Here is a 271,227-nt window from a genome sequence, read left to right on the forward strand (position 1 = left end):
AATAATGTCTGCCTTTTGCGGCAGGGGTTTGGATTAGCAGAGTTCCTGGGCTTTGTCTCAAACAGGTAGACACAGTATCTCTGGAGGTGATCTAGAAAAAAACTGTTTCTTTCTGTCTCACTGTTCAGGTCGAACCTGTCAGGCAAATTTATTGACTCATTATATTGGTGGAGCAATTATGAAATGAACCAGCTTGTGTTTTAAATTTCTCTGGGGCATTGGTGGTTTGATATCCAACCTAATGGAGCCTGCCCCGGGAGCAGCAGCAGATTTGACACTCCACGAATTATTTTAACTATTTAAAATCAATCAAAATCAAAGTCCTTACACACATTATAGCAGTAGCCTGATTATTTTGTATACTTTAAAGTACTAGAGTTTAATCACAAATAAACACTGAGAAGATAAAACAAGGATAGCATGGAATTTTGTTGGGGGATTGATAAATGCACTTTGATAGAAATAACTGTACATCTATTTATTCATAGAATAAGAATAGAATCTATACTTTATTGCCACAGAAGTCAGTTATTCAGAATTTGTCGGGCCATGATGAGCACAACAATCACAACATAACACGGAACAAGAAAAGAGACAAAACACATAACCCCCTCCCCATAAAATCTGTTGATGTAAAATACAGAATAAATACAGAATAAATAAATACAGTCAAGACTAGTGTAATTCGAGTAGGATGTCCTGTGCTTAAAATACACAAAAATACAATACAATTCAGTGGTAATTGTTGCTTTGCATTTGTAAAGTGCTGATGCAGGATTGAGGTAGGTATCCAATCAGCCAATCGTGTAGCAGCAGTGCAATGCATTGAATCGTAGATACAGGTCAGGAGCTTCTGTTAAGGTTCACATTAATCATTAGAATAAGGATAAATGACTTTTATTGTGACGTGATTGTTGGAGTCAGGTGGCTGGTTCGCGTTTTTCTGAAACTGCTGTTCTCCTGGAATTCTCACACATAGCTGTCTCCACAGTTTTATCCCAAATGGAAAAACAAAAAAAAACTCCACTGAGCTGCAGTTCTACGGACAGAAACACCTTGTTGATGAATGACAGGGGTCAGAGGAGAACGTCCAAACTTGTTGGAGCTGACAGAAAGGTCACAGTCACTCAGAGAACCATTCGTTTCAACCGTGTGAGCAGAAAAACACTTCGACACGTTGAAGCTTGAGGGGAATGAGCTATAACGGCCCAAGACAACATTTGCTTCTGCTCCTGTCGGCCAACAACAGATATCTGAGGCTGAGGTGGACACAGGATCAGAAACACTGGACGGATGCAGACTAAAAATACGTAGTTAGACCCGAAGGATCTGGATTTCTGCTGAGGCTGCAGATGATCCGATCACAATCCATAGACCCAACCTGCTTTGTGTCCAACTCTGGCCCCCTTAATACTAATCAATCATGACTGTCACAACCTGTGTGAATGTTGCTGCTTATACATGTAACCCTATATGTCCACAATTTGCCCTTTTCTAATGGCTACTTTTAGCATGACTGAAGTATGTCAAAAAGAAAAAGTCATCGGCTTCATGAACAGTTCAGTGAACTTCAGAGGCCTCCACAGGCCCCAGATGTGAATCCAACACCTGTATGATGGTAAAACAGGAGATTGGTAACATGAGCATGCGTCTGACAGATCTCTGGGAATTATCTGATGTGATCATCTCAACATGAAGCAGAATCTGAAAGGAAAATCTCCAACATCCTGTGGATGAACTGAGGCTGTTTTTAGAGCAATGGGAGGCCCTGCCCATTATTAACATGGTGTTCCTAATAAAGTGCTCAATGAGTGTAAAAGCAACTATAGACAACTGATATTAAGGACTTTATCGTATCTCATCTGATGAGCTGAGCTGGAACTGGAACTACATTATTTTTTAAATCCCCACATTAAAGGTACATAAGTAAAATCTATAATTCAATAGCCTGCATTGCCCAAAGATGGCGCCTGTAGGTTTCAGGAAAAATGTAATAAGGTCAAAAACACACAGACTTTTATATAATATAAAAAGGGCAGTGAATATCATTTTCCTCATGATGTGGGGTCATATCAGGAAAATGTATTTCCCACCATTAAGGAACAAGTTATTGTAAAGATACAACAGGGGTCAAATGGTATTTTATGTGTGTATTTACATACTCAGATTTAAAGTAAAGGTCACACAAATGCATTTCCACATGAAACCTGTGGAGCTGTGGATTCTGGGCCCTTCACAGGCCTCACTTCCTCACTCTTTGCTCTTGCTCTTATCCATAAGGGGGCGACAACCGGCAAGACATCGCCTCCTTCCCATTTTCCAGCTGTTAACTGAGTCTGGCTTTTCTTTTAGTTCTGAGAAACAACATCTCGCTGGTCACTGGTCAGTTTGAAAAACTACCCAATCAGGAGGAAAGTTAAGTTTGAATCAGTCAAAGTCTCATACAAACATCTCGTGGCTGAGCTGTGATCTGATATCTTACTGTGCTGCAGCTACAGTTTGGCTGCATCTTCCAGACAGAATAAAGTAGGTCAGGTGGTCTGACTGGGTTTGAAATTTCAGTACTTTATGTTTAAAATGGACGTCAAGGTTTTTTCCTCCTGTCTGGTGAGGAAAGTCTGGACTCGCTGGCACAAGGTCCAACACACTGAACTGAGCAGATAAATAAAATAAAAATAATACAAATAACAGGCAATAATAAAGTAAACAATATCATTTCTATAACAATATCATTTCTCTAAAGAGTGAAGCACAAATAATCTCACATAGTGTAAAATACAAGAACAACTTTTTGGCACTCATTTCCAAACTTCAACCTGTGTTCAGCCCTCCTCTGCTGGGAGGCGAAGTGGGTGGGATTAGTCAAATCAATGTGTGGATATATCCCCCGTTTAGATCCGCCCTCAGAAGCGCACAGCTCGGGGTAGTAGTCGGGTTGAGGTCGGGATGGTGATAGGAGTCCTTGGATTTGACAGCGCGCACTGCGAGAGGAGCAGCTTTACGCACGAGCAATATTTGGCCGTACCCGCGCCAGAGAAGGAGCCCGGGTCTCATGGTGGGTGCTTCCTCCTCCGGTGAAGCACTGGCCGATTGAATGTCACCTCCGCCGCTCTCCATGGATTACGGAAAGGCCATGGCCCCTCCGGTGCCCCCGCACAACCCGCAGCCCGCCCGGCCGGGGCAGCAGCAGGAGCGGTTGCTGAAGTGCGTCCTGCTCGGCGATGGAGCGGTGGGCAAAACCAGCCTGGTGGTCAGCTACACGACGAATGGATACCCGACCAAATATGTCCCCACTGCGTTTGATGACTTCTCGGGTAAATAATCTCAATCTACCGCTATTTTTCTGTATTTCACGCATATGATTTAATTGCAAGCAGAGCCACATGTAGTGTAGAAACACGTTTTTCAGAGGTAAATCACTTTCTTCCTACCTGCCTGACTCAGTTCCCACTGACATGAGTTAAAGAATAACTCATACTTTGGCTGCACCCGTCCATTCTGCCAACCCCTCCTATTATTCCACTGTTGTTATAGATTTGTTTCCTATGCTATCTCTCTCCCATCAGTGTTGAAGGACAGCTGGGTTATCCTCCCTAGATGTAGCCAAAGTTTCCATTTGGCACGGCTCCACTTTTCCAAACGGTCTCACTAGTCCCAGCAGGTTTTGTTCCATGAAACATAGGAAGAGTGAAGAAAATCCTTCCAATGGGGGACACGTGTTCTAAACTGATCAGAGCTGGCACGAAAAGAGGAAATACACCTGTGACCTGTTGATCACCTTCTTTGCTTCATGATCATATCTCTTTGGAAAACTCTTGAGATACTTTACAGGATGTACAAGAGAAGAGTATACGATGTGATACCACTGCATCACACAGATGATAGATGTTTATTCTTATCTAGAATTTAGGAAACATTACTTGGCATTGTCTCCTGCACACCTCAGTGTTTGTGTCATTAATCTTAGTTGATTCTCTGACGTTACACTGAAATCCAGGAAAACTTAGTCAAAACACTCACTGGGAACACACACACACACACACACACACACACGCACACGCACACACACACACACACCGCCCTCAGACAAACCCTGGCTCAACCCTCCCATACAGGCCGGTCTCTGGTTCAGGGGTTTTGGATTGCACAACTCGGTCTATTGTTGTCAGCCTTGACCCGCGAGCCCTCTCCTCTACACTGGAATGGGCACATCTGTCGCAGTGGCTCTGAGGCAGAGATTGTCTTTCGCCGTGGCCTGACAGAGAGCGATTGTGCAGTTGGGGCCCTCGCTGGTGATGTCATCTCTCTGTGCCCGGGATCAGTGTGTCCTCTTGAGAAAGCTAACTTCTGAGCACTTACGCAATGCCACAGGTGGCAGAGACGCAGAGGAGCGGGGAGGCTGGGAGAGGGGACGATGAGAGGGGAGTTTTGGTCCTGGAAATCAAAGAGCTATCATATGTCAGGGATTAGGAGCTGATTACACACTGACAGCTCTCGCTTTCTCTCTCTCTTTCTCTCTTTCCTTTCTTCCTCTCCTCTCCTCCTGCTCCTTCTCTTTCTTTTGTAAAAGCATTGTGCCACGATGCCTGTCTTCTGACATGAACAGTTCCAGCAGGCTCTTTGATCAGGTGCTATGACCGACCACTCCAGGCGTATTGTAAACGTTTCCATGTGCCTGCTGCTCTGCATTGTGCAGCGGAGAATAAATGGCCCTATAATGAAACCGGCTGGAAGGTGACTCATCCACTTCTCCAATCTGGAAGTGAGGCTGATTGGAAGAGAGTCACAGGGCAAACAAAATCTGCTTCTTTTTTTTTTTCTCCTTAAACTCATGTGTTAGTCAGCCTCGGAGTGGGCCTCTGTCAAAACACAACAGAGAACAAAGCTCGGCAACGGTAAAGTGTTATGGTCTCGACAGTAACTGGCAGAGTGGGTGGGCGAGACGGAGCGGGCCGTCTGTGCGCTGCAGGAGCAGAGCAGGGGGTCTTTGTGTTTGCAACTGGCTGGCTTTTGTTTACTCCAGAGAACTGTGTGTGTGTGTGTGTGTGTGTGTGTGTTGTGTGTGTGTGTGTGTGTGTGTGTGTGTGGTGTGTGTGTGTGTGTGTGTGTGTTGTGTGTGTGTGTGTGTGTGTGTGTGTGTGTGTGGTGTGTGTGTGTGTGTGTGTGTGTGTGTGTGTGTGTGTGTGTGTGTTTTAACTACTGAAGGGGCAGGTGGAGGCTGATGCCCAGAGTTTAGAGTCTAATGTTTTCTCTCTCTGTCTCTTTCTATGTCAACAGCTGTGGTTCAGGTGGATGGAAACCCGGTGAGACTACAGCTGTGTGACACTGCAGGACAGGTGAGTTATTACACACACACACACACACACACACACACACACTGTGTATGGCACTGTGTATCTCTCAACCTTTGCTCCACATACAGTAAATGTCACGTTTTCTCAATGACAGTGTATCATCCATATCTCTGGCTGACATTGAAATGCGTCAAACACTGTTGGATGAATTCTTATGAAGTTTTGTACCGTTTATTAATCTTTTAGATGTTTTTATTAAGCAATACATTCCAAACATTTGCCTCTTCCAACCCCTCACGTGTTGAATTTCTCAGTTTTTCTACATTTTAAAATCAAACAACCAGTATTTGATAAAACACGGGTATTTGAGGGTCATTTCAACAGTTTGTGGATATTTAATTGGGTTGAATGGGCGGCTGTGGCTCAGCAGATGAGGGGGGTTGTCTTTTAATTGGAATGTTGGTGGTTCGATCCCCGGCTCGTCCAGTCCACATACTGAATCCCAATTTGTATAAATGAACTGTATGTGTAAATGGGTGAATAAGATGTTGAATGTTCGCTGAGACTAGAAAAGCGCTTTATAAATGCAGTCTTTTTAAACAAAGAATTTGATTTAATGGGAAAAAAAAGTACAAGTTGAATCTGTAGTGATTTTTTTATTATCAATCGGCCTAATTGCAGCTGCTTTTGTGTCGTAGTAATGTCGCCAGTATCTCTTGGTGGAGACAGGACTGGAGGTGTTAGAGAAAAAACTGTTTCTGTCTGTCTCCACAGTTTAGGTCCAACTTGCCAGGCAAATTTATTGACTCATTACATTGGTGGGGCAATTTTGAAATGAACAGCTTGTGAAAGTTGTGTGTGAATTTCTCCGGGGCATGGGTGGTTAGATATCCAACTTAATGGAGCCCTGCCCCCGGGAGCAGCAGCATATTTGACATTCACAAACACGGCGAAGGAACTGCCAGTTCTACGCACAATCAAAGATGCTTTGGCAGTAAAGTGGAACAAGGCATTTGTACAAGCCCATAATACATGTAAAACCTCACAGCATGTTGCAAGCTGCACACAGTGTTAAAGCTGAACTCACACACACACTCCGACACCCACACTCCGACAAGCTTGGGCAAATATGGGCGGATAAAAGTCCACAAACACTTAGAGTACTGATGCAATTTCATAAGAGGGGAGCTTGTGCCAGAAATAGGTCGGGGTGTGCCAAAAAAGAAAGAAAAGATGACAAAGAAAGAGAGAGGTAGAGAGCGCTAGAGCGAGTGAGGCAACACAGAAAAGATGGAGAACGTCTGGAGAAAGACGATAACAGCTGCCGCCAGAGCTGATAAACAAAGCTGCTCCGTACGCAGAGATGTTGATACTTCTGTACGTGCTGCAGATGGACCGACGTCATGGGATCGCAGAGCGAAGCCAAAGTTTGTGTGGGGGAAATGAACAAGCTGATAAGTGTCCACGGCGTTTGTTGAGCCTCAACAGTTTCCCACATGTTGACGGTTTGAGTAACTGGTTGTTTCTGCAGATTTGAGTTGTGTTTTTGAATTAAAAAGGTGTTGGCACAGGGCATTGTGTCGGGATCAGGAGATGTGCTCTGGGAAGGAAAGAGTTAAGAGAGGAGAGCCAGCTTTAATCTGTGTACCCAAGGATGTGGGAGGCCCTTGTTCTTTAAAGCTGTGTGGCTCCAAACTGTTAATTTAAGACATTTGCTGTAGATGATATAAATAAAGGGTTAGGGCTTTGTATGATGTGTATTAGCCCAATATAAACACTGTTCAGACAGTTTGGCATCAAACAATTTCTGGCACAGTTTTTTTTATCTGTGGTGTCCTGGTGCTTGAGTGTGTTGACCAGTGAGGTGACTACTGGGTTGTGTCTCTGGTCTGTCTGGGTGAGAAGTCAAGGGACATAATTAATCACAAAGGAAAGACTTTGATCAGAGCCAAATGGAAAATATCAAGACCTGGAACATCTCCACATTTCTAACTTTCTGTTTCTGTCTCCATCAGGACGAGTTTGACAAACTCCGGCACTTCTGCTACAGTCGGACCGACGCCTTGCTGCTGTGCTTCAGCGTGGTCAGCCCTGCTTCCTTTCAGAACGTCTGGGAGAAGTGGGTGCCCGAGATCCGACGCCGCTGCCCTCTCACGCCCGTCATTCTCGTGGGAACGCAGTGCGACCTGCGGCAGGACGTCAAGGTGCTGATCGAGCTGGCGAGGCGGAGGGAGTTGCCGGTGCAGGAGGAAGACGCCAGAGCGCTGGCGGAAAAAGTAGGGGCTGTGACGTACATTGAGTGTTCAGCACTGACGCAAAAGAATCTGAAGGAGGTGTTCGACGCGGCCATCGCCGTGGGCCTGCGGCACTCTGACAGGAGAGCCCGACGGGAGAGGAAGGTCCGCAGCACAGCTGATAAGATGAAGATGCTCTCCAAGTCCTGGTGGAAAAAGTACGTGTGCGTCCAATAGGGACGGAGGAGATTCATTTTCCTGTGACCGAAACAAAAACTGGAACTGCTGACTTGTCTGGAGGGGCTAACATGGATGTACGAACAATTTTTACATACAACTGGACGACCCCAGATGTGCTGGCCAGAGCAGCTTTAATTCAGTGGAACAACAGATCAACAGAGGCCGAGCGCGCCTCTCTGAGCTGCGGAGTGGTTTCAGCTCTGGCATGGTTTCACTCCGACCATTAAAATCCAGTAGATGCCTGAAAGACAGAGACCATGAGGCTGTAACCACTGTCTGCTGCTCAGAGCCAGACTCAACTGTTAAATATGACTGTGACCAGCGCTCAACCAAAAATTATGGAGCTAATAAACATTTACGGCACATGGACTGCACATCGTACTGATCTTGTCCAAAGGAAATGTGAGCTGGACTTGGAGGGGAGGTGTTCAGGCGGCGATGTTATGTACTAAAAGTATACTCCTCCTTTTTATTCTGATTTGATGCCTTACTTTAAAAAAAGTATATTACTTTATGTTCTACACTGTAATCCCGCACCAAACACTTCTGATAGATGCTCAGCTTAAATCCGAGATACTAAAAAATTTAAGTGCACATTTTCAAAATCAGAGTAAAATTTCAATGACAGTTCGGTAGGAATCAGATCTGAATTGTTTTAACTCATTCACTGTTGAATTACAATCAAATGTACATGAGTATGAATTTATGTGAAATCGATGGGTTTGAACGGTGGAACTTGTTTGGGAGCTGTCACATCAGTCTGTCCGTTCACGTTGAACTACGAGCTAGTGCAGGGGTTCCTCCCCACCGGCTTGTGTCTGTGCCACATGTTGACTCAGCTGTCGCACTGTTGGTCAACCACCCAGTCAGAGGTCTGTAAGCTCCTCACCAATACACAACCTGCAGCGTGGAACACGTGTCTGCTGTAGGTTTTAAACACTTCAGGTCACTTTGACTGAAAACAGTTTCTTCATTTTCAGGCCTTTTGGTTTCAATACGCTGAGTAGTGCCGCTGTACATTGTCCTTATCAAGCAGTCCAAACATATCACTGAAGTCTTGCCATGCAATGGCCTTTGTACCGGTGGTGTGGAAACTTGTGCTGCTTGTGACGTAAATCCGAAATGGCCGATCCGCACTACACACCACTGGTTTAGACGATCACAGGGTCTTTCCTTGTCCTTGTGGTCGGCGCCTTAAACAGATCCTGATCTGTCTTTGTTTCCCTAATCATAAAGTGAACCAGGTGAAATCACCAAAGAGACTGACTCTTATGTTTTGCTTCTTATTTTTCAGAAGCCCGTCAACTCAGCTCTGTCTACTTATCTGTTCCTTCTGGGCCGATAAGCGATCAACAGCGATACAGAGCAGATGTATGAAAACACACGATATGTCATTATGTATGTTACATAGTAATCACTTAAGATGTTTTGTAATGTCACCTGAGCTGTCCGACTCTAAACGGTACTTTTAACGGTGTGAGCGTCTCAGTTGGTGTCTGATTCTGGCGTGAAATGGTTTTGTTGAGCTGTATGAGCGGACAAAATAAAATGTGAAATATTTAACCTGTTTCTGTTTTACTGTTGATGCTTCCATGGAGATTGTATCTCGACTGTCACACTGGAGAGGATATGAAGATAAGAGAGGAGGGGGGGGGCTTATTCATGCATTGTCTAAGGTCAAAGGTTATGAGAGAAGGAATAGGTGTTTTGATCACTTATCACATCTGGAAGGGCCTTTTGGAAACTGATAAGCAAAAGGGGAAGGCTCTTTCAAAGAATACTTCAAAGGTGATTGGACGGCTGTGGTTACACATAAATATATTCGTCATCCTATGGCATGCTTACAAATGCCTCCTTAGAATTGTTATACTCTATATATTTTGCTCCAGTTAATTTATAACACAGGATAAAAGGTATTGTACAATACAAAAAAGACACTAAAGTTAAACCTACAAATAGTGTTGACTCTTTTTGTCAAAAAACTACATTTTTCTAAAGTTGGTAAAGAGTTAAATGCGACTTCAAAGATTTCGCCTCAGAGGTTTTGTCGGCACCGAGACTTCTAACTATGCAGGATCATATGATTGTAATTGCCTAAAATAGGCTTTTCCTTCTATTCATAGTTATGTGTCTACACCGCAGTATACAACAATGGGCCGAGAATGAGAGTCAGCTAGGTATCCTGTGCTTGTTTAGAAGCACTAATGATAGGGCAGGCAGCTGAAAGGGAGTTTGTGTCGTCTGGCAGACTGCAGATCAGCTCGTTGTCCAGCCTCAGAGTGGCTGAACCTAATTAAGGAGCGGTGCCAACGAGGTCTAATTATGATAGTCGAGGTGGCTCCACTTTCCACCAATATTTTAGCAGGAAATAACATGGCAAGGCAGCCATCTTGCGAGACGTCCTCTGATTTAGCTTTGCGGCTTGTGTGTTAGACTATAATATCTACCTGTCAGCCAGAAGTACAGGTTATTGTCTGCGGGCAAGAATTTGGAGCCGTCAGTCATGAGTCAGGAGATTTAAAAGGGACGAGGTCGTCGCCGCTCTCAAATTTCATGGAGAGAGTCTTTGTCCATGAGCAAGTCTCTATGTACTTATTCAAACTACTTAATCCAAATAGCAATACTGTCTCTGAGGTAGAATTTATATTATAGGTTACATATAAAACAGAAGAGCTCAGTTCTGACTAAAGATATATGGGGTATTTGTGTAACCATATGTAAATATAAAACACATCAATGTGCCAACATTATCAAACCCTTTAAGACCTTGGAGTGTGTGTAAATCATGTGGTAATCTAACTACTCTTTATACATTGGAGCCATTTAGTGGTTATTGAGGCAACAAACCAACAACCAAGTCTAAATCCCGAAAGCACAACTGAATAAGGCCTTTAAATAGTCTTATAGTTGTTATAATAGTAAAACTACATCCAAACAAGTGTTTTTCCATGGTATTCTTTACATGTAGGCTCGATTTGTAGTGGTTAACGCTTTTACCTGAAATACTCTTAATGCCACTTTCATAGAATCTGTCCATTCAACATGAAGTTAGAACCAGCAGCTGTTTACCACAAAGACTGTAAACTGGGGGGGGGTAGTTAGCTTCCATCTACCCAGCATTTAATATCCTTTAAAAACAACAAATGGTCGATGTACAGTTTTTGTATAGATTAAACAAACAAACAAAGTTACGACCCAGGAATGTAAGTTGGTGCTTGCGTGGTGGGAGTGTAACTATGTGTGTGTGTGGTTACAAGTAATTGCACTCACCTGCTCACTGCTCTTGGGGTTTGATCATCATGGAGTGGGGGGATATTTTATGTACACGTTCATAGACTGAAATTTCATATCAGAAGCTACAATTTAGAGCCGATTGTAAAATTAGGCTTTTGGTTTCATAAGCGATGACGTCAGCAACCCTGCAACTTTTGTTAACCAAAACCTTCACAGACTGTTGTTTCCGACTTGAGATGGTGTTCGTGTGAGTTTCTCCCAGGCGGGAACACATTTTTCAGATTATTCTGACACCACATGAACACACAATCTGGCTAAAATAAAAGCAGCATGTGTAACGTGTGTGTTATTGTAGAATATTTTAAACTCTCCTTCCTGTCATGCAAACTCCTCAGACTGTTAAAAAGTATCCCCGGCAGCTACAGCCCTGGACGGATCAAGGCTGAAGGGAACCTTCTTAAATGAATGCTCGGTGAGATAATGGTGTGAAATGGGTGGCCGTGTCAACTGAGGCCTGTTTAAACTCCAATGGTCGTTGAACTTTTCAGTCCTGTAAACCCTCTACCTTACGTAACTTCTGAGAATCATTTAGGTAACAACTGAACTCTGACTCCACATGAAAGCGCTGCTCCATAATCAGTTTTGATGTCTTAAAGTTGCTGAAGGATTTCTCGGCCCCCCTCAGATAATTACCAACGCTGGAGCTCAGCCCATTGGGCGGGATTACCAGGGAACATAAATCATGTCAAGCGGGTCTGTGGGGTGCGAAGGGATCCAAGCAGCAGACTGAGGTCCACTTTGTACATTGTCTTTAGGATTAGCTGCTGCCCAAGCTCTTGTAATGCAATGCAATCAGTCTGAGGCCCTGATTAAATGACACAGATTTAAGCAGTAATTTAATGCAGTTCTTTATTCTTGAGAAAAATTTGCTTTCAAAGAATTTTGAAGACCTCGTCCTTTCCCCTTACAACAGTTGTTCCCTTCCTCTCCTATGTAGGCTGGATCCTGTTAAATGTGTTAGGACCTCAATGTGATTATGACCCATCGGTTTACTGAGAGGCGAGAATAGAGTAAGGATGAATCATGGCCTTGTGACGGGTTCTAAAATAAATCCTGAGTGCATTTGGGCATCACTTTAGGTCTGCTTTGATATCTATTCTCGGGTGTGATCTCATATCTTTTTCTCTATGTTATTTATATAAAGAAATGGTGACGTCAAATGATTCCTTACACGGAAAGCAAAGTGATCTTTCTAAAATAAATCACATTATGACCAAACTCACTGAGCCTCAGTTTCAGTGTCTTCTCTGTGTGTGTTTTGGTTTTTACAGCCAAAAACTTTACAGTTTTAGATCACCTGCCGCTTTAACCACTGATTTCTAGCATCAGGTCGCAGTTTTCAGAGAAGAGACTAATCGACAGATAAAGATTGTGACTCACTGGCCACCACAGGGAACTAATGAGCCTGAAGTTTCCCTCAAGCATCGAGACCTATATTCACCAGTTTTCCAGAAACATGGAGAGAGTATATCACGTGACGTCAAGTATCTGCTGTACAGACGACGGTGGCCACAAGGTCACTTTTAAGTCATGTTTCCAATTCTCCTGACACTCATCTGCTTTGAACAGAAACTCTGTATTAAAGTAAAAAGTAAAAAGTAAAACTAAATTAAAGGTTAAGCATATGCAGTCATTTGTGAAGAGTGAAGAGAAGACAGTTTGAAAATGTTTGTAACGTGAAGAGAGATCTGAAGAGTGAAGTCTGGTTTTATCCCCAAAAGATAGTATCTGCCTCGATGTTCATGTGGACTTGTGAATAAAAACATTTTACCGGCTGTTAGCTAACACACTTGTTGCATGCTACAGTATGGCGTTGCTCGCGGGATTATGTTTTAATAAGCTTATGTAAACACCCCCCACAGTGCGGTCTCATTATGTGAAGCTAATTGAGTCGCTCTGTCTCGGGGTCAGCGGGGTCTCTTTGAGCAACTCATTGTTTTGCTATGCAGAGGCCCATCTCTGCCTTCAGAACATCTGTCCTGTGGTCTGTGGAACACGTGTCTTTCCTGCAGGCACACTGTTTGTACGTGCACATCTTTATATCGTTGCACTTGCACATGTGCGTTGTTTTTATGTGTATTGTAGGTGGTTTAGCTGTAGCCTTAAGGAAGAGGTATCTGGAAAAGTCAAAATAAATTACAGGGTAAAGCTAATTATTGGCACTAGCAATCTTGCCAGTGCAAATTATTTGCACTAGCAATCTTGCCATTTGTCAACCTGATGTACCTCAGTCCTTTGTCCTTTCCCCCTCAGTTTCCTACTCTTCTAAGTGTCCTGGAGCCTTGCTTATGTTTTAGTCTGTCTGTATGTGCTTGTCTTTCATTTTGTGCCCTTATTTTCAGAGACACACACTAAAAATATATCTGGCTTGGACTGCCATTAAATAAGTAGAGTGGACAGAGATATTCATGCTCTCAGATGATAAATCGTACTTATTTAAAGGGATAGTTCACACAAAAATTTAAGTTCACTCATTATTTCCCCACTACCTCAGCCAGATATCTGACGCCACAGGAGCAGTATGGAGGCATGTTGTGTTTTTTTCTGTTGTTTTTTTGCCATTTACTTCAATTGTATTGGATTGGCTGCAATGTTGTTTACCCCTGAAACTCCAAAAGTATTTTGTGGACTCAAACACTTCACCAACTCCTCCATCGGCATAGGGGTGAGTAGGAAATTTGTGAATTTTCATTTCTGGGTGAACTATCCCTTTAAGCGTTTCCCTGATTTTTCCAACCCTGATATTTTCATATAGCACCAGCTGTTTGTCAAAGTTTTCACACATGCAGTGAAGAAACTCAACATTGGGCACAGAATTTCTTGTCGAGAGTCATGGTTACCAGAGGATAAATCATGCCGAAGTTGTATTCATGCTCATCTCGGGGTGAATTCTAGTAACTTTTGTGGTCATCATCAGGACAAACATTTTTTTCTTATCCTGTAACCACAGTGGATTAGGGAGAAAAAGAGACTCTACACTAACACCACTGGACTAATACTTTTATTATAACCAACAACAAACAACCTCAGCTGACTTTGTGTTAAGTGCTGACTAACCAGTGGTAGCACAGTATATCAGCATTTTAGTATTGTCATCATGAACATGTTGGCATGGAGACATTAGCACTTAGCTCCAAGCATTGGTCGACATATTGACTCACATGACTCGTGGTCTTGTTTAGATGTTAGCTCCAGGAGTTTTGTACCTCAGCCTTATCTGTAAATGATTGATAGGGACAAATATTTGCAAAAAGTCCACTATTGATCTAGATTGTTTCCCTGAAAACTCTGGAACACCACTGGGCATTCATCCAAATCAAAGTCTCCCATTAGCAGTGTCTGACAACATTCATGATAGTGTTATATCCTTTTTGTTTAACCAGAAACATCTCCACACTCCATTGACAAAAACAGTAATTTTCACATGCTCAGTTTGTTTGTGTTACTGTGTTGTGCTTTTATCTAAGTTAAGGATTTAAATACTTAAAAGTCACAACATGACGAAAAGAAACTAAACGATGTTTTTAAACTGGATGTTTTCTGCGATTCTGACCAAATGGAAGTGGAATCTAAATCTTCTTGTTCTGGCTCCTCCTTGAATACCGTGTGATCTCCTGGTCGTCTGTGGTGAGTTCATCCCTGTCTGGACTGAACTCTCACTTCCTGCTTTATTGTGTTTTTCACTCACTCTGTTCATGGACTCCAGCTTCACTTCCTCCCATTGTTCAGTTTCCCGACATTGTACTCATCTCACCCGCACCTTATCACAGATCACCCAGTATATATAAATACACCTGCTCACGCACGATGTCCCAGACAGATTGTCTCTGTGGCTGCTTCATGTCAAGCTGTCCAGTGTTCACTCCTCATGTAGACGACCACAGTGTTTGTGTTTCCGACATGGCCTCTGCCCTGTAAGTTTGCTACCTTGTGCAGATTTTTTACTTTTTGCTTCTTGTTTTGGTATTTTGTGATATCTCCTAGTGCATTCCCTGAAACCTTTGCATAGCCGACTACCCGTCCCGTGTATGACCTTTGCCGGCATTCAAAGTGACTCTCTGTTCTTGGTGCAGTCATCACATAATCAGTATTAGTCGGTACTAGAAATGTCGGCTTCAGTCTAAACCTAGTGGTCCAGCTGGCCAATCAGAGCAGACTATTGGGGAGGGGGACCTTAAAGAGACAGGGACTTAAAACCAACCATTTCAGACAGAGGCTGAAATGAGGAGCTGCAGTAATGGACAGTATGAGGAAAGTGATCTCTCAACATTAGAGCATGTAAACCTTTATGAACCTGAATATGAGCATTATGTTCCTCCTTTAATGTAGCTTGACTTAAAAACAATTGCTCTGAGATGGAATCTAAAAACATTGGCCTTGTTTTAGTCAGAAAATGTCACTTTTCTCTTTGATCCAACAAGTTTCCTCAGCCAAGGGGGTTATCCTTTCATCTGTGTTTGTTTGTCCCTCTGTAGCAAGATTATGTAAAAACAGCTGGATAGATTATTACAAAATATGGTGGAAGTATATGTTATGGGTCAGTAGAGAATCTATTAAATTTGGTTCTGGATCAGGGGGGATGTGAAGGATTTTGTTTTTTACTTTCTCCAGCATTGTGAAATAGGGTGTTTTGCAACTTTTTTCATTGATTTCTCAGCGAATAATTCATGGATCATGATCACACACATTTAGGGGAATTCTATTTAGGACTGTGTGCAATTTGGTGCAGATCCAAATAAAAATCCAGATCTAGTGAATTAAAATGTGGTTTCATAAGGGGACCTTTGGGAGGGGTATGTTCTCTGAGTGCCCCTCAAGTTGTGAAAGTAAAGGATTAAACAAACATGCCAATGACTCATCCCATTTACTGCTTCATGCACAAATACACACACATACATGTGTGAGCTTGTCACATGTACCTTTTACAATATATTGTTTTTAAAGAGGTAAACAAGGAAGGAGGTTGCGTAACTTCACTGTTTATGGTTGAGCACACAGCTGACATGATAATTGAGCTGTTTCAGATGGATTGAGATGACAGACGTGGCTCCATATCTGCTCCTTATCTGCACCTCTGCAGCACAATAGAAACTCCACTCCGCTGAGGATTGCTGTTAATAATTAGCTCCACTTATGTCAGGACTTCACATGTTGTCTCTGAGGCTTGAGCTGTAAATATTTTTGGATTTATTCTCTCTGGATCTCAGCAGACACTAACCAGATGTTGATAAGGAGAGAGCATCTGCTGCTTGCGTAACGTCTCAAGTTGCCGGCACTTTACTCGCTTTCACCATTTAGTGCCAAGTTGAATCTAGGGCATGAAAAGCAGTCCTTCTCTGACTCTATAGAAAGCGATATCGCTGATGAAACCAGAGCACAGGAGTAGAGGCTGCAGGGTCTAACTCAATAAGGATGTGATTTCTTTTTTTTCAAAAGTTTTTCTTCCCTCGGCAGATCATATTCTCTCCGGTTTGAATCCAACTGTACATCTGATGTCACTGACGGAGACTGTGATTGGCTCACAGCTGCAGCCCACTTGGCTGATGTTATCTGATTGGCCTCCTGAGACGTGCATTGTTCTCTGTGTAGCAATGGCTCATGGCTGTAGTGACCTCATTTACTCTGGGACGTATGTGAATGTTTTCTTCTCTGTTCCTCCTCCCCCCCCTCCGTCGCTCTTGTTTATATCCATCGCTCGACCCCTCTCTCTGCTGCCGTTATCACTTGCTCTCTGTTTATCAGTTGATTCTGTTGGTGTTCCCTCCATCCTCTGTTTGATTGCTGACAGCCGGAGATGCTTTGATCCCTCACATGGAACAGATAAGGGTTCAGGGTGTGTGTGTGTGTGTGTGTGTTCTTTTATCCCTAGACCCTCATTTAGGCCCTGTTTTCCGCTGGCCTTCCCGTATTGCGTGGTTTACCACTATTTAGACTGCAAATCCAATAGCCTTCGGGTTGACTGATTTACAAAGGACAAAAGCACCTTAGATAACACCTGAGTGAGTCATAGGTTTTAATATCGATCACTCACACTGACTGGGAACTTTCAAACATCCGCACACAGGACTTGCATTATCAACAAAAGTACAATTTTATTCCTAAAGTAAACAAACAGCGATGAAATCAGTCCACAGGTTCAGCGGTGAGTGATAATGTCGGAGCTGATTATTTACTCGATCCTGTGACTCATGAGAGGCCTCAGCTCAACAGGACACATGGACCAGTGTGTTCCTTGTTGTGAACGTAAAGGTGGCTCATTTTGTTCCACACATGCACGACTGACTGAGCCTTGTGATTCAGAGAAACAGTGAGACTCCAGATATTTAAAATCCCAAAACCATGTAGCGGCTGTAGGATTCAGACTTTTGTGCATCAGGTGCAAACGAGGAAATTGTGCGACATTGTAATCGAGCCGTAAAGTGTGCATGAGAGAAAGAAATGCTGAGACTGACTCTCGTTTGGTCGAGCACATGCACCAGCTGGACCTCGATACTGCAGCTCAACAACACGATCACTACTGCACAGATTCTGGCTAAAAATGAAAGCACTGGAGCAAGATTGCAGCGCTTGCCTCAGGGGTATTTTGGCCTCAGTTCTGGAAAATAGAAAGAAGGGGAGACGGGGCGTCCATCTTGATTTACAGTCTGTGGTTCAGATATATTTGTTGCCCTCAGGGTGAATTATGTTCACATCTCGGATCCTCTCTTCATTTAACACCATCCAACATTTACCTTTGGACCATGACACCGGTTTTGTGTAACCATGATGATAATGGTCTTCTAACCTCAATGAAAGTAATTTAAAACCAAACCTTGATGTTTCCTTAACCTTGACCCTAGCGGTAGTAGCAGTAATTATAACCCAAACCACGATCTTCCCCTGATCCTGACCACACGTGTGTTCTGCCTAAACCTAACCAATCCCTAACCGTAGCAGTGTCCGATCAGGAAACGCTTATATGTGTTGGTCTGGACCACAAATTATATTTTTTTACGTGTTGGAACTGTTTGTAGCTGAAACTTAATATCTGGTGGAAACTATTGTTCTTTATTGCAGGTTTGATGGAATAATTTTTCCTTTCCTCAGGTTTCCTTGAATCCTCATTTCTTCATCTTTCCTTGATGCAGTGAAGATGCACGGTTCATACATTTAAATAACCTGAAACTGAGAAGTGTTTTATCGCCTTGCTATTTGTTTCAAACTGTTTGAAATGACTAAGTGGATCAGTGCAAGTGGCTGTGCGTGTCTCGGACTCAGTTCTTGGCTCCAGATCAACACATATGCTCTCCTGCTCAGACTGAGCAGACTCATCTTGACAGGAAACAGAACCACGTCTGTCCTCTCCACTCGATTGCAGGCTACTTAACCGGTGGACTCATGAAATCTGGTGGACACATGAAATCTGGATCTGGGCCCCGTTGAGGCTTTAAACGCGGTATAAGCCCAGACCAAGCCAGCTGTTGACAGTAACAGGGACAGTTATGTAAGCCTGTCCCTTCTCTCCCTATGAGACCCGGCTCCTCGCCTCACGCCACGCTGTGCATAAGCCTCTTTATCGGTAACTGAGATAACACCTGCAGACGCGCTCCACTTCGCTGTCCCTGCGCAGTGGAGCAAATTTACATCCCACTGAAAAACAGCAAGATTCAACTTGTGCTTTTGACGCACTTCCATGTCCTCCCCTCTTTTTCTTCTTGCACATTGTTGCAGGCTCTTTGATTTGTGTACTCGTGCACTCTCTCTCACCCTCTTCATCCTCCTCACACTTGGCAGTCGTTCCTCTGTCCTCTTTTGTTTCTTCCACACCCACACGCACCTCCGTCTTTAACTCTGCTCTCTTTTCTAATGTTGCACTTCATCCCACTTCTGAATATCTGCATCCACTTCGCCAATCCAACATGAAAAACAATGACTTATTCTTTGGGCCCCCAGAGTGACCGTTACCTTCCCTCTTCGTCATCACAGTCTCCTTTATTTATTTCTTTTTTTTTCTCTCCAGCTCAAGGTTTCTTCAGGTTTCAGGGTTTGTTATCTCCGCCAAAGAGGTCATGTTTTTTATTGCTGTTTGTTAGCAAAATTATGCATAAACTACTGGCCCGATCTTCTTGAAACTGGGTGGACAATTCAAATTCATTTTTGGCATGGATCTGGACAAAGGGATAGATCCAGAATTTTTTTTAATCACTTGTTTTTATCATTGGTTTATGAGATTTTTACAAAATTCCAGGAAAAAATGCATGGATCTTGATGAAAAGACAGAGTTAGAGGTCTGATATGAGTGTGAGAAATTTGGTGCAGCTTGATTGAATTCAAGGGGCCTTGGCGCTTCATCCAGTTCACAGATGTTTTTAATGTTTTTTTCAATTTTTTTGTAGCTCACTCATCTAAACTTTTTATCACTCTCAGTTGTCCTATTCTTCCTTGTCACACTTCTTTAAACTACAATGGTAATAATCACTCCATCCTCCGTCACCACCAGCAAAACCACTAACACACGTGCGCACACTCCTGAATCTGCCAGACCCGTTTTATTCCCAACAGTGAACTCACACTGAGACTGTGTTTGTCCACTGAAGTCAAAAGGAGAGCTGCCCTCCATGATTGATTGCTCTGTAATTCCACAGCAACAACACAACGCACACTGAAGCCACTGTGTCGCTGTGTTCGGCTCTGCACAGCAGGTAAGGAGCCCCCAGAGACAGATCACCTGATTGTCCGAAACAGCAGTTTGACAATCATCACCAGAGGATATAAATGCTTCCATTTTTTTGTTTGATTGCGGAAGCCATTACTGGGATTCACAAGGACGCTGCGGCCCTAACTAGAGCTGAAATGCCCAGCGTGACCCTGTGACCTCAGCTCCCAACAAGCTTTTGAAACTTGAGAAAGCAGCCCTGACCTCCGACCTCCAGCCTCCCTCCTCCCACGGTAAGAGGAGCCCGCTCTCTCTCCCCCTTCGGACAGGATGTGACCTATAAGAGGAGCTCTGTAGGAGGGCCTTGACCCCAGACATTGTCCAGACTAGGTGTCTGGACCAACCTGATCTGAGAGCGTCAGGGTGAAGGCACAAACTGACAATAAGATGTAAGAGGTTCAGATAAGTCAAAAGAAGGATCAGTGTTTATTTCACTTCGTATCTTGTTTAACTTAATCAATCACTTTATTGATTAGTTAAGTGTCAAAAACCTAATCAGTAACTTTTTTTTAACAATCGATTGATTATTTTTATAATGTGTCGTTTTTTTTAGCATGAACGCAACATTTTCTCTAGTTCCAGCCTGTCTGTGTCTTATGTCAGGGATTGCTAACCCGGGGGTCGAGACCTTCTGCTGGGTCACATGATAAACCTGATGGGTTCATGAATCACATAATGAGATGGTTTACATATATAATTGTCCGCTCCATTCTTTGCTTTGTCGTTTAAACTCTTTGGGCCTTGAAAATGTTCAGATGAGACACTAGAATGTCACGTACATCTCCAACTATCTTCATGAAACCACATTTAAATTCACTACATCCAGATTTTTATTCAGATCTGTAACAAATTCCACACACTCTATATTATTAGTCTCCTAAATATACCAATTTTTTTTCATCAAGATCCATGAATGAACAACTACGTCCAGGCATTTTCCAAAAGTCTTATTCTCTCATTCAATCGACAGCTCCTCAGCTGACAGAGATGCAAACTTTCTCTCTCGATCGATTTACAAGCAAATGAAACCAAATCGCCTCGTGCAGTGAATTTGTCAGGCAAACGTTGTGGTCATAGAATCAGGATGTGATTCGAGCAGAGCAGCAGCTTGGAGCATGTTGTCTTAATGGGCCGTGAGTGATTATTTCATACCTGATCCGTTGTCTGAAAACAGACAAAGAGATGAGAACAACTTCACCAGGACTTTAAGTGTATTAAATACTGTATCTGTGAGAACAGAGTAGGAGCATTAACTATATGTGGAACAGATCTAAACTGTATAGAAGGTTTTGACATACTTTTATCTCCTAATAAACTTTCATCATCTTTGCGTTTTGTAACCTTTACTCTCACCCTCATATTGTTTTCTATTCTTTTCAGTGTCGTCTTCCACCCACTCTTTGCCCTTTCCCATCGTCCACATTATGAATGTAGCCAGTCACTGCCAGTAAAGTTTATAAGAACAAACTCTCTTTGTGATGCCACTGGTGAATGCAAATCCACACCATCCATTTGCCTTTGTCTCTCTATTTAGCCAAGGCTTTCCTCGGAGTGCACCACCGACGTGTTGTCAAACCCACATCCATGCTTTTCTATTCAGCTCAGAAAACGGCTTTGATGCCTTTGACGGAGATGTTTTTGTCCCGTTGCATTTCAGGTTGGACTGTTGATCCTTTTCTTTGTTGGGCTGCAGAGCATCAGCCAGCAAACGACCAGGAAGAGCTGAGTTGTTGTGAACAGGGAGAGGGTCGGGACATGTTGGGAACGTGGTCTGGTGTGTGTCAGCAGTAAAGCTGCTTTCACCACCAGAAGAATGAGGACAAAGACCTGCTGCAGGAGTCCATACAGTTAGATAACTTCATGTGTTGGTCTGGTAATGGAAGAATTACCACTTCACTGGATTACCTTAGGTCCAGATGCTAATATTGTGAAATCTTTGGATTGTGTTCTTTTTAGTTCTCTGGTTTAGTTTTTAGTTCTGGTTTAGTCCAGTTTAATTCACTTTTTACAGCTTTTGCAGCTGAAGCTCCAGGATGCATTGAGGACAGTTGTGGAAGGGATTCGATCACATTTACTCTGGTATTAGTGAAGTTGTGTTGAGTTAAACAGGTTTTAATACATTTTTATTTTCCTCTACTCTATTGCCTTTACATAGGGAAGAATTGTACTTTTAATCCCCTACATTTATCTGACAATTATTGTTACTTTGCAGATAAGGATTTGAACGAATATTGAGAATAGTATTTATATTCTTTACTTATTTATTTATGTAGCACTTTTTCTAGTCTTGATGACCACTCAAAGTGCTTTAGTAGGAAAGTAGGATTATCAAAGAATTTATCAGCATTAACCTCACTTTATTTGTGTTCCTGTTTTGCTAATGGGTTAATTATGTTTTGCATTCTCTACATAACTTTTAACATAGTGTAATTAGGGATCATTTGTTGCTACCTTTTTTAAACAGGCTTTAAATGGGATTGAATTGATCCCCTCTCCATTAGAGACTCTAATGAGCAGTTCACTGAGATGACAAGACTTCAGGAAGTTACATCAACCCAACACCTAACCAAACCCGGACATAATTGGATAATAAAAGGATCATGAAGTTAATGGATAATTCCCCAACGTTGTTGCTTTTACTTTTGTACGGATCAATTTCTTGGCAGAAAATTGGAAAAGAAAATGTTGATGATTTTTTTCCCCTAATGAATCAATAAAGTAATTTCTAGAATATTATCATATACAATGAAAATAATATGACAGTGATCATTTTGCTATAAAATGTATGTCAAATTCTTTTAATTTTAATACTTTAAGTATATTTGGCTCATAACACTCACATTTTTACTATGGTAGAAATATTTGAATAGAAGTCCATGTACTGCTTTGTTAGTATTTTACTTGTGGTTGATGAAGTGACTGAAGTTCATTGTCTCACTCAAGGTTGAACACACATGGCGGTTAATGGTGTGTGTGTGTGTGTGTGTGTGTGTGTGTGTGTGTGTGTGTGTGTGTGTGTGTGTGTGTGTGTGTGTGTGTGGTGTGATCTCTCACATGGGACACCAAGCCGATGGGAGTGAACCACAGAGAGACAAGGACAGAGGGAGGTAAGGTCTGGGAGAGACCGAGGGGAGGGAGAGACGGAGCAGAGCCGACAGTGAGGGAGTGTGATGTGAGTAAAAATGAGAGTGAATGGAAAGCAGTGCCATTTTGCCCGGCTGTGGGAAAAGAGTCACATGACAACCACGGCCAACAGCCAAACTTCAAGGAGAAGCTGTATTTATTGTTTTTAGGGTTTTAGTAAAAATGTGGAATCATTTCCGAGGACAAAGTGGGGCTTTATCCCTGGTGGGATTTGAGCGAGGGATGGAGACAGAGAGGGTGAGACGGAGGAGGATAGAGATTGAATACCTCCTTGCAGCAGCCTCCTAATTGCTCTCATTACTCTGTAACTTCCTGGTGAATGCGGGCCGCTCTGACCTTGGCCTTTGAAATATAGAACCATGGCGTCTCAGAGCTGCGGGCCAAGGGAGGACATGGAGGAACAACCACTCTCTCTGTCAACCAGTGAGTTCATTGTGCTTTTGGGTTTCTACAGTGGTTTTCAGACATTAACTCTGTAAAATGTCTCTATAATGGGGTCTGGACATTTTCTGATTTGCTTTCACATATGACGCAGCAGGTTATTGTCCAAGTCAGACACGTTTACAACAATCAGGTGAGGGGGAACTGGGTAGAGCAGCAGGAGTCGGACATGATGTACAAATTCCACTGTGGAAGTCACATGCTTCTGTTTACATCACATCAACATCGACGTCGGCCCTTATTGTCAAAAAGCTCTCGAAACTTGTCGTCTTTCCAAGTTAACATCTTCACGTGTGTGGCTCCTGTTTTTCATCCTGAGATATTTGTATTCTGTTTGTTGTCTTCGGTTTTGCGTCTATCATTTGAAACGTCATCAACACACCCACGTCCCGGCTGTATCCTTACCACTCTGACAATTTCCAGACATTTTATGAGGGAGCTGGAAAATGTCTGGAGCAACAAACTCAGACATTGGATATGTATCATCTTCGTGTCCCATTTAATTGACCTTTATTCCTTTCTGTTTGTTGTACTATTTTTGAATATGGTTTTGATTGTTATTATAGCTTTTAGAATGTACTTTATAGTATTTCGTTGTCAGCATTTTAATTTGTTTTGTCTTATCCTCGGCTCATCATGCACGTCTGAGAGAGGATTATGTGTTTGCCTGTGTGCCCGACAAAGACTGGGACATGTGGGAGTTGGAGATGATCCATCTACCACGGACCTGGTTCACTGACACAGAATCTACTTCCATGTCCTGTGTGTTTCTGAAAATGAAAACTACATGATCTGGCGTCTGAGCCCTGGATTAGAAAACTGGATTAAACATCTGTATGTTTCCCAGACTGACTGAGGCTCAGGACAGTAACTTGTACATCTTCCTGCTCTTGAAGCACTGAAATACAAATGCACATTCCTCCTCACCACAGCAGCGACAACAGGAACACAGTGTGCACGATGCAGTGTTACAGTGTTGTGCTGTCACACACACTGGCTGGACGCTTGTCACTTGCTTGAGTGAAGCGCAGGGAAAGGTCCCCGAGGCCGGTTCGCCAATCCCAGCTCACACACAACTCGGCCTGTTTCAACCCAGCATGAACAACTGTTCTGTAATCACACATCATTCACAACATTCCTGGCCATCACAAAATCCATCCATCTTTCTCCATCTTTGTTCAGTTCTTTCACTTTCTTCTTATCTTCCCGTTTCTTTTCTCTTTCTTTTTATCTCTCCAGTCTCTTTTTCTGAATTTCAGTCATTCTATGTTCTCACTGTCAACTCACCAATATCTTTGTCCTTGAATATTGTGTGTCAGGTTTATCAGGCAAAATTTCTAATACTATAGCCAGTCTCTTAAAATGATATATATTCCATATATATATTTATACATCTGTATACTATATTACATTTTTTATTTTTGTAATTTTTTCCATGATGTTTTGAGGTATAACGGATCCGACTTTATTTACTGTGTCCTGCTATTGGCTGGGAAACTAATGACACTGTGCTGCATGGAATCAAATCCCAGCTATAATTATTATTGACTCACTTCTTCATTTAAAAACACTAGTTTGTGAGGTTACACAATAAACCAGCTGCTCTTCTGTAGTTTAAAGAGAAAAATTGCGTTGGATTTAAGTTGATACCTTTGCCAAGCACGTTGTGTTTTGCCCATTTGTTTGTTTATTTGTTTATTTTGGTTGATTTGATTGTTGTTTGTTTACAGGATTACACAAGATCTATTGATCAGATTTTCTTGAATCTTAGTGGAAGGATGGAACATGGGCCAAGGAGGCCATTTCATTTTGGCATGGATCTGGACGAAGGGGCGGATCCAGGAATTCATTATAACGTTCTTTAACATTGCAAGATTCACTGTATGAACGTTATTGTGAGGATTGCGTTGGTAGTGCTTTATGTTTGTTCACTGTGCTGCTTCACCTCCCTTTAATTAAAATTTTCCTTTATTTATCACTGGGCATTTCTTAACAAAAAGTGCCACACACCTCCTGTCATTGTCTTCCCCCTTTTAGTTGGCTTAATTATATTGAATTATCTCATTTGCGGCTCATTCTCCATCTCATTCATTTCCCTGTTTGCCTTAACAGTAGGTTTTACCTCTCCACACGTCTCATGTCTCCCCCAGTCAGAACAATATCCTGTCTACTCCTTCTCTCTCATTTGGACGTCCTGCCATTCTGTGCATCTGTCTGCTCCCTAAAATGAATGTTTGCCTGGTGACTGCTTTGGCCAGCTGCTGCAGATGTCTCGTGGGCCTATAGATAGAATCACTCTGGACCCGCAGGCTGAAATCAGCGACTGGCTACACACAGTAGAAATGTTGCACAGTCAGGGGGTATACTCCAAATGACGGCGCATGAAAACACGAGTGCATGCTTCCACGGCCTGTCACTTGACCATTTATAACTCTACAGTCAGAGTCATGCATGAAGTCAGATTGTACATCACGGTATCAGATGCCGTAGTAACCTGATTGTTGTCATTAGTATCATGTTGCCACTGAGTGAGTTATTGTCGAGCTGGAGTTCTGTCTGCGTGGAAAACCTGCGTCCAAGTGGCACCTGACATCTGTTTAACCAGTGTTGTCATCACAGTAACTGTCTGCCGCTCCAGCCAGGTCTGTGTGACTAACAATGTGTCTCTATTCAGCCAAACTGGCTCATAATCTGTTATCTAAAATTATACAGGCAGGCAGTGGAACATGTGAGAGTTTGTGGAACAAAAAACCATAGAAAAACAGGACCCTCCCACGTGTTACGGGTGGGACGCTGTTTACAAAAAGTATTATTCTCAGTATGTGCGGGTTTGAGAATGGACATTTTGTCTTGTTTAATGGAGGTGGGACGCGCCCCGGGTGCAGGGGTCAGTGGTAGGAGTGAGCGGCAGGTTGACGAACGACACACAGCGTATCTGTGTCTCTGTCAAAGAGCTTTACTGATGACTTGTGGAGCAAGATAAACAACAGGCGGCATTCTCTCATCCAAACATGTCGCTGCATGGAAAGACGGCGTTCAGTCTGCCCTTATGCGTTACTCTGTCCTTCCATCACCCCCGTTATATAACCCACCCCAAACTTCATCCACACACACACACTCTAGTGAACAATGGACTGACTGATGGGAAAACAACCCACACTTTTTTCAGACAAAAGCAGACGTGCTGTACATACAGTGCTCTACGTGTTTTTAACAACATTTGTACATCATTTCTCACACAATGTCAAACGTCCTCAGTATCTTCCCTTTATCTATTAACAGTGTTCACAGCTGCTTCGGACTCCGCAAGCTCGAGAGTGAATCAGGCTCCAGGAACAACCTGCAACACATAAATATAGTGAGATAAACAGAGCTGACAAGCTGCTGGATGACGCTGCTGCGTTATATAAAGCCAACGGCCAATTCAAAACTTGGTGGCTGATGCAAATGAGGCCTCATCTCTTTACCCGACATCAGACTGCAGCCACTTACAACTTATTACTCCAACAACATATCGAAAAACATGTCAGAAAAACAGCGTGATGACCGTGTGTGCCCATGAGCAGATGGAAAGAGGGCCGGGTCGGATGAGTGCTGCTTTATGGCCCGCTGACTGACAGAAGCCCCGGAGCTACAGACTGAGGGTATGACATAACAAGGGGGATGTAGAAAAAGTAAATGATGTGCACAGTGGTGCAAGACACCCAGAGCTCGAGGCGGGAAAGGGGTGTGACAGAGAGGTAGAGGAGGATCGGATACAAGGGGGGGAGGCGAAGGAGAGGAGGCAGAGAGGACAGATAAGGGAGGGAGGTGAGATAGAGTTAAAAAAACAGTGTGGAAAGTTGGGTGTTGAGAAGAGCAGTGAGCGGGGGAGAGAGAACTGAGTATAAATCTTGTGTTGGTGAAACAGATACAGGCTGTAAAAACTGTCCCCAGTGAAATAAACACTTCAGCCTTGACAGTGCCTCAGCAGCTCTGACGTCAGAGTCCCTCATTAAGAGGTTTGTGAGGATTAGGCCGAACAAAGGACACCTGCTTACCATAGCTGCTGCTGCTGTGAAGCGCTCTATGGTAATTTACTGGAAGTCAGAGCACTCTCTCTCACACACACACACACACACACACACACACACACACACACACACACACACACACACACACACACACACACACACACACACACACATACTCTCTCTCCCTCTGAAGAGTTATGGTGGTAAACCCAGTGGACTTTGTTCTATGGAAGAGAGGGAGCCCCTTCCTTCCAGTGGTAAAGATAAGAGCAGAGAGGCTTGTGTGTCAGTGTGTCAGTGTGATCATGGGACCATGACATAAAGGCAGCTCTGGAATCCCTGCCAATGCTCATTTATGTTTATTTAAGCCCACTGACACACACAATATACACACTCTCACACACACATGCAGCACACCTGAGCGACCACAGAGATGTGGTGGCACATTTCAACTTTCAACTCAACCTGACTAGGGACAAATTAACTGGACCGTAAATATTATTTGTGTGTGTGTGTGTGTGTGTGTGTGTGTGTGTGTGTGTGTGTGTGTGTGTGTGTGTGTGTGTGTGTGTGTGCTGTGAGATGCTGTCAAGAATAACCACAGTGACACACGGGGGCGACCCAAGGAGGTGTGAGGTGATCAGTGTCTGCTTCAACACTAACGGCCTTAGTAGGCTTCAAAAAGAATATGCTTGTTAAAGAAAGGCTGTCTCTCATCGTGCACTAAACAGATAATCAAACAATCCCACCCACTATGGGCTTTAGTGTGTGGACGTGTGGAAGTAGGTTTGATGTCCCACTGTCCATTACTTTATTTTCCAATGACATATCGCCTACTACCTCTTAAAATAATGATGAATAAAAACTCGTAAAATGTATTTTTATACCATTCTCATTGACATGTATAGCTAACGTAAAAGGTCAGCAGTGTGTTGAAGTAGGTTTGATATCCCAAAGGAACTTTGTGTCTTTGCGTCTATCGTGTCGTGCCACTCGAGTCGTCTGGCGCAAGTTAGTCAAATTAACGTCAAATTAATCCATTGCATTGACTCTGTACATAATCTTTTCATCGGAGAAATTTACTTTGCGTTTGGGTTAAACACAGCATTAGCCTCTCAACATGTGTGTGGTGTTCCTGAGAAAATGTCTAAATCTCTACTGTATAATATTTTGGCAACTAACTTTTAACAAATGTACTTTTCTTTCTTTTCTGAGGTGAACAGGTATAAAATTGTGATTTGATTGAGGCTCCTGAATGCTTAACAGGTGGCTGCTGGTAACCCGACTCAAATCACTGTTTTACGACACATCTGACGTTACAGTACAAAAAACAAAAACGAGACTCCAAAAAAGAATGGGGGAAGGACAGATTCGTGCTGAGGGGACTGAGGTGATAATTTCAGAGTGCGGGCGTCATGTCGGCTGCTGATCCTGCTGCAGACTAAACTTTCAAATTTAGCCCAGCTCAGTCTGGACGAGCTTTACACAAGTCGTCACTCTTTCACATTTGTCACCCAACTCTCTTGAGAAGAGGACAGTGTGAGCAAGGGGTGGCTGGAGAGAGATTAAACACCCCTGCTGGGTAAATAAGGGACATGTCACAATGCTGAGAGCAGAGACCCCTTTAAATCCAATTTTAAAGCTTCATCCCACAGCTCCGGGATTAAACCACATATCGGTGTTCATGCCAAATATCAGATTTAAGTCTATATAGGACAAACTGTGCATCTGACTGAGCACATTGGCTCTGTGCTCTTATCTCGTTGATGCCAGGGGTCCCGGTGGCAGCAGGGTGAAGTCATATCAACACTTCACCCTTCTGTCTAAAGTGAGAAGAGATCAAAGTGGGAAATGTCCGGCTGTATTTATTGTTTACAAAATAGTTAGCCTGGAAACCAGAAGAATCCAGTGAGCTCACGCTTATTCATCTTGCCCATTCGGAGCCAAAGTCTGCACAGAAGCGATCGGGAATGGAGCGGCTTTACAAGGTCCCACTGATACATGCGTTCTCTTGGAGAAAAATGTATTTGACGTGTACTTGGACTTTTTAGTTTGGTCCATGTCCCATCCACTAACATGGAGGACGCTGGGTTTACGACCTATACTGCAGCCATCCACAAGGGGGCGATCCAGACTCTTTGGCTTCGCTTTTGGGGAGCAGTCATGTCGTCCATCCTTAAGCACAGTCTCTGATTTAGATATGATGACAGACAGAGGAGCTGCCAATGGGAGGCTGATAAATCACAGTGTATATTATCCATCCATCATTCATACCGCTAATGCTTTGAATGTCACGCAGGGGCTGGAGCCAATCCCAGCTGACGTTACGAGGGTACGCCCGGGACAGGTCTCTAGTGTATCGCAGGGCAAATATGTAGAATTATTATATATATCATTAAAATTGCCCTCCAGGGACAAATAAAGTTTTCTCGAATTGAATAATATTCCCTCAGCCCTACGTATCCTTCAGGCTGATGTTTGGCACCGACACTGACATGTGTCTGATATCGACCAAAACTGTATCTGTCATCTAGAGAAAAATATACTGCCCGTAAGTTTTCAGATTTGTAATGATAATTATTCTTGTGTTCACTGTCCCACTGCCCCCCCCCCCCCCCCCCCCCCTCAACATAATCTCAACAGATCTGTCCTTTCCGTGCTCTGTTTGGAATATAAAGACTGCGTCAGCACCGTCCTGTTTGCAGTGTGACCTCCTCTTACGGGACAAGCTAGCGCTGCATTCGCGGAAACACAAACACAAGCATGTGTTGACGGCTGTGTCACACAAACAGGGAGACAGACGCCGGGGTGTAACTGGATGTTTGTGTTGGAGCAGGGTGCTCAGGACAGCATGATTCAGCACTGCGGTGCCTCAGAGACCACCTACTATCACTATTATCTGAGATGTTCAAGGTTTTTGCTGCATCTCTCTTCATCACTCTCTTTTTCTTTGTCGTTGTGGTCATGACTGATCATCCAATTCAAATCCTGACATTTCACATTGACTTATGAGGAGAGGAGTGCATTGATTTTCCATTTGTGCAACTGTGATACTCAGATTTCTTGAGCTCCTTGCACCTGATCGAAGGATTCGGAGGAAAGCCAAGACTCAAACTAAACGCTGATCGATCCCTTATCCTCCTCAGATGTAGCGTGGGAATCCCAGACAACTGGCTCTCTCTGTGTCAGGCATCTGCCTCGTGCACTATCATATGTCACACATGTATGCAACACACTTACACGTGCACATATATGAAGAAAAAAAAAACACACACACACACACATACCACGTCCCCCCAGCTGCCGTGGGTCACTTGTTTTTGTCACTGTGACTCATGTCGTCTGTCGCTTGGGAGAAAACTGGAGCTCAGTTCAAGTTACTCTCAAACATCTGCCACATTGGATGCACATACACACACACACACACACACACACACACACACACACACACACACACACACACACACACACACACACAGAGTCTCAATTAATCTCAATCAGAAGAAGAGAACGTGTACAGTTCCTTCTGGTATAGGCCATAGAGAAAGTACAGACATGGCCAAAAGTGTATGGACACCAACACATTAAACAGTATATAACAGCTGATCAGGAACATTGATCTGCTGCTTTTCTGGGAAGGATTTCCATAAGATTTTTGGATTTCATTTATCAACTAAAGCATGCATGATTAGGTAATATTCATCAGGAATCCGTAGGTATTGGGCAAATATATTGTGGTATTTGAATCAATGCATCATATTTTATAATGTGAAAAATTATGGTCCTAGGACAATCTTAAGCTGCAAAGTTGATAGCGCCTCCATTTGAAACGCAGTCGAATAAAGGAATAAAGAAGTATAAAAAAGAAAATACAAGCAGCTCAACACATTCAACTGCTCAACACATTATTTATGTCAGTTTTTGAAATCTTAGTTCTCTGTATTTTAACGATCTGGAGAGTTTTACGAGCACAAGACACAAAGCAGAAAAATTCTTTAGGGGGATTTTGAAACTAGAGTAAACTAGTTGTATAGTAACAGCTGCCCTCATACAAGAAAATCTGAATCAGCTCTGCTTACAAATCTGACAAATATTAGAAACATAATATCTTTCTGTTGTTCACCAAAATCCCCCTTGTTTCTTCAAGAAAATCCCGGAAAACAAATCCCCTCGCATTATTGGCTGAAGCGTCTCGCTCGCAGGGCACAGCTGTACACGAGCATCATTACCCGCAAGTTTAAATGTGGTGTTTGTGTATGATGAAGAACTCCACAACACATTCTTGCATAATCTTCTCTTTGTGCCTGTGCCAGGAGACGTGTTAATCCACGCTGTGATTTGGAGAAATTAAAGAGCGGAGGGTTTGATAGAGTTTTACCTGGAGTTTGTAAAAACCACACACGTCATTTAAACATCAGTGTTTGTTTTAGAACGCAACTGACTAAAGTCTGTGAGATTTCCTCCACACCTTATCTATGCATCAATTAATCAACAGCTCGCGTCTGTGCAGACACACACACAAATGTACATACACATTCCTGTGCTGATATGAATAGCGGCCATTGATGTGACTCCCTTTGAGGCCTGGGCCCAGTGTGAGTGTTGTGCTGAGCAGGTAAGTGGTGCTGGTGGGTAAACCGATCTACCCCTGAGCTCTGCTACGCTCCAACTCCTAACCCAACCACACATGCAAACACACACACACACACACACACACACACACACACACACACACACACACACACACACACACACACACACACACACCGCCACTATTGTTCCACTCTCCAAATGTTCCCATGTCTCCCAGCAGCTTCCTGGGCCCCTGCTCTACCTGCCGGCACATTCCTGCTGCGGCCCTGTCCAATCTCTTTGTGTTCACACTCTTTGTTGCTCTGTTTCCACTGTCACTCTTTCTTCATTACCTTGTTTGTCTTTTTCCTCTCTCCCCCCCCCCCTGCTCATGTTATCTGTTATGCTCACTCCACCGCTGACCTGCAACACAGCATGACGCACACACACAGTCAGGACAACATGACAGTAGCTGTGTTGCAGGAGCTGGTGAAAAGCATTATCAAACAGTTAGCAATTATTTCTAAGGTCGTTGTTGTTGCTGTTGTCTTGTGTCTCTCAGAAGGAACACTAAAAACTGCTGAACCAATTTTTAACAATTCTCAACATTGCTAATTTAGTTATTTTTTCGACATTTTTCTCAAGAAATAACGTAGAGATAGATATGGCAAAAAATATTCTGAATTTCGAGAAGTCATAACATTACAAGAATAAAGTTGCAATTTAATGAAAATAAGTTATAATATGACAAAAATAAGGTTGCAATTTAATGAGGAAAAGGAAACATTTCAAGTAAATAAGCAACAAGGAGAATGTTCCACTCCTTTGGATTCAAAATCCTGATTACCAAATTAATTGTTTCTAGACAATGACACAAAGCCTAAATTATGATTTGATTCTGTAATATTATGATTTATTTCTCTGTAAGTGGCCCTAATACTCTGTCACAGAAAATCTGATCTTGTCGATAGCTTGAGAAAAACGCTGGTGTCAGGAAAGCAATATGGTGGAATTTTAAGGGTTTTTTTGCATGACGACAAAAAAACAATAGTGAAATGTGAATGACAGCAACTGTACTAACCAATTCGATAACACCAAGTAAGCCCCACAGCCTGATGAAGTGTTGGCACAATGTGGCAGCTTTATTGGGCCACTCTCTGCCTCTGTTGAACCCCCCGGGGCCATTATTTGGTGTGTGATTAAAGAGAGATTTACAACCAAAGGACAGAATGAGTCTATCTTCACTCCATCAGTCCCACTCACCTCTGCACTAATGTTGCCCCGCAGCACCAACTGTAACTGACATCAGTCAGTGGAGCTCTTCATCTCTCAGATAAGAGCGGAGAAATCACACAAATCATGAAAGACCCGCATCATCAGGCTGTGGCGAGAGAGATATAAGCTTCAGGACGAGCATTTTCCCCAGATGTCATTGTTTAACCGTGTTTTGTCTCTTCGTCCCTCTGGTCCTTTACTGAAGTACTTAGAGACCCCCCCCCCCCCCCCCCCCCCCCCCCCCCCCCCCCCCCCCCCCCCCCCCCCCCCCCCCCCCCCCCCCCCCCCCCCCCCCCCCCCCCCCCCCCCCCCCCCCCCCCCCCCCCCCCCCCCCCCCCCCCCCCCCCCCCCCCCCCCCCCCCCCCCCCCCCCCCCCCCCCCCCCCCCCCCCCCCCCCCCCCCCCCCCCCCCCCCCCCCCCCCCCCCCCCCCCCCCCCCCCCCCCCCCCCCCACCCCCCCCCCCCCCCCCCCCCCCCCCCCCCCCCCCCCCCCCCCCCACCCCCACCCCCCCCCCCCCCCCCCCCCCCCCCCCCCCCCCCCCCCCCCCCCCCCCCCCCCCCCCCCCCCCCCCACCCCCCCCCCCCCCCCCCCCCCCCCCCCCCCCCCCCCAACACCCATTCACAAATTTTAAAGCCCCTTTCACCTCTTCTTTCACTGTTTCTTTCCCATCCTCCGCTCAACCCCTCACCTCCAAATACATGTCTCTGATCTTCTTACCCTTCCCTAACCTGCTGTACTGCCGTCCCCTAAAGCCTTAGCCCCACACCCCTCGGCCTTCCCATCCCCAGGGGGCCCCCTAAGAGGCCCTGACTGGGTGGTCCCCCCCAAAACCCATCCCAACCCAGTCCACCCCCCTGCCGCATGGGGTCGGGGGTCAGAGGTGAACCCCGACAGTGTGTGGGAAACGTGCTGCGCCGTGTGTTGTGAGGAAGGAGTTGAGGCTGCTCCGTTTCCTCCGCGGGCCCTACTGGTGCTGGTTAATGGGGCTCCTGGGGTCAGTGGGACAGAGCAACGCAGGCGTGGTGCTGGTGTCGGTTTCAATTTTGATTTATTGGAGCAATTTCTTCTCCAAACGTGAGCTTGTTTGGGTTGAGAGGGAGGAGAAGCAGACTGGCTTAGGCCGAGGGGATCAAGGGAGACGCCATACAGGATGATGGGGGAAGACTGTGTGTGTACTTGTCTCTGCCCATGTGCTTATGTGTATAAATGTGTCTGATGTGTGTGGCAACCCAGATCCCTTGCTGAGTGTGCGTTAACTTGAAGCATTTATTAGGGACTGTCTAGCCAGTGCCTTGTCGGAGGAGCTTAAAGTGATTTATTTGAATGGCGAGTAGAAGCTGGTTATTTTACTGGCAAATTGCTGTGTACTTAAGAAATGATGGCCTTGATTCTGTCCAGCGGAGGATAACAAGCATGGCTGGCCGGCAACGTCAGAGCACCACTGGAAAAATCTGTGATAATTACCGCTTCAGACAGTGAGCGGAGATGATGTGAGGACACCTTTGACATATTTCTAAAAACCACAAATAGTCTCAAGCTGGAGTCAACAATGGTTAATACAGAACACCCCCACGAAAACTCACCCACTCTGAAATCCATGCAGTGTAAGTATGAAATGGGTTTTTATTAACAATACCACAGCACTAGGCCTAATATGTTTATATTACTAGAATATATAAAGTGATAAAATCTTCACTTTCCATTTAATTAGCAGGAAAAACTGTAGAGTTAAAATTAAAACCTAAATCAAAAGCTTACAGTGTCCCAGTGTGGCCTCTATAAAGTTTTTATACAAACTATACAATATATAGAAAACTAGAATGGTACTCAGTACAGTACATACCAAGGACAAACCTTCCTACACACTCATACATATCATCGTATCATAAGATCTGTGAATTATTCCCTGAAAAAAGGAAAAATGAAAATGCCTTGTTAATTTTATAGAAAGTGAAAAAAAGGAAATCCTGGATCTGTATCCACACCTTTAATGGGTTCTTTCCAGGCCCAGGCCACACATTTAAATCTACTAGATCTGGAATTCTGTTCGGATCCACAGCAAATTTAAACAAACATAGAAATCAGTGCCTTTAACATGCCTGATTGTTTCCATCAAGATCCATGAATTATTCCTGGAAATCCAGCAATATTATAGAAAGTGAAATTCCTGGATTGAGCCCACACCAAAGTTGAATGGGCTCTTTCTGTGCTCACGTCACATCCCTCCACCAAGTTTTGTTTTTTTGGTAGTTATTTAGTTTTTCTGACAAACAAACAAACAAACAAACACATCAATGGACAGGAGTTGAAAACATAATGTAATAAATATACCAGTAGTAAACAGGACATTGAGTGTGAGTAATACTATGAGATGTGACTGTTGTGTGTTTATGTTGTGACTTCCACGTGTGTTTTCATGCCGGTGCTGTAACAACGAGAGGCCCATTGTTTACACATGCAGCACATATTACCACACATACAGACTACGTAACCCTCTGTAGTGTCAAAGGCCTTCTTCCACTGCCAGTTCAGTTCTGTGTTGCTTCCTCAAACATTTAAAACATGTGAAATCACAATTAAGCAGCACATACGCTCACTAGCAAAGGCATTTTACCAGTTATCAACCCAGGTAGGTGCACAGAAGTAGGTGGATGAACTGCAGCTTCATCCAGAGAGAATATCAAACTTGTTTTTAGTACATACAATACAATAAGAATGAGGCACAGTGATGTCAGACTGACGGACAAGCAGCATTAAGTAGGTTTTTTCCCGACATATAACCTTTAAAAACGTTGACAAGTCGCTGTTGTATATCTACAGGGTGCTCATTACTGTAATTGTATGGGAGGGTACTTTCTGCCCTCCAGCAGATAATTAAACCTCAGAATACTGTCTCTCTTCACAGGTGTGTGTGTGTGAGTGTGTGTGTGTGTGTGTGTGTGTGTGTGTGTATAGACACAAGTATACCTATAAACATCACAGCAAAACACATGCCCTCATTTCAAATCCACGTGTGTTGATTGATTGGCTTCTCATTTCACACACACACACACACACACACACACACACACACACACACACACACACACACACACACACACACACACACACACACACACACACACACACACACACACACACACACACATAGGAGTATTTATGGAAAGAAATGCCACTCCCCCACTTCTGCAGGTCTGTTTACAGGAGAGCAGCCCTCAGGTGAAGCCATTCATTTACAGTATTTCATCACTTTTTCCTAACATGTCAAGGAATATGTGTTGAGATTAAATATATGAAAGTTTCCAAGATCGTCATAGTGAGAAAAATAAAGAAAAGCAAAACAAGTCCCAGAGTGAGTGTGTTACGTTTTATAACTTTACCTTAGACTGTAGATAATAATAAACTTAGACTCCGAGCTCAGAAAGTAAAGCCAATGCAGAGAAATGCCTTCTCTCAAATTACCAATAGGGCGACTCCACTGGTTTCAAAAGGAAGTCATTTTCTATAGAAGTCTATGAGAAAATGACTTGATTGAATTGATTTGTAATGTCAGTAAACCTTTGCCTGATGTTCATTTTGTAAGTTATGATCCCATTTGAAGTAAAATAGATGATAAAGCACAGTATGCATTTGGCATGTGATTGACAGCTATCGTCCAATGGGTGCAGGTCACAGGTGAAGATGAGCGTGCAGTGTCCTTGGGCTCTCAGTCAGGCTCACAAACCAATGGGCGGTGTCATAGTGGGTTGCCATTTGGGTGTAAAAAGTGAAAAAAACAATAAATGGATATAGTAAATGGTAGAAAATGTAAATTCAAACACCTTGACAAGATATTTTTTTCATAAGAATGTGTTCAACAAATTGTAAAACTCTCCCTTTAACAGTGTTTCCATTTGGTCTCTGCCTGTCGTTAGAGAGATATAGTGACGTTTATTCTAAACTAGGCTGCTTCACCTTATCTTCAATTATGAGGACGTGCATAATTAATTCTGGGATTAATCTGTTGTATTTCACATAAATCTTAAATTTTACTCATTAGGGTCTTAAGGTTTTTAAAAGATCTTAAAGTCTAACTTGTTGAAACATGTGGTAACCCTGCTTTAAATGTCAGTGAACCTTTTGCAAGGCTCCTTCCTTCTTCCATTTTTCTTTAGATCTTGCGACCAATTGTCCTGTTGAGTTGTATCAAGATAAAACCCAGAGCGAAGCACAATCTGTGGAAGCTCAGAGTAAACTTCCTGAGTTCCTCTCCCTGTCCTCCTGCCTGTTGAAAACCCTCAAGAACAAACACTTAAAAATAGCGAGATGGAATACGACACTCGCCTCAGTCACGTGTGCTGGTCTTTTGTGCGGCTTGAACTTTGGTCAATAACTCCCAACTGTCTCACCGAAATGCAATCACACATCATCCCATAATTACTTGCTGTATAGTTGTTTGTAAATGTTATCACTGGAGTGCACTAAATCAGCTGAATACAATATCGACAAGAAAGTTTGCAGGTTAAATGTAGGAGGAAGAAATAAACAGATTTCTAGGTTATGTGCTTACGTAGGTACTGTGTGTGTGTGTGTGTGTGTGTGTGTGTGTGTGTGAGGGGATTCTGAGAGGGGAAGTGACATCGTGGAAAGTGATTGCTGTGCAAACAGAGGCTGCAGCCCCCAGGTGGGCTTCATGATTAAGAGATTACAGAGGAAATGAAAGAGCTTTTAACACACACACATGCACATACACTCAAACACACACACACACACACACACACACACACACACACACACACACACACACACACACACACACACACACAAATGCATACCGATGAGAACATGCAATAAGGCCTTTAGTGTATATGGATGTCTGGAAAGCGATGTTATACGAATATGTGTGAGTGACTGTGTGTCTCGTAGGTAAAGGAAGTGAGGTCACCGGGGTTGCCTGTCCTGGCCGGCAGCCACTTGCAGCTCTGAGTCAAGAATGGAAGGAGCTGATTCAGCTTGACTACAGACAAACAAGCCCCAAATATTTCTCCTCCTACATCCATTCATCCACACATCAAGAACAAGGCCGTCTCCACCTGACTTTGAAGAATTTCGGCTGAAAACGAACATTTTCCACCTGAGCAACTTTTCTGAGTTGAATGAAGGTTAATCACAGCCTTGTATGCTGTAAACTCTGTTGCTATTAGTTACACAGCTTCTCTCCACAATCACAACATCAGGGTGATATTTGTCTGTCTTGGCATCTGATCAATACTACATTTAATATGTTTGTGAGTTCATTGAAAACGCATCTTGTGAGGTAAACGCCACACGTCGGCCAAGTGCTCTCATATTGTTGACTGTAGAGAAGCAAAGTCGCACTTTGAGCAGAGGAAACACCAAAAGGTTCTTCATCTCCTCAGCTGCCGGACACGAGAACACGACCGGCGGCTCTGCACCGCTGAAGGCTCCTGCTGAGAAATCCCAGAGGAGGTTATTTGTTTCTGCCTCAAGGGTGAGGGGGGGCCTGGAGAAAGGGGAGTGGGTGTTCAGGTGGGGGCGGGGTCCCTGTACATAGCCTCAGGGTGTGCTTATGTCTCAAGTGATGAACAGGTTAGAAAATGAAGCGTGTGAAACCCAAAAAGTTGTGCAAAGAGCTAAAATCAGGGCAGGATTGAGTGGATTATAATCCACTGTGATGCATGTTTACGCTTGTGAGTGTTTGAGAAAGAGAAATAGTTGCCATGGTAACTTAAGAGGGGATCGGCTAAATTGCTACTTTCCTAGGTTAGCTCAAAAGGACCCCTGACCCCCCAACTCAGCCTCAAAACTTGTCACTTCCACAAAAGATAATCTCTCCTCTCCTTTGTGTCCTGCTCAGCCACCATTCTGGCCCCTGGAGTCGAGCCACTCTGAGCGGTGTGGCCCTTTTAAAGGCCCCACTGTTGGGGCCAGGGTTCAACTTTATTAACTGAAAGTCCTTTTGAGGCAGTCAAGTCAAGCCCCCGGCCCTCCAAGGAAACGAGCCTTTATGGAATGATTCAAGAAAAACGGTGATGGAGTAGCTAAAGAGCGAGCGAAGCGGGGGTGGACACGTTTAGCCAAGTTCACCCCTTTTAATTAAGCCAAGATGACAAGTCTGCGGCTAATGTTTGCAGCGGGGACACGAGGCCGAAAGAGAGAGAGAGAGAGAAAAAAGGTGGTTGAAGAGAGAAGGTTGAGCAAACAACAGAGGCACACTCCTGCTGGAAATGAGAGACCGCTTTGTTTGCACAGACCCCGTCATTTGAGGCGAGGAGCAATGACAAGTGAGAGGAAATGAGGACAGAGAGCTGCAGCACTCCAAACACAGGGGAACTCATCATCACCACGTCCCCACAATAAGGTGCTTCTTATCCCGGGCTGACCCTGGAGAAGTGAACCATGCAATTACACAAGTTTGTTTAGGCTGCTTGAAAAAGAAAAGACTTCAGGTCCAGGCAGAAATGTCATCCGCAAATGTTGAACTGAACTAAAAAATCTACAGAAATCACATCAATCTAACCAAGATTTAAGCCTCGTCACACTGTGATTTACAATGTACGTTTGAGTTGATTCACATTTTGTTAATTGGTTGATTTTTTAAATAATAATTTTAGTGTCAAGCGTGATCTTGTGTGGGTTCACCAGGAAGAAGCCCTGGGGCCAGGGGGGGCTGGACCATTATAGACTTAAAGCACAAACAGTCAATCATTCCACTTATAGCTACAGGACATTTTGCAACAGATTTTGACATATATCAAGATAAAGGTTCCATGTGTAGGATTTTGTGGCATCTTGCAGTGAAGTTGTAAATTACAACCAACTTGAATACTCCTCATCTTCACCTTCTGAAAAATATATATGAATATTTTCTTCCATCTCTGTTCATAGATCTCTATACGTCCCTATACACTTGACCTTTAAAAGAACCAAAAAGTTCCTTCAAAGGTTCCTTCCTACTGTGCGGATCATTTCAGGAAAATGTCCAGAGTTCAGAGCATGTCTGCCAGCAGCTTTAGGGAGTTTGTTAAAATGGGCAAAAGTGTATGGATGTGTCACTGAAAATAGGAAATGCACAGTTTATGGACCCATATATATGTCATCAAATCATCTGATATAAGTTTAGTGACAAATAAAGAAACACAATACACTGTGTCATATATCATTTCTCTGCGTGAGAAGAAACGTCAGCATGAGGCCTGACTTTGTGTTTGGAGCTTTGTGAAGGGATGTGGTCTCATCCCTCTAAACACAAACTCTTTAGAGGAGCTTAAAGGAGGCCAGCAGCAGCGGCAGGGCGGGGGGAGCAGAGTGGTGAGGAGGTGATGAAGGTGAACCACACTCGCATGCAGGAGCGGTCCCACCAAAGCACAGGTGTTACACACCTGGGCCCCAGGGTGTCCCCATTAGCCAAAGATTAACCCACCTCACCGAGGTCAATGACCCTCTCTGCTGTTACAAATAGAGAGGAGGGATTGGGAGGTGGAATTAGGACACGTGAGCATGTTCAGGCTTTTGACAGCATCGCTTCACAGTTTACACATGCTCTTATTAAATGGAGGGCTCTTGTTCAAATCAGTTGTTCTTTTTTGAGTGATCTTTTTATTTATTAGGCTATAAAGTATATGTCTGTCAAAATATCCCAGAACCCAAGTGACTGTGTGCCTTTTCTTAACAGCAGTCTAAAACTCAAAGATATTAAAATGTCACAAATTACGTTCAAGCAGCAAATTCTCTCATTTTAGAAGCCGATACCTGCTTTTAAATGGCACTTTGGCTGACTAACACACTTATCTGTTACCTTTTAAGAAATAATTAGGTTTTGAATAGATACAATTTCTCTGTGCGATAGTTTTTTTATTGATTTTTTTACAGATGCAAAACCACATAGCTTACAAGAGAGTTTGAAAATAATTCAATAACAGGTGAAACTACTTCCAGTGAAATGATTGAAACTCTTTGAGACACAGACAGGATGTGCACAGACACCTCTTTGATTTGTGGACATTGAGGTGTTGTGGTCAGTGATGTCATCCATCATGGCCCCTGACATCATCCCCAGGGGACTGTTTTCTGTCACTCACGCTACCTTCAAATGGAACACGTGAGTGGGATGTGGTGAACATTGTACGCTCAGTAGTTAAGTTGTGTGAAGATCACTGATAGTTCAATGGCAACACGGACACTAAGGTCAATGAGACTGTTGCCGTCATGAAGCCACAAAGTCGAACAAATGAGAAAGTTATGTTTGTTAGTATGTGGGTAATGTAAAGGCATAATGACAGAAGAAAAAGTTGAGGAATGTTTTCCTCACAAAAAATTACAATATAGTAACCCATGAAACATGAACCTTAATGGCCTTCGCCATTTCTGAAAACGTGAGCCAACACGCCGCAAACTCGAGAACTCCACGTTTTCAGAAAAATGTCCAGGTCTGACGTTGTCAAGAAGAGGGCGTTCATATGAACTCTTCTCATGAACATGGTAAACACAACCCCGCTGGAAGGCAGCGTGACACATCGCCGCAGGGCCGGCTAATAAGGGCGTGCATGAACGGGCAGGAGCGTACAAATGAACACCACGTGTCCGAGAGGGTCTCCTGTTCACACACTCACTTCTGAGTTTCATACAGACAAAGTTCCACCCGACCTAGATTCTGCCTGGTGACCTGAGTTCCATTTAATAAATCAACATCAGTCTAGGTTCTGTTTTGCCAAACATGGCTTCATTTAGATGTCTCATCATTAAAGAATGATCCCTCCAGACAGGGATTTGTAAAACATCTGTATTTGCTGCACAGACATAACAGCAATCCGTAGACTTAATGTAAATGAGGCAAGTTGTCTTTGCACAACAAAGTGTGAGAATCAAATAATTACAGGATTATATGTGTATGAAGAGGGGATGAATGCCCTGGCTTCCTGACAGCTGTGACAGGAAGGGGAAATATAGAGAAGGGTTTGGCATATGTTTGTGCCTGAGGGAGGTATATGAGCCCTTTGTGACTCTGAGAACGTGAGAGATAACCTCTGAGATGGCAAAGAAAAGCAAGTCGGGGGGGGAGGGGGAGAAGATAACATCACAGACACAGATTGAGTGACGAATAATTTTGGTCTGTGTTGTGTTTGAGGTAGTTTTTTGTTCTATAAATGTTTTCTGGAGTGATAGATATTAGGGAGAGAGACTTTGTGGGTCACAGGTATTTCCTCTGACTTCAGCACACACACACAGATACAATGTAAAGAACGGGGCCTTTTCTTCCCCGGCAAACATCGGCCTTTGTGTACGTGCAGTCTGGCGTGTCTCTGAAAGGCTTGATGTTTTCTGGAGGGGTCTTTTCAGTTAAGTGTGTTTTGAAAAGGAGCCGACAATGAGATTTGCAGAATAAACCCCTGAATGAAAAAAACTATGGCTTCTTGGTTGTTTTGTGGGGCTGGAGCTGAAAAGAGAACAAGCACTGACAGTACGCTATAGGAAATGTGCCACCTCTGGCTACCTCTTCACTTTTTACCCCAAGGACGAACTGCAAGATGATCTTCACAGCAGATCTGTATGAATTCCACACATTGTGAATGACATCATGCAGAGATTCCTCAACATGTTACATCCAGCAGGCATGCAGCGAGAGAGGATGATAAGACCTTCCATATGTCAATATGTGTCATAACATGAGGCAGAGGACTGTGATTGATTATTTTTAATGGAGCCAAGGAGACGACAGAACGCATCAGAGCATGTTGCTGATCGAAATATGGTGTGGTAATTTTTTTCAGCAACAGCCGCTGGCTGATGATCCCAAGGTTTTATGCAACTGTCTTATGCAACATGTGAAAATAAGAATTTGATTTGGTTGAAATATGTACGCCCTGAACAACAGGAACAACAACAAAGTAGAGTTGTCTCCTTTCAGAATGTAACACACTTTTTGCTTGTGTTTTCTTTAATTCTCTCACTTCAAGTCTTCTACAGTGCTCTTTTTAATTCAGGTTGTATTTTCATAAGATAAAAACAAACATATTTTGACTTGTATTAAAAAGCACATGTGTCACTAATGGTTCTGCTGTATTCAAGTGTCCCAGTCAGTCGTGATAGTATCACACTTAGCCAGAATAATCATAATATCAGGACCCTGAAACCGAAGCAGCTCAATGGAATTCAAGGAATAACTGGAATGACACTCAGTTGAGCACATACCTCCACGAAGGCCCAACAGTCGCCTTGAGAAACCAATTAAATTCACTAGATCCAGATAGTTATTTGGATATGCACCAAATTGCACACACTCATAAATAACAGTCCCCTGCCAGCGTTTTTCATCAAGATCCATAAATTATTCTCTGTGAAATCATAAAAAATGTTGAAAAACACCCTATCATGCAAAGTTACAGAAAGCGAAAAAGAAATCCTGGATTCACCCCTTGATCCGGATCCACATTAAAATGTATTATGTTTTTTCTGACTCACACCACATCCTTTCACCACATTTCGTGGTAATGTCTCTGGTAATCTGGTAATCCCGCTAACTAACAGAGTGCTACAAAAACAAACCTCAAATTACAACATAACCACTTCTGCAGAGGAAATAATTGTATTAATCCCTTTTTTAGTTTTTTTGTTGTTTGTTTATCAAAATGTCGTGAAAAAATTATTTTGTTTTAGACAAGGCTCAATCTCTGTTTGAAGAAGTGACACAGTGGGTTTTGGAGAAAGCAAATTCATATTACTTCCAAGTGGAAAAACAAAAGTTGCGGCTGAGAAGTAAACAACGTGAGACCTTCCTCCTGACCACAGACAACATCCTGTGCTCCTCCAGGCGGTGGTGTGGCTGCATGAGAGGTGGAAGGAGTTGTTGGTGTGGAGGTGAAGAGAGGTGACTCTGTGCTCTGGTAGTAGAAGATGTATGGAGGAAGCTACTGGGGTAAAGATAGTGATCTGCCACTGAAGAGGTCAGCAGGATTCTTTCCACTGACACATGCACTTAACCCCTGACCTCTGATGACCACGTCTCGACTTTGACTTATGCTCACTCACAGAAATATCGGTGGAAGGACCCAATAAACCTAAAAAGAACACAAACATAACCTGAACTAACAAAGCAAAGAAGTCTACTCATGATATCCATGTTATACAAAAAGTTAATTTCCCAAAGAGAAGGAAATATCAAGAAATGCGCTACAAAAAAATAAATGACACAACACTCTGCATACCTCCTTCAAGCCAGTCACACAGTCTCTGTAAATTCAATCAAGATGCACCGAATTGGACTCAATCATAGACATCAGTTCACCAAATATGCCAGAAGTTTTTCAATTGGTGAAAACAATGTTGAAGAAAGTGGGGAAACAAATCCTGGATCCGCCCCTTTGTCGAGATCTGTGCCAAAATGTAATACCTCCTTTCTCAGCCTGTGTCTCATCCGTCCACGAACTTTCATAGGAATCCATTCATCCCTAAATTCAATCAAGCCGCACTAAATTGCACAGAAATATCAGTCCCCTAAATATGCCTGATTTTTTCCCTCAAGATCCATTAATTATTGTTTGGGAAATTAATGAAAAAGTTGCATCTCACAAAGTTAAAGAAAGTGATCCTGGAACCCCTGGATCCTCCTCCTGATTCTGATCTGCACTATAGTTTTTGCATTTACTCAACTTTGAAATCAATAGACGGGATGAAAACATGACCTCCTCCGTGGAGATAATAATAATAAAACTGTGTTCAAAGTATGACATGGGCATCATAAAGTTGTCCTTCCTTTATGGTTTTATTTTCTAATAGATAAAAAAGTGCTACTGTAGTCTATTTACAGCTGCCTGTATTGGACCCACTACATTACAACCCTCGATAATGGAAAGATGAAAGAGAGGTGAACTATGAACAGCTGAGAGGAACGTGATACCAGACCTTTCTCCACCATACACAACCCTCAGTGTGACTTAACAAGATGCTCTACACACTAGTTTCAAAGACTGCAGTTTGTTAACGTGAGGGGTCCTGTTCACTTTACATAGAATCATTCAAATAACCTGGGGGTCTCTGATCTACTGTGCAGCAGTCTGCTCGGGGTTGGCTGAGTGAAGCACAGTGTGCTGAGGTAGAAATTAAAGTCAATACCCTGGCGTGCAAACAAACAGTTTGCACAAGCACTAACTGTGCGGAGTCGGTATGCACATAAATACAGCCTCCCAGTCCGAATCAGAGCTGCACAGGTCGTCCTCCACTCCAACACATGACTGTCTGTCTGCAGGCGTCTGACCGTTGGCTTTTAAATTTGTGATGTTTCAAAGATCGCGTGTTGCCGCACTCGCTCGGCCTCTATCAGCAACGTCTGTCCGCTCAAGTGAATACCCTCAGCCTTCATGAAATTCTTGTGCTTGTTTCAACTCATTAATGAGCTCACACCTCATGGCCATATTCATAACATGTGTCTTAATAGCCATTGCTTTGTTGAATTTCTTTGTTTCTGTGTATAAAACAGCAGGTTGTCTAGAACCCTGTGTTTTAACTGTACGGGCAGTGAGTCATGATGTAACCTACACCTTTATGTTTGCAGTGATGCCACCGGCCGACCACAGAACTCATCTGTGTCAAATGATGATTCACTCTAATGATCGTGTGGAAAATGACTCAATGTTTGTTGTAAACACTGTGAATGTTGTTGGGTTTATGCGGGGCTTCCCCTATGTGCTCATCATTTCTTTTAACCTGAGGTTGATGGGACATGAAAGCGTCTGATCACTGTTTTCTATGCACCTCCCCCTCCCTCCCTACCTCCATAGCTATTTTCCATTTGACATTTCTTTCTAAAAGTACACGTGAATCCAGCGGGGAGGCCTCTCTCTCTCTCTCTCTCTCTCTCTCTCTCTCTCTCTCTCTGCTGCTGGTCTAAACTGTTCAGTCCAAGGTCAAAATCCCCAAAACATCCCACGCAACAGTCGCAGACACGCACCGTGTTTTCCCTGCAGAAGACACCTGCTCAGGAACAAGAGGACAAGAAGTAGGACAAAGAAACAATCAGGCGCCCACCTAACGGAAGAGCTTTTCTCTTTTTGTCTGCTCGCACACCTTTGAGGCCGGCGTTTCTTGTAGCCCACCTTAGGAAAACATCCGTGCCCCCACACGACGCTGAGCCTTGTGTTTCCTCCTGCCTTTAATCTTATGAAAAGAGCTTTTTAACATGGCTGGAGTGGATGGATGGTGGGGGGGGGGGGGGGGGGGGGGGGGGGGATCTGCCAAAGCAGAACAAAGCCAGGGAGGAACTCCGAGAGATAGTAGCAGAGTGGAAGGCTCTGTAATTTATCACCTGTTGCCCTTGGGCGGGCGGGCGGGCGGCCCTGCTCTCCACCTCGTGGGGTCTGTGCGAGTGTGTGTGTATGAAAGTATGGAAAGGTGATGAATGAATAAGCAAAGAAGAACAAGAGAAGAGATTCTTTTCTCCTCTAAAAGCTCAAAAGACGTTGGTTTGACAAATTATTCCCAGGGAAAACCCATCGTCTGCATGCCAAAGACACCACATGTATGCATAACTCCCTTTACCACAGATTGTGATGCTACTTGTGAATGTTCTAATTTCTGTTTTGGATGGGGGTGTTCAAGCAGAAGTGTTAATATGTATCCATAACAGAATAACAGAAATGCAATTGTGCAACATAACAAAATGAACAGTGTCCTAGAAAATACAGGATCGTGTTATGTCACGTTCAGGCTTCAGCATCTGAAAAGGTTTAGGTCTACACATGATGCTGTCTCTAGAAAATTCAGTCCTCACGTCTCTCTATGTTTGCCTGCCACCTTCTGGCTCATTGGTGCACACACACACACACACACACACACACACACACACACACACACACACACACACACACACACACACACACACACACACACACACACACATATATACACGCACGCACACACGCACGCATGCACGCACACACATGTTTATGTGCTCATGCATTGAATAGACTCAGAATTAAACTTAAAATCAAAACCAAAAGATTCAAACGATGGTCGAGATCTTGAGAACTCTGCTTTATGATCAAGACTAATAAGTTGGTTTAACACTGACCTTTCTGATTTTTATTTTCATATTATAATACACTGAAAAAGTTTAATTGTTGAACCAACTTAATATGGTTCCCAATTCACTTCTTTTCATTTGATAAACAATTGTATTTTTTCAGTGTAAAAGCTCCCAATTTAAATGAGTTTGTTTTGCAAAATACGTGTTTAACACAGAAAATACGCAGCTAAAATGACAGCACAGTTAAATAAACAGTCATGCAGATAAATACGAAGATAATAATAATACAATTAGAAAAAATTAAACAGTACACACAATATGTCTAAATATACAGGGGGGAGGGGGGAGGGGAAACAATTTCATTTGATGGTAAGTTGGTCAGTTTTGTTTCTCTTTTTAGTGTCTATAAGTTATAGAGTCTTGATACATTGTGTAAAGTTTTGATATATTCTGTAAAGTCTTGATATATTCTGTAAAGATTTGATAGATTGTGTAAAGTCTTGATATATTCTGTGAAGATGTGATATATTCTGTAAAGTCTTGATATATTCTGTAAAGTTTTGATACATTGTGTAAAGTCTTCATATATTGTGTAAAGTTTTGGTATATTCTGTAAAGATTCGATACATTCTGTAAAGTTTTTATATATTTTGTAAAGTCTTGATATATTCTGTAAAGTCTTGTTTCATTCTTGAAATTAAAGAAATCCTGTGAAAGAAGGGCAACTGTTTGCCATTCTGTGAAACGAACCAAACAGAATCACTGAGTTTATGATGAAGTCGGTGTCATAGTAAACATGTGTAAGAACAAATTTAACACTAAGATAAGATTTACACAATATATATAAGCCTGCCAGACATTTATTGAATTGCTACAATGTTGAAATAAGTAAAATATTATGGTTGATTGTTGCATTTGTTTTCATCATGTAAACATTTGAGGTGGATATAGATCAGTTGAATAAACATTGTGTGAAATCGATGTTTACCTCTTTAATGTTATTGCTGATTATCTGTTTACATCATAATAACAGTGTGATGACCACCAGCACCCGCGCGTCACGTGTGACGTGACGTGTGACGCAGTCAGTGTTTCTGGAGGAAGCTAACGAGGAAACCTCAGGCGTCGTAGATAGATAAACACCCGGGAGAGGTGTGAACCCAGCGAGCGCCCAGCTGTCACACAACCGAGAGAACAGCTCCACAGGTCGGACCGAGTCCTCCACACAGCGAGGGTCGACATGTCTGAGACGTACGGTACGTGTGGGATTGTGCTTTAATTCAAAGCTCGCTAGCTGCTCTGCGCGCGGCTCGTAGCGACGCTGCTAGTTAGCGGGCTACACGGTTAGCTCAGGTTAGCACCTAGCTAACCTGCCGCCTCATCACGTCTGCGTCTTTTAATGGCGATTAAACAACATCTTCCTGCTGACAGTCCGTTTAAATACACTGCGGTGGTGCCCGCGTTCAGCTTGTGACAAACCGCCACCTCTGTCATACAATGGCGGAGCAGGCTGCTTCCTCAAACGGTGATAAACAAGAGCCAACAGACGCAGAGACGGTTCCCCAGATAAAAGTTGGTTCAAACTTCACACTCTGCGATAACATGTTGACACGTGAAGGACGCGGCTGCTGCACCGAGGGGACCTGGGACCTGGAGCTGGAGCAGTGACCTTGCAGGGCTGGGAGATTGTTTGCTTTTCGTGAAGGTGCTGTGTGTGTGTGTGTGTGTGTTTGTTTGTATTTAAAGGGTGGATATCAGCTGCAGGGCCTGTTTGATGGAGGCAGATATGATCAGCCCTGAGTTACCTGTGGAGCAGCAGCTGCGAGGTGTCATTCTGGTCCCGTGTCATTTGACTTCTCTTTTCACTACAGATCATTTGCCTTTTAAGCAAATGAAGAAACGGCTGCGCCTGTCTGTGACATGGATGTAATGTGCATAGTATGTTCTTGTAATACATCCATAGTCCATGAGCACTGACACAATGACCGACTACCAGTACTACTAACAGAAGAAATTAGTAAAACACAATCAATACTCGATTTTGCCCCCCCCCCCCCCCCCACAATAGGGGTTTCAATACCTGGACTTTTCATATCGACTGACACCGAGTACCAAGTCAATACCAATGCTTTATACTCAGTGATGATTGCTGTCATTGTTTTATGGCCGATTGCTACATTTGTTATTGGAAACACTAGTGCCACCCCTTGAAACTGATTCCTTGCCAACAACACGTCGTCGTTTTGCTTGTGAGACTTCCGGGCATGGAATATTTTCAAATTGCTGACATTTTAGCCAGCTGTGGCTGAGACTGCACCACCGGGAATCACTTCTTCGCCATTCTAACAACAGTACTTGGCAGTGCAATGCAGCTGCTGTTATGGAGCGGTGAAGAATAAGTGATTTCCAGATAAAGAGTATTGCAGTTTTATCTATATGAAACTAATATACTATAGAAAATGTGGTATTAGATCAGAACATAGATTCGTGTCGATGCCTGACCCTGTATTTTTGACAGTATTGCAGGCATTTCCAATGCTGGTACTGCTATCAGAACGTCTCTAATGCATTATGCACAGATGGTATACAAATATCATAGAGCTAGAGGTCAGTGTTTATTTAGTTTCCAGCAATTAATTTCACAAGTGTGCATCTTACTGTAAATACACTGTTGGACTCTGCACCACCATCTGCTCAGCTGTGATGGACACTCTACTGCAACCAGCGCTGAATGTTATTAACGTGTCAGAGCACGTAATCAACTTGCAACACATTTCTTGATTTTGATACGTCTTCGGGCAATAATCTGGCAATAACATCAGCCGGCCTTTGACGGCTCTAGAAAGGACTATTCTGACTCCGGTTTAAAGAATTGTCAGCACAAAAGCTCTGACACAATAGTCCCAGTTGTTTTTAAACTGCACACCATCCTCCTGCTCTGTTGCACTCTCTGTTTCCACTTGTTCCCTGTCTCCTTCGCTCCTTGCATGAAACTTCCTCCCAGTGGGTAGAATATGTGTAAAAGGGCCAGCTCTGATGGTAGCTGTAATAGCCCTTTATTGATTTCTGTCTCAGTCTCCTGTGCTGTCTCTTCTCCAGCACGGTCAGTGGTGGAAATAGTAAGATAAAAAAAAGTATATGAATACTGCTGCTGCAAGAATTAGGGAATTAATCCATGTTTCTTAAATGAGAGGATTAACTCTTTTTCTTTGTGATATATGAAAGTTAACAGAATATATCCCCTATTTGCCCCTTGGACACTGCATAGAATACCCTTTTCACAATTTGCTGTCATTTTAATAGCAAATGATTATTTAAGGAAATAATCAGCAGATTCATTGATAATGACTTAATGTTAGTTGCAGTAGTAATTGCTTGTTGTACTTTGTCTTTAGAGGAAACAGGAAAAGAAATTTAGGCCTGAGTGTGTTAAATGTTGTCACAGTTTAAGTGAATGCAGATAACAGTGTTAGTCTGTTCCCTCAGGGGTTATGTGATATCGACGTGTTTGGAAAAAAAAAAAAAATACAATAGCCTTAAAGGCTGCTTTTGAGAGGGCAGTGCTGCATTCCTCGCTCCTCATTGCTTTGACATATTGACAGCTTGATTGTTGTCTGCAGATCTCGCGTGGGAATATGTAATGTCTGGGAAGATGCTGAAAAAGCTGAGGCAGACTTTTAATACGGATCTGTTAGCCTTTGAATCTGTCAGTCCTACTGTCATGGCCGTTGACAATGTGCGGTTGAGATTGTTGCAGGGGAAAACTGTAAGTGCTTGTAAGTGCTGGTGCTTTGCTGGAGCTGTTCCATTACCATGAATTTGTCCTCTGGCTTGTGTTGCTTGAGAAAACACCAGCCTCTACAAACAAAGGTGCACCATAAACGGAGCCAGCGGTTGTGTGTGTTGGCAGATGAAGGTGGCTCCAAAAGCCCTGGCTTGATTAGGGTAAATGTCACACAGGAACTGAAAATCTATGTCATCCATCTCTACGTTCTTTTTCCGCAGTGACTCTTTCTGTTAACCTTGTGTGAAGCTGAATATTCACAGGATGTTCACCTGGCTAATCTCTACACTAATCATTTGCCAGACCAGCACTTCTGCACGTAGAGCCTGCGCTTAAGCTTCAACCAAAAAGTACACACTACACCTTCATATTCCAACTGAAGCAGAAGCTCAGAGGGAAAGTGGTAATGTAGTGCAATCTTATCTTCTCATATCTCATATCTAATCTTCTCATATTCTTTGGAAAAACACCACCATTACCAGATTCTCTTATATTCTCCTATGTATTCTACATAAAGCAGAAAAACACAACGCGCTCAAATACAGCAAAAAAAACATTGAAAACAATTACGAAAATATTGTATTGCTTAGAAATAAGCTGTGTTAACGATGACCTTTGCACAAATGTGACACCTTTTGAACACAGTGAGCATAATTCATCGCTGCTCTTTACCATGATGAAAATGTCATCATGGCATTATGGTATGGAAATTTCTCTACTTATTATTTTGTTGCCGTTTCATTTTATTGATTTTTTTCAGGTCTTTGAGTACCCCATCAAAGACAATCCATCTTCTAGTCATCTGTTGTTGTTGTTCTAACCTCTGTATTCTTTAGTGTTGTTGTGGCCTGTTGTCTCATGAATGAGGATGTACTTCAGATTGTGCAGATGAAATAATTTAAGTAGGCTGTCTCTAATGCGGTGCAGGAGGACACATTTTTGCTCACACAGAGAAAAGACCACTCCAATTGTGGACTGAGTCATCAGATCTCAAGACACATTGAGGAGGCATTTGGGTTTGATCACCTGTGCTTGGCTCTGAGCGATGGAATCAGTCAGGATGGATGTAAATTCCAGGTCCAAACATCGTCATTGTTTCATATCTCATGGATCTACACACGTAAATGCCCTTTGCACTAACTTTGGTCACAGCACACAAAGGCTGCCTGTGCTGGCCTTGCATGTCAGGGTCCTGGGTCATTCTGCATCTTATGCGTCAATGGTGTCTGCCGACTCACCAAAACAACAACATCTGTACAACCAGCTGGCTGAGGTCATTCAATCCCTGGATGAGTCAGTTACCCGGAACCAAGTTTAATAGCTCCACAGCCGTGGCTTTGCTCTAATGACATGTTTTATTAAGTGCTGTTGCTTCTTCACGGCTTCAAACACATTTGTTTTTTTCACCTCAGACAAACAAGCATATTAAATTAGAATCAGAAGTAGCCTGTCATGGTGATTACATGCCAGGCTTTGCGATTTGTAGGCTAATTTAAGGTTGTTGAATACTGTGAAAGTAGCAGCTCAATGGGATTAAGAGGAAATCTGAAGGATTGTCTCTGAGGATGGAAGTGCGACGAGCAGCAGGCTTAGTGTTACATTGATCTCTTCCTCCTCTCCTCTGCTTTCAGACTTCCTGTTTAAGTTCCTGGTGATTGGCAGTGCTGGGACTGGGAAATCCTGCCTCCTGCACCAGTTCATTGAGAACAAGTGTAAGTGTTCCTTCTTTAAAGCCCATTAGTCGCTTCAGGGTTGGATAAGAGTGAATTAATTAGTGTTATTACACAGAAATGGTCATGTAATTAGTGTCACAGATTCCCATATCACATAAAGCCTCTCACGCTCCTGTGGGGTTAGACTCAGTGGAATTTAGTTCCTCCTGAGAAAGTTATTCATTGACGTCCATAATGAATCAAACCAAAGTAGATGATTATTGAGCCAGCAGGATACAACACATGACAGCACAGTTCTCTGCTTTCGACTGTTCTGGACTAAGACAATCTAAAGAGAAGATACACACTAAATGTTCCTATAGGGGGGGTTACATGACTTAAGTTAAGCTTAATTTTGCTTGACGATAAAAGTTAAATAACAACAATAAAATGCAAAAGTCAGTTGCTCCGGAAGTTTCCCTGAACTTTTCCTGTCAGCCCCCTAGTGAAATGTCCTGAAAATGTCCAAGTGAGCCTATGTGAGAATACAGCAGGAAAATGTCTGCAAAATTCACAGCGAGCGAGTAGGCGTGCTGATGACATTTCTAATGAAAACTGAAAATATAAAAGAGAATATAAAATATCTAAGGAGGATTTCATAAGACTGTTTAAGTTTGGGATCAGTTGTTCTTTTCTATTTTCTATTAAAGTGAGTAAGTTGACACTGAAGATGACTCGCAAGTAAAACTGGTTTCTTTTTCACCTGCAGGTAGGAAAATAAACAAAATGATCAGTGTGATATATACTGGTAGTCGTGTCAAGCTCCACAGTTTTTCTTTATGAGCACACAGAGACTCACACACACACACCTACACACACACACACACACACACACACACACACACACACACACACACACACACACACTTGTATTAATTTGATTAAAGAGGTGTTAGGTTCCAGTGCTGTCAGTGCAGAGGGAGAGAGGGAGGAGGGGTTGACAGTGTTAATCTCATCTCGACTCCCTCTTGTGTCCAACGTGGATGTGATATGTCTGAAGATCAAACTGCTTAATCTTTAACACAAGCACAACACACCAACATATTACACATCACAAGTAAGATGCAAAGAGCAGAGTTCAAAGTCCCCATTAGACCTGTTGGAAAGGCGTTTCTTTATTAACCACATGATAATGCTCAGGGAAAGAAATGGAGAATTGCTTTATTTTTCTGTTTAACTGTTAGTTCACATAATAGAATTTTTCACACTCTTCTGCGTTCCTGTTTCAGTTAAACAGGACTCCAACCACACCATCGGCGTGGAGTTTGGATCCAGAGTGGTGAACGTTGGTGGAAAGACGGTTAAGCTGCAGATATGGGACACTGCTGGACAGGAACGATTCCGGTAATGACTCTAGTTTCATATTGAAATTTCTGAGCCATATTTCATTGATATTATAGATGAATTATTATCAACCAAATTGTCTGTGTTTTCTCCTCAGTTCTGTAACTCGCAGTTACTACAGAGGAGCAGCTGGAGCCCTCCTGGTCTATGACATTACCAGGTAAAACAATCACTGCGCTTATACTTAGCACTCACACATACACACTGGAGGCTTCAACTGAAACACTGCTCATCCACTTTGAATGGGGAAATGTTCTGTGTTGCCATTCTACATTGTGGTTCCGTTGCTTTGCTTGTGCTGCGTGCTCAGATTCTCAAGCAGCAACGTAGGCAGCAGCCAATCAAATCGTGTTAATGCTACTACAGGTCCTGCCTGACATCAAATACTAAAAGAGGCAGCTGGTGAACCTGTTGTGTGTTCATCTGGTTGTGTACCATGTACCTACCTTTAGCATTGTATTGACTGCTAGCATGGCATGTTAGCAAGAGAGCCGGCTCTGTTGTGTGGCCCGAGCAGGAAGTTGTGTGGTTGTTGTCGTTATGATGTTTCATGCCAGTATCAGTGCGTTGGGCACACCCAGTGTCAGGCATTAACCCAACTCTCCCTCTGCCTATGCACAAATTATACCTTTTGTGTTACAGAATTCAAACTACTACTACAAAAGACAAAAGACAAAATGACATTTTAAGCTGTAATTGAATCTGGTTTAAACTCAAAATGGAAATTTACTTACCCACTATTAACTGTCAATAGTTTTCTATTTATAATGTGTGTATGAACACATAAAGTATTATTGTTGAATTCAGTCTGTGTCATCTGTCCATACCATCTCCAGAAATTGTGCAATTCAGTTACTATACATACAATGAATATGCACCAGAATCTACTCACTGGTCTGTATTTCACTAGCTTACAGTTGCATTAGAGCGGTTGTGAAATTGAGATGGAGCGAATGCAGTGATGCAGAGAGATAGGAATGTAATATAGTGTGTGTTTGTGAGACTGTAGTGTCTTTACTGGAGGGGATGGGGATGGAGGGCAGTGTGACAGGAGCTGTAATATATAGGTGTCTTCTGGCAGCCAGCAACAGAAGAGAAAGCAAAAGTCCATCACCAAAAGTGTCCCCCGAGGAAGAAAACGGAGAGTGGACGGAGAATACTGCAGGGAGGGAGGGAGGGAGCACAAAAAGTAGGCGATGGAAAACTTGAGTGAGAGTCGGAGATGGAGACATTTATCACTTTTCACAGGTGTAAAGGTGGCAGGAAGATGGAAGAGAACATGTGAAGCGGATTGTGACTGAGCTGCTTGGTCTCATCAGTGTGTGGACGAGGAGCGAGTGTCATTCTTAACCTGTTAGTGAAAGCAGCTGTTAAACAAAACTCCACTGACCCACACCCTTCAGCTTACCGGCCTCACGTTACCACGGACACCAGGGTCCGGTCTCCATGGTGATCAGTGGCGTCAGTACAAAGAAGTTTCCATGATAATTGTGATCACTGTCAACACTGTCCAACAAAGGTTGTAACAGGAAAGTTAAAAAGGTTCGAAGTTTGAAGGCAAATTGTAAAACTGATACTTAAGTTGTAAAAAACTAAACATTTGACAAACTGTATCTTAAGGACAAAGTACACTATGTTTCTTCTCAAGCTTTCTTGTCCTTTTGTGCTCTGGAGCTACTTTGATGAAGTAAATGCTAATTAAATTTGTGAATTTGAAAGTAGATCAATCACATGAAATCATGTGTATACAAGAGACTACTCTGCTGATCGATGCTACCCAGCCCCTAGATAATTAGGTTGTTTGTTGTTAGCTTTAAGCAGAGCTTGCCTTGTTACGCTCTCTTTAACCAGCCTTTGTTTTGCTTAATTTTAATGTTCTTTAAAAACCATTACACATTGCAATGCTTGACTATTGTTTTTATAATAAGTATAAATAGAGCTTTATATTCTGGTCTTGATCAAATATCTAGTTGCTGCATTTCGGCTTTTCTTGGCAGCCAGGGAAACAGATTAGTTTTCTCTTTCAGAAGGCGAACTCTTTACTTCTTACTAAATATTTACATTATAACTGTGTATTATGAAGTTGTATTTGATTATGTATGACCTAGTTATTAAGTTAGTCTTTAAAAGTCATTAATACACATCCTCTTCATTTGCCATTATACACAAACCAAACATGAAGTTTGTTTTATTTCTTAAATTAAACATGTTATTATTGCGGTATTGTTTTTTGTTCAGCTTTAGTTTTAAACATTGAAAGATCCTATATTTTTCAACTAGCAAACAGTAACTTTAGCCCTTGTGATACATCTGAGATGGAAATAACCTGCTGATGGTAAGTCCTCGTGTTTATATGAGGATACGGTTTGAGGAAGGAAAGTAAAAGTACATGCACATCTTTACGAGCACTTATTTAATGAACTGAAATATCTCCCACTCAAAGTAATGAGTGCTCTAAAGCCTTGATAGTCTCCAACAGGCACAGATGTCTGTTTATACAACATTGTGTATTTATGGAGGCAAACATATTCACACGTGTTTATTTATGTATTTGATAGAGACAGAGCATGTTAATGAACATCAGTATAAAAACACTGTTAACGTGCCAGATTCTAGCAAGAATGCTAATTATTAATAAAAAGGAGTCTGTGCAGATAACGAAAAAAAATTTTAGTTTAACATATTACAGGGTGATGCTTTACCCTTAGCAGTAAACACCATTGTGTCCATCTGTCCTCCTGTCTTACAGCCGGGAGACTTATAATGCCCTGACCAACTGGCTGACAGATGCACGGACACTGGCCAGTCCCAACATTGTTATTATCCTGTGCGGCAACAAGAAAGACCTGGATGCAGACAGAGAGGTGACCTTCTTAGAGGCCTCACGCTTTGCTCAGGAGAACGGTAAGTGATGTTAAATTCATCACACATTTTAAGTTTGTCTCTTTTCTTTTGATTGATTGCTTTTCATGTAGGGCTTGGCGACTTTCAAATCAATATCACAATTATTTCAAACTTTCACCTTAGCCTTGAAAATTAGGTCGGTTAGAGGTTATACGTTTTTGGTTAATTGCCCAGCCCTATTTTCATGTATGCTTACCGATTGTGTCTCTTATCTAATTTTCATTGTTTCTTGTATTTTCATGTCTATGAAGAGCTGATTTTTCTCGAGACCAGTGCTCTGACAGGGGAGAATGTGGAGGAGGGTTTTCTGAAGTGCGCTCGCATCATCCTCAACAAGATAGAATCAGGTACACTTTGTTTGATAAGGAGGTTGAGCATCCGTGTGCAAGTTTGCAGACGTTTGCACGTGTTTACTTTTGATCTCTGTGCATGAGTAAATGAAGCTGTGAGGACCTTTTAGTCCAGTGTATCGCTCTACACATGTCTGCGTTGCCAACAGTTTTCATTTCTTTCGAAGGTGAGTTAGACCCAGAGAGGATGGGTTCAGGTATCCAGTATGGAGACGCGTCGCTGAGGCAGCTGCGGCAGCCGAGAGGCACCACCACACAGAATAAGCAGCATTGTAATTGCTAGGGATCGAGACCCTACGCTCACCTACAGGCCGACGGAGACTGGGCATCCCCTACAGGTCAGTGGTGTGTCCTTAAATCAGGCTCTAGCATTGATACATTCAAATACATCTCTAGTTTCTTTTTTACTTTACTCAGTATTGATGAATGAGTGATTACCTCCTCATCTCCTTTCTCTTCTCACATCTCAGCTCCAGGTGTTTTTTGGTGTGTCGTCCCTCTCTCTGCGGACTCACACACCTTGGATCACCTGGACAAATGATCGTGGAGATCACTGCAACCCCTGACCCCTGACCTCTGGTAAGAGTCACTACATCTTACCTGAGGGGGTCAGCATTGCACCTGTGTCTGGACAGGGAAACCCCTCATTATGAACACACTGCGATCGTAAAGACGGGGAATCCTCTTCTTCAAAAATCACTTTCTCAAGTCACTGACCAGACAAGGACAAGTCGAGGGTTGTGTGTATGGGCTGCCCTGCTGTTCTTCTCTCTGTGTTTATTTTTTTCCTCCTGGTTTGAGTAACAATTTCATGCTTTCTGCATTTGCACGTCATTGTTTGTAAGTTATTATCTGTAAATTGAGTTGCACCTGTTCATTGTTCAGACGGTTTGGTAGGACCCATGATTCGTTTGGTCGGCGCTTTTGACTTTTTATTTTCGATGATATTTCTGTTTTTATTTGCCATTATGTTACCTGTACTTATAAGTTCAGAGTTGTATTGATAGTGACTGAGTTATAAAGAGTCTAAACATAGACAGATTTTGGACTAGAATTATCATATAGAAATTTAAACCAGATGTTATTCAAATCTTAACGAAGGTTTCCGAGGTTTTGGCTGTTAATACCTTTTATCTGATCTTAAGACTGAGGCAGCTCATCAGTTATTTCTGATTTTTAAAGTGACACTTAAGTCCTAATGTAGAACCCAGGTTAGTCACTCTGACGTGTAGTCTTTTTTTGATTTGCCTTAAAACACATTGTTTTAATGTAGAGTATTGGCCTTAGTAATATACTTGATATTGTGGATCTACAGTATATTATTCCCAGTCTCCATGTCTCTAAAGTGTGATAGGAACTGGTCCCGTTACACCATTATACATCCACATAGAGAAGCCTGTGGTTCAGGTTGAAAGCACAAAAAAAGAGAACTAATGCTCTTTATTTTATCCCAAAGTCCCCGAAATCCGTAGATATATCTCATCAGATTCACACCATGTTCAAGTCTCAGTGTCTCTGCTCCGATCACAGTGAAAGACAAACCAAGAGTCATCAGTCTCTGCAAAACTAAAACTGTTTCTGACTCCTCCTGCTGCGATTTTTCTCTCTCCATGACCTCCCTTTGATTCACACTGTTCTACATGCACATACTGCATGAGGGACGTCACAGGAAACCACAGTTGGTTTTGCCTCAGTGCCATGTTTGGGGAAACTTTTCTGCCGCCCACCCAGTTCCCTCACAGCAGCTCAACGCTGTTGAATCATGCATGGCTGTAAGTTTGCCTTGATAAATGTCAGGAACCTGGATTTAACCCTCTGAGTAGTTTTCACTTCTGATTATTGAGCATGGAAGCAGCTCTGCTGCAAAATGTTTGTTGAGCCAACCCAGATGTTTTGTCCTGAGAGCCGGCCCTGCGTTGCCCCAAAGAAAACCTGGGAAATTCCCCTCTCAAACACGGTTTCCTCTTTCTGTATAACACTGATGGTCTGGATTGTGGCGCTGCTGGGAATATGAGGTTGTGAGTTAATAACCAAAACTGCACTGCTTCTGTCTGCACCACTGAGAGAGCAGGTCACACTGACCCAGCCGAAAGGATATCATAACAAAAACTGCCTGCAAACTTCAGCCCACACAATTCCAAGCTTAGTCGCTGCATTCTTACAGACATCGTGTAGGTCGGTGCTGGAAGCCGGGTTTGGGCCGCATGCACCATCCTCAGTCATCAGCTTCGCAGCTGGTGGGGTGAAAGTGGATTGCACATCCACCTCCCCTTCAATCAGAGCCGAGGCTAATGGACTCATCCAGAGTCGGAGCCATCCCCCATGATTACACCGTGTCCGGACACCCGGTCGGTTTAATGCTCGGCAGGGTCATGTAGCGATGCAACGGCGTCCTGCTGGCTCCTGCAGGGATGATGTTTCCCTGGGTGATCTCCCTCACTCCTGTGGATGGAGGACAGTTACCCCCATCATAGGATCCACTGCTGACCAGCTAGCTTGGGGCGCCAGCGGGTTTTTATGGAAAGGCATGCACAATGCTCACAGGCGCCCGGAGATGTTAGCGATTCTCAGGCGTGGTCAGGCATGCTGAATGCACAGAGTGGGTATCTGCCCCCGAGATCTTGTTACCGCATGTGCACAACCTCGGCAGTATCTTGCTCTTGTCCATGGTGAGGGCAGGGTCCATGATTGTAATCTCCTCCGTTAAAGTTGGAAGCGGTGAGTAGCTGGTATGGTGGCTAGCTACTTAACTCAGGAAGCTATGCAGCGTTCAGGTAGCGCTCGGCGACCGTGTGGTTAGCTCGCTCTATGAACAGTTTGCTAGCCCGTTGGGCTCCACCTGCCGTCTGAGAGGATGCTCCTAGTAGCCGGAAGTCTGAGGTGATGACACGACCCCGGGTTTGTTATAGTAGGAGGAAGTCCCTCCTCTAGTGGCCAACGTCACATCTGCCTGCCAGTCAGGAGTGGCATAGTTTAAAATTGTTTCTGGGGGACAGCGCGGAGGCGTGGGTCCCAAAGTGAAATACCGAAATGAATGTTGAAAGAGAACCATATATGTTTAAGCTCCTGTGAGCCAGCACGCCCAGGAGCGACATGAGATATTATTGGATATCAAGAGACAGATGGTCAGGGGGGAAAAAAAATCATAAAATATTGGCATAGTGTGATAGTTTGTCTCCTTCTGCAAGTGCACTTTTACTTTCGAATTTTCATATTTTGTTTGTATGCTGTAACTATAGAATTGTACATTTTATTTGACTTGAACTGTAATAAAGATTTTAATTGTAGATGTTATCATTTCTTACTAAATAACAACTGAAAGTCTTAATTAGAATTTATTGTTTTTTTCTACTGTCACGAGGGCGAGTTTGTTTTTCACTTGCTGCTGACGTGGGGGTAACGATGAAAGGATGTTGACTTCCTGAGCTGCAGGAGGACGTCAGCAACATCTCTGATCACTCACAGTCACAAGTCAGTTATCAAAACATCTGAATGGTTAAACACTGTAGAACCAGAGTGAGCCTGCATTCATTTGTATGTATTCTTTGTGCAGTCAGTAAGAGCTGATCAAAATAGCCATATGATAAACTTCATTTTCTCACCTCTTCAGTTGTGTGATGAATGCAATCCAACGCAGTTGTTGCTTAGTAATTAATGTTGTATAATCAACCTTAATACTACTGTACATCTCTAGTAACCTGTGCTGTAAATACGATTTGTCTTGTGGGTGAGTGTTGCTCATTGATTATAATGATTATGCAATTCCCAGTAAACTGCTTGTTTTTTCAGTAACACCTTTCTTCTGCATGTTAATGTTAACTTCCTGTTAAAATGCTCAGTTGGTTAAAGTTCATTCCAATCACGAGTGTTTATGAATCTTAGGTTTTTATTCCTGTGCAACGGCCAGAGACATTGTGTTTTTTCAGGCCTTGTGAGAATTTCTTCAAATTTGGTACAAACATTAATTTGGACATTTAGGATTTGTGAGGTCACAGGTCACTGTGACATCATACAAGCCTTTTTTGTGGAGCCCCTCCAGAGAATTCTTTCAAATTGAATTAAAATGTTCACTTTCAATCTCGGATGAGCTAATAGCATGTAGGTCGTCAAAGGTTAAAGTCGCCTCACAACTATTGTTTGTGGCCCCTTGAACATGATATTTTAATGTCTGTTTGACCAGTTGTCCCTTGGACGAAAAGATTAACTGATTATGTTTCAGTGGTCAAAGGTCACGGTGACTGGAAAAGTCTGGAAAAAATTTATGTAGACGGAAACTGCACTGTTTGGCTGAGGCACACAACCACAGGGCAGTAATTCTAGTTTAGCAACAATTTATCTCGCATCAGGTTTATGGCTCTGCTGAGTTAACAGACCTGTAAGTTTAACAACTGAATCCGTGTACATGATTCATTTGGCTCAACCTCCATTCTTCAGGCAAGTCATTTCTTGTGGGAGGCAGTCAGGGCAATGTTAGGATATCACAGGACTCGAGTGATGAAGAGTAAATGTCCTCTGTGTCCAATTGTCTGGATTTATGTTTCTGGGTCGATGCAGTAACAGCTAGAGTGGCTTAATGTAGCTGATGTGGATATATTGACTGATTTATCGATCCGAGACCAGCTGTCAGGATGACCTCATAACTACATTGTATTATTTACTGTGGAAGATGTTTGGCCACTAGATGGTGCTAAGGTACTGAACAGGCAAATCACCAGTTAGTGGCGTTCAAGACCGAGGCACCTCAGAGCCCATTGGCTCAGCCAGTTGTTTCCATGTTTTGTTAAAATATAATACATACTGAATACTTATCAAGCTAACATATGGTTAAAAAAGTATATGTATGAGAATAAATAGTACCTGATTTATAATTTTATACATCTTATTTATCAGATAATGTTGAACAATGTCCTTTTCATAGAGCTTGATCAAAAACAGTAAATGCTCATGTATCACTTCATCTGTTTATTTTATTATTTACATATAATGGGACATATTGATGTGGGTAGTTGAATTGGAGACAATACATACACACACACGCACACATTTTCCACCAATAAACTCACATGTGGACGAGAAGGGAAGCAGAACATGTTTCAGTAATAATGCCAGATATAACCATAAAATAAAAAAAATTAGTTAAACAACAATGACGTTTGAAACCGCCTCTCTTAGTGGATCTGGTTAAATCAGAGTATGAAAAGGAATTTCATTAACATCTAAGTCCAGCAAAGTTTTGGCCTTTTTTCTTTTGTCAAATTCATGAAGCTTTGCAGAGGAAATTTCAAAAACAGTTTGATGTATGGATCTTAAACATGTAAATACTGCTCAGACTCAAGAGTTTTACTGGAATGACTGTTAATTTCACAATATTCAACATAACTCACCACACGCACGTACGCACAAACCATTCGAAGCAAGCGTCACAGCCCTGCTTTGTGTAAAATATCCTCTATGCCCAGGTCTTATTCCCTCTGGGTGCATTTGCGTTTTAAGTGTGACCAACGAGCACCATATAAGATGATTACAGACGCCATCTTGAGTTAACATAACTAACTGCGTTTCTCATCAGCCGTGAGAACACCAGGTTGTCATAACACAGTCACAATGGTACTCGTCCTAAGTACACTCCAGTCAATTAGGAACTTGCCGCGCTGGGTCAATTGCTTTAAAGGGCCTTTTCTAGTTGGAGTTTGCTTGTACTGTGATCCAGATGTAAAATGCAGAGCAGCCTCGGTGAGTCCAACACCACAACACTTGCCAGGTCTTTGCTTGCGTGGTTTCATAGAGACGGCTGCCAGGTGGTTTTAGGTTCTCAATGCAAACATCCGATCATTACAGCCCGTCTTTATACACATACAGGTGCTTGTTAGTTCTAGTAGTGCCATTAAATGAAAGTTGAGGTTAATAAAGGGAGGAGAGGAGGAGGGGAGAGCAGTGTCACACTGATGGATTTACGTCAGTGTTTCCACACTCAATAGAGATGAATGCAATTACTAACAACATGAAATTACTCATTTCTGCAGCCTCTGGCGTTAGGACGAGGGAACCCAATATAAAGCTGACTGTAACTGAAATGGTATACGAAATGTCAACATGTTGAAATGTACAGCCTTTGTATCGAGTGACTTCATCACGAGTACAACAGAGTATTTGAACAGAGGCTGCATCCATACGACTACGATTCTGTTGGAAAATGCCATTTTGAAACTTAAACGACCTGTCCCCCACAAGTGTATCCATATCAGTTTTAATCTTATACTAGAATGCGTGAAAACATATCTGTTGACCACTTAAGTACACTGACATGTGCGTTCCAGTATTTGCAGGAAAAACACGATGGGAGCCTGATGAATAAGTGAAGGATACGTCGTGAGACCCAATCAGCAACTGCTTGTGACTTTCTACACCACCTTTTCCAAACATCTGTGTTTATACCCATCCAGACTAAACCCCAGCCCTGCAGTTTTCAAGCTAAAACAAAGCCAGCAACGTTTCCTAACTTCTCAGTTTTAGCGTCTCTAGTGTGAACTCCAGGTGTATCCGTAGCAGAATTGATGCTTTTCAAAAGAAAACGTAGTAGTATGGATGTAGCCATAGACTGCCATAACAAAGTGATTTACCGAACTTCTACATTATATATCATATGTAAACAATATTGTGTATTTCTATTTCTAAAAAAAAAATCCTCCTGAAGTTCTGAAAGACAATGATGGGGGATCCTTTCCAGAGAGACAGGAGGTTGGTTCAGGTTCCAGGGCAGCAGAATGCCGAGCAGGTAGGAAGGACGGTTGTCTGGTTTCTACTCGAGCGACTGGAGCATGAGGAGCTGCTTGAGGACCTTGGTCTGACTGGTCTCCCTGATCTCTCCTGCGAGGAACATCTCATCCACCACTGTGTACACCTTAAAAACACAGAGAGAGAAGAGGTGCGTTAGAGGGCAGGAAAGGAAATGACAGGATTGTGGCAATTAAGGACGAAAACAGCACAGATACCACAAACCACATGTTGTGACTAAAACCAGAGGGACATTATCTCCTGCTGTACACATGAAACTGTTGAGGTTTCTGGAAAATGATGTTTACATTGTCCAGTCATCACCTGGCCTGTGGTCAGCATGAGAACTCCACTGCTGTGTCATCGAAATGTCACAATAACCAGTGGGTGACAAAACACACTGAGACGCTAACATTAGCACACATGACTAACTCTGACTGGATAGATCCGGCTACATCCATACGACTACATACCAATACAGCAAATACTAAGAAACAATGGTGAAAATTTCAAGGGTGGGGTTGACACTATAGTCGATGTTACCGGTGTTACAAGGTGCTCAGGCCCAAACAAATTGTATAACTAGAACTTAACTATAATGAGAGAAGTGAGTAACTAAGCCTTTGAAACCTTTTTGTTTGGAACAGGAATACATCAGTTGAAGAGAAAGAGAGCGAGTTTATGTTAAACAATTTTCACTTCTGGTTGTAACACTGCATCAAATTGCTTTGTGTTAGCACGTGGGCGGATGTTCAGATGCTTTCGCTAATTAGCAGCAACACTGGCAGCAGCTGGGGGGGAGGGCGTTCGGAGGTGTTAGCTGCTTAGCGTTTCTTTCTATGGAAAATATAGAGGATAATCGTTTAGATGGATTTCACTCAGTGAGTTATTTCTAGTTGTAAGTACTTAATTGGTTGCCATGGTATTGTGATGAAAGAAATATTCTCGTCTGCCTTTTGTCCTCCTCTGCTCCATCAAGGTGTTGATTAAATCGTTTGAAAACCTCACAAGGTGAAAGATAGTATTTTCGTTTTCTTACCTTATAGAAGTTGAACACCAGGTCCAGTTCACACACGTTGTGAAAATACTCATTCAGCACCTTACAGGAAAGACGAGAACAGTAATTCATCAGATAACAGATAATCTAAGAATACATTAGAAAAATATATATATATTAATACGGTAATAATGTGTTAATGTGACCCATTGGTGCAGAAATATACTGACGCAGCAGAAGCCACTTAACAACCATGTAATAAGCTAATTTACACTACAAGCACATCCATATAAAACACACCAAATTAAAATTAATGTGGTCCTCATCTTGTTTCCATGTGCAATTATTTTGAAGCATTGATATATTGTCATGGAGCGTGACCGAATTACAGACCCCTTGTTTCAAATTAGCATCAGTGACTGTTCAAATGAGCAGCGTGACGTCCCGTAGCGAGCTGACGTGCACTTCATCTCGTTTTGTATTAACTTGGACGTAGAGAAAAAATGTGATGAAAAGAAAAATCAACAGGATTAATTTTGAATGGGTTGTTTCTCGTCGGGTACGTAGCCGTGTGCAACAACAAGTTTCAAAAGTAGAAATGAAGACGGCTGTGTGCTTCAGAGTGCGTGTACGTGCATTCCTTTATAGTCAAACATTACATCCAATGACCTTCACTCCTGACGGCTCTGGCTCGAAAACTACGGTTTGTTCTGTCCTGAACAAACAGTCGATCGTACTCCAGGGTCAGTTTGAGCTGCTACTATTTGATTTTTAAAACTGAATACGATTAGAAAAAGAAAAAGCAGTTAAACAGCACTTCAACTAAGTGATAAGACCGGACTTGAGCTGTCTAATGCCTTCACATAACAACCAAGATTTAGAATAAATGGAGTCCCTCTATATATTCTTCGAAGGTTAAAATTGCCTCTTGATATTTCTTCCGCTGACTCCTTTAGCACGTTAATTGTACCACACTGTTTATAATAGTAACTCTAATTCATACGTTACAATGTGCAGCTCAATCAGGAGATGATAGAAATATGCTTTTCTCAGTAATGTGTCTCGCAATTTCTGAAATACTCAACATTTTGTGGTGAATATCCCTGAAGAAATGAATGGACAGGCTGACATCAGCGGGTGGAAAAGGGTGTTATACCATTTTTGAAAGTTCTGTTCAACTTAAGCTCACAGCCACAATTATCGCTCTTCACACGTTTTTTTCTCAGAACGTGGGCAAACTTGTTTCTTTCCACGTAATGTAATTATCTACGCAGACACATTTTGCTCTATGAGACTCTGGGGATACCACTGCCTCATCTGGAGCCGCATTCACGCGTGGATCACAGCAGCCATTTAGGCTAAAAACATGGCGTAATTGACGCCGTTTCAAGTCGAATTTTCAAGTCGGGGCTTATGGAAACTTGGATGACCCCACACCCACCCCTCCATCGGCATTGTGGTAAGTAGATAATGAGGGAATTTTCATTTTTGGGTGAGCTATCCCTTTAATGAAGCTACCTCTGTGTTTGGTAATTTGCACTGACATGAACGGTCATGCTGAATGTTTAACTGTGACTCATTTGTTTTACTTGCAACAAGCTGATAATCCACATCCTGAAGTCAGTGTGGAGAGCAATTTTTTTCTAATGTGAGGTGTATCACTAGTAAACTTAAATCCTGAACAGCCCCATGTATCTCACAAGCGTTCAGGTTTAATGAGGAGAAGCAAGACAGAAGAGGACAGAACATCTTGAAAGAAATCATCAACAGACATTCCAGAAAACAATCGAACCATGAGAACTAAATCTTCATAGTTCACTTACTAAATCTATACATCATGTGTTTGTGTGTCTGTTACCTCTACGAAATTGTGGATTCCCTCGAGGTATGCCAGGTTGTTATCCGTCACGTCCACACAAATACAGAAGTACAGGCCAGCATAACGCCGGTAAATGATCTTGAAGTTCCTGAACTGTGAGAACAACAGAGATAAAAGCTCTCAACATTTTTGTCTCATATTATGACAACAGCAGCAGCTTAACTTTGGCTTAAGCTTTCAAACTTTGAGATAATACACATCCAGTATATCTATAATTACATGGAACATATTGCATCATAAAACTGATGAGAAGTGTCATTGTCTTGAATACGACCCACAGATTTTCAGAGTTCTTTTCTCAAATCGCTTTAGAAATTGTTAAAACTGCTTTATGATTTGTTTAAGTAGCTTGTGGAAAAAGCTTGTAATGTGGGACACACATGAGTCACTCAATTATTTTACTGTGAAGTAGCCACGACTGAGATTTTTAACGACAGCGTGGTTTCAGTCATTACACTGTGGTCATTGAAAAAAGGCCTGGTTCTACTAAACAAAGTAGGAAATCTGGGCATGTCCCCGAACCACCCACAAAAATAGAGAACCACACATGTATACAGAAGATACTGACTGATCCCATACCTCCACAAAGTTGGTGTGTTTGGCATCCCGGACAGTTACCACAGCGTGAACTTCCTCAATCAACTTCTGTTTCTCATCATCGTCAAACTGCATGTACCATTTGGCCAGTCGCGTCTTCCCTGCTCGGTTCTGAATGAGGATGAAGCGGATCTATGTGATAAAAGAAAAGAAAAAAACAGAAAGACAAATGAGATTAGAACGGGAGTAGTTTACTGATATATGTGTCAATGGGATCTGGCCATCGGGAAATGTTACTAAGTACATCCACTCAAGCACTGTACTTAAAAGGTACTTTGCTCTTTTCAAGTATTTCCGCACTCTTCTATTTAACTGCATTACAGAAGGAAATATTGTACATTTTACTACAGTACATTTATCTGAAGAAATTATAAACTACTCAACATTGTATACAAGTGGAGCAGGAATAATTAGTTGTAAAATATTCATATCATTGTTTGAGTCACTTTTCGTACAAAAGGGTTAAGTACTGATCTTGATTACGCAATTTAACGTCAGTGTTTTTCAATGCAGTACTTTGACTTGTGGTTTGGCTTTTTGAATTTGTGGTGTTAGTGATCTATTTATCTACAATATCTGAGTAGCTTCTTCTTCACGTCGAGCTCTGACACACAGAGACCCCGTCGACCGTCCCTCTGTCGGCCACGAGCATCACCTGTTAATAACATAGTACTAAACACCATTTATATCCTGCTAACTAATACTGGGAGCCTCTCGTTAAACTGTGCAGCTTTTTAGCTGTGGAGAAAAATACCTGTTAGCTTAAGCTAACGTGACAGCTAGCGTTCCCCGAACCGCACCCGTTTATCTGGACATGAGAATTGAACGAGACATTAGACAGAGTAAAACTAAATGATGTGTGAAATACTTCAGCTAACTAGAGGTTAGTGTGTGAGGTAAATCATCGTGACTTCACGTATGTGGCCTTAGTCTGCGATGACAAGTTAGCTAACTTACTAACTAGCTGTCGCTAACGTGTCCGACTGCCTGAATGAGCATCCGACGCTAACACGCTAATGGAATGAGAAGATAATGGAGCCGTGTTCATCTCAGACATATTCACCATTTTCGTCTCCAGAAGATGGACGTTGGAAACTCCACGGCAGCTCGTTCCTGAACAATTATTCCACGATTTCAGATAAAAACATCAGTATTTTCTTCGACCGCTCGTCCGCTATCTTCCCCGAGCTAACAGGAAGAGCAAAACTACGCTGAAATACGCTGCATGATGGGGGATGTAGTTCTTCATGTCGCGTTTAGAACATACAGAAGGTCATTTGAAACTACAAACACCAGCGGCCCCTCGCGCTGTGGATCACATGAGAAGCAAAAAAGGTCGTAACTTGCAGTTTTCTGCCGTAGAAGCATTTAATGTGCAGTAACAAAACACTAATAATATTAATACTTACTAATGAATAATGTATCCTTTTTATTACTAAATCTGAATCACTAAATAAGTATCATAAATATTTATTACGTCAAACAAACTGCAGTGTCAGTATTTACCATGTCAAATATATTATATTATATTATATTATATTATATTATATTATATTATATCATATTATATCATATCATATTATATTATATTATATTATATTATATTATATTATATTATATAATGTAATGTAATGTAATGTAATGTATTATAAGAATACGAATAAGAATAAGAATACAAATTTTGTTTATTTGCTTTCATTTGCTTTGTATTTTTTCAACCTTTATAAAGTGTCTTTGAGCATTTTTAATGTTGCACATATAAAACTAATAACATAACAACAATAATAATAATAAGAGCTTTATTATTATTATTAATATTATTATTATTGTTGTTGTTGTTGTTGTTGTTGTTGTTATTTTTTATTATTAACAACTTCTCAAAATGTGTGTTTCATGTTGTGTGTGGTTACATGTTCCACACATCTGACACCCCTCAAAGTTATTTCCATACACACTCCGAAATAAAATTTTTTTAAAAGTATCACTATATATTTCCATCCTGTTGAGGTTACATTATCTGTGGGTTGTTTTCTGCAGAGTCAGGGCTCAGAGTTTGTTTACTGGTCTGGTCGGGCAGCCAACTCACCACAGAACATCGCCCAGACAGCTTGGACAGCTCGCCTCTCCGAGCGTTCAGGGCTTTTAGGGAGTCAGAGGGGGGATGGGGGGGGGGGGGGGGGGTGGCGGTGATTGTCAGGGATTGCACAACTGTGAGTGGAGGAATGTGCCTGCCCTTGGGACCCAGAAATATTTCAGCTGCAAATACAGAGAGGGCTGAGGTAGGATAGGGAAAAAGGGAATAAAATGAAAGGGGAAACCAACCATTGAGTAAATGGTAAGTGTGGAGTTTTTCTTCCACATACTGGTCGCAGCTGTGTTTTCATTCTGGTGTGTCCAACCCTATGGTGATCTTTATATGAGAATGAAATAGAACAAATAAGCAGTGTGTGTCGTAAATGAAGCGTACGAAAAAATAAAAGTTTTATGATGGGGGCCTGTCCCGTGTTTAGCCAACTGCGGTAGGAGAAAGGGACGTAAAACAGAGGCAGATTATTCGACAGAAACTTTGACCCCTGCTAATCTCGCTCTGTGTGATTGGGGTCATGCAAATATTGCTGAGAACACAGGGAACCAACGTGATTGGACAGAAGCTTGTGGACTCAAACGGCGGGCAGCGCACCTTGAACCCTGCCTGGCTGTGCGTTTAATGGTGGATCACATTTCAGCCTGTCAAAGGACACGTAGCACATTATACATCATAATTGTACTCCTCATGTTGTAATAACAGAAATTATATTCACAAATGTTATTTCTTATGGTTTTGGTTTTCAATTCAACAGCCGAGGAGGTTTAATCGCTTTCACTTTGACTTCATCTTTAACGCCTCTGACATAATGTTCAAATTGTTTCTAGGGTGTAGTATTTCCCCTAAAGAGACCAATTTGACTACAAAATAGTTTATTGGGTTTTTCAGTATTATGAAGTATTTGTTTTCTTTTCACCCAGCCCTTGGAGTAATGGATTGGAAGTGCATGTCCGAGGAAGTTCATAACAAATAGAAAGAGGAGCATTCCAGGAGAAAGCCCCAGTGTAAGACACTGAACATCTGTTTGAGCTGTTAGTACAGCCAGTTGTCTTGTACAACACGGCAGACGTTTCTCCAAGTATGTGGAAGTAATTGCATTGTCTTCCTGAAAAAACAACCCCAAAAAAGTCTGACATCATACCTCAGGAGTTTAAATTGTTCATCACTGAGTGGCTGAACTCTTCGACGGGCAGAGAACTTCTACAGCAACTCTTTTACCAAGTGGATGACTCGGTGCACAAAACACACTGTATAATTAGGACTAACCTTTGAGATGATTGATTTTCCCTGTAAAGCTATTAACTATTTTACCTTTGTGCTGCCCGAAAGGCATTTCCGGTTGACCGCTCAACAAATCTATTCCACGTGATGCAGCCGTGGAAGATGAAAACATGTAAGTCAGTGACTAATGTTTGAGTTTGTACGGGGGGGAATGGAAATTACTTGTGAGAGGAAGTGGAGTGGAAGGCATGGGGCAAAGATTGCAAATGGACCAAAACTAAAATTAATTAATTACAATCGTGATGAGATTCCCTTGTTTCAGCTTGTAAACAGTGTGGCAACAGACAAGACCAGAGCAGTTTGACATCTATGATGTAGTAACACATAAAACATCCAGTAAACTGAGCTCTGCAGTGAGGTAAATAACCACCAATAAAAACAATGTAACAAGAGCTTTGAGGAGGCAGAACTTTAATTTGAATTGTTGTAGCATCTATTTCATGTGTTTTTGTATCATATCATACAAACCATCAAACATCATGTACATATGTTATCATCAGTAGTGACAGAAGTAAATCCTTTATCCAATACCCCCTGTTCTTTTTACTAAAGTAGAAGAGCAAATGCATTGGTAGCCAAATTTATTTAAAGAATTAAGAGTAAAAATACTTATTGGATTATTATTTGTACTGATCCCAGCAGCGGTTTTATGTTGTTGTAGCTAGTTAAGGGGAAAGTTGACTATTTACATTCGTGATACTTTAAGCTATTGTGGTGCATCATATATTGATTTATTTGCTTCCCTCACCTCTGTCCTAATTTCTCCCATCATTGTTTGTTTTTGTATACTTTACTCTTTATGGATGAGCCTCTGACCTCCAATGATTGTATTGATGTATACATTTTTTAAAATAAACATTTATATCATTTTATATATACATATAAACTGTGTGTGTGTGTTGTAATTGTGTCCATGAACCACTGGGAGACTCTCTCTCTCTCTCTCTCTCTCTCTCTCTCTCTCTCTCTCTCTCTCTCTCTCCCTCCCTCACAGTGTCTCTCTCCCTCTTTTCCCCATTTTCTCTCAGTGTCTCTCTCTCTGTCTCTCCCTCACTCACTCTGTATCTCTCTCTCTCTCTCTCTCCCTCACTCTCTCTCAGTGTCTCTCTCCCTCGCTCTCTCTCTCTCTCTCTTTTTCCTTTCTCTCTCTCTGGGTGAATCGGAGGGGAGATGCTGGATTCGGGAGAAGGTCCGCCATTATTGGGAAGCTGAAAAAAAAGCAGCAGAGACTTGTACACACCGTCACACTTTGGGCCTGTCGGGGTCTGAACGTGCGGCAGCAGCTCGGTGCGGAGCGAGCGGTGGTTCAGCGGGGAATCAAACGTGTGAGCGGAGTGACGACGGGACGCCGCGTTTCCACACGGACCCTTTATTTCTTCACACAACAAAGGAAATAATAATTGGTCAAAACAACGTGGTGGCGAAGCGAGGAGGAAAAAAGCAGGCAGCGGCGGCAGCAGCTCCTCTCCTCCCCCTTCCCCTCTTCCATTCTTCGGTGTAAAAGACTGGAGTTTGAACAGCAGCTTCATTTTCCTCGCTCTCCTCCTCCTGACGAGGTTTTAGTTGTTTTTCTCCCCCCGAGACCCACGAAGAGATAATGTGCATGTGAAAACTTCGGGCTGACGAGAAGGAGCAGCGGCGGACACGCAGCGTGTTTACTGGCAGAGAGGAAGAGACAGAAAGAGAAAGAGGAGAAGAATCGACGGGAGAGGTTTTTGTCTCTTCTATTAAAAAAAAAAAAGAAAAAAGAAAAAGTCTTTCGCCGGCCGCGAGTCGCAGAGGAAGAGAAGGAGTGGACGGGATCTGGAGAGGGAGGAATGCTATGGTATGTCGACCACACTCTCCCCTTTACAACACATAGGCGCACACACGTGAAGGGACCATTTTTAAGAGCATAACTGTGTTTTTAAAAGGCGTTTTAAGGCCTTTATTTCCCTTTACTTTGCTGCATGGGTTGGTCAAAGCTGACAAGAAAACTGGGAGTCAACCTCCCCCCCCCCCATTGAGGGCTGGTGTGATTTGAAGCCCTTAAAAGTAATACTAATAAATATCATTAATAATAATGCATGGGTGGATTTAAAAGAAATGAACGAATACAGCTGCTCCTAATGTTTCTTGTTTAAATGACAAGTTTCCAGAGGAGAAAAAAAAGGGAGGTCATAAAAATGGATCTTGTCCAAACATTAAAATTGTTTGCACAACATCACCTGGAATGCATTGGTGTTATCAGGGCTTGAGAGGCTGCCCCGTATCCCTTTAAAATACGAGGACCCTGTGGACTTAGCAGAGGGGAAATAGGATGTTTGTGTTGGACCCTCTCACCATCTGTCAAGCAACTGCATGTTTTGCGTGTTCATCAATGTGCCAATCACCTCCTGGATGAATAAATGCATCACACCAGAGGTTTTTTTGAGAAGTTTTAAACCATTCATTTTCACTGCCTGCCTACGCTCAACACTTTGGTAGCCGTCATCAGATTGTAGGTCAAAACCGGAGCTCTTAAACCTACTGAATTTGCAAACCTCAAAGCTGCATGTACAGGGCTTCCTGGTGACACACTTACCTAATGTGCATACGCCCTGAAACTCTCCCCTGTTCCCTTTTCCTTCAACTGTACCTGTCAGCCACAACAAAATGACTAAAATCTCTCTGGATTGAACGTGTAGCTGTTTCTCCACCAGTTAAATATCCCAGGTTGGGAATATTTACCATGACTCTCCGGATGATGCGTGTCTCCCTCTTTGTGCTGCTGATAGGCTGATAAAAGGCACCTGATGTTTGCATTTACCACAACCAATAATCTGTGGGGTGTTTTTGTGCCAGAACTAGTCACCGGTGTGTCACAGCTTTATTTCACTGCCTCTGCAAAGTGGTCACTGCCCCGTCAGCCACTCCCTTTTCATCAGTCCTTCCCCGACACTTCAGTACTTTTATTTCTAAAGTGATCTGTCCACCGGCCTCTGGATTATTGATTTAATATTGATTGTGAACAATTTCACAGGGTGACACAAGTGGGTGAACAGCAGTGTCGGTTTTTGATATGGCCTGAATACAGAGGTGCACAGCAAGATGGCTGTACTGCTGTGTCACTGACAACAAGAAGGGAGATTTTCAGGACACTTGTCATTTGATAATTGATATATTCTGGTTTGTATTTTGTTTCAAACCATCAAGGTCCACCTAGAATTAGCATGCGTACTGGGAGGGAGTTGGTTTTGGAGAATGCGTCTCAACACGTGTCTCCAATGACCACTTGTGATCTCAATTCCCTGCTTTATATTTTCATAAACATGTACATCGTTCCTGTTTGCAAAGATTAAATGTGTTGAATTTAACCACAGGGAAGCAGAAATGCACTTTCACTGCCTCGTACTTTAGAAATTAAAAGAAGAAGAAATTAAAGCAGTGCAGACCAGGTATATTACTTGGTGTCCATCCGTTATCAATGCCACTTGTCCTTTTGAGGGAAGCAATCCCAGCGGACATTGGGTGAGAGGCGGGGTTCACCCTGGACAGAATCACCCAACTTGCTTGATCCAATATAGAATTTCTGCCTGTTGTCAAACTTTAATATCTGATGTCGCTATTGGTGCACATATGAATATATGCTTCCATTTACGTTAGTTCAGGTGGTCCTTCAGGGGAACCCAGGACTAGTTGTGTACACCCTGTTAAAGGAATGTGGCCCCAGGCGTCTCAGACCGACTCCGAATGTAGTCGGATGATCTTCGTGGGGGCATTCACACCAGTACTATACTGAGCTGTCCACTTGTAATATAATCACTATAGACGCATGTGAGCTGAGCCTGAATTGACTCATAATTCTGCATCGGCTCTGGTTGAGTTTCTAACCTTTTGAGCTTAATCAACCTCATCGAGAGTACCATGCTAAAAAAGAGGAAAACACAGACGTATACACATTTTCATTGGTGTGCCAGTCTCTTTGCTGTTAGGTAAATGTATTAGCAGCTGTCAGCACTTCTGTTCTCTGCTTGATTGGGCCCTTTGCACCGCAGTCACACCTCTCCAGGAAGCCTAGTCTTCCTCTAATAGCCATGCCATTTGCCCAGGCAGCAGGCTAGCTACCAGCATATACCCACTCAAGCCTGTCTGTCTGTCTGCCTGCCTGCCTCTGGGCTGGGATTGTGATGTGAATCCCTGGGCTAGAACATGTTCCTGGGATTAGAGGCGGGCTTTGCTGGTCAGGATGTAGGTCAGAGATGTGGATACATCCTTTTGATGAGGACACAGAACGTGAGACTGTCCCATATAATGTGGACGGATAAACAGTTTTCAGAACTGAAAACAGTGGAGGGATTCTTTCTTCATATTGTGTCTAATCCTGAGTCTTTGTTTGACCTTTTAAAACTGGACCAATAATCAAAAAAGAAGCTGAAAATTACTTGAGCTTTTTAGTCTTAAACACGCTCTGTCACTAAGTCCGGCTGTGAGCATATTATTTTAATAAGGAACAATATGTGTCTGACTTGTAATACCACTTAATTTGATAACTCGACCCATGCCGCAATATTTCCATGTCAACTCAGGCTTTTATGTCCACAAACCATTGTGCCGCTGAATGAAACGACGGCCTCTCACCTGCTCATTTGCAGATTTCACAGCGATACCTGTCTACGTGGGGCGACTCTGTATCTGCAGAGGATGGGAAATTTCCCTGCTCGTCCGAAAATGCGCCAAATCTCCTCTCTCTCTTGTTCTACAGGAGAGGTTTGCTTGTGAGTCAGTGTGAGCCTGTGTTTGATGGAGAAAGGAGCTAATTATAGCGGGCAGCTTTGGAGTTTGGTGGACCAGATTACAGTCACTCTCCTCTCAATGGCTGCCTTGTTCTGGTGGCCGATTATTAGGCAGAGAGAAGTGCATTCTGGGATGATTGTATCTGAATTTCCATTAGAAAGTGTGCCTGCCTCAGTTGAACTGAGGTTCTCTTCTCTCCCCACTGTTTCAGCTCCCTTTGCTCATTACAGATTTTGCAGATGGGGACAGCTTGATATAAAAGCCTCTGTAGTGTGCCCCCACACTGTTTTAGAGGCAGTTTAACTGTATCCTGAATGGCCAATTTATGTATAAGGGAGCTGACCCCAGATCAGCAGTAGTGAATGTTTGAGTGACATGAAGATAAAATAGTATCCTGTGCGTAGGCCCTTTATAACAAATGAGTCACCTATGAAATCAATCAGCAACAAAGACTGCATTTGCTCCATATCCCAATCCCACTTTATTATGGTATTGCTTTTCCAATGCAAATGCATTATTAATGCATAATGCGAGTGGGAAGTAATGACTTTAGATATGATCAATGGCTGGAATGGGGGATGTTAAGATACTTAAAACTAGCTATCATGTTTCTATGTGGAAAAAAAAAGACATGGGCGGCTGGGAGCTGTTTGGAAGCATGGTGACCATGGAGATAAAGGACCAGGATGTAAGCCACAGAGGAATGGTGACCTCTGTGTGTGTGTGTGTGTGTGTGTGTGTGTGTGTGTGTGTGTGTGTGTGTGTGTGTGTGTGTGTGTGTGTGTGTGTGTGTGTGTGTGTGTGTGTGTGTGTGTGTGTGTGTGTGTGTGTGTGTGTGTGTGTGTGTGTGTGTGTGAGCGGCCCTGCTTTGCTATTCCAGATACAATTACACGACAGAGGGGTCGTAGAGAGGGAGGACACGAGGGGAGAAACTGGGAGAAACTAGAACTAGGAGCAACGAGAGAGTGACACAACAAAGTGTGTAGTCAGTTGGAGGGGAAGAGAAAAAAAAAGCTACGAAGAATCAGAGAGTAAAGTAAAACGCAAGCAAACTGCTGCCAGTTTCTGCTTCAGGCTGTGTTCCTGGTATGTGCCCTTTCAGCTCTGTGCTCAGGGATCGACCAATCAATGACAGCCATAAGTAACCCTGCTGCTTGGCTATTGGCCACAGCAGAATTCCATGACTCAGCACGTCCGTAGATAAGATGTTATGATTGAGTCGCTGCCAATGAAATGAGGCCACTGCCCGGAGTTCAGTAGGTTGGACTTGTTTGCACCACCTACATGCAGTGCCCCCATGCTTCTTACCCCTCTGCGTCTCCTTGTTTTGTTGTTGGGGACGAGCGTGATAAGGGAGGCTTGTTCTGCATCATTACATACAGCACGCCATTACATTATCATGTGAAGGGCCCTAATGGCTTCTGATTGTTTTCGAGTGAGTCAGTGTTTTTGCTAAACTTGGGATTTTGAGAGGCTATAGACGATGGAAACCTCTCACCCTCAGAGACAAAGAGACTGCCCTGAAATCCACCTACACACGATATAACTCTGAGCATGTTTGTTGTCTGCGGACACATACACACACTCACACATTTCCCACACTAACCCAACGCTTAGTTTTCATCTCTGCCTCAACCTGTCGGGCTGACCTACCCTAATCTCATCTGCAAGGCCCCAGGCTTCACCACCAAAATTACGCTGCAGTCAGGAGGAGAAGCCCCCGCGTGTCATTGTTTGACTTTCTCTCTGGAGATTGTCCCTCATGGCGCCCCTGAGTTTCCTGTAGGAAGTCCACCAATGCGTGGTTGCATGGGGGGAAAATGGGAGGCTGCAGGAGTAGTGAATAGGGTGAGGAGAAGAGGAGGGCTGACGGGTCAAAGGTGAAGAGAAGAGTCAGAGGAGGGCAACAATGGACTTCAATTTATAATCAGAAATAACCACCTTGAACAGAATAAACTACCCATTGCCTTTTAGAAACATTTCTTTTCAAATATTACAATTCGTCAAATAATTTCACGAAACGTCAGTGCTTGTGAATGCAATGGAAAATGATTTCGTGAAATTAGTTTCAGCCTTGACGCCACAGTTCAAGGCTCAAGCTGATCTTGGCAGTGTTGCCTGTAGAAGGACATCCCTGCCTATTAAAACTTGCTATTTAAGCCATTTTCAGCAATGACCTTTTCCTCCATATCGCCCTTTTGGTTGTATGGTTCCTTGAACCCCAATGTACCTGTCTAGTATTTTCTAATAATCAGCATAATACCCAGTGTCTCCACCTGATCTGAATAAACTAGTCAATTTTAAACACTTACTCACTGCAGATGGTAGTTACTTAGAACTTTTCTTGCTCCCCAATGTGAGTGAGCCCATGTGAGAATACAGCAGGAAAATGTTTGGGTATATTAATTAATGACGCTTCTAACACGCCACGGACGCAAAACTAGAACTACACAAATATCTCAGGATGAAAAAGAGGAGCCATGCTCATAGAATACGCAGATGAAGAAGTCAACTTGGAAAGACTTTGAGATTAGAGAGCTTGTGCTGATAAGGGTTGATGCCAGTGTCGATGTCTTGTAAGCAAAACACTTGACTTCCCGTTGACTATAACACATATACTGTAAATCTTCACTATCTCATTGGGTGTGAATTTGCACCATGTCAATATATTAGGTATTAGGAATGTGAACGCTATTGTAACTCGACACTGCAGGAGCATAAGGTTTTGTTAAGTCTTCTATCCCAGTGTGTTGTCTGTTCATCTCAGTGTCTCGAACATGCTGCTTCTGTCTGGTGTTCTGACAACTTTATTGGAGGTGTCTTCGTACACCTGCAGCACTCAGACAGAGAGAGGTGGAGAGTGGGAGGCACGGAGGTGTGCTGCTTCCAACATCCTCTTATTAAAGTTGGCAGGTTTAATCACAGACTGATGAGCGTCAGAGCAAAAGGAGAGTGACAGAAATGGAGGGCGGAGGAAAAGGCCTGCGCAACCAGAACTCTTTGAAAGATCCTCATTTGACCTCAAGTTTTTCTCACCCTCCTCAAACTCCTCCTATAAGCTCTATCGATCCCTTCTGCTTCCCCTCTGCCTCTTTGTATTTTTCTTCTCTTTTTCACATTATCTCTGAAATGTTTCTGTTTATTTCCTCCAAACTTTCTGCGAGTGTAATGTTATTGTCAGCTGTGGTGAAGGACACAGGAAGGGCATCACCTTGTCACTAGAAATTTGTCTCAGATGCCACTTCAGGGGGATCTGGCCGCCACTGTGATGCCCTTTGGCATCTCCCCAGTGAACATGTGCTGACGCTGTCTCTATCCCACACAAACAGGAACACAAAACCCTTGTATTTGGACAAGGGGTGTTTTTCTTTCTTACAATGTTTTGATTAGGTATTCTTAACTTGGAGCCTGCCCCAGGCATTTTAACATTTGCAAATCATTACCTGGTTGTTAGTGATTAGTATTCATGGGTGATGCAACTCCACTTTGAAAGTTTGGAATGTGGCAGTGGAAATGGATAACTGTTGTCATGAGGGCACTGAAATGGCCTAAAAATTGTGGACACTGCTCCACACACACACACACACACACACACACACACACACACACACACACACACACACACAATGAGAACAACAGTTGCTGACCCTTCCTCATCCTTACAACATAAATGTGGTTCTGGCCATTAGGCAGCTGTGTGACAGTGGACATCATATCCTCTTTAAGGTGAGAAGATAAGGTGGCTGTTCATAGCCATTCGTTATCACCGGCCGCGAGCCCCAGACACCTTCACGTCCTTTATCTGGCCCACTCCCACTTTCTGGCCTGAGCGAGGGCTTGTGCAAGCCCAGGGCTGATGAGTAAGCACAGCTCAACCCCTGCAGATGGCTGGGCCTGCCGTTATCGATTGCAGCGCCACTGCCTGTCATCCAGCCACCACTTAGCTAATTATGTCCATACTATTGTCTAACGGCTTGGAAACTGGCCATAAAACAGAGAGCGGCGACTAACGGCGGCGTCAGAGGGAAAGATGGATTTAAGCGATTGAGGAGGCACACCCAAAGCAGTCTGCGTAGTACTGTGTAATGCTTTCTGAGGATGATGAACACTCACTGTCATTCCTATTACTGCTCACACGGTCTATCTCTGTCCTTCTCCTTTTGTTACTGACTGTCCAGCCCATCTGCATGAATGAAAGACAGACTGTGATTTCTGCCAGTCCCTGCGTTGGCCTGGTTTCGGCCTCATTACTGCGATTGGTACTGTTGAGCAAACAGCACATTTATTTGTGCTAAATAAACCCTCTTAGTGATGAATCACCTTTAATGCATGAATCTAGGGGCAATTAGAAAATGCCGCCATGAATGTTGAAAAAAATCCAGTGTGGCATTTTGAGGACTGAAAATGGATTTCGCGTTGGGTTTTCACTGGGGTGACATGGGTCATTTCTCTTCTCAGTGCCATAATTTCCCAGGATGCAGTAGGGGCCCCAAGGTCCATAGCTCTTATGTCAGAGTTCATTTCCTGTTGCAGTGCTGCAGCAGCTCCTGAGGATCCACCATTTTGTAGCATTCCTGATGAGGGCTGGTGTCTCCCTCGTTTTGTTAATTTTCAACTCCAAAACTGTATCTCATAGTTTGCAGTTATCAGTTTATCCAAGATCCGCTGACCGAAACCGTGTTGTGCAGACTGTCAGAGACAATCCCTCACAGATCATGTTGTAGCAAGTTTTACAGGGAATACAAGTGGAGTTGAGGTCGTGTGAAATCGTCCAAACAGGATGAGATTATCTTATTGAAGTTACCGTTCATGGGGTTCAAACGTGAGATAGTCAGATATTTTTGTGAGTGAAAACCCTAACTACAGTTTTTGTTGCGGTTTCTATTTCTAATGATGCTTTTACACTAATATATCATTGCTGGTTGTAAGGGACACAAACTTCTGGCTGCTCGATTCCTGCCTCTTCCTTTGTTGCCGACTTCCATGTATGTCGTAAGTTGTGAAGATAAAAATAAGGGAAACATGGCCGAAGAATGTAAACATTTGTAGGGGTTGTTTTTGGGTTGGACGGTTGTTCGGAGAGAGAGTAAGGACAGCCTTCGCCACACCACGGCTCGTGTTAGTCACAGTTGTTGGAGAGAGGAGAATGCAGGCCTTTTTGCACAATGAGGGAAAAGGTCGTTGGGAATGCAGTTTGTCAGGTCAGGACGAGCCGGGCCTGTTGCAGCTTAAATTCATGTGACTGCCAGAGAGAACATGAGACGGGAGAAAGGTGAATCTCAGCTTGGTGTGTTTATTTGTCAGACCATTTGTCTACACAGTTCATGTATTTACTTGTCATCAGTCTAGATGACTTATTAGACGATAATGTGTTATTTAGGTCACAGTGTTTCACTGAAACGTGAGGAGTCTGTATATTACAGAGGTGGCAGCATGTCCCTCTTTACATTTGGACTAGCATTTGTACAGGAGGGTGTGAGCTTTTAAAGTGAAACATGAGAGGTAGAATATACTTTTTCAAATAATGAGAAAATTATTTACATTTTTGAAGAGGTATTTGCTGTTAAGTGATTTATTTTAATGAAATCTTGGGACACGAGAGACAGATTTAAACAATAATGCTCAAAATTGACTTTGTCTCCAGAATAAGTCAAGTTCCAAAAACACTAGATCCTACATATCCCACAATGCAACTCAATAGTGACCAAGCTTACTTGAGTGAGGTGTACCTTGAAAATTTGTTATACTAAAATAGATTTGTGAGTTCAACAAAACTAGACATTTCAAGATGTCAGCTTGGACTCACTGTTTGCTGACAATTTAAACACTAAATGATGGATTGATTAATCAAGAAAAATAATCAGCAGATTTCTTCGGCCGAATCACACTGAACTTACTTGACCTGCTGATTCTAAGTGAACCCCACACTGTAAAGATAAACTTTCCGTCGTAATAGTCTGGTGCTCCTGCATGTGAGAGAATCTGTCAGCGTATGTCTCTGCCTGCTTGTTTTTGTTTTCAGTCATGCAGTTGCTCCGAAAGGCAGTTGGTTAATCACTAGTGACTCTGAATGACTAATGGCGTATTCATCTTACAGTGATTGTGGAAAATACTGTTGGTGAATGTTTCTTTTGTTTTCAGTTGTTGATGAGATCTGATCGATGAGAATCCTCAGCCTGTAGTGGCAGATTCTGTAGCGTAGACAAATTAATTTTCAACATGACAACAAACTTTAAGTCTAGAACTGTTGTTGGGGTCTCTTCATCTGCCACCTCCATGATTACAGATAAAACACTACCACTGCTTCTTATAAGCACAATCAAAAATTTGTAATTAAATTTGCTTTAGAAAATTTTAATTGTTTGTGCTAATAAGTGGAAATTTATTCTAATTCTCTAGTGAAGTATTGTGTGAGAGTGCTAATGGTAATGTTTTTTAACCACAAGTTAAACATTAAGGATCATCACAGAGAATAAAAAACCTGCATCGATCAGGTTTATATTTTACATATCATTGTACACTGTGTGCACAGTTTTATTGACATTAAGATTGTTTTACTGCTTAAAACTGGAACTGTTTTTTACTTTTAACCACAAGTCCAGTTCTGCCCTGACTGCATAGTTTCCGCATGACCTTAGATTACAGTTTGGAAAATGCATATTGACTGTTGTAAAACCTAATTCCCTCGTGCTGGTTCTTCTTCCACATGTTGCAATACACAACAAATAGACATGGTGATGGAAGGTTGTAAACAACCTCTTTGTGATTGATGTGATTTTGATTTGGTGAAATGCACAATGAAACAAACGTCAACCTTTAAAATAATGATTTTAAACAAAGCCAGCAGTGAGTCTCGTCATGTTTGGGACCGGTGATTGAAATGGTGTTTTCCACTCTCATTGTAATCTCGGAAATGAACAGTCACAGTCACTGTGACAGAAGTAATTGTCAATTACTTTGCCTTTATCAGTTTCCTGTCAAATGTCAGCCATAAAATGACAAAAACAAAAGTTAACATTATAAGGATGTTGATGCTTCCATTTTATCTGTCACCTGCTGGGCATACATTGTGAGAATATGAATGCGCATGTCAGAAAGATCAAGAGGAGAAGAGGGAAGAAAGAAGGAATAACAAGAGTTGATAAAATTGGACAAGAATTGCAAGAGAAATCTAAGAGTATATCAGAGCCATCAGCTTAGGTGTTGACCTAAACCTGTCAGATCGTTTTGAGTCACGCTTGCTTGATTGCATGGCACCTCTTGTTTTTGTGCTATTTGGTGGAACCAACCAAACAAGTGCCTGAGACTAGTTTAACCTGTCCATGAACCATTAATCAGGCATTACGCACAAGCACACTGTCAGACCTTAAGCAAGCCCTGTTTCAACATACTCGTATATTACAGAGACTCCCATCCACAATAATTCTCCATGTAAATATACCCCCTCTCTGTCCCTGCTGTTTGGACTTATTGGATCAGATTCTAGGAAATTGTGCAACTCTGGTGAGTGTTCACATGCAGCTTTTAGACCACAGAGCGCAGGCCTTGCCTTTTCCTTTTCCTCCTTTCCCCTCCGCCCGCTCCTCTAGAGGTCATAGTTGACAGGAGACATGGGTGGGTGATGTCAGCCGTCTCGTCAGAGGACTCGGGGGGTCCTCAGGGATCCTGTGAGGTTGGGCAGCAGTTCCAAGGGGGGAGAGGGGAAGCAGTGATGGCATAGAGAGGAAAGGAACAGCTCACTGTTTGGACTTTTTGTTTTCTTCACATGTCAGTGCTAAAGAGGGAGACAGGATGTCGATGTTCTCTCTCTCCTCTTCAGCCAAGAGGAGCTCATTCATGACTGTGTGCAAGCAACTGGAACTGTATGATATATTAAAAATATATATATTCTGCAGAACGTCCTTGTTTTTGCTAATTTCAATAGTAATCAGGAATTCGTTAGGTTGACATTAGCGTTTCATGCTGTGGAAGCTTGCCACTTCTTCAAGAAAAGCTTGTTCTAGCAGCCTGGCACACGCTGGGTTGTTGAATCGTTCTGTAATGTTTAACACCGTATGCTAAACACTTGTGCAGCGGTTGTGAGAGCCCTGTGAGCATGTGGGGCGGTGCTCCTGGGGCTCGCCGATGATGTACCATGGTAAACAGTTCTCACTGCTTGCACAGCTGTGGCACACTTGACAGACCTCTGCAGTGCATGGAGAGAGGGAATTGGAAAGAGGGATGGGTTGGAATCAGGCACACTGATATCCTTTTTCCGCTAAAATCCTTTTTCCACTAAATTTGCTCTGGTTTTTAAACTGGATCTGTTCAGGATTCTCAGAGTCTTGGTGCTACCCAGTGAACCAACCCGTGTTTCCACCAAGTTACCATTGTAATTGAGGATTCGTCATTAATAAAGGGCATTGCACAGTGCACAAAGAAAGTGAACAGAAGTAGCAAGAAGAGCCCGTCCACAAAATAATTTTCAGGACGATGCTCATGTTGATATTGGAAAGTAAGAAATTACATGTATATTTAAAAAAATTGACCATGATTCCAAATCAGAATAATATTTATTGGCCAAGCATGTGTACACATACAAGAAATCTGACTTCGGTTTTACATTTCTCTCTGTATACTTACATTGAAATAGACTTTCAGCCAGGGGCAACGACAACAAAAAACTGAACAGATAATATAAAGAATGGTACAAAAATACTTAAATTACTTAAATTATAGTGGTGGATGGTTGGGAGTGTACAGCACAATAACCTGTAAAACACCAATATTCATATTTGCGCATTTCGGCAAACATCAACCTCGATACCGATGTTTGTTAAAGGCTCATATCGGCCAATAAATCAATCCGGCACAAGATGGTGGATCACAGGGATTACCTGAGTCTATGTGCTCTTTTAACAGATACTCTGTTTGTCTGCAGACCTCTACTCTCTCTTTTTTTTAGTCAACTCCTCACATACTTCCTCCATTGTTCCCTTCTTCATCCCCTCTTTCACAGACATCAGTGCGGTTTGCTCTGGAACCAGATTTTTTTTGGTCTCCAATCGGGAACAGACCTTTTGGTTTCCAAACCATTTTATTTTTGGTCGAAATGCGCCAAACGGCTAAATACATTTGCTGCACAAACTGGAACAGAACCCGTCCCGTGTTAGAGGAAAAGCGGCGAGAGAGTCAGAGAGGGAGGAGCGGGGTAGAGTCGCCGGACCAATACAACTGAGGAATGCTGCAAAGACCTTTGGGGCAGGATACAAACTGCAGAGAGGACAAGTGAGTGCAGGGGAAACAAGCAGAAAACTGATTATAAATGACAAATCCCCAGCTCTTGCGACCAAACGGAGTTAGCTGCTGTATCCTGAGGGTGGGAAAATGCAACAGCGATAGCTCCGACTCCAATCCAATCTCCTGTATGTGCTCTACGTGCATGTGTGCGACTGTGTTTGTGTATGTGGCCTTCCTAAATTCAACAGACTGAGACAGGAAATTTTGTCCCTCCCCTCCTCTGTCCTCCCCTCATCATCTGCCCCTGCGCTCGCCGCCTGTCGCTGATTGGCTGGAGGGAGAGCGAGGGATGAGATTTTGTCGCCTAATCTGCCAGCAGATCGCCACTGATGGGCCTCTGTAGAATGGCTTTAGTAAATTACTGTTCCAGGGAAGGCAAAATCCCTTCTATCAGATAGCAGCTCTCTCTTCATCTCTCCCTCCGTTCCAAGTCCCGCACTCTCTTTCTCTTCACTAGATCAGTCAGACTTTATCTCTTTATCTCTACCTGGCTCTTCTCTTCTCTCAAACCATTGTCCTCTACTCCACCTCTCTCTCTCTCTCTCTCTCTCTCTCTCTTTCTCTCTCTTTCCTCTCATTCTTTAATTCCTTTTTGTAACCTTTTTTTTCTCAGCCTATGGGCGTCGCACCTGTAGTGAATATGATGAGTTGGTGTCAGTATGAGAATCTCTGTGGCTTTTGCTCTTAGGCTACTCATTTGTGTGTGTGTGTGTGTGTGTGTGTGTGTGTGTGTGTGTGTGTGTGTGTGTGTGTGTGTGTGTGTGTGTGTGTGTGTGTGTGTGTGTGTGTGTGTGTGTGTGTGTGTGTGTGTGTGTGTGTGTGTGTGTGTGTGTGTGTGTGTGTGTGTGTGTGTTTCTCCAGTATCCCCTGGTGTGTTTGTGCATGTTAACAAGATGGACCTGTTTTGAGGGCAGCCATTTTACTCTGCCCAAACTGAAATTGCACAGGATGCAATTTTGTACATCCTGCAAAGTGTTTCTGGGTTAGAGGGAATTCGTTTTTCTGCACGTGGTTTTATTTTTGCTGACCAGCTTGACTGAGGTAGACGGAAAGAAAGTTAAGGAGTGAGATAGATAGTGAAAAAGAGGGGTGTTTTTGTGCAGCTCTCTGTCTGGGTACACTCTTCCCTGAGGTGGGGTGGATGTTGACTTGTCATGGAGCCAAATTCCCTGTGACCTCCTGTGTTTTGTTACAGCTCATGATAACTCCTCCTCAGTCTTGTATAACAGCCAGCGTAGTCGCTCTGCGCTGACATACGGCAGCCAAGCATTTGTGACGTCACACAAAGTGGCTGTCACTGTGACGGTACTCCAGCTCCATTATTAATAGGTGGTGTGTAGTAAGAGGTGGAACGGAAACGCACACAAACACACTATTCATTTGAAGTGTGTTTTAGTGCTGTGCTGTTGTGATGAGGTGTTTCAGCATTTAACCCAGTCCAGCAGAAATATGGTTGATTGGTAAAGGTTTTTTATAATGAGCTGAATAATTCATCAAAATATGAGTAAAAGTGCAATGTAGGTAAAATGTGTCACAACCCCCTTTAATACATGAAGCATTGTGATGCTAAAGTGATGATGCTACAAACTATATTCTGCAGAAATAAATACAAATGCATGTTCTATAGGGCTTTGCCAGTCTTATCAACCACTCGAAGCGCTTTGCAGTAGAAGTCACATTCATACAGCGCTATCACAAACCATTCATACACTGTTGCTACAGCCGTCAGGGGCAATTTAAATTTATTATCTTGCCAAAGGAAAATGCAGACCGGAGGTGCCGGGGATCGCACATACCGACCTTCAAGTTTGTGGACGGGTCTCTCTACCCTCCTAAGCCACAGCCGCCCAAGTAATGGTTAGGGTTAGCGATTTGCTCTGATTCATAATTTGACAATTTCTTTTAACGAAAAACAAATGCAAAAAGTCAAGTTTCCACTTAAATTGTGACTCATGTCATAACAAAAATATATTTCAAGATAATACCAATATGATTTTTTGCATACTCTTCAACCATTGCAATATCCAAGTTTTCTCTGTTGGTTTTGGTCATATTAGACAAAATGCATTCAAAACCAGCCCCTGTTGTTTATTGCAACATGAGTTAGGATTCTAATAATTTAGGTGGGGAAGTTTGATGATTCAAACAGTGGTGGGATCGATCTTTGTGACGTCACTAAAGCTGTTTTCAGATATTCACTGAACGTAATTGTCAGAGTGAGGGGCTCTGGATTATCTTTATACCAGGGGGCCAGGCGGAAAAAGTCCATAGAAGTTAAGGAGAATTCTATTTGAGAACACAATAGATAGTTCCTCCGCAGGATTCGCAGAGAGGGAGCGGGGGTAATGATGACGCTTCTAACGCAAAATGATCTCCCGGTGAAAAAGCGGTGACACAGACGAAGACGTCGAAAGAGTTTGTGGTGATAAGAGCCGTGTCTGTGTGTTGTCAAGAAAATCATGTTGTCCACCTCTCGCCTCAACAATGCAGAGGATTTGTCCCTGTTGTGAGCGCGTCTGTGCAGAGAACTTCCCGCTGCGTTGTGTGAAAAGCAGATTCTTGGTAAACTCCAGACCCAATTTTTGGACTTTACCCGCAGGTCATGTCTGAAAACGTCTTCAGTAACTAGCTGACGACTCATGACCACGGTCGGAAACATCCACTTGTTCTCATCATAGAGCAGTGAGTCTGTCCAGGTTTCTCAAAGCCGGGATGAGCATTTTATCCAGCTTTATAAACTAGGATATGATGTTAACACTGCTGTGTCTATTAACCCTCTCAGAATTTTGGAGGGAATATTGATCCTCTTTGGCTCATACAGCTGTTGAGCAACTAATCACCTTTAATTTTAGAGCATTACTTGAGCTTCACTGGTTGGTGGCGTCTTGTTACACTCTGATAATGATCAGACTGTATGGTCTAGTTATTGCCGGTGTACCACTAATGATTAGAAGAACAGTAGAACTTGTGTTGAGCCCCACCCTTCTTTATTGACTCTCTCCCCCTGCAGTCTGAAAGGAAGCATCTGCCTCCCCCTCTGCCTCCGCCACCGCTTGCCACACAGGCTCTCCCTCCACAGCCCACACCGCTATCACTGCGGCTGCTAGCTATCCAGCTCGCGCCAATGTCAGAGCCTCTAATCTCTCTTGCATAAAGGCCATGCAAAGGGAATTTATGTTCGTCTGCCACGGGAAGAAAAGCAGAAGCGGAGAATCGTTTGAGCAGGTTGACAGATAAGGCTCTTGTGCTTTCTGTGTGGTGCTTTTTAAGCCGTGTTAAGCTGCTTAATTAGACATAATCTACAGACCCCAGACTGAGGCAGAACTAATGAAGTTAAAAGACTCAAATCCCATCCTGCCATCACACTCTCCTCTACTCCACACCATCTCATGCACCTCTCCGTCTCATCACTACACGCTCTCCTCTCTGCTACCTGCCATCACACTCTCTCCTCCTCACAGCACACTCTCCCATGTCTTCTTCCCTGTCATACCACCGATATCCCTTCCATCCCTCCATCACTCCCAAACCTTCTGTCCTACCTGCATTACAACCCTCAAACCCCTGAAGCTATTATCACCACCCTCAGAAAATCGGTAATCCAAAATGAAACTCATTTAGAAAATTTAGGATTTCACTTTTCCCTGCACACTTTGATATTGTGGGAAATATGCTAATTAGCTTTCATCGGAGAAAAGATGAAGAGATCAATGCCACTCACACGTGTCCCTTAAACATGAAACGGACAATTAGCTTAGCTTGAAAGTAGAAACAAGGAAACAGCTTGCCTTGCTCTGCCCAATGTTAAATCAACATATTAAAGGTCTAAAGCACATGTTTTATAAATTGCTTTTTCAAATCTCACAAAAATTTTAGTCTAATAATGGCTATTTGTGCTTTGACGGGGGTTAATGCAATACTTCGTCTCGACGGGGGTTTGTTATTTTGTAGTTTTCATTGGTTTGTCATCTAACAAGGGAACAGGCAAGATTACTTTAACGCCTTTGTTCTATTTGAGCTCTGTTTGCGTTCTCTTTATGGTAACCTGGTTTTCGAGGACAACATTCACAATCAAGATGAGAAGGGTAGTTTGACAGTTTATTTAAATTGCAAACTAGGAACTCAGAATAGACTTTAGTCGAACATGGATGAATATGTATAAATATATGTGTACAATGATCATACAATAGGGCTGTAAAGATTCAGAAACCAAGACCGAAACTGCAATTTAAAAACGTCTATTCTCTCGCATCATGATACTGGACAACATGATACAACTCCAAATCTTGCTGCAGGTGCACGCTTCTGAGCTCTTGTCACTCCATCGCCACCTTAACACATATATATCTGGAAAATATTATTCTATTTAAGGTTATGGCGAGCTTTAGATATTTCATTGTGTCATACCTTCACGTGGCATGTGCCTATTGGAAACTTCCACATCTAAACTCAGTTATGTGATTAAGTTCCTCAAACAGTAAGTCACATCAAATAAACAAAGAAAACACTCTAATGGCGGCTGAGGTTTTGGCACTAATGGCTCACCATGATCAAAAATCAAAAGGTTGAAGCCAGACTAGGAACCAGGGGGAAGTGGTGAGTGTTATCGCAAGATATTTGGCAGAATGTGCTGTAGTTGAACACTCTGCTTCCACCCTCTTCCCCGCCCTTGTTCTCAGGCCCTCACTCTTCCTACTGCAGTATGAAGAGGACAAGTTTGTCATGTCACCAACACACTCCTGTCCTCTAATCCCTCCATGAGATCAATCTGTGCACTGACCATGTGTATGAATATTTATCCGTATAGGTGGATGAGTGATTTCAACTTTTTGCCAGCTTACAGTAACGCTTTGTTCGCATCCCAGCTCTTGATGTTGCCCCCTCTCTTGTTGCTGTGCTGTGTTTACATATCTCTCCTATCTCTGCATCTTGCAGGACCAGCTTTCTTTGTCATGTTTTGGATTTTCCCTGAAGCCGAACAGCAGTTACTTTCCTTCGCAGAGGAGTGGCTGGCATTGCCGGCTTGTAAAACGCTCATCCTCAGTCCAGGAGGAGATTGCAACGGACCATTGTTGGGTTTCATCATCGTCATGAATGCGATTCCTCACTAGTGATGGTCTGTCAGGGAATTTTCTTCACCCCATTATCTTTCTGCCTCTCCTCCATGCCCTCCTCCAGCCCTCCTGTCTGCCTCGCCTTTACCTTTTATCCTTTTGTACTGTCCAACTCATTGCTTTAACTATGTTTTGCTTGATAGTACATATTTACATTCATTTAGGTGTGGCACATCTAAACACATCCTGCAGCTTTGGTATGAAAATTACTTTTGGCTCTTATCAGCTGCAAACACTTATCAAGTAATATTGTCATGTGCATATCTGTCTCCCGCTGCCTCTCATCCTTACGTGACAAACCTCTTCCTCTCCCCCCCGCTGTACTGGAGTCCCAGCGCTGCCCAGTATCGTGGTGCTGTTTAGCGGATCTAAGGGCTGCTGCATTCTGGTCTCGCTTGATTAGCCAGTGTGTGATGCTGTAGGCAGCTTTGTTTTGTTGCTGAATGGACTGTTCCGCTGAGAGCGCAGGAGACGGCGAGGAAGGAGGGGATGGATGGGAGAAGGGTGGAGTGGAAAAGGAAAAAGCAGGAGAACGCAGTGGAAAAAATGGAAAAGCAGAAAGGATATAAAAGGATAGGTGGAGAGAAGATAAATGAGACGGGAGAAAGCGGCAGGACCAAGAAGGGGAAAGCAGAATTCAGGAGAGGACGATGATGCACAGGAAAAAAGTGAAAAGAAATGACCTCCTCCTGTAGAGAGGAAAGATAACTGTGAGTGTTTAGAAACGCTGAGGTGGACAGAAGCAATATCTTCCACCAACACAGCACCTGCTAGTCTGCCGGCCCCCTCCCATTCATTGACCGACTTTCTATTGTGGGTATTTGTGTGTGCACTTATGTGTGTGTGCGTCTTTCTGCCTATGGAACTGCATACACACAGTTACTACCCTCTTTTGTTTCAGTCCACGAGATAGCAGCCTGAGATTTTGAGCTGGAAACATGTTAATACTCAGACACTACAAATCCCTGAATCCCTGCACTGCACCACTTTAATACATGCATGATGGGCTTTAATAGGTTTTCTCGTAAAATATAGAAGCTCTGTGCGGTAGTTTCTCCTTCAGTTTCTGCACATACATACACAAAATGTAGTTCTGTTGTAAACCTCTGGGACCAGGGCCATAGAGTTCCTTTAGGAGACACATTGATCGCTCTCACAGTCATACTGCAGCTCCTGTAGGTTGTGGGTGTGGTTGCTAAAGAAACCAGATCACCAGTCACATCACCATAAACCTCTTGTCTTGTTTTGAACATGAATATAATCAAGTAACACATGTAAACATTTTTCAGTAATGTGGATATTTTCAAGCGGCGCAGTTTGCCAGTTATGATAATAACAGGTTACACCCACTGCTACAGTTAACCGCTCGGCACTGTAGCTGCTTTAACGTTGATTTCTTTGACTTGACAGGGCGAGCTAGCTGCTTCATAGCTTTAAATCTTTAAACTGAAAAGCCTAAAAAACTGGATCTTCTTAAATACAACCCGACAGCTCTCTCCTCCAGCTGTCGGCCAATTACACCCAACAGCTGTCTAGCTAGCAGCTATCTTCCTGTCTTACACATAGACTGTACATAAAGATGGACAAAAGACAACTCTGAAAAAGTGAAGCCAAATAATCTTGATCACCCTCTCACAGCTGGAAGCAGTTTAGGTCCCTGTATCCTGCATGTTAGTGTCTGGGACATGGACAAAACAAAATAAACCTTCAATGAATTTTCTCAATGATGGCTTCTGTCATTTTAGGTAGTTCTCATCAGTAAGTTTGGTGTTAGTTAGTTATTTGATGCTATAAAATTGGGGTGGAGCATCATGATTGACAGCTGAGACATACTAGCGATTGGTCGAGCATGTGTTTCTATGAGACCTTGATATAGCGGCTCCACACCACGATCACTATTGCGCAAACTCTGGCAAATTCTCAAGATGGCTGCACCCCGTGTCAGAGATATTTTGGCTTCATTTTTGGACAATGGGAGGAAGTGGGGATATGTCTTTGATTTCAGACCAATTAAATGTTAAAACACTCCGCTGGTCTATTACAAATACTATTCCCCTTCTCTTGATGTTTTCTACATCAAAATCACACAGTTCTTATTTCCTCAACAACCCAGTAAAGATGCATGCAGCAAAACAGGGAGCCTTTAAATGAGTTTAAAAAACGGTTTATCATAGGCTAACTTCATTAGCATTCATTAGCTACAGCTGAGGGAATTTGCCAATAACAATTGTCATTATCGCCGCTGAAATCAACAGTTGTTGGCTCAAACTTTTGATTACATCAGCTTGTTAAGATGCTTCTAATTGTGCCATTTTATAATTACAATCGCAGATCTTGTGATTTAAAAGTTGCAATCTTTCAATATAAAATCAATGACTCCTTCAGACCTGCTGCATTGTCCATGCAGGTCCCTGGATGAAACTAGGCTTTAATCCCTCTTCTCATGCAGATATGAATACATGCAGTTGAAATCATGGGAATGCTCCTCCACACCTACAATACAGCTTTAAACAAAAACCCTCTCCTGCTTTCTGAAGCGTGTTCATCCCATCCTCTGTCTGCTGCCCATCTGATGACTAGACTCTGTGTTTTATCTAGGCACAGAGAGATGGAGAAGGATGAGAGAGCCCAGAAAATTTGGCTTTTCATTTCAATATGAAAAAGAATGATTTTTGTTCTCTCTGGGTTTTTTCTTCTTGCGATGTTTTTATGTGTGTAATTCTGTATGCCTGTGCCAGCGTGTATGTTTGGTTTTGTGGAAGCAGACTGCGTTGTCGATGGAATAAAGCCCACTGTGAGCGTTGACAGTGTTGGCTTGTTAGTGCTGATGGGGTGGATGAATGCTGAGTACTGTGGGCTGGAATAGGAGGGCGGATCTGTAATGTTTTCTGGCACTTTATGTGTCTGAATTCTGCAAATGTTCTCTTGGTAAATTCAAGGTTGCGCACTAAAATGAAAATATGACAACAGCAAGTCCCCCCAAGCTCCTCCTTTGCCATCTACGAGCCTCAGTCCCTCATTCATTGCATTTCTTTTGTCACTTTCTCTTATTTCTCTATCTGATAATTGATCCTTCTTTTCTGCCTCATCCTCTTTATTTTTCATTGTCCTAGAAATGTTTGCTTCCTTTAGTGGAGCTCTATACGTTTCCAGTCCTCCCTTTTACCAATGGTCTTTTTAATAGATGATTGGAAGAGAACACACATGCACACATTCATTCACACACGAGCGAAAGACTGAAATAAAGAAGCCCTTTATCTCTCCTACCAGAGACTCTTCGTTCATGTGCTCGCATGCAGATGAATAATATATGTGGATACGAGAGCGTGCAAGCACACACACATTCACACTAACACACACATACGCACGAAGGCACAAACACAAGAACAAGTAACCCTTTTCGATTGCTGGTGATGCTGACATGGGCTGTTGTGCTGTGCGTTTGTGCTCTTGGTAACGCAACTGTGCGTGCGTGCATGTGTGTGTCTGTGTGTGTGTGCTCTGCTGACTGCTGTCACTGTGAAGGGATGTAGAGTCTCCAGGGGCATGGTGATGAATGGGAGTGTTGTCACCAGTCAGGTCCAGCTCTTTGTGCTGTCTTTATGCTGCATGTTCTCCTATTATACCACAAGTGCTGCATGTTTGGTGTGTGTGTGTGTGTGTGTGTGTGTGTGTGTGTGTGTGGCTTGAATTAAAAAAATCTTGGTCAGTTATGATCATGTGCCATACACGTGTATGAACATCGTGTCAACACGTAGGATCTTCGAACCACATTCATAAACCTTGTGTAAACCTCCACATCCTTGTCTTCAAAATGCAGGTGTGTGTGTGTGTGTGTGTGTGTGTGTGTGTGTGTGTGTGTGTGTGTGTGTGTGTGTGTGTGTGTGTGTGTGTGTGTGTGTGTGTGTGTGTGTGTGTGTGTGTGTGTGTGTGTGTGTGTGTGTGTGTGATTGCACCACATACACCTCGCATGGATAATTATGTGTGTGTGTCTTTGGCTTTCAGCCAGCAGGAGAGGATGTCTCCTGTGTCTGCATGGAGATGTGTCAGTGTGTGAGTCGAGGGCTCTGAGAAAATGCTGTCAAAGCAGAAGCAGAATAATTTGCCTGCAGACACATTCATGATACGGTGATGTGTGTGCATAAATTTGCCTTCCAGTAGACCGGCTGTATGGTTTACTGATAGTGTGTGATATGAGGAAACCCATAGCTGAATGTGGAGGGCTCTTTTTTTTTTTCTTGCTGGTCTATACATGGATACTGGTCCTACTGGGACCTCTCTTAGAAGACATGGAGAGTATACGTACTACACACACAGGCACCACATCACACACACACATACTTATTCATGGAGAGTAGAGAATTAAATTCCTCTTAAGTTCTGTGCTTTATACAGATGAATAGGATTTTGGATTTGCGTTGTTCAGTGGATGTGGAAGCAGGTCATTCTGGAGTATAAGAAGGTATTGGATTGTCTTCTAAGGGCACTTTCACTATACCTTGTTTGATGTGGAACTATGGGCTTTTCAGCAAAAAGTGTGAAAGGTGTCTTGAGCAAAGCGTGGACTAACAGACCAAAATTGACCCTGACTAAAAAAGTGGGTCTCAGATCAAACTGAATCATGGCTTATTCATTTGCTTTTGGATAGTTGGGACTTTTGGACCAATTGCTAGAAGTTGAGAGAGCATCAAACAACAGAAGAAGAAATAAGAAGCGGAAGTGGCTCGTAGGATTGCTTGTAGTCCTCTGACGATATAATGTTTGAACAACGAGGACGTTCTTATTGCTGGTGGTATTACCATAATAATATTACAGTGGCGACAGAAGTAACAGAGTGAACTGGTTCATTCATTTTATCCGTTCAAACAGAAAGACAAATTTATTCTATGCACTTAATTCACAAAAGTTAGTGAAAACAAAAGCAGAATTGAATACACACAGATGTCAGATACACACCCGTCTGCAAACCTATCAATGTCAAGTATGTAGACACAGCCCGCGTAGGTGACAACAGGACGTATGTATGTCAAATGTTAGTGCGCTCCCTAAATTCCAATGTGAAGCCACAACAAATTGGATCAAATGTAAACAATGTAACAATCACACGAACCTTGCTCCAGACTTTAAGGTGTGAAAATGCCCTATAAGTGATATGTTCCTGTATTGATTGCGTTGACTTTTTCTCTGCTATAAGGTAGTCTGGTCAGAGCTGTTGAATTCATTTTGTATTGTATGGAATATAGACAGCTGTCTGTAATGTCACTGACATTGGATGCCGAGCCATATACCAACGGTGCTATACAGGAAACTGTGTTCCGATAATCTGGCCTAATTTCCAGGAGAGTCGATGAGAGTATAGCATGTCTGCACATTAATGCTTTGTTTTACCGTCTGGGAGGCATCATTCTGAGTGTGTAGTTGTGGTGGGAATGTTTTAAATGTTCTTCCAGGTCAGTTAGACTCTTATCACTGTAGATGCACGAGATCGGCTTTCAGACTTTTCCAACCGATCTCAGAAACACATTGACCTTCTGTCTTGTTATAATGGAGATGTTACTGACCAGTGTAGACCCCAAAAGTTAGATTTTGGATTCTATGAAACAGACGTCACAGCTTTTTGGTTATATGGCACTTAATGCATTATGTTCAGATATGCATTAAACTCTGGAATTTTCTTGCCAGCATTCTAGTAAAATGTCCGTAAAATGTCCAATTGAGCCCATATGAGAATACAGCATGAAATCCCAGCGAGTGAGTTGGTATGTTGTGTTTCCAACACACGGTGGATGCAAAACTGAAAAAAACCTAACTAATTAAAAGAATACTATCATATCAGGAGGAAAAAGAGGTGACATTTGGAAAGACGGGGAGATTTTAGATTTTTGCTGTTAACAAAAATACATGAATTTACGCCGGGGAATCTCATGTCCTGCCTCCTTCGTGTTCCACCAAGGCACCGCCCCTCGTCTGAATGTTCTGGAGATTTTCCTGCTGTGTGAATGCATCTGACCTGGACATTGTCCTGCTGCACTCTTCATAATTGAATGGTAAACTCCATAACATGCCCGAACCCAATTTTCCAGGCATTATCCACACTTCGTGTCTGAAAAAGCCTATCAAACATGACCAAATACGCAACAGGGATGACTCGCTGGCTTTGCACTGCACCACTGCATCCCTGCAACATCCAATCCCCAGATTTAGTGTGCTTATGCTGTAAGGCCTCACTATGCTCCAGGTCCCTCAACATCCTCTTACTGCCCTTGGATTTGTACTGGTGTCATTGGAGCAAAGGGGGGTTTGCTTGATTAATGTGGCGCCAGGTAATTTGCATGGTTTGATTGAAGCCTGTGTGCTTCTGTCACACCTATACACACTGCAAGCAGGATACTTGTCATCTTACTCCATTAAACCACTGTTGTTTTTATGACCTTATTCATCTTAGCTTATTTTATTCTTAGTGATAATATTCTGGCACAGGATTTAGACTAAACCAACCCACTCCAATGTTTACCACTGTTTACTTTGAAAACCATTAACAGACACGTGTTGATAGCAAAATTACAGCAAGCCTTTATTGTCGGACACACACATGCAGGCAATCACACACACACACACACACACACACACACACACACACACACACACACACACACACACACCTACCTGCTCTCACCTCCTTCTGCTTCTTCAGGGATCTAAATGGGAATCTGAGTGGAGGTAAACATGTCATTGTGTAGAGCAGCCCAGCAAACAGACATGCCTGACAGACCAGTTAATGGGGAGATGAAGGGATAGGGTTTAATAGGCAGTCGAGGATGAACAGTAGATTTATTTTTAACAGGGCAATATTTACTATTCTGAGCAATGTCAGCTTGTGTTTAAATTGTTCTCGCCCCTCCTCTGTGCATCATTTGTCTTGGAATCCTTCTCGTTTAATTCTGACCATTCATTATCATGCTTCCCGATTGTGCCAGGAATTTGATTAAGCCTCTATCATAGGTTGTTTCTATTGAGGCAAGAGCCTCACTTGAAAACCTAAACATCAGAGTGGATTGTGGGATGGGAGCCAGGAGCAGTCTGCTGCTATCGCCATGTGCCACAGCCACTGAAGGATTTTAAAGGTTATTGGACGCCAATATCTGGGTACATTGCCTTAAATCAATTTGGTGTGTAAATTGAAAAGTGGCTGCTGTACTGACAAATCTAAAATAACTTTTTTCTCTTATAAAGTTGTGAATAGCTGTAGTAAACTGTTTTATTTTGTGCCTCGGCTCACCACTTTCCCTTTCTTTCGTTCCAAGTGCCTTCTCTTCCTCACTACCCTTTCCACTACCATGGCAGCGAGTCTCCAGAGTGCAATGGGAACACGGCTTTATCTGGCTTTAATTCGTTTATTCCTTTCTTTCCGGTCCCCCCACCCTTCCAAGATTGTATCTTGTTTAAATGTTTAGTCGTGTCCCCCCTGCTATATACATTGGCTTTCTATGAAAGAGTCCACTCAAGGTCATCTGGTCACTGTGCCTGTTGAGCACACACAGCTCTCACATACTTCCTTTATCTCTTGATATAAAAAAAAACTTGTTGACTGGCTCATAGCTCCTCTACTCCCTCCTTCAACCTCTTCCTCTCTGCTCAAATCCCCATGGAGACAGGAGAGGAAAAAGAAAAAGGAGAAACGTGAGCTGGAGAGATTTGTTAGAAAAAGAGCGAGGGATAAACACAAAAGAGAGAACCTTTAGTCCCCTGATGTGTGTTGAGTGGACGCGGGTAAAATAATCCCTCTTTACCTTCACACCAAAATCACAGTAATGACCTTAGCCTGCGGCTCGTCAGTAGACGGTCTTGCATCTTCAGGGGGGAGACAGGTAGCGTGTGTGAGACCCCTCCTTTGTCTGAGATCAGGGATTAGAAAGGCTTAAGGATGGTACGGCCAGCCGTGTGTGTGTGTATTTCTGTGTCTTTGTGAGGTGAGCGTTATCTAAGATGACGTCAGCAGGAAGAGCGAGTGGTGCTGCATCTGAAACACTCAAGTGCACAGGCTGCAGTAAAACTGGTCCAGGGCTGAAAAGTGGAAAGTTTTGACAGGAATATATTTGCTTTCATTTCTCCAAGTCATGAAAGCTCATAGTCTCATGTGGCGTCATCACAACCATGCAAACAGGATTAATTTGTATTCCTGTTCATGACTTTATTTTGGAACATACAATACAAAAAAACTAAAGCACACAATAACCTACTTTTCAGAAGTCATAATGACTCATTTAAATCCTTATTAATGCATTCATCAACAGTTCAATTCTATTATATTCTATTAAAATGGCACCACCAACTCATAACACACTAGGAACCTAACAAAGTGAGGTCAAGACTTATAATATTAATATTATATGACAATTCCACCATGATTACGCACTTGCTGACAGTGAAGAGTTAAATAAAATATTTTCTAGTACCCCCAAAAGTGCAGACCATTGCCTGAAAAAGTTCACAGATAACTTTGGGATTCGACAGAAAGCAACGTGTGCATTGCAAACTACATTTACCCCATAAGTTTTGAAACTTGGTGCTGTCGAAAAACCCAAACCCTACAGTTTTGTCCTTTCACTTCCTTTCGTCCTGAGCTCATTACCTGCATCTGTGCTTCTGCCCAGTTACCTTTGATCAGTGGAGAGGGAAGTAAAGCTTTTGGGGAAATCCTAAACAAGTAATAAATATATTTTTCTACGTTATAGTAGACTCTACAGTTATAGTCTGGGCTGTCGGTTATCGTTGATTAACGATGGCATCATCCATCAGCCAAACCCTATTATAAATGCTACATAGGGGCTTAAAATACCGTAATGAAGCACAAAACGTAAGTTTGGTTTAAGCAGTGTATTTTTTTAATAAGAGAGGGAATATCAGACTAAAACGCAGCATGAATTCCAGCACAGTTTTTCATCCTGATATCCTTATTCTGCCTTCCTGGAGAATATGGAACCACATCAGGTAACGTGATTGGCCAGTTGGCTCACATGGGAACCCTGGGATATGATGTAGTGTGGAGCAACAGTGCCAATCAGAGGGAGAAACCGGGATGGGTGGAGGAGTTTTGGCATCATTACTGTGTGTGTGTGTGTGTGTGTGTGTGTGTGTGTGTGTGTGTGTGTGTGTGTGTGTGTGTGTGTGTGTGTGTGTGTGTGTGTGTGTGTGTGTGTGTGTGTGTGTGTGTGTGTGTGTGTGTGTGTGTGTGTGTGTGTGTGTGTCATGGGAGGTGGGGGGTTAACACTTGGATCGGAGCCAGAAGAACGGCAATAAAATCCAACCTGGTTCCTTTCCTGTTTAAGCAGAAAGAATGATGTAATTCTCACCCCCTGCCTTTTCCTGAGACTTTTCTTCCTTCGGGCCTAGAGAGGGAACAGAACTTAGAAACGAGTTTGAGGAATAATAATCATAATTTACATAATAAATACATAACATAGCACATGTGTAACTTTAAGAAACAAGGAGGAGGATAAGGTCAACAGAGGTCAAGATTGATTTTTTTTTTTCTTTCTATATGACTATATCAGTGTTTACAGCGTTGCAGAGTATAGCTACACACTTCTCTTATAGTTTGCAAATCTCTGCAACCTTTCGTAACAGTTCCTGACTTCTAGCCAGCTCATTGCCTCTAACTGCCACTCTCAACACAGGCAAAGGTCTCTTGGAGGGGCCAACATTTGCTAGGCCAGGAAGAAATATACAATATATGCAGTATTAAATCAATAGCTTGACATTTCGAAAATTACCCTTATTTGCTTTCTTGCAGAGAGAAGATTGATACCCCACCCTAACTATGGAGCTGGAGCCAGAGGGCCATTCGCTCAGATTAGCATAAAGAATGGTAGCATGGGGAAGCAGTTAGCCTGACTCTGTTCAAAGTTCAAAAAAATAGTCCCACTGACACATTCAAAATTTGTTACTGACATGTAAATTATATATAGTCTCTGCAGCTCACTGGGTGCATTAGCTTCATGAGCCCTAATGCTGTAGTTATACATTTAGGTCTCACATGTTGTTCCGTTCAAAACAGATATTTTAGCCTCAGCACAAAGTAATGACAATGTGGACAGTGGCAATGTGTCCTCTGCATTGAAAAAGTGTAATTATGTCGTCTTCCATCAATAACTTCATTAACATGGTCAACACATCTACCCTGTACAAAAATAGGATAGGATATTCTTGAGAGCTGTCATGTCATCCATCTTTTAGTCATTTTCTTCCACTTAGTGCTCTCGGTGTGCTGCTCATGGACAAATCATATTACTACATTTAGACTTATTGTGGTAACATAAATCTTGTAAGTGTGATAACCCCGAATACAGTATTGCAATGTCTTTACTAGAATAACACAGCAATTACACAATACCCTGGCCCCTGTGTTTTTACACACTTTGCTAATATCAGACCACTGCTATGTATAGGAAGAACCAACTGGACAGTGGAGACGGCTGCAGTAAGTGAGCCTCCGCAGGCAGAGCTCGGCCTTGGCCCCTAATACTGCTGCAGCTGCAGGCAGATCCGCTCAGAGCAGCAAAGTCTTGAGCTGTAATGGCGCTCTAGTGTCTGTCTGGAGACTGATTTAAAATGGATGACCAAGCATAACCCCTATAACCCCTGGACTAGCTTCCCTAGAGCCTGTCAGCCTCCTCCACTCAGACTGTAGAAGGAGCTCAGAGGTGACACTCCCACATGTGCACACACGAGAACTGCTAGCGCAGTGCTAAAAGGTGACGTGTTTACATATAGATGCTGTGCTACAGCTTGTGAGCTCCGTTAGACCGCAGGAGACTTTCCGTAGTTGGCCTAACTCGCCACTTTTCCATCTCACTCATTCACCTCTGAACTCAAATCTGATATTTTGTCACCATAGAGACAAAGCCGGGGGTATTTTAGTTCAGAGTTATTAAAGCATGGAAATGGTTTATTTGTTTGGCTCTCTATTGCCCCTGCATGAATTGCACTTTGGTGTTGCTCGTGGGAGGGCAGAAAGAGAGTGAAGCTATTGAAAAAAAACTGAAAGTGGTAGAGGACGAGGAGGGGCGGGGGGGGGGTCTCTGCAGCCATCTGCCTTTGTGCCAACAGTTGGTTTCTGTGGCAACGAGTAAAAAGTCATTATCTTTAATTGACACTGTGGCAGGTTCAGGTGTTTTCAATTGTATCATTAGCTTTTTTTTCTCTCTCGGCCGTGACTCACCCGTCTCTGGCAGCGGTCTTCCACTTCATTCTGAGGCTCTTCAGTTTTGTCCCTCCCCCTTGTGTCATCCGTTGTTATGGCGCGCTGTGTTACCTTTCTTTTAGCTCCCTCCGTGGGTAATTTAGTGTTTGTTTGTCAAGCACTTGTCTCCCTTCGTAAGGTTATCCTGCTCCTAGGACATGTAGTATGATGCTACTGTGCTCTTAGATGGCGAGCAGTATGAGTGGTTGACATTATGACAGATCGAGCAAAAAGTGAAAGAGTAAAATGACAGGAATCTGAAGTGCAGTGGGAGACGACTGCGGGGAAGATAAAGGGCAAAGGAGCAGGGAAAGTGGTTGTCTATCCTTTTAAGAGGGGCTTATTTCTTTCATGTTGAGGCTTGTCATGGTGGCAGCAAGAAGTGCAGATGAGCGATCGTAAAGTAGCCCTGTCTGTGTACCATTAGCCAACCGCAAGTGCTAAGCACTTACCAGAAGCTGCTTGTGTTAACCACCTCCTCTCCTCCCCCAAAGCTAACTCTCTCCTTCCCCTACTCACCTCACGTTGATGAAAACTCTTCAGCCCTGCTCAGACCTGGTACAGTATGTACAACCGTCCTGAGAGATCTGATCACAAGTGGACAGCGGTAACTTTGTCTGATCACACCTGGTATGAAAATGCATCCTGAATGTGTCACGTGACCACTTGTGATAGGATCTTACTTCCCCACTCTTTATACAATTAATCACATGTTGTTTTAACCCAGTCTGAGGTTACAGACGAGTCTGATGATGATGTTTATGTGTGTGAGTCGGTAGGGGCTTGAAGTATCAATCCTTATGTGGTGGTTAGTTATAATATTGTGGCGGTGACCACAAACGCAGAGAGTGTAAAAATAAGTTTGGTTCATTATGAAACTGTAGCGGGTCAGAGGACGTCAGCTGAGTAGGTGGTCCATATGTGGCCCAGGTCGCATTTGCATTCACACAGCGCAAAGAATGTGGCCTGAGTGATCAGATCTCAGGACCCATTGAGGACGTGTTTGGATGCGTTCAAACCTGTACTTAGCGCTGTGTGGATCACTCAGGACAGATGTTAATATCAGGTCTGAACGGGGGGGTTTATTGCCTCAATTATGATTCCACACACACACACACACGTGTCTGTCCCTCGCAATACATCCACAAGCAACAGGCTTTTGTTCCTTTTGTCTAGTTTTATTTCGCATCTCTTTAAAAGTTAGGGGCATCCAAGTTTTTGAAAGGTTGCATTTATCGATGGAAAAATAATTTCTTCTCAAAATGAAAAATACAGCTTTGTCCTGGTGTCTACAAACAATACAAGCCTTCAGAAAGCATTTTGTAGTTTTCCAAATCAATTTTATTATAACAAGGTGTTCTTCACCACCATTACAAGTTTAGTCGATCAGTTTGCGGGAACAAAATGTCCAGTTCAATGAAAAAAATAATTGCAGAACAATTTTAGTGGGCTGTTGTGTCTGCAGCTATTGTTTGAATCTGGCTTGTGTCTGAAACTATCAGAGAGGCTGTCAGAACCAGTTGGCAAGTGCAGTGTCCAGACGTGTACCTTTTTATTACTGCTGCCTGCTTTATTAGCCTTCCACCGAGCTGGGAAGGATTAAGAAGATTGACTTGAGATGCAAGTGAAAGTGGCACCTATTGACTAGTTTGTCTTCTTGCGCTACTGGCAGGGTGCGATGATGCTATGAGGATGCTGCGGCCCGGTCCAGCCCATTAGCACTTAGACACCACACATGAGAACATGACAAGAACAGACAGCACACAGCGTGACATTCACAGCCTTGCAGTGATCTACCGTAGCTGCTGGCGCCCGCCGATTTCACAGCCAGCGCTTTATGTTTCTGATCTTACACTTTCCAGTATTCTGCAAAAAATTGGTTTATATTATCTTGCATTTCCCTTTTGGCCAATCCATGTTCCTTCATTTCTGTCATTTTCAGATTTAATTGGCATCAAGAATCAGCAGTGCATGAACATTTATCTTGGCAGAGAAGAGGGTGGTGGAAAAAAAGACTTTTTTAAAAAACACAATTTGTTTGAACTTCTTCAATTCAAGCTGTGAGGAGGCGAGTTAGAGGGCATGTGTACCTGTGAGATATGAACGTGCCGTATCTACGTTGGGCGCATATGGTGTAGGTGTATATGACAGCCGTTTTTGTGTGTGTATGTGTGTAAAGACCATCTGTCACCTAGTAACAGTTTGGTTCATCCCTGGTTAATGTAAGATCTCCCTGTAGAGATCATAACGCCTGATTATATACAGAGGCTGCAGGTTACAAGTCCAGATGGAGGGAGTTAAGCAGCATTATCTTCATATTCTGAGTCAAGAAAAAAAAATGCTTAAACTTCAGAGGGAAAATATTCAGGTGTTAAAGTCATGGCTGCTACACATTTCTGAATCCAGTGTTTTTAGTCGATTCTGTCTGATGATTTTCAGAGGGTGCTGCAATTTATTAATGTCTCTCTATTTAATATATAACAATATACACCTAAGATAAAGACTGGCTAATTATGCCTAATCGTGTTTTTTTTTGTTTTGGGAGTGTAGTGAGGCTAAACAAAAACCTTTACCAGCTACTGGGGCACCATATGCATCTCAAAATATGGCTGCGTATAATTTGCCAATTTAGATTTTGATATGTAACCTCCCCGCAGCAGCAGTAGCCATTTTGCACTGGTCTTTCCACCCTATCCTTCCACTACCCAGCTAAAGCAGGATGCAGGGGGTGAAATTGACACAGGTGAATGCAGCCCATACGCTGCACAGTGGAAACCTTGTCTTAGTTAGGCTAAACAATGGACACTGGGTAGCTGCAATCAAGCAGTTGTTGCAATCAAGACTGTGCCGAGAGTTTAGTCTGGCAGTTAGAATCTTCACAGCAGTTGATAAAGTGATAAAACCGAAGCTGTAGTGGCGGCAGCATTATCCGAGAGCGTGCACAGCTTTCCCGTTCCGTTCACCATCTGGAAAACACACCCTGCACATCTATTAGGAACTCACTCTACAGCCAAGGATGAGCGCTCCACTGAAAATGGGTTAATAATGACACTTAAATTAAAGGTAATGTTTGCAGTTGATCTGTCGCTCACGAATCATCTTATTTTATGTGGATACTTTTCCTTCTGAGGGTAATTGTGGCTTTGAATAAATGTGAGTCACTGAGTCGAGTTATTGGAAATCTAAGACACGTAGAGATGCAATATTTGTTTTATCAAGATACTTCCTGACTATATTAAGCCTTTTTACCCAGAGGTGAGAGTCATCTATGGCACCTAAAGAGGACAGACTTCTGTTCTGCAACTGTCCAGTTCTTCTACTCCTTCAACAATCCCTTTTGTGGTTTCAGGGCTCTTTTATTGAGGCAATCATTCCTGCACTCATGTCTGATTTCATTTGTAAACAGAGAGGATGCACTGGATGCAATTTCCCATTTACGCTAATGCACCAAGACGTGGACATATATATTTTGACAAAGACAAATGTAGAATTTTTGTTTTGCTAGAAAAACTAGGCAAATATATTCTTCAAATGATATCTGGCCCCTGGTACACACACACACACACACACACACACACACACACACACACACACACACACACACACACACACACACACACACACACACACACACACACACACACACACACACACACACACACACACACACACAAACACACACTTTATGCCAAACTAGTTACTAGCCGATACAATTGGCAGCTCCTTCAGGTGGAAGATTAGCAGCTGGCTGTAAGACCCAGCGACCTCCCCCCTCTCTTACTTAACAAAGAGGAAGCAAAATGCTGTCATATATTGTGTGTGTGTGTGTGTGTGTGTGTGTGTGTGTGTGTGTGTGTGTGTGTGTGTGTGTGTGTGTGTGTGTGTGTGTGTGTGTGTGTGTGTGTGTGTGTGTGTGTGTGTGTGTGTGTGTGTGTGTGTGTGTTCATTCATGCCCCATCTGCATTTAATACCCTGTCCCGTTGAGTGTATTGGACACATTTGCGTACAGTCTAAATCTGTCTGTGTTGTAGCTGTTTGTTTGGGCTGCTTGGCTTGGAGGACAGGACAACTGTATTGGATGTCAGAGTGTGTGCACACAGTTGTGCTGATGCTGACAAGCCTTCTGGCGGGGGAACGCGGATCAGATGTGTGCATGTAACATCACCAGCAGACAGTCTGCTACTCTGACAGGGGCTGGCCTGCGAGGTTAGGTACTACTGCAGGAGGAGACAGCTGAGGGGGAGCAAGGAGGGAAATATTGGGAGAATCAGACAAGGGCCAGAGGCAGTGAAAGAAACGAGGAGCGAGGCAGTTCTGGCAGAGGGAATTAAGAGGGAGGCAGAGTCGAGGCCCACACATGAGCTTCTGTGCCAAAGAGAAAACACAGGCTTGTCTGTTTGTCTGACCTTGCATGTAAAGCAACAGTTGTTGATGTCCATGTTGTTGTGTAGCCTGTTGAACAGGGACTTTCAGGAGCAAATGTTTCCATGTACAACAGTGTGTGTCGAGAATGCACAGATCTTGGTGTTCGGTTCCCATATCCTCTGTCAGTCCAGGCGCAAAGCATCCAGCTTTTCTGCAACTAAAGATGATTTTCACAAGAGCCTGACTGATTTATCGGTTGGCTGACAATATCGACTGGTGTGAGCCTGATCATGTCCAGATATGAGAAGCTATGAAAACGTTAATCTTATTGAAGAAACAACGCAGAAAGGATGTGCATTAATGTTTACATGTTTATCATCTTAATTCAAGTCCTATATATTTAGTATTAGTTTTTTCTTTTTATTTATAGTTGTTTATAATACATTATATGGTTAAACAGTAAAATATCATCCATCACATTACATTTCTTTGTCCTAAGTGGTTGATAATGATATCTTAGGAATTATTGTCAAGTAAAAAAACAATGCATCGGTTGGTCATTTAGCTTTAATTGACAAGATAGTACACGCGAAATGGGGAGAGAGAGTGGAGGAAGAGACTGAATAGTAAGAAATATTTGTCACAAGTTTCTAAAGCCCAAGGTTAATTTTTTTCGAAAAGCCAGATTTTTCGTCTGACCAACAGTCAAAACGCAGGAGATATATTGAAATTACAGTCACATAAAAAGAAGCAGCAACTCGACACATTTTGAAAAACATAAATCAGAGAATGTTTTTAGTGTTTGCTTGATAAACAATTTAAGTTGAGTAAAATTAAAACATCTAAGCAGAGGTATGTGAAGGTCACAGAGCCGGCGCCGCAGACACACCGTGGCCTCTCACTTTTCACTCACTCGTTGTCAGCTTTGCAAAGAAGTGACCTTTTCAGTGGCAAAGGCACCGCGCTGTGAGTATTTGCATTCGTATTTGTGCGCGTGTGAGCGGATTCATGTGGTCGCCGGTCAAATTTATAGCTGTCATTGTCCATGTTTCCAGCACAGTATATTTAGCTGTGCTATCAGTGAGGCCTTCTGCTGCAGTTGAAGAGGTTAAACCGCAGTGACACACTCCCTCTCCTGCCCTCCCTGCTCTCTCTCCTTCCACTCCCTAAATAGACTGTCCAGTCTTTCAAGATCACTTCTTTATCGGACTTAAACTTTGCTCCCTCCTCTGTCTTGAAGTGTTCAGTTACAGTCTTGAATTTCAAATTACACTGTATATAGCCTCCTCTGCCCTCTTACTTCTGTCTTATTCTTAGACTGATATTGTACATTCTCAATTGTTGAGTTTTTGTTTACGTCTTTGTCCTGCTTGTGCCCTTTTTTTTCTGCTCTTATCCTGCATCCTTCCTCCCTCTGTCTGCCCATTTGCTTCTCTCCTCAGGGGGTCTATTAGCAGCTAGCCCTCTATCTCCGCAGTGCAAGGTGGAGGGAGGAAGTGAACGTGAAGCTGAGAGCCGGCAGCAACGTTACATTTTAGTTGTCATTGATATAATATTACAACTAATGAAAATGATAATACTAATAATGATATAATACTCAAAATATATAGCGATAAATGTGGACTGAGTAGTGGGTATTGTAGGTAAAGTTGTGCAGTAGTAGAAGATGTAGCATAATTTACCTCATGCCTGTGTTAAATATGTGTCTTTCTGTCAGCAGTGCATGTGCGCGTGAGTCAGTATGTAAATTGTGATAAAACAGCAGTGGGGGATTTGTTATTTGCGTCTTATGTGTTTTTTTCATGTGGATACATCACCACCCCATCGGATCATGCTAATGCACAGGCAGCGCCACTTGTGATCTTCAAAATAGAAATATGCAAATAGCCGCAGCTAATCCACAGTGTCATAAGTGACCAGTTCTTCCTGGATCAGGACCTGGATATGTGATGGATGTGTTGTTGCCGCATTAATATAAATGCATGTCAGTAAAAGGGGTGCTAAGAAAAGACATTTGATGGTTTAATATCAACAGAGCGCTTACTCAGATCTTTTTCTTTAGACTTTGCTGCGGTCAGGCTTCACTGTTGTGGTGCACTTCAAGGTGTGTGTGTGTGTGTGTGTGTGTGTGTGTGTGTGTGTGTGTGTGTGTGTGTGTGTGTGTGTGTGTGTGTGTGTGTGTGTGTGTGTGTGTGTGTGTGTGTGTGTGTGTGTGTGTGTGTGTGTGTGTGTGTGAGAATTCCCTCCAGATGCTGCAGCCTTCATCAGACAACATTTGCCAATTACCTCATTAACGTCATCCGGTTCCCTTTTGGGCTTCAGGATAAATCCGTACCATTCACTTTGACACCAAACCCTGAACCGTGTCGGTCGTCTCTCCTCCGGTCAGCACATGATCAGACGTCTTTGCTCTGCTGCAGCACCGACACTTTCAGGTTATAATTGAAGCGACTGACCAAGTATTAATAATTTGATATTGTACAAATTGGAGTTGTTCATTAGATGAATGTGGGTGCTACCGCTGACATGCAGAATTTAACCAAATGGGTTTTACGTCTATAAAAATTCAAATAGACAATGGGGTCAACGGACAAGGGATTTAATTGGTTTGAGTGAAACTCTGATAACAAAGACTACTTCTGCAACAGCAGTTGGTGAGTTTTGTGTGTTATGAGATTTCGGTAAATGTAAGTGTTTTATGGTAAATGTAGGTGGATTGATTCAGACTGTCCTAATCTCTTGTGGTTTACTCTGTGTTTTCTTCTCGTAAGAATAATTTATTATTGGATTTGCTTGTGTGGTTTTGGCAGTGTGTTTTGTGTATTTTTTGTGTGCCTGGCCGCATGTGAAACACATTAGCGATGGTTTGATTGCAGTGTTTATGTTTTCTGCCGGTGTCTGCTCACATACAGTGGCTGGAAACGGCAAGGAAATTTATATTTCCTGTTTGGTGAGAGATGTGCTGCCCTCGTGAAAGAGACAAATGACTTGTGTTTTAGAAGATACACTGAACCACGGAGCACTTCAGTATGTTAGATGTGGTGTGTGCACCCACTTACATATGAATACATATAGGGTTATAGCTATAACGTTATAACATGTAACAATTCTATATTAAAATGTCCAAAAAACGACATGATCTATGTATATGTTTTGTTCATGTGTGAAATGCGTCATGTCTGCTTTATCCGTGGCTTTGTCCATCTCTGCTATAACTCCAACAGATAAAACACACTACAAGTCAGTCAGCCAGTCCTTTCACTGTTTGTATTGGTCAGTCGTAATGGATCACAGTTATTCATTGGCGTTTGCTGTGCAATATGAGTAAAGGGGCCGAAGTAACATATTCTACATTTAAGTCATTGTTAAAGTTTATGTTTGCATCTCTGGTTATGCACTGTTAATTAGCATTTTGTTGTTTTGGACCCATTTTCATCAGCACCCACACCCTCTTTACTCTCTGTATTCATCCTTCAAAACCCTTGTCCATGGAGAGAGCACATCTCATCAGGAAGTGGGGTCAGTGTAAGGACTGAGTCCACCCACCCACACGTCAGTCCTCTGCCCACAACCCCAGTTTCTTACTAATGGACAACACGTCTCCAGAGAGGGTGTGAATATGGGAGGGAAGAGGAGCGTGGGAGCGAGTGATGGAGATGCCGTTTGACGGAACAAACAATGTTGCAGGTCAAAGCTGAGAGAGACAAAAGAGCTAAGCGGACGCACAACTAGCTGTAGATTTACATATGGCCGAAGGAGTGATAAAGAGAAGGAAGACATTTTTCTGGTCTGAAGCAATAGGGTGGCCACTCTGTCTTGTATCTTAGTGAACAGGGGGAGAGAGATTTTCCCTGTTGCCTTTCTGTCATCATCATCATCATCACCATCACACTCTTTCATGACTATTTCATGACCTTTGTTTCTGTCAACTCCCAGCCTTCCTGAGTGTATAATATTATACAACCAGAGCACTTGCTGGGGAATGGTGCAAGCAAGCTTGTTTATTCTCGTTTAGCAGTTTTCAGTAGGAACTTTGTCAGTCAGTAAGAAATATTTGATACTTTTGACAAAGAAAACTACAAAGAACATTTCAAAAGTGGGGGTGGGTTATCACTGTTTACTCACAGCAAGAAAGTTAGAGGTTTGGCAGGGGTCTTTCTTTGTCGAGTTTGTATCTCTCTGTGTCTCCATGGGTTTTTCTCTGAGTACTCCCGCTTCTTCCCTGAGACATACTTGTTGTAAAGTGAATTTGAGTGTGAATGGTTGTTTGTCTCTGTATACTGGCCCTGTGATACGCTGGTAACCTGTGTAGGGTGTTTCCCTGCTGCTTGCCCAATGTCAGCAAGGATCGACTCTAGCTCCCCCTGTGACCCTCAAAGTATAAGCGGTGTAATGGATTAATGGATATGTGCTCCATCTTATATTAGGAAAACTTTTGTATTATTCGCTATTATATTCATATTGTGTCAGTCCGAGTGCACTCTTCAGTTAGGCTCCGGTTTCAAAGCAATAAGGATTTTATGGGGGCATATCAAAACAGGCCTGACTGACAGTTACTTTAAACTCGTGGGCAATGCTCCCTTGCTAACTCTTCTTAACTTTGTAATGAAAGGAATGCAGCCACCGCGTGAAAGCTACATGGTCTCTCTCTTCATGGCCAGTGAACACAGCCTCTTCCCTGCTGCCCTTTGTAGCACGTGTTATGATGAACTTCACGCACTGCCACCCCAGCGTTAGCTTCAGGCTGCACTCCTTTGCCCTACACATGCATCCTATCTTTTCATCAGGCCAACTCATCCAGGCCTCACCACGCCCTGGCCCTCTTGCCTGAGGGGATTGCAATGTGCAGCTCACATGACCCAGGCCACTGACCTCTCTCCCCTTCCCCTCATACCCATTCTTCTAAATACCCCCATTCTCTCAGTTTGCACTAACTTCCCACCCCCCCTGTCTCCTCCCCCAGTGCCTTCCACTCCTTCCTGCATCTCCTTCACCTCCTCCCTTTCTCTCTCCTTCTCCTTTTCTGCTTACCCTCATGTTTCAGGGTCAGAGGCAGATGCAACGCAGGCCCTAAGCTATCTCTGCCTCAGCCCTAAACAGCCATCGGCCTCGAGACAATGGTATGTGGCTGGACATGCGCAGCAGACACCATGCCTCAGGGCAAACTGGGAGACTGCAACTGGACTGCTGCACCAAAGCTAGAGCACAGGCAGTGGTGTCTTTATAGGTCTGCGGAAAGAGGAAATGTATTCCCTAAATGACTAGATCTATTGTGTATGAAATGCTGCACTTAGACTGCTGGTAGACAGGCTGTTGAAATGAGCTAAAATGTGTGCTTGTAATGTCACATATGTGTCTCAGTTTGGGTACATCAGCCGGTCTCATGAGGCGTTTTATTTTCCTCCATTGTCATCTTCTGCTGTGTTCTAAACCATTGCATCCCTACATCACTTATGATTGAATTCTTAGCTTCCTGCACTGACATGTCACTATGGGACAGAGCAGAAAAACAGATAAGTGCAATATGTCTCCTTTGTTCGCCATTCCCTTTGAGGTTATTGCAAAAGTCCTACAGCCCTTTGTGACATACACACAATCCTAATCCACTCTCTACTGCAGTACTGTGTTAGTTGAGTGTCACTAAATGTGTATGAGCTTGTAGATTCACATACACAGTGCACACGTATGAACATTCTTAGGAAAAAAATATAGGTGGGGTAATTGAAGCAGATGCTAGCAATGCATCTGTGTGAGTGTTGAGCCTCTTGCACCAGAGGGACTTTGCGAGTGCTCGACTTTATTTAATCCAGACACTCTCACAACTGGTCACGAACATGACCTATTTCACACATAACACAGTGATCAACAAGATAGATAGGATAAAATCGGAGGGTGTGCGTGCGTGTGCGTGTGTGTGCGCGCACATGCATGTATGCAAGTGTGATCTCATATAGGTCATTTGTGCTGATGTGGGTCTATTCCATGGCTTTCATACTTATCTGTTAATGTAACACCCTCTGTCAGCTTGGTGGGCAGCTATTTCAAGCATGTCTCAACAGTTCGCTCCACAGAGATACAGTCCGCAGCAACCTTTGCAATGGCTGAGCTCACAATCCCACCTGAAATCCATTTTGACCTCCAAACGAAAACGTTGGACAAAGTTTAGTATGCAGTAAGGGACATCTGCCACACATAATTGCATTAGCAGTAAATTAAAATGACAGCAGATGATAAGGAACCATTACTGATTATCAGTGGACTTCATATTTAATGTATTTGGAATGTAACCTTTCAGTTTTATGTCTGTGAATGTGGTCGCTGGGTAGCTCAGGAGAGGATCATGCAGATGCGATACATTAAAAAAATGATGATTAGCAGGCTGGGTGCATGTTCTGTTTAGCCAGTGGACCATATCCAAGGGCAGCAGGTCATGTTTTTTCCTGTGGCTGATTGCAGTTGAGGCCGTCTGCGCTGTAATGTGAACATGACGAGGTCAGGACACAGGTGCGCTTTTAACCTGCTGACTTGAGCTCTTTAGATTCCAAACCTGCAGTTCTTCTCATCCAGTCAAGGTGGTATTTACAGCACTGCCTAAACTATTTACAGACGATGCAGTTAAAACACACATTTACTGTGAAAATACTGACAGGAGAGTCCAGAAAGAGAAGACCTTGAATTGACCATAATCCTCAGGCCGCATACCTATTTGCATGCATCGACCAGCAAGTCTAGCTGAGCACACCGCACCTTATAACTGCAGGGACTGGGTCTGTGTGCACCCTGATACATTTTTCATGCAAGTTTCCTCTACAAACACAAGACATTCTTTTTGATATTGATTCCCTTTTTTCTGCTGCCACTTGGTTTTACACCTGGTGAAGCACTAAGGAGGTCTTGCCTCTGTAGTGTTAATTTATAATCTTATTGGAATTTGCTTTAGACTCAATGTTTCAAGGCTTTGCTCTAACTGTCAGCTTTGAACTTTGATTAGTTGCACTCAGAAACAAGACACAGGCATATACTATGTATGCAGTTTTTGATAATTTGTTAGTTGTGGGGTTGATTTTTATCCACAGCGTGTTCCAGTGTAATGTGTTTCTATTTTATTGTCGTTCCCCCTGGTGAAGCAGTGTCGGACTTTGAAGTTCATCTTCGCGCAGCCACTGTCTTCTGTTGTTTGACAAACTCAATTCAGCAGCAGTGATGTTTTTTCTGCTTTTGTGGTCTCTGTCAAAAGAGCTTTTCATAATTGATAGTGGTTTTAATGTCTGTTTTACTATATTAACGCCAGTTTTGACGTGGAGGGGACGGTCTCGTACTGCAAGTCTGTATGCTCGCTGTCTTACCGAATCAGGAGGTTTTTGTTCCTCAGAAAATATGCTGTCAAACAGCGCCATTCCATAAATCCATCATCTCACACACCCCCATCTTCTCTCTCGTTAATATATATTTAGGTATATTTATCACTAATGTAATAAATTATATTGAAACTGGTCAAATAAATCTATATGTGTCCTCTTGGGGGAAAGGGCTATTTCTTGACAGCACACCAAATTGTTGAAACTCCTGTAGGTAAATATGTTTATTATTTAGGGCTCAACAGTCAACTATTATCTGTTAGCAGTGTGCTATTTGGTGAGGAACATAGGACATCATCTTTTTGATAGAGATGAGTCAGCCAACAGGCAGTGCAGATGGCTTTCCCTAGTTGGCCAATTAGTAACTTTAGCTCTGGAACACTTATCTCTTTCATCTTCCTGTGTGTCTCTTTCATTTGGGGTGCAGGGAGCTTAGTGTGTCTGTTTTCAAAGTGGTGGTGTGTGTGTGTGCACATTCATATGTCTATTTTCTGTGATAGCGGAAAAACCTACACAACTTTATTCTGCTGCTGCTGCCAGTGAGAAAACTATACTGTTAGATATCAATTAATAAGCCAAAACACATATCAAGTCAAAGCGAACATGTGGGTGAAATGTGGAAGGCTCCATTGCGAGCAGTGCAGTTGTGACGGTATAAACATTGAATGAGTTAAATGGGGGAAAATTGCCTTTTTCGAAACTACAGCTGTGTTAAGTAATCTGCAGCATTCCAGCTGCTTTGCCACTGACCTCAATCTTTTCAGGAAACGTTCAGTGGAGAAATAGGATCACAGATTAAACATCATTAACCGCACATAGCCACACAGTAGGAGCCTAGATGAGAGACACAATAGCTCTCTAATAATAAAGCCTGTCAGTGGAATGGAATGTTTTTTCTATAAATCTTTACATTAATTATCTCTCTCTCTCTTTGTATTTCTATTATACAGGTCCAAACCCCAGTCCAGTGAGCTCCCTTTGCATGGAAACCCACCTTCCTTGGCAGCCTTCCCATCACCCTAGAGCTAGCGGCCAGCATGGCAGGATGAGCCTCTGCCAGCGATGATGATGGCCAAAAAGCAAGATGTCCGGGCACCCATCTACAACCTGGTCGCGGTCGGGCTGTCCGGCACGGAGAAGGAGAAGGGCCAGTGTGGTGTGGGCAAGTCCTGCCTGTGTAACCGCTTTGTCCGGCCAAGTGCAGATGACTTCTACCTAGACCACACCTCTGTCCTCAGCACAAGTGACTTTGGGGGCCGTGTGGTGAACAATGACCACTTCCTGTTCTGGGGAGAGGCTGGGCGGACAATGGAGGAGGGGCCAGAATGCCGTATGAATGTTGTGGAGCAGACCGAGTTCATCGATGATCAGACGTTCCAGCCGCACCGAAGCACAGCGCTCCAGCCTTACATCAAGAGGGCAGCTTCCAGCAAGCTGGCCTCAGCTGAGAAGCTGATGTACTTTTGCACAGATCAGCTGGGGCTGGAGCAGGACTTTGAGCAGAAACAGATGCCTGAAGGCAAGCTAATGGTGGATGGCTTCTTACTCTGTGTGGATGTTAGCAGGGGGATGAACCGTAGCTTTGAGGACCAGATGAAGTTTGTCACAAACCTGTACAACCAGCTAGCCAAGACGAAGAAACCAGTGGTACTGGTTCTTACCAAATGTGATGAAGGAGTTGAGCGCTATATTAAAGACTCACACACCTTTGCCCTTGCCAAGAAGAACCTGCAGGTGGTAGAAACATCAGCACGCTCTAATGTCAATGTTGACTCAGCTTTTCTTACACTGGTTCAGCTAATAGATAAGGGTAGGGGAAAGCCCAAAATTATTCCTTACTTTGAGGCATTAAAACAGCAGAGTCAACAAATTGCCTCAGCCAAAGACCGCTATGAGTGGCTGGTGACCAGAATTGTGAAAAACCACAATGAGACATGGCCGACTGTCAGTCGTCGCATGCAGTCTGCCCCCGAGTACAAGGACTACATTTTCCTTGAGGGGACAGCTAAAGCCAAGAAGCTTTTCCAACAGCATGTGCATAGACTCAAGCAAGACCATATAGAGAAACGTAGGAAGGCCTATCTAACTACTCTACCACAGGCCCTGTCTGTGCTGCTACCAGAGTTGGATGAGATAGACCACCTCAGCTGGTCTGGAGTTCAGAAAGTCCTTGAGACAAAGAGAGATTTCTCCCAATGGTTTATTGTGCTAGATGACACCCCTTGGGAGACCACACCACACATTGATAACATAGAGGATGATCGAATCCCCCAGGACCTTCTGGAGACCCCTGCAGCTGAAAATATCTATGAGACTCACCTGGAGCAGCTAAGGAATGAGCGAAGACGGGCTGAGATGAGATGGGAGTTCAAGGAGAAGCTAAGTATCTCTCCTTTCATCACACCAGGGAAACCATGGGAGGAGGCCCGAAGCTTCATCATGAATGAAGACTTTTACCAGTGGCTGGATGAGGCGGAATATCTGGATATCTACAACAAACACCAGAAGGAAATCATTGACCGAGCCAAAGAGGACTTTCAGGAACTGCTTCTCGAATACTCTGAGCTCTTTTATGAGCTTGAAGTGGATGCAAAGCCAAGTAAAGAGAAAATGGGAGCCATTCAGGAGGTGTTGGGTGAAGAGCAAAGGTTTAAAGCCCTGCAGAAACTGCAGGCAGAAAGGGATGCTCTGGTATTGAAACATATCCACTTTGTCTACCACCCCACAAAGGACACCTGTCCCAACAGCCCCCACTGTGTGGACAGCAAGTTAGAGCAAATTCTGGCCTCCAGATTCCCTACCCGCTACCCATCATCAGACACTTCAAGACTGGAAGGGGGTAGAGCTGAACGGATAAATCTTGTCATCCTAGGAAAAGATGGGCTAGCCAGAGAGATGGCAAATGAGATAAGGGCCTTGTGCAGCAGTGATGACCGGTACGTGTTAGATGGCAAGATGTATGAGTTAGCCCTTCGTCCCATTGAGGGCAACGTACGTCTGCCAGTCAATTCCTTCCACACACCAACTTTTACACCCCATGGTTGCCTGTGTTTGTACAACTCAAAAGAATCCCTCTCGTATGTTGTCGAGAGTATAGAGAAGCTTAGAGAGTCGACTATAAGCAGAAGGGAAAGGGAAAACAGCTTAGCACAACTCCCGCTGTCCCTCATTCTGGTCACCAAGCGGGGTGTGGGGTCCATAGGGGATATTGGGGGTGAGACAGCTCAGACTCTTATCCAACAGGGACAGCAGGTGGCTGGAAAGCTGCAGTGTACATACCTAGACCCTGCCTCTCCAGGTATGGGCTACACACGCAATGTAAGCGAGAGGCAGATCAACCAGATGCTAAAGGGTCTCTTAGATTTAAGGAGAAGCATAGGGAGCAGTTCCCCTCCCTTGCCCCCTCCATCCTCTGCCTTCAGAGATTCACAGTCCCAGCCAGGTCTAGAGGCAGACTTGAGGATAGTCATGTGCCTGATGTGCGGAGACACATACGACCTAGACCAGCTGCTTGCTCCCTTCCTGTTGCCCCAGCATTGTCGTCCTGCCTTTTCTCTTAGCAGTGGCACCTCCATTCTGCTGGATCTCAGTATAGGAGGTCAGAGGCAGAATATTGAACTGTCACTACTCTCTTTCCATTCCACATTCTCCCTCCGCAAGACAAGGCTGGTCCATGGCTATATTGCAGTTTACTCTGCTCGCCGCAAGGCCTCTATGGAGACATTATGTGCTTTCCTGTGTGAGGTCCAAGACATCATCCCAGTCCAGTTGCTAGCCGTAGGGGAGAGTCAGATGGAGTTGTCAGACTCAGAGTCAGCTAAGGAGCAGGTCAGTCAGGGAGATGAACTTGCCCATGAAATTGAGGCCAGGTTTAATACAGTAATATGTGGACATGGTGGGGTGGTAGGGGGCCTTCATAAGATAGACCTTTTCCAGCCCTTCCTCAAGGATGTGGTTGAGAAGCACACTATTGTTGAGGCCACACACATGTATGATCATGTGGCTGAGGCATGTACCAATGACAGCATAAGCTCTCGCTGTGGCTCTCCTAGTCCAGTTAACATTCTTATGGACTCTGAGGATGACATCGACCCATCACCCCCTTACCCCACATTGAGGGAGGATGGTAGCCTGAGTTCTCACCTAGGGAGCTTCAAGCTGCCAGATCTGGATTCAAGTGATACCTTCTCTGTCATTTCTGAGCTTAGCACCTTTGAGAGCAAGCTTAACAACAAGATTCCTCCTCAAGTGAAGCCCAAGCCTGTCCGTAAGGTTAACCTCAGCCCCTTCATGGACACGCAAGGTGGTACCAACCGCCGCTCTTTGCCCCAAGCTGTCACCTGGGCTCCAGGTAGCGATGGTGGCTATGACCCTTCCGACTATGCTGAGCCGATGGATGCTGTGAGCAAACCTCGACTCACAGAAGAGGAGAATATTTACTCTGTCCCTCATGACAGCACACAGGGCAAAATTATCACCATCCGTAACGCCAGCAAAGGTCACTCCAACGGGAGTGCTGGAGGGAATGGTTCCGACAGTGAGGCGGACAGTAGCTCACTGGAACGCAGGAGAAAGTTGTCTGCCATCGGAGTAAAACCTAAGCTTTACAGAGACAGATCCAAACGACTTGGCAAGTTCAGCAGTTTCAGGACAAGCTTCTCTATAGGCAGTGATGATGAGATGGGGGGTCCACCCAAGGCTAGCCAGGATGACGGAGGAGCCCAAAAGGAAAACTCCATTGAGGAGATTGAGGACCCTAAAAGAAGGAATATCCTCAAGAGCCTGCGCAGAAATACGAAGGTTAGTGTTGATCGCTTCCAAATATTTATGTTGTCTGAACAGCAGTTAGCAAATGTTGTTTTAAGATGTTGCATATTTACCCAGGAACACTCCCACTGCCCAAGTACAACACTTGGTAATTTTGATTAAGTCATTTTCAATGACTACCTCAGCAATAAACAATGTTGTTGTTATGTTTACATAGGTAATTTGTTATGGACAGAATAGATAAAATGTCCATAATCCTCTGTATAATCTGGGGGCTGAGATTCAACACTTGTTTGCTTTGGTGGATTACAATGTTAACTACAAAGTTTGAGCAATAACTGATCAGTTCAGTATAGCTCAGTGAAAACATGACATGGGGGTTGGTTCCTCTGAAAGCATGTCTTCCATGTTTTCCCCTGACTGCTCTGCGGGAGCCCTCTTAACTAGCCAGATCATCAGAGGGAAAGAGACTTCAGTCACCAAACTTTTACACCAGAAGACAGAACTCTAAATGATTGGGACTGGGCCACAGTCACTGTACTATTTTTATTGCGCTTGTGTATGTCTGCTTGATTGCATCTGGTTTTCCAGTATATGAGAGCTGAAATAATAATGTTTTGAAAGCGTCAACTTCCATCTTACAATTCTTATTATAGTGGCACATAAATAAATTAAACCTAATGTCATGTCTCTCTACACATCCCTGCATTTCATGACATTATAGTAGTAAGGAGCATAAAATTAGAAAAACAGGAGTTGTGAAATACCCCACTCTACTTGTAATTTACACAACGTGATTCTGTAATCAACTTGCCTTCATCCTTACTTGTATATGGCTTCTTGTCTCAATGGCCCATGCTTGACAACATAAATGCTAAAGGACTCAGTTAATGTGCCATTAGTGATCAACATCAGCATCATCTAGTGAGAGCAGTGTTTTTTTACTGTTCACTGTTGTAGCACTGCAGTGAAGTACGTGCCTCCCAATTCTACTGTGTCACAGCTTGGCTTTCTTTTCATCCTTTCTTTCATATTCATAGCGTTTGTCCTCCCCTCTTACTGATTCATACTTTCTGCCTCTTTTCATATTCTTGTCACACTCTGTCTCTCTCCCTATTATGTTCTCCTCATATCTGTCTTTCCTTTCTATTTTTCTGCTGAAGGTTTCCCCCCCACCAACTTCAATTCTTTTCTAGTCCGTCCCTCCCGTGTTCATTTCTGTCCCTCACACGTCTTGCGGCGATACTTTCGACCTTACACCATTAGGCTTATCAGCTTGGCATGCTGTTCATTCACACACATGGCTTGGCACAGAGGTGCCAGTTGAATAGGAGTTACAGTTGTCTTCGTTGTGCATGTGCGTCTGTGATAATTACTGTGGCTGTCAGTAGGGTGGAACAGGAGGAGGATGATTAATGTTTTCACACACTCAGCTGTGATGTCCAAGTACCTGCATGAAGGCTGTCATCTCACGTAGCTCTTAACTGCTTCAACTGCGTGCTCTCCTTTATGCACAAACTGACATTGTTCATAGTTTACTCAGTGCCATTTGTCTTTCTGAAGAAGGTGTGCCAGGATCGCTCAAACACCAGGCATCAGGTAGTTCATCAGTCAGACAAACTACCAATGAAGTGCACATCACAGTCCAAGCCCCACGCCTCATACAATCTCCAGTTTTACTGACTTTTACCCAACCCTCAACCCAACTCGAAAGAGGGATCAATTAAGTATCACATGACACATTATAAACCTACTTGTCTCATAAACAAATCCCCAGGAAAATGAAACCCATCAGAATTTAGATCAGTGCTCTCATCATTACTCTAATTAGAGCCTCTGATTTGTGCCCTACAGCAGGTCTGAGATCTGGATATTCACATTACAGGCCATTATGGCTTAATTGTGGTTGTAAGAAAGTGATCAAGTTCCATCACCTGTTTTTCTAAGCAGCCATTTCAAAGATAAGAGCCCATTTCCAATTTGCTGCACCTTGAAATCCCCTCAGGATTATGTGTTATTGAGTTTTGAACATCTGAGGGAAATGTATAGTAGTGGTGACCCGGTGATAGAATCAGCCGCTCCCGTTGCTGGCGTGTAATCGACCAGATTTAATTCAAAGTCAGAGTTTCATTTGGTTTAATAGTGGAGCCTTGGATGTTATGCAGTGTGAACACTTTTCTGGCTGGAGCCTTTGTGTCTTGTCAACCAATTACTGTCATGACAGGTAGGAATAAATAATTGAAACTAGATTAGAGTGCGGCTCAGGCCACAATTTTCTGTCCAAACCTGTCAGAGAGAAAAGAGAATATTAACCGCGCTTGACCCAAACCCAACAGACATTTTTGTGTTCGAACCCGACCTGAAGCCGATGTTTGGCTGGATTACAGGCACGGCAGCATGAAAAATCAAGTACAAAGCCAGACCAACGCGATCAACACTACTTGTTAGGTTTCTGACAGGTGGGTTCAGGTCAGTTATCCACACAAGACTAAAGACTAAACTAGATAGGGCTGGGTCATTGGGCTAAAAAAAATATTATAGACATGTTCATTTAATTAGATATCTTTAATTATTTTGGTGTCAAATCGTTATTGCTTTCAAGTTTTTATTTATTCAAGAGCTCTCATTGTGCTTGCACAATACACAAGCATTATTTTGATATATACTAAGCTTTTGTTATATTGCTATTAAAGACAATTATAATGTGATAATTGTTGTTATGATTTTTTGCCGCTCAGCCCGAACTGAGCCAATTTTAAAACCCACTTTACCACAGGCAATGACCAACCGTGTCTTTGTCCCGCCCGCCCTCCCTCAGCAAGAGTCCGGAAATGTTTCCTCTCTCTCTTGCAGCTTTTTTTTTTTCAAACCTCCTCAGCCAGCAAGAGGAATGCTTCAAATTCCTCAGTCACCTAGCTCCAGTCTAGTGTCCTCGTGCAAGAAATAGGAGTGAGGGAGACAAGAAATAAAGATTCAGGAGAGAGAGATAAGAGTTTTCCATTGAATTGATATGACTTTTTGTTTTTTTACATTTGTGGGTTTGTTTTTCAGCATCCCACAGTGTACAGTGTATGTAAACGCTCACCATGGTGTCTGTATGCTATTATTAAGGATATGTTCTGTTTGTCTTTTGTGGTCGAGGTCTGTTTTGTCTTCTCAGCGCTGGCAACATATCCTGTCTCAGTCAGCAGCTAAAAAGGAGTGGCCAGAAGGCAAAACTGCAGGGGTAGACGACAGTGAGAGAGAAGAGTGGGTGGATGAGAGAAGGGGGGAGCATAAAGATGCTCTGCTAAAGTGAGATTGGGGCACAGATGCAAAACACAGTCAGTGTGATGAGACACAAATAGATTATGAGCTGCTACTTGGAGCTAAAAACTCAAGCTGCCAGGGAGTCTAGTCACATCATTTCTATTATTACTGCCCCTTTCATTCAGTTAAATACTCTTGTGCTCAAACCTTACATTTCCACTATGTACACAGCTAAAAACCTATAAGTGTGACAACTTCTGTATGTTCAGGGGGGGGTGTCACAGAGGGATTGGGCAGAATGGCGGCGGAGGTAGCTGGCAGTGATTTGTGAAAAGTTCCAGGCAGGAATTTGCTCACGTGGGGTCATAATGTAAAGATAAATGAGAAGTAACAGGAACTGATTTCCAGGGAAAGTTTGCAATTAATTTAACCACATATTTCAGCACAGGGACTTTTGTTGAATTCGGTGTCGACACTTCCAGTAGACCAGTCAGTGTCTACTTTTTGCATAATAGATTTGTATAAAAGATAAGTCTGGGTGAAGATATGAACGAGGACATGAATGAATGCCGTGTGCCGTGTTCACATATTTAAACAGCAGATAGTCCAAAAATAGAGAAGCACCTCTCACGATCAAATCTTCAGACAGCTGTTCTCTGGTGTCATAAATGGTAGACAAATCCACATTACTGAAGTGCTGGAGAGATTAAAATAAATACTAATAAAATAATCTATCTCATCAGAGTGTACACCAGATTATTTCAGGGATTTTGTGCAGTCATTTCAGGGAAGATTAGCTCATATTGAATTATCCAAATTTGTACAGTACAAAAGAAAACGGGACTCATTCCCCCCTATGCCTAAATCACACAGTTTACACAGTCTGATTTCCTCTTGGAAAGTTTTGAATCAATCAACCTGATCAACGGCTGGAGGAAGGAGACCAGCTCAACTGTGCAACTAGTCTGGCACGGCCTGTGAACAAACCCGGTAAAGTAGGAGTGTGCCAGTTGCCCAATCAGAGCGGACTGGGCTTTATCTAAAGGGGCACCTTAAAGAGACAGGAGCTAAAACCAAGAGATTTAGAAAGAGACTGAGTAATAACTCTAATTCAAATTATGAACTTTCGTACATAGAACAAAATCCTTTGTAGTCAACGATTGCCTGAAGTCCAGAAACCAAATGCAGAGTTTCCTCCCCTGAGATGCTTTGCTAGGTCTTGAATTGCTGCTTGTGTGAGGGCATTTCTTCCTTCAATCGTACCAACAGCAGCGACTGCTAAGCTGTTACGTACAGTTTTTCTTGTTGCTAATTTGTGATGTGCCTGTTTTCCTTCGGTGTAACTCACACTTTATGGGCATCATCATCCTCGCATTGTAGTATCCTCTAAGTGTTCTCAAACCATCTTGTATCCAAACTGCAACAACAACCTACTTTTAATTTAGTTACCACTACAACACAAATGATTGCTTTCAATACCCACCTTCTCAGAAATGAGTAAAGCTCTTTTGCCCTCATGAGATTTGTATGATTTACTCCACATATACACACGTCTTTTTGATGAGACGATTCCACAGTAGGATTATTTCACATTTACGTTGAACTGATCAAAGCCTGTGAATCCCCAGAAACCAGAGTGTAGTGTAGTCTCTGTATACCTATATTCTCTCTTGTGTCTACAATTTTACATTTGTTTAAGCCTCATATCCTTGCAGAGCAGTACATTAGAGCAGAGGTGCATGCATCATAAAGCTGGGTTTATAGAATAACCAAGATCATTACATAATAGCAATAGCATAACAGTACAAGGTTTTTAATGACTGAAACGAGCTCTCTCAGCGGAGTCAACACGGGACCTCATTCTTGTGACATGTGACATGCAGTTGAAAGTAAGAGTAAATATAGAGTAAATTATGTTATTGTTTTGAGAAGTGGCTTGACTAGAATTGAGAAAAAAATACAAATATACCTAACATTTTTGACAGTATAGGTATTATAAAGTTTCCTGCCTAGCTAGGTCTTTTTTTGTTATTGTCATACATATGCAGTGATAATGATAAATCTCTAACAAGCACATACTAGCAGATAACATAGGGCTGCATATGTATCTGTCGGGTAAAAACTGAATGGAAGATAATAGCTTGGCAAATTTGAGCCAGTTGAAAAAGAAGATAAAAAAACTGAATAGTTTCTCTTAATATTCAGACAATAGCCTAGGTGAGCCCTCGTTGATCACCCCAGTCTCAATTAGCGTTCCCCTGCTTGTTTCTGTGAGTAACGCTGTAAGCGAGAATGTGTATACGTGGTATCCAGCATGTTTGGTGGAGGGGAGCAAGGCCAGTAAATGGAGCAGAGGGCACGCTGGGCTCCCTCTCTCTCTAATGAGCACTCCTGCTCCTTCTCCTGTGTCTGTCTCTCAGGCCTGCTCTGCACCCACACTCCATGTAAGCAGCCAACCATGCATCCTTGCCTCACCACCCAGCCTGCCAGGACAGTGCCTCAGGGGGGCCTGACAGACTTACTAGAGATGCAGGCCTTAGGGGCCGTCAAAACAGTCCCACCGAAGACCATTAGAGCACAGTACAATTACTACTGATGCTTCAGCCATACGGATGCAGGCAGAGGATGTTGCAGGAGTGTATTGGAGGTCTCTTAACAGGAGTTAAAAAGTGATTAAAAAACGAGTAAGAGAGTTTGATTATCTGAGAGCTGCAGTGCAGTAGAGAGTAAGCAGAAGAGAAACATGGTGTGATGCCAAAGGAAGGATGAAGAGAGCAGAGTGATGAAGAAGCTGATATATTTCTCACTGACGCACACAACAGGCTTTAAGACAGGAATGTATGATCACTTATCAGTTTGAAGGAATGTGTGGGATGGGTGTGTGCATGTGTGTGTTGATAAAAGATTTTAAAACAAGGTCATGATCTTTTCCCTCTAAATCAAGTCATTTAAATAAAATTGCCCGCAGGGCTCAGTGTCATTTTGGAAATGTTTGCTTACGTCAGCCGTGTCCATGTCAATTAGGCTCAAATAATATTGGATTTCCTCTGAGGGACTCTCACCAATCTTGTCAACTTTCCTCTTTCAGAAACCTCGAGCCAAACCCAGGCATTCCATCTCAAAACCCTGTGAAAGCAACTACTTCGGGGTGCCACTGGCCACTGTGGTCTCCCCTGAGAGGCCAATCCCAGTCTTCATCGAGAAGTGCATCCGCTTCATTGAAACGACCGGTAAGAAACTCTTATACTTTACATACTGAGGTGTACTCTGAGTATATTTAAAGGTATCCAGTTGTTCACAGCACAGGTTGTTGTTTTCAGTCATTTAAATATTTATTTTTTCTTCAGATTTTTTATGTGTGCTACCTGTCTCTTTTAGTTACTCTCTTTTCATATATTTTGTATTTTATACCTCTTGGGATGTTGGTGGGTTTGTTACATTCACCACTAAGATTGTAAAAATATCGTTCTCCTTATATCCCACTCATGTTACAGCATGTTATCATACAAATGCACCTGCGTCTTTGCTCTCTGTTGTGTCTTTCCTGTTCTTTAAGGTTTGGTAAATGGTTCCAGGGACGTTACCCAGTTTTGTTTTAATAACCTAAATGATAACAAAGGCAAAATTAATTGTGGTGCCTGTTTACATATACACGTTACATAAATCCTTACCTAGTATTCGGTGTTACCTTGAGAGGGAGTCATTAGAGACATATTCAGATGAATGGGGTGATAAGAAAAAACAAATAGGTTTATCATTAAGTATAATGTGAAAGTATATCTCCTCTCCTCTCCTCTCCTCTTCCTCTTCCTCTTCCTCTCTGGGAGAGTACTGGGAACACAGATGTGGTATCATAGTCTCCTCTAACCTTATTGGCCAGATGCCAGACCCCCTGCCAGGCTGTTCTTGTGTCCCACTGCCCCAGGACTGCCAGCTTGCCTCTCAACCTGCCACCAGCTGTTCACAGGCGACTTAGTGCAGGGACAACGCATGTGTATAGATATTTGTTCACATCCCCTTATTCATGTAGTCAGAATGTCCCACCCCACTAACATTAAACATCTCAACATTTTTATTAGTTGTATATTTAATGTATTGTTTATTTTGTTGTTCTGTTTAGATGGAGTGTTTGTAATTTCCTTGAAACTCCTCTAGAAATCAAGAACAGCTTATAAAGTCAACCCAACTAACTAATACCAAGTTGAAAGATCTGTCCCGTCTTTATTTGACCAACATTAGTGGCAAGAAAAAGAAAGTGAGCCCTTGGGAATTTTCACCATTTATACATTTAATTGTCTCAGAATATGATAACTAAATCTAAGTTACAACTTCAACAACAAAAATTGTCTATGATTTGAGATTATTTCGTAGTAAGGCTGAATTAATCATTTAGACTAGTTGAAAAAATATTGCGTCTCAAAATACTGGATCAGCCTAGAAAGTATTTATAACTGTGAAATGTAAATTCCCTATTGGTTGCTAAAGGACAATGTTATTGATGGATGGGCAGCTGTGGATTAGTAGTTCGAATAGGTCATCAACTAACCAGAAGGTCCGTGGTTCGATCCCCGGCCTGTGCATTTGGAACTCTGTTGTGAAGATACTGAACCCCAAATTTCGTTGCATGTGTTTGTGAATTTTGCCAATAAGACAAAAAACGCTCCATATAAATACAGTCTATTTACAAGATGTCAGGCTTATTGGGTTTGACTGTTTGCCCTAAATGTAACTTATTGTGGTTTACAATACTTTATCATACATCTAAGTAATGTTTAATTAGAATACCCACACTCTTTCCTTGAAATTCTCTTAATCAGCCTCCAGGGTGTGCGTTGAGTTTAAAAAAGTGAGTTTGTCAACACATTGCTGTTGCTTACTGACGTGCCAATGCATTCCATTGTAATCTCTGTGCTGATAAAAGACCATGTATTTGTGGATTACTGCAGCCGTTCAAAACATCCACCGCCTTCCTCTGTGTAGGAGTGTCGGGGCACAGCTCTAGATAACAAGGCATCACATTGGATTTCACCTCACCCGTTCACATGTTAACTGGAGCAGTCACAGCAGTTACTTCTGGATGAAGGAGAAAAACTGGTTGAATTTACGTCTATACAAGCTGTGTGTGTGTGTGCGTGCGCACTTAAGATGAATGCGCTGCTCGTTCAGAGGTGCTTTCCACTTTTTTACCCTCGCTCACTGTCTCAATATTCCTCCTAATCCCATGTTTCCTCTCCCCTCCTTTCTCTGCATGGGGCCCTTGTTTCTCCTGATCCGCCCATCCTTCTCTCTCCGTCTCTCCAAGTACCTTCACTTGTCACTTTTGATTACTCTCATCATCTTCCTAACCCATATTTTTATTTCTCCCCCGGTCCTATCCTCACCTCTCAATTCACTGTAATTTTGTTTCCCCCCACCTCGTTGCTTTCTCCCCTTCCTCTTGTCAGGATTGTGTGTGTGTGTGTGTGTGTGTGTGTGTGTGTGTGTGTGTGTGTGTGTGTGTGTGTGTGTGTGTGTGTGTGTGTGTGTGTGTGTGTGTGTGTGTGTGTGTGTGTGTGTGTGTGTGTGTGTGTGTGTGTGTGTGTGTGTGTGTGAGAGAGAGTGTGTGTGTTTTTAGCCAGGGGGTTGCCAGGTAATGTTCTACCCGATAGCTCCCTCTGTCCGATCAATATCACAACGTCGGAAATTGGATTAACGTTTGGGCTCATCTCTTTTCTTTGTGTTTAGCTTGTTCTTGTGAGTATGTGCGAGTATTACAGCCTCACACATCTTAAAGTCGGATCAACTGAGAATGTTTGCAGAACCATATTGTTTACATGTGGAGCAGAATGGCACACGTATACAGAGAATGACTAAGGCTGGAAGGGGAAATGAGTTACAATGTCTTTATTTAGTTTGGATTGTAGTTGCCGTAAGTCAGACTTTACTTATCCCGTATCTACGCCTACAATCTGTGCGTATAAAGACACACACAGGAAAAGACCACACAGCGCCGACACGGTGTTTGTCACTTTAGTGTGAGCTGATAATGAGTGACGTCGTAAGGCTGACCCTAGACCAGCAGCTTTGACCTACATCCTTCCCTTTTCCCTTTACCTCAAACAGCAATACTCATGGTTAACTTAAACCCAATCGCAGTTTTATGTCAAAATGTCATTGATAATCCTCTTATAGTTCTGTGTTCATGTATCTTAACTTAACTTTCATTTTTTACACTAAAGAATGATACCATTTGACACAAATATATATATATATATATATATATCGCGGCTTTCAGAGTTGCACTTATGTTTATAATTCTTCATGTTTATAGCACACAATGGATGCAAAACTGGAAAAAGAAGAATCAGAAAGAAAAAGAGGTGTCATACACATAGACGACGCAGAAGAAAACGCCCATTTAGAAAGACAACAGGGTTCAATATGTTTTGGCGATAAGGGCCAACGCAGATGTTGATATACTGTAAACAAAAACGTGATTTTTATATGTTATGTCCGGCCTCCTGCACGCTCTACCCAGGCTCCACCCTTTACCTGAACTCATGTCTGAGTTCTTAATATGTGAAAGACAAAGTCTGAAGAATGTCCAGACTCAATTTTCTGAAGTTCATGTCTGAAAAGGGATTATGTATGTTATGTCTCTCCCAAACCAGACTGGCATTTTGAATGTATTCGAAAGCATATACAATCCTGCAGTCCTGTTGTTTTGGCTCTAAATGCACAAACGTACTGAAGAAAAAACTCTTAATTTCTGTTTTCTGCTTTTATATTTTCTATTCAAACGTCGTCTTTGTTGCTTTTTTCATTCATGCTCCGTAGCTCTCTCCCTTTGTCCTGGAGTATAATAGGAGTGGCTTTGCTATTTTGTGTTATTTTCATGCATTCGGAGATGGTAGAAAAGCAGCTTTATAAAATCAATCCATAGAGTGACTGCTGTTATCTCTCCTCGGCTCCTAGCGTGGTAGGCTCAGTGTGTTCTGCTCTTGGGTGCTGAGGTGATGACTGTGCGTTAGGGTGTGCAGGCATATCTGCTGGCCTTAGGAGCCTCCATAGCGACGTAAAGGGCAGCACCCAGCGACTGCCTGTCTCCATGGTAAACTATGAAGTCAGCCCCTGGGCTGCAGAACCCAGAGAAACGCTGGGGCCTGGGCTGGAGTGTTGTTAGACAGTAACGTGCCACCGGAGCGCAACTGCTAACTGCAGCAGTATTTATCGCTCTCTGAGTTTGTTTAATTGCAGGTTCTCAGGTGTGTTTTTAGCCATTTGAGAGTTGCTGGAAGCTCTGAAACGACAATAGATGGGTTCATTTTTAGTTGTCTGTGTATGTGTGTAGTGCATGAGGATATATGCAAAAATCGGATTAAAGTAATGATCTATCCTAAACTGCACTATAATTGGTTAAGTTATGTTGTTTCATCAGGGCTAGGGCAAGTAGAGGATGTAGATGAAACATTTGTTTGTTGCAGGAAGTGCTTGGATTTACATTGACCTCAGGAAGTGCCCGTGCCTTGTTTGAACCCAGAGGAAGAGGATGCTGCCTCGCAGAGCTCACCTTTCTGGCGCTTCTTCCTCTGCTGCTCTTTCATTCTTTCCCCTCTTCCACCTCTTCCACAACCTCCATCTTCAATGCATTTTGTTGTTTCAAGCACATTTCCTAGCCTTGTATACACCCCTCCTTATCTTAATCCCTTTATTTTTTCTCATTCCTTCTTTCATCAGTCTGACCCTGACTCCTATGCGTCGTCACACTCCTCCACTATCTCTCCTCATCCTTGGGTGCTTGTCCTATTTTCCCCCAATCTCCCTCACACTCTCTCTCCCCTACCGCTGCTACACTACTCCCCTCTCCCTATCTGTCCCATCCCTGTTTTCTTAGTGTCTGGCTAGAAAAGCTTTTGTGGATAATTGATTGGTAGAAGGAGGAGATCGATGCTGTATGCCTTGACTGAGAGCTCTCTCATTTCCTCCCTGCCTCTGCCTATCTCTCCCTCTTTTTCTGCCACTCCCTATCTCGCTCACCCGCTCTGGATTGCTCTTTGTCTCCCCGATTGCCAGCAAAATGTGTGCGGAGAGGGAATCAAGGGTTGGGAGGTGAAATCGTATCTTTTTGTAAACTGGAAAAAAGTATTAATGAACCAAGATGAAGGGAGCATTCACTCTCTCCTGTTATACACATGCTTTTCCTTTCAGTCACTGTCCTGCTGTGACCCGGTTGCTTGTGTTTTAGATATACTACTAATGGGAAAACACAATAATTTTTTCTCTATATCAGTAATAATTCCTGTACATACGAATACACCTGAAAATCATGTGACCATTCACCTGCAAAGAGAATGTGTGTGCAGGCATAAACAGGAAGCAGATTCTCTACTCTGCAGCTGGTTGCTTGGTTACAGAAAATACTAAGAAGGAATAAAAAACAACAGTAGTGAAAAATAAGAGCAGGGATTTATTTTCTGCTGTTCAGTTTGCAACATTTTTCCTTCACCACTGGTAGAACCCATCAGCATTGCCCAAACGTAACAATACTGATGCATTTTAATACTAAAACTTCGGTGGATGTAGCCAACGTTTAAATACTGTCAAGAATGCAGAATACGACTTCAGCAAAATTCACTTATTCGATTTTATGGGGTATGTACTAACATTGTATATGTACAGTAGGGTCCTACTGGTTTTAGAAATGATGCAGGATGTGAGGAAATATTAGCTGAGATAATTGGTATTTGTCAGTTCAACAAAAAGACCAGAGACTGAATTAAAAGGGCTCCTAGAGTCAAGAAAAATCAATGCGATTTGTCTGCACCTGCTGTTGAAACTTTAAGTGTCTGTAAATCTGCATGTTTCAAACAGGAGGTGAGATAAACACAAACGTGTGAAAAACAGCTGACTGCAGCATTCCTGCCCTTTTTTCTTGTTTTGTTGAGGTGACGAATAAAGAGTTCCTGTTACATTCCTCTAATATTGATCTGTGAATTTGCTGCAGTATTCGTCATTGCTGCTACTCAAGATTAGATGAATCAAAGTTATCTGTAAACCTCTCGATGTAGTGATAGTTTCCCTTTGTGTGTTTTCAGTATAGTACTGATTTACATCTGCTTTTTCCAGATGTTGTAAGTCTGACATAGTTACTTTGGCTCTGCTGCCATCAGTGTGTTAGAGCCCAAGCTGCCCTCTACACTATATTTTGCACCTCTAAATAGAAATTTGTTAATTGCCTATTACTAAAACTCAAACATGGACATTTTAGAATTGCTGCTTTTCCTCCTTTTTGTGACAATGCAGTGAACATGGATGCATTTTCTCTGTCTAAATGTCTCTGCCATGTCTAACTAAATAACGTGAAGTTGCATAGGAAAACCACTCAGTCTCCACCACTCCCTTTTTTAATGTGTATGGCACCAAGGTAGCCTCTGTTTGTCACAGTGCACTAGTGGGCTGTTAGCAGGCCTGCAGGAGTGCTTTATAGGTTTAATAAATAGTGCTAATACTGTGTTTAGATGGTAGGGGATATGGGGAGAGGCCATTAGAGCAGCCTGCAGTGGCTCTCCTTTATCAGCCCCTCAGAGGGAATCTATACACCTTGTAGTAAAAAAGAGTTTCAGAAGAAGAATAACCAGCGACTATAAATACCTGATATTTGTGGCAAATTAATCAAATGGAAAAAACACTGAGCTAATAACATCCCTCTCTCTGTCTCTCTCTCTTCCTCAGGCTTGAGCACAGAGGGCATCTACAGGGTCAGTGGGAACAAATCAGAGATGGAGAGCATGCAGCGGCAATTTGACCAAGGTGAGTTACTGTCTGTTCACAGGGCTCACACATACTTTCCATCCTTGCTTCAAACATTCACTCACAGGCTGTGTGTGTGAATACAAGGCCACGAGTGTGTGTGTGTGTGTGTACATCTGCTTCTATCTATAACAAGCCTGGATCTCCTTAATTAACCAGGGAGCATTAATCCAACTGAGGGAATTGGCCTTCGCTTCCTTTTAGACTGCAGAGCTGCCTCCTCAGTCATCTACCTGCTCCAGTGTGCGTGTGCATGCTCACACGTGTGTGTACAAAAGCTCACGATGTGTGTCTCCATGTGTGTGTCTGTCTGGTGTGGGCAGTTAATTACCTCCAGATTGGTTTGGTTAATGAAGCATGTCGCTGTCGAGATAGATAGCAGAGCAAGATGGTCTGTGTGGATGTGTGTGTGCGTCCACGCCTGGTTGAGGCTAAATCCAGCTCAGGTAATCAGAACTGAAGCGCTGCGCTGAATCATTCTGAGCCGCGGGCCAACGGGACAAGACAATTACAGGTGAAGCTACAGCGCATGTGTCTCATAGTCGCACAGAAGATGGCACTTCATCAGTTCCCTGAAGATTCCGATAAGGTATTACAGGAGGAAGCAGCATCAGAAGCTCTGCACTTCGGAAGCTCTCAAAGTGGGAGCTCCTCTCAGACTGTGAAAGAAACTCTCAAACCTTATCTGTATTAGTTTTCTCTTTCTACACATTCTACCTTTGTGAGGCAAAATGTTATCAGGAAATTACTTTTTTAATTAAGCCGCTTGCTCACACATACACACACACTCTTTCTACAAGAGTGGTGCTCAAGTGGTTTTGCTTGTCTTTGGTTCTCTGAGCTGTTGCTTTTTGTGTTTGTTCTACTTTTATTTAGCCGCTTTAATTAATGAGAATGATCCAATGATGCATCAGCAAAGATGATCTCAGGCTCCCAGACCAAGTTCGGTGGGAATCAGTGTAGTCATTTTTGCATAGTCCTGCAGTGAACGTCCTGCAGTGAGTTTGAGTTGCCCTGTCCCTGACAAGCATAGTTATTGCTTGTTTTCCCCGATTACTAACAAATGCAGTGTAATAAGTCAGCCGGCACCTCAACACTACATGTGCATTCACAATATCCCGTCCTGCACTCTGATTGGCTGTAGTTGTCTCCGACTTGATATTTAGCCTGCTAGAAATGTAGTTGGAGACTCTGTTGGTTGCAAAGCCTCTCAAATTGCATCTTTGAAGAGTTTACACATATCAAGGGGCAACTGCTGATTGAACGCTGATTTGCCTCCGATCTGACTTTCAAAACTCGTCTGACACTGCAAAATTGGGCTGAAAAGCGTGTTGTTTGAACTTGGCTTTAATAGTTTTTAATTATCCTGTAATCTGGCAAACAAATATAGAAACAAACATGGGTGAAAACAGTAAGTAAACACTGTAAATATAGTTTTTCATTATTATACCTCTCCATATCATGATCAAGCACATTTTCTGTAAAAGCAAAAACCAAACTGTTTCTGATTGGGGAAAAGGCGATACTTAACAAACCAAAGTAATTATAGCAAAGATTTATAAATCCTACAAAAGTTTGTTTTATTTTTTTTTAACACTCCATTCCATTGATTTGCAATATTGTCTCATAAAACCCAGAGATATCTAAGCAATACCTACCACTGTCCCCAGGTTCAGACACTATAACATAAAACACCAGAAGATATGACATAAAAGTCTAAGCAGGGAAAATAGAACGAGTATTGAGACATTTTTCTTCTTTTGTAACTTTTAAACTTTATTATATCGGCAGCGTTTTGTTTCAGACTTCTGCCCTGAAATTCCTGAGGGGGCATAGAATAAAAAAAACTTTGGTATCATTGGTATAGAGTAAACAATACAGCAAAGCTTCTGTGGCTTTTATTTCGGAAAGTGTTTATAAGATGTTTATTATCTCCACCTCTCTTGTATATTAATGTACGGATGTAACAGTGATGTGGGATTCAAACTCTTCTTTTTCTTTTCCCAGACCACAACCTGGACCTTGTGGAGAAGGACTTCACCATGAACACAGTAGCCGGAGCCATGAAGGCCTTCTTCTCAGAGCTGCCGGACCCTCTGGTGCCCTACCACATGCAGGGAGATCTGGTGGAGGCCTTCAGTAAGTTGCGGGGCTCTGGTACGGCGGGGGCGGGAGGACAGAGGGTCGTCGGGCAGAGTTTGTCTTTTAAAACCCGAGGCATATTGGATTTTGCCTGAAATACTTTCTTCCATTCATTGTAACTTTTCTTTAATATAACAAGCAAAAAGTCTTGCAATCCGAATCCATCCATGGGGAGAATTGGATTTGCCATTCGGCGAGGAGCCGGAGGGAGGGAGTATAGAAAGAGAGGGTGGAGGAGGATGCGGGGATGATTGCACATGATGGAGCGACGCACAAGCGCTATGGATAACGTGGCTCTGAATGAAGTCATAAGAAAACGGTCATATTTTAGATAAATGACGGTACTGCTGCACTCTGCACCGCCTCTCTTTTTCTTTTTGTGTCCTGTAATCTGTCGCAACAGAGATTTAAGGCGTAGCTCAGTCTTGCATCTCGCTGGAGAGATTTACCCCCGGGCTGAAGGGTTGTTGATACTCACCGAGCTCTCTCTCTCTCTCTCTCTCTCTCTCTCTCTCTCTCTCTCTCTCTCTCTCTCTCTCTCTCTCTCTCTCTCTCTCTGTGTCTGTGTGTGAGATGGCCGCAGTGAGACCCTTCAGCCGTGACAGAGCCCTGATAAAGCTCTTGCAGACTGTGTCGCAACAGAGGAAGAAGAGGAGAGAGTGAAAAAGAATGTGGGGTGGAGTCAGAGATGAAGAAGCTTTATAAGAAAACGGCAAATTGGCCTTTTTTTACTGTTTTATTTATTTAATTATTGATGCTTTATTTATTTAACTGTTACCAGACTGAGAGGTGGGGAATAAGGAAGGTTCAGATGACGCAGGGTATGTGTGGATTTCGGTGGATGTTGTCATGGTGACATTACTTTAAATGAGCTGTAGGAAGTTGGGTTAAGTTTTGATTGCGGATGATGGATGAACAGCGGGAGGGAACCGGGCCCGTGTGAAGTCATTCAGCCTCAAATCTGTTTCTGATCCACACTGACCTCATTGTGGGAATACAAACTCAGATTCCCTGATTGTAAATCACATTTGGGATGTGGAGGAGAACATCTGCTGCTCTCGCCGCTGCTGCCGCTGCCGCCGCCGCCGCTGCTGCTGCTCTCTGCCTCGCGCTCTCATACACACAGGATGGACTGTGTTAGCGGGTGACGTCAGCTCCTCTGACTCACTCCTCGCTGCCATCGGGCTCAACACACCCAGTGCGTGCGTGCGTGCGTGCGTGCGTGCGTGCGTGCGTGCGTGCGTGCGTGCGTGCGTGCGTTGTAGGACACTTCGATGGGTGGACGCCTGGTATGTTCCTCTGGAATGTGTATTGCTTTGTCTGATTTATTTATGATAACTGTAATATTAGGTCCTTTTGAGCGTGCGTGTGTGTGTGTGTGTGTGTGTGCGTGCGTGCGTGTGTGTGTGTGTGTGTGTTCGTCACCAAGTTGTGAGAAACTCTGGCGATTGTAGAATAAACTCACTGAGTCCTGTACAGATCCTTTTTGAGGGCTGAATCCAATTCCTCTCACTGTGATCTTCAAACTCTCCTCTTGGCCACTGCCCTCCCAATCCCCCTCTCATCTTTCCTTTACCCTTCATTCTCACTCCCTTGACATCTTTTCCTCAGATTCCCCCTAATCTTTACTTTCAGCCTCTTTTCTTCCCTCCTCTAACCTACCATCTCTCTCTCTCTCTCTCCTCCACCATTCAGAGATCAACGATAGGGAGCAGCGCTTCCAGACGATGAAGGACATTCTGCGCCGCTTCCCCAAGGAGAATTACGAGGTCTTCAAATATGTCACCAGCCACTTGCTCAAGTGAGTGAATGCGGCAGGTCAGAGGCGGCCCCTGGCAGCCGCGCCGACTAAACCGCTGGTCAAGTGACCTCGCAGTGACATCATAGAAACTGGCACACAGACAGAATAGAGGTTGAGTCATGATCTGTGGTAATACAGTGGTTATTTAATATCCCTTTGTATGTGGATTTGTATGTTTTGTTAGACCATCATTGGGTCCCAAGGTGATTCTGATGCATCACTAGGAAAAATATCCATCAGTTATTTTTTGCTTTTCTGTTGTCTAATAAACCCTTTCCTTTATGATTGTAAAATCAGCTGCTGACACAATATGTTTACAACAGAGCTGTCAGCTTTAATTAGCTCTCAGGCAGATATTGCTTCATCTTAAGATGTCCCAAGCTGAAAAGATTGTGAACCACTGTAATAGATTAATTATAGTATAGTTCATTATCTTGTTTTCAGAATTAAGTCTGAACTTGGTGTGCAGAGATATCGAGGATAAGCACAAGAACTGAAGTGGATTTTTAGCCATAGTAGCATATTGCTGTGGGAACAGCAGTGTAGGTCAGTCAGATCACTGATGGATTGATGTATGATTTTGTACAGACATTCATGGTCCTCAGATGTGAACCCTACTGACTTTGTTGATCTCCTTCACAAGTCCAAATAATAATGAATACATTAATATAAAACTTTGCTTATTGTTTTTAGCAGGAACTCTAAGCCTGTTCTGGTTGCAGTTTCTCCAATGTGATTTTCTGTTCTTTAATTTTTATCTTTGTAAACTGACTAAACAAGATATATGATGACATCAGTTAGGACTTCGAAATGATCGGCAAATCAATTAATAATGACAATTCTTAATCGCAGCCCTACAGAACACACCTGGATGGATTTTATTACTAATCTGGAGATTTAGAGGACACCATCATGTTTTGTCAAAATCAGATCAATCAATCAAGTACTGAATTACGGCCAATTCATTCCTCTTTTTGTTTTCTCTGTGTTTGTCAGGGTGAGTCAGAACAACAAGTTGAACCTGATGACCAGTGAGAACCTGTCCATCTGTTTCTGGCCCACACTGATGAGACCGGACTTCACCACCATGGACGCCCTGACTGCCACCCGCATCTACCAGACACTGATCGAGAGCTTCATCCACCAGTGCATGTACTTCTTCTACAACCAGCCGCTGGCCGATGGCCTCCCTGGCTCCCCCACCTCCACGTACTCCTCGGGAGGAACCTCGGCGTACTCCAGCATGGCTGGAGGCTACTCATCCTCGCCGACTCCGTCCCCGACTCCCTACGTCCTCCCCGCCACCCCTCCTGTCATCCCCCACTACGGCCCTCCTCTCCATCATCATCATCACCACCACCATCATCACCAGTCCCCACCCCACTCCCCGCCTGCTACTCCTCAGTCCCCCATCCCAGCCCTGCTGCCACCCTCCCTGCACCCCCACCACCCCCCTACGGAACAACACACGCTGTGAACCAGGGATCAAGGGAAAGAGAAGAAGAAAAAAACTAAGAAGAGGACAGGATTCAGAGAGGTTTAAAGGTTCAAAATAAGATATCTTGAAATTTGGGAAGGAACTGAAGAGGACGTATTGAAAGGAGGACAGGAGAAGTTGGGAGACTTTGAGTGAGATGCAGTATGTACAGGGAGAAACCTACATGTTTGGGAGAAGAAGAGGAGTTAGAGCCTCAGTTGCTTTTAGAAAAAATGGACACACACACAAGACCGAAAAGGGGGAACACTGCAGAGCCTCTGAACTGGCTGTATGATCTTTCTCTTCCCCGTCGCCACTTTTATCCCTTTGTCTCTCTCCTTGCCTTATACCAACACACAAACACACTAATGAAGAGGGAGAAGTTGCCAGTCACTGTTAAATGGACTCAGGGAGGGACTCGGAAGTAAAGTGCAAAATGGGGAATGTGAACTCTGTTATGTTGGGATTGCTACACCACACACACACACACACACACACACACACACACACACACACAGAGAGTGGCCAGTGTGCCTCCGACAACCATTCTCCTCAATTCCCGAGCCTGTGATTGTGCTGGGAAATTTGGAATTCTATATATTTTTTTTTTTTTTTTGCAAACGGACACACCTGCTATACCTACCTGGAGGCCGTGGCTGGGAGTGTAGCAGAGCGCGAGTCGTGAATGTGTTTATTTCACCACTGTACAGAGAAGACTTTAGCAAGAAACATGTGTTACTACTCACCCAGCAGGATGTTCTGTCCTCTGCGACTCACACATTCCTATCCGTCAACCCCTCACACACACAAACGGACAAAATCAGTTTCAGTCGAGGCAGTATGCCAAGCACAGGAAAAAAAAAAACTCAACCAACAGGATCTGCTGGGCAGCAAATCGGAGCAAAGGATTATGGGTGCTCTTACACCCTTGGCATTCTGGGAAGGTTCCTTCCTTCCTCCTGATTGCTCTCGCTCTCTCTCCATTTGAGCTTTGACCTCATGCCCTGAGTTTTTAAACAAAGTAAACAGCTAAAAAAGTGGATTTCATAATTCTACATTCACATTCCCAAGTGTGTGTATTTTTTACATTTGAGAAAATTCACATGAACCTGAGCCTCATCTGTCAATGAATGGCCTTGTGGGTAAGCGTCTGGCTGTCTGACGATCCATTTGTGTGAGCTGATATCCATGACCTTTTTCTTGAATTTCCCTACATGAGGAGAATAGTGGGAATAATTCCAGTGTCGGACTTCGCCTGTCATGTTGCTTCTCTTGCGCTGCGGTGGTTTGACGTGCGAGTCGGTCGGTGCAGTTTTCGTAGTGAGGACCTTGTTCAAAAAGCACTTTTCTGAGCACTTTGAAGGCACATTTTAAATTGGAGCTGCCGCGACATGACAGCCACCATTCACTTTATATCGTCAGTCCACTCCTCCCTCCCTCTGTCTCTCTCTCACTCTCTCTTTCTCCATCTCCATCTCTCTCTTTCTCTCTTTCTCTCTTTCTCTCTGGGAGCACACCACTGACATCTAGAGGAAGAAATGGGTATTGCAGCCATAACCTCACTTCCACTACTGCATGGGCGTAGCACCATTTTCAAACTGTGGTTGTTGTAGCATCAGATTCTCTCATTAGGTGCAGTTGTCAAGATGCATTGTCATTTTTTATTTCGGGTAGAAAAAAATTAACATTAGAACTCACAGAGCGTAAGAGTGTGAATAAAAGAGCAACTGCAGTTTATAAATTTGGCACAGATCAGATGAGATTCCATAGCTTCAGGCTCTGTAGCCACAAAGCATCCGGCCACAGTGCAGTTGGTCAGACATGCAGCGAATGAAATTGCGTCTCTGTCTTTTTGTTGGTCAGTGTCCACTTTCCCCGTGGACGCCAAAGCAAGTCAGGCGTTTGTAAAAAGGTGCGTCGCTCCTCCTCATCCTCTGAGATTGAGGAGATGATGACTTACAAGATTGAGGCACGATGTAGCACCACAGGCCAGAACGTAAGAGCCGGGAGCGAGACTAGAGCCGAGACAGGTGGGAGGCTTATTATTCTTGGAACTAACTGGCAGCCATCGCTCCAGGTATCAGCGCACATCCTCACAAACACAATACTGCGCCTGTGGAGAAGAGACTCGAGGACTCGAAATATAATTTGCAAGAGCGTAACCACTACACCACCACCACCCCCTCTCTCCCCCCCCCCCCCCCCCCCCCTCTCTGTTAGTCAGTCCCTGTCCGTGTGAGACAGTTGGGTCAGAACAGACAGTCCATTCATCTGTCTGCATGACTGGAGTGGAGCATCACAGAATTCCTCGGCCCGGCCTGCTGTTACCGTAGAAACCAGCGAGATGGGGCTCGAGCAGAAATGCTGAGCCTTCATCTAAGCTGTTGAAGTGTGTGTTTGTGTGTGTGTGTTTGTTGTTTGCGTGAGCTGGAGAAAGAGTGTGCTCATGTGAACATACATGTGTTAATGTTAAGCAGATGCTCACCAAGGTCACTCATTCTGTTTGACACTGAAATGCGTGTCTCCACAGATTCTCCTGTCTGGACGAAACGAGAAAAAAAATAAACCTTTTAACCAATCACTGAACTCTAAAAGGAGCTTTTATCAGTCTACACTACCTATTTACCTTGTGTGTCTGTGTTTGTGTGTGTCTGTGTTTTAAGGGTGAATGTTTAAAGGGGTTTGAGCTAACTCGCTAACACGCTGTGCTTGGCAGACGGCCACGAGCGTGATCGGCACAGACGTGAAGGATGCAGCTCTCACCGCGGTCATTACCCTGGTGGCTGTGTAACCCTGTTAGCTCGTCCAGATTACACACACTGAGCCTCAGAGAGAGTGTGACAGAGACGGGGGCAGAGTGAGGTGGAGGGGGGCGGCAAACGGGTGAATGGGATCATTATTTGGGAGACGGAGGGAGGAAGCAGGGGTGACCACTGGTACTTGTGTGCGAACGTCGGCCAGTGGCGTTCCCCGTGTATATCAATGTGTTAATACTGAACTGACTGTGAGGCAGCCAAAGACTGTGGAAAAAAGGGTCAAGGGAGCGATGGGAAGCAAAGTGACAGTTTTGAAGAACAATTGAATTTAAAAAAAAATGTGACTGTGGTTCAGAGATAATATGTGGCTGCATTGCTTTTCTTTCTTTCCTTCTTTTTTTGCAACAATGGTGACAGATGTCTGTTAATTTAAAATGAGAAACAAGCAAAACTATATTCAAATGGTTGTTTATTGGTATGTTAGGGGGTTCTAACACTTTGCCCTTTAGTCAGTGGTGATAGAAAAAAAAAAGTTTCTTTTTATGTTTTATTTTAATAATTAAATAATACAAAGCATTTTTTAACTATTTCTTTGTGAACGACTGAGAGACCAGCCCAGTATAGTGCATGATTTCTTCCCGAGCAAAGGAAGAGGGCTCCACCACTCTCACTATTTAAAGAGATGATAAAAAAAAAAAAATATTAAGAAATGATGGGGTGGGTGGGGGGGGAGAAAATATGAAAAAAAAAGAAGTACTGTAAAATGAAAAGATAACAAACAAAAAAACTGTCATTATTTGCTGAGTATGGTAATTTGTCTAAAATGGGAATGGTGTATACAGCAAGGCCTTATGTGATCTGTATCATAGTTAATAAATCAAATCTTGTAAAACTCCTGCTTTTCTCGTCTCATTGATTTACTGCTGACACGTGGAACATATGAAATCCTGAGCAAGTTTCTGCAATAAAAGTCTCCACTTCGATGCTTTACATTTATTCTGCAGAGGTTTCTCTCCTTATGTGTAAAGACATATCATTCAGACTTTATTGTTTAGTTTTAAATGGAAATAAATTGACATTTTTGCTCACACGAACCTGTGATTACTGCCAAATGAGCTTCTATAAAGTGTTATACTTTTGTAAATGACTTTAGTTTTTTAATCTTTAAAAACATACTTTCACTTTGTCATTATTTGCAAAAATTACAATTTACATTGCTAATTTGTACAGTTACTTTACAAAAAGTGAAGGGGTCCAGAGTCTTTCAGAGGTCACTGTACACTGGGAGCCGTTTGGGGTTCAATGCCTTGCTCAAGGACAGGAAGCATTTGGGATTTCTATATACTTTACATTCATCCATTATCTATACTGCAAACCTTGGAGTTAATGGCAAATCTGTTCTTCTGATGAACCCAGAAAATGTTTTGGGGTGTGAAAAAAAACACACCTTCACAAGGACAGGCCCTACTGACACACACACACTTTACATTTACACAAGATAAAGAGTAATTTACATAATCCTTTGTCAGCTGCAGGTCAGTTTGCGTAACACTCTTGTTAGTTAAGTAAATTACCTTTACATCCCCCTGAGTCACATGAATTTGTTTCCAAACTAAAACAGAGAAACTCTATGTCACAGTTTGTCGCTCTGTTCTCTCTTCACACTTTTGTGGGGACACTCACCACAGACGGGGACCAGCCGGGGTCACACTGGCCCTCGGGACCCCCCCCCCCCCCGCTTCCTGAGGGACCGGCCCACAGACGGGCTCATCCCGTGCCATTTCAGGGTGATGTAAGGACTCGGGTCCCTGAGAGAGCGACGTGAAGGCCTCGCTGCCATTTCATGGTGCCCTCATCTGACCTTTTCATGGAGTCAAACCAAAGGAAATCTATTTCCATGACCTTTGTGGTGCATCTCTCCATTCTGGCGCAGTGGGGAAAAAGCAGCAGTTGATTGGGAATGAAAAGGGCAGGCCTGTGTGCACACAGGACACACGACCCTTGAACTCCAACCTTTAAGAGGTGTCGTGAGGGAGCGAGTGGAGTGTGGTTTGATTGGAAGTCAAGGACGGGGGATGAAACCAATCGGGAATGTCAGGATAAGTCATGAGTGTGAAGTCAATTTGCACAAATTACAAGTTCATACAGCTCCATTCGGCCTGATGACCTCGCACCCAGATACCTGTCAGCTGTATTGACCTGGTTCGTGTCCTCTCAAGCACTAAGATCCACAGATGGAGCCATGCTGGTTACTCCCAGGTCTCACCTACTATGAGGGTGTCTGAACCTTTGCTGTCAGAGCCAACACATTATATGGAATTCACCCCCCGTTGAACTTTAACAGACTCATTCTCCAACGTCTTTTGAATCCGTTCAGAGTTTTATTTTTGTTTTTATTAAAGCTTTGACATATTATTGACATTGGCTCTTATTTACACTGACTGTTAATTAATGGTTTGTCTGATAGGAGGATTACGCAAAATCTATTGGAGGGATTATCATGAAACTTAATGGAAAGATGTGGAATGGGTCGGGGAGGGAGTCGTTACAATTTGGTGCAGATTCAGATCAGGGGGTTCATCCAGGAACATTCTTTCACTTTCTTCAACATTGCGATTTGGGCCATTTTTCACTGATTTCTAAGAAAATAATAAATTATGGATCTTGATGAAAAAGACATGTTTAGGGGACTGATATTTTTATGAGGAATTTGGTGTAGATCCAAATAACAATCTGGATCTAGTGAATGTAAATGTGGTTTCATTAGGGGACTGTTGGGTCTTGGTGAAGGTCATTCTCTCTTTAATTTTTAGTTTAGTTTTATTTTTATTTTATTGTCTTTATTTTAATTTTTGTTTTATTTCGTTTTCGTTTTCGTTTTCATTTCCATTTTCGTTTTCAGTTTCATTTTCATTTTCATTTTCATATTCATTTTCAAATTTTTTTTTGTTTTGTTTTTGTTTTTGTTTTTGTTTTTGTTTTATTTTGTTTTGTTCTGTTTTTATTTGTATTTATTACAAGCCATTTAACCCAAACACAATTTCACTCCCTTTTTCTTCCTCAGTAAAACAGGCACTTTTCCTTGTGCACACGCGACCGCGCCACTGGGAGGCGGTCTTGTCCCACAGTTACCCATCAAGCACCGCTCCTCTGCTGTATCCGGGTAAAGAGGAGCGCGCGCGGAGCCACGTGGGCCTGACAGATGTGGTGAAGACTGTGGATGTCGACAGGGAAGAATAAGGTTTAATCCTGAGCTCACACTGAGGTGAACACATCTCTCATTGATGTCGAGGCTCCGACTTCCTCCTCTCACAGTTTGAGGATAGAGCAGGAAACCTGGCTTCAGAGAGGTGTGTGGTGGGGGAGAGAGGGGGAGGCAGAGGAGGGGGGCAGGGGGTGAGCTCAAAGTAAATAAAGACAAACTTAACGTGAAGTCTTTGGTTTTTAACTTTGTAACAACGTCAACACAACACATGGGGACAAAGTCACACAAAGTTCAAATAGTCCGTCCCACAAAAACCTCTTACCTCACTACTTTCGGGAACTGACTTTTACTTTAACACAGTTTGGTTTAATTTTTATAATTACAATATTTAGATTAGTGTAGATTAGTGATTCTGAGAGTTTAATTTATAGATCACAAACTGGGAGATTTCTGTGTTAAAGCAGCAATGTATCAGGCTCATAACACACTATATATAACAAGTATGAATATAAGAACATATACGAAACATAAAGAATACAAATATAAAAAACGTATATCATAATCAAGTAATTATATAGTATTGCATTATTGTTTTTGTAGGAGTAAGAGAAGAAGAAATATTTTTAAATATGACTGGGAGAATTGAATACGTTGGGAAATATCTTGTTCAAAACAACACGAGTGTGGACGAGACCAAAACAAATGACATAAGTTCTGGAGCCAGAAGACGGAAAGAGAAGAGCACATCAATGTTGTTCTTGTATCTTTGTAAAAAAAAAAAAAAACTTCAATAATGAAATCCACTTCCTTAACCTGATTTAAAACAAGATATTTGTTTTTCATCTTTGTTTGGTTTATTGACGGGTGGTGACCAATGTCAAGGTGCATTACCGCCATCTACTGGATCCACTTCTTCTTCTCCTCCTCCGGATCCCCTACTTCTTTCTTTCAACATTTGCAAGGCAGCCTCCTAATTTGAAGTCATTGTTGCTCAGTATTAGAGATGTGAAGTGCTTCCTTTGGTTCAAAGCCATGACCAGAGAAGTTGCACGCCCGCCGGAGAGCAGCACTTAGGGGACGTACTGTATATGTGGAGGAGGGAGGAATGGGAGAGAAAAAAAAAGGGAAAAGAAAGAGACTGGGTCTGATGATGAGTCGAGGCACGTATCTCCGCTCAACCGTGTCTTTCTTGGGCTGGAGCTCGCAGCTGCGGTGGCGGCTATTGAATTCAGATGCGGGCCTGTCTGTGCGCCGCGGCCGCCGCCACAGGTGGAAACGCTCTTATCAATACGCACTGTCCGAGTGTGACTGCGGCCCGATCCGTCTCATTGATGATTTTTAGGTGCCCCTGCCCTCCCTGTCCTCCCGGTGCTCCCGGAGGGGCCCATTGATTAATGTCTGGGTCACAGTGGTATTTCCATATTGATAACTCGATTGATGACGACGCTCCAGGAACAAGGCTTATTGAGCAGCTGGAGAAGTGATAGGTTTTTTACTCTGTTTGGCGGATGTATTCATGCATAATGGGCCTAATGAAGGTTGAAGCACAGGAAACCCAGGTGAGAGATGAAGTGCTGAATTCAAGTGTCACCAAGATTTAGATTTGTATCGATATTATTAGTACTGCTGCACAGAGATTTTCTTATTATAATAAGATGCGACTTCATTGATCAGCAGCACAAAAACAGACCAGGGAAGTCGGATATAATACAGATTAGTAGAAAAAACACATACAACTAACAAATAATAAATCAAAGTTAGAAAACTGCATACGTGATGTGCATAAATGAAGATATACTGTAAGTGAACTACTTCTACAGGATTTACTTAATGATAATCAGGGTTTCTGCAGGGTCTTAAAACGTCTAATTCTAGTTTAACTTTACTTCTGTTGACCTTTAAATTGTTTCAGGAGAAATCTTTGCTGGCATGCATAGTTTGCAATGTCTCTAGTTCTTTCTCAATGATATTAGATTATAGTTAAACTACAAATACAACCAATTTATAGTCTAGAAAAACCTTGGTTCGAATCGATCTCAGTTCACTCAGCTTGGCTGTGGGAAAGACTGTATCTCTGTCTGTGGTTTGTTAGATAATGTGGTGTTTGAGGTTTATTCTCCATGGGACTACTTCACCTTATCGTTGGTTACTTTGATATTTCTTTATATCTGTCGTACTCAACATAAATCTTAAGTTTCTGTCATGTTTTTAACAAGTCTTAAATTTACCTTGTTAAAACGTGTTAATGCCTCATGCAAAGACTGTTTGTGTTCTAGGTCTCTTGTTTCCATCCAAGAACACATGTGATGAAAGACAAGGTACACACACACACACACACACACACACACACACACACACACACACACACACACACACACACACACACACACACAAATAGGCTACTTAAGTGTTCTCGAATCTTTGCTTTTTATTAAAATGTTTTACCAACGTATACAAACACTCCAGCTGCTAACACAAATGAATTAAGTTTGTTCAACTCAAAGTTATATCTACCTACTTAATCCAGAAATCTGTCTGTCTGTCTGTGAAGCACATATTTCCAGAACAGTTCATCTTATTGGCTTCATAATTGGCATGTGTGGAGGAAGGCTGGAGGAAGTGCAGTGACCAATTTGGTGCAATTTGGACACACGATACGTTCAATGCTAATAAACTAAATGAACAGGCAACAGGTAACACGGCAACAGCAACAATAACTGATTCTCCAATTCAGGGTTGTGCGAACTGAGTTGAGCTCCACTGAACTTTGAACAGGTGAACAGCTGTTTGTGCAGCAGCAGTGGTTCAGCTCCAGGGTCGTGTTGACTAAGTCCCATCTTAACTTGCTGCTGCGCAAACACTGCAGGTCACGTTTACAGTTTGAGAAAGAACGCTGCAGCTTCAGCATCACCACAGACCAAACACGTAGCCCAATCCTAACAGGCGGGTTTAGAAAGGCCACTGCACTAGTTCAAACAATTGTTAACTTTAATTAGATAAAACTTAATTAATTTCTGTGTTGTAAATTGAAGTCAATTTTTTAAGTTGGTCCAATCATTTTTACTTTTTCATTGTTAGAGCAAATTTACCAAACATTATTAAATGGAACCCGTATGAAAGGAGAACCAGAGTGTTCGGCTGAACTGCTCATGTTGTAGTAAGCAGCTCAGGGCGTGTCTCCTTTACTGACTTAACTTTTTATAATGACACCTTAAGAAAACATCACAGAGTAAATGATCAAAAGGCCACTCATATAGGAAGAAATGCTTTCAAGTAACTAAATCCTCATTAAAAAAATACAAATATCAGGTCCTGTTATGTTGCATGTCAATCAGCAGCTTCAAAACAAGAGTGCACAAAGCAGACCTGGCTATCACTGCTCTGGTAAATGAATTTTCATCCGTGCACAACTTGCACATCATTAGTGGACCAGTCTCGGCTTATACCAAACGGCTGTCATGACGGACATACAGTCGTCCACACTGGTTTAGCTAATTGCTATGCAACCTAACGTGACCCCTGTGGCCTGTGTGTGCAATGGTTATTGCCTCGGTTTTCATGAGGTGTTTATATGGCTTTGTCCACCTCTTACATCCATGTGATCATATTTTTCAGATATTTCTGCTGTATTACTCTGAAAGTGACTAGTATTTGTTCCTCATTGGGTCAAGTGCACACACTGCGTAATGCAGAACAACTCCACAGAGAGCCGAGAGTTGTGAACCCAATTTTGCAGACACCCTAATTTAAAGGGCCGAGAGAACACCACATGATTCTGTGGGACTTGTTCTGCTTGTTGTGGAAATTGCTTTGGAGGCAGAGGGCATTGTGTGGAGATAATAGTCAGCGAGGAAAAAAAGTAAAGCTTTGAGCAGAACTGATCCCACTTTACGCTTTTAGGGTCAGTGGTCGAAATGGGTGCTCGGCCTCCAGGTCCCCGCAACACGGATCAGGGGTTCCAACGTATATATGCTGATTACATCTCCTGAAGTGGAAAAAATGCAAATAATAAATGTATGAGCAACGTGCTTGTTTTTTTGCTTGATTAATTATGCCGTTTAATTCCAGATCCACCATGCCGCTCCACCGTATAATTTCCCAGTGGTCTTGGCTGTTTCTTCTCTCACACGCGCTCTCTCCTTCTTTTTTTTTTCTCTCCTCATTGCAAAATGAATCATGGATCCAACCGTCTGTACCCGGGGGAGAGCGGCGAGCTGGCGAATAGGCTGACCAATCATGAGCATCAGAGGCAGACACAGACGGAGTGAGCCTTTTGTTGTGCGCTGCACTCATCAAGTTAGAGGACAACTACCGATTTGGCCCGAAGAAAATTAAAAGACGGAGAGTGTAAGGAGACAAAATAACCAACTTCATCCGTGTTTGTAAATCTGTTTCCTCTCCTTCTCTTTTTTTAAAATTGAATATCCTTTTCTTTTCCCTGTGTTCCGCAGCTTATCCAATCACACTGGCCACTGTGTGTTTATCGGAGTGGGTGGCAGGATTTCAGTGCCATTCATATTGTCAACTGGGACCCTGGCAGCTCTTCTATTCCCAGCCTGGCCGACCCTCTCTCAGCCTCCTGACAGTTCCAGGTTAGCCCTCACTCCTCTCTCTCCCCCTGGCCCTCCTCTTCTCTCCCCTCCAGCTTTCCTCTCCAGCTCTCCCTGGGGCCCCACTGAGAATACTGCTCAGATCCAGGCCTCTGAGCCCCAAAGCCGGCCCTAATCCTCCCCATCGATCGCCCTGAGAATTTCCTCCCCAGCACAGCAGGCCCCGCGCCTCGGCGCTCACGCTCCTGAACCCTGAGCAGGCAGCTCTTCTCAGTCAGAGGGAAGGCAGAGAAAACAGGGCCAGGCACATTACCCGAGCCTTCTCAACAGATGGGTTCTGTCGATGCCACGCGACTTATTAGGTGGTTATAGCAGGCTGCATGTTGCAGGTGTTGTTGTCTCTTCAGATTCCGACTGACGTGGCTGTCATGATCTCAATGATGTTTCAAGCTGTAAAGTCTTTTCTAACACAGGTTGCAGTCAGAACTGATCTCTGTGCAGTTTTATTCCTCTTCTTCACTGACAGCTTAAGTTAAGAATGTGTGAAAACTACTGTAGGTAGCAAGCAAGCAACAGTGTAAATTATTAAAATAGTCACCAAGTATCTAATTGTAATGTGAGGGATCTCGTTCTGTATGTATGGGTTAGGGTCTCAAAGCTTATCTCGAAAATCACAAGTCATAAAAATAATAAACAGGTGAACAGTGCTCTGTAGCAGCAGTAGTGCTCTGGTACTCATCAATGTAAGTGAAATCAATCAGGACAATAGCAACTGTTTCTCTAGTTCAGACTTCTGAGTTGAGCTTCACTGAACTTTTCAACAAACAGGTGAACAGCTCTTTGTGCAGCAGTTGGTGTTCAGCCTCTGGACTCTGTGGTGTCCACCATGTCCTCACCAAGTCCACAGCCGGTCTTTACCTACTGTGGCTCAATCACTGCAGGTGACTTTCACTGTGCAAGTAAGTTGTAACTATAGCATCACTATGGACAAAGCTAAGGGCCTGTTTATAAACTGTATAAAAAGATGGACGACATGACAGCGCCCTATAATTATAAAGATAACCTATATAAAGCCAAAGTGTGCTGTATAGATCATAAATCCCACCTCCTCCATTATAGTGGATGGGACATGGACCAAACTAAAAAGTCAAAGTACATGTCTATTAGTGGGAACTCGCTACCATGGCTCCATGGCTTGAACACTACTGGGCAGATAGCAGCACTTGTATCTGTGATGTTTTAGTTTCATTTAGTGGGAGGAAGTGGAGACACGTTGTCCATCTTTAAACGCAGTCTATGTTCCAAACTGGCATGTGTAGAGCGGGCCCTGCACTTGTAATAGATCAATGGTTGAAACTTCAGCTTCAACATTTTGTGCCTTTGAGGCATGTCAATTATTCACATCATCCAATTTTATATAATAAATACTATAAAATGATCAATTAAAATCAAAACATGTTGATAAAGGCCGGTTGTGTCAATGTGATGGAATTTGAGCTGATCTGAGAGGTCGCCAGGGACACGTCCGATAAATCAAAATGTCGGAAAACACGGCTCAACTATGCAGAACACAAGATAAGTTTCAAATATACAATTTATTGAGAAATCTAAAGCACAGATTTCCTGCCACAAGGATTGACCATATCTCCGTCCATCACGGTGGAGTAATGGTAGGCGGTGTATGCCATACAACTCTGCTGAGAAGATGAGAAAGCATCATTACTCGAGTCCTCCTGGGGAAACCTCCCAACCAACAGTCTATCCCGCGCAACATACTCGTTCATAATTTATTTACGCGACAAGCTTCCCCTGGACTCTGCCGCGCGCGTGTGTTTTTACTGCAAGTGTGGAGGTATTCGAGAGGTATTTTCCTCTGTGGTACGACTGTGGTTCCAGTACAATAGTAGATGATTAAACCTCATGCTTTATTGAAACATTTACTGTGTGGTTGGGATGTTGAATTCAACCCAATCGTGAATGAGAAGGGGAGAGAGGGAGGGATCTGGAACATTTCGCCCTGTTTAAATGTTGGTCTGTGGACCAGTTAGAGCATCTCTGTCCATACAGGCATTAAAGAACCAGTGCAGATGGTAATGTATCAATACTCTGTTTAAACACGGCTACGAGTCACATTTCCTAATCAGGCCCCGAGATATTTTTGGCCATATCGGTTTCCAGTATATCTCAGTTCAGTTGTGCTTTGGTGCATTTTCACAATATAGATGTTGTTTTCTCTTTTATCGATATTTGGATTTTATTGCTAGTGATGGCTAGCTTCTCTTTACTTCTACATCATTAGCTTTTTTCTATTAGAGTACACACACACACACACACTGTATTTTTTGCAGCATGTCCTTACTTCCAGCCCTCTATACTTCAGTGCGTCGCTCTTTTCTCTCTTTCCCTGCCCTTTCCTCGTGCCCGCTTCCCTCCTTCCTTCGCTCGCTTTCACATTTACCCTTGCTCTCCCTGCTCTCTTCTTGTCCACTGCCTCCCCTCTCTCCTTCCTTCCCCTCCATCCCTCCCCCGTCTCCCCTCTTTCTCTTTATTAATTTATTGGGTTGTTATTCTCCTTGCCTGGCTGTGCTAATGAAGGCAGGATGCAGATGAGGGCGAAGGTCGTCTCTGTAGCGATCGACCCCGCCGCCCCGCAGCATGGCACTCTGACTGGCACAGGTCAGTGGCAGCTGTCAATCAAAACGCACTGAACACACACGCAGGCACGTACACACTCACGTGCACGCATGCAATCACACGCACACCATCACTAAAATAAATTCATATGTAAAAGATAATGGCTATATTGTCCAACAATTAACAATTTATAATTAGCTGTACAAGCTGAAATGCCTGGGAGCAGATGATTTGATGGTCTCTTGCAGCAGTGGTTCCCAACCATTAAAATAAAGTTGTACATATCTGTGAGACTGAGCAACTTAACCACAGGGATTTTTCCTTCTCAGATTTTTACATATTGATCATTTTTAGATCTGTATTTTTTTTTACATTCACAATTTGACAAGTGAAGTCTAAAAAAAATAGAGTGAGAAATACCCTTCAGACCAATTTACAATCAAGATGTTTCACCCAATTTTTATAGCATCCAATAAGTTATTTAAACTACACTTAGCAGAAACATGAACATTATTACCAACATCATAAGAGCTATCCAAATAGAGTGTTTAGAAAAATGGATGTAGACTCTGGGTACGGAAAGTGCCTGAAACCTGTATTCTCTCAATTGACCAACAGGGGGCGACTCCACTGGTTGCAAATAGAAATCAGATTCTATAGAAATCTATGGAGAAATGATACTTCTACTACTTCTCAACGTCCGTAAACATTTTCGTAGAGTTTATAATCGCAGCCACTAGTTTCAACTCTTCTTCAACACAGCATGATGTTCATTTACTAAATATTGGTCCTATTTAGAGTCAAATATACGATTCAGTTCAGTATATATTAGGGCGTGGAAACTGTGTGACATCTACTGTAGACCAGTTGGTGCAGGTTGCTGGTGAAAGTGGGAGCAGTGATGTTAAATATGGTTCCTTCTGGTTTCAGAAAATCAAGATGGCGCCGGACCAAATGCCAAACTTGAGGCTTTAAAACTGCAGCACACAAACCAATAGGTGACGTCATGGTTTGTTATTGCCACTTTTCTAGTAATTGGTTACGGAAAGAATTACGTAATGTCGGCCTGTCAGTCAGACAGTCATTTCTCAGCAGCTAATATTGTTTGGACCATTTTGTACTAGTATTCATGGTGCCCAGAGGATGAACCCCTGGCCCCTGGTTTTCCCATCATTAACTGTCTGTGTTCGGTTCTAACTCCTCATGCTAATGTCATATGTTGAACGTATTGAACATTTCACCTTAGTTATTGAATTGCGAGCTTTAGCATTTCTTGTTTCTTTTTCTATCTTGTTAATCGGGATGCAGCTTTAAGATGAGAGCCACAGAACATCAAATGTGTCAGCCCAACCCATTTACTCACACACAGTTTTTCATTCAACACATTAGCACGCACGTTTGCGTGTGCACGGGTGGAAGTGTCATAGCAAAGTGTCTAACCCCCCCGCCCTGTCTTTCATTGGCCTCGACATGGTGAAGACCTTTGCGTCTGGTATCTCAACGCTTGTAGCGTTTACAACCCTCTGCTCTTCATCACAGCATGTCAAGAGAGAGAGTGTGTGTGCACTCAGATGTCTTGTGTGCATGTTGATTTTGCTCATGGTTATTGTTGTAGGTTTATTTGTGTGCTCAGCCATGTTCTTGAGTGTGTTCACCTGCATCTGGGCATCTGTGAATGTGCTTCAGTGCACAACAACCACACACACACACACACACACACACACACACACACACACACACACACACACACACACACACACACACACACCCCACACACACACACGCATGCACACACATATCTCTATTAGCAGTATAGTAGTGTTAACCGTGTTATGCCTTGCGTGAACCTCCCCACCTTTCCCTCATATCTATGCAAAGCTGGGGTCCTGTCAATCAGTCACCTTGGTGACATGGAGCCCCACCTCCCCAATTAGAGCTGACAGGGCAGGATTAGGAGGGGGGCGGGCCCCCGCCGACCTGCCTACGTGTCAATCACGAGCCGGGCATCCACACGCCTGTTTACTGTCAGATCCCATCTCCGTCTGTCAGACTGCACGGCAACCATCGCCCAGGGAGGAGGGGAGGAGGGTGGGGGGGAGGCGGAGAGAGGGGAGGAGGAGATCTGATCGGAATTAACTATGCTTCTCCCCACAGACCGACCGTGCTTTTAATTCATGAAAGGGATGAGAGGAAAGTGGGAAGAGAGAGGGAGTGATAGAGGGAGGAGAGCATTTAAAACCCAGAGCAGGGCCTTCTTTAGAAGTTTTCAGAGTGATGTTTCTTCTCTCTCTGACAATCACTTTTCTTCTCTCGCTAACTCTCCCTCCTGTCTTTCTTTCTCACTTAGATTTCTTTGCGAAGGTGCGTTTCATGCCGCCTCAGAGCTGCTGCGATTTATCAGCCGTCTTCCCTCCTTCTCTCTCTCTTTCACTCTGAAGTTTTTTGGTCCTGTTTTTATAAAGTCGCACAAATATCTATTTGTATTTTTTTGGAGTTCGAGAGTTAAGGTCATTTTACTTAGTTCTGCACATGCTCATGCAAATTTGTGTCTGTTTCAGAGCGTGTCTGGGGATGTGGATCCTGCCTACACACCTACAGTATGTGAATACATAATGCTGCGCTCTTAAAGCAGTGTCATGCGTGCAGGGTTCACACAATGCTAATGTGTGTGTGTTTGCCTGTGTATTCCTGCTGCCGCCGTCCCTGGTGTGTGTGGATTTCTTCTCTTTTAGGGTCTCTGGTGGTGGCCTTACTCTGACCTTTGTGCCCCCGCTCTAATCCCCCAGCAAATGAGGGCTGTGTGGGGCTGAAGGGGGTGTTTGGGGGTCTCAGGTTTCGGATTAGAGGACCAGAGCGAAGGTCTTAGGGTGATGAGGGATGAAGAGGAGGGAAACAATAGATTGTACGAAAGAATAAAAGGGAAGGATATTGTCAGCCACCAGTGCTCGTATAGGACCTCATATTACCTCCAACAAAGAGATTTATAGTCGCCTCTTCTTTGTTTGTCTTATTAGTTGATCAAGTTTATACCTCAAAGATTTTTACATTGGTCTGTAGTCCAGAGAGGCTTCATAGTTGTTTCTATACTTGCGTTGCACATTTCTGTCTGAACAGAATCTCGCAACACAACATATTTTGATGACTTTTGAAAAGTTATTCATTATTTTTAAAATGTCATATTTACTTTCATGCTGACTTATTGCTTTTTCGTATTTCTTTTGTAGACATTGATTGGATCAATTTAACTCCTTAACTTTTTTGAATGCATCATTCATTAAAAACATGTTTGGATAAAATGTGAACATTTCAACTTGAAGCAATTCGATGCACATTCTGATGGTAATTATATTTTGCACTAACTCACTGGAGTCTGATTCATTTGGACTTTGTACTTTGGAACAGAGAAAACAAGTTGTGATTGCTGTAATGCCTTATTATTTATTTGTTGAACTTGGTGATAGTTCAGAGGTCAGGAAAAATTCAGTTCACCTGCCGGGACTGAACTATATAAGCTGCTGACGTTCAGTCAGTCTCTCTGTCTCTATTTTGGTTTCGGTCAGTTTCCTTTTCAGTTTGGTAAAATGAACATATTTTCAGTTACGACTCATACGTGCCTGGTTTCCCCCGTTATGACCACGTTCGACTCTGGAGCTGGGCAATATTCCCCCTTGTTCACAGGGTAGAAGCTAACTGTGTCTTTATTTTAGTTTTTATGTTGAAAACCACTTCTTGCTGTATCAGAAAAAGATTCTGCAGTAAAGTTGTGGGTCGTACAGTTAAACAATGAACCGGAACTTGCAGCAAAGCTCATGAGGCCGAGAGAAGCTGCAGGTCCATGTGGGTGCATCACTATAAAGCTGCTTTCAGACACGTACTCCAGAGATCCTCCGCACTTTCTCAGGAGGACGTTCCTGTGTGAACTCAAATGTCCGATTGAGAGCCTCTGGACTTTCTGTGGACTTTCTCCACCTGGAAATCCTCCGCAGGACACATTGTCTTTAGATATATTATTTAATACATTACAATATTATACAAAGAATAAACATATCAGAATGCATTTTCTAGTTCAGATCCAGATGTGCATGACAAACATCTTAGATTTATTTCTTATTTAAAAAAAATTTAATATTGACATGATGCAGCCTTGACGGTGGTGTTAGTTTTGCTGCCACACATCTGTTGAATACATCATTTTGCATTTTGTCTGTATGATTGACTGACTGAATTAAGAAATGCCAGTTTCATATTGAATGAACTGCTTGTCAGCTATCATGCAATATTCTACTGTACCATGTCATTCCTGCTGATGGCTGTATGTTTAAAGCATTTGTCAGTGCCAGGCACTGGTGTGTGTTTGTGTTCGTGTGTGTGTGTGTGTGTGTGTGTGTGTGTGTGTGTGTGTGTGTGTGCGCATGCATGTGTGTATGTGTGTGTGTGCATTAGAGATGCGATCCAGGGTTGTGTCTAAGACACAGCTCAGGTGTCTGTTGGTGTCTGCTGAACGACCTCGCTGCAGGGAACAGGCTATCAGGCTGAGAGGGAGCCTATCATGTTAATTACTTTACACACACCCTGCCAACCAAGCGTGCAACACAACTGCTGAGCTCACACACATACACACACACACACTCACACACAATTGGGCACCTGGGCACACAAGCACATGCACACATACACACACAGCATCATCTGTCTTTCTTTCATTTTGTCGTTTTTCTGTCTTCCCACTCTCGCTGTTTGAAGGCCTTGGACATCAATTCCCTTTTGCTTTCGAGAAAGATTGTTTTATATTCTAATCAATTCAACTCTGTCTTGTGAAATTAATTGACATTCATTCAATGATTTTGAATTCCTCCGAGGATGTTCTTTTGTTTCTGCCTGTCAGTGAGCTGCGAGCGAGATTGGGCTAAATGTTTTGTCATCTCGCACTCCGGGGGTAAGCCTGCTCGGAAAAGCGCGAGCCTGAGGTCAGCTTAACCTCCTCGCCGTCTCATCTCTCGTCCTCGCCGCTCGTGAAAAGGGATTCGTGATCAGGAACTTGGGGGAAACTCATCCTTCTGTGGCATCCTGCATACGTCACCTCGGGAGGACTGTTATTTTTATTTTTTTTCCAGAATCATGTTAGCGGGGTTTGAAAGACGAAGTCCGGCGCTCTCAGTCTGGGGAAATGGAGGAGTGCTATTGGCTGGGGCAGGTTGATGCCTTTAGTTAAATGATGCTGGCACGCAGAGGGATTGCTTTGGGAAGTTGTCATCCATCATGATTTTAGAATGACTCAAAGCAGCACTCACGCTTTTGGGGGTTATGGTCTGGGATCCATGATTGATGTGAAGTGGGTGTGTGCGTGTTTCTGTGTGTGGAGTGAAAAAGGAGACTGTGTGTTTGTGCTAAAAATAAAGAGAGGCCGGTAGTTAAACTGTTCCTCTGCTTCACTGGTTGAAGTTACTCTATATCAGACAACAATGATCAGTGCAGCATTTCGTGAATCCCACCATGTGGCAAAGTGTCTATACCGATTTATGTCTCATGTCTTTCCCTCATTTTGTACATGAGTGCCCGTGCGTGCGCCTGGTTACACCCCTGCGTGAACCGTATCGCTTTTCTTTAAGCTGAAGCGTTTTGTCTGTATTTGCCTTTCTCCCTCTTCCTTTTCCGTGGTTCAAGTCTCACCCAAGTTAATTCTTCAATTAGTGTGATCCCGATATTCAGGGGAGATCATGGAGAGGGCCCCACCAATCAATGTCCAATTAGCGAGGCTCCGCAGGCCCAGAGAAGAGGAGGACAACTGCTGTGGTCATTTTTAGAGAACGGGGCGGTTGGGTTGGGGTCTGGAGTTGAAGGTGGAGGTTTAGTGGAAGAAAGAGATGAAAAGAGGGCGAGAAGAAAGCGTCGGAGGCCCTGCCAGTGGGCGGAGGTGAGGAGGGAGCATCTGGGTCTGAGGAGCTGGGGAGCGTGGATGCTCAGTCGAGCTGCGTGTGAGGACGGTGTAATTAATCCATTGAAGATGTCTGATTGCTGATGACTTTGGGAATACCAGAGTGGTGGCTGGGCCTGGGGGGGGGAAGGGGAAAGAGGAAGGGGGAGGACCGCAACAAGATGGATGCAGGGATGCGAGGAAAGGAAAAGCAAGAAGGGCAAACGGAGGGAAAGAGTGAGATTAATTGAGACGAGGGAAATGCAGCAGCTTTTAAATGAGAGGGATGAGTTTCAGTGACAATGCGTGAGGAGGAAAGAAAGGGGGAGGAAAAGAAGAAAACAAGGAATTGATCGTGTTGGGGTGAGGTCAAAGCATCACTCACAGTGTTGTTGGGGGGACAGACCTCCAGATGCCCCATATATGTAAGGAAAAGAATCCCCACGGCCGCTAACTCATCCCCGCTGCCCTATGAGACAAACGAGTGTCCGTTCTCTGCTAATGCTAATGTGCTTTTAAGGCACTATTAGCTGGCTGAGTTTAGCTTTTATTTAATGGACTATTAATTTGTTTGAATGCATTTGGTCTCAGTGGCTACAGTACAAAGTTGGCTTGGCTGGAGCTCAGCTCTCGAACAGCATGTGATTTACTCACCCGCAGCTACTCAGAGGCTAAGCCTTTATAATCTAATTAAATTTGATAAAGCAGGGTAATCTTCAGAGTATTATGGTGAGTACTCATCATACTGATACGCTGATTTTCTTCCATCATGATTGAAGGTTTTCATTTAGGGCTTTTTTTTTTTTCTTTGCATTGTCGTCTGTGTTTTTAAGCTGTAGTCACTGTCTTGCAGTCTGGCTCATTGTTTTCAGGGAGAGGGCGACAGTAAACTGCTGGATTTTCACATAATCCGGAAGAAAATGCCGACAAAAGTTGAGTTCTCTAAATGTTTGACGTCTTTCGTGTCAAAGAGAGGGACAGACTGGGTCTAGAGAAGTTGAAATTCAAGTCAAATGGGGGCACGCACCTGAACAAACAGTGCAGGCTGTATGTGGTGGGATGGTGCCCATATTCTTGTTGTTTGGCTCTGCACTGTTTTTAGTTTGTTTCATTCATTCTTATGGGTTACATCATTTAACATCGTTTTTTTTCTTTTACTTTTATTGTAAAATAACATCTGTTCTAGGAGGGTACTATGTTAAACTCAGTGAAATTGGATTTGAATTTCATAACATCAGCCAAGGAGGTTATGAAAGAAGTGGACTGATAACCTAAATGACAAAGGTTATCAGACCACTTGTATCTTTTAGTTTTTTACTAAGGACTAGACAATCATGAGTGGATTTACTCAGCCATGGCTTGTGTATTATCTTATTAGGATTCTAGTTCAACCTTAATGAAGTGATAAAATTCATATAAAATTAACTATAACTGGTTCCCTACAGTTGCGCAGTGGGAGGCAGAAGCACGAGTTAACGATCCCTCCCAGACATGTTTGAAGACAAAAGGAAAACACTGTCTTCTTGAAATAATCAGTTAAAACTGCAGCTTTTCAAAACTCTTTTTCATTTAATCTCTGTGAATCACAGCTTCCATCCATATCAGAATGATCTTACATCTGCAGCAAGCACCTTTAACCCAGATGATGGTGAACACAGACAACAAAAAGGAAACTGCTCCATGAAGGATGAACCTTTATGTGGAGTAAACCAAACACATTTTGGAGTGATAGGAGTCTTAAATGTGAATATAGAATTTGTAATATATAAGAATTTAGTTCTGGGCCATAGACCTCAGACATTTTATAACAACCAGGGGAAATTTTTCCTGCATCCACTTTCATTTGGTTTGTCTCTGAGGTTTTCAGATTTCAGTCTGGTCTCCAGCAAAGGAAAGACGTGATAGTTTGGATCAGTCCGCTCAAAAATATTCCAAAAGCCTGAGCATTGTGCTTTGTATTATAGTCCTGCTGCCACTGTGCTGTCGCACATAGGAAAATGCCAACAATACACTTTTCATCTAATATGGATTCAAACACCCTTGAAGGCTAAAAGCTGAAGGTCGAGACTTGAACCTCATTTCAGATCCAATTCTGAGAACAGAACCAGAACGATGTAATCACTGCTCCGCTACTTATGGACGACACAGTACATTTGTCCACATGCTGTCATCCTCCAGCACAGATAAGCTAGAGAGGGAACATCTTTTTTTTTTCTTCTTCTCAGACCGACGTATACAGTCTGAGTGAAGGAGATTAAATTTAACGCTCTGCTTTGGCCGTGCTCCTCCATTTTTCCTTCTTATGTTCATTTACAGCAGGAATTACATTTAATAATTAATGCAAAAATGCAACCTTTAATACATTCAATGAATAATTGAGAGTGAACATGATACTATTTAATGGATCGCTTTTGATGTATCTGCATGCGTGGAATGGTCAAGGCTGTGTTTATTAAAGTCACCATGGCAACAGCGGGGAGGAGATTTGCCTTTGCGCTTAACTGACGTCCTGCGACACCGGCCCGTACGACTGTATTTACATTGAAGACGTGTTCACACACGGTTTAATTTTGAATTCTAATTCAGATTAACCCTCACAAATTGTCTGTGACATTTATGGTTGTAACGCAAGGATCTGATGAGGCGATCATAACAGATGTGACTGGCTGCGTGAAACAGCGTCTGCACAAGTGAGTGTGTGCTCAATAGCACAAAATGCTTAATTGCGCATGTTTGAATGTGTATTTATTCATTTAATGGATACGCACGTGGATAAATCTGGAAGTGTCAGCGTCATGCTACAGGATGTACTGCAGCCTCATGACTCACCTGTGGCCCTCAGGCTCAAGCCTTTGGGTTTTCTCTGTGAGCGAATAGCATCGTCACTTGGGGAGACTGTGAGGTGTGTGTGTGTGGGGGGGGGGAAGAGAAAAAAGGGTCAAAACAGAAATTAGTAAAAGGAAAGATGACACTCAAAAATGGACCGATACGAAAAGAGCGGGGAGAAAATTGTCCAGAGTGGAGAAAAACGGTGACAGGCAGTGGCGGAGTGGAGCGAGAAAACGTAACAGACAGGCAGAGCGGCGCGGCGAGAGAGGGAGACAGGCAGAGACAGACAGAGGGAGAGATAGACAGTGACAGAGGGAGAGATAGACGGGCTGTGTGAGGATGCAGAGAGTGTCCCCCTCTCTCGGCTGCTGCCAGAGGCAAACAGACAGCCTCTCTGCTGCCGGAATGCTAATGCAACAAGCTGCTCCTCTCTTCTCCCCCCCCCCCCCCCCCCACTTCTTTACCTTTCTTCTTCTTCTTCAACTCTCCTTCGCACAGAAAGTTTAGAGACTATAGACACGAGCGTGGACTTTGATAATGGGGGACCCTGACGCTTTCCTGTTATTTGCACCTTGCAGAACCGTGTGCGGGTGTTGGTTCTGCAAATCAGGTGCAGAGAGTGTGTGATGATGATTTTAATGGTTTGTAGTGTGTGTGTGTGTGTGTGTGTGTGTGAGTGCATGAGAGATGAGTGGAATCGCATATTGTTGTTTTTCTTACCTCTTTCCTGCAGCCCCCTCCCCTTTTAAGTTTTATTCTGTCATCATGTTTGTCTGCAGCTCAGTAGCCATGACTACCTGCGGTGTCAGGGGGGGGGGGGGGGGCACTATGTCAGGGGCCGATCGCAGGTCAGTCAGCCGACCTCTCTGTCTGTGTCACAGTCGGCTGACCTCTGACCTCCCCCCCCCCCCCGCCCATCAGCTCTGAGCCGTGGCCCGAGCGAGAGACACAAAGCAGTTGTTCGGAGACGATAAATGTCTCCCGGCTTTATCATGCGGGCAGGTTTGTCCCTCCATCATTTAAGACACATTCACGGCGCATCACACGGAGAAATGCCCCGCGAGTAAAGAGGACGGTTATTTTTCTGCTGTGGCGACAGTCATCAGTTCTCAACTTCAGGCAGGACGTAACCTTGAGTGTGGAGCAAGTCGGCTCAGCCCCGCTCACCCCCGCTCACCCCCCCTCAACCCACCCCACGCCACCCAAACCACCCCCGCCAAAAAAAACTCTGTCTGTGTTTCTGTCTGTCTGTCTGCACGGAGATGGCAGCTTCTGAGAAATGGTGGCACACTCTGAAGTGTGATCCATTTAGATAGCGGCGTGGTGCTCTCCCGGCGCCGCTCAGACACTTATTCCAGACACACACACACACACACCGTGCAACAAACAAACACGGCCGTGAGCACGTGTGCGCCGGTGAACACACACACACACACACACACACACACACACACACACACACACACACACACACACACACACACACACACACACACACACCTACACCTGTGCGCACGGACATAAACAGATCTCTTCTTTCCACAAACACACACACACACACACACACACACACATGCGGCAGTCTCTTGACATGCACTTGCTTGGTTGACAAGTCCTCTCAGATAAGCTTGAGTGACAGGTAGGGAGTGTTGACTACTAGTGTGTGTAGAACACTTTGCTAGATATCGCCACCTTACGATGATTGCGTAGTATTTATTTAATCTGATTTGTATTATTTAATCCTAAAAATAACAGGGAGTCGCTTCCTAACAGATACGGAGCGGATGAATTTTTTTCTACTTAGTGTTTCCTGAAGGGTTCATCTTGTATCACGTCTATTTATTTTCCGATGCCTCCCTCTGTTTCATTTCGGTTGTTAATTTCCCTGCCACCTTTTTCTATCTCTTTTCAAACATATTGCTCTGCCCGTGTCATCTAGAGAGAATCTTGTCAGGTCTTTGGCAGTAGATGTTTGTTCAAGCTATATTTTGAGAATTCAGGCCTTGTATACCCTCCCCTCCCCTTCACTTCCTCTATCCCCAGGCCTCCCCGTGCTCCATTCCTCTATTTTCTTATCTACTTTCTTCTCCTACTTGCTCCTCTATGTCATTGCCAACTCTCTCCTGTCTGCTCTCCTCTGTCTTCTCCTCTCCTCCTCCTTCTCCCCCCCCCAACCTCCTTTCTGTTTCTTTTACACACCCTCTTCTCTCTCTATCAGTCTCTCTATTCTGTGACTGCTCTGGCTGGTCCCCCTGTGGCACACCGTGTCGTGTCCCTAATTTATTTATAATTAGTGCTCTTTGTCGGGATGCGCGGGGAATGTTAACGTACACGCCACCTCGCTCTGGGTACAAATGGGCTGGTGTTCCTCCGTCCTCGCTGCCCGCCCTGACTGCCCAGCCGACAAGGCCACAGGGATGGACAGATCTTCTATCCCAAACCCAGACGCAGACTCTTAAAATTATAACGACTCCGCCGAGAGGAAAGGCTGCGCACTGCGAGACAACTCCACCTTTATCAAATCATATCTGTCCATAACTGAGTCCTGAAACACTTATTTGAATTAGTAGAGGTCGCTGCAAATCATTTTCTAATGAACTGTCGTAATTTTCTCGGAGCAAGTGTCTTACAACGAGGAAAGAGAAGGAAGTTTTCTGCCGTAAAATATAGAAAAATGCAGCTTTGCTGAACAAACTGAGTAAAAAAAAAACATAACATGATTATTTAATCGCTTGTTTTAAGAAAATAAAACATTAACGTAAAATTGACTTGGTAAGAAGTAGAGTTTACACTGTGACTGACACCCGCTGAGATACAGATACACATTGTCAGCGCGCTCACCTGTGCAACGCCTGAATGCAAAACAGAATAACAAGATGGGACAACATGTAATCTGAAAGTGTAATTTATTAAACATCCTGTTGAATTTTAATGGCCATCACTTGTAAAGTTGAGCTGTTTTGGGGGTTTGAGTCGCAGGGAGAGAAAAAAAAGATATTTTTTTATCGCGCCACATTAATGTCAACGCCGTCGTCACAGACAACGTACATGACCAGGAATGACGGCGCTGACAGGACTCACTGTGTGTGTGTGTGATCAGCCAGGAAGAGCTTTTGTCCTTGGGCTGAGAGGGCACCTGGCTCCTCTTCCCCGTCCTTGTGATCTCTCTGTTCCCCCTCTCTCGTGCCGCTCTATCCCCTTCTCTATCTGTCTCTTCCTCTCTTCTCTCGACTCGGATCCCTTCATCCCCCCATCTCGCGCTCTCCCTCTCCTCTGCCCAAGGCGATGCCGTCCTGCAGGCTTTGATCAGGGGGCCAGGGAGGGGAGAGGAAGTGGGTCAAAAAGTTGTGCTGGAGACTGCAGGAGAACAAGGCTGGAATATCGAGTAGGTGAGGCTGGGAGAGAGGGAGAGAGATGGGGTAATCTAGTGAGAAAGTGATAGAGTGAGAGAGAGGGTGGGAGAAAAGAACGGGGAGGGAGAGGGTAAAGAGGAATGGGAGAGGGGTGAGGAGGGATGGCGGGGGGGTGTTAGTGAAGCAACCGTGAGAGGTAGCGGGAGGGGAGGAGGGCAGCCCGAACTAAACAAGTAGAAAGAGATAAAAAGAAAATGAAGAGAGCAACAGGAGGAGATAGAGGAGAAGGACGTGGGAAAGGAGAGGTGTCTTCATTTACTGAGAGGGAAAAAAACGACAACGCATTTGTCTTGAACGTGATGCTCAGCATTTAAACAGCAAGTCGGAGGATAAGGGCTTGTTTTAACTAATCTACAGTGTGCAGGACAGATAGTTCAGCTCTGTGTGTATGTGTGTGTGTGCGTGCATATAGGCCTTTCTCTCCGTGTGTGTGTGTGTGCGTGTGCGCGCGTGCACGTGCATATAGGCCTTTCTCTCCGTGTGTGTGTGTGTGTGTGTGTGTGTGCGTGTGCGCGCGTGCACGTGCATATAGGCCTTTCTCTTTGTGTGTGTGTGCATGCGTAGCCTGGCTGTATATAGTGCTTGGCTGTGGCTCTTTGTGTGCATGTGTGTTTTTTTAAAGATCATTAAGATGCATGGTTTATTAATATTCAGATCAAACCATTAATATTCGCCAAGTGTTTCTGCTCTCCTTGTGTCGTCAGCTCACCTGGGACTGGGGAGGGCAGAGGGGGAAGAATGGAGCAATGAAGAGGGGGGAGAGATGTGGGAGGACGGGGGGGCAAAAGGAGGAGTTTAAGGGGTAAATGAAGGAGGAGAAAGACAAGATGACGGGAGGAGATGGACAAAGTGGGGGGACGACTTGGCGAAGATCTGCGCGGGACTTGCAGGGATGAGAGGAGGTGGAGGTGGTGGAGGTCCTCATGAGGGGGTCAGGTGTATTGTAATGGACAATCTGGCGATGCAGGGATGCAGGGCGGGGGGGTGGAAGGTTGGGGTGTTAGGGGGGTCCACCGCTGGGACCGTGAGGTGAGAGGGGTGAGGGATTTTAGGGGGGAAGCGGGGGAAGCAGAGGGAGTTTGGTTCTGGAGTAATTGGGCCAATGGGAGGATAACCATAAACACACACGCATACACATTTAAAAACTACAAAAACACACATTCACTTCCACTTTTAGGTGCGCACAAATAACATGCACACAATTTCTGAAAGATGCATAAACAAAACGCACAAAAAAACATTAGATCATTTACATACACACACGCCTTTGAATACATATTTTATGTGCCTGTACTCCAGAGACCAAACGCTGATGCAGCATTCACAAACATGTATGTAACATTAATGGTCACACACAACATGGAAACACTAAATGCACACACACTAACATTTGGGACTGCGGCTTCGAATTTCAGTTAATTTGTATTCATGTTCTTTGAATTAAAATAAGATAAGAAATTTTACAATTCTTCATTAAAATGTAAATATATATGTTGTATATTTTGTTGACTTGTGCATTTACATTATCCAAAATGTTTTATCTTTGTTGCCTTTTAACTGTTTCATATCTGCTTGTCCGTCTCTGCTGTAACGCATGATGAAGGAATAACACAGTTAGCCAGTAAGCTAGTCGACTGGTTTGTCCCTCCAGTGTTTGTATTGGCCACTCGTCATGGATAGTGATTATTCATTGCCGTTTGCTGTGTAACATAAATAAAATTCTTCTCTGCAATGGTGGCGAAGACAAAATCTCCCATGATCCCAAGCTGCTTTACAACATCATCAAACTATTGGTGATCATCATTGTTTTGATTGAGAGACCCCTAGTGGCCGAAGTTACATACTGTACATTTAAAAATGTGATCTTTAAATTGTCCAAAAAAATAATAATGAAAAAGGCAGTTTCACAGACCCTAACGTAAAAAGCTTGTTTGTCCAAAACTGAAATTATTTAATTCTGCAGAGATATAAATGAGTAAAGCAGCAAAGATGCTAAAACGAAAAGTTAGTTTTACCTTTGGTTGATCAATGGCAGTTAACTGATTGTCAGTTAATTTTCAGCTCAATCAAAACTAATCATTTATTGACTGTTTCAGTTTTAATCACATTTATATGAACACATCCACTCCACTGCCTCCTGTATGCACACATGAACCCCTGCCCCCCCTCATGTCACACGCACGCACACATGCACACACACACACACACCCCCCAGTCAGTTACAGATACACTCAGGCATGCACAAAAGCGGACAGCAAATTAAAGTGGTAATTACTTTTAAGCCCAGAAAGGTGAGGGATTGTATGGCAGGGAGCAATGGGTCACTGTTGAATAGAGAATAGCGGAGCAGGCAGACAGTGTGAAAGGCAGATATGCATCTCAATGAAATATGGAGGAGCGTACGCAACAAAAGGCGAAATGGCTCCTTAATGGCCGCATGGCCTCAAAGAATTATTGTCTGATAGATTTGGAATATTATCTCCTCTGTGGCAGTTATCTTTAAACAACCATTCATACTTATCATGGGTGTGAGTCGCTGTAGGGGAAGGTGAAGAAAATGTTGTGTTCTGCTATGCTAGATTTGTATAGTCTTAAATATTAGGCTGACAGCGGCTGAGTCTGTGTAGCAGTGTTACGTCTCGACTGAAAAGGAGATCAGAAACAAATTTCAGCAAAGGTATCTTTCAATATATTTTCTAAAACAAAAACTGTTTTGGAGAAATTTGGACTGAGGTTGTCCTCCTTCTGATTTATGGATTTTTTAGCTGTTTGTTCTCACTTTAAGCTCCTAGTACAGTTCAAGCTGAAGCAATAGGTGCATTCAGGATGGACTTGATCTGTCTTGATCTGCCGGCGGCTGCGGGGGTGGAGTTATAAAACACAGATGTCAAGTTTCTACTTCTCGTAGCGCAAGTGAGACGAGAACATCGGCTGATCTCGCAGTGTTCGATTTTTTCGTTGTAGATTAAACTGATGCTTTGGAAATCCCTCTGTTTCTGCACAAATAATACAATGAACAACAAAGTTAACTGATAACTTTCTTTCAGTTGAAAATTAAATGACATTAAACTATAGTGTGAGCATGTGTAAATACACCAGAGATGAAATTCATCACATCCCCTTTGGAGAGAAATAAACTGACAGTCCTGTCTACAACTACGTAGGCTTGACATTGATTGGTTTATAGACGGGCATCTGACGTCGGCCGGTTGTCTATTGTCTTTGCTAACATTTTAGAATAAAGTGCATGTTAAAAAGTTTTCCAGTTTGCATACAAAAAAATGAATGAACCGGTTCACTTTGTTAATTTCATTGCCACTCGAATATCATTATGGTAATAATACAAAAGAACTTCCTCCTTGTTAAAACGTTATATCGTGGGAGGCAAAGACCTGTGAGCCACTTCCGATTCTTTTTACTCTTCTATTGGTTATATGCTGTCTCAACTTGCAATTGGTCATATCCAATAAACTGTTCACAATGCAAACGGACTGAACCATGGTTTGATCCAGACTGAGACCACCCCCCTTTAGTCAGAGTAAGTTTGGATCCGCTGGTCTAGACCCTGGTCACCTTTCACACTCTGACTGAACTGAGCAGTCTGAACCAAAAAGTTCCCAATGTCCATTAAGAGTCTATCCAAGTGCGCCTGCTGGACTAACTGCAAAATCTAGTTACTTTGGACTGCACATCTCTCCCTTACATCCAATTCTGACCCACAATGCCACAGTCCAATCTTATTCATTCTGGTCAAGTGACTCAGTCTTGTTCTGTATCAAATAAATCCCAGACTAGACTCATAAAAAATTCAACAACACAGCACAAATTCTTATCAGTGTTACCTTTTTAACATCTTATCTCTATTTATCACATTTAAGCAGCAGTTTCAGGGTGTACGAACTCTAAACAGCCATGTCACTGACACAGTGTTGTCCGTAGAAAAAGGCCTGTGGCTATTCTTTGTGTGATCCATAGATTCAGACACAGTATGTTTGGATCAAATGTAAATATGTGCATGTGTCTGATATCGTCTGGTTTATTTTTGGAAGCATTTCAGCAGAGCGGCTTCACTTTCATTCACCGCACACTCGCAGTGTGTTTTAGCTGTGAAGGAGTCGGCCAGGTTTCACAGAAAGTCTGTGGTTATAAATCTGATCAGTCTGAAACCTGAAACTGACGCGAGCTGTTCCCTGTATTGTTTAGTGACCTCAGCTTTTGTGTTTGAGTAAACAGCAGTGACCTGTGATCCCTGAAAACATCCAGTAACAAGCTATGAACACGTCTCACAGACTTCATGGAGCTGAGATAGAGTACACAGTATTTACACATCAGACAAATTAGTTCTCTTCCTCTTATTTTATCCATATTCTCCAGTTCATACCAGCACTGGCAGCACTGGCTGCAAACCCTAAGTGTATTCTACACTTAGGGTTTGCAGCTGAACATAAATAAGCCCATATAAAATACTTGATCAGCAAATAAGTTGGCATTAGATCTTGATTGAAGTAGTCAGGGGGATATAAAGGAGTACAACAATCTGAATGATAAGGAAAAAACTTTTCTTTTCTTTCAATTGAGGAAGTTTTAATATGTTATTTCCACTTTAAAGATGTTAAAGTTTTTAAACAGGTCTTCTGTCACTGGATCGTTTGAAGTGAGTCTCTGAAAAGGCAGATTTCTGTCGATACACAGAACCGATGCAACCAATAGCATCTGTAGACAGGCAGGGAAACAAGGTCAGACGTGGGTGTGACCGTCTCGCTGCCTGCAACCGCCGTCACACGCCCTTCCACATGCATGTGCTGATGCACACGCATCACAAACACACATAAGCACTGACTAATGATTTTATTTTGTATTTACCCACTTGATTCAATTACTTTTCATTTTCATCACGTTAATTCTCCATCAGCCTCAGGTTGTGGTTTTTGTGTGACTTCGAAGAGCACCCTGGGTTGTGAAGGGAACACCTGTAATACTGCTCCGCGAGGCAAGCCTCCGGTTCTAAACCACGCCTGCGAGCGCACACACACACACACACACACCTACACACACACACACACACACACACTCGCAGTCAGATATTCCCTGCAAGTCTTCTTCAAGGACGCCTGGGGAAGACTTGGAGGACAAAATCACATACTCCCTCTCCCAGTGTCTCAGACGCGCTGCACTTCTAATGCAGACAGAAAGCCTCCTCCAAAGAGACGAGACACACTACACACTCAGTCACACACACACACACACACAAACTCTCTTACCCATGCAGACACACACTTACACTTACACACACTTAAACACACAAATACCCTGAAAGGTCCTTCCACCTTCCCATCCGATTGAGAAAAGCAGGACATTTTCTGTTTCTCTTATTGTCACCGGCTCCTGCTCTCAGTTGTTTCAAGCTCTTAAGTGTGTGTGTGTGTGGGTGCGTGCATGTGTGTGTGTGTGTGTGTGTGTGAAGTGGAGGGGGCTCGCTGGGACTCTTTGACGACCTCATTCACTCCCTTCTTCTCCCCCTCGGCCGCGCCACAGCCGACATGCCCAACAATGAGACGGGAGGGTGGGAGTCAGACCCAGGAGGGGGAAAAAAAGAAAAACACTGAATGCGTCTTCATTTGCCTGAACTTTTCACACGTCTTTCCCCCTTTGTTGCCGGCTGCCTGTTCACCACGGTGCTGCGAGCCGCTCGGCCAGTTTCCGCCGACCAAAAGCGGCACTTTTCTCCCTCTGTCACCCCCCCCCCATCCCCCTCCTCTCCACAATGTTAAGCCCATTTTTAGCTTGACATAATCTGAAATGGTACTTAAGTGAATTTATGTCTACCTCAGTGCATTAACTTCTGCTGTTTCCTCCTTTATGTTGCTGTGTTTTTTTTCTCCTGCCGTAGCGGGTGCAGCGATGGAGGGAAGCGTGAGGGAGAGAGAGAGAGAGAGAGAGAGAGAGATTTGAAACTCAGACCACGGAGTAGACAGCCTATCAGTATTCAGTAGAGAAAGTGAGTGATGGAGGGAGAGAGAGAGGGGGAGAGGCGGAGAGAGAGGGAGAGAAAAAGGAGGAGGGAGTGATGTATCAATATTCTGAGTAGTGTTTGAGGGCAAGGGGAACGAACAGAGGAGAGGAGGGAGGGAGAGAGGGAGGGAGGGAGAGAGAGAGAGTACTTCAGTGAGTCTGAGTGTGATTATTTGTTCACGTATTCGCTTGCATGTGTGTGCGTGTGGATCTGTGATAGTATATGTTGTTTTTCTGTGTGTTGTGGGTCTGAGCACATGTTGACTCTAAAGGTTGTGCACACAGTTCATACAGTGGAATATAAAAAAGTATAAGGACTGGTATTATGTGGAGGTACTTGTACTTGGGTTTTTATTTTATGCAACTTTATAGACTATTTCTGTGGAAGGCTGCGGACCATTAAATGTTGCAGACCATTAATTTTATAGAGGCTTCCATCAACATTTAGTAATTCTAAAGTAAAGGTAGATGCTCGAAAATACTCATCTCACTATCAAAATTTAACACACAAGTCCAGTTTAAACAAGTTTTTCTTCGTCTGATCAAAGTGATGCTGCAAACTTTAATGTGTTTTTGAGTTGTAAACTAAATTATTAGGCCGTTCTCAGGTAATATAAATTTATTCTGGTTTTAAAATCACATTTATTACCAAATTTATAAATGGCTCGAGGGCGAGGGACCACGGCGCTCCTCAGACGTGGTATCGTCTCTGCTGTTTCAGCACGGCTCGAGACCACCGTGGTCTTGGGCGTCATTAAACTCCGGATTCGAGAAGCCTTTACTTCATGTGAGATTACCATCGAAAAGTCTGTGTGCTGCTACCGGAGTCGTCGCGTATAGCTAGAAAACCTAGATAACTGAGCTTCAGCAAGCTAACTGGTATGTTGTGTATGTATGTGCGTGGAGGGGTGGGGTGGGTGTGTCTTAGCTCTGCCTCCCAGGCACTTTTAGAATTCCCACGCCGGCCAAAACTTAATGGTGAAGTTACACTTGAAAGACCAGTCGGGCCTAATTGAAAGCTGCCGCCTGTGCATTAATATCACAGGATGGCTCAACGGTAGAGATATGTTATGAAAAGGCAGAGGGTTGTTTTGTGGAGAAATCCTTTAACAACATCCTGGCCCCGTTTCCCAGAAGCATCTTAATATCTTAGCTGATTGACTTACAGTGGGAATTAAACCATCTTTGGTGCTTTTGAGAAAAGGGGACTCTGCCAGTCAGACAGTAAGCTCGAGCAATCTGGCATCATGCTGTTTCATATAATTACTCCACTACATTACAGAGAAAAGTGTTTTAGTTTGTTTAATATGTATTGTTACTTTACAGACTGATATTTGACTCAAACAACTTTCTATCATCAGTACATCCACATGCATCATAATAAACTGAACTCCACAACAATTGTGTTTTTTCGGTAAGATCAAATTTTTCATATTGGGCATATATCGACCATATGTCTGTGAAAGGTTCGTATCGGCCAATTTATATCGGAAAAATCTGTTGGGCTCTAGTTACAATTTGTTCTACCTCTGCTATTAATTGTAATCTAATCATATTTTCTGTATAATGAGATCTTTGGCTAAACTTTACTTTGCTCTTTAGACTTCTGTAGGAATAAGATGCTACTTTTTCCTCCATTTAAGGAAAATAATTGAGAAAAATCATCATCTTTTCCTTTTCCTCAGTGACAAGGACCTTGTGTGACATTACAAATCCTCTATGCCTCAGAAGCAGGGTCAGAAGTGTGACATTGTTATAGATATATGGACGGGTCAGAAACTAGTTTGACTGCTGGTCACATTCTATTTCCTGCTGACGGCCCAAACTGCCTTATTTTAACCTTACTCCTTATGTAAGTGTACCGGTTGTTCCTAAACCTGTACAGTCAATCAATCAATTGTCGTTATTAATAGTGGAAGCAGACTGGTGTAGGTTTAAAATTAATAAAAACATTGAACTCCTAACCTTGAATGAATCAGAAAATTGTAATATAAATGATTTGGTAACACTTCCCTGAGGCTGAGAAACAAAAACTGAAAATAAGGGAGGAAAATACAATTGTTATTGAAATTGTTATGTTTATGTAATTTAATTATGAGAAACATGTTCTCCACGAGGTTAAACGTTCGGTGTTTTTTTTCAGTTGAGGGTGAGGCTGCAGGAATTCCTATAAGTCAATGCTGTGTCCTCCTAAGTGGCAAAAACAAGTGTGTGTGTGTGTGTGTGTGTGTGTGTGTGTGTGTGTGTGTGTGTGTGTGTGTGTGTGTGTGTGTGTGTGTGTGTGTGGGTGGGGGGGGGGGACAGAAGTCACAGTTTACGTTTGGATGTGATGGAATCTCTCACTTGTTTCAGTCATCCTCTCTCTCTCTCTCTCTCTCGCTCGCTCGCTCTCCTCCGCTCTCTCTCTCTCTCTCTCTCTCTCTCTCTCTCTTGCTCCGGCTGCTAATCAGCATTTGAAAGGCAGCTTTGACAGTGAGAAAGAAAGTGAGGGGGGCACCGAGAGGTGGGGGTAAACGAAAGCATGAGACACAGCGAGTTAGGGAGGGAGAGCCGGAGAGAGACTGAGGCGAGGGGCTGTACAAGCATGCCTTTTATATTTACTAGTGACTGAGAGAGAGAGAGGGAGGGAGGGAGAGAGAGAGAGAGAGGGAGCAGCTGAAGGCAGAGACAACTGGTGTGCACGGCTTTCCCAAGAGGAAATGAAAAGAAAGAAGCTCAGCGAGGAGAGTGAATGAGTGAGCGGGAGCGAGGAAGGGTGGGAGGGAGCATGTCGGCTGGAGAGAGAGGGAGCGAGAGAGGGAGCGAGAGAGATGGAGTGAGAGAGAGAGAGAGAGAGAGAGAGCGAGAAAGAGATTCTCACACTGGCTGTGTCCTAATCCGAGTCCATCTCCAAGAGGCAGCGGAGCAGAGTGTTAGTGAAGTGAGTCTGAGAGCCAAGGAGAGCTACATCATCTAGCCCCACTCACACACAGACACACACACACACACAAACAAACACACACACACGGACACTCACTGTCTCTCTCTCTCCTTCACACACACACACACACACACTCTTGCTACGGGAGTCCATGATGTGTCCGGCAGCGCGGCCACGGCTTTTGTGAAAGTGAGGGGATTGACGCTGCCCCTGTCCCAGCCCCCTTGGCTCACACACACCGTGTCTGTTTGCTGTGTTTAAGCCTGAGGTGCTGGTGGAGTAGGAGGTGGTGGTGGTGGTGGAGGGGGGACACTGCCAGGGCAGAGACGGGGCACCGGAGAGGAGGAGGAGGAGGAGGAGGAGGAGAAGAAGAAGAGAGGAAGAAGAGGAGAGAGACAAAGTGGATCAGATCAACAGCAGCAGACTGAACGCTGGAAATGTCCGTCAGGTGAGTAGATAATCTGACAAGTTACGGTCAGCACACACACACACACACACACACACACACACACACACACACACACACACACTCTCACACACAGGCATGAGTGTAAACACACTTTGCCAGTCTCTTTTGATTTCCTCACAGACACCTGAGGTCAGATTTCTGCTGTCAGATTAACACTGATCTTAATTTTTAATCTGTTGCATCACTTATCATTTTGCAAATCATGATGGAGGTTGAATCACAAAGTTTTATTGTATTTTGTAAAAATCTAATCCTGTAATTCTTTACCTGAGATAGAATATCAGGGTGTGGTGTGAACTTTTCGCTGTGTCTCAATTAGGACAGAACAGTAATGTTACATATTTATTACATTTGCAAATTATAAAATTACCAGTGATATAAAAGTCAAATCATATTTTTCCTTAAAAGATAAATTATAAAATGTAATTAAGAATGAAGAGTTTTATTTTAGATTCTGTCGCTTAGTTACTGTTTGACACCACGATTAAATCTACATTTAATTCCAGACAAATACACAGATTGACGTGTTTACCTCTACATAAAAGTGTAGATTAGAGCTTTGCTATCAATGAATATTGACGTGTTTCATTTGATCGGATAATTAGACTGAATGTTTGTTCTCCCCTGAAGGCATCGTTATTGCTTTTTACACAAGTTCTTTGAGCATTTCATCCGTTTAGTTAAACCGACAAAACACTGCGAAACACTCCAGTCTTTGCTTTTTTTCAGATAAGACAAATAATTATAAACGTGTATGTTCTGTGCTGAATGACCGGACGAATAATGGACCTCCACTTCCTGATAAATCCTATAGTGTGTGTGTGTGTGTGTGTGTGTGTGTGTGTGTGTGTCTGTGTGCGTGTTGGAGTTGGGCATGTAGAGGCGCAGAGAGTGAGCGGCTGCGTGTCCGTCTCCACCTGCAGAGGCGGAATTGGTCACAGTTTACTGGCTTAGTAACGTTCGCTGGCTTCAGGGTGCTTGCAGCAGGTGGTCCAAATTGGCAGAATGACTGTGGCGACGCCTGTGATGACTGTGACTGTGTTCACTGCTGCTCCAACGTAAATAACAACATCAAACCGTCACATAAGGATTTCAGTGTCCGCAGGTTTTGTTTTGTCATCATTTTTCAGGTATTGTTTTTTGGACTTTTGAACTAAAAGTCAAATGGTTAGAATAGTGCGACAGTTTTTTCCCCTGAATGGAAAAATATGCGAGTATGTTGCGAAGGTTGAAGAGAAAATATATTAAGCGTATTTTCTATGATTTCCTGCTTGCACATCTGCGTCTATCCATGTGCAGATGTTTGTGTCGACTGTTTATTTTGCACGCGCTCCCTGAACATCACTCCAAAATCTATGTTTGCTATAAATTGTGCCGTGTTTCTTGCACCACCAACAGCATCATTTGCACACACACCTGCTGAGAAAGCAGGTGTTTCAGATAAATTCAATCCCAGTAACTACCTGCAGCACAGCATCTCTCTTTCAGGTGTCAGGGCGAGGCGTCAGAACGTTACGATAATAAAGAGTTACTGTTTAGACTCACATTCTTATTCAGGGAGTTTTTAAGTAACTTAATGCCAGATACATTTTTTGTAGTATTTCTTAAAGTATTTCTACTTTGCCGTCCTAAGTTTGCACTGAAACGCTGACAGGACACGGGGTCAGACCGTGTCATCGCATGTGCATGGTACAGTTTATACCCCGGCCCTCTGAGCCAATAAGTCCTCTCCATCCGTTTCACTTCTCGCATGTGCAGGATGCTTTGGTCGTGACCTGCCTTCAGGCCTTTTTTATTAGACCCAGACGCAGGTTTCTCCTTTTGGATTTAAGGAGCTGCGGCTCATGCCAACACGAACAGCAACTGTGTGACAGACCCTGATCTCTTTTTTTTTTTTTTACAAAAGTGAAAAAAAAAATGCTGGCAAGAAAGCGTCACGTTCAAAGGCTGCACACAACACGAAGGCGGAGGAAGGAAGTGTAATTAAAGGTAGTTGGATCTCTTGAGCGTCACTATGTGCTCGTTTGTGTTATAGCTAAATTCTTTAGTGCTTAAGTAGTGATCACGTTATTAAGTAGACGTCTTAAATTCAGACGCACAAAAGTCGGCAAACATGACAAAAAAGGAAAAGTTCACTGACTTATTTAAATTTATGATTTTATCCTGGTTGGTCGACAGCAGCAGTCACTTTACGTGACTCATTCTACTCAAGTTCTCAGGTAGACGCAGACCTCTCCTCCTTCCTCTTCCTCTCTTGATATTTTTGTCTCTCTCTGTTGCTCTTTTACACAGACACACACACTAAGGTGGTCAGTGTCTGCTGTTGACAGACAGCCGCTCACACACTCCTTGCTCTCGCCGTGCACGCGCGTGTGTGAGTGTGAGGAGCGTTGACAGACAGTGTGTGGGTCTGTGACAGAGGGTGTCAGCGTGGTGTCAGGGAGATGTGTTTAGTGTCACACTCTGCTGACCTGATCTCCGGTCGGACTGTCCACTCCGGCCCCGCTGTGGCTCCTTACATAACCCCCCGCTGTCATTCACACACCGGCCTGAAGGGATCCGCCAGCCTGTGCATGCACACGCACACACACACACACACACACACACTCAGTCACTCACTCCAACACAACAAGGAGTTTCTTAGTGACGTGCACTCAATGTATATGCATCCACTTTCTGCAAATCTCCCTCACAATCACTTTACCACGGCTTTTCTTTTCTCTGGTTTCTGCTGTGACGTAAAGCAGAACTAATAATAATAATAATATAATTCAAACAAAGAATAAACTCCAGGCCCTTTGTGTGTGTGAATACAGTATGAGGCCAGCGAGTATCCTCGTTTCCCCCAGTGTGCTGAGAGACACCTACACAACTTTTGCAACTTTTATCAAGAGTTTGACTCCGCTCTGAACTCTGACATTTGCACCATGCTAATTGATGTGTCTGTATTAACATGTGGACGTCTCTGCGCTGGGGTCTGGAACGAGAGTGTGCTTTCAATCCTGGCATCCTGTGCACAGACTGGTGTGTGTGAGTGTGTGTTGGAGGGAGTGTGTGACCCTGTGTGCTGTTCTTTTGGCCTGTGGTTATTTGGAGGTCAGTGCTGATGTGGTCTCTGCCTGCAGGAGTGGATTTACTGTCTTCAGCCTTATACAGAGAGCTGCATCCACTTAGCGGACTCTTCCGCAGTCGGAGGACCGAACTTTCTGTCTCCGTTCTACCTTTTCTGTCTCTTCACCAATAACTTTCACACATTTTGGAAAAACTAAATAAGAAACACTATATATATGACTATTACCAGTATTCTGCTAACACGTAAGCACATTAGCATTCCTGTTGTGCTCAAAATAAGAGTTTCCTTTTCTTTCATCGACGTTCCTGTAAGTCCTACTTTCCACCTTAAGCCTTGCCTTACAAAGAGGTCGAGGTGTTTAACCTCAGAATAGATTGCAGCTATTATTTGGTCTTGGCCTATTTCATTCTTTTAAGCAGAGATATAGAAGGGTCAGGGACAGTTAACTTCTTATTTTTGCTATTTGGATTGATCAATACTTTCAGATGTGTTGCACTTGTAGTTATTCTTTATAATTTTCTCTGATGAAATATTTTAATCAATTCTTCTTATTGAAGTGGAATTACACTATCACGCTGTTGATTCTGTCAGCTTTATGCCCAAACCATTAAAACTCAACCCCAGAATGTACTTTACTAGTTTTGATACATGGTTAGGTTAATTTAAGATGGTAATAGTAAAAAGTGAAAACATTAAAATTGTGTAATTTGTATATTTTTTATATTACAATTCCGTTTATATCATTTTGTTTATTCTGTCTCTTCAATAAAAATCAAGATGAAGTCACGATAAATAAGTTAGTGCGTTATGCTCTTTTCAGAAAATTCCATCTTTTGCAGTAAAGTCTGCATCCATCTACAAGTTATTACACTTTTTATTCACTTTTAATACTGAGCAAGACGTAAAAAATATAGTTTGAGAAAAATCACTGGACACCAATTATCAGAAAAATAGGTAATTCATCTCGTAAACACTGTAAATATATGAGGTTCTGTGCAATAGCTCTTTCAACTTCATAATAAAAACAGCGCAGGTGAAGTGGAGCGTTTCTTTTGTGGATGTATTCAGGCCGAGGCAGATGATAATTATGACAGGCATGGATTGGATTCTGCGTAGCTTCACGCCCGTGAGGAGTGGACATCAAAGCGTGCTCACCAAAGCTCTCTGTAATAAAAGAGGAGGACAAAGATATTGATTACCTAGGGTGAACATTAGCAAATCTCTTTCTCTCCCTTTTTTTTTTCCAACCACGTCTTTATCCGTCCATCATTTTTCTCCCTCTCTCCGTCTCTCCCTCTCTCTTACTGTCTGATTTGCCTCCCTCCGCCTCTACTTATGCTCTCTCCATCCCCCATCCGGTCTCTGTCAACCCCCCTCTCCCCCTCTCTAATAATTTATTTATCGCCGATCTCTTTATTCTGTATTCTTCCAGTTTAGGGACGGTCCGCGCTGACTGCACGCTGCTCGATCTCTCAAACAAGCTGTTATCATCATTCCTTTACACTGTCTCCAAACCCTCCTCATCCTCCTCATCATCACGGAGATACCTGGGGGCGGGTGGGGTCACTCTGGTCCAATCTAACACTGTATTGATTCCATTAGATAATTAATGACCCAGGCAGGGGCCAGGGTGGAGCGAAGAGGGGGTTAGGAGAGATGAGGGGGGTGTTGAGGATGATGGGAGAGGCATGGACGAGGGCGGGGGCTGACGCCGAGGCCCTTGAGAGTTGGAGAGAACCTTGGGTTGGGAATGATCCAGAGTCGTCAAGGTCAACTGCAGCCGGCGCTCTGATACGGAAGCAGAATGCCGAGCGAGTCAGACTGTGGAATACTGAGCGAGAGGAGGCAGAGAGATCTTCATGTCCAGCAGCTGTCGATTGATCAGCGGCTGAAAAATTGTACATTAAAAAGTCTTTTGACTTCCAAATCCTGAGGTCCAACCCGGGCCGTAATGCATGATAAGTAGTTTTCAGCCCTCCAACCAGAATACCAAACTTCATCTCCCTGGATGCTCCAGACGCTCATTTACAACTACTCAACAACATGAAAGGCGAGATAGAAAACTAGCTACATCAAATATTCTGTCCATGTTATTACCGACCATGTTTTCTACATCTTCCATGATATTGAACTGTCTCTGTTCTTCTGTTAGATAAAATATTATTCACAGGAATATCTTACATCGCTGTCGAACCTGTACTCGACTTTTACTTCTGGTAGGTGATAGTTAAAGATGGATGAGGGAGAAAGAGGGAGAGCCCTCTGTAAGCTGTCATTAACAAGGGTTTATTAAGTAAAACCAGTACTCCCAGTAAACCCTGGAAATTACCAACTGATGCTAAACTCATAATAGTTTGTGGGGATGTTTTTCCTCCCTAGAACTTTAAATATGGAAACGTTGCAAATATCTCAAATTGTTAATGTTTGTCATATGGGGCTCGTGCATGTTCATGTAAATGCTGGGGAAATGATGTGTTACAAAATGCAGCTTGCATGTTGTAAACTTCAGAGACGATAAGATCACAGTTTATGCATCTTTATCCCCCGGCTACCAGGATACCCCCTTAAATGTCAGAGCAAGAAAACTGCCTTGTAATTTCTTGAGTTTATCAAATGCACAGGATAGAAACCTGGGAAAGGGTTTTCTACATGCAGGGTCATATATATCGTTGTCAGATTTGCAGTCCTTTAGAGGACATCAAAAGAACCATAAAAACCCTCAGACCTGGAGCTGTTCTCTTTTTCTTGTAAACTGTGCATCGCTAGGCTCCATCCTGCTCTTCACCTTCGCACGATCGCAGCGTGCACGTTGTCTCCAGTGGGCTATGAGGGCTCCTCTGCCTCCACCTCCACATTCACAGTCTTGGCCAGGCTCCGTATTGGGCCCTAGGGGCTGGGGAGATGAGGCATAAAACAACCATGTCTCTACCTAGGGGAGGTGGTGGCATGGCAGCGGGGCTATTGTCTCTCTGCGTGCTCTTTGACTTAAATGTGTTCATTTGCCTGATGCCCCTGACTCCCCGAGGGGATGGGTGGCTCGGGGAGAGGAGGGGCACGCTAACGAACCTCTGACAGCTGGAGGCCCTAATTAAATGTCCCTGCTGAAAATAAACAGAGCGGGAGCCAAGCGAGCAGCCAGAGAGGAACGCACGGCAAACAGCGGCTGTGAGCGCTCGCCGCAGTGCCCTCCTCTGTGCTGATGTTGAGACCGTGCCAAGAGAGCACGGCTCTATAGGGTCGGGGTCCCAAACACACACTCGTGTACACACAAGTACGCCACACTTATGAATATGTAGCACTGCAGCAACACATCGCCAGCACCTGCGGTCACACTTGATGCAGGTTGATCTCTACGGCCGTGGGCGCGCTATATTTTTACCCTCTGCGCTCTCAGAAGTCGCACTTTCCTTTTCCATTCATTACGAGTCGACTCGGTTCCATTGATGGGAACGTGTCAGACTCTCTGTCTCCATGACACCTCTGACATTCAGCCTGTTGTGCTGCTAGCTAGCCTGAGCATTAGCAGTCAAAGTGGCGGGGTCCATTTGGGTGAGTGCATTAATGGGCCGCTCCAACCTGCGACAAGGTTATGAGGCTGATTGAATAATTACTGTGGAGGCCCCTGTCCATTATGCCCCGGTGTCTGTCCAGATAGAGGGAGACGCAGAGAGAGATGGAGAGATAGGTGGAGACGGAAAGATGGGAGGGGGAGATTAGATAAGCGCAGATAGGGTCAATTAAGAGATAAACATACAGATATGAGATGGGGGAGAAAAAGGCGGGCATGTGCGTTTGTGTGAAAATTTGTGTCTCCTTTTGATCGCTGTGTCCTCTTGTGCACAGTCTAATTTGGCATGTAGTGCATTTATCCAGGTGAGCGAGGAGAGGTGACAGAGGTGAAGTTGTTAGACAGAGGTGCTCTGCTCTGTGCTCGACCCCGTCTCCTCTTCACCAGAGTCTCTGAAAGGAGGACTGTCAGGCTGACGGGAAGAGATCTCGGTTTTCATATAGGACAAAATATTCTGTCAATGTAAGGCCTTATCTTCACTACTGCGAATATATTTTTAACGGATACTTTCCCCACATCCACATATCTTTGGTTTTACAAAATATCTTTGTGCAGACGAGAACACACAAACGACTACAAAGGCTCAAACAAGTATGCCGGGCCAGTAGGTGGCGATAAAGTCCAAATCAGCGATCCGTCAAATACCTGAGAAGAACGCTGCGTTTCAAGTAATATTAGGTGAAGCAGACGCGTGTAACTGTGGTACAGCGATGCAAAATTTAGCCCGAAACATAGCGGTGCTAACCAAACCAAACCAGTATGTAGCTGCCATTGTTTTTGTTGTTTCCAAGTGTCCTGAGGAAAGGTGAAAAATGGGGCTGGCAAATTAACCCGATATAGCAAATAAGCAGGTTGATTATTTCCATACTGACTTTAATTCTCTGAATCCAATGTAATAAACAACAGCAACAATTGATAATGCAACAAGATAATTACTCTAACGATCAATCATGTGCTAGAAACTCTAATTAATCAAGCTGCAATTACTCCTGCACTAATGTGTTTTCCAAAAAAAGTTAGCATTAGCTTATGTGCATCCTCATCAAGGTAAATGTGACAGTTCATTGTGATTAAGACTTTGGATAAGTATCTTGGATAAATTGGTGAACACAGTTAACTTAATACCTGCTACATATTAGCATGTTAGCGTTGTCATTGTGCATGTGCAAGTTCAGAGCCGCTGGAGCTCAGGGTGTAGACTCATTGAGCACTGCACATAGTCTCTATGTAAAAGTGGTGACTGGCTGCAGTATAGGTCATAAGTCCTGCCTCCTCCGTCTTAGTGGATGGGACACGGAGGAAACAAAAAAATGTCAAATACATTTTTTTATGGTTTCTGTCATTTTTATCACACTGATAAATGTTCGTGCTCATTTTTTCCAGTAAGTTTAGTCTAACTAGTTATTTGATGCTATAAAAACAGCTGCCTCCTGATTGGTCGAGCATGTGTATTAACATGACATCACTCCTCCGATACTCTATCCCCGATCACAACTGCGTAAACTCTAGTTTCAAAAGATGGCAGCGTTTGTATCCAGCTTCATTGCTGGATAGTGGAAGGAAGTGGAGACACGTCGTCCATCTTTATATACAGTCTATGGTTCTGCCTGGTTGAAGGAGAAAGTAAATATTCAATGTATATCCACATACTTTGTGTCCACTGATCAATCTCACTATCTCTTAAACAAAAAACATCATTTTTTGATTTGCTTTTTGCTTCATTATTTCTGCCTGAATCCAGAATAAAACTAAAGCTACGCGAATGACCTGTTCTCCCCTTTCAACAACTGTTCTCTTTTTGTTGAATCCCTCATTGACTCTGCTGCCTTTTGAAACTGAGCCAAGATGTTTTCATGCCATAATGTTCCTGAATGTTTCATTCAATTAATGATTTAGCTGTTTTAGCCTTGGATTTGCAAAACAATATCTGCCAATCCTGCCCAGCCTCTGCCGACCCCTCTTAGCCAAGGTCAGCATAACCATGCTCAAGCTGGAGACATTATCCATTTCTACTGGCCTGCTCTGCAAAGCTCCACTGACTTGATTGTGCTGACCCAGCCGGGCCAAAGAGAGAGACAGTTAGAGAGTGAGCAGCAGTAAGAGAGAGGGAGAGAGGGCATCTCAGGCCCAAGGGCATGACACCGTGGTGCTCGGGGCCACACTAGCCCTTTAAATGTCAACACAGCACAGAGGGGAGGAGGAAGAGGAGGAGGGTGGGAATCGGGTGAGGAGCGGGACTTGGGTCGAGGGCCGGGGACGAATATTGGCAACTTCCTCTACAGGAGGGAGGTGATCGAGGCGAGCAGAAGGTGGAGAAAACACAAGAGAACAGACGGTGGACGACATGATGTGTCTCATCCTTAGAGACGATTATGACTTCAGAGGATGCTCAGTGTTTTGTCTCATGTCTTTAACTCTGAGATCATTCCCTGAACTTTATGAGCAGAAATACAGTAGCTAATCACTTTTCTATCAACTTCACGTCTATCATGTCTTTCTGTCTTTCTTTATTTCCGTGTTTCTTCTTTTTTTCTTTTTTTCTTTCTTGATGAAGTAAGAAATTATAAGAAATTATAATATTTTTTTATTGTATATTTTACAGTTGCCATTTAGCAGTATTACGCAAAAACTGATTTCGGTGTGGATCGGGATGTTCTTTTCTTTAACGTTGGCGTTCTTTGGACATTTTCATTGATTTCTCAGAATAATTCATGAATCTTGATTCAGGGAATTGATATCTATGAGTGAAGTCTGGATCTAGTGAATGTCAATGTGGTTTCGTAGGGGGACTGTTGGATCGTGGCGTATCTATTGATTGCCGTTATAGTTTAACTTTATTTAAAGAAACTCTTCATGCTCACTCTAGGCCTATGAATTATTTTGTTAAGAAGCTGATTGTTAAATAAATTGTGATGTTTGCTAATTAAAGTCTCACTGAAGCATGTCGCATATAAATTCATTCCTACTCTAAGAGCTATTTATTGGTCAATGAAACAAACTTACACAACTTTTTTTCTCTTTCTCCTCTTCCTCTGCTTCCTGTCGTGGGTCTCCAGGTCTGAGTCTGTCACATCCTCGGCCAATCAGAGCCTTCGTTAACGGCAGCGCCGGCACGTGATTGGGAGAAGGATGGCGACTATGCCGTTCGTCAGCGAAGGGAAGTGTGTCAGCGTGGAGTGGGATTTTCTCCAAGGACTGCTGGCCAAGCCTCCCACCTTGCCCTGGTGAGACACAAGACATGGCACGCACACACATGCACAAACGCACAGGTTGATACTGTATAAGCCTTCATGCATGCCTATGAATTAATCGCTGCAAGGTGAAATCCACGTATTCACAGACGTGCAGTCACACTGACAGCCTGGAGAAGGATTTCCCATCAATGAGACACAATGCAGAAGGTGCTACATGTAACCTGTTTTGTTGCTCATCTGCCAATTCTGTCAGAGCTAACCCCCGTCCCCCCCCCCTTTACTGGGAGATTAACTAAATTTGGCTGGAATTATTAATGCCCAGTCATTTACAGGCGGATATAAAAACTAAGCAGAATCAATGTGTGTGTATTGATTGTTCTCGGTGGCCGGGGTCGAGGCAGTATAATAATGAGATGTTACAGAGGCTGGCAGTGTTGTGAGACCGCAACACATATTCGCACACATATACACACGCACACGCACACCCAGAGAAACACTCACTGTTTTCCCTTATTAGAGAACAGCAGTGAGATCGTGGCTTTGTGGCTGATTAAGATATAAACATGTAAACACGCTGTGCAGTGCTTTTCTTTGCTTTCTTACTTTTGCTCACACACACACACACACACACACACACACACACACACACACACACACACACACACACACACACACACACACACACACACACACACACACACTACATGTGGTCTTTCTTAGGATGAGAATCAACAACACAGGCATGAGGGAGAGAGGCCAGTTCTTCTTTCTCCTCCAGCTCTCATTCTCACTCACGTACACATGCACATGCACACACACTTTATTCCAGCGCGGCACCGACACAAATTGTGAAGTGGCTGTGACAACATAATTCCACCACTCAGGCCTCATTGAGGAGAGTCAATACCCAATCAGAGAGACAGGCTACCTGAGCCCCGGCCCCCCTCTGTCACTCTGGCCCTCCCTCTCCTATTGATCCCTCAATCATGGCTTCAGCTCACTAGCCCAGGACCAGATGAGAGAGAGAGGGAGGGAGAGGGGGAGAACAAGGGGGTTGGAGAGAGGGAAAGTGAGAGATTGTGTGTGTCTGTGTAAATTCACATATAGATTTTAGAGCAAATGGCATTATTAGGACTCTGTTCTGCCAGATAGAAGGAGGGCGTTTGTCTGTAATTACCAGGTCAATCTGCAAGAGATGGGTAAGAATGGAGATTGTTTCACTTGAATTGCAGCAGCTATTATAATCATATGTGTTTATGAAATGAGTTTTCTAGATTGATGCCCAGGTCATTTATATAAAGCATGAATCAATCAACAGGTGGTCAGTAAGTGGGCATTACCTGATCCCCACCTTACCAGTGTCTTCAATCCATACACACAGTGCTGATTCAGACTATTTTCTCTGCCCCTTTGTTCATTCTTCTCCTCCCCACATTTATATATTTCTTCCATTTTTATTTCTATCTTTCCCCTTTCATGCCACTCTCCCCCCTTGTCCTGTCCACCGTTAATACACTTCACCTCCCACCCACAGTCTGCAGAACCTGCGCAAGGAGAAGTCTCGCAATGCGGCGCGGTCACGGCGGGGGAAGGAGAATTTCGAGTTCTTTGAGCTGGCCAAGATGTTGCCTCTGCCCGGCGCCATCACCAGCCAGCTGGACAAAGCCTCGGTCATCCGGCTGACCATCAGCTACCTGCACATGCGCACCTTTGCCAGCCAGGGGGACCCACCCTGGATTCCTTTAATGGAGGGTGAAAGCAACTGCAGCAAAGGTGAGGTGAAGGGAAACATTTTTAAAAGAAAGAACAAAAGGGTTTTTTTGCACAAATTTGATTCAACAATTTTTGTGTAATCTCCCAAAGAGCCAATCTATTGGCTGTAGATGCACCAACTGCGCCTGTGGGTGCGTGTCTGTGTTTCTGGGTTCAGCTCAGCATCTGACTGCTTTTAAAACACTCCAGAAGCTGTCTCTTTCTCTTTTCTACTCTTGTCTCTGTATGTTTATGAAGAAAGTAAAAAGAATTGTGATTCGTGCAACGTTCTCCCTCGAGTTGAAACATTGTCAGCTTGTGTGGATTCGTCTTTGTGTCAGTCAGCACCACCCTGGGTGAATTAGCATCTAATCACATCTTTCCTTTGACTTATGTGGAATTAAGTAACATCTATAATTTGTTCTGCAACGTCTCTGAACACAGTTGGTTGGACACAATGGCATTGATACTTCTGAGGACACTGGGGTCATGTCCCATGTACTTTGTCTGAGGATTTAAGTGAACTGAGGGGTTAACACTCTTCATTTATACTATGGGTTGAGTGCAGTTTACTTGAGCCTTTAATATACTTACATTTGATTGATTTTAGCCCATGAAAAGAATCATAGTCCACTTTTCTCTTCACTTTTTCATTCCTGGCAACTTGGAGAGGTCTGCAAACAGCATTTATTTAAATTAAATTTACATGACAATCCCAATAATGAAAACATTTCGGGCCTTTAGCTGCTGTCTGGTCAAACGTTCCTTAGGTTGGATGAGATTCACAAGCTTAATATTTTTAAAAATCTTGGCTACAGTCCGGGTCGGACGTATTTGTAATTGTTTCAGCCTTTCATCGAGTTGTCATGAAAGTGGTCCATTGAGTTTGAATTTGTGAACGGCTGAAATAAAACAAACAACTCTAGCGTGCAAGTATGCAGACTTAAATTAAACATGGCTGTGATGGATCATTTCTCCGCTGATGATTCCTGCAGCTCGGGCCTGTAAGAAAATTACACAGCAGAGATAAATATGCTGATGTGTGTTGCCAATGGACACAAACCGCGTTTCAAACCACGTTTCAACTCGCATCTCTCTTTCAGTCAAAAGCAATCCTCAGCAGTCTGATCTACCCACTTACTCCCGCCCACAGAGACGCCCCACGCCACAAAATATTCAGTTCAGACCAGGACAATTATCTGCTCCTCTATTAGCAACCGCAATTACTGCTGCTGTGTATGTGAGCGTGCTGCACAAACCTGTAAACATACATGTGCATAGAGTCATACAAAGATTTTGCATTGGCCTAGTGTGTGTGTGTGCGTGTGCGCGCGCGCGTGTGCGCGTGCGTGTGTGTGTGTGTGAAAGATGATACACAAAGAGGGAGTAAACTATTGGTGCGATTTGTAATTACAGAAATTAACTATATAACGAGGACAGTGTAATTATACAGCCTGTCTAATTGCTACTATTACTGAGGGGAAATGATGCAGCTACAGTACCATTAGAGGTGTGTGTGTGTGTGTGTGTTTTCATGGCTGATCTTGTCTAATTTGAGTGTAAGCAAATGTAAAAAGCATGTTTGTGTGTAACGTGTGTGATTTGCTTTGATACAATATTCACTGCTTATTCCTGATAAGATACAATGACTTTAATTGTATAAGTTGAGCTGAGTGTCGATGCTGAACTGACGTTTAAGCACTGACGTCAAAACAATATTTATCTTAAAATCCTAAAAGGGGCACTCCGCTTATTGTACACACTGAGGTCAGTTTAGATATTCTCATCTATTATAAAAACAGCTGAATAACTACAATGTCACTCAGTAGAGCGCATAACTCCGCCAAATTGTACAAACACACACACTCATAGATATCAGTCCCTTTAATATGCCTGATTCCCTTTTCATCCATGAATTGAAAATTGGTGGAAATCTAAAACAAAACAGCCTATCTAACATTGTAAAAATATGATTTAAGAAAGTTAACTTTGTCTGGATCTGCACCAAAGTTTATTGGGTTCTTCCTTGACCCGTGTCCCATCCTTCAGCCAAGTTTCATGGAAATCCGCTCTGTAGTTTTTGAAGAATCCTGCTGAGGAACAAACCAACAATCAAACTGACAGGGGTTAAAACACAGCCTCTTTGATGGAGGCAACAACATCTACTGGTCTTGGAAATAACAGAAACACGCAGGAAGATAGTGGGGCTGTGGAGTTTGTAAGTCGAGGTGTTTACCAGACATTCTCTAATGAAAACATGTGGATTTGGTTTTGTATTCTGGGAAAAGTAGGTTTTATTGTTTGTGTGACTCTAAAGAATATTTACACCTCATCTGGTGCAATTCTGACCATTGTTTTCTCAGTCTATCATTTGTCATCATTGAAGGATTCATTATTACTTTTAGGAATGGAACCTTTTTTCATTTTTATACCAAGCTTTTTCATGCATTAGTGTTTAAAAGTGTCTTAACACAAGATTCCATCTACAAATTCTGCCTAAATTAGTCTGAAATGAGCAAAGTTATGATCAAAGAATGGCTACATTGAAGTCGTCTCCCAGTTCTGTGCTGAATATTAATGGAAGCAGCTTTTGGGCATTACTGTATTCATACTGGTGAAGGGCCAAAATGTAGTTAATCCAGAAAAACTTCAAACATTCTGATGTTTGTGGGGATTGTTGTTGAGAACGGTGCCACAATTTCAAAAATGGAGGTGCTACGCTGAAGCCATTATTATTTTTCTATCAAATTTAATTAAATTTGTATAATCTCAAGGCACTTTATATAGTAAGATAGAGGCCTTACAATATTTCAGAGAAACCCAACAGTTCCCACAACCATCAAACACTTGGTGACTGTGGAGAGAAAAAGACTCTTGACCTCAAGCAGAACTGGGCTGTGTCTGAAATCACTCACTCATTCACTAACCCCTACGTCACTATATAGTGACTTCTATGTTGATGACTATTGAGCTCATCAGCAAAAGAAAGAAATGGTTTCTCTACTCTGGAAACTGGAAACTCTTTTTAAATGTAGAAATAAAGTTGTTTGTCTCAGTTTGTGCTGTGAAGCTCGTATTTACATTTGTGCGACAGGTCGGGCTGTTCCTGCTGCTCTGTCGCCTCCAGTCTCTCCGCCCCGAGTGCAATGCATGATGGTATATATTCCTTGGTTAGTGACCATCGGTTGTGCACAACTTTTGTATGGGAGTCCATCTCTCTCTTGACTGGTTGGGGTGAGAGGAGAGAGAGAGGAGAGGTGGGTGGAAAGGGGGAGCAAAGACAGAGAAGGGGGAGAGAAGAGAGAGACTAGGAACCATTATATTTAAGCCAGACTGGTTGTTTTTCTGAAAATAATAAGAATTATACTTATAGATGTAAAGATGTTATTAACGACAGCAGCACCAGTGATGATAATCATAATATTGATAATTAACAATAGTAATAATATTATTGATAATAATATTTATAGATTTTTGTCAGATCTGGATCCTGCAGGAGTCAGTCAGAAGTTTGCCATCAAATATATACTTTTTTATAGATGTAATGATTGTATTAATAATAGCAGCACCAGTGAATAATAGTGACAATGTAAATAATAATAATAATAATAATATTATACAAGTACACACTGTACATAAGTGATGTGAGAAACTGCATCTCATTAAGCTGCCAGTTCTACTTTCTGATACTCGACAGTTTTCATTGTTCAATGTCACATCCTCTTGTTGGTCCTCAGAAACCACCGATGTTTCCACCATGCAGCGCTGGACAATCTGAATGTCTGAGTGATTTGCTGTACATGCAGCAGCGTGCTCGCATGCAGCAGCGTGCTCACACGCGGCCGCGGCCTTGACTGCGTTCTGCACATGGTGAATTGTTTTGCTTCGGTGTTCCAGGCTTTTCCGTGGCCTTGATGGAAAATACCTGTTCTGTAGAGAAGTAGGTACGCTGCTGTCCTGTGAATGAACTGGAAGTGTGCTAGAAAGACGAATGCAAGGTACGCTGCTCACACTAAAATGAGAAGCACTGTGGACCATAACTGTAAATATATAGAACTGTGCTGCAGCGAAGGTCACGGAAAATTGTGAGGCATTAGACGAACACAATGAATCGCAGCACGCGCCAGGTGTGGACGGTGTTACAGTCTGAATTATCTCCAGCATTTCCTGGGCGAGGTCAGGATCTGATGTGTGCGTATTTTATTAAATGTTTGGAGATTTTTACAAGCAGGTCACACAGTCGCAGCGGGGCCGAGGCTGAAAATGCGATGCTAATTTGGACATCAGTTTGAACAAGTCTACCCACAATGCATTGGCAGGGTTTTAAGTGTGATGCATGACTTTAATTCCGTTAGTGGAATGTGGTCAGAGATCCAGCTGAAAGGGAGAGGAGGATGGAGAGGAGGGGAAGGGACTAATGTAGAAGGAATAAAGGAAGAAAAAGAGGGGAGGAAGGAGAGGAGCGTGGATGGAGGAGGGTGGGGGGAGGTTGCATTCCTCCACACTCCCTCTGGTCCGAGGGTTTTTTGGACGAGCGAGGGACGGCGGAGAGAGGGGAAGGAAGGTGGAGGGTGGAGGAGAGGGATGGAGCGTAGGGGAGGGGCCGGTGTGGCTTTTGTCTGCTTCCCACGTTTCAAAGCCAGTCTTGAAAAATGAATAGACAGAGGAAAATCAATTGCATGACCTTCACAGAGAGAAAGAGAGAGAGAGATTGAGAAAGCAGGAGAGGGGGGGAAGAAGTAGGAGGAGAGAGAGACAGATTATGGAAGGACGAAAAGGAAAGGCTGAAAGAAGGAAAAGTAAAATGACCCACGATGGTCATTTCCATTTGATGTGTGTGCGCGCGCCTATTTGCACAGTGCATTCAGGGACTGAACTCTTTTATTTGAAATCATTTATATTTCAAAACCTCTCTATATTGAGTAAATTTTGCTTTGAGGGACAGTTTTGTTTTATCTATCCACTCCCAGTCTGTTATATTTTGACCAAATCCGTAATTTTGAATCTTTGGCTCTCGCTTCTACGGGTTGTGAGAAGATTGTACTCGCCACATTAATCACTGACATTTGAGAACAACACGCAACTTTGCTTAAAGCAGTCTGACAAGGCAAGAAACACAGTTCAGCCAGATTTACTAAACGACAACTTGGAGTGAGTGAGTGCAATGTTGGTAAAAATCCTTCACTGGACAGACATGAACTCTTGAAAATGTCTGTAAGATTCGATCGAAACATTTTCCGGAGTTTGCCATTCACACGACAAATCCAGCAGGAGATAGTCCAGGTCAAACACATTCGCAAGAACATTTCTGGAACATTCAGGTAGAGCGTGCAGGAGGCAGCACAGGATGTTCACATGGGCTCACTCAGTTATTTTAGTAGTTGGGCTGTCAGAAAAAAATATCCGGAACAATGTCTGGAGTAACAAACAGACCCTCTGGAAAACTTCATGAGAATGTCTGGAGTTCAGTACCTTTCTTTCATAATACAATATTTTTTTCAAGAGTAACTTAACACCCAGATAAAAGCAGTGATTTCACTGTCTCTGCTATTCAGAAGTGCTCTGTTGCTCTGGGTGACCACACCCAACGGTGATGTCATGGTGTACTGATGATAGACTGTATACAAAGATGACGGCTCCTCACAAGTGAAGCCAAAACATCTCCATTGTCAACTGGTGGATGACTGCGGCATAGGTCATAAATGACTCCTCCATGTTAGTGGATGGGACATGGACAAAGTCAGAGTACACATCGTATACAATGTTCTTAAAGAGGTTCCTGTCATTTAGCTCTTATAACAATGATGTTTGTTCAAGTGTTAATTTTTCCAGTGAGTTTGGTTTTAGTTACGGATTGAGATGTCATGATTGACAGCTGGGACCGTCTCACGATTGGTCGAGCAGGTGTATCGTCAAGACTTTGATAAAGTGGCTCCGTCCCTGATCGCTAGTGTGCAGAACTACAGTGGATAGTGTGAGGAAGAGGAGAGTCATCCATCAAATGTCTAGCCTCTGTTAAATTGTTCTTTAAAACCTGTATAATCATCTGACCGCTTGTATTTGAGGCAAGATACTGTATATCCAGAGAGGGACCTTTTTGTTTACCTTTATATATACTCAAGTCAATTATAATCAATAATACACAATACTTATACAATGCAAAACAGTCTATTGTTATCATACTGGATATAAACAAGCTCAAGTTATCATTTTATCCACAGTGTAAACTTCACATTTCTACAGTTTGTGACATTTTTTTTGGGGTTGTGTGAATTCTATCTCCACCAATGTGTAGCGACTGAGCCTTTAGCAGGTGCAGTGGAGCAGCTGGAGACCCCTCAGTCTTTTATAAGGTACAGTACAATGACAAGTCAGTGCCAGCAACAGGGCCAGCTGAAGTGTTTTACTGTCTGTGTTAGTGAGGTCAAACACACCTCTCTCCTCCACAGCACTGACATTGACTTTCATTCTGCCTTCACTCGCTCTCTCTCTCTCTCTCTCTCTCTCTCTCCCTCTCTCCCTCTTCTTCTTCTTTCTTTCATTGCCACCTCCCTCCTGTCTCCCCCACCTCCCTCGCGCTCTCCCTGCGTCTGCCTCCCCTTTAATTCACAGCGTTTAAAGCGGCCGGGGCTTTTAAGGGAAGTTAATTGCACTCAAATTATGTTCGACCGCAAAAAGGAGTGAGGGAGCGATGGAGGGGAGACAGAGGGAGATGGAGGAGAGATGGAAGGAAAGGGGGGAGGGATGGATGGATGTCAGCGTGAGAAGATAATTGCGCCAAAGAAGGACGCTGCGATTAGGGTCACTCTCTCTCTCTGTGACTGTTGAACAGCTGAGATGTCACATGTGGATGGCAGAAAACAAGTTGGCAGGTGACGCGGCGGTTGTCCTGAAACTATGACGACGGAGCCTAACTTGATGGATAAGAAGACCGAGAGAGGTGCTGAGTCTCTTCTGTCAGTACAGCCCAAATCACAGCCGGTACACACTAACCGAAAATGGCGATGGCAACATGTCACCTCCGTTGTTGCCCGCCAAAACACCTGCCGCCTGCTTGGCTCACTTGACTTCCAAATGTATATTTTGATTTCTTGTGTGTGCCCCTTCTTTTTTGTGACGTGGAGATTACACCACCGTTTGGGCTGATGACGTGTCCCCCTTTTCTCGTCCGCTATTGATGGAGGGTGGTGGTCCCTCCCATTCCGCTACGAAGTCAAAAATGGCGACTGTTGAGGTTGAGAGGCGTCCGTTGTTTCACACTCTACTGTTTGACCGTTTTCGACTGCACCATCCAGGTGTAAATGGACTTACATATACACTCAAAATGCCACGTGTGAGGATGGACATATGCAAATTGAGACACAGCAATAGAGACGGGGGGACCTGAGAGAGAGAGAGAGGGGTTCACTGTGTCTGTTATCTGTTTGGTTCCCATGGCAACGTCTTAACCTGGTTAAAAAGGGTGACACTGTGGGGGAGGAAACGAAGATTGTGTGTGTGTGTGTGTGTGTGTGTGTGTGTGTGTGTGTGTGTGTGTGTGTGTGTGTGTGTGTGTGTGTGTGTGTGTGTGTGTGTGTGTGTGTGTGTGTGTGTGTGTGTGCATGAAGGTTGGGGAATATTCGGGTGTGTGTTCATGTATGTGCGGCCATTACTCATGGACTTAAGTGGGACTAAATTATGTATTAGACAGAGGTATAATGAAAATCATTCAAATGAAATTTCTATCTTTTCTTCTGGTGGAGTGCAGGGGAAACCCAGGGAATTGACCTGCGAGTCAGACTATAATTAACGTGTCCGATCGCGCCCCGTCCCATTCTGTCTCCTATTCCCTCAATGAAATTAAACCTCACAGCAGCAAACTCATGGGAAGCTAATGAAACGAGAGTGTGACAGAAAGGAGCAATCCAAGTACTCGTGTGCACACACAGGTCTGCGTCTAGGTCTGTACACAGCACCTGCATGTGCACGTGCACGGAGTCAAAAGTGCAAAGGGTGAATGCATATTCACATCAACCATTATTTAGTGGTTTTCTCCACTGCTTCTATGATCCTGTACTCAGTGAAGATATTCGAACATGGAATAAGTCATCAGAAAAGCAGACAGGTTGTTAACAATCAATGGTTTATCCAGACTATCTAATCCACTTTATGTTCAGGTAAAACATTAATAATTTCCCACAGCAGGAGTCTCCAGTACTGCTACATTAGATTTGTCCAACTACCAAATAATACGTACAATCCAGACTATAAGTAGTTGGACACACACGTAGAATCACTGTTCTTCTTGTGTTACTAGGGCTATTTCTGTCACAGGTCTTTCTATAATGATGTAAACTTACTCAAATTACAACTGAAACTTTAATGTATGAGCCTTTATTTTTATTTCAAATTGAATGTGCTGAAGAGCAGAACCTGAAGAACAAAAAATATGTGCCTATCCAGATCTGGACTGTATATCTCAGTACTTTAGTTTCTAATGAATGAAGATACTGACTGTGTATTTACGAACGTTTTGGGGAAAATATGTCCAGCTGTTGTTGATTCAATAAACCACGAGAGGCTAAAATGTGCTGCTGCTGAAAAAGATCTCCACCACGTCCAATATCCTCTGTTTTACAATGTTTACCCTCAAATCAAAGGTACCCAGTGGAGTTTTTCACCACTAGTAGCGCTATGGAGCAATGTATTTATGAAAGGTCTTAGTTTTGTATCATACATGTGCGCAGAACAGCACACGTATGCAGGATAGCACAAAGACTCTCAAATGCTCATTTTGCCAGTTTCACACCATAACACTGATCAACAGTTGGTTGTGTTATTCTGCAAAGACGTTTGTCATTATATGAAACTGATAATGGGCAAACATGAGCGAAAACAATATTATATAATATCATGAATAATATTGGCTTTTTTTAATGAGCATTTCAACACAGATACTTTACATCTGACCTTTTCTGTTGAGATTGATGGTATCGCAGCACTAAACTTACAATTATGCTTTTGCACCGGAATTATGACTAAAACTTAACACCAACATCATGGATACAATCGTTTGCTGTTTGAAGTCCAAAGACCTTTAGATAATCTGGCTACTCTGTCAGTTTGTCAACTTCCGGTGAATCGTATTAATACTAACGTTTCTGCTCCTGACTGACCTTGTTGTTTCAGTGAAGTGAAGATGTAGTTATTATCTCTAATAGGAACAAAGGGTAAAACTATGGAAATTATTATCAATGATTTATTTTCACTCATTAAATTAATTTATAATTAGGTTCTATTCTACAGAAGTGAAAATATTTGAATATAAAAAAAAAAATCAAGCAACCTCCACAAACACAAAAAACACACCCACATAAAAGTAGGGGTTCAAAGCACCATCACAGAAGGATCTTTGTTCTCGGGGTGAGATACCAACACCGCTGTGAGACTCTCTTTCTTCACATGTGCACACGTTTGTGCATGTGTGCCCACACATACACACACACACACACACACACACCAGTGTTTTGGTTTCCTGGCTGCCCTATTGTACCCTGGCAGTCTTTAATAAATGGTCCACTGTGTATTTGTGCTTGTGTGTGTGTGTGTGTGTGTGTGCACACGCAGACTCATCCGTCAGCCCTCCTGGCCTCATGTCACATCCTTCGCCCCGCTGACACTACTCAGCACTACTGATCACCCACCATCACCTTCACACCTCCAGGGATCTGCGGCACGAAACCCAGGACACACACACACACACACACACACACACACCCACCCACACACACCCTCCTTCCATGTGTTGCTTTTCATTCGTGCAGCAATCCCAAAATGACATCAGTTTTGTAGGTGTGTGCGCGTGTGGATGTGTGTTTACTTTCATTCATTCTCATATGGTCATGATGGGGGTTGCTTCCTCCAGACTCCCCAGTGATGCAGCTCCATCCCAGCCCTGGGAGGGACCCTGACAGGCAGGCAGGGAGCGAGATGGGCTCCCCATCCCCCTCCAGGCAGAGACTGGCTAGGCTGAAGGGTCCCAGCACCAGACCCCCTTTCATAGCCCTGAATGGACTTGCCTTATTTATATTCACACTCTGTCACACAGGGGGACCCCAATCTCACAATGCCACTGTGGCTTTGTCCGGCAACTCTGTATTTATGTGTGTTTGTGTGTTTGCGTTTGTGTGTGTGTGTGTGAGAGAGGGAGAGGGAGAGAGAGAGAGCTTGTGTGTGTGTGTGAGTGTGGGTATTTGTGTTGTTTAATCGTGGGGCATGTTGCAGCTGTGTAGTCTGTACATGAGAATTCATTGCTGTCTGTATTCCTAAAGTGTGTGTGTGCGTGCGTGCGTGCGTCTGGCGTGCGTGCGTCTGGCGTGCGTGCGTGTGCGTGCGCGTGTGTGTGCGCATGTGTGTGTTTTGCTCTAATGGAATGCCTCCCTCTTATATTCACCAAACCCACATCACAGGCAGGCAGCTGGACAGTGTGTGTGTGTGTGTGTTTGTGTTTGCATGTGTGTGTGTGTGTTCCGACCCTCCCTCTGTGTTCAGTTGTAACCCAGAGCAGCGCTTTCATTTTCCTGTCATAACGTGTATTGATTTCCCTCAGCCTTGCAGCAACACACACACTTAGAGATATCCGAGGATCCTCTCAGTCACACGCGCAGACTCACACACATGTACACATTCATATATTCTCGTGCAACCACACACGCACACACTCCGTATATACACACACGTACACAGAGTTTGTCTCTGCCGGAGCGGGGACATTGTATTCAGCAGCAGTCCTGGTGGAGTGAGATTAGTGCTCACATATGGTGCACACTTTTCCAATCACACACTCGCAGGTGCACACGCGAGCCTTCACATACTCTTTTTGACATAAAACAGTAAATACGGCTGATTGCTAAATTAATCTTCCACGTCGCTGCAGCCCGGCGTGCCCGCGTTTGCTTTGGAGAAAGTGATCACTCTCGCCTTCCTTAGTGTTTTCTCATTTTCCCCAGCCGTACCCTCTCTGCTCCTCTCGTACCTATCTTCACCCCCCCCCCCCCCCCTCCTCTAACCACCTCCAACTCTATTTGGATTGTAATTGCCTTGGTAAACAGCACCACTTTGGCACTGAAGCAGCTCTGATAGCTTGTGTTTGGGATGCATTAAGAGTGGCGATGCAGACACCATCAGTGGGTGTGTGTGTGTGTGTGTGTGTGTGTGTGTGTGTGTGTGTGTGTGTGTGTGTGTGTGTGTGTGTGTGTGTGTGTGTGTGTGTGTGTGTTTGTTTGCGTGTGTGGCGGCAGTTTTGAGTGGTGTGTGTCACATGGCACCCGTCCTTATGCTCAATTGTTTTAGAGACACAACCGCTTCGGTCGATTCTTCTGTTTATCAGACAATGATTGGTTCAACTTTCACGTTTCGGTTGAGTTCAGATTTAAAGACGTCACAGAGACGCAGCATTATTCCAAACCCCTACAAGTCTTATTTACATATCATAGTGAATAATGGATAATCTTACAAAGTTTTGTTAACGTCCAAGTTTATTAATATAACTTTATATCCCTGCAGGTCACTGTAAATGTCCAAAAAGTTACAGTACGCAGCTTTTTTGAGTTTGTTCACCTCATGTGAACTTTATAAATCTTTAAGTTTACAAGGATACAGAACACATGAATTTCCATCCTGTGATTTTTCTTACTTTATTTTATACCGATATAAATGAAAGGATACAAATGAGTGGAACACGTATTTCTTGTGGCATTCGGTGCTTCTGTTAGCGACGTGACAATCGACAGATGGCCGACAATCAGAGGAGAGCGAGGTGGAGAACAACAAGCAACACAATCCACAGAGGGGATTTGAACCAGGCCAAAGCTGTTTTTACATTTTAGTGTGTAACTTAGGAAAAATCCCTCACAGACTCGTCTAACAGTGAGGGGGAATAAGTGGCTTCCACAAACTGTGCTACTTTGACAGATACTACCTGAAGTTGCTATTAAAATCTGAATTTTTAAATGTCACACATTTCGAACGTGGAAGATATTTTGACTTGTCACAGTAGAGCTGTTTTCAGACGTGAAGTCCAGTGAGAGTTTGTCTTTCACATATGAAGAACGCAGCAGGTGATCGTCAGAGTCAGACAGGCTCACCACAACAGGATAATTCAGGCGAGGGGTGGCGTCTGGGCGGAGCCTGAAGGAAGCAGGACATAACAGATACATTCTGCTGTGGAAATCACATGTTTTTGTTTGCAGCACTTCAACACAGGCGTCTGGCCTTATCGCCAAAAGCTCAGGAATCTCATGGTCTTTTCCAAGTTGACATCTTCATCAGTATCTTTTTCTTCTATGAAACCTCTTTTTCATCTTGAGATATTTGTATTCTTTTTCATTTTTTTTCATTTGTGCGTCCGTCATGTATATCTTCTGGTCATATTTACTTGATGACTGGCAGGGAAAGTTCCAGAAATTGTCAGGGAGTGACTGACTCGGACATTTGCTTTCTCGCACACAGGCCCTCCGCGGAATTTCATGAAAATGTCTGGACCTCTGTGCATGTCTGAAAAACGCTAAGGAAAACACAAGATGTAAAAAATATAATGAATGATGGCTGAATTCCACTTTTCCAACTCACTGGGACGCCTTAATAGAACAGAACCAATATTAACACCTTTACATTTCCTGATATTAAAAGTCAGAATGTCTGCTGTTATACTGTTGATACAGCTGTAAATACTGTTGATCATTTTTTTAAATCTGCTTTATCCTCAAAATATCATCATTTAATGTCTGAAGTGTGTTTCTCTTCTGTCTCTCCGCAGTCAGACGATCGGCTCTTTCTCTGGCGACTGACATGTTTGAGCAGCACCTCGGGGCACATCTCCTGCAGGTAGTGACCTCAGCATCCACACCATTCCTTCCTTTTTAACAGTTATTCTGATACCATGTCACTACATGGGCTTTATATTATGTATTTTCACCTAATTGATTCATTTTTTGTGGGTTTGTGAGGAAACATCTGCATTTATCAGATTGTCCAGTGAGTTTTGAAATGGTTTATGTAGCTTGAGACGTAGAAACACTTCTGTTTATGTGAAAGGTCAAAGTATGGAAACTAAGAATCAAGTATTTTTTGGGACAGAAGCACATTTGTCAAGTGACCATGTTGTTACATTTTGTCGAGTTCTGAGTGTGATCCCATTTTGCAACAGCTTCCAGCCTTTAATCTGAGACTTATACTTCCAGACAAAACTCCAAACACATGCAAACACGGGCACACACACACACATCATATAGACCTCAGATGCTCGGACGATATTGTCGGCTGCCAAAGAATGCCTCCCCTTTTGCACTGACAGATGAATGGAGCCTGAGGGGGGATTCTGGGGCAGGAGGGCTGCAGGGATGACGAAATGCGGGATGTAGAGACAAAGACTGAGAGGAAGTGTGAAGAAGGTAACTCTGCAGATTGTACTTTAGACCAGGAGCAGGCTGAGGGAGAGGGGGGAGAGCAGCCAGAGGAGAGAGGGATAAAGAAAAAAGTTGGAGGGATTAAGTAGGAAACGGGAAGGAGACAGTTAGAGACACACAAAAAAAAAGACGAGGGAATAGCGGCTGAGAATTCAGACGTGAGAGGGGTTTGTGGTAAAACAAAGAAACGCTACATATGTCTGCTCTCCTCCGGCATTTTAAAGGAGGTGGGTAGGCTTAGGGAACGGCGCTGATAGAAATCAAATTAACGCTCCAGAAAAACTGTATGATTCTTCCCCTCCCAGCCGTCCTCCCGCCGTAATAGCCTGATAATTGCACTTTAGTTCTCCGACATTCAGGCGGCTGGTTTCCCTTCGCCATGACACACGACGCCCCGCACCCAGGCCACACATTTGCATACTGGATGTGTCAGTTGCATAAATTACCGCTGCCACTTTAAGCACTGGGCCGCCAAAATAGCAATCATTCTTCTAGAGCGAAGTGACACTGGTCTGTGTGTACGCGTGTGTACGTCTGTGTGAGTGAGAGAGTCTGTGTCGGCTCACTCCAGGACGCTTGTTATGACGATTAATATTATTCTCTGAAGCAGTCCTCTCTAATGGGCTGGCTGTATACCTTTCACTTCTCATTAGAGTCACTGCAGACTGTGATGACTCCTGTTCTGTCTGTGTCTGTACTGGTGTCTGGGTGTGTGTTTACAAGCATGAGTGTGTGTGTGTGTGTGTGTTTGTGCTTGTGTGTACGAAGATGCAGGCCGAAGCTTTGACTTTTAGTTTATTCCCGTTGGTTGAAATAGCTCTGGCCTATAAGCTCTATTTACTCGTGTGTGTGTGTGTGTGTGTGTGTGTGTGTGTGTGTGTGTGTGTGTGTGTGTGTGTGTGTGTGTGTGTGTGTGTGTGTGTGTGTGTGCGTGTGTGTGTGTGCGCGCGCGCATTTTTTTGAATTGAGAGGCAGAGGGGTGACAGGTTGTTTGTTCTCCAGCTCATTGTAATTTGTTCGATACACACTAATTGCTCTAATTTGTCTGTCTTGTTTCTGTTTGCCTTTGTGTGTGTGTGTGTGTGTGTGTGTTTGTCGATGGTTGTGGTGTGCGTGTGTTTCTTTTTATGTGCACAGTCTCTGGATGGCTTTGTGTTCGTGGTCAGTCAGGAGGGACGGTTCCTCTACATCTCAGAGACAGTTTCTATCTACCTGGGACTCTCACAGGTAAGACAGCCTCATCACTTGCACACACACACACACACACACACACACACATACACACTAGAATAATCCTTTGTATACAAGTGCATCTGCACACATATGCCTATCTGCTGCTTACGCTTTCATATCCCGTCCCACGAGTGTGCGTGCGTGTGTGTGTTTGTGTGTGAATATCTTTGACTGCACTCTTCGCGCTCATCTCTGGAGTGCAACTCTCCCGGGGCCGATGCCGCTCTCTCTCTGCCTCTCTCCGCCGCCCTCTCTCGCTCTCCAGGTGCTCACCTCTGTTGATTGCCTGTGGCCTCTTGTACTGTGAATGTTAAGTCCTGCCATTTTGCCCAGATGCATAAATAATAACAGTAATTACTGGTCCAGCAATCAAAGTGTCGCCCCAGCGCACTGGGCCTGTCTGGGGGAACAAATCGATAGGCATCTTAAAAGCCACATTGATTGTAGGGAGGGGGAAAAACACCAAGGGGGATGGGAAGATAGATAGAGACAGCCGGGGAGAGAAAGAGAGGGGGAGGAAAGGAGGAGAGGTGTGATAAGAGAGAGATGTTTCCAAGTAAGAAGAATCGGTACAGCATGAGAGAGAGAGAAGTTAGTGCTACAATAACAAAACTAATTTAGTATTTTTTAACACGCACATTTGCTGTAATTGGGGGTCGACTCTTGGCAGCGTCAAAGGCTAAGTGTTCACACTTTGAATCCCTTAGTATAATACTCTCATGCCATATGTACATTAAAAAAGCAGATGGTTACTGTAAACATTCCCTCGTCTGGATTGCATATGAAGTGATAAATAATATTAATAAGGCTTTTTTTCTAGTTTGTTTCTAGTAGCTCGTCCCTGACATGACCGCACTGTAAGAAAGTGGTAGGGAACCTTTTTCCTATCCCTCGCCCTAAACTAGTATTAAAGAGTGCATACCTATTTTGCACCAAAATTCACACACTTGCCCAAATATGCCTCTTTTTTCTCGTCAAGATCCATGAATTATTTCTTTGGAAACGAGTGGAATTGTCAAAAAAACTTCCGATCTCACAATGTTGAAGAAGGTGGGAGGTGGGAAATCTGAATCAGCACCATAATTTAATGGTTTCTTCCCTGACCCATAATGCATCCTTCCACTATGTGTCATAGTAATCTGTTCAGTAGTTAATCTAGGGATAATCTTTATGAACAAGTGGGAAAACATTCCCTCCACGGTACAGGTAATAATACTGTATTACTAACGTCTTTTATTCAAAGTCTGGAATTGCTGCTGTTTGACGAGGTGTCTGATGTCAGATCTCGTCTCGCGGTGATGATGATAATGACAAATCCTCACTTTTGGTAGAGTTATACATGGTTTGCAAAGACTCATTCCTCCCTCACATCACACTCTGCAGTGAGTCCAGGCACATACATGTCTGTTTAGGTGGTATTTCCTATGTTTATTGCTTGATCACACTCCAGAGAGAAAAGCTGGAGATTTCTTGTGGTGTGCATCAGTGTTGTTTTAATATCTTGTTGCATATTTATCTGCTCGGTGACGGCTCTTTGAGAGAATTTGAAATTTAAGAACAATTTTAATCAGTCTGCTACTTGCAGCTTTGCAGCTAAATTTTTTTTGGCTATGAGCTCACCACAAAACGTGCCTGCACCACGTCGTCTCAGTCAGAATGTGGTCGGGTGAAAGCTGCTTGTTGGGCTCACAAGCTCCACTGAAGAGCTTTAACTTAACCCAACCGCATTTGTTCTTACAACTCAGTCACTTTAGCTGCATGGTTCCAGTTGTACTGATGCTCGAGATTTCATCACTTCAAGCCCGTCCTTGCAAAACCAGGCCCGCTGAGTTAAAATGCGACATTCTGCAGCTGCTTTCTTTTCTTGAAAGTTGCTGTGATGCTAGTTGCTTCTCATTTCCTTCAGCCTGACCGTGACCTGACAGGCACACAGCCAGAAGCGACCACCCTGAAGGACTTCATTAGACTTTTCTTGTGGAAAAAATAATTGCTGTCATGAGATTTTTTTTAATTATGAGTTGTTGTTTTTTTGTATATTCATGAATTATCTCGTAGAGTACACAGGCCCGTGGACAGAGAGGTCCCCCACCCCTGCTGCAGGAGATGGGGAACAAAATACACAACTCATTTTGAGTAAAAATGCCTTTTAATGAAGAGCAGACACATTAGTTATCTTCCAAAGTTAGTCTTTTTACTATGAAACGACTCTAATGTACTGTGTGTATTCACTGTAATATGGGCAGTGCTTTCTCGCCAAGCTGTGTCAGAGGGATTCCTCCTGGCAACAAGGAGGCGGTTTGTTTCCAGGACGTGACACAGACGTCACGTGAAGACAAGAACCAACTTGTGAACTTAAATTGTTCAACTCCTGAGGCCTCATTATATTTTTAGTTGAACTTCAGAATACCTTTTTGCACAGAATAATAGATTTTGATCAGGAGTCACCATAGATGCTTTACATTTTGATCGTGGATGGTACCAGTGCAACATCAGATGTTATGATGATTTGAATGACTTTGATTTCATCGATTGCGTCTCATTACTTGATGCTACTGTGCGCAATCATTTTACACTTTTTCAATCACAACAATTCAGAGCTGCAATCATTATAAGCAGGTCTTTTTAGATGAACATAACAATTGAAAGGAAATGGTGGAGAAACAGGAGGACAATTCTTGACAATGTTTGAATTTGAAAATGGTGTTAATCACATTCCTACGGCCTTTGCAGTCACAAGATTTCAGCCAAATTGAATAACACGTTAGACCTCAGTCTCCGCCACCAACATCAAATGAGGGAATATCTGTAGTTGGAATATTGTTCATCCCTCGGGTAGCGTTTCAGAGACTTGATGAATCAATGCCAAGACTCACCGACGCTGTTCTAGTGGCGTGTGGTTTCCCAACACCTTATCTAAGCCACTCTAAGTTGGTTATACCTTTAATTTGTCTCCTGTCTGCACGTTGCAAAAAAAGAGCAACTTAACACAGAGCTGGAAGCAAAGTACGTTTGTCCTCTTTGGTCAAACGTTTCAAGCCAGCAACAACAACCCAACAGTGATGTCACATGGTCCTGGAGTGCACCTCCGCATCACTGCAGGAAGGTGCATTCATTAAACCACTTGAGGTCACAAACAGGGGGTGTCAGGGGGTGTTAAGTTCTGCACTGGCATAGGGAACACAAACAGTCGGCCTGATCGCAGTCCTTGAAATCTCCAAATGTAATCTCTGCAGCAACTATTTGCCAGGATGAAGGTGCAGAAATATGTTTGACATTACAGTTAATATGGAGAGGAGGATTAAATACAGCAGCCAATGATGTACGGGCATGTGAATTTGTAGGTGTTACTCTATGAACTGACATGGACTTAATATGTATCTTAGATAAGGACAGGAGTCATATGTCAGTTTTCAAAGACACATGGAAAACGCGCACACACAAATAGAGATCAAATAAATACGAGTTCAAAATATTGAAAAGACAAACAGCCGAAAGAGGAAGATGGAGTTGTGGAAGCTAGAAGACGGAACAAAAAGGGCGGCACAGAGAGAAGTAAAGAGAACCAGACAGACAATTACGGGAGGGCGAGAAAATACCGGAGAGCAATGGGGGAGAGAAAAGAGAGACAGTGGTAAAGAGGAGCGAGTGTGTAAATAGAGTTTAAATGTGCAGTAGGAATGAAATTCGCCTTGGGATTGCCTAGGTAAACAAGGCAGCTGAGGCTTTGGTGGAGATGCTAATAAAACAGAGCTGTTCTTATCAGCTGAGCAGATGGCCTAACCCATCACATCTACTCAAACAGGGCCTAAGCCATCAGCATTCTAATGAAATTATTTATGATCAAAGATTACGTTCAAAACCTTGAACACACAATGCCACGTTTACCTTCCCGAAAAGATGAGAGTGGGCGGGGATGGAGGGAGTTTATGATGAGAGACAGCCAGAAAGGGCAGATAGAGTGAGTTAGAGGATATACGAGATGGAGTGAACAGTGTGTTGATGGAAACAAATGATGAGAAAGAAAAACACATAAGGAGAGAGAGAGAAAGGAAAGGTGGGATGGAGAGGAGGACAAAAACACTTGTGTATGCTTTGTCGGCGAGCGGGGGCGGGCCCGGGGGAGAGAGGAAGGACAGACAAACAAATGATGTTCTGAGTCAAAAAGTGTAACTGGTGGTTTGTTTAGAGGGCATGTCGCCCCTGTGGACCGCCCCTGCCCTGCCGTCTCCTGTCCCCCACCCCCCCTGCCGTCTGACCCCTCTGCCCCTGGCTTACACCCTGGGCTGCTCCCCAGACGGGGGGGTTGCTTAGCCGACTTAGCCCAGGTCAGGCACCTTGACCAAGGGCAGAGTCCGCCGCCCCACTCCCCTGGCGCCTGCAGGTATCATTTTTCTTCTCACCGGGTCTCCGGACCAGAAGCACGGGGATAAACCTGGGAACACCACGTAGCAGAAGAAGTGTGTGTGTGTGGGGGGGGGGGCTGTTTGTGTGGATGGATGGATGGAGGGAGGAGTGGAAGGGGGGAGACAAAGGCAGAGAAAAGAAAGATGACGAATCGGAGGGAGGAGAGATGGAAAAGGATGGAGAAGTGAAAGCATAGGGGCCGGGAGGAGAAAGGAAAGGGATAAATGGGGTAAAGAGAAGGGAGGAAGGATGGTGGATTGAGGGAGGAGAGAATTGATCTGGGAATGGTTAGTATGCAGCCCCCGCCACCCCTCCCCCTCCTCCTCCCCCTCCCCCCTACCTCCCTCTCTCCTCTCCCATCAGTCAGTGAGGGCTGAGGGCTGAGAGTGTGTTGTGGACCACTGCCCGGATGCCTCATACATATTAAAGCCCCCTGCTATTATTTATATCATGTCTCTCCTTCCCCCTGCTCACTGCCCCCCCCGCCCCACCACACCCCAAACCCCACCACACCGACATACATACATGTACGTGTATGTCTGCCTGCGCACACACTCGCTCGCGCACTCACACGCGCACAGGCACACAGGTTGCGCTGACAGACAACTACTCACACAAACAATGACACACAATGACACACGGAGACACAAAAACAGACAGTCTAGTCACATACACAGAGAAACAGAGGTGCACCTCGCACGCACGCACGCACGCACGCACGCACGCACGCACGCACACACACACACACACACGCTCTCTGAGAGATTTGAATGATCTCGGTCTCTTCTCACGTCTCCCTTCGCGCCACATTCTATACCTGTTTTTATGTCTGAGCCTGACTCATCCTCTCAATCGCTCCTTCTCTTTCTCATCTTCTCATTTCTGTCTGATCTTTTTTCAATCCCTCCCTCCTGCCAGTGATGGAGTGATATTATTCGGATAGGTCTTAAGCCCAGTAAAGCCCATAAGGACCTGTTTGTCTCTCTACCTTGTTTTCCAATACCACACGGGCCAGGGGATTGTGTCTCTTTCACACGGCCGGTCCAGTGTTCTGAGCAGAGGTAAATTTAGTCCTTGTTTAAAAAAAGGACAAGAATTCCCTCGGCTGAGAGATTGCTATTTATGAAATACAGACACCTTAAGCATAGAGGGATACTGACAGAGATGTCTCAGTGTAATCATCAGTATAAGATTTTAGAAACCAAACCCAGTCCATTTACTTGTCAAATATCCAACCTCTTAATGCCGACATGAAACCTCTTCATTTTCAAACATTAATGAACAAGTCCGTCTTAACGTCAGCACGTAGTCATTACATTTAAAAGGAAGAGTGATAAGAAAGTAACGCCTCCCTGTAAATTCAGATGTTTTTCCCACGTAGCCCCTCCTCTGCATTTATTTTTTAGGGCTTTAGACATTATGGCCCAAAGGAAGTTTTGTAGAATAAAATAGAAATTGCTGATTTTGTAAAAATATTTTAGATGTAATTTTGTCCTTTTTCTTGAAACCATCTATTTCAGTTGATGATGACATCTTTGGTCAATCACTGTAAAAACTGGTAAAACTACTTCATACAGCTTAATGTGGATATAATCACTTTTTTATTAGAAATATGAATCTTTCATATGATAATGTGAGGACAACATGGAGGGTGTCGCTCAAAGTGACGAACCTACAGAGAATAATTTTTCCTTTATATAACCTTTATTCAACTCGGAAGGTCTTATTTTCAAAGGAGACGTGGCTGAGATGGGCAGCGGCGCAGATACAAACCTATCACTTGAATCCACAGCTCCCCTTTATAGCAAGTTTCAAAGCACTGTTTAACTGTCCAGCCGGGAACTTTCCTGTTTCTCTTCCCTCTTACAGCTCACATAGTGTCACCCACCACCTCAGAAGAGTGTTTCCAGTGACAAACCTCTTCCTGCTCGGCTCCTTACTCCAGACAGACACATTTAGTTGAGCATTTATGTATTAAAACCCTTGATATTTACCTCTGGAGTTGGTAGAGAGCAAAAACTGAGCTAAAAGAGAGTAACTGTTGTCACTTGGTGACCAAAACATTTTTACTGCATAACTGCTGTGCTCTTTATGTTCAGTATTGGAATTGATTCGGCCTTTAAAACTTTAAAACACTGTGTTGTCCAGTGGTTAAGATGGACGTGATATTACTACAATATCTACAAGATCCTTTTTTTAAATGGCGCACACCTGACCTATCTGTGTGTATTGTTTTGATCTCTACTGTCTCATCCAGATCAAGGTAAAAATGACAAACATACCTTTGAAACATGTATATTGTTTTTTGAAAATACCTAAAAATATACATCAGAATAGGTACATGGATAAAAAAATGGCTATTCTCACCTGTTTCCAAAGTCTGGTGGTTACACATTTTGTCAGTATGTGGGAAAATGACACCATATGGAGCCGATCAGATCGAGTATTTTACAACGTCTTTATTACAGGTGGCAAATTTTAAAGAAATACAGGGCATCCCCCGAGAGATTAAGCCCAGTGTGTCTGGGACTAAGAACCCTCTCTTATTCTCCCTCGCCCGGTGGGGTTTCCTCCATCTTTACCCTCCTCTCTGTGACTCATGGTGCACGGCTCTCATTCCTCCGCTCCCACCTTCCCCGTTCCCCTTCTTCATCTCCCCCGGCTGTGATGTCCTTGAGGGCCTGCTGAAGCTCCCATAAAGCCTGCAGTAAATGGCTCTAATCCGGTAATAAATGGCTGTGTCCTACAGACAAGGGTGTGAGGCTGCTGCAGCCACGGCTTTATCAGATGGAATGGTATTGGCACACGCATGCACAGTCGCACACACTCGCAGATGTAATAGAAGCTGCATATATGTGTGTAAGCATGCATGCTCTCTCTCTCTCTCTCTCCCCCCTCCTCTCTCTTTCTTTCCCTCTCACACACACACACACACACGCTCATTTATACAGCTTCAGATGGAATCACACCTGCTCCGATTGTGCTGCTTTTATGGATGCCATGCAAGAGCAGCGCCATTATAACCTTTAAATGATTAGAGATGCGACTATGATGCATTATGATGATAGGATCATATAGAGCTGTTGCGCTGCTGGGATAGACTGCAACTGAATGAAGGAGCAGGGTGGGACACGGGGAATAAGAGGAAGAATAGTAATGTGACCTTTGGAGATACTTGGAGTTCACCTGTTTTTAATCAGCAAATACAATTGATTTTTATCTCCCCAGGTTTTATTTGTGTTATACTGTAGTCACTCGCCCCTCTGAGACTGGACTTAAATGTATTTGTGTGTGTGTGTGTGTGTGTGTGTGTGTGTGTGTGTGTGTGTGTGTGTGTGTGTGTGTGTGTGTGTGTGTGTGTGTGTGGGAATGTCTTACAACCTCCACACTCCTTGTTGAGTTGTAACCCAGAGCAGCGCTTTCATTTTCCTGTCATAACGTCTATTGATTTTTTTTTCGGTGTGTGTGTGTGTGTGCACTCGCTCATGTGTAGGTATTTGTGCTCTAAGCTTCTGTTTTTGATTAGTGCTCGTGTCTCTCTTCAGGTGGAGCTGACCGGCAGCAGCGTGTTTGACTACATCCACCCGGCGGACCACGTCGAGATGGCGGAGCGACTGGGAATCAGGCCGCATCTGAGGGCCGAGGCCGGCTGCCACATGGCTCCCGAGAGCGCCTCCAGCTCCGCGTCCGCCTCCTCGCTGGCCGGGACCCCCGAGCCCGGTACAGATTACACTGTCAAAGTCTAGAGAGAGAAAACTGAAGGAAAACTAATCCTATTTACATTTCCCTCACTGTTCTCAGTTTGCATTAATATAAAAAACAACACAAACAAAATAGATATAACTGAATTTCAAATTTTGCCGGATGCATATGTTTGTTTTACCTCTTCTCTAATCTTCAGCAGCTCCGTCGAGTCCTCACTCTCCTGTCGACGAAACCGTCGACCGCGGCTTCTTCATCCGCATGAAGTCCACGCTCACCAAAAGAGGCCTGCATGTCAAGTCTTCTGGATACAAGGTACTGAAAACCTCATCATGTGAAAACACACCTTGTATTGTGCATATTGCAGCATTCACCCTCTTGTTTTCCAGCTGGTAAAATAACAAGCCTTGTCATTTTGTTTAGCGCAGCCAGGATTGTCAAGGTGGTCGTTTTCAGTGTGTTTTATGGCTGTGACCTTATTTCACACTGGACCGCTGCACATAACAGACAGTTTACTGCACTCGCTGCTCTAACACCAGTGCTGCTGCATTCTTTAGCTCCAGAATATGACATTGCATTTACGTTTATGTGAAATGTATAATGCTGCGTGTTATATTTTCTTCATCCTGAGTTGTGTAACTCTCTCACAACGCATGAACTAATTCAAAATCCACCAGATTCTGATTTCGTCCTGCATAAATGACCTCGTGTGTAAGTACATACTGTTTGTCTGCTGTTTGTCAGGTGATCCACGTGACAGGACGAATCCGCTGCCGCCCTGCGCTCGTGCCGGGCCCCACGCGCCAGGTGCGTCGTCCATTGGGTCTGGTGGCCCTGGCACACACACTCCCGCCCTCCACGCTTAACGAAGTCCGCATGGAGAGCCAAATGTTTGTCTTCCGAGTGAACATGGACCTACAGGTCACGTATTGTGAGAACAGGTGAGGGTTTTGTCTCCGAATAATATCAGAGGAAAATGTCAGTTGGTGATTTTAGAAGACTTGTCTGCTTCTGTTCAGTCGACAGATCTGTGTTTCATCGCTGTGGCTTTTCCTCACAGGATCTCTGAGTATATGGATCTGACCCCAGCAGAGGTGGTGGGACATACCTGTTATCACTTCATCCACGCAGAAGACCTGGAAAACCTCAGGCAGAGCCATGAAGACTGTGAGTTACACCCATACATATATGCATATATACATGATGTTTATGGAACTGATCCCCACCTCCCTCATTTAAACATGGTCTGAAACTGGGGGCTCTGAAAGCCTGTTGAAATGTCATTCATTCCTGTTGGGATAGGCGCCCTCTGCTGCCTCCACTATGAACTTCCAAAGCAATAACGGGCTTATTTCCTCTCCTCCTCCTCCTCTCCACCTTCCGCCGCTCTCCTCCCAGTGCTGAGGAAAGGCCAGGTGGTGACTGGCTACTACCGCTGGCTCCAGAGGAGAGGGGGCTACCTGTGGATCCAGTCCAACGCCACCGTCTCCATCAACCACAAAGCCCCCCACGAACGCAACGTCATCTGGGTCAACTATGTCCTGAGGTCAGTGCAACCGCAGCAGAGCCACAGCCTGTTCTCCAGACCGCCGACATGTTCCTAGTTTATATGAGCCGGCACCACACTGAGAACAGAGACGCTTTGAAGGGCTGCATGATGAAATGCAGAAGGATTACTGGAAGTTTCACACCCCCCGACATGTGAGAAAACTGATGAGGATACTTAATACAAAATAGTGACATCAAAGCAGCACATTACCAGGCCCTATTAAAGTTAATACTTGTGTTAAATTTTTATATAAATACTGAGTACAGCTAAAAGTGTATTGAAAAAGGGGTCGTCATCTTCAAGGTTTATGTTTTATAGATTTTAAATTAATTTGAGTGAATTCCTACATTTTTCTTTAATATATTTTTGCCCTAAATGTGGACACGGGCAGTGAATCTAACTTTATGTTATTGCTGACAATTTTCCCAATTATTACAATTATCATCACGGCCAATACACACGCAAATTCCTAGAATTTAAAAGTAATTCAATATTATGACAGATTCCTGATATTAATAAACTTTCACAGTGTATCATTTTGTCAGAATTTGACTCAACTTTCTTTAATGTGCTTAAGTTTAAATTATCCTTAACGTCTTCATGTAGTGTTACTGTTGGTAAAGGCTTTATTTATTTTCTACACACAAAACAACTGCAGGTAACCTCAGGAAAAAAACGCTTTTCCCTTATTTCCCTCTTGTATACACACACACACACACACACACACACACACACACACTATTCACCGGCACCCTGATGCAAATATACTCACACACACACACAAACGCGGAGCATTACCAAATGTGTGCACAGCGACGGAGCATTCAGACAAAAACAAGAGGAGGAGGCTGAATTTCAATGCTAATTGGACTGAAGCTATATAATTACAACAAATGGATGTCAGAATTTTGAGGCTGAATGGTGTTTTAGTTAATTAGTGCTGTAATTACAAGAGCTCATTAACTTCTCCAACAGCCTCCTCCTTGTCTGGGCTTAACTGTGTATAGGTGGGCTGCTGAGTGGGGCACAGAGTGTGTGTTTTCCGTGTGTCTTGAAGGACGGGGTCTGCCTGTGTGTGTGTGTTTGCATGTGTCGGTGCTTGTGTACTGTATAGAACTGTGTGTGTGTGTGTTGGATTGAGGTTAGAAGGGTGTGAGGCGGTTCGGCTATCGGAGGTTGTTATTAGGCTGATTATATGTTGTTTGCATCTCTAAGTATTCACTGAAATCAGCTCGGCACGAGTGTTTTTTTTTTTTAAAGCCGGTAAGTGGCAGATGAGCATTTGTGTAAACTGTGTTTTCCCTCTCTTTCCATTTTCACATCTCTCCATCCGTCCCTCTCCATAGCCGAACAGAGTTGCCCGACACTCCCCTGGATCTGCTACAGCTTCCGGAGGGCGTACGAGCGGAGAGACTTCGAGTTAGCTCCTCTCCCGCCGACAGCTCCCCTCAGGCCCGAGGTAGGACGCTACACACACACACACACACACACACACACACACACACACACACACACACACACACACACACACACACACACACACACACACACACACACACACACACACACTAGTCCCTTCCCATGATGCCCACTAACACACAGAAACACCTGCCTCTGTGGCTCCTTATCATAAAACTCTCCTTCCTCCTCCTTCAGGTTCACAGCCAGTAAAGGGCTCAGCAGGGAAGAGTGACCCCGACACTAAAGGGAGGGAGAAATTCACTGCCGCCGCCATCCAATCAGAGGACAGGAGGAAGCGGCTCCTGAGGTCCGAACCCGAGGGTGCTCCACCCGAAAACCGCCGCAGACTGGAGGAACTCCGTCACGTGGAGGAGAGCGTATCCGCCTCCTCTGACCTGGCGAGTGATAGCGAGGGGGAGGAAGAGGAAGAAACGGAGTGGGAGCAGGGGGGAGACAGTGACAGACTGAAACAGGAAGACGGCAGGGGAGGAGGCAAACAGAGCAGGGGGGGAGACACCCCGACCAGAGGGGAGAGAGGAGGGAGGGTGCACAACGGCCGGGCTGTGATTCAGCAGCTGAAGAGTGTAGTGACCCCATCTTCTCTGACTGGCAGCCCCAGCATCAAGACTGAGCACGACTCCCTCACCGGCGGGGGTCGCTGGGGGTCACACACACAAACCTCCACCTCGCACCCCAGCCAGCACCAACCCTCACATGCACACACGCCCTCCAGCAGTCTCAACGGCGACAGCCCCACCACCCCGATCCCCGACTCCTCTTCCAGCAGCGAAGCCCCTCCTAAAGGTTTGTTCACTCCGCCATCCCCTGCTCTGTCCCCCGCCATGTCAGTGTCCTCCCCGCTGCCCCGCGAGGAGAGGTCCCTGTCGGGCATAGTCAGTCGAGGCAGCCTTGGCAACGGCTGCCCAGGTGGTGGTCCTGACTTTGAGCTACTGCAGAGACTGGCTGCAGGTGGTGCTGCGGGGCGGGTCCTCTTTCACCCCCTTGCCCTCGGCCCACAGGGTCCTCAGAGCCTCTACGCCCCCAGCACCATCCGCTACGCTCCACCTGAGCTGCCTCCCTCCCACCACCACAGCGTGGGACACAGTGATGGCCTGCAGCTACGCTCAGACCACCACAAGGGACCCCCACCAGCCTTCTTCCCCCACCTGCAGCGGCTGGCCGGGCTGCCACCCTTCAGTGGTTTCTCCCCGTCTGACAGCCCTTTCTCCTCCGGCCTGCCCTTCTGTATGAATGGACTGAGGGGGGCCGCAGGCTCGGAGGAGGACTGAGAGAGTCAGAGGGGAGGAGGCGAGAGGAGAAGATGAAAATGAAGGATGGAGCGGGTGACAGAACAGAAAGAGAGACATTGAAAAGGGCAGGACGGACAGAAGTGGCAGGACATTACGCCTCTGAGGACATTACTAATTGGACAATGAGTTGAATAACTGCGATCTAAAGTATGTGACAAGTCGCTGCCGTAGGGAATCGTTGTCTGCCTGTTGTGGACGAGTGACAGTGATTCTCAAAGAAAACGGGACGTGGAAACTTTTGACTGCTCGTCCCTCAAGACGTTCCCTCTCTTCAACAATAATGAACTCTGCTCTGTGTCTTTCTCTCGACGACTGTGTTGATTTTCTGTGTCTCTTCCACTCAGAGAAGCCATATTGTATATAGAGACGAAACCATAAAGACCCTCAGCTCACACCCAACTCGCTGTCGCCCCGATTAACCCAATTAACAGAAGACGGTAGAAAGAGACGGACACTGGTCTGTAGGAACAAAAGGGAATTTTGAATATACATTTTTATTATTGCAGTATCATACAAATCACCTCTTACGCTGAGATCCAGGTGAGAATGTAATTGTTGGGTTTTCCCATAAAATAAATGGAGACACCCCTCTGGTGTTTTTTTGTATTGAGATTCGAAATAATAATAATAATAATAATGAAAAGAAAATCCAAGTATTCATCAGTCAGCCATACTTAAAGCACACTGTTGGGACAAAAATATGACTAATGTAGTCCCAGACATTCCATTATATATAAAGGAAGAAGATGCAATGCAGACTGGATGCTATTTCTGTGTTTTGATTATAGGAAGTTCATTTGTTTAACTGAGTATTAATTATAGTATATTCCACATGATGATACGATTGTGTTTGTGTATGAAAGCCATATTCTTGTTTTTCTTATTTTTTATGTTTTTTATCATTGATTTTTGAAGCAGATAAAACCGATGGAAGAATGGTGTGAAAAATGTGTCTAGACAGACAGAATAACATAGTTTTATTGGATGCACAATATCATATGTTTTTTTTATTATTGTTATTATTCTCTAAAAAAGCTATTTCTAAAAAATGTGTTTTTAGGAGGAGGACAAAAGTGTTTTGTTATCATTCAAACCTCCTGTGTTTTTCTGAGCACTTACTGGGATTTGTTCTGGTGTTGAACTCGAAGCACTTCATCACTTAACACTTGCTGTTAAAACAGAAAACAATGAAACGGAGGTCACTAATGTCTCAGCCTGACCACAGCGTTGTGGGGGGGGGGGGATAAATGCCCATTAAAAAAAAAAAAACTGAGACCACATGTGGTCATTAAAAGACGACCATCTGACGTCAATAAAAATATACAGAATTGTTTCAGTATTGGTTTCAATACAATTCAGTCAAATGGAAATAAAGTTTTAAATTATAAAGTGGAAATAAAAAGAAATTTCTGTTTCACACTGAGTGATTGGAATTTATCTCAGGACTAAACATATAAACACTTTATATGAAAAACAAGAATCTCCCAACTGAACTGAAGTGAGTCCATTTTGTTGTTGTGTACTACACTCCAATTATTGTAATTCCAAAATGCAATATTTAACATTTGAAAATGTGACTATTTCTGCCAAATTACAACACACATATTATTTAAGAAATGTGAGGATAGTCACATTTGTGATGATAATAAAAGTTAATGATGTAAAGACTCAGAAAGAAAGGTCACATTCTTCTCTAGCACTTTGAATAAAGTCCTTATAATTGATCAAAATACACCTGAATTACTATCGTCTGTTTTTCTTCAGACTGGGATATAGTTCACTGTCTGATCTGATGGTTCAGATGTTCTGACGGAAAAAAAGAAAGAGAAAACACATTTCTAATTGGTCAGATCCAATGTGCACTACACACCCATACTGGAGCCGTCACATACAAATGTGTGAGCGCACATATGTACTCGGGTGTTTAATGGTATCATGTGCGCGTATGAGTGTGTGCGAGTGCGTTTGCTTGTACAAGCGTGTGTTTATCTTTTCTTTTTTTTATTTGATTAAATAGCTAACCCTTTGCCCATCACTGTGAATCTAATGTTATCCTCCCATCTTTGTGAATACTCCACACACTCATCCAATAAAATGAACACATGTAAAAAGAAGAAACAGTGATACAGATGATAACAATAAAATATTCCAGTAGAGGAGCACAACTCAAGACTGTGTTGTTTCTTTATTGCTTCTTTTGCAACACATGAATTTAAATGATTTATTTAGTATATAGATATATATTTCATATAGGATTCAAAATAGATCCATCATTTTCATTTGCATAGACTAGATTTTTTCATATTTAATCAATACTTCATATATACCTGGAGTAATATTTCAGGTGTATGGAGTATTTTAAAAACTGAAGCAATACTTCATATATACCTGGAGTCATATTTCTGGTATCTATGGAGTATTATTTAAATACTGAAGCAATACTTCATATATACTTGGAGTTATATTTCAGGTAAATATGAAGTATTTGTTCATATTTAATTAATTCTTCATATAGACCTAAAGTGAAATTTCAGAAAGTGTTTGTTATTTAATGAATACTTCCTATATATCTAAGGTTATATTTCAGGTATATGTAAAGTATTGGTTCATATTTAATCAATACTTCATACACATCTGAAGTTAAAGTTTCTTTTGGGGTATATCTGAAGTATTTGTTAATATTTAGTCAGTACTTCATATATACCTAAAGTTTTATTTCAGGTTGAATGAAGTATCCGTTAATATTTTAAACAATATGTATCATATATGTATGAAGTATCAATTATATGAATAGATTTAAGAATGTTTAAATATTTTATCAATACTTCATATATACCTAAAGTTGTATTTCAGGTATTTAACAGACATTCCTATACATTCTTTCACTGTTCATAACACACAGAGAGAAATGTCACACATCATAACACACACACACACACACGCACACAGACACACTATGAATCGACGTGCAGCAGGCCGTCATCTGAGTGTGTCGGATTCAACAAAGACGTTGCCATAAATTGGTCTGAAATGAACACAGAGGCACAGAGAGCACACAGAGTGCATGGAGAGTGTCTCACTTATGAAAAACTATATGCAGGCGTGTGCAGCACTGTGTGTGTGTGTGTGTGTACATTGGTGGTTTGCCCGTGTGTGTATCTCCATGAATTTGCGAGTGTGTGCGTGTGTGTTGTCTGAAGCAGCCCCAGGGAGGGGCTCTGACATTGAAGACGGGTTAAATCCTGTTTTACATTCAAGTGGCAGGCCCTAGTTCATTAGAGTGAGGATCATTCCTCCTCAAGACCAAAGGAAGCGCATACTAAACAAGAGCAGTTGTTGGGGAGAAAATGCCATTGTACGTGCAAAAGCGTATGCACTGTATGAGCGTGTGCGCTGATGTGATGTGAACTGAGCTGCAGAACCACCTCTGGTTGCTTCTCTGTGTCCTCGTGCTGTCTGCACATAGCAAGAGAAAAGGTGCTGCTTGTACAGTTGAAATGATTTTGCACTGCTTGTGTCAGTGTGTGTGTGTGTGTGTGTGTGTGTGTGTGTGTGTGTGTGCCCACAAGTCATGGCAGCTCTCCTGACTGTCTCCTCCTCAGGCTGTCAGTGAGTCACCCATACGCCCTCTCTGTCACTGACTTTGATGGCTTATCTTACCCCCTGAATTGGAGTCGCGCTCCCGGGGGAAATACCTCAGCACATGTAAATGCATTTGAAAGAGTAAAAATACGGGTCGGAATAATAGAGTGAGGGATGGAGGCAGACGGCCTCCACGCACCTGGCATGGGGCTCACTGCAAAACTCAACAACTCTCCCATCCCTCCTCTCACTATCTCCACTAGTGTCCTCTTTGTCTTTGTTTCCCAACAATCTCCCCTCGCTCCTCTCAGCCAGGAGAAGGCCAATCCACACTTGAAATGCAGATGCTTTGATCCGTACACATGGCATTTAACACCTGAGAGCAGATGAGCCAAATGAGCAGAGGTTACAGCTCCGACTCTCAGGGCCGGGCGTGTGGCAGTGAGGCTGAGGTTTTTGGGAGATGTATGAGGCTGCAGCCCTGGACTTGGAGCTGTGTCTGGTGTTGTGATTTCAGCAGCCGCTCTGCTCGGGGTCTGGGGTAGATGGTGTTTGTCAGTGAGGGTGCGTCTCCTGCCTCTGGGCGCCCTGCCCTTTAGACGCGCCAGGCCTCAGGAGCCTCCTGCATGCCAAACAGACCTGTGCAGTCAAATGCAGCCACGGAGGAGGGAAGGGGAGTGGGTGGGTGGAGAGGCGAACGTGAGGAGGAGTCCAGAAAGAGAGGATGCGAGGGCAGAAAAGGGTAGAAGAGGATCTGAGGTGGGGGGGAGAGGGAGCCCACGGAGGGAGGAGGAGGGGGAGGGCTCGAGGGGGGGGGGAGGTGGGGGAGGTGGGGTGCTGGTCACACTGCAGCAGCCGTCCAGACACACCCTGCATGTGAAACACAACTGCACCGAGACGCCCCGTGAATCAGGGAGAGGAGAGGTAAAGGGAGGAGGAGGAGGAGGAGGAGGAGGAGAGGGCGAAGGAGAGAGGAAGAGAGGGTGACTCTAAGGTGAGTCTCAACAGCAACACGGTGTGTCGATGGCTGGGAGATATCACAGACCTTCGCCCTAACCCAGTCAGCGATAGTTATCACAGACAGAGCCCCCCCCCCCACCATCTTCCACACAAACACACACACATACACGTACACAACAACCACATGCTGCTCGGCTCAGTTCATATATTCATACATGCTCGCAGATCAGCAGCTCATTATAAAAATTATGCATGTGCAGCGTGTGTGTGGACAGTTTGTTCGTCTTTTGACTCGTGCTGCAGCGGAGACTAACCACCGACTCTGACAGCACTGCTACATCGTGTTGGGCCTTGTTTGCATAAAATATGAAAATAGCAGAACTTCTTACGAGGTGTCGGGCACAGGTAGAGGTCTTTGCTTGTGCTGATAATTTGCTGAAGCTGAACATTTTTTGATGCCCTTACATTCCATGAAAGAGTGTCAGTGTGAATCTCCTCCGCCCCGGCCCCTGAGACACAGAGGTCGTGTCCTCTGTGCCTGTTTCTAGGAATTTATCGGTTTCATCAAGCTGGAGGCCGTCAACTTGAAATATACATGTAATGTGTGTTTAATAAGTTAATGCAGACTTAATATGTACTAAACTTGAAAAGAAAGAGGAAGTTCACAATGTATGTTTTTTAAATGGCAACAGTTAAAGCTTGGGAAAAATATGATTTATGAAAATATTGGATGTTTCATCTGTAAGCAACAGATTAAAACTGGATGATTTAGAGTTTTGGCTCAGTGTTGTTGGTGGGACAAGGGCCACATTAACCATCAGGGGCCACAACTGACCAGCAGCCACCTGCTGCTAATCCAGTTTTAGGTGGGATTTGACTAATGATCTCAGCATGTGAGGTCCCAACTTACTGAGATGTGAAAATGACTTCCTCAAAGTGTTGTGTAATTCAGGTAAACTGTTTAAATACCTCTAGGAGGTTTTGTGTGTTAGTGAGCAGGATAACGCAAAAACTACTCTACACATTTCCATGAAACTTATTAGAAGGATGAGATATGGACCAAGAAAGAAGACATTCAACTTTGGGCTGGATCTGGATACAATTGCAGATCTAGAAATATCTTTTCACTTTCTTTAGTTTTTCAGGGAATAATTCATAGATCACTATAAACACAGATCATGCACATTTAGGGGACTGATCTATGAATGTGTGAAATGTGGTGGTCTCATTGAATTTTAAGGGACCGTTATATGTGTGCTGAGTGTCATTCTCAACCCTCAGATTTATCTTTTCTTTAATTATGATTCCAAAAACATCACAAATATACACAGAAGCTTCTTTATCTGTGTCAGCACAGATCCAATCTGGCTTTATTACAGTATATACAGTAGCGTGCACTGAAAGTGGTGCACACACACAAAAGTTAATGGCAAACCACATTTTCCCACACCAATCAATTACTTAACTTATCCATGCCTTCAACTGTTCTTTAAATTATGAAAAAAAGCCATTACAGCGATCACCAGATGATGTGATGTTCACTCGCAAGGGTAAAATGGTTTGTACATTTAGGTACTGAACATGTAATGTACCAATACCGAACAAAATATATAACCACAGGCAAAGATGTAAAAAACATACCCCAAAGGTCTAAAGTTTGTGTTATGATGAATAAAAACCGACAAAAGTGCTGTTGTCCTTACAAATAAAAATAAAAAAATTACTTCACAGGGTCATTTAAACCTCTAAAAATAAACTCCAAGCCGTCATTGAATAACAGAAAAAAAGACTTAAATATTTTTCCAGCACCCACACAGCTTTTCAAATCCAGCGTATTTTATTTCACGTCTTTTATGCAAACTGCAGTAAATCAGTCACAGAACAAAGTAAGACAGACACAATCTGAGCAACAGTTGTCTGAGAAGAGAAATGTAGCATAAAGCACCCTGAAAAGTAAACTTGAACAAACACAATGTTCACAAAGAGTCTCTGCAACGTGCCCGTCAATGTGAAGATGGCAAATATTTGGTGTGAATTACAATTTTCAGACAGATATGCTTTGAATATGTGTGATAAGAAATTATCAGAATACATCTGTATAACAAGGAACAGCAGGTTTGTACAGAATCTATAAACTCACAGCCAGCCTGCACACGCACGCACACACACACACACACACACACTCTCCATCCCTGGAAGTTGTCTACTTCGTCGGCCCCCTGCTGTCACTGTCCTCACTGCTGTGGGAGCCTCTGTAGCCCCGGAGTTCCCGCCTCTCGCGGCACTCACGGCACTCGTCGTCCTCCTCTCCCTCCCCCTCCTCCTCATCGTGGATGATCTCCACCTCCAGGCGGCCGATGTAGAGAGATACCGCGCAGAGCCAAAAGAGGGCGACGCTGCCCACCGCGGCCCCCTGGAGCAGCAGCGCTGGCACAGACAGCTGCATCATCCTCCGCAGGGCGAAGATGCTGCCAAGGTAAGAGGCGCCGCCAAACGACACGCACACACCTCCCAGGATGAAGAAGGCTGTGGAGAGGCAGACTCATGTGGTTTGTTGTAGAGGTACAATAAGTTTTCTCCCCTGCACTGAAATCTGAGATGGAGGCAGGTTGGTTCTACTCAAATAAAAAAATATGAGGAATATTTTCTGTTAATCATACAAGCTGTGCCCTTGATTTAACACTGGGAATATGTGTTAGTTAAGTAGGTCAGCTTGCTTTTTAATCTGACATAAATTATACTGAAGTCATGACTAAATTTCATACCAAGGCTGGAATGTTGTTCTTTCAGCTTTTTTTTTAAAAACCTGCTGATGATTCAGCAAATAAAATCTCTTGCAGATCGCACAAACAGAAATGAGGTATTGACACATTTAGATTCTAGTTATTTCATGCTTATCCATTGATTTTCAAAAGCAGTTGCAGTTTAATTAAATTTTTCTATAATCCACCTTTAAGAATGTACCGTCCCCTTCGTTATCAAACTTGCATCATGAACTACTGTTTGTTGTTGCACTACCACGAAGCTTGTGCTGATCGTGCTACAGCTCTGCTGGACTTGTACACTAAACTGTGTGTGTGTGTGTTGAGGCCTGTACCGTAGCCGGCTTCTCGGCCCACTTCACTCTGGACGAATGCGATGACTCCGATCCCAGTGGCCAGCAGACCGTTCCTGAACCACGACAGGAATCCTGCAAAAACATTCAAAGACAGAAATAAGCAGCCACTCAGAGTTACAGCCTGAAAAGAAACAAGTACAGAGAACCAGAATCAAACTGTGTACGTGCATATGACAACAGACTCTTTTCAGACATTACTGCTTTCAGACCAGGCCCTAATCCCCGGCCTCCTCCAGTCTGCACACTGAGGTGTTATGACACTGCAAATTGTGCATGTTTAAAAGCAGTGCATGAATGAATGTGGTTTAGGGTGTAAATTTTAAAAAGCTCTATATAAATACGGTCCATTTACCATATAATCAAAAGGTGTCTGTTGCAGAATCAAGGCCCACTCTGTGAGGTCGGGGGCGGAGGAGGGGTTTACCTGTCTGTGCAAATGGGAGGAGTTCTGAAGGGGGAGGGTTATATAAAGTCTGGGTGTATTCTGCCCCAATACCCGAGTTTGGGACCATGCACCAGTAAGTTTGTCTGAGTTTATTGTTCACGGTTTAATATCCTTTGTCTATATATGCGCCCTGACTCAATTTCTGCTTTTGATGTTTACTAGTTCCTGATAACACTTAAAGGGATAGTTCACCCAAACCTCATTCATTCTGATTTCCTCTTTTGGAGCCGTGTTCGCGCGTCGATCACAGAGGACATTTAGGCTTTATTACCTTGTTTCGAGTCGAATTTGAATGTCGGAGCTTGAATGGAGGCATTTTAATGTTCCTTTTTCGTGTCGTTTTTTACTTTTGAAGAATCTGTCACCATTTACTTCAATTCGATTGGATTTGGCTGCAACGCTGTTGCAACCCCTGACACCGAACAGGAAATTCAGTAATTCAGTTCCTTCAGGATGAGTTAATTATGTATAAACTTTATCAATGTCAGTATTCACACTGAAACACTTTATGTTTAAGTGCACTTTAGTTCCACGGTGCAATGCACGGAGGAAATGGAGGAGCTCCTCAAGGCTGCAGAACAAACTAATACAGATGTTGATGTGAGACAACTTGAGTCGGGATCTTGAGGGAGTGAAAATCTGAAATTCACAGAGAATCTGAAGCGTTTCAGATCAAGTGTTTTGGGTTAATGAAGGACTTTTACTCGTGGAATCGTTAATTTTACTCGGGCAAATGAACGGAGTGCTTCTCCCACCACTGTGTGTAGATAACATCACGTTCAATAAACAGAGGGAGAGAGTCAGATACAAACTTTGATTAATAAAGTTCTAACCTGTAAAACAAGTGGGGTGAAATGTTAGTTACCTGTTTCATGGGACTTTCTCAGCATCTGCAACAATAAAACACAATTGCTAGAAACATCAACCTTATGTTTTTACCTTCTTACAGATATTAAAACAGTATTAAAACTATAAAATGGGATTCATACGATATAAACATGGATTTTACGTGAATAGTTTTACTCACTATTCTGTTTATTTTATCCTTCTCCTTCGCCATTACTTTTGAATGACGTTGTATTTTGTATATCTTTTACTGACTTTGATTTTTAACCTTATTGTAATGTTTGCTGTCTGAAACACTTTGTAGCGGTGGTTTTGAAAAGTGACAACAACATATATAGTCAATATTAGTCATTATTAGTTTGTATTTCCTTTGGGGGGGAAACGAAAGTAAAAGCAGCTTTGACTTAAGATTGTTTAGAAACCAGTCTCGGGCCGAACCTACCAAAGCGTCCGCCTTATCGAGGTCTGTGAGCGGGTACTGCTGCTGCTGGAGCTCCGGCCCCCGGCTCTTCCCCCACGGTCCCTTCTCCACATTCCGCAGCCGGCCCGGGCCGTGCAGCCTCCGCAGCAGCAGCAGCGGCGGGGCCCCGGCGCAGGGAGGCCGGTGCCGGAGCTTCACCACCCGGGCGTAGTGGGCCAGGGCCTGCGGCAGCTGCCTCCTCAGGAACAAGCCCAGGGAAGCCATCACATCACTGGCTCAGCCCGGTTACAGCGACAAGCAGGAACCCAGAGCAGAAGCACAACAAACGCATGTGCTGCGACCTCTGACCCGTCAACGACAACCCGGAAGAAGCGTTGTTCTGAAAAGACGGGCACGATTACAACAGCGCCACCATGCGACCGACAGCCAACACACAGCCGCATGATAATAATCTGTTAAATTGAAATAATTCAAACTGCAGCAGATTTGTATTTGTGTTTTCTGTACATGATCAGTTTCATTCACTGACATTTCCCCTGCAAATCTACTTTTAAAAAACTGCAATTACATATATCCACCTCACGATGGCGCCAGAGCATAACAATGATTTATGACGCGTTCACATTTATTTATTTAGTATAAAATTTCAAAGCGTCCAAAACAGAGCACAGCAAGATGCATGTTTTTTAAAATAAAGATATAGATCAAAAAAGATATAAAGTAAAACGGACAATAAATTTACAAACATAAAATGGTCTCATAGTTATTTTATATTTATATACTATATATTCCACTACTTTTGTCAACCTTGGTAAAAAAACATTTCAAGCACCAAAACATTTCTTCTACATAAATAAAGGTATAGTTTAGAGGAGATTTGATTGATTTGCTTTAGACCTAATTATATCTTTGAACAATATGCAAGGTCAAATTTGAGCCTTAGTGCACAGATTGATGACATTATCCTAAAATAAAATTATAACAAAATAAATACATAGTGTTCCATGCAAGTGACTGTAAAAGGCACATTTGAGAAGAAAAGGAGAGTGGTCAGAGTGGGAATATAACTAGTACTTTAATGTAATTGTATGTAATAAAATCACTACAGATCGTGGAACTTGGATCATTCCAGCTGCAACAAAGAGCATTTATTTACCTATAAAATTGTGTTTTATGGAAAATTGGCTTCATTGATTTTAACTAGAAAATACAAAGCATTCTTTTAATCAGTGGCTTTTGGATGGTTTTCATGTTTTACAGAGATCCAGCTATTGAAAAAAAACCCAGACAACATGACAGAAAATGTTAAGTCAGGGAAAAAAGCGACGATAATGATAACATAATAAAATGAATGATACATAATTTATAATAACTTAATCAATAATTAAGTCAGATACGGACATAAGCACTAAAGACTCAGCAAAGCATGATGTGCTGGATATATGCACAAAGTACGTATTCAGCTTTTTAAAATATAAAGTAGCCTATACAGACAGGCACACCTATGCAAAGGCTATACACATAAATAACACATGACACATCCTACCTGCCATGATTAGAACACGCTTTATCCCACCTCAGCATAATCTTATCTACAGCGAAGGAATCATCATGTAAATGCTGCTGTGCAGATACACACCAGTGTTATATCTTTCATTCATTCGTCTTATTCTCTTTATTGTTGGAGGTTTATGTCAAACATGATGATAACATACAGTATATATATATATATATATATATATATATATATATATATATATATATATATATATATATTACATGTTCTCTTTAATAATCCCTGAAACTCTGCCAGGGTGGAGTCATTTTCATTCTCTCATGTTGTTCAAATCAACATACGTGTATATAACAGTCAATTCTACAATTTAAAAGTGTTCATGGATACCAAATATGCCATCCTGAGTTGTGTGTAAATGTGTATAAAAAATTATGCATAAGACGGAAAATAAACTAATTAAATAGATTTAAAGGAGGCATAAGCGTGACTGTAGTTCTGTGGTGATGGACCATGCAGATGCTGAATCTACTGTATGTGACAGTGTCAAAGTGTGGTATTATCAGAGGGACAACCAGGAGTGTGGGAAAGCTATGTAGTGAAATGATCTGACACACACACACACACACACACACACACACACACACACACACACACACACACACACACACACACACACACACACACACACACACACACACACACACACAGTGATACTATATAAAACCCTGTGTACAGACCCAATGGACTGATGTGGATGTGTGTGTGTGTTTATGAGAGAGAGAGATCTATGCTCCCATGTGTCCTGTGTGAGGATGAGTGAACGTCCTCTTACTGGGGGTCTTTTGTCTTCTCCAGCCCGCTGGGACCCAGGAAGACGACGCCCGTCATACCTGATTGTTTAGTGTGAGGAGTATAGAAAGCTGCACAGGGGTCTCAGATCGGAGTGTGTTTGAGTGTGTGTGTGTGTGTGTGTGTGTGTGTGTGTGTGTGTGTGTGTGTGTGTGTGTGTGTGTGTGTGTGTGTGTGTGCGTGTGTGTGTGCGTGTGTTGACAGTGGGGTCTTTTACAGTCGGCCAAATCTTTGATGTGATGCACAGCTGACCCTCTGGTCGCTCTCACGCTACTGTCCCCAACACAATAGGAGACTGATGTTTGTATACACACAAACAAACACGCGCACGTGCACGAGCTTACACATACAGACGTCATCCAGCTTAACACTAAATAATTCTCTGTGATATTTATCTTGTGCAACAACAGTATATTCCTGAAATGGATACTTCACATTCAATGATACAAACATTATTATCATATTATTGAATGTATACTTTTGTAAAGCTATGCTATGCTGTTCTTAACTATACTTACTATCACACTACATGATAGTACTATACCATACTACACTAAACCACACTATACTATACTATACCAAACCATACTATACTATACTATAACGCCATACCTACTTTACCATACCACACCGAACCACACTATATTTTTCTATACCACACCACGCTATGCTACACTACACCATACTAAACTACAATATAATATACACTATACTGTGATGTGTTACTACACTATGCTATGCTACACTACACAACATTATACTATGTATACTATACTGTAGTATTCTAGACTACACAACACTACGCTACTATACTATACAGTTAAGAACTTAAAGTTAAAAAAACTTTTTCTGAGTGTGCATCAGTTACGTTGCCAAACATCTTTGACTTGTGTGCTTCTTTTAATATATCTTAAGTATTTATATGTATCATACTGTGGTGATAAGATTACTGCAACACTGGGTGTGGCCCAGTCTTCCTGAGGTGCTGTCCAGGACAAACTATTTTCTGATGGCGTGAAGGCCTCTGTGGACATGTGTGGAAGAGTGAACATGTGGTAGTTGATCTAAAACATAAGCAGGTTACTCTGCATATTTATACACCCGGGGGAGTGAATATATATATATATATATGCGTCCAAACTGATGATAAAGTAAAAACATGTATTGACTATTACTACAGACTTTGTTCAGTGTGTTAACCACAGTGAAAGACACAGGTGGCTTATGTCAAAATGTGAATCTGGCGAGTTTGTCAGCGTCCCGACTGCAGCGATGCCAAAGGATAAGCAGACTCTCAGACTGTACTTTTCCATTAGAGGGGTCTTTGTCATGTCAGTGAACTCATCAGAAATGCACAGTGACAGAGAAGCAGACTGAGACGTCACTTGTCTCATCTCAACGCTCGGCGCAGACACCGATGGAAGCATATGCACAGAATGACGACTGTTTCACAGACTAACTGAACTTCACGGGCACTTTAGAAAAGCGCAGTGTAGACGGAACAGGTTTGGCGTTTTTAACTGCACACAGAAAATCCCTCTATATCACTGAGCTATTTTAAGTAAAGCTAGTGGCACGGTTGATTCCCAAATTCCCCTGACGTTCCACTTCTCTGACCCCTATCACTGTCCCTCCTCCCTGCGATCTCTCACTTTCTTTTCCCTTTGCCTTCATTTCCTCAGGTTCACTCGACGAACCCACTTTGTCCTTCCTCTCTAACTTGTTGTGCATTGTCCCAGAGTGGATGATGGGTCAAAGGACCCTTTTATACATTTTTGTTTAATTCAAATTTCTGACTCTTTTACATATTATACTCATATTAATTTATTTTAGTCATGTTCAAACAACTACTGCAACTTTGAACGCTTGTCTCTTTTGTATTTAGCCTTTTGTTCTTTGCTCTATGTGCAATGCCCTTGACATGCTGCTGTGACACAATCATTTCCCAAATTGGGATCAATAAAGTACATTTATCTATCTATCTTATTTTTGAAAGAGAGGCACGATGATGCAGTTTTGATGGAACTGTTTTGACGTAAAGAGCTTCCCGTCTCATCTTTTCCTCTCTTGCTCCACGTTATCCTTGGTTCTTCTTATATGACAGAAAAACAAATTATCCATGACACCCAGGCACTGCTGTCTATTTTTTTTTTTAAGTTGTCATCTGACTGGCATGACCTTCATCATGTGTGCTGTCACGCGTCCAGCTCCACTGGGTATTTCCTTCTGCCAGTAAAACATAAAAAAAAACAAAACATGAATTTCTAATGTGCTACTTCTAAAACATGATGTGAATGTGCATTTTTGTTTATTATAATAATTTCATGAAAAAATACATGTACATGAATGTTTTCAATTGGCCAGAAAAAGACAAAATAATCAAGTTTCTACGATCTGACTCTTTGTTTTTCGCTCTGCTTGACTCCTGTGGTGTCAACAGAAATGAGGGAGCGCGATAGAGAGAGAGGGAGGGAGAGAGGGATAGAGGGACAGAGGGAAGGAGGAGGAGGAGGAGGAGGAGGAGGAGGAGGAGGAGGAGGAGATGTGTATACGTGCAGAGCTGCACTGGTCCATGTTGCACAGTCTGGGGGATTCCAGCCAGCTGCGTTGGGAGCACTGACCTTGGCAAAGCCTACATTGTTTTTCAGTCCCTGGGACAAACAAGTGTTGGCTACGAGTGTCAACTGCTCACCGGACAAATGATTTACTGACATTAATAAACAGAGAGAAGCTACTGTATTAAAACGTTGCTGCACTACATTGAACAAACTCACAAGAATACCAATATAGAACAAAAAAATGTATATAACTTTTTTGTATATATATATATATATATATATATATATATAACGTTTATATATATACACACACAGGTATGTAATTATCTTACACGTCATTATGTAAAATGTGCATTGTAAGTTATTTTGAGGGGACGTACCACAATGTACCAACACTACAGGATACAGGATGGGAAGCTGTCGGGGTTATTCAATGTGGCAGGTGTGTGTGTGTGTGTGTGTGTGTGTGTGTGTGTGTGTGTGTGTGTGTGTGTGTGTGTGTGTGTGTGTGTGTGTGGAGCCCAGATTAATTTTGAGGCCACTTGTTTTTCTCTGACCACTGCTTTTGTATGGATGACATTGTTGGAGTCACGAGCTAATGGCTAATGCGTATGTGCATGTGATTGTATGTGTGTGTGTTATATCCCCACTTACGTCTGCAGTAAACAAGTCGGCGTCAAGTTTCTGTGCCAAACACGTAATATCTACGGTTCTAACACTACCTCAGGCAGTGCGGGTTTCTTATTCTCCACCACAATCAAAGCCAGATAATGAATCATCTTTCGTCTCTCCCTGCTGAAAACAATGGTATCATTCTTAAGATTTAGTATCTGACTGCTCTGGTTGCTATGCAGGGGCAGGCCCTCGGAGGGGATCGTGTTATGTCTGATCAGTTTTACCCACCATGTAAGCTGCTGCATGACTTGAAAATGAGCTCATTGAGCAAATATTGAGAGGTAAGATTTTCCTTTGCTTCTATAAGCACGCTGAGCCTGAGCAAGGGTCAACCTCAGGCCAACTGTGGAGGAAAAGCTGTATCAGAGTCAAACCAAACTTCCTGGTCACGTCTTTCTTTTCCAAAATATCAATAAAAAAATGTCACATCTCTGTCAGCAGCAATACAACATAGCGTGGGCACTGTACATCCTGGTCTCAGATTAACTGCAAATAAAACGGTCATAAAATGACCTTTGATAAAACTGCATGGTGACTCCAGCCTTCATGACCGTTCCCTGTTTTCATCATGTGGCAGATGCACTGAGATGATTAAGTGAAACATGATTTCACGTACAAGTTCCCCATTTGCCAAACAATATATTATTCTTCCTGCTGGTCTAAACATATTAGGTCCTATTTCCTGTGCTCACCCACAAACCAGAATTTACTTTTAATATAAATGATTGATACAGCGTGACAGTTAGTGATGAATCATTGGTAGTTTCCTGTGTGATTTTATCACCAATCTAACTCATTTATCTTTGAAATAGCCTTTTAGTTTCATTTTCTTTTCTGTTTAGGTCTGGATGCTTTTATTTTACCACCCCATGTCAATTTGATATATTCTTTTCCCTATTTTTTTCGATTTGTTAAATGCCAAAACAATCTACTAGATCATAAAAAAGAAAGATCGTGACTGTTACGTTCTGCTATGCTGTTTACAGCAGTAAATACAGACTCAGAATGTTGACCAAAAGACGATTGCTTCACCTCGACAGATGCAACCTTCAATGGTACAATAAAGTCTTGATCTTTGACTGTGAAGTGGTCTTTGCACGACCGAGGTCAATGACTCGACAAGCATGGGACCAGACACGATCGATCCAAAGCCTGATGGGTCTGTTAACCCCATCTTCTCTTCAGCTTCGTCCAAGCCCCTTCTCGTTTACCCTCCTCCCCATGAAGCATGCTTCTGGAAACAGTTGAAAATTACCAACATTCAAGGATGTCGCTTGTCTGATCCCAATAGATAAAACTGTTCCACGGTTTGGTGACTCAAATAAAAAAGGCCCACTCACCCTAAGTCATAACATAACATATTGTCCAAAATGTCAAACTATATATAAACTGTCTAATTAAGCCTACTGCTGTTTGTACTGTGCAGCTAAAACCTCACTGTGGGTGACAACCTAAACCAAGGCTCAATGAGTTGTTTTATTAAAATGCCATTGTATCCTCACTTACATAAATAGCCCACTTAGATGCATACCTGCTCACATGTGTGAGAGCCCCCAGTGCTCCACAGCACCACCTATAGGCTGAGACGGGGCTGCAGTGGAAGTGACGGGTGGACGTGGTGTGCGAACCTTGTGTCAATACTCTCTGTGCCTAATCCCTGTGGGTGAGGCGCTAATCCAGCCCCCTAACCCCTGGTCTGGCCTTATCACAGCACATTGCCTCACTTCCTCCTGCTACCCAAACATATATGTGGACAATGATGTGTCGAGTGTAAGTAATGTTTAGTGTCCCGGCTGGAATATGTCTGACATCATAGGTTCGGCAACAGACACATCAAAATTTACACGCTCACCACACTGATATAAACGGCTTAAAACTATACAAACAACATGTGTAGTACAAATTGATAAAGTTCAATGAAGATTACATTTTACTTTTAAATTCAGGTAAAAACAACTTAGCCAACGGATGAAATAGACACTAGAATTTACCCGGAGTTTGCTTTTGCACAGACGCGTTCACAACAGCAAGTAACGTATTAACTCTGCTGCAGAGATCACATGACTTTGTTGACAACACACAGACACCAGTGACGACACTTATCACCACAAACTCTCTTGACATCTTCGTCGGTGTCTTCTACGTGTATGACGCCGCTTTTTCACCCCCGAACCATCAACTACTCCCATACCTTGCTCATCTTCTGCACAATCTGTAATATATCGCACATATTTGACGTATTTTTACATTTTATTGTGTAGCTGTTCACTTTCGATTCCTGTCTTTATTTTTCTAGTACTTGCGTCGCAATTTGCTTTATCTTCCCCCGGTTTCTTTCGACTTAAAGGTTCAGTGTGTAAGATTTAGGTGAAAGGGATCTATTGGCAGAAATTGAATATGAAATAATATGAGTGATGATTTGTGTGTTTCATCTAAATTGTACAAATTGTGGTTTTCTTTACCCTAGAATGGGCCCTTTATATTTAAATACCTTATATTTAAATACTTTATATTCAAATCAGTAGCGGGTCCTCTCAACGGAGGCCGCCATGTTTTTTTACAGTAGCCCAAACTGGACAAACTAAACACCTTTTGAGTTTTTACAACTGAAGGCTACCACAGGTTCTTTCATGGTTAGAGGGGGGGTATTCAGCTGCAACATGACACTTCAACACTAAATCCTACACACTGAACCTTTAATATGTTTGTTATGCACCAAAACACCAAAAGCAAATTCATCGTATGTTGAAAAACCGAAACTCAATAATAAATCTGATGCTGGGCCATCATGAGACTGTGTGTGCGTGTGTAGTAGAAGTGATCACGTGGCTTGTTTGCGTGTAAATGACAGGAGGGAGTGGGGAGAGAGAGAGACAGGAGGAGGAGGAGCGAAGAGAAAGAGAGAGAGGAGGAGGTGGGGAGAGGAGCACAGACTCTAACCGGCGTCCCTCTCTCAGCGGCACACCGGGGAGAGCAGTGTGGTGGTCTCGGGGACCTCGCGTGGCTCCGGTGGGTCGCTCTCCCTCCCTGCGTCCCGGTGTCGGGTGTAACGTCTCCGTGCACCGTCCCCCTCCTCCTCCTCCTCCTCCGCCTCCACATTATATATAACCGACAAGAAAACTGGATGGGACGCACCACCACGCACACACACACGCACGCACGCATGGGCAATCCCGGAAATAACATGCGTACTCTCAGCCTGTCACGTACGCTCACGGAGGATTTGCATCGCTGCAGGCGCACGTAGGTAAGAACCGGAGAGAGGAATTTCACGTGGGTTATTATTTGTTTTGGACGTAAATCAATTTCCTGCGAATCCTGCAATGTGCATTTGAACAGAATTAATCATTTTGTGTGATTTCCTTCTCACTTGTTATGGAGGGAGCTGAGCTGCTAAGTTGGTGATCAATATGCAGTAGAAGTATTTCAATGTGCAATTGTAATTGTATGTTTAAAGTAGGGATCTTTATGATTGTAGTATTCATATTAGTGGGTTTAAATATACAGTAAAAGTAAGTTTTTCTAGCATTTTCTTAATTATTAAAAAACAGCTTTGAATATGAAATCAATATTGCAATTTGAAAATGACTGAATTAAATACTTTTATTTAATATCGTATGAGTATTTCTATCCTCCATACTTGTAACCTGTTTTCAGTATTTGTATATAAATACATAACAGGCGTTTTACACCATAAAACACGGTAGATTTATTGACTGTGTTATAATTGGGCCTAAAGTGATTCATCTTACTCTCAACCGATTTCACCACAGCATCCAGATGTTAAGAAGCTGGACACAAATAAACATCCAGCTGCTCCAGAGGTTTGGATGAGACGAAGTGAGGAACAAGTGGGTTTGGACTCGGACATGAAACTTCTCGTCTCCGCTGTGTGGCTCCGCTGCTCAGCCAGAAAATGAGGCGAGGACGTGAGCTACGTGCGCACCGAGCACATGACGAGATGAAATGGAGAGCTTGGGACACAGGGACCTTTTAAACCCGAGCTCCTCCCGCGGATCCGTCGCAGCCTCAGCGCCGCAGCAGCAGCAGCAGCAGCAGCAGCACCAGGGGAGGACGAGCGGCCGAGCACCGGTAGAGATCCACCGCGCGTACCGGGCGGACATGGGGCTGAAAGGCTTCTGCGCGCCGGCGGCCGGGAGCCCCACCGCCGCGGAGCTCCTCGCGGGTCTGGCCTCTCAGACCGACTCACCTGGGATCACCGCGCCGACGAAGCAGTGCAAGACCGGCGTGCCGCTCTACAACGCCGGGTTGGTGTCTCCCTCCGCCACCGTGGAGGGCAGCCACGCAGGCGTCACGGCGCGCACGCCCAGCGGTTACCCGCCGCAGATGAAGGGGGTTGCGGGTGTAACCGGTGACCTCGTTTACCCCTTCACCAGCAGGGCCTTTCTGGGGGAGAACGGGGACCGGACTGGTCATGAGAAGTGCCCTTTAGCGATGAGGAGGATGAAGGGTGACCTGAAAGTCAGACAGGTGCCCCCACAGAAACGGAGGGGTGGAGAGAACCGGGACATGGAGACTCTTAATGGGCTGGTGGTGGGGTCACCAGGGTCAGGGGGCTCTGTGAGTCCTGCATTTGCCCCCAGAGACTTGGACATAAAGAGGAGATGGTTGGCCGAGGGAAGCGTGGCCCACAAATCTCCAGAGGACCCCAGGGTGGCACGAGCAGTCGCCCCACTCACAGCCACCTTCAACTGCAGCAAGAGTTCCCATTGCAACCAAATGACTATCAGTTGTGTGCACTGTGTCCCCCCCCAGTCTCCCTTCACCCCTCCTTCCCTTCACACTAAACAGCACAATGGACTCAAGGTGGCCTCCTTGGGCTCGCCATCTGCATCCAGCCAGACCTCATCCGTGGAGGCCAATTGCATCCCGACCACCCCACCTCCCACAGGGGCCGGCTGGTCGGCTGAGCGCATCGCCCAGCAGTACATCGTCCCCTGCATGAAATACTACGGCATCTGCGTGAAGGACAACTTTCTGGGCCTTCAGCTGGGCGACAGGGTCCTGGAGGAAGTGGATGTCCTAAACCACAGCGGGAAATTTCAGGGCGGGCAGCTGGTGAGCCAGAGGAGCATCCCCTCAGGGAACATCCGGGGCGACCAGATCGCCTGGGTGGAGGGACAGGAGCCCGGCTGCAAGAGCATCACGGCGCTGATGGCTCACATTGATGAGGCCGTCATGTACAGCGCAGCCAATGGACAGCTGGGCGACTGTGTCATCAATGGACGCACCAAGGTGAGAGGAGGCCCAGGGCGGGGACATGGGGGAGAGGGGGTGAGGCAGGGGTTTGTTTTCAAGCGACATGCCACAGAAAACAGGTGGCGGTGTCAGGATGACGACATCATTGAATTTCCAGCATGTGGCCGGTTGTGTCATTATCTGGTCTGCTCCCGCTTTGCCTTTCTAATGCCAAAAACCAGGCAAATACACAAACGCACTCAAACACACACACACATACACTCGTACTACAGTGGGAGAGTGAACAGAGCGTCAGGTAGGATGTCGGGATGAGCCTGATGTTGCTGGCACATGAGGGAGGCTGTGGGAAGATCCTTCCCTCTCACCAGGCTCTGTGTCCGGGTGTAGATCTGCCTCTGTGCCTTCATACCACTTGTACCCAGGAGGAAAAAAAAGCAAAACATTGGGTCCGTATCTCCTCTGTCATCAATAGAACTCAGCCTTTGAAGAATTTCTCTACCACTACTTTGACCTTTACACACACGGCACTTGTGTGTTCTTGTTTGTTTGTTTCCTTTATCTCTTAACCCATGCCATGTAAGCCACATGTTTTTCTCTTTTATTTCACAGTGACTGCAGTACATTCCTCCGACCCTGTCCGCATTAATGGGGATATTTTGCAAAAACAAACTTTTTCCTCTGTGTTTGACCCTCACGTCCGTTTTAAGTCTCAAAAACAGAGATTTGCCCTCTAAAGTGCAGATTTTCAACTTTTGGGAAACGATGATGTCACAGCTTATATTCGTGCTTGTGTAATGAGGATGTACCAGAAACAACAATTATATACTGTTTTCTATACATTTCGTAAGCATTGCTAGGTCTATTTACAAGTTTGCGGCTAAATTATGCAGTACTGCCCCGCATTCATAAGTGCCTGCCCCGGCCATTTATTACTTGGACCACAGCTTTCTTCTCTGGTGTTTTTTTAATGAAAGTTGTTTACACAGAGGTTGTTTCATACTCTGCACACCAGTTGCACAAGACTCTACTCTAAACTCTAAAGGGAATAACCATTTTAATCAGTTTTTGTTGAAGTCCGCAGACGACCTGGCAGGCATTTTGTATCCTCTGTCCTGGACACAGTTGTGGACTTTGTGTCCAGGACATAGACACACCCACCCTACCCCTCCTAGTAACACAGTCTGGTTTAATCTCCATCCTGAATCTTTTTGTACCACCTCCCACTTTCCCCTGTAACATGAAGAACCAGTTAGGAGGACAATTGTCGAAAAACACTTGGATTAAGAATTTAAAAATCCTTCTACCTGTCGCTCTGTGTCTTTTTGTGTGTGAGTGGCTCTGTATTAGTACAATTTTTTATTTCGGGATCTACACTAGTTTCATGGCCTGTCTCCCTATCAGCCGCAAGTTAACCATTACATGCCCGGCTAGACAGTTACCCAACATATCCTCAGTGTGTCCACAGACCCCCTTGCTCAGTCGAGATTTAAAGTAGCACAGATCCAGACGATGCAGATTGGTGTGGCTTGGACTAATTTCCAAAAGAAAGATTTTAAAAAGTGGTAGATATGGGCTGAATGTTTTTTTGGTGAGCCAAGGTTTACCTCAGCGGTCCTGTGGATCTGTTCATGAGGCTGCAGAGTAAATATATGTCCATTATTTTTGTAGCAGAGTGGCCCTTCTTCATATTTAATGAGGACACCTTCATTAACAGATGTTTGAATTTGTCTGAAACTATTTCCGATCATGTGTAGGTTGTGTGTTCAATGATTGATAAAACCATCCACAGTTATTACCCCGCTCTCCTCCTAATGTAATGTCCCGATGGCCTTGTTCACCCCGTCTGTGTAACGTCACACGTAGCACCTTGCCCTCGCCGCACGTCTAGTCATTTACATAAGCTTTAGGCAGCGTTCTAACTGAGGCCGGTGGTTTCTGCTGCACATCAGCAGCCTTTGCCATGAACGTGGGCTGACTGTGCTGCTGTCAGGTCAAAGTCGTGCTGCAGCCGGAGCTCTGCCCAAATGAAAGCAATCCGGGAAAGTATGTCTAACTTTTCAGTTAGAAAGACTGTTTGTAGAAACATTTGCCCACTGAAGTTTTCCTGAGGACAAAGAAGGTTTATTGCTGCTATGATGTTTATCATAATGAACTAAACATAAACTGTGTTGATGCCAGTTTCTGTCATATGTTTGTTTTATAGTTAAGAGGGTTACGCAAAAACTACTCAACAGAGCTCCATGGAATTAAGTGGAGGGGGGGAGCATGACCGAAAGAAGAACCCGTTGAATTAGGGGACGGATCCAGTCATTTTTTTTCACTTTCTTTAACATTGCGAGATATTTTTCAACATTTTCCTTGATTTCTCCCAGAATAATTAATAGCTATAAGGCATACAAAAATCTAGTATTATTTATATATATATATATATATATATATATATATATATATATATATATATATATATATATATATATATATATATATATATAAATAATTTGGTGCAGGATCAAATAAAACTGTAGATGTAGTGAATTTAAATGTGGTTTCAGAGGGGGACGGGGCCTTAGCAGATTTATGATGTATATTAATATTATTATTGTTGTTTCACTTGGAGAGGTGCTTATATGAGGTCTAAAAAGGGTCACGACAAGTGCATAGAAATAGTGATGGACAGTTTTATAATAAGATGAATTTGTTCTGGTTTTATCGAAAGTTTTAGTCTCCAGGATACAATGTTGTGTTTAGTTGCCGAAGAGGTTATTCATTCACTCATTATTTGGCAGGGCGGTGAGTAACTGTGTGATTACCTGGTAAAAATGTTAAATGACCACACGGCAATTATCTACTTACCAGATCAGTTGATTAGCCCTTGGTACATTAAAAAAAGTTCACTGTTACACGGTACAAAATGTTCTGGCTGGGGGCTCGTGTGGAGGAGTGCAGGAGACGGGCGTAGTGATAGATACGGCGATGGAGTGTGCGCAGTTTGATGGAAGGTCACTGCGTCTTTTCCGTCCTACTCATTGTCTAATGAAAATTATCCCCTGAACCTTATTTTTTCGTTGCATCATTTCCCTTCATACCACTTAATCTAATCTCCTTTTCCTTTCCCCCCTATCCTTTACTTCACTCCCTTTCTTCTTTGTCTTATCAATCCCCTTGTTTGCTACTTGGACAAAATATTTTCCCGCCGTTACCTTGGTAACACAGCTGCGCATTGTGAATAAAAGAGATGGAGAGAGAAAGAGAGGGGCAGGCAATGCCTAAAATAATGCTTCACCACCAGAGTCTAACTCCTGCTTGTCAGCTGCAGCAGCAGCAAGGTTCTGCAGCCTAGAAATGATTACAGCGTTAACATGGTGCAAGGTGGTGTTTGGGAAAGTCTTGTATTTGTGCATAGATGGGAATAAGATGCATGAAGGAGGAGGAGGAGGTGAGGGTGGGGGATAGGGAGCGAGGAGTGGGAGGACGGTGTTGAGCAAGAGCGAGGAGGGCCGCTGCAGCAGGAGCTTCGTCATAGCGAGTATGTCTGCTGCAGCGGCGTGTCCTCAGATGGCCCACATAGAGCTCGGCAGTGCCACCATGCAGGCAGGAGTCAGAGGTCACATAGTAACACACACACACACACACACACACACACACACACACACACACACACACACACAGCAGGAGAGCTATGAGCTAGCTCGTCTGGATGTGCAGGATAGATGGACAGATAAATGTAGCCTTGTGGTACTAATTTAGTTGAGGGTAAAACAGACCCAGTGTTTAACAATGCAGACTGTCATATAATCATCACTGGTTAATATTTGCTTCCAAGACGATATAATGACATGATTTGTGTCTTATTTGTTGAATTCTCTCCAAGCTGCTGGGGTTGGTTAGGATTGGTATACTGCATGGTCTTTGTCTCCTCGTCTTCCTTTTGGTGTTATTTTTATTTCCACTGTTATGTGACATTGACGCCCATATAAAGCTTTAATGTACATCTATACAAGATATATAGATTTTCTGTTAATCTAAATAAAGGATTTCATTAATCTCGTTTTGGAAACATGTTACAGAAAATGCAAGTATGTATATAGAATATTGCACACACACATACACATACATACATACACACACACACACACAACCAACGCCCTAACGTCCAGGGATGACTCATGCATAATGAGAGTCATTGTGATTTCTTAAGAGCTGAGAACATTTCCCAACTTTTTTAATGTGCGCATAAGAAATAACTGCCATATATTATATTGTATGTCAGTGAAATTACCGGCAAATATTTAAATGGGGGTATTGGTTTTGACTTCAGAATGTCAGACACAAGCTCATACACACACACACACACACACACACACACACACACACACACACAAAGAAGCAGACTCTAGCTGAATGTTTGGCCAATGACGAACCAGGAACGGACGGCACAGATACACACTGGGAGTGACGATGCGTTTTCTTCATAATTCAGTTTCAATCATCAAGACCTTTATCACCCTTGCTTAATGATCGCTGATCTTAAGTTTGGTCACTCCCTGTCGTCCAGGTCACTTATGACTAATCAGCTGTGGAAAGGAAGTGAGATGACACATTTAGTGACTCAGCTGGTTTCAACCCCAGAGATGGTAAATGCCTGTTGTGCTGAAGCGTCCTGAAGGAAGGTCTGACCCTCACTGACTTTGCAAGTTTACAATAAACCACAATCTCTCAGGGCTGTGGTATTTCATTATGAGCCTTTTAGTTTTTCGCTTGAGGAAAATACAGTTTTGTCTCGTTCTTTTTTTCGGGTCATATTGATGACTTCTGAAGGCTTTGAACTCTTAAAGTCTTTTCTTATTGAAGCCCTTAAGCTGCACATTTTACTGACTCATAAATACCTCTGTTCCTCGTGATGCATTTTGATCACAGTGCTTTTGTTTATAAGGATTACAGAAAAGGTACTGGATGGATTAACACAAAACTTGGTGGAAAGATTTGGTGTTTGTCATATCCATGGTCGGATCCAGATCAGTGGGTGGATCCAGAATATTTTTTTTCTTGAACATTGCGACATAGGGCGTGGATTTCGAAATGTTTCATGGATCTTGATGGGAAATTTTATTTAAGGAACTGATATCTATGAGTGTGTGACATTTTGTGCAGGTTGATTGAATTTAAGGGGACTGCTGGGCCTCTGTGGGGGAAATTTCCCTTCTAGTTAAAGCTATAACTGACTATAAGTGTCCTCAAGCTAGGATTGGTAACCCTGGACAAGCTAGCAAGAGCAGGCGACAGTTAGAATGAATGCAACCAACACAAGCCATCCCCCCGGCTATCAGGACACGGAGAGGATTTCAGCAAGCACGATAAAAAGAAAAAAAGAACCAGCATTATACCTTTAAACAGTCTATATCTTAAAAGACCTTATGTCTGCTTCATCTTAAATCTCTGTATCAGTCGTTTGTATGATTCATTTAGCAAATATGACTTTTTAAGAGCTATTAACCCGTTTCCTTATAGGTTTCAAGTTTCCACAGTTTTTCTATCTGTCTGCCATCATCACAGTTCACCAGCGACATCCTCATCTCTGTTTGAACCCCTGCTCCTTCCCGCTCACACGCCTATGCTCTTCCTCACTCCTTCTAGTGCCTGTATTTGTTCAGCCTTATCAACCCACTCTCTTCTCTTCATCATCATCCCTATTATCAGAATATGTGTGCAGCATTGGCATTTGTTTTTTGTTCTTGTCCGGAACAGATTGTTCTGCGCTCCAGGGCCATCACCTTGACAGCGCGGGTATCTGCCCCGGCGCTGCCATTAGGCCGGTAATGCCGGTGCCTGGCAGACAGGAGGTCGGTGCCAATTAGACTTGAACGTACTGTGGGCATAGATCTCAGCAGAGATGAAGGCGGGAGAAGAGCAGAAACGACAGACAGGGCAGATAGGATCGAGACGTGCTGTGTCACGCTCTGTTTCTGTGTGTGAAGGAGAGTGAAACTGTGTGGGTGTTTATGAAATTATATTTCTGGTTTAGAACAAATCTCATAATTGTCCTAAATTATTTGTCTGTCTTGTGTAAGCTTTGACAGAGACATTTTGTGTGTGTGTGTGTTTATGCTGCAGGCTAGGGTTGAGCTGTGTGGCACAGTACATATCAACTGTCTTAAATTGCATTTGCCTGTTACAGTTAAAAAAAAATCTACTTGCTGGGAAAACTCCTCCTTGAAAATGAACACATGAACAAAGAAATAAAAAAAAAATAATCTCATCTTTAAATGTGAGGAGAAAATCAATCTCTTTTTTTTCTCTACCATGTACACATCGAACATTGTATTTCAACTTAATAAAAGATTCATCTCGTTGTTCATTCGCAGTGTCTCAGAGTCAAATACAGTGTCCACCACTCTATTAACTCTGATACATTAATACTGGCATGTTAACCCATAGTGCTACTGAAAATTAATGCTGGGTGATATTGCCCAAAACTATATCAAAATATTTCCATATCAGTCGATATTAATAATATCATGATAAATGTCACATTATCATTTCTTGAAGTTTTTTATCCTTAGTGAAAGTTGTGGTTTTAAACTTTCCTTCATGAGCAGAGAATCACAAACACTGAACATCAAAACATTTTCCGAGGTAGAACATATAATCATTACATTATGATGAAATAGATCTTTTGCTTTTGATACAAAATATTTTCATAATTTTATTGGCATAGGGGTTAGAGCGGTCGTCAGCGGTTTGATTTGTCACCAAGACTAGAAAAATGCTGTATAATTACTGACCATTTTCCATTTATTCCCCAGCCCTATTTAAAATAATTGAATATCCCCATAATATAGTTAAAAATACATCGACGCATATTATTCCTTTGGTTTTCTTCTTTTCCTTGGGTTTCTAAACCTAAAGTAAAAACAGCCTTTTACTGTGATTCTTAAAAACTGAGCATGAACATACATTTCTATAAGATGTAACTTGTCACAACAAGTTCCTGTCTGTACCAACGGTTGTCGCCCGACATGACGGTGGATCAGTTTTGTACAGGTTGAGACACATGTGAATTGACGGAGAAATATGTGTACTGAGAGATATTTTGCATTATTGCTCTTTGTCATTTTGAATTCAAAAAGAGGTGAATGGAAACCAACTCATGTTCACTGTCAGTGTTACCCATCAAAATGCATTGTATGCATCTGTGAGGAGTAATAAATGTGCATTGCCAACCTCGTAAGACATTTGCAAAGCCGATTCCTGAGAGAATTTCTTTTCTTTTTAAGATATTCTTTGGGCATTTTAGCTTTTATTGATCGGACATTGTAAGCGTGAACATTTGACAGAGAGTGATGACAGGCAGCAAAGGGCCGGGTTGGAACTGATCCTGCAGCTGCTGGAGGGTTTAAGCCTCCTTATTTCAATAAGTGGCACTCATTCTACAAGGTGAACAGAAGGTGCCCCCTTTTTGAAAGATTCTGAAACCTACCTTATTTACATTCATCTTTCTTTGCTCACTGTCTCCTTCTTTGCCTTGTGTCGAGCGCTGCTGCTTTTCTTGTCAGGTTACAACTATGGAATTGTCCACATGCACATGGTTATTATGTGTGTGTCCCTGTGTGCTTTCACAAGATACAACTTCTAGAAGCATTGCTTAAAGAATTCCACAGAAAATTGTTGCTGTGTTATGATTATATATGCTTCTATAGTCATGTAGGGAACATATACATACAAATTAATGACAGAATTTTTTCAATATTTTCTAATAACTGCATCACCAACTGGTTCCCTAATATGATCAGCTGATTTCCTGTGACCTCTAACCACTAAAAATCACATCATATAGATTATATCAACGTTTCTAATGATCATTATGCAGATGCACATATTTCTCTTCATTTTTCCTTGTGTGTGTTGAAATTTTGACGCAGCACGTCTGGTTTGCAGCTGAAGCCCAGAGCAGAAAAAGGTCCAGAGGTTAATGAGCTCTGACTGTGAGCGTTGGTCAGTAATGAGTCACACGCGATCTGACCAAACTCGCCTGGCTGTGAATGAGGAGGGAGGAGAGGAGGAGGGGGAGGAGGTGCAGCGCGACCGCTGAATACAGCCAAACAAAGCTGACCGGTCACTTTTATTCCACAAACAACACAGGGACAGGAGCGTTTGTCTCAGAAATCTCTGTGAGGAGCGCTCTTTGCTTTCCTCGGGGGGATAAGACTCTCACAGTGTCGTACCAGAGCTTAAATGATGGTTTGAGACGAGTTAAATCGATAGCGCAGCAGAGCAGAACCTGTTAGTGATGAGTTAGTGTCCCAGAGCTGAGCTGAAGTGATGCTCTCACGTCTGATGCTGTAACTTTTGCCTCCCAAGCAGAACAACATACAGTAAGTCAAGACAGGGACAGTATCCTCCAACCTCTCTCAGGCTCATGTCAGTCTGTGAGGGAATCAGCTGTACACCTGTCTTGCTCCGGCCGGTGGAGGCGGTTTAAAAGCGTGAAACACGAGCATGTTCCTGTGGTTCAGACTCACACACACTCCCACATCTCAGCCCCCAACACGCAGTTGTCAAGCAGGGGAAATACCAGCGCGAGGCCCATTGTTTAAACATGGATATAGGATGATATCTGCAGATCGTTTCGTAGCCGGAGTTGAACGCTGACGTATTTCTCTGCTGCTTCCTCTCGTGTGTGTGTGTGTTTCACAAATCACATTATGGAATGTGATGCTGAATAGACAAGAAGTCCACCTGGGGAAAGAGTCTGCTATGGAGCAGTGGGAAAGCAAAATGGCAAGAGATGGTTTGATGAAAGAAGAAATGTAAACCAGACAGTTACAGAGATTAATTCTTTTATCTTCCTTGTGCTGACTGAGAATCTAATTAGGGCCGGGCAATAAAACAATATCAATCATTTTTGCAATCTATATTTTCATCGATATATTGCTTATGCATTCTGTAAACACTGAGGAGATATAACACATCATTGATCTCCCTCAGATTTGTAAAAGGTTTTAGAAGCGTTTGTCATTATCTGCTCATAAAGATTTAGAGTCTAAAACCACAACCTTCGATCAGCAAGGAATGATAATGTGACATCATAGGGGTAATTGTCAATATTGACTGACAAGACATTTTTTAATCTTAGCGTAATATTTGGCCATATCGTTCTAATTTCTGATTCTCTTTACTGCTCATTGCCCGCACTTTGCTTTCTCATCTTGTCAAATAGACCATGACACAATTCACTTTTTACTAAAGTCGTCCGGTAAAGATGATAAATAACTTAATTTGTGTTGTCAAAACTGTTTTTGTGGTGCTGCATGAAATGTATTTTAATGGTCAGAATTGTTCTCAAATGCACAATTAATGTTCCCATTTCTTCTTTTTTTAAGGCCATGGTTGCCTGTTACCCGGGTAACGGGGCAGGGTATGTCCGCCATGTTGACAATCCTAACGGTGACGGTCGCTGCATCACATGTATCTACTATCTTAACAAGAACTGGGATGTGAAGGTAAGTTTATTATCAATATCCGTTCAATTTACATTTATATCCATACATATGATAATTACTTATAGTATTTCTTAATATTTTTATAAATGTCGACCATTGCAGTCTTAAAACACCTGATGACATCATAGGTTTAAATGTGCATCTGATATTATTACACTTTAGACTCTTTTCAGTGCAACTAATAGCTCAGAGAATCTTAAAGTCTTGCAGCCATTTGGTTAAATTATACATTAGCAAATTGATAAAAACTTAAAATGCTCATTGGCACAAGAAAAAGTTAATAAAATACACATTTTCATCCTCTGGGAATTACAACAATTCCTTATGCTTACCCTGTTGTGTGTTTTGTGTGTATTTGCCTTTGTAGAAACAAGGAGGGTTGTTGCAGATCTACCCTGAAGGTAAAAATGTGGTCGCCAACATCGAACCTCTGTTTGACCGACTGCTCATCTTCTGGTCCGACCGCAGGAACCCGCATGAAGTCAAGCCGGCCTACGCCACTCGGTTAGTAACCTGTCTATACAGCAGCACAGTGCAACACAACCAGATAGACAAGCACACAGCAATTACTCGCAAACACATACTCTTGCATTCTTGTAAATTCATCCAGTTAAAAGGAGGTAGAATTAGAATTGATTTTGACAGTTGTATTGTAGAGAAACAAGGACCTCCCCTTGTATATAATTTCTCTGAGATAAACCTGCTCTTCACATAAACAGACTGGTACAAGTACTTGTGAACGTACCATCAGTTACATTACAAACCTAAGCAGTCCATTGAGGAAACATGTCCTTTCGCTCCTGCATCTCCTCTCCCCTCCCGTCCTGACTGCTGGGGGGCGAGGTGGGGCCGCAGGCAGGAAGTATGTGTTTCCTGAGGGGGATGTTGGGAGGGAGAGGGGAGGAAGGTTCGATTGCACGACTCGTGCTGAAGAGGCGCAGACATGAGAGACAGGAATAAACAACACAGCCCCACAAGAGAGACGAGAAACTGCAGGAATTAACTGTCTGATGCCTGAGATATTTACTGTCCCAGACAGTTTGCTGTTCGCTCAACGACAAAACGTTTTTTTTTATCTGTTGTCTGACATGTTGCTTTAAAATTTAAATTTTTTAGGTATTTTGTCCATTATCTCTACATTTATAAAAATCCAACAGCCGTATATTTGCATGTCAAATGTAATTACTATCATTTTATTTATTTTCTTTCCCCCCTGGAATATATAGAGGGGATATAATGATCAGTATGTTTGGGATATATGTTATTTCCTGAGAATTTAAGTTTACAGATTATTTTAACATTAGTTTAGCAGAATAACAAAGATGGACACATTTTCTCACACAGACAAGTCAACAGAAATTTGCCTGGTCCTTATTCGGCTCAACAGCAGAACCATTTCTCTACAGAAATATCTGCGGGGCTCAATTTTAAAGGAGACATATTATGCTCATATTCAGGATCATAATTTAAATTTGTGTTATTACTTGAAAAGGTTTACAGTCTCTAATGTCCTCTTACTGTTCATTGCTGTACCTCCTCTTTTCAGCCTCTGTCTGAAACACTTGATTTAAGCTCCTGTCTCTTTAAGACTCCGCCCTGCTGATAAAGTCCAGTCTGCTCTGATTGGCCTGCTGGCCCACTTTGTTGTGATTGGTCAAGCGCTTTCAGCATGTGTAAGAAATGTCGGTCTCCGTTCTTGCTTGCAAGTCTAGCCACTAGGCTCGCATTAGGCAAATGTGGGATATTGTGATGTCACATGACATCACAATCATTAGGAAGTATTAGCCAAGCTACTGACGAGGCTTTTAGGATTTTCTGGAACAGTGTTTTTTAACTTTTACATATAAATAACCTATAATATACGAGCGGAAAGGGGAAATCTGAAATACCACAATATGTCTCCTTTAATGATCAAAGCAATTAGTCTAAAAACTGCAAGGGAAACTAAACTGAAACCCTTACATTATCTTACACAACAAGACATAAAACTTCCAGTCCAGAATTATATCATGAATCCACAAGAGATGCTAACCCTTAATCTTGTTTCATTCCCTCCTTTTGTGTTACAGCTATGCCATCACAGTCTGGTACTTTGATGCCAAAGAGAGAGCAGAGGCTAAAGAGAAATACTTATTGGGTAAGCTTCTTCACAGTCATAGTTTTATGTCCATTTCACTCTTATACTTGCTACAACTTCATATTGTATGTGACTAATACGCTCTTTGTCTATTGCTTGTGTCCATAGCAACGGGACAGAAAGGTGTTCAAGTGCCTGTCACTCAAAACAACAGGACATAGACATCTGTTTGGTGGAGAGCACTCTGAAATGTTATGTGCCTTCCAAAACAGCTGATGGACGTTGTGATGGTAAAAGGGAGACGCTGTTAAACTGTCAGTCAGCTCTGCAGCTCCACGCCACTCTTAACAACGTCAGCTCTCAGATCCACATCACGCGCTGGGATGTCCTGATTTCCTGCCATTTGATTGGCCTGCTGCTGATCAAAGATATGGCAGATACAGAGCACAACGCACTGGATTGAATTGTGTCAAAGGTGAATGACGCATCGTCATAACTGGCTCAGTCTCACTGAATCATCCATGAAAAAAACGGACTCCTTAATTTCATTTCGTTGGGGTTTTGCCTGTTCAGTTATCAGCAATGTTGTGACTTGTTGAGAAATTATAGTTTTACTCTGCTCTGGTGTCAGTTTCAATTCAAACACAAGATGCATATATGATCCATCAGAGGACGCTGTGGGGATAAGGGGGTGAAAGGAGTAGAAATCAATGAAGTTGTATGTGAAAGACTTATTTCCCCCTTGACTGTGATTTGGTCCCCTTGTCTCATGATGTGGGACAGTGTGTGTGTGTGTGTGTGTGTGTGTGTGTGTGTGTGTGTGTGTGTGTGTGTGTGTGTGTCTGGGTGGGTGTGTGGTCAGTGTAAAGACAGAGACACAGAAAGGAAGTCACCCACAAAGCATCAAATCATTCTCATGAGCGCCACCATGATGTACAGTGGTGCTCGTTCAATCAGTCCTAGCTCAAGCACGAATCCTGAACATTTCAGGGACTTACTCACAGTTTTATAATCAGCATGAGTATAACTTTACACTTAAATTGTACTCTGTATAGCACAGCAACTATATTCCATGCTTTGTTTCAGGACTTTATTACAACATCTGTTTGAAAATATAAAAAAAAACTTTTGCATCAGTGTCAAAATGTGCCACTAAAACCCTGAGAATAAAGCATGAAAGTTTGAGTGGTGGCAACAACTTTACGACTGAACCTTAACTACACAAAGGCAACATCCACACTGCTATGTTTTACTATAAGCTGCTAAAACAAAACGTCCGGGAACGCAGCTGGCCCCGTTTTAGTTTGAAAACTCCGGTGCTGCGTTTTAGTCTGGACAGGCGGGCATGGGCATGTTTGGAAATTATGGCGTAGACACTCACAGCCGCCTGCTGATTGGGTGTTTCTGGTCACGACATAGCCTTCACTGATTTGTCACATCACCCCCTTCTAGAATAAAACAATCTGCATTAGCCTCCAGTGGAGAACGCAATATGGATAATCAATTACGAGCGTTGCTGACCCTGTTATCTTTGCTAACAACTGCTGCACAATTAAAGTCTGCGTTTTCCAATGATGCATAACGTGTGAAGGAGATGAGCTATTATTCGAGCAATCTGCAGCACACATTCATGCTCAATGTACGCGAGTGGTCATGTGATGCGCGTGTTATTATGGACGGGGATGAAAATCGATACGGAGCCAAAACGCTCTTTCGGACCGAGTTTGTTTTAGATTGAAGAAAATGTAGTAATATGGATGTAGCCAAAGCTTTTCTACATCCTTGGTGTGTAGCGCTTCCTGTTTGCCTGAAACACACGTCTCACACTCGAGACAAGAGGCGAGCTGACCATCGGCAGGGGTCAAAACAGGGTTTGATGAGTGTGTGTGGGCATGTTTGTGTGTATACGCCTGTACGGAGATTAAGCTCGGCTCTCTCCAGCTCTTAACATGATGGAAACTGTGTGTATCACCAGTCAAAACCCAGACAGGATGGTTAACAACAGGTCGTTTTTTTAAAAAGGAACAAAAATTACAACATTCTACTAAACAGTACTTATCAGAGTGACAACCTCAATCAACCTTTACACTTCTAAAGCACAGAGTTAAGCATGTATGTGAACTGCAGGGTTGAAACAGTTTCCTGCACATGTGTGGGATTGAGTAGTTGTGTATAAACGTGTACTTGCACATGTATGTGACAAATTCCACTGTCTTGAAGAGGGTCGCAGGTATTGACTCAGTGTATGTTTGATTGGTTAGAGAGAAGGTTATCTTTAAAAAAAAAAAAAAAGCACTTTATTGTTTGCAATGCCATGTGTGAATGATAGAAAAAAATATATATAACTTAAATGTAGATTAATGCCTTTTATGCTGTGGATAATAAGGTCATTCAAATGCAATAGAAACTAAAACAATGAGAACAAATGGAAATTGTTTGCATATTTTTTTTTGTTGATTTGGAGTATTTAATTAAAGCTGAATGTTTTTGTACACAGAGTGTGACTCATTACTGGGGGGAAATTTGAGTCTCAGCGGACATGAGAACATGCAGCACCAGACACATGTTCAAAACTAGAATGAAACCACATTTAAATTGCACCGTTATAAATATCAGCCCCCTTAATATGACAGATTTTTCTCATCAGGATCCATTAATTATTCTCTGAGAAAGTAATAAGAATGTTGAAAAACTGTTAAAGAAAGTGGAAAAAAAAAGAAATCTGGAACCACTGATCCACACCAACATTTCATGGCTTCTTTCTAGGGACATGCCCCATCGCTCCCATCGAGTAGTTTTTGTATAATCCTGTGAACATACAAATAAACAAACTCAGACAAAATGTTCACCTCCTTGTGAGGGAACAACAATGAATCTCAGTCATACGCCACATAGGAACCATATTTAAATATGGCATATGGCCATTTACTACAGTGGCCGAGACGTTTCACTCAAGCTCATTGACGAAAAACATAAAGTCGCAACACAACTACAAAAGCCACACAACGGAAACACAACCACAACGCAAGTAAATGACAAAGGATGTTGAGAAATAAGAAGAGTTACTTAGCCAATTTCAGACATGTCCTGCGGAGGATCATCGGAGAATTGGGTCTGGATTTTCTTCGCAGTTTGTAATTTTTGCATCTGTCAGGTGTTAGAAATATCATCATCCCTCCCACCCTCTCACGTTGGCTCTTCCGGACTTTCTGCAGACTTTATACAGGGGGGTGAGGTGAAGAAAGTCCGTGGAAACTCCGGAGGCTCTAACTTGGACATTTGCGGGATACATACGCCCTCTTGCAGAGAAACTGCGGCGGATCTCCTGAGTTCAGTGCATGTCTGAAAGCAGCTTTACTGCGTCAAATGAGCCGTCATTTGTAAACCTTGAAATGTCAGTCACCCCTTTCAAACAGCAGCCAAATTTGACCTAATGTAAGACTAATGTAGTAATACTCAATAATAACAATAATAATAACAATAATATTAATAATAAGCCGTCCAATCCAGAAAGAATACTCCTACCAAGCATTTGACCCTGGTGCTTGACACATTTGGAAACTGTACCTAAAGTACGAAAGTGGCTTGTGTTGTTTCAGTGATTCAGACTCTCCATGAACAACAAGGGAGACGTACGATGAGAAGCCTCTGCTTGTGGTTTTGCTGCAGAGGGAGAATCAGAGCCTTGTGTCTCCCCTGTGCTGGTGCATGTATTTCATTGAACTCCAGGAGCTCTCCACTAGGCTTTGTTTGTGACTGGTTGGTGTTTGATAGATATTAGATCCACTCTTGTCCCTGTGGCAGCAGAGGTTCAGGCAGTAACATGGCAAACATCTGTCTGCTCCTGTCTTCTCCCTCCACCCTGTGGTTTGTTTCTGTCATATCAGTCAAGGGCTAATTCTTCTTGTAATGTCCTGTCTAACCACCAGAGGTCAGCGTGGAATATGGAAAGAATCATTTCTCTCTCAAATTGACAGACACACACACACACACACACACACACACACACACACACACACACACACACACACACACACACACACACACACACACACACACACACACACACACACAAAGTTGTGTCTCCATGTTTTCAGAGGACACCACACTGACTTTACATTCATTTCTTGTCCACTGACTTTAGCCCTAACCATAACTGCTACTTTCTTGACCCTGACCCTTATTCAACATATTCACCGGGTTTGTCCTAATAAGGAAAACAAGTCCCCATACTGTAACTGCGTCATCAGACTCAGGTATGAATGAGACGTGGAACACCCACAAGCAAACACACCTGAAAGCTCAACCAACATGTGCGATGACAAGTCCTCACAACAACATGTGCTCTTAACATAATGGAAAATACACCGTTATTGGGTGTGTTTCCATTATATTAAGAGCATGTTAAGAGGTTGTTGTGTTGACTTGTCATCACAACAACAATAATGGAAACACACCCAATAACGGTGTAATATTTTTGCAACCTTTTATTTTCACACTCACGTCACAGTGATGCAAATCTGCAGTGCAAAAAAAAACAAAAATGCAAATCTGTAATGCAAATTAAAGTACGACTCCTCCTTGAATTCCTGATGCAATGTTGCGTTCAGACAAGAAAAGTGTTGCAGTACAGAAATACATGGTGAATGTGCACCAAACAAAACACAGGTCCCCACAGTTTTCTCTGAAAGTGAGATTAATAAGTGGAATCCTTTTGTTTTTCTGTCTGTGTGAGCTGTGTGAGTGTTTTTATGTGTGACTGATTTGGATGATGAGCGCACATTTTTGTCTGTATTGAGGAAATAGCAAATATATCACAACATCAAAGCAAAAACAGCAGCGACCAAAATGCCAATGATGTGCGATGGATGTCAAGTTTATGTTGTGTGTGCTGAGACAACAGATCTGTTCTCCTGCAGCGCTTCCTCCTGTGACCTGGGAATTTAAATGAAGCTTGACTCACACGAAAACAACAACTGCAAAATTTGATGGCATATACCTTAAAATTTTGGAGGAAAGTATAGATTTATTTGTATTTATAATTGTCTATACTAAAGAGTGTATAGACAATTACTTTCTTTTGTGAAAACCCACTCGAAAACACATAATTTTCATAATTTTAACTATGTTCAATCTCCGGGGTGGAAAACTCTACAAATATTTCACAACCTCAGCATATTAACGACACTTATTTGACGCCATGCACCACTTACACTATTGTTCATCCCTTTCCGATATTTTTCCAACTCTTAGTTTAACTTCAACTGTTACTTAACACAATTTCAATGTGAGTTTTACATTGTGACCTTTCCTGTTCTGTCTCATTATGTCACTTCCACTGTTTGTTTAGCGCCGGGTGGTTCATCCAGAAGGTCTCAGATGTTTCTGGTGCTTAGTTACCTCCGCCAAGGAGGTTATGTTTTCACCCCTTTCTTTTAGTTTGTTGGTTAGTTTGTTTGTTTGTAAGCAAAGCAGAACCACATTTTGATGTGGATCTGCATCAGGAGGCGGATCCAGTAACTTTTTTCACTTTCTTTAACATAGGAAAGCGAGATAGGATGTTGTTCTACATTTTCCTTGATTTCACAGATGATAATTTATGGATCTTGATGAGTGAATTTAAATGTTGTTTCACAATGGGACTGTTGGGCTTTGGCAGAGGTTTGCACTCTGAGTAGTTTGCTTTGTACTGAGTGATCTTAGACACACACACACACACACACACACACACACACACACACACACACACACACACACACACACACACACACACACACACACACACACACACACACACACAGAGAGAGCAGCCCCTCGCTCAGGAAATTTGATGTCTGGCTTCAGCTTCGCCTTGATGATCTCGGTGTATCATGGCTGGTATGTGTCCGTCTGGAGCTGCTGACATTCACCTGATCACACTAACACATCTCTGATTATCACTGACCTGTCTCTTCATCAAGCTATACTTTGTTTTTCCTCTGCATCCGACTGTTTTCATCCCTTGTCTTCAATTACATCCATTCCCCCTCAGGTCTCACATATGGACATAAGTGAAAGTTGATGTAAACCATTTCATTTCTTTCCTGGATGACCTCTGTGCTGTTGAAAGGAATCATGTGATTAAAAAAAAGTGAACAATGTGTATAATCAAAGATGACATATAGATTTTTTTGTTCGAGGTTTGTAGTCGGGGCCCCTCTGAAACCCCAAGATTTCTAATAATAGGGCTTTGTGAGATTGTAGAATTGGCTCCGTTCACTGAGTTTATTTCTAATCTGCTTTGGACCAAGAACAAGCAGTTCAGTTTTTCTCAACATTTCAAAGGAAGGAATTAGACGGCATCCATTGTTTGAATTCTTGCAGACATTTGTAAATTGTTATTGACAATCACTGAAGTCAAATCATAACAGTAATTTTCGCAATAATTTAAATTGCTGCTACTTTATAATTTCATAAATATGTTAACTTTGGATAATATTTACTTTGCTGATTGAGATCAAATAAATTAAATATAATCAACAAATAAATTATGATAAATCCTTAGAAACTAAGATTAGACTTTTTGGAGCCCTGCAGAATACAAACCAGTCCAGATTAGGCCCATATTTTAAAAAAAATGCTATATTAATTGGATTTACTCATCAATGCATCAATAATTATAATCTAACAATTTATGGTGTATTATTTTGTAATGGGGAATTCTATATAGTGGCTGATTTTCCTTTAAGTAGGCTACTCATGATATTTATTTAATACTTTTGTAATTTTACTGAGGTAAATTTGTCAATGGTATGTGACGCCTATGTTTAATTAAGTAAATGAGCTGAGTTTTTCTTCCAACTAAGTAAGGCACTTGTAAATGTAAGGTCTGTCAAGGGATGTGTCTGGTTATATTCTTCAATTGTCATGCACTGTGATTAGAGCCTTTAGTTTTAAATGTCACTTTCCATTTTTCCTTTAAATAGTCATATTTTGAGTATTTCTGGTTTGATTTCGAGATATCAGTGGCAAATTATGGTGGAATTGTGTTTGTCTGCATTCTGAATGTTCTGCCAAAGGAACACTGTGTTCTCCTGGCCTACGTTTGCGCTCACCATCCTTCCCAGCCAAACCATAATCACGTCCTGCTGCAGAGAGACAAACAAATCACCGCTGAGAACAAAAAAAATCATTCATAAACCTGCAACTCTGTTTCAGCTCTTCCGCCCATGTTCAAACCTAAATAGCAGGATTGTGTTTGCATGCTCAGAATAGATTCTGTATATGTCTGAATTTAACACGTCCTCTGCTCTAAGGTCACATCTGTAGTTGCCATGGTGATGGATCTCCTGCCCAGCATGTCTCAGAATAAAAAGGTGATTTCTGACCTGCTGGGCCATGTATCTGTAGTCAAATCAATACACTGTCTCCTTATGTATTTAAGGAGCACACACATCTACATGCTCTAAGATTGTATTTGCCTGTGTGTGTGTGTGTGTGTGTGTGTGTGTATCTTTATGTGAGTATATTACTGTGTGAACCATATGAGATCTGACCAGGCAGATGTTTTACCTGCATTCACATTTACTGCACTGTGTGTATATAAAGTCCATGCCTGTGTGTGCCGGCATGACAGACATAGTTACTGATGGCTGGCTGGGCAGACTTTATACATGGATATGCGTGTGTCTCTGTGTCCCGGGGGAGCCACACAGTGTGACTGTTCTCACGGGATTGGGTGTGTCTGAGCACCTATCCCAGGGGCATCTCCAACACAAGGGGGGGCTTAGACCGTCTGACCCCTCTGTCTGACCTCTGCTTGGTCCCCCGACGGGCCCCACGAGCCCGGCCTGTGCTGGCATTTGGCTTTGTAGGACCCCCTCAGCAAGATTCTTTTAGGTCTCGTTTATAAAAAAGATAGTAGAAGATAGTTGTATTTACACACCAATTTCTGAAAGAGTGAGATTTGAAAGCATCCAGTATAGTGCCAACCCAATATCAGTAGGTGTACAGTCTCACTCGCACGGTTTTAACTGAATGAATCTCTGTGTGCTAAAACTTCCAAACTCCTATTATCTGATTAACAAAGATAAAGCTTAAAAGACATAGTGGATAAGCAGATTTCAACATTTCCTCCAAACAGGATGAAATAAAAACGTAACACTGATGTAAAGCTATTGAAATGAAGAAGTGTGCTCAGTGGAACACTCTATGAGTGTGTGCAGGGGAGTGTGCCACTGAGCACACTTCTTTATTTCAATAGCTGGACACATCATCTGGAAACCAAGAATATCTATATATAACCCATATTTAGAGATATTCTTGGTTTCCAGATGATGTGTTCTACTGACTTTCGAGTTCCCTACAGCATCAACATGAATTTCACATCTTTGTTCGGTGCTAATTGAAAAATGTTTTTAAGCAAACTGTGCAATGTATCACAATCAGCATCTCCTTATTACAGATTTTTTTATGTAAAAACTGTTTGGTTATAGATCATGTCCTGGGTTGCTGGCCAGGAGACTTTAATCATCCAACATTTTAGTTGAATGAACAGTCTACATGCAGAGTTAATTACCCAAGTTGAAGATACATAGCTGAGATACGTTCCCTACTGCATATGCCTATGCTTCCTCATAGGCCAGGCCTCTGTTTGTGTAAACCAGGACCAGACAAGCAAAAGAGGAGGATTAGTGAGGAACTGGGGCAGAGAAAGGGGGGGGGGGGGGGGGTGAGTAGCAGTTTCACACCAGCTTCTCAGATCAGGTGGAGTCACGTTTGTGAGGTGACAATAAGAAAACTGTGTCAGTGGAAGCAGGAGGGGTTTATCCGCCTGACATGACAGCGCTGAACTTCATCTAATCTACTACCACAGATAACAGCTCTGGCCAATGGGCATTACCCTGCTACAGTAAGGGGATTAGGCCGCCATGTGGACTCACGCACAGAGCGGGAGATGGGGGGAGGAGAGGCGGGTAGGGGGAGAGAGAGGAAGAGAATTGTATCGGAGGAACTCTGCTGAATATGGAGTTAGTCCGAACAGAGAACCAGACATTTGTATTTCATTTCACATCCTCAGCGTTCTCTCAGTGACAGTGAAAGTCCAGTAAAAACAAGCCTGAGCTAAATCCAGCGTTGATTTTATTGCTGGGAAAACGTTAACTGGTGTTTATGTAGCATGTCAGCGAAACGACCTCCAACTGCGTTTTCATTTAGAGCAGAATCCTTTAATAGTGCTGACATGGTGAAATTATAGTAAACTGACTGAGCGTTCACTTATGTGGGTCTCTGTGCTTTCCATCTTCAATACTGCAGGACTAAGATGGTGGTGATGGTTATGAGAAAGGTATCTGAGGATGAACTGAGAGATTATGGAGGGAAGAAACAAGAATGAAAAAATATTCCAATTATTCTAGATCCAGGGGCAAGAGGAGAGGATATGATCCTATATAAAACCTGGATTACCGCATGCAATGAAACACAGCAGAATAGAATTGAATAGAAAGAGGAACCTGCAAGGCAAGAAAATGCAATCAACACAACTGAAGAATGCACAGTTGTTATGGCAACCGGAAGATCTCCCATGAGGTGGTAGTGACATCATCATCACCATGGCAGCAGTGACAATTTTATCTCAGGGTCACCTACCTACCTTGTTCAATGGAAGCTGGCAAATAATAATTATTATTTTCCCCCATTGTTTAGTTGTTGAGACAGTGGAGTTTTTAAACTTTAGTATGATGAAGGAAAACACACTGCCAGCCATTTAGCTAGTCGGTTAGTTTTGGTCGCTCGCAATGGGTTAGGATTATTCATTACATTTTTCTGAATGAAGCTTTAATACATTATTTCATCCGAGAACATGATTTGATTTTGATTTGATTTGTGATTTTCTTCAGCCACAGTGGTAAAGAAAACAGCCCCCCACGATCCCACACTGCTTCACGACATCATCAAACTAAATCTTTGATTTTGTTTTGATTGAGAGACCCCGAAGTTACTTATGGTACATTTAAGGTTTGTGAAAGATTGTGGTATAAAGAAAGTCCACTGTGGCGTCAAAACCATAACGCGTCAGCAGAGGAGGGACTGCTTGACCTTTGCATCAACTTTCAACGCAGCAGAGAACATTGGAAGTTTATTGACGTACTCCTGCACAAAGAAAAAGTTGACGCTCAAGGGTTACATATGTGAAAAAGTGACGCCTAGGGGTCAACTGTTGGTACTTACTTGCCTCGCAATAGCAGTTCATTTTTGTTTTAATGGGGGTGTTGTTAGTCAGAATCGACCCACAACCAATCAGAGCCATGCAAACAGTGTGCAGTTCTTTCAGTGGAAATATACTGTACATTTTGTTATATATTGGTTCCACAGTGGATTCAACAGATCTCTCTCCATCAGCGGCTGCCATCTCGGGCACAGCTCTGTCAGTCGTCGAATCAAACCTGCCCCATTTTAGATGATTGATTGTGATTGGCCCAACCTATGTTAAGGAAGGTTAGACATCAACCTCATTGGGGAGGATGGACCGACTCATCTGCGAGGGCGATCAAACACGAGCTCGGTTAACTCTTTTTCATTGTGTCCATTTTGTGGAGAGCTGGAACAATACTTGTGTCAAGGCCGCGTGAAGGACGCCAGCCGCAGCAAAACACTGCTGCAGTAACCTTTTGTCAGGGGAACAGTAAACAAGAAGGTCACATCTCAGGCTTTCTTGTGTAAACTTTTACACCTGCGTCTGAGTGAACTCTGCGCTGTACTGGACCCAGCTGCAACCAGCCAGGTCTTATTTAGACACGGCTGTGAATGTACAGATTACACACTCACACTGCACATGCAAACAGTCACGGAAGGTTATACACAGTGCACACACACGCCTGTAAAAAAAGACCCCCACAGTATTTGACAAAATTGCACTCACTGAACCTGGAATTCTTCAGACCTCACATTCCTCCAACCAGAGACTCGTTCTATCCCAACATGTAGGAAACATTTCAGTGGCCTCTGCACACACCCTGTGTTTTGCAGCCTGTGTACACAAAACACAGAGAATCAGTGGCACCTACGATCTTTGAGATATCCCAGTATTTTAATGCTGAGTCAGTGTTGTCGGTTGTTACTGTGCATGTTTTCAAATGACAAGCTCAGAGAAGGGAAAAACACAGAGCAACAAATCTTACTGTAAGACCCTGGAGCTTTTCTCTGACTCTGTAAACATTTCAGATTTAAAAAGAAGTCAGAAAAAGTGACTTGAGGAGCAGAACAATCGCGTCCTTTCCCTTCAGTTCTTTTTTTTTTCCCCAGTCCATATCCACACAAAGAGAGCCAGTGAACATGAACAGAGTAGGAGGCCGAGAACAAGAGACAGGGAGAGGGCGGGCTGGTGAAAGTTCGGAGCCCCTCCATGTTTTACAGTATCGTGTGACATCTAATACATAACTGTGGGTTATGGAGCTGGGAAAGCGGGGGGGAGGCGTGGTAAGGAGGGCGAGTTGATGTCAGCAAATCAGAGCTCTCACTTGCTCAGGCCAGTTTTTACTACCCAGACCTGAATGTTCCCTGTAGGTGCCCGGAGGGAAGATAGTGTTCTGCAACTGTTTTTTAGTCTGTTTTTAGTTTGCCTGCAACCCCAACCCCTCCACCCCCCACCCTCAACCACCACATGCCACTTACATGCACCCAGCCCCCTGTGAACGGTTTGCCAATGGTTAGAAATACTCTGGCTAAAATTGTTGTTACATAAGTAAACCATCTATCCAAGTAAGTGCTTTGAGTGAAGCCCTAAGACATAACACTGTATCATCCAACAGGTTGACCTTACTTAAAATATCTTGGAGACCGATTGCCTTGAAAAATATTTAGTTATATTTATTTATAGGTTTAATATCTATCTATCTATCTATCTATCTATCTGTCTATCTATCTATCTATCTATCTATCTATCTATCTATCTATCTATCTATCTATCTATCTATCTATCTATCTATCTATCTATCTATCTATCTATCTATCTATCTATCTATCTATCTATCTATCTTCTTCAATCTACCATCCATCCATTCAAAGCATTGTTGAATTTACCGTTGTTCCAACAAGGGAAATGAAGTTGTTCTTTCAAAGAACCTTAGATAAATGAAGTTAACACAACACAAGTTATTTTACATAACAAATTTCCATTTACAATAAGATAGTGACATTAAGATTAATTAAGTCACACAATCAAATTAGTTTAAAACCCTTGAATAAATCTAAAAATGAAATTGTAAATGATGTTACCAGGCCGTTATCTTGAGCATTACTCTCATGATGTTGTGATCCTATGCAGCACTTAAGACTGTATTTCAGCAATGGTGGGTTTCAAGCAGATCCAAGTACTAACACAAACTATTCAGTTAGTCTGCTTGAGTCCAATTGATACAATCATATTCCTTATGCACACATTAGGTCTAGGACTAATAGTGCACATAGCTTCCCTCATGGTGCCAAAATCTAATCTTTACAACAGGAACTGCACCTACCATGATAAAAAGAACTGGAATACTTCCAGCACATGCCGAGTAACATATATGTCTTTACTACCATCTATGTCTACGACATTGACTCAGAGCATGGTGGGAGGCTCCACCCATCTACACCCAATGCGGTAATACACTGAATGGTTACTTCCTGTACTGTTTTACTGCACATGTGCTCCGCTGAGTTCTCTACCCTCATGGTTGAATGCACTTATTGTAAGTCAGCTAAATTATATCAAATGTGATGTAATATGTAATGTCTCGTTTAGTGCAGGAACACAAGTCCAGTTAAGTCAAGTGAATGTAGTTTTGTACCTCTTAAAACCATTCACAAAAGAACAGACACATTTTATAAAAATTATGAAACGAATCACAAGACATGTCAGGGCAAAATGTCCAAGAGTTTCACAATGCTGGATTGTAATTGGCTGACAAGACCATGTGCCTCTTCATCAAAATAACGCCAAGCCTGCGTGCTACCATCAAAGCCCAAAACTGGCCTAACTGGATGGATAAATGTGATGGATGGATGTGTAGGGATGGATTCCACCTCTCTTGCTCTCTCTCTGTGTCTCTACATGTTTCTCCAGGACTTATTTCCCCCTGGGATCTGAGTTGTTGACAGTAATAACCGAGCTGGGTCGTTTCCTCAAATCTGAAAAATATAAAAATTCCCCTGCATCTAAATTTACAACCCCTGATTTGGCTGGATATTAATAGACAGATTGAAAACAAAAAAGCAGTGAAGCCCTGTGGATCAGTTTGTACTGAGGAATACAAGAGCCAATGGATTGCTCTCCTCTCTGCGTACTATTGATCGACCTCAGCCACATGCAGGTCATTTATTCGAGAATGCACACACACAATGACACAAGCACATTTACACAATGTGGTAATGACATGCCTGCACGCAACGCGGTATTGTGTAGTCTCCTCTTCTGACATAGAAGTGGCACAGAGGTGATGTTGATGTGCATTGAGGCGTGTGGCAGCGTGTGTTTTGACCAGGCTGGACTAAACAGACACACAATGACCTCCAGTAGGTAACTCTAACTATTACAGACAGAGAGTGTGCAGGGGGATCAGATGACGGTGAAGGCAAACCGGGGAAAGGAGGCGTAATTTCCACTTCCCCTTTATTTTTATCAGATGAAGAAAGCTTCAAAGACCAGGAGGATTCTGCTGAGATATAATCATTAAAATAAAAATTAACAAGAATGTAAAATCACACAATACTGTCGATTTAATTGCTCCTCTGTGTCTACGTACATACAGCTTTGGCTGCCTAAATTTATTAAATGGACAACAACAACAAACCACAACCTTGTAGACAATTAAAAACATGACCTAAGGGGAAAACCCACGTCGTGGACTTAACCCTTTGATACTCATGCTGTGCAAACCCCTGCAAAACATGGGTAAAAAATGAGCCGTATTCATTCCCTGTGTTATTTCATGCATGACTGGGTGTCTCTTTGCTATATTCTTTCATAGCTTATGAGTCTTGTATGTCATCAAAACAACTCCAGCTTGATCCTGTGGAACATAGTGTAGGTCCTCAGCATCAGAGATTTCAGACTCAGAATCAAGACCAAGAATTGCCTCCTCATCCTATTCCTCATACAGCATCTTTATGAACATGTCAGCCGTAAGTCTGAAATGATTCCGACCAGCCATTCTAACACTTTGGATAAAGAAAATCAAAATTATATTTTCAAATACATATCAATCAGTCTATTAAGTATATACTGTTATATTTCGAGTTTTATTTTGTTGATCTAGCTATGGTTAGCTAGCCAAATAAGAAGCTAGCTAGCTAACAGCTAGTTAGTATTGCACATATTTCTCTTTCTCACTAGTAATGGATTGTAAAATAAGACTTACATGCATCAGATGTGCAAAAGCAGCTGTGTGAAATGAATGGCAGGTGTTCAGTAGTGAATACTACTGTATGGGTAATTTTTGACCCATGTGTGTAAAAGTGAGAAATACAATAGAAATACACAATGTCCATTTGTTTATAAAGTAAGAAAGGAAAAAGGAAAATAGTGATTTGTGGTACACAAAAACAAGATATTTAATGAATACTTAGAATATTAAACGATAAAATACATTTATTTAAAAAATATAGCAAAGAAACACTCAGTCATGCATGAAAAAACACAGGAAATGAATATGAGTCATTTTTGACTCATGTTGTGCATTAGAAGGGTAGTGATACAAAAATGAGTTTGATTTAAAAAGTAACAAAGGAAAAACTATAATAAGGATTTGTAATTGTCAAAAACAAGTTAATTGGGGAATACCTGAAATACTGAATGATGAAATTCATTCACTGCAAAGACATAGAAAATATAAACTGAGCCGAGTCACTTTTGTGTATCAAAGGGTTAAATGAAAAGTGTGTTGTCATGGAAGCGGAAAAAAAGGAGGAGCATTTAAAGTGAAAGGCTCTCCGACACATGGTGCGGTTTAAACAAGTTTTTCTTAAATGCATTCCTCATGCAGATGTCCACAGTGTGTGGATAATTGACTCAAAATGCAGGTTTGTCTGCGTTAATGGGGGAAATGTGGGAAATAATTTGTGTGCGGGCGTGGAGACAATGCAGAAAAAAAAGATGCACAGCTACAGGAAGCTTTAAACATAACTTGGTCTGGATGTTTTACAAATTATAATTGTTATAATAACCACATGTCAGTTTGCTGGCGGCACTTAAGAGACTTGTAACTAAGTTGAAGAGTCTGATTAGACCCTGTACTGGGTTATTTGAGGTCCTGCTTTAGACTGGATGCTCTGGTTCTGGTTGGACCTCAGAACCATATCAGCGAGCAAAAATGCTCAGATGCATTAACAGTAAACTTAAAAGCTTGAGTGATGATAGTTCAAAGCCTGTCAGTAAGACACTGTGGGGTATCAGTACAAATGTATTAATCTTGAGCTTTATATGCCATGTGATAATAATCTGGAGTTATGGTTATTTGTGAAGTTTAGTGTCTTCAATGTCTGTAGTTTTTATGACAATGTAACTCATCGTTCAGAAACACTACAATAAAGTAATTCTTAAACTTCTGATCACAGGGAGAAGCCTCAGATTGAAACACAAAGTATTATAGGCTACTTCTAATGCAAAGTTCAATTACTTTTTATATAGTCTATATTATTGTGTTGAAAATTGACATAATCGAGATTAATGTATTGTAATAATTCCAGAATACATGTTCCAGTGCCAGCAATCGCTATATACTTTAGTTCTTTAATGCAAAAAGTATATAATGTTGAGCAACATCCAAATGTTGAAAGAAAAACGACTGTATCGTCTGTGGTAATTTAATTGTTTAGTCAGATTAGAAGTCCGTCTATGCATGAAGCCAGTCTGCTTATGAAAGGCTGGCAGTGACAGCCGCAGGAGGATGGTTGCTGGCGGGCCATGTGAGTGTGATTACACAGTGTAAATCTGTAAATAATTTTGTCCATCCTTTGTCCAACAGAGGCCCATCCTCGTCACACTAGGCTCTACAAGATCAGACAGGGTTTAGAGGCCTTCCTGTGCCTTCAGAGCTACAGTGTTGAATCTACCAATGATGTGGGAAAAGGCAAGAAACTCAAAGTGACAAATGGGGCATATTATGACTATTTCACAATCAAAGTTAAGTCCATAGTCATGCTAGAAGCACAGTAATGGTTTGAGCATAATGCTAACATAAGCATTCTAGCACACTTACTTCAGGCAGGGCCAAAGAGTGGGGGAGAGAGAGTCTTCCTTTATTTCCCGTCATTTGTTTTTAAATGATGACTCATCTACTTATGGAATTTATGTGAGACATTCTTAGTATTCATCCTTCTGTGGAAACGATTATTTTTGTAGAATTCTTTCCAAATGAAATGTTACTCGCTTCCCTTTACAGTTACTGGATTGACACAAACTGGGGTGTTGTGTTTCCTCACTGTCTCTACCTTCCTAATTTCTTTATTATCCTTGAACCTCACCTGCTGTTCTCACGATACCTGAGACAGCAAAGTTTTGTTGTTTGGGTCCACACCCCAGTTTGAGAGGTCACATGACCGACCTATCACCTTCCCTTATTGGACTGGTTCCCTTTGCTCAGGTACACCTCACTGGCTCGGCCTCACACATTTCACCGGATACCAAGAGTGAACACTGTGGCTTTGTGATCTACCAGAGCATCATTTGAAAAAACGAAAGAAACTGGGGGGCGAGTGCAGCTTTATACACTTTAATCACTTTTACCTTTTACGTCAGTTTACATGATGCACCATTCCTGTTTTGGTTTTCAAAACCCTTATTTCTACCGTATGTATTGTGGGCTGAATGCTACCGCCAAATGCTGATCTTTACAACAGAGCAGGTGTAATGTTTACCCCATGTACATTGTCTTAGCTAAGCATATTAGCATGCTATCATACGCTAATTAGCACCAAACACAAGGCAGCAGATGAGCTCTTTGTTAAAGGGTTGAGGGTTGTACTTGGTGTGAGCAAGTATTTTTCTCGTGCTCTAAATCCACTTTCCTTTAAATGAAGAGTTATTAAGCAAAGGCTTGACTGAGTGTAGGTGTATGAAATTGTCTTCAATTTGTTACAGGGAAATGTTTTTCCTAATTTGGAATTAACTGCACTGTTGATTTGTTTTGAAAGAACAAAGGCCAATGCGGTAACACACATTCAGCCTACCATTGCTGTAACTTTAACCAAAAAATTTGGTAATGTGGGCTCAACATTAAGTGGACCAGTCCGATTTTGATATGTTAAAAAAACAGCACAAAAAAAAGAACCTCCACAGCATGTGTATTGTGTGTGTGCAGCACTTGTTTTCATAGATAGGGCCTACACTCGAAAAACTTGCGGCTCTCCTGTGCTATAGTGACGTTGTCCTTTCTCACAGAGTAATGCGCTATTTCACAGAATCACAGCGATACCTCCGATCATCCACACAGTCAGAGGGAACAAAGAACAAGCTAGAGATAACAAACGGAGCACTGAGAGGACAGCGCTCTACCAGCCTGGGTTCCCGGTCCTGTGGGCTTTCTTTGGTGTTAAAGGTGCTTTTCCCACAAATTTCTGCTAGTGGGAGCCTGTGTTAAAGGGGCCTGGATTGTTGTTTGAGTGTAAGCTAACCCCAGGCTTTCTTGGACCCCTACAACAAAAAAATGTAAGCTATCTGACTGCAGGCCTCAGTATCCCAGACAATAAGAGTCTGTCTCTTGTGACAGTTTGATGCAAACCTTGCCAAAGACTGCAGGGTGGTCGCCAGGACATCAACATGTCCACAACATTGGAAACCATTTCTTTGATTGTTTTCATCTCAAACTTTGACTCGTACTTATCACTTTTTTTTTAAATTTAGGAATGAATGAACAGAATGAACAGAGGAGGAAGCTGTGTATTTTACTCTGGCGTCATTCTGTTCTCTCTCCACTGTAATTACAAGCATAGGCACAGTTGAAATGATGCATGCAAAATCATCCAAGTATCCCAGATGTTAGATTGATGTTATGGCTTTGCTTGTTGTTCCACATGCATCACCCCACTGATGTTATAACTACAACAATAATAGTATTCTTTGTTGAGCTGGTACTTGTGAGGAGAGAAAATAAGCAGGCAGAGGAAGGAGGTTGCATCAAAGACCAGTGGCAGTCTGCACAGCTGTATAGGCAAACCCATAGACTGTATATAAAGATATTTGCAGGGATATATGCAGTATAGGTCCTAAATCCCGCCTCCTCCATGTTAATTGATGGAATATAGTCCAAAATTATTATGGTTATTATGGTTCCTGTCGATTAGTCTTTCGCCCCTATACCCAGGTTGGACGACCAATTTGCACGTCAGGACCTTCTTTTCACACTGATGAACAAGTGTTGTTTTAATTACTTATTTGATGATATAAAAACAAGGGGAAACATCCTGATTGACAGCTGAGACTGACTTGTGATTGCTCGAGCGCGTGCATCGGCGGGACCCTGCTTCCTCCATCCCCTGATCGCGACTTTGGCTCTAAATGTCCAAGATGGCCGCATTCGTACCCAGGATATTTTAGCATCATTTCTGGCCACCACATTTTCTGCATGTGGATCAAGCACCCGGTGAAATGGCATCATGGCTTCCTTTTCCCTGACCAGCCCTCTTTAGCAGGTGATGATAAGTGTTCAAAAGCATAAACATTGTTTGGCACTTGTGAAATGAAAAGCATCTGAGGGGCGTCACAAACCCTGCGCGCCATACATAGACTACTATATATACACGAAACATATAAATGTATAAACGTCGGAATAGTCGATGCAAGACCGTCTTCTCTGTGTGAATTAATAATTTTGTAATGATCTGTAATTTAGTATTTATCATCCGTATGGGTACTTGATTAAATAAATGTTTAGTTAAAAGTTACTGTATGTTACTTTGTTTTTATGAATAATTATGCTCTTTTTTAACTTGAATGCAGTTGAATAAAGGAAACCTGGCGTCTTGTGTTTTAATAAATGTAATGGAACATGTGCTCAGTGAGTCATCTCCTCCTCCTCCGACCCGCCCAGCTCATGCGTCACAGGGAGGAGCTGGTGAGCCGTGGAAAGAAAACGAGCGCTACAGTGGAACAGCGTCGTTTATCAGCGAGGAGGAAGCGGGAGGCTCTGGTTGTTTCAATTAAAAGTCCCTCCTACCGCAGTGACAGCCTGTCTTTTTGTATTGGCTCGGGTGTCTGTGCTGTTGGGTTAATTCAGGGAGACTTTGAGCGCGCGCAATGGCTGAGAAGATAGACATGGATGACGGGAAGACCTCCAACGGGGAGCCGCTGACCAACGGACTGAGCAGCCCGAAGGACAGGGACCCGGAGCCGCTGGCCCAGCGGGTGAAGCGGATCGTGATGTCCAACCTGCTGGTCATCCTCACCGTGGCCGGGGTCATCATCGGGGTTTTTATCGGACTCGGCGTGCGCAACGTGGCGCTCAGCCGGACCCAGATGATCTACATAGGCTTCCCCGGCGAGCTGCTCATACGGCTGCTGAAGATGATTATCATCCCGCTGGTGGTGTGCAGCCTGGTGTCCGGGTCGGCCAGCCTCGACCCCAAAGCCCTGGGCAAGCTCGGCGGCTGGGCGATGCTCTTCTTCCTCGTCACCACCTTGATCGCCTCGTCCATCGGGGTGATCATGGCTTTCATCATCTCCCCCGGTGCGGTGACCGTGGGGAAGCCAAAGGTCCCGGGCCTGGGCGACGAGTTGCCGGCGGCTAAAGAGGTGATCGACTCCTTCCTGGATCTCGTCAGGTGAGCGACCACAGTGAGCGACACATCCTTCATTGTCCTTTTCTCACCTGGTCAGTCAACACGACATGACGAGTCACTGGCGACGTGTAGCTGTGGATTGTCCATGAATGACTTTTAAATCATATAATCAGTCTATCCAATCACTTCACTTGGTTTGAAGACGTCTGAGAGACTTGAGTATGACCACGTGTGCTTTAATACACTTCTAGCTGTGTGTGTGGTGTGTGTGCGCTGTAATGACTACACACAGTTGCATCAGCTCACAGTCATTTAGCTCCCGGGTCAGAATGACAGTTGTCACAGGCATTTCCCAGGAATCCTGTTTTGTACTGGTCCTCTCAGACCCAGTGAATTCCATTCATAATGTGGTCGTATTGCACATTTTGTACAACACAAGCACATGGGGTATGTAGCAACCGCACGTGTGCGTGAGAGTTGTGTTCTAAAAAATAAAACAAGCACAGGGCTGCTCTTGTTCTCTGAGGGAGCACTTTATGATTCTCAGAGGGTTTTTTATTAGTTTGAAATACAGCTGGACGAAATCACCAAATAGTTATATTAAGATACAAATCTTCACATCAGTTGATGTCTATAAATGTCCCATTATTACTATTTTAAATTTAAAAATGTTTTGCTCCTGAGTGAAGGTTGTGGTTTTAAACTCTTCTTTATGAGCAGGGAATGACAAACACTTTAAAAAGATTTGCACAAATCTGAGGAAGATCTATTATGTGTTATACCTTCGCAATATACAGTATCAATATTGAACCTTATAATTATTTATCAGCAAATAATGTAACAAAATCAGCTACAGTTTTTGGGATAACCTTTGCTTAGCTGTTTTTTTTCTTTTCTTGTCCATGTCATTCATATCAGATTCTTTGGCCTCTTCAGCCTTAAACCTGTGGACCCCTCTTATTTGCTCTTGGAAATCACCATATTCAGTCCTCACAACGCTGCTATAAACTCCTCTGCTGGCTCCACCGTATAATTTCTTCTAAGTCAACATGTCACAGAGAGGCGTTCATGAGGAGAGTGTGGTCCCACCTCATCTTCTGAGGGATTGCAAGAGGCAACCAGTGTTCACAGAAGAATTGAGGTCAGAGACACAAATAGTGACTTGACGAAATCCTCTGACACATCATCACCCGGGTTGTTAGAAACATCTTACAAAACTGGTTGAATGATGGGCAATCTTTTTTTTGTCTTAAGTTCCTTACCTGTTTTACCATAAATAGTTGGGAGGAAGGCAGAAATACCTTATTTGAGAAAGTAGCAATTCAGTATCCTGTGATGTTTCTCCCCCACAGAGATTAAAAACTTGACAGTTTTTCGGTATAAATAAGGAGGGTTTGAGTTTAGTCTGTGCTCAGGTTATCTGGTTCAGCTTGAGAAAGAAGACTTGGATATAATGTGCAATATCTGATTTTAACATTATTTTAGTTGTTTATTAAAAGGAAGCAAGTAGTAATCCTTGCTTCTGCTTTCCATTAAATACTGGAATTTTGCACCATAAAATACGGAATTTCTCACCCCCCTCCTCTCCCTCCTCTTCCTCAGGCAGTGTGACCTATCCCTGGAAACACTTCTTAAAAACACTACCCAGATTAAACACACACACAAGTGTAATCAGACAAAAGGTGGACATTCACTATTGACATTTTTATGCTTATCCTGCAGCACTGTGGCCGGTATATTTAAAATAAAAAAAAGCTGGATTGCGTATTTGGCATTTTTCTCACTCTTTCATTTGTTATGAAAAAAGTGCTCTTATTTCTAAAACTTGTGCAAAAGCACAGTTTTATTGTTTACCGACGCCCCTGAATGCAAGATACCCACTACTGGGTATAACTGCACGCTCAGGACAGTAATGTTTATCTCGCGCAGGACACGTGCCTCCCGCCTCACCTTCGCACACCACACATTATCTTAATAGGACAGCAGGCGAAACCCGCGCGACTCATTAGAGCGAGCCCGCTCAGTTGGTGTCCTGTTAATTCTGAACAAAAAAGACACTGTGGGACTTTGACCGAAGAGCTGTTCAGCAAAGCGTAAAAATGGCTTGGGTCATTGTTCACACTCACATTCACACTCACACTCACACTCGGAGACTGTTTAATGTTTATATGTCATACACACACTCTTAAAGAATGTTTTGATGGTTCAGCGGAGCTGCTCCTACACATCCTTGTTGACACGTCTTATCTCCGGTCTCTTGTTTGTTTTCCCACTTTACACCACATAGACGACATATACAGGCGACTGCTATCGGTCAGCGCTTGTCACCTGTGGAATTATTGACCAGGCTTGTTTGCCCTGAGTTCCAGGACAAATGTACATTTGAGAGCTCAACACAGTACACTTACAGAAATCACCTGCAAATCGACACAACACGTAGAAGTGGAGAAAACATCTTCATCAATTTAACAACACAAACAGAAAACTTGCTGCAAATACAACTTGACCCGATACTCACACCTCGACCACATGCAACACAGCCAAATACTCGCAACACAACAGAAATGTTTCCATGGGGACAGTAAAAAGTGACACGTCTGTGACACTTAAGCCAATTAAATTAACTAAATAACGTCACGTTAGCTTGCTATGTAATATGCTAACTTTCTTTTTTCAACGTTGTCTTTACTGTGGCATCGATCTGAAATACACAAATCTAGCATGTTACTGTATATAGCTTGCTAACCTGACGTTAGCCCATTTCTCAGTTGCGTGTTTCTTGTCAAACGTCATGTTAGCTAGCTATATAACATGCTTACTTTTATTTTGCCAGATCAACATGTATTGTCTTACTGTGGCGTCTGAAACAGACAAGCTATCACATTACACAGCTAACTTACATGAGGTTAGTCTGCTTCTACAAAAGTATATTTTGTTAGATTTCGTTGCAGGCTAATAATAAGCATGCGGCTAACTCTAGGTTAACAGCATATAACTCGATTTAGATCTAAGATGTGTTGTCAAAACTATATAAGGACTAGAGAACCGCAGCATCAATGGTTCTCGATGCGGTCTGCTTCCTTAATTCCCCCCTCAGGGCCACCGTGCAAATTGCATCACACAAATACTTCTCGGCAGATGTTTACATACTACCTGCTGGTATCCCAAGTCTTAGAGGTAGCAGGGAGCTTAGTGGACTGCATTTTGTCCATTTTGTCATCTAATGGATCCAAACTCAACATAGAAAAGATGTTTTTCATCCATCCTGTTGAATCTTGTTGCCAGGCAGGAAACCAAACATTTATTATTCCCCTAAGACCTGCAATAGGCGTTCCCCATTTATTGCCAGTTCCGGGACACACAACAAGAGGGCATGGCAGACGTCAGAGCAGCAGGCCTCAAACAATCAGCAGTCCGTCATTAAGGAAACACACCTACCTATTGACGTATTGTTAGATTGTACCTGTGCCAGGACTGAAGTAATGGCAAAAAATAACAAGGAAGTGGATGTTAGTGGATGAATTCGGAGAGAAAGGAAATGCACGGTGATGGGTGAAGGTCTTCTTGGTCTAAAGAACGTTGTCAGCTTAGACACCAAAATATTCATATAATATTGACTAGGACACAAAATACAATGGAGGCCTGCGTCATGCAGCATCACACAGAGCAAGAGTGATGGTTTGTTAATTACAGCGACCAGGTTCCAGTCTAGCATGTTTATGGAGCTGTTCAAAAATCATTATAATCCCCATGATTATATTAAATTAACATTTAATGAAATAGTTTATTTTCTCGGTCAGACTGCACCAGTCAATTGAAACAAATGTGTAATACAAATGTGAGTAATACACATTTGAATATCCAAATGAACTCTACCATTAGCTTGAAAGCCTGACTGCCCTTTCCTTCTTTTTCCTTGTGGTGCTCTTTCACATGGCCAGAATTCAGCCCGTGATCCGGGTGCACGCCGTCGCATGCTTCCCTGTCACAGTCACATGGTGTTTAATCCTGACGCACTACAGTTCCAATGAAAGCGAATGAATGGCTGCAAAGAGCCTGTGAAGTTAATTCCTTATTACTCTAAATCCATTACAGGCAGCTGAGTATCAGGAACACATTGGTTTCATGAGTTCTTAGGAGATTTAATGTGCAGTTGGACCTATGTACACACAACGTGTGTGTGTGTGTGTGTGTGTGTGTGTGTGTGTGTGTGTGTGTGTGTGTGTGTGTGTGTGTGTGTGTGTGTGTGTGTGTGTGTGTGTGTGTGTGTGTGTGTGTGTGTGTGTGTGTGTGTGTGTGTGTGTGTGTGTGTGTGTGTGTGTGTGTGTGTGTGTGTGTACTCGTTAGCAGAGAAAATCACCACGGCAATCAGAAATGGGGGCAAAGGGGATTAATGGTTAAATGCTCTCAGCTATTTCCACATGATCAACCTTGTGATTCTGTCTGTTTAAACCATCTGAAGTGCAGAGGACGTAGCTGCTGTCTCTGCAGGATGTCTTGTGATAGTAGTAGTGTGATGAATAGTTGTTATTTTATTTAAACGCTAAGAGTTTATCAGAAACAATTATGAACTTAAATTTGGACTTAAAAGGTGTGTGTAATTTCTTCTTACTACTACAGCAATGTTTTTTCATTTAAATTTTTTTTAAAGACATCTGGTTCACACTGAGCAAAGGAATTGAAAGTGTTTAAGTATTGTTTTCTTTTTTCTCTCCACAGAAACATCTTTCCCTCCAACCTGGTGTCTGCCGCCTTTCAATCAGTGAGTATCGGATCTGGATTCTGTAGTTTCTACATAATTACAGTTTGAAATTGTAAACGATGAATGTTAAGATAAGATGACTTGTTTTAATAAACTAACTGTGTATCACTTTCTTTCCCACCCAGTATGCGACCAGCTACAAGCTGGTTACAAAGAATGGCACCGATGGAAACCCCAACATCACAGTGGAGAAGGTGAATGGCTCAGTTGTCCACATATGATGCACTTTGGGAAATAAAGCGCTGTATTGTTGGCTGTTGTTGGGTGTTACTCATAATCTGTCTGTGTCTTCAGGTGCCCATTGGAACAGACCAGGATGGGATGAATATTCTTGGTCTGGTGGTGTTTGCCATTGTGTTTGGCGTGGCTTTGAGGAAGCTGGGAGAGGAAGGGGAGATCCTCATCAAGTTCTTCAACTCCTTTAACGAGGCCACCATGGTGCTCGTCTCCTGGATCATGTGGTGAGGAAGACCTGCATGTTTCTGGATCAGGAGAGATTAGATTAAATCCCTGTTAAATACATTTGAAACTTTTCCTTTATGCCATGCTCCAGAATTATAATCCACAGCGTTGTACTGTTTCTTACCCTCTCTCTCTCTCTCTCTCTCTCTCTCTCGCCCGTACCTCCTGCCTCTCTTTAGGTATGCCCCTATTGGTATCATGTTCCTCGTTGCTGGCAAGATCGTCGAGATGGAGGACGTTGCCACGCTGTTTGCCAGTCTAGGAAAATATATTGCCTGCTGTATTGTGGGACATGCCGTCCATGGCTTACTTGTGCTGCCCGCCATCTACTTTGTCATTACAAGGAAAAACCCATACACCTTCCTGTGGGGGATATTCACAGCGCTGGCGACAGCCTTTGGAACGAGCTCCAGGTAACAGAACCCGCAGCTGTTTACTCAAGGCAGACCGATGGTTGGTTGGCTGATTGACAACGGCCGATATGAGCCTCACACAGTTATATGTGTAGATAAGCTAAATATACAAACTAAACAATGAAGAAAAGAAATGCATTGTTGTAAAAAATGTTTTGGTTGTATTTGTGTTTTCTTTTCTCTGTAGTAATTCAAAAAACTTCACACACTTAACATTCCCTATTTCTTCGTTGTTTTTAAGCTCTCTGCTACTCTTCCCTGATGATGAAGTGTGTAGAGGAAAATAAGTTGGCATCTCCAAGCACATCCAGTCGCTTCATCCTGCCAATCGGGGCGCACGGTCAACATGGACGGCGCTGCTCTCCTTCCAGTGTGTGGGCCGCAGTTTTCATCGCTCAGCTAAACAACATTCCCTCAACTTCATCCAGATCATCACCATCCTGTGAGTCCTAAACCACTGAAACACCCACAGTCACACAACTGGACTAAATATTATAACCAATTGTGCAGTTGCAGTTGTATTGTATACAAATATAGATGCTTTACAATGATATATATATATATGCAGCTTAATGATTGTGAAAATGCAGTGCAAACATCTTACAATGTCATCCTTCCTTCCCTTCCGTTAGTGTGACAGCGACAGCGTCCAGTGTCGGAGCAGCAGGTATACCTGCCGGTGGTGTGTTGACCCTAGCTATCATCCTGGAAGCAGTGGGCCTGCCAACCAATGACATCTCTCTCATCCTGGCTGTTGACTGGCTCGTGTGAGTACAAAACCTTTTGTATTGTATGTGGCTATAGAGCGGGACATGTATTTGTAACATACTCCAAACTAGAAGGGCACTTGGACAGCAAATGGCGTATCTTTCCACGTTTCAAAGCAGAGAAAGAATTCCTGTATCTGGCTGTATCCACTTCAAAATGTAGTGGGTTCCTCCTTGGGTCACACCTCACCCCCTCTACAGAATTTCATGGAAATCTGTTTGTGTAATCTTGCTAAATAAAAACATAAATGCCTTGGTGAAGTCTTTCGACACACAATGTTTTAATTGCTTTGTGATGCATTTTGTATCATATTTATCATCCTATTCAAATAGTTTGTCATCTGCTTTGTCTTCCTTAGTGACCGAACCTGCACGGTGCTGAATGTGGAAGGTGATGCTTTCGGAGCCGGTCTCCTGCAATTCTTCGTTGACCGTACAGCCAAAAAAGAGGAGGGCAACGAGCTGAGCGAGGTCAGAATGGAGGTCGAACCGTCGGCCGCCGCACCCGAGCACTCGCCGCTCATTGAAAAACCAGACGGGGGAGGCGTTGAGAAGCGACCGCTGTCTAGTGAAAAAGAGTCAGCCATGTAAACCAGCTGCTGATATCACCGAGAAACGGCCTCACATGTGTAACACTCCTGAAAGACGAAACCTGAGTTTTTTCAATTTTTATTTTATTATATTTTTCTACTTCCTGCCCGAGGGAAGGAGTGCACACAGAGAGGATGAACATGCACGGCGCAATGCAAACAAGAGCGCTCTGTCCTAAACGCTGTTCTGTGGAGGCGTGTGTTTGAGAAGTGCAGAAGGGGGAATATCAAAAGCGATATTCTGAACAATGACTTGGGTTTTCACTTTGAGGGACATCGATGTACATTGTCTAGCTGCTGTATTGACTCACACTGATGTTGCATTTAGTTGGTCCTCGTCAATTTTAAAGTCATAATTCTATTCAGTCTATTAGTCCGTTACCATGTGACCAGTGACGCCCTGCAAAGATGAAGATCTACTGTTTCTGGTGGAAATCCTGAAGAATTATCACTGTCAATTCTATGAGGACAACTGTAGAGTTTGCTGGACATAGTCTGCATTAGCAAGACACTTCATATTACTTATCTGGAATCCTAAGCCGTGTGTGTGTGTGTGTGTGTGTGTGTGTGTGTGTGTGTGTGTGTGTTGTGTGTGTGTGTGTGTGTGGTGTGTGTGTGTGTGTGTGTGTGTGTGTGTGTGTGTGTGTGTGTGTGTGTGTGTGTGTGTGTGTGTGTGTGTGTGAATATCCAGTAAGGCTTGTATGTTTAAAACTATCATTATACTGTAGCTTTGGAATATAAACATACATTGTGCATTTTATTATACACTATTGAAGCCATTTTCCTGCTAATTTTAACTAATGCGCTATTTAAACCATATCTCTTGTATCTGATTTGAAAAAAGCAGTTTATAGTCTGCAGGAAATTGGCTGTGATATTTATGACAAACACAATATGTTTTTATTTAATTTTTTTAAAAGTTTTTAATTTGGGTCAAGGCTTTTTATTAGTTTATTATAGTGACTTTGCATATTTCGGGCCAATTGTTGTGTACAAGAAAAAGCACTACACTTGTAAAACCTGTTTTTAAGATTATATTTATACTGCGATGGACACCAAATGAAATAATAACCTCAGTCACATCCCAGAGATGAATGAAGGACCAGTTTGTCAATGTGCATGGACACTCACACACACACACACGCATACACGCATGCACAACGACCTCAGAAGAACATCAGTGACGTCATGACCTCAGGATCACTCTTTGTTTGGAGACTGTCCTTCAACTGCATCTTTACCCCAAGGAACCAAATATCGCACAGATTCACTGACAGAGCGAGGCTGTTGAACTCCTGATGACATTTTGTACAAGTAGAAAGTGAGATGCGTCGACAGAACGGCTGAAGTGGACTGTCAGTTAGTTTGAGGTGAAGGAGTGAGCATGTCTTGATATCAACCTGTTGACGTTTGGCTGTAAGGGTCTTAAATGTTTGATAATCATATTATTTCTCTCATCAATTCCAAAGAGGGCAGTGTTTTGACATGACTCTAATTTTTATTGTTTGCTAGTCTTCAAGTCTAACTGGTTAGTGGTATTTTAAATTTTTTATGTTCATTGTTGTCTTATTTTCTAATTGTGGGTGAACGTCTAGACTGTTTGTGCACACGGTGGCTTCCATGTGGGGATTTTACTTTTGCAGTGGGAGAAAGTGTCAAGTGTTGGTGAATGAAGAAACTGTAAAATTGCTCTAGTAAATGCGTATCTCTTCCATCCAAATCATCTTTAACTGTTTAGAATGATGGTCCTAAATATTAGGTGCTAAGTTTATGAAGTACTAGTTTGGCGGTATTCAGCAAAATGGTCATCCGTACATTCATCACAAGCCTAAGTAAGGTCTTATTATTTCTAAAGTCTTGTTGGTCGTTAGTGCTAAAATGTGACGCATTGCCCCAAAGCATTGCTGTTTTGGTGCAGGGTTGTGAAGATGTTATCATTCCTTTCTGAGATATTTTACCATATGGACGTCTGATTCTATCATGTTGTGTGTGTCTGTGTGTGGTAGTTGGTAATGATTTTGTTACAGTGGGGCTGTTTCAAATAAAGTTACAATCTGAATGTATTGTCTGTAGGTTTTAAAACAATAAAGGCCTTTTTTTACCTCCACTAGGGTTTGTTTTCACCTTTGTCTGATTATCAGCAGGATTACGCAAAAAGTTAGTTTTGTCTCTTGGTTACAATAGTGTTTTAATGTTACTCATTAATATCAAATGGTGCCCTTAGGAACAGGTTCCTATTATCACACAAATTCCACTGGCTGCATACCCAACCCTGTGGCTCTGACGCCACTCTGCAGAACAATGCAAGAGAGACGACATATTTAAAATGACTGAGATCCTTTATGTTCCTGCTTCCAAATATAACCACACATACTGTGTCCTCTCAGTCATATAGACACGTAACAAGTTACCAGGCCATGTACAGTATGAACGATCCTGTTTATCCATTGATTATACACTTTGAGGAATCTGATATCAGTGATTTTGGTCGACTGGGATACAGGGGAAGTAGTCCACATTGCTGGGATCAGTCTGTGACGAAGAAGCGAGCTGAATTAACTTGACATTCCTGTTTGTCCTGTTATAAAATCCTCCAGCACCTGGGCTCCTGCCATATGATTTAGGAACTCCCATAATGCTGTTGACAGTGGGGACAGAAACTATGTGGTGCAGAGAGCTTAGGCGTTACAAAGGAGAACATTCAGGCATGGTGTGCCACCTAGTGGTCAAAAAGATTTGCAGGAGCTATTGCAACCTTTTCATATTTTCCAATGGTCTTCAAAACAAATCAGAGTAAAGTAAATGTCACAGTTCAGATGCCTTTATTTTACCAGTTCATGAAATGAAGTGACACCTTGATTCAACTCACACATGTAACAACACAACAGGAATCATGTGAAATCTGCAGGAGCCGGTGGTTGTATGTCTTTTTAAATTATTTATTTGAATATTTCCATGAATTAAAATTCTATTTCAGTCAATACATTATACATGCTCAGTAGTTACACACATAACTGAGCAAAGTGTCAACACTGATTTACAAATTCAGTCACCAAATGGGGCAACAGGTC

At 43.0% G+C, this 271,227-nt stretch overlaps 8 protein-coding genes and 1 long non-coding RNA gene across 18 annotated transcripts; 6 read left to right on the forward strand and 3 right to left on the reverse strand.

Annotated features, from left to right (window-relative positions):
- Positions 1 to 2,895: 2,895 nt before the first annotated feature.
- Positions 2,896 to 9,335, forward strand: rhoub (ras homolog family member Ub). The gene is made up of 3 exons (XM_034604912.1): positions 2,896 to 3,314; positions 5,278 to 5,336; positions 7,310 to 9,335. The coding sequence occupies exons 1-3, from the start codon at positions 3,095 to 3,097 to the stop codon at positions 7,763 to 7,765; spliced, it is 735 nt and encodes a 244-aa protein (XP_034460803.1). The 5' UTR covers positions 2,896 to 3,094; the 3' UTR covers positions 7,766 to 9,335.
- Positions 6,284 to 32,216, reverse strand: LOC117773199. Its single transcript, XR_004615875.1, has 3 exons — positions 32,073 to 32,216; positions 26,593 to 26,595; positions 6,284 to 6,376 (listed from the first exon to the last, which is right to left on the reverse strand). It is a non-coding gene; the product is annotated as an uncharacterized LOC117773199 (long non-coding RNA).
- Positions 32,217 to 48,275: 16,059 nt separating this feature from the next.
- rab4b (RAB4B, member RAS oncogene family) lies at positions 48,276 to 61,108 on the forward strand. Its single transcript, XM_034604693.1, has 8 exons — positions 48,276 to 48,478; positions 52,638 to 52,718; positions 53,948 to 54,062; positions 54,160 to 54,222; positions 56,812 to 56,966; positions 57,218 to 57,313; positions 57,484 to 57,654; positions 57,787 to 61,108. The coding sequence occupies exons 1-7, from the start codon at positions 48,463 to 48,465 to the stop codon at positions 57,597 to 57,599; spliced, it is 642 nt and encodes a 213-aa protein (XP_034460584.1). The 5' UTR covers positions 48,276 to 48,462; the 3' UTR covers positions 57,600 to 57,654; positions 57,787 to 61,108.
- Positions 61,109 to 62,258: 1,150 nt separating this feature from the next.
- On the reverse strand, positions 62,259 to 68,789 carry ap2s1 (adaptor related protein complex 2 subunit sigma 1). The gene is made up of 5 exons (XM_034604694.1): positions 68,627 to 68,789; positions 67,546 to 67,695; positions 66,946 to 67,059; positions 65,130 to 65,189; positions 62,259 to 64,217 (listed from the first exon to the last, which is right to left on the reverse strand). Exons 1-5 carry the CDS (start codon positions 68,627 to 68,629, stop codon positions 64,116 to 64,118), a joined length of 429 nt encoding a protein of 142 aa, XP_034460585.1. The 5' UTR covers positions 68,630 to 68,789; the 3' UTR covers positions 62,259 to 64,115.
- Positions 68,790 to 72,047: 3,258 nt separating this feature from the next.
- On the forward strand, positions 72,048 to 139,919 carry arhgap35a (Rho GTPase activating protein 35a). Its single transcript, XM_034604681.1, has 7 exons — positions 72,048 to 72,755; positions 113,994 to 117,843; positions 124,148 to 124,289; positions 130,771 to 130,848; positions 132,856 to 132,987; positions 134,686 to 134,791; positions 135,788 to 139,919. Exons 2-7 carry the CDS (start codon positions 114,106 to 114,108, stop codon positions 136,266 to 136,268), a joined length of 4,677 nt encoding a protein of 1,558 aa, XP_034460572.1. The 5' UTR covers positions 72,048 to 72,755; positions 113,994 to 114,105; the 3' UTR covers positions 136,269 to 139,919.
- A 2,278-nt stretch (positions 139,920 to 142,197) lies between these two features.
- On the forward strand, positions 142,198 to 211,829 carry npas1 (neuronal PAS domain protein 1). 10 transcript variants are annotated; one of them, XM_034604683.1, is made up of 16 exons: positions 142,198 to 142,374; positions 144,506 to 144,547; positions 146,130 to 146,576; positions 146,681 to 146,821; positions 170,764 to 170,949; positions 180,668 to 180,835; positions 182,340 to 182,578; positions 195,354 to 195,421; positions 197,140 to 197,229; positions 205,185 to 205,359; positions 205,541 to 205,656; positions 206,086 to 206,282; positions 206,402 to 206,508; positions 206,740 to 206,887; positions 208,237 to 208,349; positions 208,547 to 211,829. In XM_034604683.1, the coding sequence occupies exons 6-16, from the start codon at positions 180,741 to 180,743 to the stop codon at positions 209,638 to 209,640; spliced, it is 2,442 nt and encodes an 813-aa protein (XP_034460574.1). In that variant the 5' UTR covers positions 142,198 to 142,374; positions 144,506 to 144,547; positions 146,130 to 146,576; positions 146,681 to 146,821; positions 170,764 to 170,949; positions 180,668 to 180,740; the 3' UTR covers positions 209,641 to 211,829. The 10 variants fall into 10 exon arrangements, with proteins under 10 accessions (XP_034460574.1, XP_034460579.1, XP_034460577.1 ...); XM_034604688.1 differs by lacking the exon at positions 146,130 to 146,576; XM_034604686.1 differs by lacking the exon at positions 144,506 to 144,547 and having other exon boundaries at positions 146,455 to 146,576.
- Positions 211,830 to 215,542: 3,713 nt separating this feature from the next.
- Positions 215,543 to 219,412, reverse strand: tmem160 (transmembrane protein 160). The gene is made up of 4 exons (XM_034604023.1): positions 219,055 to 219,412; positions 218,632 to 218,656; positions 217,301 to 217,393; positions 215,543 to 216,729 (listed from the first exon to the last, which is right to left on the reverse strand). The coding sequence occupies exons 1-4, from the start codon at positions 219,295 to 219,297 to the stop codon at positions 216,407 to 216,409; spliced, it is 684 nt and encodes a 227-aa protein (XP_034459914.1). The 5' UTR covers positions 219,298 to 219,412; the 3' UTR covers positions 215,543 to 216,406.
- Positions 219,413 to 227,506: 8,094 nt separating this feature from the next.
- On the forward strand, positions 227,507 to 242,099 carry egln2 (egl-9 family hypoxia-inducible factor 2). Its single transcript, XM_034604022.1, has 6 exons — positions 227,507 to 227,878; positions 228,405 to 229,887; positions 239,232 to 239,351; positions 239,719 to 239,855; positions 241,421 to 241,488; positions 241,597 to 242,099. The coding sequence occupies exons 2-6, from the start codon at positions 228,598 to 228,600 to the stop codon at positions 241,647 to 241,649; spliced, it is 1,668 nt and encodes a 555-aa protein (XP_034459913.1). The 5' UTR covers positions 227,507 to 227,878; positions 228,405 to 228,597; the 3' UTR covers positions 241,650 to 242,099.
- An 18,417-nt stretch (positions 242,100 to 260,516) lies between these two features.
- On the forward strand, positions 260,517 to 268,574 carry slc1a5 (solute carrier family 1 member 5). Its single transcript, XM_034603717.1, is given in 10 exon segments — positions 260,517 to 261,204; positions 265,882 to 265,924; positions 266,050 to 266,118; positions 266,219 to 266,385; positions 266,566 to 266,813; positions 267,056 to 267,135; positions 267,137 to 267,163; positions 267,165 to 267,241; positions 267,432 to 267,566; positions 267,926 to 268,574. Coding segments are annotated over 10 exon segments (1,602 nt in total). The 5' UTR covers positions 260,517 to 260,680; the 3' UTR covers positions 268,158 to 268,574.
- The last annotated feature ends 2,653 nt before the right edge of the window (positions 268,575 to 271,227 follow it).

Source organism: Hippoglossus hippoglossus, chromosome 13 (genome assembly GCF_009819705.1).
Source record: "Hippoglossus hippoglossus isolate fHipHip1 chromosome 13, fHipHip1.pri, whole genome shotgun sequence".
NCBI lineage: Eukaryota > Metazoa > Chordata > Actinopteri > Pleuronectiformes > Pleuronectidae > Hippoglossus > Hippoglossus hippoglossus.

Excerpts from the sequence above, each read along its gene's own strand:
- rhoub (XM_034604912.1), top strand. The coding sequence starts at position 3,095 with ATGTCACCTCCGCCGCTCTCCATGGATTACGGAAAGGCCATGGCCCCT. Across the intron at positions 3,315-5,277 it reads TGCGTTTGATGACTTCTCGG|CTGTGGTTCAGGTGGATGGA; the intron begins GTAAATAATCTC and ends CTATGTCAACAG. Across the intron at positions 5,337-7,309 it reads TGTGTGACACTGCAGGACAG|GACGAGTTTGACAAACTCCG; the intron begins GTGAGTTATTAC and ends TGTCTCCATCAG.
- rab4b (XM_034604693.1), top strand. Across the intron at positions 54,063-54,159 it reads GCTGGACAGGAACGATTCCG|TTCTGTAACTCGCAGTTACT; the intron begins GTAATGACTCTA and ends TTTTCTCCTCAG. Across the intron at positions 56,967-57,217 it reads ACGCTTTGCTCAGGAGAACG|AGCTGATTTTTCTCGAGACC; the intron begins GTAAGTGATGTT and ends ATGTCTATGAAG.
- ap2s1 (XM_034604694.1), bottom strand. Across the intron at positions 67,060-67,545 it reads AACACACCAACTTTGTGGAG|TTCAGGAACTTCAAGATCAT; the intron begins GTATGGGATCAG and ends TTGTTCTCACAG. Across the intron at positions 65,190-66,945 it reads GAATCCACAATTTCGTAGAG|GTGCTGAATGAGTATTTTCA; the intron begins GTAACAGACACA and ends CTTTCCTGTAAG.
- arhgap35a (XM_034604681.1), top strand. The coding sequence starts at position 114,106 with ATGATGATGGCCAAAAAGCAAGATGTCCGGGCACCCATCTACAACCTG. Across the intron at positions 117,844-124,147 it reads GCCTGCGCAGAAATACGAAG|AAACCTCGAGCCAAACCCAG; the intron begins GTTAGTGTTGAT and ends TTCCTCTTTCAG. Across the intron at positions 130,849-132,855 it reads GCAGCGGCAATTTGACCAAG|ACCACAACCTGGACCTTGTG; the intron begins GTGAGTTACTGT and ends TTCTTTTCCCAG.
- npas1 (XM_034604683.1), top strand. The coding sequence starts at position 180,741 with ATGGCGACTATGCCGTTCGTCAGCGAAGGGAAGTGTGTCAGCGTGGAG. Across the intron at positions 205,360-205,540 it reads GGCCGGGACCCCCGAGCCCG|CAGCTCCGTCGAGTCCTCAC; the intron begins GTACAGATTACA and ends TCTAATCTTCAG. Across the intron at positions 208,350-208,546 it reads CAGCTCCCCTCAGGCCCGAG|GTTCACAGCCAGTAAAGGGC; the intron begins GTAGGACGCTAC and ends CTCCTCCTTCAG.
- tmem160 (XM_034604023.1), bottom strand. The coding sequence starts at position 219,297 with ATGGCTTCCCTGGGCTTGTTCCTGAGGAGGCAGCTGCCGCAGGCCCTG. Across the intron at positions 217,394-218,631 it reads GAGAAAGTCCCATGAAACAG|GATTCCTGTCGTGGTTCAGG; the intron begins GTAACTAACATT and ends ATGTTTTTGCAG. Across the intron at positions 216,730-217,300 it reads GGGCCGAGAAGCCGGCTACG|CCTTCTTCATCCTGGGAGGT; the intron begins GTACAGGCCTCA and ends GCCTCTCCACAG.
- egln2 (XM_034604022.1), top strand. The coding sequence starts at position 228,598 with ATGGAGAGCTTGGGACACAGGGACCTTTTAAACCCGAGCTCCTCCCGC. Across the intron at positions 229,888-239,231 it reads TCATCAATGGACGCACCAAG|GCCATGGTTGCCTGTTACCC; the intron begins GTGAGAGGAGGC and ends TCTTTTTTTAAG. Across the intron at positions 241,489-241,596 it reads TAAAGAGAAATACTTATTGG|CAACGGGACAGAAAGGTGTT; the intron begins GTAAGCTTCTTC and ends TTGTGTCCATAG.